Consider the following 288,358-nt stretch of genomic DNA (forward strand, 5'->3'; position numbering starts at 1 on the left):
ACTCCAGCCAAAAACCTCTCTTAATCATGAGCATATTTCTCTTGAAATTACTCATGGCAATAACAGTTCTAATACATGGCTTCACATCTAACCTGTAGCTATATTACATTAAAGATCACATTAAGGAGGAAACGATCAGCAGGCTAACTCAACCATGGTCACAATAGCAGCTTTCTCAAGGCTGGAATTGACATTGAAATCCATTTTTTATCTTTACTAATTCATTGGAGGACTAACAGTGAAACAAATGCCATCCCCAGCGCTGGCACAGCACGCAGCATTTAGTGCCTTTTAAGAAAGTAAAAAGAAATAAGAATGTATGGCTCACCAGCGGACAGCACAGTAAACATGCTTTATCATTTCCAAGAAGAATGCCATATTGCATGCATGCTTGCTGTTTATTCAGTTTGTGGGTTTGGTTTCAATAGTACCAGTTGTTAAGACAAATGAAGCAATATAAGAAGAATTTTATCAGGTCTTAGTAATTCTTTATTGTGTGGTTGCACTTGACACTAAAATTAGTGAAACAAAGGGCCAACTTGATAAATCATTGAAAGCAAATTATCTGTGGCTCTCCAAGGCTTCCTGCAAGAAACGACAAAAGGCAGCTCATGCATTTTACAGTGCTGTTTCTCAACCATCAGCAAGCAGGTTGCTGGTGACTGACCTTTCAAAGCCTTTCTAATATATTTTGCCATGCCAAACTGGAGCATAATTTTTCTGATTTAGGCTTGTGGCTGCATGCTAGACATCTGTTACACGGTATGTCTGACCAAATTCATTAAACTTATGGGTTTTGGTAGAGAAGGCTGATTTTAAAATCTACTGATAAAGGAGACAAACTAAATTTTTCAATTTAATGCAGAGCTTGACTTGAATAATGTCCAGCTTTCTGCTCATCAAATATTTAATTAGATTGCCATGATGGTCATAGAAAGTATTCTTGGCAGTCAAATGCTCACTGAAACAAATACAGTAGTGAAATGTAAATCCTATAGAGGATTTTATGTGCAATCATGGGAACTTTAGAATTCATCTGGAAAACCGCCCAGCTATTTAATTTAATTTTAAATTCCTATGAATTAATAGTTCTAGTGATCTGGAGATTTATTTTTTAACACTATTGGAATCTACATACTTGTGTAGATATGCAACTGTATACCCAATAGTTACACTTCCAAAGAACATAGGCTGAACTCATAAGCTTTTAAGCAGCTTGCAAACAATATAGAGAACATCTTGAAGTCCATCTGACTTCCTGCTTCAACCAATCTGCTTTCAATATACAAGGGATGCTGAACTCTTCATGCATTTCTATTCCTCCTTAGAGTCAGGGGTAAAGAAAAATTAAAACATAAACTGCTGCTTTGTCTAGCCCAAAATAAAAAGTGACGGAGCCATGTCACTTTCAGCAAGGTCTGACAGATGAGAGCTTTTTGTCTGCAGGAAAGGGACTGATTGTCCCCCCCCTTCCCATTTACCTTTCTCACTTTCACCTTTCCAGTAGCTACAGGCTGACAAAACAGTCAAATGAAATAAAAGTCTGCTTGTGGCAGCTTCAGGAGGACCTAAGATACAAATGACAAAATAAAAATCTATGTAGAGTCAGAATCCATGTAAGAAGTAGTGATGCAGATAGCTACAAACTTCTCAAAACTGGGAATGGACTTGGAGCAGCAGAGCTCTTCCATTGATTCCTAAATAAAACTTCTCAAACAGCAACTTTCCCTGAGCTGTCAGGAGGAATGAAGTAACTTTCTTTCTATAGTGTGTTTTAACTCAGGTTGTCTTTCAGAGATTTCTTTCTACAGACATAAACCACCTTTTTAAACTATGGTTGAGTACTCATTAAGGTCAAGAGAGACAACATAGCATAATCTATATCTTAATAATATAATGAAAAATTAAAACCATGCTTTACATCCTATGGTTGGCCTGAAATGAGTACTCAAGTGGAGGAGCTTTTTCAGCTATGGCAGTGCACCTAACACCTCGTAGGCTAAAGGTTAGGACAAGGGCAATGGGTAGTACAGTGCTTCTGCTGATGCCTCAGATGATGTTTGCAAGACATTTTTCCCAAATGTACTGGCAAAATGTATCTGTATGGGTCCAGCAAACCCTGTTCCAGACCTTGACCTCTCTCTCCTTTCCACCATATCCAGAGGCTGCATGTTTGTGCATACAATCAGTACACAGAATCCCTCCAAACTTAAATCTGCACCTACTCTTCAGCCCTGTCACCTCTTCAGAATGAAAGCCCAGTCTTAAGTGTTTAATTATTTTGTGACTCATTGATAGCAGCATGGCTCCTTTGGTATAGAGATTATTTCAATGGACTGATTTAGATTTGTGCCTAGCTTAAAGAGAGTAAGAAAATTAAGTTTTTGTTTATCTACTACCTTTCACAAAGGAGTAAGAAGAAAAGGGATCTGGTGCAATGCAAGTAGTTACACTCAAGTTAAGTTCTGCATGATACTACATAGGAGTGCTGAAAGCACCCAAATACACTCCCATCAAACTATGTGTATGATGATGTTTCTCAGAAAAATCTTGATGATAGAAGTGCCTACAGTAGATTGGAGGAAGAAGGTTAATTTTATCAAGATCACTTTGATATCCTTATGCCTTAGAAATGACAAACCTGAACTACTAAGATTTTATCCGTGGCTAAACATGTGAAAATATTTGTTAAAAATAAAATCTAAGAGTGACTCCTATGAAAGTTGAATCATTTTGTCATGTCCATTGTATTTTGTGGTCTGGGAAACCTTGGATCTGTCACCTCAAGAGTAAAATCCTGGCCCCACATCTTTTATCCCTCTTGGCTATCTGCAGCAAGGAGCTTACTAGCAAGTATAAGGCTCTCACTCCTAGCTCTGCAGCCTCATGAGGTATGAGCTTAAACCATGATCACAAGCATAGAGCAGAATATTGCTTGTCCTGGGCCTCTCGCCAGTGACATTTGGGAGTACGGCTGGGAGTGCCACATTTCAGGGGGAAGAAGTAAGCATTTTTTGACTGACTAGCTGAAAAAATGAGACTAAAGATGCTAAGGGGGTTGGAATACGATGGAAGTTTGTGTGGATTAATAGACAGAGGGGCAAAGGTATATAGGAAAGGAAATACATCACACTGATACCACCTCCGTGTGTTGTTTTATTATTTATGTATATATGAAATTTTAACCTCTCTTTCTGGAGAGAAATGGTTGCATTTCTGCATTGCAAACACAACCAATGGAAAACATTCAGCAGCTGGCAAAGTAATGAGCTTACACTATAGATTTTTCAAACTGCCCAGTGATTCATGAAATGCTTTTAGAAACTGGAAGTATGCATTGAGGATTGGTCAAAAAAAAGGTAGAAACACTATTATAGATCAGTCAGTACTGTCTCTCCTTTGTGAAAGCAGGCTGCCTTTGAACTTCGGATGGAAGCAGTGATAGATGCATAAAAAAAAATGAAATATTGCATGGAAATAGATGTGCAAATGAAAACAGAAAGGGGAAAATAGTAAGATAAGATCTGCTGAATCTGCTGGTTTTTTTCTTTTCCATTTCTTAGGTTTGTTGCCAATCTAAGAAGCATAAATAAGGGTATTGGATATTTCAGAAACAATCAGTCTAGCTCAACTAAATGGACACATCTGCTTTAAGGCCACGTGTGAAACACTATGCTTCATTCTAATCGGCTGAAGGTTGCTTAGGTTTGTTTGTTTGTTTTGGGTTTGTTTCTTTTCGGGGGATGGGGGGGGAAGTTAAACAAGGCACATCCTGGCATATACAGCTTACTGAAAATTTCACGTCTAGAGTCAAATCTTTGAAGTTTAAGAAATTAGCACAGGAGGGCACAGACAGAAGGTACCCAGTACCACTTGGGTAGTCCACAGGCATGACCACAAACTGTTCTTCATGGCCTTTTGTTCTACTGTCCCCTGCCAAAACAGAAGGAACATATACATAATCTCTATCAACATAACAGATTTAAAGCAGCTGAGGACACAATTAGGATAATTCAGTAAGAGATTGCATATGTTTAAATATTCCTTTGCTCTAAGATAAGAAATCTTAACAGGATTCTGAATGGCTCAGCTTTCAGTGTACATATGGCTGTTCCTTTGAAGACAAAAGCTACACTAACTGGAAGACAAAGTGTTAAGTTAAATGGAATAGAATTTATAAACTTAAAAAAAAAAACAAACAAATATAAGACATGAAGCATTAGAGCAAAAGAGGAAGCAAAGAAGGATAAGTGCTCATTATGGATTGGTTTGCAGTTTTTAATGTATTATTAGAGAGTCGATAGAAAACTCACCTGCTATTACTAACACAAACATAAACATCACTCATGATGACAGGCTGAACAACAGCTATGACAACAAGGGGATCCATTACCATCAAATTGCAAAGGCATAGTCACAGAATCAAGAAGTCCTACAGTGTCCAAACTATATATATCTTATTTTGGTAACAGGTACTGTTCTTATCTATGGGTTTATAGAAACCATCTTTGCTATTCACATAGTATATCACTATATAAGCATATATGCAAATTCAGAGCAATAAATCAGTTAAAGTACAGCGTGACAATAGCTGCCAATGTCACACATCATAGCTCAGCAACTTCAGGCTGTCCTGTGTGCTTCTGACTTACAGAGTGGAGGTTTGTGGCATTTCCTCCATTTACCCAGCATACTCCAGATGCAGTTGAATGAAAGGTTGGGGATTTGATGTTACTGCTGAGAGATCCTGAGTGCTTTCATTTCCCAGGGAATTTGACAGGAATTGAAGGAGGGTCTCTGCATTCAAAGGAGCTGCCTATTAAAGACAGATTTGGTTCTAGCCCTTTGCAGATTCAGTTGAGAAAAAATTTCTACTGGGAGATGTCAGATATTATGGAGCCAGGGTGTAGCAATTCTAAAGACACGGAGATAGTGACCACATCTACATAGCTTGCTTTGTTAATTGCAACTGAACATGCAATCTGGGACTACAAGAGAGTACAGAATAGATCTAATATAATTTCCCGTGTCCAAATCTGGTACTGCAAGCCACTCCAGCCAGCTCTTCCAGCGAGGATGAATAAGTGTTGTAGAAACCATTCTGAAACAGTGGGAGAGTTTCTTCATTGCAATAGATACCTGACTGAATGCTTCAAACCAGCTGCTGAAACAGATGGATGGTCTTCCTTTGCAATGCACTGTGTACTTGTTTAAACATTTCTGCCATATTATTGGCATTCGTCACTCTCAAACAAATACAGGAAACAAGGCTTCTCTGTTTCATACAGGAGAGATATCTAGAATGTCTAATGGCATTCTCAAATCATGGATTAGAGCAAATCCATGGCTACATACACTCATTTTTCTTTCTTACACTTCAGGGCAGAGGACCAAGTTCAGCTCAGCTGCAGAGCTGGATTCAACATTTCCTGCACCAGCTGTACCCTCCTTTCTTTGAACTGCTATTAATACTTGTTATTACATTCCCCAGCCTTTGTCACCACCACCTGCCTTATGCATTCAAGTGGCAGAACTTTTAAAAAAAGATCCTGTGCTTGTCCCAATTACAGTAAATATTTCATTCACAGTGAAGATTGTAAATCTATTCTCTCTCCTAAACTACAGTGTCACGAACATACTGACTCTAGTTTTGCTGCAGTACTTTTATTACCTTCTGATAATTACCTTGGTGGGAAATGCATTTGATTTTTTTTTTCTGAATTTCTCCACAGACCAAAATGTTCCAATCAAACACCCATATTTATCCGATTGCTTTATTTTTCCTTTTGGTTCATAGTTTGTTTCTGCTTAGAAGGGATTATTCTGATGCCTTCTTTCTCTATAGTAGTTTTTGTTTTTATGGTAAATATCTAATTTTATTTGTTATGCAAAGCCCTTGAATTCTTTAAGGTTTTTTCAATTCTTCTGAGATGTGAAGCTGAGCTCTGCAGGGCACGTGCTCTTTCTGTTCTGAGTTCAAATAAATGAGGCCTCAGGCCATTTACAGTTTAGACCATAAATTCAGATGTCAAAGGAACAGGTGGTAACGTGACACAAGCTGTTTTTGCTCATTGTATCAGTTTCCTCTGCTTAGTGTCCTACTGCTTCATCTCTGTCACAATTCCAAGTCACTCTCCAACAATGGTTGCTCCATTTTGGCGGGTTCACTTTCTGTCTGTTGATAAATGAGAGCTTCTCTGCTTCTAAGCAATATCAGTCTGGAAAATGTGGAGCTTGGAATCTGAAAGCGTGTCTATACTGGCACATTAACTCAGGCACAGAACCACATCACTGTGACTAAATCCTTCTGGGATAAAGCTGGCTCATATTGCCCAGCTTGGAGCCTGTAAAGAGGAGCTCAGGTCCATCTGCACATCAGCTCTGACTCACCAGCAGGCTGCTAGGTTGAAGCACCATGGCTTGTTGTTCAATAACTTGCAAATAATAAAGAAAAACAACATCTTACCAGAGAAGTGAAAACAATGGGCATGATGCATTGGTGTAAAATAATATAACAGCTGCTCAGTGTTTGCTCAGTCACAAGTTTTTGAGGTATTATTTGTATATAATTCAATATCCTGCTGGTGAGCAAGTGTGAACGGTGTTGGACTTTCATCTCGTATAGAAATTATCTGCTGGTCTTGTTTGTGTAGAAGGCAATGTCATTTTAATAAAAAAACCACTTTTTTACTTACCTTTTTATAAAAGTACTTACTTTTAATAAAAAAAAAAAATACTACTATGACAATTTCTTTAAGAGTCTAAAAAATTTTACCCTGTTATTCATCTTAATCCATTGTCTGCATACTACCAAGTCCTCATGAAATCCATGTGGCTACATCCATATTTACAGAAGCCAGTTTTGTAGTGAATGTAAGGAATAGTGCTCGCTCAAATCCAACTATCACCTTATAGCTGTGAATATTTAGTACCTCGGGTATTGAAGCCCACAAAGCCTTAAATTTGGTATTGAATATTAGAAGCCCTTTTTTTAAATTTGAAACTTCCTGACTTCTCAAAACCAAGAGTTTGTTCTCAGCATCACTTGAAGATTATTTTTGATAAATAGCACCATCTCCCATCTCCATTTACAAAGCTTCAAATAAAATCAGGTGGAAAGTGACCTCATACAAACACTGGCTCAGAAAGTTGCTTGACTCTCTAGTTCTGCACATTTCAAGCTACCATAAGTTATGAAAGTTTCTTCCAAATTACCACCAGCAGTTATCAAAAGACACCTTGGAGTTTAATGAGTCATTAGAAAAAAAAAAGTGTTTTCTTCACTCCTCCCCCTAGGCAAAGAGGGATTATGCATTGGCTCATTTCAAGAGAAACTGGACCAGCCTCTATTAGCATATGTGGTAGACAAAGGGCACAAATCTAGTTTTCATTTTCCTCTTGTCAGCTTCTGCAGGAGCTTTGCTCAGCCCTTTTTGCTTTTCATCACCTTTCCAGCCAGCAAGGCACAAAGACCTACAAGAAACTATAGAGAGCTGAACCATGAGCCCAGCAATCCCTCTACTCTCATATTTAGCTACCATGACCTGCATGCCTCTTCCTCTTTTCCTCTTCCTCTCCCTTTCTCTTTTTATTTATTTATTTATTTATTTATTTATTTTATTCTTTTTAATTAATTCCTTGTCCAATCATTGAGCAGCTGGACTGGGTCCTCCCTGGCCAATCTTTCCTAGCACCTATTGCACCATGCTGCACTTAGACCATGCAGAGCTCCATGATGGAACTGGCTAATGATGGACCTGCCTGGCAAAGTTGCTTTTCACCAGGGCACTGGGTGGTTGGGTGGTTGCTGGCACAGCTACTTATCTGTAGCTATGTTATTACAGCATGACTTTTTGATTAATTAGAAACTCAGCACTGTAAGTTTTAGTTTCACAGTCTGGATATTATTAACTAAAATGCAGAAGAAAAACTCTCCTGTTCATAGCTTTAGACATTTGAAGGTGAGGGAGGAAGGGGGAATGGTTAGAGCAGGACAGAAAAAGTGCATACAGCAAATATGGATACAGTAGAGGGTTGGCAACTGCTTCAAGGGGTATGTCAGGGATAAAAAAGGTCTTAGACATCATCACAGGTAGTCAAGAAGTTAAAAGTGATATTAAGAGAAGTATAAACTCTGATCTTCACAGTTCACTCACACAAACGGGGAAGAAAGCTTGGAGCCTTAAGGCGGCCCTGGGCTGCTGATATTTCAAGCCAACTAATTAGGATTTAGCAAAGGAATGAGCAGATGACACACAGAGAAGGTCTGATATGCAATGACTGCTCTCTGACCATACCAAATATAAGGAAAATACAATTTCTAAATCTTAAAAAAGTGATGGTGTAAGGGAAAACGTTATCTCTGCCTCTCCCTGATTGAAGCTTAAGAGCTATGAAGATGGAGACTATGTATTAAAATCTGAGTGATCAAAGTATATTCCTAAGCCCAAAATTCAGTATTTCTGTATAACAACATTACTGCTCAACATGCTGCCCTGTCTTGAAAATCTAGCTCTAGATCTAAGCTGGATCTTTGTCTTATCTTTCATCTCACACAGAGCTACTTTGTATATACATAGGCTGACCTTTCACTTTTCCAATCTATTGCTATTTAATTGTTCCTATACTTTGCAATCATTAGATAAGGTCAGTCTTCACATTTCAAAATGGGTACGTAATTTTTTTTTTTAATGCACACTGATGTTGGTCAGTTTTGTGTCTTTGCAACATGAGATTATGCAAACCTGTGCTGACCAGAAGACACTTTGCAAACTGCAGGGTGCTGATTGTGGCAACATTGAAACAGGCTGCAACATATAGCAATATGGGTTACATAGATCCATTTTATTCCTAAATGCAGGTATTAACAAATTGGCAAAGTTATTGGCCAATTGACTCAAAGTATAAGCATTAAAATAATTCATCCTGAACAATGCATAGTTTTATTTTATGTTTACTACAGTAGGCTCACCTGCACAAATTTGCTGTGCTTATTTAATATCCCCTTTAGGATGAAAAATGATGCCAGTCCTGTGGTAATAGCATCTTTTGACGCTGAGAAAGCATTTCACACTATTGAATGGCAGTAGTTTCTCTTTACTATGATGGAAATTTTAAAATTTGCTGCAAATATATTGCACCAGTTACACTGTTCTGCACAAGGATGCATACTAATGTCACAATACTATCTCAATTTTGACTTTCGAGGGAGTCTAGTCAAGGGTGCCCACTTCCAGTGCTATTTTTGCTAATGAAAGCAAACTAATCTATAAAAGAGTAGGAAGTCTGGGTGGAGACTCTAAAATAGAATGCATTAGAGCTGATAGCTTTTATTTGCAGAACTGCCCTTAAAATAGTGCTCCATTTATTAATAACCCTTTGGAGACTCTCAAACAGATTCTACAGGGAGCTACAGTTCCTAAATAATTTCCCAGGTATGCACTGGATTCAGATTCAGCCAAAATTTTGCAGGTGAAGTGATGATAGCTATGGAACTGCTGCAATTCCCTCACTACTTATTAAAATGAAAACTCACAATGCTGAGGACCTTCACAGTAGCGTGCATGGGATACAGCAGGGCTTCAAATATAAAAGTACTTTAATCCAGTCTTGAAGTGTCACATGATTTAATGAAGGAAAAATTCTTCAGAAGCATTATGGACTGGTTTCCCATGCTCTGATCATAGAGAAGTGTCTCCCCCTCTTGCAGTAAACTATACCACTATGAAGAAAAAGGGAAGATCCTTAAGAATTATCAAAAGGCTATACAATTTCTTTATTACTTTTCCTCAGTGTCTTGAAAGAGTCAAATAGAAGTATGCCAGCAGTACTGCAATGAATAAGCCTTTGTCTCCACAAACAGAAAGCAAGCACCCTCAGTCAAACCAGGCATCATTCGAGCAACTGTGGTACAATTTCTTCCTTCACATTTTAGCTTCCTGCTTCCTCCACATTAAATTTCAGAACGTTCTTCTATGATATTTTAGACTTGTACTGCTTGCTTGCATTATGTTCCCATTAATAATGCTGAGAGAACATATTCTTCCCCACTGTTTCTCTCCAGTACATATCAACACTTACTGAGTCCTTCCCATCCCTGGTTTCTGTTACGGATCTCTCATGCATCAGATGAGCTTGAAGATTCTTGCAGGTAGGTGTTGGCAAAGACCCTTCCACTTCCAGATCACTTAAGCTGTAACCTGTAACCTCCACATAAGGCTCAATGCTACAGATATGGAAAGCTAGAATTAGTCCCTATGGCAACAGAGTAATAAGCATAGTACAGGTGAAATGTTGAGAGGCACCTGAGGAAACTAACTAAACAGCTGGTTCCAGTTAGTCACAGGCTTCTGCAATTAAATGTATCAGATCTTCAGTACCACTCTGGAAAAGCCCACAGATAACACTGCATAGCCAAGGAAATAAACTTCTTGGGTAGAAGGTGATCCTTATGGTAGGACATAACAAAACCAGAGAAGGTGAATGGACATTTAGTTGGACCTGAAATCAGCAATCATTCTAACTGCAATGAGGTCTTGGCAACCCTTGCCTTTCAGTAACTTGGTAAACTGAGGTATCCACAGAGGGAAAACAACTCTAAAATCCTTAAATAATAACTTTCCATGCTCACACTGTAAGGAATGTTGTAACTGAAGGAACTTTTTGAAAATTCTTTACCCTTATTCTCCCCTTAAGTTACTTGTATTTATGGACTTGTAACTGGTTTAAATCTATGGTGATACATGTCAATTCAAACATTTAGGAATAAATGTTTGAAAACTATTTCATTAAGTGCTTAGAAGTTAAAGTCAAAATCAGTAAATAAAGTTTACCAAAGGTAAACTGAAAGGCAAAATGAACTCACTCTGATGAGTTAATGTAATTCCCTTATGGAATGCTAGTTTCCCTACTATAATTAATTTTAAACACTAAACCAGTGTGTCTATTTTTGATAATTATAAAAACGCATTCATCCATGTCCTTACAAATTATTAATATTTATCATACAGAATATCCTGTAGACAGTAAGAATCAAGGGAGACAGAGTTTTCAGCAAATTCTTACACCGCTATAAAAAACCAATAATGGAGTTTGAAAAACCTGTGAGTCCAAACCAAGAAGATCTATAGGGCTAAATTGTCAGGCTTCCTTCCTAGCACGTACTTCACAAGTCATTCAGGCAAAACTTGCACTGAACCACAAAAATCAAAGATTTTAGGACACCAAGTGCGTGATACTGCCAAGTACTCTCCATGCTGATGTAACTCATGTTCCATTCCTGGGAGACAAGAGAATCAAGGCATGAAGCCATAATGATGATATAAAAGTATATAAGAAAGTCCCTTGAGTTCTTTTCTGTTTCAGGGATAACTTCATTGATAAGGAAACTTCATCATGACACTTCTGAGTTACTTCTCTGACATTTCAGAAATACTGATTATCAGTAGTTCTGCTCACAGATGTTTTTAATCTTCTCAGCATATCAAGACCTAAAGCTGCACACTTGTAGGAACTCAAATTCATCATCAGTAGCAATAAGAAGCTTCCCTTAAGTCAGCAGAAGTCAATGGGATTTTTGCTTGCATAGCAGCTGCTGGATCAGATTCATGCTATGTAGTTGTGTGTTGGCTTATATAGGGTATCAAAACCACGAAAAGCAGAAACTGGAACCAAATATGAGGTATAGAATTTTTCAGTTTCAAAAACTTAAGTTCCATCTAAATTTCTTTTCCATTAAAAAAACAACCCCCATATACCTCATCAATTTCTGAAATGAAATTTGATGAGAGTGTGCTTCCCTTCAAAAAATACCCAGATCCCAAGGCAGGACACACAGCAACTTCATAGAATAGCTGATTCTAACATACACACTGGTGTGTGTGTGTGTGTGTGTAGGTATATATGTAAGTATACCCATTAACACTTCCTTTGTTGGTAGGTTAGCTCTTAAAGTTTAAATAATTTGTTTGAGTGAAGAAGCAGTAACATCCACAGTAGCAGCAAGAATTACAATTATCAATAAAACCCATTGTCCCCTTACATAATTATAGGCAAAGATTAGTTTATCTATGGACAAGAAGTGTCATCTCCACAGAGTCACCAGATTGTCACAGTTGGAAAAGATCTCCAAGATCACTGTGTCATACTATCAACATCCCTACCCCCAGTAGAATAAATAAAATATATATATCTACATCCATATGTCTGCATGTCCAGAATTGCCTCACCTACATGCTTTTTGAATACCTCCAGGGACAGTGACTCCACCACCTCCCAGGGCAGCCTGTACCAGTGCCTGGCTATCTCTCAGTAAATAGATTTCAAGCATTGGATTGGGCTGCCCACTGAAGCAGTGGATTCTCCGTCCCTGGAGATATTTAAAAAGAGACTGGATGTGGCACTCAGTGCCATGGTCTAGCAACCGCAACGGTGGTTCAAGGGCTGGACTCGATGATCTCTGAGGTCCCTTCCAACCCAGCCAATTCTATGATTCTATGAAAGAAATTCTTCCTCACATCTAGTCTAAACATCCCCTGGTATAACCTCAGGATGTTTTCTCTATTCCTATAATTATTTACTTGATAGAAGAGGCCAGCATCCACCTCCCTAGAAACTCCTTTTGGGCAGTTGTAGAGAGCAGTAAGGTCTCCTCTCAAACTCCTCCAAGCTAAACATTCCCAATTCCCTCAGCCTCTTCTCATTAGACTTATGCTCCAGACCCATCACAAGATTGATTTCCCTTCTCTGAACTCTCCCCAACATCTTTTTTATAGTGAGGGGCCCAGAACTAAAGACAGCACTTGAGGTGCAGCCCCACCAGTACCAAGTGCAGGGGGACAAGCATTTCCCTATTGTGTGGCCACAATATTTGTGATACAACACACAGTGCTGTCTGCTACCTTGGTCATTTGAATACAAGTCTGGCTAATATGCAGTGGGTGTGCTCCAGGTCCTTTTCTGCCTGGCAGCTTTCCAGCCACTCCACCCAAAGCCTGTAAAGTGGCATGGGACTGTCGTGATCAAAGTGAAGGACCTAGGAAAAGGACCTGAGACCTAACACTAAAGCTGACCCTAAAAGTAACCCTAATCACAACCCTAAACCTTAACCTTAACCGTAACCTTAAGGCAAACCTAACACTAACCATAAATCTAACCCTAACCAAAACCTAACACTAACCTAACCAAAACCCTGAAACCTAACGCTTACCCTAACCCCAGACCTAATGAACCTAACCTTAAACCTAAATCCTAAAGACTGACCTTATCACTAACACTAGCCCCAAACCCTAATTCTAATGGGCCTAACCCTAACTATAACCCTAAGCAGGACATAGATTAGGAATCGGCCCCTGAACGCTGATGGGGAACATCAGGAAATCTTTGCAACCTTTTTGTGTCCAGCTCCTGTAACAGAATGAAGGGGCTGGTTTTTCAGAAGGTACCCTGAGTTTTTCGTTTTTCATTGTGCTGAATCAGAGCAGCTCAGCTCTGTTTGTGATGAGGACTGTGAAAACACAAAGGAACAGATGAGACAGAGCTAGATAAGGGAAGACAGAAGTGTATTCCTTGTTCTATCTCTACACAATAGCTAAAGGAGGCAGGAGTCACAGCAATGTCAGTACAGGCATATGTGTGTAACTTCCTGCACAGAGTGATGATGCAGCAACCTGTGCTCCTACAATGCAAATTAATTTACTGCTGTTTCATGTACCAGTGTAAAGACTTAAACCAGCAACTTAGCTAACATAATGAATACACCTATAGGCTGGGAAAAGAAACTGATAGGTTTAGACTAATCCAAAAGTACCAGAGATATGCAGGACAACCGTCGTGGTGTAAGACAAATGGAACAGGCAATGATGTTTTAAGGATGAATAGCTATTGCCTCTGAAAGTGAAGAGTCTTAACTGGTCTGTGCTCTCTTGCTTTGATGTGACATTTCCAATTTTGATCACCTAGCTGACCACCAAGAGAGGAGTGAAAAGAGTGTATGATTGTAGGTTGCTATTTTTAATGTCAGCATTCTTCATTATTGAATCTTCTGTTTATGCCGCTGATGTGTAATGTTGTGAAGCAGATGAGCTTGTAAAGTATGAATGGTATTCTATAACCTTTGCTGTACTTTCAATTACCTTACAGTAACTTAGAATTCAGAAACGCTGCTCTGAGCAAAATCAAAATACAATAAGATAAACTTCATTAGGAACTGAAGCAGTAGGGCTGTTGATGAAGGGGGATAAAATGGTCTAATTAATAGTTATTGCATCAAACGAAACAGCAGTTACAATAATGACGCTGAGGATATTGATGGCATTGAGGATGGAATTTAGTTCAGAATGGAAATGAGCAAAGTATTCCTCTTCAACTGAGTATTGCTGTAGGCAGTGGAAGGCCTCAGAGCTACTTTGTGTTTTTTTGTTCTTTTGTTTTATTTGATAGTGCAGCTCCAAGTGATTAATACCAATGTGTGCACAAGAGAAAGCACACTCACTTCACTGGAGCCCCATGGCTGACATTTTGACCACACTGAAGAATAAGCATTTTTTTTTTTAATTCCTGCTGTTTGGTTTTTCAGTGACAGCTACATGCAGGTGGATAGTTATCTAAGGGGGCCTCCCAACTTCTTTGTAATTTTTATAAAACCTTTCTCTCTCTTCTTTGGTTTGTGAAAGCTGTTGGCAGCAGGGAATACCAACTACTGCATCCTGAGATAAGGTTCCATTCTCATCAGTATTTTGTTTCTGTTCAGACTCCCGTTGATACTCTTTTTTTGTTTCACTTTACTGATGTACCTGTTTGGCTTGTTTTATTGCTCAGAAATAAACACATCACAATGTCTTCCAGTTACCAAGCTGATTTATATGGGCGGTTGAGGACTTCATCAAACATCAAGGTCAGTAAAGCTCCTACCCTCTCTGATATTAATGCCCACTGTTTCACAAACACAGTTTACTAATATGAAATGGCAAATCCCAGAACTGGAACAAAAATCACTGAACCGGACCCAGAGCTAACAAAGGAATGCAGAGCTTGAAATATACCTCAGGAATTCATCACAATAACTGATGCCCATAACAGTAGCACATTGATTTTAAATGGGTCATGCTATACAACTGATCTCAAGAGAGTCCTGTGATTAAAAGAAAAGTCAGAGTTACCTAGACTGGATACATTTTTTCCCAGTACCATTGAATCTGATGGCAAAATTAGACCCGAACTCAGCATAAAGAGGGATTTATTTCCTTGCCTCTATCCAGACTTCACTCACCTGCCATGTAAACTTCAAGGTTACAAGTGCAATTCCAGGTGAGACAGAAGTGCAACCAACCATCCTAGGAGTAAACAACTCTTAAATACCTAGATGGACAAAAGCTTTCCACAGAAAGAGTGTCCCAGTCCTTCAGATAAGCTGTACAAACCATCTATAGCAGCTGTTTAGCTATACACCTGCAGATTCTGCTAGTTAAAGACTTGTGGTGAAAATTTGGTGTAACAGTTCTGAACTTCCTGCTTTAGAAGAACCTGTTAAGAAAATGGTATCCATTCTCAATACCTTCCTGACTTGAGGAATGGCCACTTGTGACAGAGGCCAGCCTTTGGCTGTGTACCTTACTTTCTGTCTCCATCATCAGCAGTAAAATCCTGGGTCAATTGGTGCTGAAACTTCTCCAAGCAAATCTTATCTGTGGCCTCTGGAGCAGACTTACTACTTGGTTTCTTTCCCTGTTAATTTACTTTCCCTGAGGATAAGAATTCAAAGGAGCAACTAATGCTTTGTAACCTCTTCATCGGTCCATCTTAATGCCTGTTCATCCATTTACAAAGGGAAACTCTGCCTCTGCAGCAGGAAGAATGTAAATACAGTTAGCAGAGACCTATACACATTCCTGGACTCTACCATTAATTTGTGTGTTTAGTATTGAGTGCAGCTGTAGCTTTCAGTCACTGAAGTTATGGATTTGTACAGTACCTTAAACAAGTTATACAACTAGTTTTTGATGCTGCACTTCATAAAAACTCCACAATCTTTTAGTCCAGAGTTGCTGGTAGCACAGATAAGTGCCCCATTCCACCAGGTACCTGACACAGAGCCTGAGAACTCATTTTTCCAGGCCCGTCCTCTGCTGTTCCCTGGTTTTGTCCTGAAAATTATTTCATGCATTTCCAAAGTATGTCCAGCCCTTGACATAGGTCAAAGGAAGATATGATTGCTCCTGAGAATGTAACACAGCAGTGGAAACAGAGCTGATGAAAAATTTCATTTCCAAATTGACATGATTTCCATGGAAGTCTTGGTTTATAACCAAGCCATAAAATACCAAGTACAGGAGAACCTCTAACCCAACTTCTCTGCAAATGTCAATCCACATAAGGTCAACTCCAGAGCAGCTACCAAAGTTAACATTAGAGAGGATTCAGCTCTTTGCTTTCCCTTGAAAAGAGAGGGCTTGTTTTTCATCAGGATTTCTGTAAGCTCCTTGTTTCACTATATAGTCTTACAGTCATGTGTTTTAGCATGGCCATTTGTTCATGATTTGAATTAGGAGGTGGCTGGCACGTGTTCAATCTGGATTCCCCCAATTCTCCAAAGAAAAAAGTTATCAGCTTTGTTGTCCCACAAAATTTATATGATTACAGGTTGAATCAGGCCTCGATTCAGGGAATTTTACTGTCTCTGATCAATGACTAATGAATAGGGCTAATATTGTTCAGGTAATATGGGCACAATATGTCTGTATGATATGGGAACAGCATTCAAACAAGCAGTCCCAAAAATAGTTATCTAGGAAATATAATTTAATAAGGAAAAACCAAACTAATACACAAGGGATTTCTGTTCAGTTCTTCAGCTCAACCAAACATTTAGTATCTGAGTGGGCACAAATCATCTTACCTGCCCTATATAAATGGGAATGACATTTTACTTTACAGAATAATAATACCTTTTACTAGCTAAGTCAAAGTTTATGAAAGCCAAAGAAGTATTTTATAGATCATTTTACACCTTTAAAGATCTATGTTCTCCCTCAAGACCTGCATAGAAGAGGTGCTGATATTTGGGCTCCTGCTCTGACATGTTAGGAGTGAAGTAACCTTAAATTTCTCCAAAGCTTCCTCTCATGTGGCACTCAGCAGAAGGGAAATATTCTTGCCTTTTTAACAGAAATATTCATTACACTATTTTTAAAATTGTTTGTTAAATAGCTTATCCTAACCCCTCATTTCAAGTTTATATCTGATCTCATTTATCAACACTTCATAGTATTTTATACAATATTTGCTTCCTGTTATTTTCTTGAGCATACATCAAATGTACCCAAGGCAATTTCGCTGTACACACTCTTGTTTCTCTGTTTTTTTCTTTTCTTTAAATTATAGAACATTTGTTTGGAGAGTAAGCTTTATGGATGGATTGCTGTATTCAACAATATTTTCTCCCTCTCTTCTGCATCCATGTGCAGGGTGGCCATTCTGTCTGGCCAAATAAGCACAGCAAAGCCAAGGCTGCCAAGTATTTTGTGTTTCATTTGGTATTGCCAGAGTAACTGGAGTGGCAGGCAGTATGTATGTTATCCACATATTAGAAGCATCCTTCAGGATCAAAAACTGGCCAGTAGAAAGCAAGAATGAGTAAGAATGCACAAGTTAGCTCAAAATCAAATGCTTTCTAAAATTGCATCAGCTTGAATAAGAAATGGCAGCTCTGGGCATCACACACCTTTTTATTTACTGTCAAACATAAATGCCCAGGAATGTATAGTACGTAATTAACAAGTGGAATGACCAGAGTTGCCAAGAAATTTGTGCACCTTGCCAAACACATGCCAGTCAGGGTAAGCAATACAGACACTGACCCTGGCCTTAGCACTCCTGAGGAGTAAATCTTTGCTGTGCCAATAGACGGTAAAGCACAGCTGGCTTTTGGTTTACCAGCATAGGGTTAGGAATGGCAATATCTCAATCCTTAAAAAGGTGGCTCACTCTCCTTTTTATTTCTCTGTTCTTCTCCAACGTTCCCTCTGGTTTTAGAAAAATAATTTCATGTTCTCCTCTCTGTCAAGCCAGTAGTGTGCTCCTCTGTTACCAGTCATGAGCGATACTCTGTGCAATGGAGTGCACAATCTGTTTTAATGAGCTTTGGCAGAACATCAGATTAATTTCCCCTCCCCCTGTCTAATTACAGTGTGCCATTTGTGTCATTCTGGTTCAAGATCTATCAGCAGATCCATTAGAAACACCTATTTCTAGGGATTTATAAATAAGCAATAATAATGAGGTTAAAAATTACTGAAGAATGACATGCAGCTGCAGGTATTTTTGGATCTTTTTTACACTATCTACCCAGTTGGTCTGAGATGTTTCTGAGGTCTTACAGCCCTGTATAGAGAGCAGACTTCCCTGCAATTGACATATGCTGTAAATTAATTAGTTTTGTTTTGACACACTTGAAAGTGTTTCACAAACCCTTATAAAACAATTCAGTGACAAAACAATTTGTAAAGTTTCATCCATGGTTCAAAGCCCTCATCTGACAAGGAAAAATCTGGATATTTTAGTTTCTGTAATTTAGCAGACATGTTTGTATCTGAAGGATAGCTGATATGCTTAGAGTCAAGCCTGATGGAAGTCTTCAGCAAACTTACATCTTCAGGCTAAAGCTACTTTTGGCCCTTCAACAGCTTTTGAAAATTACATTTAGTTTTACTCCTTTCCTGGTATTTGTTTTCCCAAGACTCAGATCCTGGCAGAAAGATAAAGGATTTATATAAGAGTTTTGCACAGGGACCAGCCAGGGACGTAAATTGCTATGGTGCGGTGTGTGCTATTCTGATGACTGAGGCCAGTATTTTGCAACCTTTGCCCAATTTTTCTTAACAAAACAGGAATTTAGCGAGAATAAAATCTGCGTATGAACTGATCAACAAGGTGCTCAAGTTGCTTTTAAATTTTCTTGTTTTATGGATTGAACTACATACATACTACAAAGATGCATGTATGCATAACAAACTTGCTGGTTTGATTTTCTAAGGTATCAGTCAATCTCTAGTGACTGCAGGCTGTAATCCAGGACAAAGTCAAAACATATCCTTCCTGCCTATAGAGATGGGTTCTAAAGGTTTTTAGGGTGATAAAGCCATCCATTTACTCACTAATCAGATCTTACGCTATTTACTGTCTGCTTAGTAGGATTGATTTAGGGTCTACTCAAGAAATTCAGAAAATAAAGGTATATATCTTCACAGCTGTTACTGCTTTAATACAGGAATGACTCCTCTACTTTGTTCATTCCTGGAGTGCAACACATGTTGAACTTTTCTATAAATCACAGGCCAGACTGAAGTCTGGAGCTCTCATCACGCCCTAGGAAGGAAATGCATCTGTGAAGTATGATATCCAGTCTGGCTCCTTTGAAGCCAGTCACTGGATGACCTACAGAGTTTTTGAGCTGTAAATCTGGAAAGAATGGGTCAAAGATAGCTGTGACAATGGACAGAACACTGTATCTCCATACTCAGCTTCTTCATCCAATGTCATGATCCAGCTAAATGTAAGTTCATGTTTTCACCAACAATATTTTTCTGCCTGGGATCTCCTTCCTGTGGGCTGAGCAACATCAAGGTTGAGAATACAAAAATACCCCCACAGCTAAAACAAATGGCCAAAACAGAGACCTATACTAGGAGCAGACACCTAAGACTTGGGGAGTAGTAAAGCAGGAACGGGAAAAGGGGAAGTCCTTAAACCCAAATGTACTGAATTTCCTGTGAGTGTACTGAAACAATCCACATGTTCTGTGAGCATCTGAAAGAGTTAATGAAAAGTGTCTCTGTTTTCCTCTACCCTTCCAATGCATACTTCAAAGAGATCTCTGGACAGCTCTCCATGTCACTGTGCATGAAATAATTTTCCTTTAAAAATGAGAGGAAGCCAGGGGTTCTAAATTTAGCCTTAGATGATTCTTGATTTATATTATAATAATAATTAATTTTCATCTGTAAGCGCCTGATATTTCAGTCATACATATGACTGAACACATAAACCAGGTAAGAACTAGTGAAGATTTACAGTTCTCACTACTCGTTCATGTCTGGCTTGACTTCATGGCCTGAGTGTCAACACAATGAAACAAAAAATAAATAAGATAGTTCATTTAAAGATACCTGTTATTTCATTCCTGTTATACCAAGAGTACAAAGACAGTAGTTTCTCTTCTTTCCACACATAGAATTATCAATCCAGCAAAGCTGATGATCTAAAGAAAGAAGGACTTCATAGTTATCTTATTTCTCAAGAGCTAGTTTACAAGTGGATGATGTGGTATTACAGTCTCTATTTCCCTTACCAAACTCACATGAATCTTCCCATCAGGCAGCACACAGGCAGTATCTGTCCTGACTGTCACTATTTCTTTAAGGCTCTTCATACTTTTCCTTTTGTATCCCTGTTTAAATTTCTACAGCTTAATAACTTCCATAAATCAAAAAGTTCATGGGGCATTTTCAAGACTGACAAGTTCAAAATGTGGCTACTGTCCTAAAAGTGAAGGCTGTAACAGCTATAAAATCCCAATTTCCAGAAGTATTCTGTGTTGCTTGCAGACTGGTATAATCGTAAATACAAATTTTGTAAGGAGTGTGCAAAAAGCTCTATTATGAAATTATTATAAATTAGAAGTAGAGGAGCTCCATTTACCTGCATCCATACCTGATGACATATCCATATCTTACTGTTTCAGGTTTCTTCCTGCCTGTCTTTTCATGGATCCCTAAAGCAAGTGAATTCTTTTATTCTCTAAACTACTCGGTCATAACCTTCTTTATCTATAGTACCAACAAATTCCAGGTTTTCCTAGCTGGGACTGCTATGTCATGTTTTCTACAGAACTGGTTGCCATTGTTTCATTAAAGGGGCTGGAGGTGCTAAAAAGGTGATATTTCAAAACAGTTGAGGAGAACATTCAGAATCTGCTGTTTTCTCAACTTTGATTTTTCAGTTTTATTACGATTATCAGTTGAAACCACCTGCTGCTTCATGTGGGGACAGAAGTAGAAACCACAGTGGCCACATCCAATTAAAAACATTTGTTATATTTTAAAGCTATTTAATCTAACTCAATTCCATTTTCAGGTATTTCATCTCTCAATAGTACCATAAGAGGTAATGGATACATCTTTACTTTGTGACTGTCAATTAGAATTGCTATAGACCTGAGATTAGCTACAAACCTTGGTGACTTCAAACATGACATTTACCTGGCATTCAGTTTTTCTATTTAGAAAGGAATAACAGTGGCTTCATGAGAATAGTGTGTGGATAAACAAATGTAGTGGCTGTGAGACACTCACTCTGTTGAGAGGTGACCATGGAAGAATTAGGGTAAAATAACCCAGTGAGGGTTACCCTAACAACACACATAGATATCTCAAGTTGGCCAAACACTTCTGGATGACTAGTGCAAATAAATGATCAACCTTGGTTCTCCACTTGATGCTCTGATTTCTTTTCATTTGAAGAACAGTGTGAAAAACACAAAGAGGGCTTCACAGTTTGATGGTTCAGTAGTTGGCTGTGGATTATTTCTTCATATGTTTCAATTGTAATCCTATTAGCCATGTAAAAAAAATAGTGATAGATAAAATGAGGTGCTGTGTGTTTTTGGAATATTCCTCTCCTATCCTTCTCTTTATACAGCTCATATTTTCTATGTCTTGGCTATAGCACTTGAATATACATATATAACGCTTTAAAGAGCCTGCATATAGCTCCTTTGTATTGGCAAGATGGAAAAAGAATTAAAAACTGTTCTCATGGAGTTTAACTCTGAACATTAAAATCACACAAAAGATAATTTAATGAGTCTGAAAAATAAAGATTCCAGACAAAGAATGTTCATCATGGATATAACATTCTTTACTAAAATTTTTCATACTCAATTGATTTTAAATAATAGGGATGCTCCCTGGTAGTGCCCATTAGTCCTTTGGTGCATGATAAAAAACGGATTCATAGACTGGTAGATATTTGAAGTTCAGGGATGCTTTCTGACACAAAATTGCAAGAAGCCCTCAAACTCCTGAAAGACATTGGAATACAATACAATCCTGCTGATAAAGGAAAATACCAAACCGCCAGTATAGCTGCTTCCCAAATGTCTACTCGAAGAACAGACAGCAGCAGGAATGCTCTGGAAAAGGAGAGAATTATATGAAAATGAGCAGAGCTGGGCAAAGATAACAGCAACCTAATGACATTTGTGGTAATTTTAGTAAAAGAAGAAACAGTGAAGAAATTAATATTTGAAGACATCAAAAAGAAAAAATACACTAAAGAGAAATTAGACCAGGTAGTAAATGATCAGGAGGATTACCTTGGTAATGATTCAAAAGCTGACTGAGATGACTTTGCTGTGGGTTTGTTATGTGTTTGGGTTGGGATTTTTTTGTTTTCTTTGTTTTTAATTTGATTGGTGAAAAAGAGAAATAAGAAAAGGTGTGTCCAGGTATGGACAACTAAGTGGCAAACAACGAAAACTATTGCCACTGTATGGCTGGATCCAGAGCCCAAAACTTCTGCCAGTCTTCCCTGGGGCAAAGTCACCTTAAGTCAGGCATGGTTTCCCCAGATCTTTACCTTCACTTCAGGAAAGTTTGCTGAACCCAGAACATATCAGTGGATTGTTGTTATCAGTACAATTTGAATTCCTTGTATTTCTACAACAAACTACACTAACATTTGCAAGAGGAGTCCTGAGCCTTGCTGGGACATAAACTTTCAGAAACAGCCTGCTCCCAACATTTTGTTCTATGAATCAAAAGGTTTTCCTAACATCAGAACAACACTATGCATTTCAAACAGACATTTTTTTTTCTAACTAGGCAGGAAAATAAAATCCATATCACTGTCTTTACAACATTTCTCACAAGTGATTATTACATTCAGCAGCCTTCTTTGGCAATAATTTCTATCAAACTTTTATTTCTGCATCTTGTATTGTTTTTGCTGACATTCTCTCACCTTTCTTGGCATTGTCAACATGTTTAAGTGTGAGGTTGCAAGTGGAATACAGTGGTCCTGGAGGGCCCCAGCAGTTCTAAAAATCATGACCTAATTAGATCACACTCCTGTTCCACACTTGAGAATGGCACTGGTTTTTTTCATCCAGCATTACATTTGTGCAGTGACTCCTATTCAGTTTATGGTCAGATAATTATCTTCAGTCATTTTGCTAGCTGATGACTTCAGAGTATGGTGGTGTTTCCATCTGGAAATCTGTCAGTATTGGATGTCACCTTACTCATTCAGAATGTTTTTGTAGTTTATCATCATCATTTTCAGTTCTAATCTTCCTCTTTCAGACCCTCCCAGCCCTTTGATCTCTACTATTTTTTTCCACTCTATGTTTAACAATCTCAATCAAAAGAGAAAGACTTATACAACTGGACATAGGACAGATCTTGTAGGATTTCACTTGCTATGTCTTCAGAGATTGATGTACCAACAGAATGCAAAACAACTCCCACAAAAACTTATTAGAAATATATTGAACTTAGCTTGGATATGATCACTGTCTTAGAAAGAGGATGAAAGCATAGACTGCTATGAACTGGAGGCCGGCATGTTTTATCTACAATTGTGACAATGTAAGGGAATTAGAAAATAAATGTTTCATATATTTCATACATCAGCATATCATTTCATAATAAATCTGATACTTCTATATTCTAGTCAAAGACAGATGAATCGTACAAAAAACCCTATTAAAAGTTAGAAATAGGAGTAAAAATAATAAGAATAAATTCTTCCTCCAAAAATCAAAGTTATGTTTTGTTATACTTCTGCAATTCTATAGAAAGACCATACTGGAAAGTCCAATGGGACAGGCAAGCATGGCAAATAAAAGCCAAAGTGAGGGACTGAGCCAGAACAACAACTATCTGGGCTGTAGAAATATTGTATCACAGCCCAAGGATGTGATCATCTTTCTCCTTGCAGCTTTGGTGAGACTGCATTTAGAACTCTGTGCATGGCACTCTAATTCTGGAAAGCTGTCAGTGAACTAAAAATAATTCAGAAAAAAAAACCTTGAGAGATTATGTGTAGATTAGAGAGGATGCTTTGGAAGGAGGATTAAAACAAGTAAATTAAGATTTGCTAAGGAATGACTAAGGGAATATTATAACATCTGCAGATATTTGACAAGTAAAAAGGAAATTTTTCTGAGTTATACAATGGATCATAACAATGAATTACAATGTTAAAGCAAAGAAGCAAAAGTAAGCAGAACACTAGAAAAAAACTTCCTAACTTCAAGGTATGTGTCTACTGAGAATTAACAAAACCCCCTTTGTGAGCAGTAGCAGAACTTGCCTGAAAAACTCCATGAAAGCCAGGAAATTGGTGTCATCTTAATCAACTTTTTGACCATATAACAGGGTGATATCTAACTTTCATCTAACTTTCTGTCTCACTTAATCTATCAGAAACTAGACTCTGGATTTGATTTGGAGTAGAGTTTGAAAATTAGGATCTCTTAGGAAACTTTTCCAGAAGGTAGCCAAAGATGACCAGGTCAGGCAAAAATTAAAGAAGTATCTCAGACTTAATGAATAATCATTGCTTGCTACTGCTAAAGGACAAATGGAATGTTTTGTTCTGTTCTTGTCTGAACAGCTGACCAGCAAGGTGAGGAAATTAATAAAGGAAAAAATAGATGTCCAAGTCACATGGCTGACAAAATCTGATAGATTCAGTTAGAGGAGTAGGAACAACAGAAAGAACAGAGCCCTTCTCTCAGGTGACTCCCACAGCTGAATTCATAGTAATGATCCTGCTCCTTAGACTTCTGCGAATGTCTCTGAACTCCATCCTCTAGGAGATTTCCTATCTTCAAAATACCTTATTTATCTGAATCTACCATTCATACTGTTAACAAGCATCCTGTCCCAGTGGAATGGAAACTTGCTGGAGTTTCTACATACAGCACTATGCATTTAGCTTAGCTTCCACTCCTTTGAGGCAAAAGCTGCAAATGGTTCTTTCACTGGAAGAAAACCAAGTTCATGTTCTTACCAGGTGAGCTCACCTACTTCAACTTGAAATAAAGAACATCTACCAAATGACTGAAAAATTGAATTTTAAATATATGCATTATACCCCTTCCTTCCTCCACAAGTGATCCTGCCTTGTAAATGATTTGGAGGTCAACTGGTGCATGCCATGTATTTACATTCCATTATGTCTTTAATTACTTCACCCTAAGAATGTCAGGTGTTTTATAAACAAATAAGGGGACAAGGCCTAAGGACCTGACAATCTAAAAAGGTTACAAGTTTAAAGCGATCCCTAGCAAAGGTGTCTGAGGTGCTAAGTAGAGACTGGGCACAGCTGACACAACAGAACAGACCCCAGTTTCTGTCACAGTGATTTGCAGCAGAATGGACTCAAAATGAGCGTGTGAATATTTGGTAACACTGTCATTTCAGTCTGGGTAACAGGGTGCATTCCATTGGACCACTCTCACTGAGATGAAAAGATTTGCAAGTATTTCCTGACTCAGGATTCAGTCTTTTGTAAAATAAGCAATGAGTTAAGTATGAAAGAAATCAGTTCCAGTGAATACTGTATGTTGTTTCAAAAATAGAGATTGAATTTATTTTTAAAACTTGAATCAGACTACGCAAATATATTTTTAAGTGCTTTGCTGAAGTGCAGTCCACATATATTCATTAATTTTAGAAAACCTTCCTGTGATTTTTTTTAAAATAACCAGCTTCAATCTTAATTCTATAGAAGCTCACACAACTGACTGGTGAACATCTTCCTGAAAAACCTATACATAGAAAAAGATCAGATATATGTCTCTTTCTGGACTTCAACCACTGTTGATAGAGAAGACAAAAGACAGCTAAAGAGTGGAAAATGTGTGTTTTGGCAGACAGATCTGCATTACCTTATATGTTATTAATAATATTCATATGTGCTCTGGAATAGTCAACACAATGCATCCAGGAAAATTTAAAAGGCATAACTTATCAGTCTTTTAATCTGTTTAAGAGATCTCATAGAGCTATACTAAACTGGCAATGTCAAAATCCAGAGACTGCTACCCATCTCTGATGAGGTTATCAAAATCAGATGAAAAAAAGCTGTGCTAAAATTGTTAGGCAGGAAGCCTGGGCAGGTTTTCTGCCATACTTGCAGATGAAACAAAAGCTTTAGCTTGTAGGGGACAATTGAATATTCCCATTTCTTATGCCAGCAACAGCTTTCCTTGTAGAGCAGTGTCTCTTGCTTCCAGCCAACTGCAGTGCTTCCTACCTAAAATCTGACAAAATGGACTGAGTTCCAAGTTAGCTAATTGGAATCTCAGAAGTGTGGATGTGACTCCTGCTGCTTAAAGCTATGACAGTTCATCTGTTCTCAATGGCAAATTAAATAGAAAGCACAGACTGTTCTTTTGTCATCCATTGCTGTATGGTCACAAGGGCTCACTGTCACAATTACCAATATACTCAAACCAGAAGTATTGTGAAAGCAGTTTCTGTGCATTCTTGAAAAATATGAGTTGTTTCAAAGAAGTCTCTCACACATAAAGATAAAAGAGTATGCTAAAACAGATTCTATAATAGTGTTCTTGTAGACTAAAAAGAAGATAAAATTTAATTTCGTTTTGGACAGTTTAGTATTTGGGATTGTCAGAGTACACTCTAATTTCAATTTTTTTTGATTCTTAAAGTGAATACCTTTCTGCAAAAGTTTAAGTTGTAAAACATGGAGGAGTCACACATAATTACTCTATTAATTTAATACTATTTAATACTATGTTTACTCCTAAAAGATGGGATAATTGTTTTCAATAACTGATGTTTACATTTATTTTAGCCTAGGTCAAATGTTTGCTCCCTTAACTGCTTTCAGATGGGCACATATAATGGTAAATTAGCAGTCAGCACACTCATCTGGATTATGTCCATTTACATGACAAGAAATCTTCATTAACATTTGGGAAAAGAATATTCACAGTCTTTACAGCCTAACAAACACTGAAAAAACACTCCAGTAACCTTGGTTCCATTCTCTCTTCAATTAAGCAGTGTAAGCAAGGCCTCTGAATTAAGGGCTCCGTTTGAATGTCTGCAGTTTATTTGGTTATGCGAGACTTAGAGCAAGAAGATTTAGAAAACAGCTGTAAGACTCCTACAGACAAGATCTGGACTTCAGATAGTCTGACCAGTAATCAACTAATGATATAAGACCATGAGTATGGATGTTTTCAGGATCAGCATCTTTCTACTGGTTAACACAACTGAAGTCAAGGGAGTTGAAGCAACCAAAGTGCAAATGTGAACTGCTACTTTTTTTCTTGTAGCTTAAATGGGTTTATTTAATAAATCTTAGTTGCCAGGCTGCTAAATTCAGAAAAAAATCTCTGACCTTTTTTTAAATGTGAGTTTAAAAACCATTGTAAGTGTTCTACAAATTGGTTCTAGCAGACTTCCCAAAATTTTAGAAGAAAAGATGGGATAAACATGGCAAGAGATTATACTGTCTATTCAAACTGAGCTCCCAGTCAAGGACCTTGCAAATCTTTTCCATAAATACATTTTTATCCAATGCTGTTGCAAATCATTGCTGATTGTATAAACAATTCCAGTAGCCACTTACATTTGTGAGTTCTTTTTCATGTGACTCATCAGTATCAATGTATCTCAAAAATGAAACAGGATAAAGGAAGACTGAGTTGATTTGTAAGTCATAAGTCAGTCAGAAATAACTTTTAAAAAACAGATTTTAGAAGAGTAGAATTTTTTAGTCTCAAAACAAAAACTCTTACCCTCATTCTAAAAAGCATAATTAAAATTTTAAAAATTGATATTTTTAAAGGAGTATCTTGGCAAGCAGTGACTGAATAAAATAACTGTATTTTACTAAGTCTTCACTATATCATGGCAGTAATTTCTACTATATTTTCAGCCATCTCTGACCACAGGACTAGTCAAAACTGAACTAATTTGACAAGAAGAGTACAACAGCATTTCATCCATTTTCTCTGAGCAGGCTTGCAGTAGGCTGAGCTGCTATTGTGTGTGAGTGTGACTTAATGCATGGTAAGGGAGATCTTTTTATCATATCTTCTGACTCTTCTTGAGCATCCAGGTGAAACTAAGACTAAAGATTCAATTCACTTCTAGAAGTCCAGCTTCCTTCAGAGACTCTCAAGAAGCCAAACCAATGGTGACAATACGGCCAGGGGAGGCAAAGCACTATTATCTAGGGCTGCTTGTGAGCGTGGTTGTGCCAGGTGCTTGAGAAGCATTTTGAAAGTGAGATGGCAAAGCTGCTGAGGATTATCTTAACCCTTGTGCATCGAATTAATTGATTAATAATTGTGAAAGGCACTCATGTTTGCAGAAGGCTCAGTCCTATATGTACATATGTGTGTGTATGTATGTTGAGATTCATTCCAGAGATCACAGGAACGTAAACCACAAGTTTATCTTGAATTGTCTGCTCACCTATAACATATGTATGAAGCGGGAAGAGCCCTTCTTGCTCCTAGGGCTGATCCTGAGGCCTCGGGGCTTAGCCCATTCCTGGACGATGTCCTAGGGCTGTTCCTGGGGCTCCGGGATCTACCCCTTCTTGCCTGCTCCTGGGGCTCCTTGAGCTGTGGACTTCTCCATCTTCGCTGAAGAGTGAGAGCTCTCTCCGTGGGTGTCAGCTGCTCTCTTATTGGCCCCCTGCTCCTGCACATGCTCAGGAGTGAGGCCAGACACAGGTGAACCCACACCCACTCATCAATAACTCAGGGCACCTGGTCCTGTCTCACTACATATGTACACATTTACATCTGCAATGCCAGGGTCTAAAATAAACGTATCTGAAAGTATTGGGTCTCATTCTAATTTGCACTAAGGTACCTATGTGCATTTGACAATGGGATGGGGCTGTAAAGGCAGGGGGGGGGGAGGGTGTGTAAATCTCAGCTAAGCAGATCTTTTTTAAGACTCCTTTTCATTATTCACAAGTGTCCAAGACTTCATGTAAATTAGAAACAGGACCCCCAGAAACACAGGTCAGCACATATTCAGATAACTAAAAACCATGGTTTCAACAGATGCCAACAACCTATATGGAGATAAATTCATAATGTAATTAAAACAGTTCAGAAATTTAGAAAGTCACATACTGTATTTGCAGGTTGATTAGATAGTTGTGGGCTTTTCTTATAGGAAACCTTATTCATATTTTTCTGAAGAAGTGCCTACATAAGTCTCTTTTTTTCTTGAAAATAACAGAAGAGTAGGGCCATTTATTAACTGGAACTTGACAGAATGTACCTGAGGTCTTACTTATAATTCAATTACCTTCTGTGGAACTACAGACATGAGCAAGTGGCTTATGTCTTTCAAACTTTGTACAACGATCCTGTGTCTGTTTTCCTCCTTCGGTATTGTCAAATTTGTCCCAGTGTAACCACATGTAAGTACTGGGCTGCATAAGTATAAATGGAAGGCTGATGCTCCTTCACATACAGGTTTACACAGTCAAATAATCTTTCCTAACTTATAAAAATTCAAGAAAGAATTACCCCTGGGATTATATTTTCATTACATTAAACATCTTATGGAAAAAGAAACAAATCCATTTTAAGAAGAAAGTAAGGATATGTACACTCAGTTAAATGCCACCATAGTGATGTGACAAGATAATGGTGAAAGCAGTATCTCTATTTGAAGACTGGAAGTGATTTCTTGCTATTATTTTGCTATTTATTCTCCAGAATTAGGATCAGAAAATTTGCAATTTTTTCTTTTATAGTGTTCTAGAGAATATTAGACAAATGTGTCTCCTGCAATACAGATACACACAATATACAGGACTTACATTTTGCTTTTTTCAATTTAACTAATACTATCACAGAAACTTCATAGCCGTGGATGAAAAAATCCCATCTCAATGACTTTACAGAATGTCAAGAACTGTTAGGTTGATATAACAGTTTTTTAGCTGCTTGCTTTTATTCTCCTGTGTATAACTCTCACCACCCTTATTTCCCTTCATTTGATCATAATGCTAGTAATAAAACTTTACTTCACCTTAATAAAATGGAGTCAAAGCACCTCATTTCATATATTTCTATTTTATTTTAAATAGACACTGATTACTGAACTGAAAACATACCATCCTATACTGTTATACCTTTTTACCTGATTTTTCACTTACATCCATTGTTGACTGTGATGAAATTATACTACCAAAACAATGATCCCAGCCTTGAGAAGATGTCTCTCTGCTAGGTCAAGCAATTTACCATGATGAAAATTGCAATAAGAAAGTAAGTGCATTCACTGAACAACCAAGAACACTGGCCTTTCTTCTTCATGCTTCATGATAACAGACTGGCCTTGCCAACTTCCATCACAAAAACATTTTCATCTGTAGAAGATTTTATAATTCCTGTTTTGAGTGATTGCTTCTAGAAGACACACAGCAATAAATATGAACTTTATTTTATTTAGTGACCAGTGCCTCTGAAAGATTGCAAGCCAACTAGAGCAGCAGGTTATTGAATACATAAAACTGCTATTAAAGAACATCAGAGCTGTGTCATAAACTGTCTAAAATATTATTATTTCAAGCTCAATCTGGTATGCTGGTGAACTGTTGGGAAAAAAGGATAGAATAGCAGGACTGAAAGCACAAACAGAGCCAGAAAAAGTCATTGTAAATGATTTTGGGATGACTTTGTGGTGACTTCAACACAAATAAGAGCAGATCCACTGTAGTCCAAATCCCCATTCAGGACTCAAACCCAAGAGACAGCATTCTTGTTCTCACCTTAGAGAGCCCTTTGCTTCACATTTCGCTTGTAACTGATCCTACTCTTTCAGTGAAACTCGACATTTGCACTGTACACTCAAGCCATAAACAACAGGAACTTTAAAACTTATGTGAAAAAATTACACAAAAGCCTTTCCATACTTTTCAGACTATGCTACAAACCAATCTCCCAGCCTCATAAGCCTTTCTACAACTTCTTATAGGTGTTAGGAAAAGTCTAAAGAACATGGGCAGATTCATGGTCTGCACACCAAGCCAGGACAACTTTCAGGGTGTGCAGCCTCTCGATAGTACTGGGGAGTTAAGCCTACATATGACTCTGTTGAGAGTTTAAAGAAACTAACTAGGTAATTCCACACAGGACTGGGAAAGGGCTATCCCCCTTTTTTTGAGCTCTCATAGCCATTACCGGATGGATAACATGGGAAGTTTGCTATTCTTGAAAAACAGCAACAAGAGTTAAACTTTTGACAGCTAGGCAGTTTTCTAGGCTTTTGAAAGAAGCCTCAAATTTTGATCTTTTAAGTAGAGTCAGATATGGCTCCACTCAGCTTTCTTGATAAGGAATGATATTTTCAACTTTTTTGTTTCTTCTGGTTTGCTCCAGCTTTTGATTTAAGTTCCATTCCTGGAAACTTGTGAGGATGTCTGATGTTGAGAAATAGCAAAAGAAAAGGTAATATTCAGAGGCTGGGTTTTCCAGAATGGATTACATTTGTAGAACATTCAGATATATCTCAGGTGACTGCAGTTAATATTCTACAGTTAATGAACACGTTAATAAAAGCCTTTTGTACCAAGTTACTTACTCCAGTTTATGTAACCTTATGCTCACAGGGAGAAAAAATGTCTCCTTTTCCATAGCTAGCTTGGGTCATTAGTATAACTTAAAACAATCTCATTGGCTTTATTTACTACCTTCATCTACCTCTGGAGTTCAAGCAGCATGAAGGCATTTCACTTGGAGTTCCCAGATACACCCTGATGAAGTAGAATCACAGAATTACAGAATCATCCGGGTTGGAAGGGACCTCTGAGATCATCAAGTCCAACCCTTAATACACTGCCACTGTGGTTACCAGACCATGGCACTGAGTGCCACATCAGTCTCTTTTTAAAAACATCCAGGGACAGAGAATCCACCATCTCCCTGGGCAGCCTATTCCAGTGCCTGATCAATCTCTGTAAAGAATTGTTTCCTAATACCTAAGCTAAACCTCTCCTGACAGTAGTAGTACTAAGTAGCTACTATTTCTAGAAACCCCTCTAGACAGCCAGAATACATAGCTGAACTCCTTGTCCACTGGACTTGGCAATGACCCTCCAGGTGTATTTGTCAATTAATCAGCCATTTCCAGAAATTTCCACTGGAAAACGTTCACTCACCCAGTTCACAGAAAATTTACACAGTAAATATTTTGTATGACACTTCATAAACCATTGCCTCTTTAATTTAACAGCATAATGAGTGTTCAGGTTTGTGCTCAAAAAATAGCACTTTGTTCTCTCACCGCAGGCTGGGATAAAGCAGAATGGACTAATCCATGGGTCTTCGATTACCATGGTGCTTTTTCAGCCTATCTTGCTTAGTAGGCTTGGCTGGTCCTGCAGCTAAAATAAATCCTACTCTGCCATCTCTGTTTTCTTGCCTTTCCCTTGCCTGAATCTTCCATTTAGATGAGTCTCCAGATCAGTTATTTATCCAAATTTTCTGTTTGACAAATTTGTGGCACTCCAAACTCAAAATGCTTCCTCGCAATCTATCTATAACAGCTTTGTCAGCTATCTCATTCCAACATCTTTATACCTTAATAGTTTTCTAATTAAGAATTAACTAAAATCAGATACCTGTGTTAAGGGAAAACTATTCTAGAACCTATTTTAGCAATTTGTTTTATTCATTTATATTGCCAAATAAAATATAGCAATTTCATAACTTCATGGTATCTCTGAAAATGCAATTCTCCAACCAGATATGAGTTTCTCAGTTAGTGTTCATGGGCACTGTCATGAACACTGAAAGATCATTGAAAGAATAAAACTACTGAAGAGGCGATTTCTGCACAGTAGTGCAGCTGGAGCTATGAGGGTTTGTAGGTATAAGAGAGAAGATGATGTAACTACTCTAATGAAAAATGCAGATGGTAATTATGTAAAGTCTGTGTGAAATACAAACTGTCTTTGTTAACTAAGTTGTATGGCTTGCACAATTACTTATGCTTAATATGGGAATTGCACATCTGGTTGAAATATCTGAATTTCATGACCTGGTAATCTGCTGACTCTAAAACTCCAGTTTGGCTTAGTTTGTGAATAAAGAATATGTTTATTTTTTCTTCCATCCAGTGCCCAAAAGAACTGTAAATAGAGTGAAATTAATTAAATAAATATTTTCTGATACCTATTTGCTTATGTCAACACTAATCAAGCTGTAATATTATTTTTCTTCCAGTCTACTAGATGGTAGATTTTTTTTCTCTCTGCTTTGGTATCTCCTTGGCCTTTGCAATACAGGCATTTGGAAAGTGAAGCCTATTCTGTAGTTGTAAAACTGACATTTAGAGTAGAAATTTGATACATCTACTTTGTGCAAAAAAGAACTCCCCTAGTAGAGAACAGAACATCTGAAAGGCATCTTCAACATCTTGGCATATCTGGCATAACTGTAATCTGGTGCCAGACGCTGAAAGAATTAATTACCCAGTACCTCAGTACTGAAAACATGATTATAACAAGCAGATAAATGTCATGTACACAGACATGATGTGGTAACAACTCTCCACTTTGATAATGATGTAGATTTGAACTGCAATCTAGAGGCAGTGACAGAAAGAAAGAATTTTCTTTGCTTTTCTTTGTGGTAAATCTACCTCCATACATTAAAAAAAACCAAGTGAATTGTTATGGGAGTTTTTTGTGACCTCTTTTCCTAATACTTCTGTTTTCAGTATATGTTCTACAATGTCAGAAGGAATGTGGATGAGGAAAATATTTCTCTTTAAAAGTAGTTCAATAAAAATCCCTATTTTCAGTAAATCAAATATCTTCACCACTATACCATATTATTTTTCTTACAACATATTACATAGAAGTTATGAAATGCTGCATGCACTGATATGAAAAGCTGCAATTTTAGGTTAATAATTGGAAAAAATCATAGCTCGATGATAGTTTAAGAATGAAAATACGGTATGTAAAAAAAACCTTATGTGATATACATTTCAGATGCAGTCTTAATCAACCCCCTATGGGTGAGTGTGAAACTGAAGTAATAAAAATGAGATACTGCCTATGAGAATTTTAATGTGACATGAAGTTGTATCCTAAAAAGAGACTGGATAACCTCACAAATACAGGTACTGGGCATGGAGTATCAGCTTTCCCAGGACACAGTTTGGGGCTGACAATTCTTGGTACCAGCAATAGCAATTTCCAGAACACCTCCCCCATGCTTGTCAGCAACATCGACTCATACAAGTGCAGGTCCAGTTTTCTCAAAACTGCTTTTCACTGTCATTATAAAAAGACTAATGGAAACCAGATTGCACACACAAACTATATATATATAATCAGTGTCTTATGAAAGAAGGAGAATTACTAACGATTATAGATGGAGTGATAGTTGTAAGAGCTTTTGCTCCTTTTCAATAAAGCTTACACATCAAGTCCAAATGTAACATTTAAAATCAAGAAATCCCTCTCACACAAATAAGAAGTAAATCCTAGCTTACTTATTAAATTACCTAGAAGAGTTAAGTAATCAAGCAAGGGGCATGAAATAGATAATTTTATTAGCACAGCTGTTGCTAAAACTAGGAGCTAGGCTTCCTTTACAACAAAGCCCAACAAATTTAACATGACAAAAGATAAATCAGTGCTCTCAAAAAGCTATTAAACTATAAGTGTTAATTTCCCTTAGTTAAATCTTTGCTCCATCACCTTGTTATATATGAATCATTTCATAAAAGTGAGAAAATGGTGCTTTAGAAATATTAAAGTCACAGCTTTATGTCTTCCTGAATAGGTCAGGTTCTTAAACTTTCAGTAAAGGGTACCGAAATTCAGCTATCTTTGAAAAAAGCTAAAAAAAGATGACACACATAGGACAGTGGAGAGAATCTGTTAAAAATCAGGAATACAGACATATCTCAAATAGATCTCATCGACTTTTAGAAACACTTTGAACAAAACAGCTGTAGCCACTGGGGTGCTGTAATGACATACCCCATTATAAAATGTAACACTAAGTAAATGTAGGAGTGGAAATTTAACAATTGGACGTTTAATGGCTGCAATTATGGCAAAAGAATAATGAACCTATTAGACAGAAGAACTGGCAATTACTCTAAGGCTTATTGCAATACATCTGTGAAAAAGTAATACAGAAGCATGCTTAGAAATGCTTATTAAAGGGGAATAATGCATTCTGTTTACCTTGACAGAAGCAATTTTTCTTCTGAAATGAAATGGAGCTTTTTGGCTACCAGACATGGGAGCTCAGATGTGATGGATCTCACTATTTAAATCTAATGTATTTTCAAATATGCTTTTCTAGGTGTAAATGATATCTACACAAAGCCTATAATGGATAGATTTATCAGGCAACAAACAGACGAGGAAGATGTTTAAGAACACATATAAATGAAAAATTAATAGCATGCAAAAATTTAAGCTACTGTCTAAACAGTCAAAGTAGCTACTTTTCATGAATGAGAATGTTAAATGATAGCTGTCTTATGTCAAGACAGATTAGGTGCTGCAGATCCAGGCAGCTTACAAAATTCCCACACTGGATTTTAGATATAATTTATTTGGCTTGCTTAATTTTCAGCTGTACACATCCAAGTGAGGGTATAAGTGAATGGAAGGAAGTGTGGTACAGATGAAGCAAGGAAGATTGCAAAGAAAAAAAGCTTAATTTGTCTTTTATGGAAGTGTAATATTTGTTTAAAATGGTACATAATTGTAAAAATTGGTTTACTTTAGGTAGCCAGATAGGAAGTCCATAAAAATACTAATAAATTATACAGGTTGTGTTGCTTGTCCACATAATTAGCAATCTGACAGAAAATGAGAAGATAGTCATGTCAGCCTTGCCCAGGTCAATGGTTTAACTGGTGACTGTACATAAAGGATTGTGGCAAATCAAACATTTCCCACCAAGTCATGGCAGAGTTCCTGAACATCTCAATCCCAACTAATAAACAAGCTGTGTTCATCAGCGTTCTACTTCATTCAGTGGTTCATAAGGGATCTATTAAATATTCTTCAGCTCTCAGCCCCTGAAAGAACTTAAAACTTACATACAGATCTAAGTTTGGATGAGAGTGAGTGCAACTAAAGAAAGGGCCTCAAGGCCCATGACTTATCATTTGGTGCAGACAGTTAGAAATAAATGAAATTACTTAAAAGACAGTGAAAATGCAATCAACTAATTGAAAAACAGAGTGTTAGAAGACACAAAACATAGTGCCTTATGAATGGCTTCATAAGGCCAGGAACCAAAGTAATCAAGAAGTTATGCACTACCAAAATTCTCATCAAGGAGTTTTCCATAAGCTTGCTTCCATCGCAGGGATGAATTATTTAAAAAAATAGGTTTACTCTTGGCTCAGACAGCATGACTTGCAATTTGTGTGTATTTGGTTCAGGTTCTGGGACTGGCTTTGGCTGCTTTATGCATCTGTGTCTGCTCAAAGCAGCTGGAAAATTGCTATAAGGGGCCATAAAATGTTCCAGTTTGCTCTAAATTATTCAACAGGTCATAAAAGCCCAAGGCCAGTACGTGAACACAGGTATGGAAAAGTGGCTTTGAGATATGTCTATCAGTTTCCTGGCATGGGAATTAATTTTAAGAATGAAAAGGGTGATGTTGAAATTTGACCTACTGACTTAAAAAGGTTTCTGGTTAAGAGCAACATGAAATGAAATAATGCATCAAATATCCACCTTGCACTGTTGTCCTTTTTTGTAATCCTTTTTTTGTTAAATATACTTTGGTTGCTCTAAGGAACTAACTCATTAGTATACATATTTCCTGAAAATAAGTGTACAGTTCACTGTGAGAGCAGGAGGTCTATCAGTCTAGAAAAAACAGGCTTTTGAAGCTTAGGATTGGGGACAATATATGCTATGGAGAAGCATATTACAGAGGTAGAAGCAGAGAAGATCACTGAGTTCTGAGGCAAGAATAACTTTGTATTACTTGTCCAGAGTCAGAACATTACTTCTGAAGTGCAGGCTATTTATTTAGTCTTAAAATTTATAAATATATATACATTACAGATTAGTTGTGGGTTATGCAGTGTGAAAATACAGTGTAATAATTCCCCCGAAAAAGATACTCTTTTTACTTTGAAGTATACCCTGAAGTTAGTGACACTCCATCATTCCTTAAGCATGCCTGCCAGAGAAAATGTCATGATACTATAAATGATGTCTCTTTTCCCACATACATTTCCTCCTTGTTTCCATCATCTTTGCCCAAGACATTGTGTAGAGGTTTTAGACCACACTTAAACTAGCAGTGTATTGCATCAGCATGCAAATTATACTTAACATCCCTGTGCAAGGGGCTGTTTAACCAGTGTCTACACAATTAGATTCCTCTTCAGTCTGCAAAGAACCAGTGGTGTCTCTGGCTGGAAATGTAGTATTTTCACACATTCAACCCATATATGACTAGAGAATGGAGCTTCAAAGACATGACCTGTTTAATTAGTGTTGATGCATGCATCAAAAGCTAGTTAGAAAAGTGAAATCCGAGGAGGTGAGTATGAAGGAGAATGGAAAAAAAATGCCATGCAAAACTGCCATTAAAGCAGCATGTTATCCTCAGTTGTCATCTGCTGAGAATATATTTGTCCATCAAGTAATAAATAAACATATCCTCAGGTTCTCTGCTTTGAAATGATGCTACAGAAAAGCACACTGCAACTATAAGAAAGCTTAGGCTATCATTCGATTTATGGCAAATAGGTGGTATTAGTTAACTATCTCTGGAAGGAATGATTCATTGCAGGAGGAGGAGCAGTATTTCAAAGACCTCCCTTTAAACTTCTCAGCTGAAACATATTACACAAAACTAGAGAAGAATAATGGCTGTCTTTGAAGAAGCTTGAACATGCAGTGCCATCTTTTAAATACTTTAATTGCTGCTATTCAACATTTGTATGAGTAAGACAGTCTGTTTATATCAAAGTTCTTTTTCTTGTTAACTTCCTTGTTCCCCAGAAATTGTGGGTTTTGTGTTTGTGGTTTTCCTCTACAAGCTGCACTGATTAATCTGGATGCTGCTCCATTCTCCAGTGAGAGTACTCCTGCTCTTCTAATGTCTGAAAGTTCTTACAATATGTGTGATTTTTGCAGCATGGTTATCTTTCAAATATTTCAGAAAATCATTATTAAAAAAATATAGCTACTATGCAGAAGGATAAAGCCAGATTGGTTAATTTTTAATCTTCTTGAATGAGGTAGTGTAATTAATTTATTGAATTCTAAAAATTACCATTCAGATAGCCAATACATCAGTGACAGATACTTGGGATAATGATTATCCAATGAGATTTACTTTTTTGCATGTGTATGTCTATATGTTTTGGTTTTGTTTTGATTGATTGGTGGGGTTTTCGTTTGTTTGTTTGTTTTATTTTGTTTCATTCTCATGCTACATCCGACCTTTTTTAATGAGCTGTGTGTTGTCCTGGTTCATTTAGCTCTTTCTGCTTCAAATATGGTTTTACTATGTCTTACACTGTCTACAAGAATCTGCTTTCTACAGTAACTTTTTAAATTAAATATGTTAACAGAATTTGAGCTCTTTGCTCAAAGCTCTTTGCTACCCAAAGTTTTGCCCTGTTTTTCCCAGAGTTTTCTCTCAAAGAAAAATGCTCCTTTCACGCAAAAAAAATTGCTGTGCTGGGGAATGTCAGCTCTGTGCAGTGAGTGGCAATACAAGGCTGCTAGCAGCACGATATAGAAATAATAGCTTGGATCTAGAAGCAGAATAGTGTTGATCAAGTTGCCCTGTGACCAAGCCAAGAATCCCTTCTATGATACTGCTGGATGAGTTATTTTGGATCCACTCTGCACTGTGTACACCTATGTAGGTGTTTCTAAGTTGTAACACAGAAACTCTACAAGTTAAGATTCATCTGTCAACATGGCTAAAAATGCATCCTAAAATGTGCAGATGAAGAGCACAGTGCATAGAAAAGAAATGCTGTAAATGGGCTAAGTGGAATATCCATGGCATTCTTGACATTTACTCAGTAAGATGAGGGGGGAAATGACCTCACTGCTCTGACTGTGTGACAGACACTCAAGTCTGGTGCATAAGAAATTAAACATTCCCTGACACCAGACGACAGCATCAAATTCCTGACTGGGATAATTTATAAACCTCCAAATTTTGACTGCTTGGGGGAAATAAATATGAATAATTAGCTCACATATTTTTAATGATTGTTTGGATTTTGCAGATGGTAAAAGGTAACTCTTTTTGCACTGTTATGTTTCCTGAAAGTGAAACTAGAATATATTACTTATAAGACAAGGACATAACTTGCTTAGCTTTTGGAAATCTATGCTTTAGAAATGGACTGACATTTTTGCAGCACTAGGATGTTTAGAAGAAAAAAGTTTGAGTAAACTCAAATTTCATGAGAATTCTTGATCTCCCATTTGCATTCATGAGTCATGTAATTGTCAGTGAGTGATGAAATAGGGAAGCAGGTGGTGATGGCTGCACATTGGGTTATGAGTGGAGTGTTCTGAGGCAGGATGTGTTTCAGTCTCTAAAAGAGCTACTGGGAAATGTGGCAGACTGAGTTCTTAGGTTACTGGACTAACAGAATAGATCTGAAAATGCAGTTTAACAGGCCAGGAAGATAAATGTTCTAGCTATGTTAGAAACTCTGTTATAAGAAAAGAAAGATTATTTCTCAGATGACAGATGTGAAAATATTGCAGGCTTAAAAAATAAAAAGCACTCCATGGGCTCCTATTATAACTAGCTCATCCAAAGATAAAAGAATAAGGAAGATCAGAGAGAAACATTTGCACTGATGAAAAAAAGTCAGACCCTTTTTATTCTACCCAACCGCCTCATTAAAAAACCACAAACCACCTTGTTATAAAATTGAGATCCATTGTCTGTGTTCTTCCACTCTTGCACAGGCTGTCATATTGCATGACATTTGCATATTCCCAATGAATTTATATTGCTTGCAGATCCTTCTGAGCAGCAGTTTACTAGAAAAAGTAATGTGCTAAATATCCAGTGATACAGCACTTTGGACTAGAGGAAAGAGAAATAGGTATATGTCCTTACAATCTATAGTTTTGGAAACTGCTAGACTACATAAATATGTTGGACTTCTAGAATGTTTTGAACCACTAGATTCTATATGCTGCTGAAAGAACAAAAACAGCTGAGACCAATGGGGTGGAAGTTCAGCTCAAGATTGGTTTAGAAATTAAAAGCAGCATGATAACTGGACACCAGTGATACACAAATGATATAGTTGTAAATCCTGGGAAAGCACTGCACAGTACTGACAGGGTAAAATTCTCCACCTGTCATAAACTAAGTAATCCTGTAGGCTTGTTGACAGCCACACCATGTGTCAGATTATAGCAGTCAGAATTAATTCCTGGGTCACTAATTCAGACTAATGAAACTTAGTAGAAGCACTGCTAACTGCAAAAACATTTGAAAATACTCTGACACCAAGATCAGCATTTCTGACTTGTCCATTTTGAAAGATGATAGCTCTGTACTGAAAGCTGAAGGCAAATGTTTTGTCATTGGCTTGTTGCATTACAAGCTCCATTTAGGACTAAACCATCCATACTGTGCCAGCAGATAGAAACCATGTAAACCACTACAGCTTGAGAGTCATTGTGGGATCTCAACTGTATATGTCTCTTCCTGACTGAAATACAGTGTCTTAAGAAGTAAAGCCTTTGAATGGACCCTGGAAAGAAACCTGCATGGGAAAGAAGTGAAATTATTCAGTGATTTGCTCTGAAAGCTGCAGGTTTGTTTACCTGAACACTTAGCTTGGGGAGCTATCTGAAAAGTGAAAGCCACATTATTGCAAGCAATAAGCAGAACTGGATGGAAGAAGAAAAGAAAGGAGATATCTCTTTGGACAAGTGTGCTAAGCAGAATGAGAATCAAAGGTGAAGTTAGATTGTTCAAGAGAACTTCCTTGTTTTCAGATTTTTCAGTGACCTGAGCTTTTTGAGAGAAAATGCCCCTGGATTAATAAATGTTTTACCAAGCATGTTTTTATCATTAATGCTTCAGCACCAACCATGAATATATTGAAGACACCAGGTTTTCTGGTTTTGTCATGTGTTCCAGCACGTTAGCATATCAGTGCAAAGTAAATAAATTAAGTCCTGTAATTTGCTTTTTATGTTCTTATGTTTGTTAATGAACGGGTTAACAAAGCCTATTCATACCCAACAAACAGCCTAAAAAATTCTAGCATTTGTGAAATGTCAAGTGACTTTGTGTTCTCACAGAACCCAGAGTGTATTTCTAGACACTAATTCCTCCAGGTCTGGAAAATTAGTAGGATCACAACAGTAGCAGGCTCTCAACAAACAGACAGAAAACTCACAGTCCTGTGGTGGTTATAAATCTTCAGTACTATCCATGCCAACCTAAGGAGTGCTCTCCTGCCACCCATACATTCAAAGAAATATAAGCCTGACCTACAAAATAATCTTGATGGAATGAGAATTCATACAAAACACCAAATTACTGACCATCAGTGTTCTGTCATCTACTCTGACCCTTTATTTCTGATTTCCTCATGGATAGACTTCTGTGACCAACATGCATAAGTCAAAACTATTGTAACCATTTCTGCAGGAGTAGCAGCACTTGCTAAATCAAACATTACTTGAGACCAGGTGGTTGTAAAATTGCATACAGGTCTGTAGTTTTCTGCTCTTCACTGCTACTTAGATATAGTTCTCTTTAGCTAAATTAATTCCTTAATGACAATCAATTATGATACTTTCTATTACATTTTGCAGATTTCCAGTTTTGTGCCACTGAGGTGTAAGCTTCCTGACCCTCAGTAGATTAAGCTAAGGTACTGCCACATTAATGTAATCAGATGATTATTGCACTTCCCACCATCTATGATTTACTTTTATAGCAATTGGTGCAGAGAAGACATCAACTTTTAGTTGTGTTGTCCGCTATAAAAGCAATCTCCTTGCTATGTAGTTTTTAGTTCCTTATTGTAGTCCAGTCACATGTTCAATAAAAAAAACCTGGTAGCTATGAGAAAAATTAATTTGTTGAATACAAGAGGAAAGTCAGTTTTTATGGAAAATGTAAATTTGACCTATTAGGAAGAGGTGATATATTTTATTATACAAGCAAGGACAATAGGGACAAAGAGAGCAGCTTTGCGTGCACAAGGCCTTCTTCAGTTGAGGTTTTTGTTTTGGTTTGGTTTGGTTTTTCTTGCTCAACAATTTTAACAGCTATTGTAATTAATATATGACTCTTTCCTGGAACCCTGGCCTTATCTGTATTCTTAGGCCATCATAGCAACATTTTTTTTTTGCTATACCTATATACAAAAGTTTCAGTATGTTGTAGTGATTATGCACCTTTAAACCATAAACGGTGCCTTCATGGAGACATTCATGTGTAACACTGAAACTGCATCACAAATGTTTGATACAGTAAATTAAAAAGGAATTAGTTTTAAAATGTAATGATTAGAAGAATTGAAATTTTCATGTTTTTTTCAAAATATGCATGAGGTCATGTAGGAAAGGAAATCCTAAATAGGGGTCATTGCTTGTCAGCAGCTTCCTCAGTGCTGCAGTAGAATAAAGTGTGAGCTCCAAGAGTTTTTGGGCATCTAGCCTTGATTTGAAGGCATGTGCTCCCTCCAGTAATGGAGGTGACAGAGCAACACAAACAGGAAATGCATAATAAATCTCAATACTTTGTAAAACTCATAAGCTTATCTTACAAGCTGGTTACATGATATATCCTCTTTGAAAATGTTTTAGATAAACTTGTGCCAGTTACAGTCCATCACTTTTATGAAATGATATTTAATGAATGCAGCAGACTCCCATAGCACAGGAATAACTACAGAATCATGAATAATGAACATAATGAAATATACCTCCAAGCACACAACAAACCACTGACTGCATCATCAGATAAAAAAAAAGAGGGTGACTCAAAGTTTACAAATAACATTCTGTAAACAAATTTGAATATAAAAGGCACACAGAGTTTGTTATTCTCTAAATTTGTGTAAAGGATTTTTAATCTCTGAAATGACAATCTATTCAAAGTACAAAGGCAAACATGTGAAGATGCCAGTTTGATTTACCAGAAGTACTAGAAAATAGGGCAGCATACAGCTGAGCCTGAATTCTACCAAAAGTTATCCTCAAGTGAGGTGTCACCAGGGAGGAAAATGCTTGTGCCTCCATTTCATAGGGATATTGAGGAACAACTGTGCACTTATCACTAATCACTACCATTGCCACTGTACTCCAGAAAAATGTATTTACAGAGGTTTATTGCTTCCTTTATTGTACTGTCCCCAAATATATGATACACTTGGATAAAAAATGGCCCTCACTTCTCCCCAAGCAAAAATAAAGATCCACAAAAAAATCCCCAAATCACTTGCCTCTCCATTCAGACAACAGTTTGAAAATAAAAATAAGTGGATTTTCCCCTGTTTTCCAGTGTATTACATGCCATATTCAGGCCAGTATCATATACTGGAAGATGAGATAGCTGATAGAGTGATCACCTGACAGAGCTGGCTGAAAGGCAGCTCCAAAGCTTGCTCCCCAGCTCAGCTTCTCCCCCCTGTAGCTGTGTTCAATTTGAGCCTAAGATAGGGAGGGTCTGAGACTGAACCTGCCTGTGTTAAGCCCTCTTGGCAAAATTAAGATTTCTGTCATCCTAACTGCATTAAGTATCCCTCTGCCCGCATGTCTCCTCATTAAAGGGCAAAGTGGTCACAGCAAGGGAGAGAGAGAAACAAACATCTCAAATGGGATGAGGGCTTTCAAAATACTTTAGAGATATGGGAGAGGCAGTTTGCTGTTGCAGTGGGTGCTAATAACTAATACTGGGTCAGAGTAACCCTTAAGCTTCACTCTGAAAGTTAGGTCTATAACTTCACTTCAGTGTCTATGTAAATAATCACCAGGGTAGGACAGGTAAGGAATTTGTCTTGCCCATCTTCTGAGCTAAACTAAGCTGTGATTTAGTGGGATTCTGGGACAGGGAAGTTCCTCCCTGCCACATTATTGTACCAGAAATAGCAATTTTTGTTACATAAAAAATGGAAGACAAAAAGAGTTAAGACCTATCCTAAAAATGCGAAATTTAAGTGCTCTGCTATTCTGAAAGATAATCAGTAAAAATTTGGCAAAAGCAGAAGCAGCATAGGTATGGTCCTTTGTCTGTCATGAAGTTGAGACATCCAGAACCCAGCGTAGTTACATCTCAGTTAATGAGTCTCTTGAGTCCAGCAATGCATGTATGCTCCTCAGTGGCAAGGCACATACCCTGGGTAGCATGGCATTACCTCCACTACAGACAGAAATGTTTTCAGTTGCTCATAAACACAGTAAGGGAAAAGAAAACTACTTTCTTTACTTGGAAGCTACTGTCTTCTATGCACAAGAAGTATCAGGGAGAATGTATGAACTTCTGAATGACCCCAAGATAGACTGAAAAAAATTGGCAGAGAAGTTAAAGGAATATAAAGAGGAAAGTTGGAGGCAAAGTACTAATAAAATGAGTGATGCAGATGTTAATTTGAATACAGAAATGTTGTTTACATTTTTAGGGTGAATAAGATGTATTTTAAGAGATCTCAGCATTAATCAGAAGCTTATTCATGCAAAGCAGGGCTATGCATGGGGCCTACTATCAGTAACTCTGCTTTTCACTGGCTTTTTTTTAACGCTTCAGGAAGCCAATTAAAAAAACACATTATAAGCAATCTGGTTATGTCATTGCATTTCCTGGATGGTAAATCTGCAAAATGATGCTTGGACCTTGTATAATTGGGCCCACAGATATCTCCCAGAGGAATTAAAATGTACATAGAAAAGATACATGGGTTTTTGTTTGGGTTCATTTGGAATGAAAAGGCACAGCCCTACTGCAAAGCATATTTGTGAATATGGGGAAAAAAAATAAATGTTGTTGTTGCCATCTGGCTCTTTCAAAATGATCCCTACAGAGATCTGTCTCTGTCTATTTGTACCAAATTCATTGTCATCATATCTGACCGCCCTGTGAGATGACTCTCTGGACAAGAAGCATATAGGATGATACTCTAAAAATTATGGAGATGATGATAGCAAGCTCAATAAATGGAGTACATCATTCACACCAGATGAGAATCTGCCCTTTGTCATGAATTGCCTGTTCTTAAAAGATCTGAGAAATGCATTGACCAAGGTTGTTCTTAGTGTGCTTATCCTGCCTCAGAGGCCGAGGATAAGGTAAAACAGCTTTTTGCTTTCCTCTCACAGTGGGGATTTCTATGCATGTACAAACACAGTTTCATTCACCCTGGTGTTCATGTACTCTCTCTAAGTGTATTCACACACAAACATATAGTATGTTAGAAAAGATTAAATATCCCCCTGAGATATTTTCCATAAGAAGAAGGCTAAGAGGAGCTCAGAGGGGCACTGAAGAGAGAACAATTAAAGATATATATTAAATACAACTATTAAAATGGCTACCAATGAAGGCAGGTAGGCAGTGTTTGCTATTTCATATCTACTGCTCAGGGATACAAGGAGAATATTGTGCTGCTCTGTGTGCTCTCCCTTTAATATCTTTTGCCTGTGTATCTCCAGCTGCCCTTCCTCTTTATACACTTACCTCCTCTTTTTTAATGTGATAAAGCTCCTAGCAGGTCCTAGTGAGGTTCATTTTCTGATTAAAAGCATTGTGGGCATGCACACAAGGGACAGGGACAGCACCGTGTGATTTAGGCATCCATTCACATTCAAATGTTAATTATTCACAGTAAAAAAATCCATGAAGAAGCCACAGGAAAATGTGTTAATAATATATTAATAACAGAAGTACCACCAAAAGACACCTGATATGCAGGGGGGAGCTGTTTCAACAACTGAAAGAGGTCACATTCAGCCATCAGTTCTTCCTTTCCCAATTTCATAACCCATCCACATGATAAAACTGTTCAAAATATTTGACCAGCCCAGGGAAAAAACCCGCATTAACTCCACTGAGTTTCTTGGTACAAGAATGCTGTAAACATTATTCTCACCCACCCCTTCCTGGGCTCCACCTCACAGCAAATGGCCTGATCCTGATACATTACTTGGTATAGAAATGTACAAAATTTAAATCAAAAGCAGTCCTAAGATTCTTTTCCTAGTGGCAAATCCACTCAACCATGTAAGTAGGAGGCATTCCTAACTTATCCACCACAGTTTTCACCCTAACCACAGCATCCAATTTGACAAAAAAACTAACATCATTCAGGGGCTGTGAAATACAGTAACAGTGACACCTGATAGAGGTGAATACCAGGTTAATGTTAAAACCTTCACAGAACCTACTTCTGGAAAGGCTGTGAAATGGAAATATTTATCTGAGGCTAAATACAGACTACACAGCATGTCTCTAGTATAATAATTTTTCTTCAGCATTTTGCTATGAATAACTCCTCTAGAGAAGCCTAATAGCCGATTCTTTCTCTGACTTTCAGCCACCTCTAAGAGCGCCTTCTACTTTCCACTCTTTAGAGACCACTTTTATATTTTTGTTCTAACCACATCCAGCTCCTTTGCTAGAGGTTGACTTTTTTTTTGCATTTTTTCTTTGAGAAAAAGATAATTTTTCCAACTACAGCCTTTTGTTCCTTTTGCTTCAAGTCATACAACTATCATTCTGCATTCAGCTCCCTCTAAAAAACCTTTCTATTCTACATAATTACTCATAGATCAAAATAGTATAGAATGCCTCTCCTACTGTAGTCTTTTAGAGTGTTTTTGATAACTATGTAATGAGAAAAGGCTTTGCACTATACTTCGTCTGTGTCCTAGTTGGATATTGTATTTAGATCTTGACATAACAAGAACTTGAAATTAATTTTCATGAATATTTTTTGTAAAAAGAGGACACATTTGAAATGATAATATAATATTCTATTAAGGTGCAATCAACCAGCTTGCAGACAGCAAAACAGAGGCTCAGGAAGAAATTACCTGAGATCCCTGTAGGACTAAACATTCAGGGCCAGATCCTCTGGCTGCTGATCTACTCCCACACATAATCTGGCTTGTTGTCTGCAGTGCTATTGCACCAAATACTTTTTTTTTTTTTTTTTTTTTTTTTAACAGGTTTGCCTTTGTATGATTCAAAGACTTTTTTTTTAAATATTCAAGCAACTTCTCCTTGTTTAAAAATATTCTGTATTTAAAATATCTAAAATGAAACCCACTAACTCTGCATCAGCCTCTTGGCTTGGCAATTTTTGATTTAGTCTCCATGTGCAAACTCAAAGATTTTCAATACTGATTTCCTTTCTGATGCATCTCCCACAGATGCATAATATTCCCTGGAAAGTCTTCCAGAGATGAATGTGCTGATATTTCACTGAGTAGGGGTAAAATACTATGTTATGTAATATCAAATTTTAGTCTCATATGAGAGATTTTCATCTGGTGATATAACAGCACCCAAAATGTAATATTCCAACTTTTATACTCAAGAGTCAAGTATTTAGCTGCCAAGTAAATGCTCTGTCAGCTGGACCCCTAGGGAACTTCAGTAGTATGTAGAGCTCATCAGCAGACAATTTTTAGAATTTTTTTCAGGGAATTTTTTGAGAAGTATCTTAAGCGAGACTCTGCCTGTGCAATAGTAGCAGCCCAAAAGTGCTTGCCCAGACAGTACATGCATCCCACATGCCCTAGATAAAACATCATCACAGGTTTATTTTCCAAGGTTCTGCAGTAATGAATATGAATGGCAGGCAAACCTTAGAAATTAATAAGATCCTTTCATGCATGTGTCTGCAGGGAGTCTTCATTATTTTTACAGCTGAACCTCTAAAGAGATGGCTAGATATTTTGCATGGCACTCCTTCTGGCCCTTTACTTTTTCAGGTTCTTATTAGCATCCACACTGAGATATTACTCACGTAGTAAGAGTTTATGACAGCACAAGTGCTTGTAGGAGAAGATTCCACTTCAGTAGAACATATTTTCTGGCATCATGTATTCTTCATTAACTTTTAAACATTTTACTAATTAGATTTCACTTAGTGAAATGTACACTAAGTAGGATGGCTTTTATTCTGGCTTCTACTCAGTGCAAAATTATGGGATTCTGGGCAGCAAATGTTAATTGAATATACAGCAGTAGCTGTGTTCCACTGCTGCCCTTCTCTTCCTGCTGCCCTTTTCAAGACTGAAGGCTGCCATTATTATTTCATTCCTTTGACCTCTTATAAGGGCAGCAGAAAAAGGTCAGGCTGCTCTTTTCTTCCCTCCAGATCAGCCAGCAGTCCAGACCTCTCCAAATCTCTTCTCATAATTTTCTATTACACAAGCTCTCTCTGCACACCTTATTTCTATTCTTACCTCTGATTTATTGTTCTAGCACTCATACATCAAAAATTAGGCATCTCCAACTCTCCAGGCACCTAGATAACCTCTTATAAAACAAATGACTAACATTTGCCATATAATCAGATAGGAGCAGCAAAGACACCTAAAATCAAAATCCTCTTGCTCCTTACTCTCAGCCCATCTCTCTCTATGACCAAAAGGGAAACACACAATCTGCCTCACAACTGGACCTGAAAGTTAATACAGATGTCCATAGGAATGGCGAGTTTAACCCCAATATCTAAACAACCATTAATCCCAGTCTAAACACAGTGTATGTGATCACAAAGTCTGGCTCTGCCTATAACTTTGGATTTTACTGGGTAAGTTAAAACTCATTTCAGGGGAAACCAGGTCTTCAATACAAGCATGAGTTTGAGTAAGCTTCACAGCCAGCTAATAGGAGAAATCTCTTAGTAGCGCTTTGAATGAACAAAAGGCAGGAGCTGTTTAGGTTGTTTCTCTGTTTCAGTTTGCTCAGAAGCTGGGAGGAAGCAGCAGAGAGGTGAGAGCACATTTTAACTGGACCTGAAGTCTGCTCATAACTGTAAACCAGACAAAGTATTTTTTCTTTTGACCACCAGACAGAGCAGAGGTTGGCAGAGAATATGGGAAGGAGCTCTGAACCCACCTAAGCTTCAGAAGTTGCTGTGGCAGAAAGTGCCTGTGTGGACACAAGAAAGGGATCAGTGTACTATGGAAAAAAAAGACACAGAGATATCACAGACTGTGAGGATTTTTAAGGTACATGGGAAAACCTGGAGACAGATCAATGGAGAAATGCAGACCATCAAGGACAAATCCATTGGTAACCAGACTTCATTACTCCCAGAATTAGTAATAGAGCTGTGACTTATGTTCTTCACCCACATTATTTGGCTTTCTAGATCAAAGTCAACAGCTTCAAATGCCTCTGGAAGACAATGGCATGACTGGCATTATGAGGTAACAAGAAACTCGAGCTTTTATTGATATCAGTGAAATAAGATCAATAAATGCAGTCACATAACCTTCAAAAACTCAGCCAAGTCTAATTATTTCATTATGAATTACTGTATCAGCACTTGCTCTTTTCAGGTGTCAACATTTTTTAGGTTGAGATAATATACAGAATTTAATTGTAAAATTTTTACTGTGTTATCTTTCCAAATAGCCTGACCATGCATTTGTGCTGTTCCCTGGAAGCATAAGGCTTACAGAGGACCCTTGCACAGACTTAATAACGGAATGTATAAAACTGTCTATAGAAATCTCTGCATATGGAGTCAGGCTGTTTCTGGACATCACTGGCAACGTCCTTATTAATTCAAACATTTCCTTATTAAAAGATTTTTAGTACTCTCATTAACATTTATAACATGAGAGTAATATCTTGTTAAGAGGAAATACAATAGCGGAAGGAAGAATGCTCCAGAGAGGAAGATTTTCATGAAGGTTAAAAATCTTTGGCACAAGACACAAATGAGAGTGGTTTCTGTGTCTCATAAAAGTTACCTTATTTTGTTCACAGAAGAAACACGTCTGACTCTGACTTTTATTAAATAGTGTCCTCAGGCTTGATTCCTATAGCAAACAAGTTGGACCTTAACTATTCCTTTTATATTACAAGCTATGAATATACTGATTTTGTAGACCTTAGATACGGGTACCACTGCTTTGGAAAATCCAAAGCAAACATATTGTATGGATTTCTAACATATCTGAATACAATTCACAAACTCATTCAAGAGAATTGGAGAAGTTAAGGAAAAGTTAAAGGCTGCTTACTTGTCCATCTCCCAGTTTACATGCATTTTCAGGCTAAATATTTTTGAGGTATTACACAAGGAAATTTGGATCACCACAATAAGAAGACAAGCTTAATCTATCTTGTAAAATCTTTTTGTTTCTGGAAGTTTTAAATAATTAATAGGAAAAAATATATATATTCAGCAATTCACACTAGGGCCTGATGTGTCCATGGTAGTGCCTGTTGTGCCCATACTGATAATGCTGTTAGGAACCATGACTTGAGGCACACTCAAAGGTGTGGCAGGGGAGGAATTAAATTGCTTCTTCCATGTCTTCATAGCTATATAACTTCTATCTAGTTACTATGTAAAGTGATCAGAGAAAGAGAGAGCTTAAATACTTGGTAACTTGCCACACTGGGACCTTCAACTCTTTGTAATACATTATTTTAAGTCACTTGGTGCTGTTAATATTTACATTTTTGTTTTGTGATGCATAGAATCAGTCACCATATTCACAAGTTCAAGTTTCCCAGTGGGAAAAGTTGTGAAGCTAGGATATCTTTTGCATTTGTGTTTCATCAAAATGAAGGCAAGCAACATGTATTTTCATCAACAAGTACATTAGGAGATATACTAAGGGCCCCATACTGCGAGTTTCAGAAATTTTAGGGATTACTGATAGAATGGTTAAGGTCAGTTTGCTAAGGCCAGATCTATTCTGTGCTCCAGACAGAAAACTGTTTTGAGGGAAAAAACAGGAAGGCTATAAAGTCCCAGAACAAAAGAGCAATATGTCAAAATTTTACTCAAAAAAATTAATTTCCTTGGTTTACACATTATCAACATTATCAACCGTTTTTGTGACCAAAACAGGAATAAAAACCTGTAATCACTGCTAAAAACCTTTCTTCCCTAACAGCACTAAAAGAACTTTTTCACAGTCAGGAGGAGCAGGCAGTTTTGCCATTGTACTTTGCAGCATCTGCATATCCAAGGGCATCAGACACACAAAATGGCTGCACACCTCCTGTGGGAAACAACAAATCTTGGTGCCTGCACACACCTTCTTTTGCCCCTTAAAAATCTTCCATTCTACATGAAGTAAAAAGGAAACAGTGTGAGGAAATCCACATAGATTTGACCTATGCATCCCACAAGGAGCTTAGATTCTTTAGATGTATTGAAACCAGAAATACATTAAGTCACTGAGGGACTGACACATAACCCTTTATATGGAGATGTATAGTAATGTAACATTACAGAGGTCCAGACAGTTTGGAAATGTGAGTGTAAATCATAGATGCAGTCAAAAGAGTATTTAAGATTTCAAGCTTTTCAAAATTTAAGGGATAAGAATACCAAAACAATCCCAGCTTTTTCTGGTACATCCACCTCTATTAATATTTTGTGGGAATATTCCCACAGGATGAGGAGGATGTCAAAGTTAGGTCAGCTTTACTTATGCATTGTTGCCCAGAGCAGAAGGTTATCAATGGAGTTTTCACATTTCTAATCTTTGCTTTGCTTAACATCAAAGGTATTTCAGGAGACTCCTCTATCTCTTGAAAATCAAGACCTTACTCTGGGCACCCAACAGACGGTGCAAAGCCTGATTTTGGCCTGAAGATTTTTCCCCTTCCCAGACAAGATATATGTAGCCAAATTTGACAATAACTTTCATGCAATTCTTTTTTATTTGAAATGTGCTCAGAAAACAGTCCATTAAAATGGAAGGAAAGGTCAAGTCTCCATTTGAGTAATTACATTGGTTTTGAGAGTGATCAGAGAGAACTATGGCAACATATTGTGGATTAGTATCTGCCACCATATGGCACTTCAGAATGACAAATAGAAACAATGCATATTCTTTGTTAGAGAAACAAACTGTAAGCATTTAAAAACTTGTTTTATAAAATCAAGATTTGGTATTAAATAAAGGAAACCTGTGAGATATTTTATTGTGTGCATTGTTGTTCAGGTACAGAAGTATTCAACACCATCAAGTCCTGGAAAATTTTTTTTTTTAATTCTGATTTTGTTAGCCTTTTTCATTTGTACTAGGTAAAAAAATCTGTGAAATATCTCTACCCCTAAGGAAACATTTGAGTTCCTTAAATACGAGCTTAAAAGACAAAGTAAAGACAACTGAGTACAAAGGTTGAGTACTTAGTCCTATGAAAATTAACAGAAAAAAGAAAACCTCTAGAAATTTAAAGGGGAAGGAGTTTTAATATTGGTACTGCTGATGGAAAAAAAAGGCCAAATTATTCCTCCTCTCCACTGCTTCCCCTTTCTGAAAAGTCATAAGAGGGGCTTATATATGTACAAAAAGAAAAAGATTTGGTTTAGCTCTTTCTCACTTTCGAACTGCCAAAACTTACACAGATCAGTTCTGAGGCTTTCTGCAAGATGAACTGCATTTTTTTTCTTTTCAAAAAGCATTCTCATATGTACCAGATCATTAGGAAAAATCACAGCTTGTGAAATATGACATCTCCAAGAGCTCAGAGTGCTATGCAATGGTGGGCCCTAGGAGGCCTGGAACACTCTCCTGCTGCTGGGAGATGTTGAATAGAGAGGAGCGAGATCAGTGCTTTGGTACCTGAGTTTGAAGAACGAGTTTTCCAAGGCTACCATGTCCCCATCACACCTCTCCAGTTCTGCCTGGGCCAAGAAAGCTCTTCCAGGGCAAGAGGGCAGCCCTTTGCCTACAGCCATTCCCCATGGAGCTCTGAGATGGAACTGTCTGGCCAGAACTCTCCAGAGCAAGCTCTGCTGTCCCCTGGGCTGTAAACAGACCCATAGCAGGTCCTGGGCACCACCTGGCCCACATTGGCTGCCAGAGCTGGGTCAGAGCTGCCACTGCCCTCAACCATCACAGCCTGCATCTTGTCTGCCCTCTGCTGATGGACCCATCAACCCTTCAGAACCACTTCCTTAAGTGAGAGGCTGGTGATGAACCAGAAGTGGCTTTCTTGGATAGTGACACTCCCCGAGTGACCACCCGCCTCTCTGTCAGGCAGGGAATGTCCCACTCCACAGCCAGCTGGACAGACCAAAGGCAGGGCCAAGGCAGCTGCCTCACACTTCGTTCCTTTGGAGGGAATTTACTTCCCTGCTCTGAGCTTCACCTCTCAGACTAGAATGAAGTGACTGAGACGGAGAAAAACTTCCCCCCCCAGAAAACAAACAGAGCTGTTTTGATCAAAAACCTGCACAAACAATCACATGGAAATCAGGCACTCTCTCCTATGCTATCATTCCAATTACATTCTCTTAATCTACAAAATTGAAAGGTAATGAGCAGCATTTCCTTAAACCATATTAAATAATACTGTCAAAATGCAAATTTATTCATTAAGTATAAATGAGTGTGTTAAATATTCATGAATTGTTGCTTGCAGTATATAATTAATCCCATGGTCTGTGTGTCCAAAAGCATTTAGGAGATAAAGAGTGGAGGAAATGCTGCTGTATCATGGTAACACTTAAAGCATGTTTTTAAAAGCAAAGGTCGCCAGCCCTTTGGACCCAAAATTATTACCAGTGCTTTTCATTCATCATTGTGACTCTTCAGCATATACACATGCTTTCATGGCTCAAGGTTTGCATCCTCAGACCTTGCTGTCTAATAATCTATTCAAAGAAAGAAATACTTGAGAACAGAAGGTGCTATTACATTATCCCATTCACTATCAATGCACTCAAATTGATACAGTACTCCCCACATTTTAAAATGCAAAAGGATTTCAAAGCTGCCCTTGAAAAAATTATATAGTTTGATTTGTTGTCCCTCCTTTTTTTCTGAAAAAAAGTGCATTCTGGCACTTACTTGAGCTGCCACTAAGGCTGGTTACCATTTAAAGTATCATGAAAGACACAACAAAGACTTCAACACCAGAAAAAGAATCACCAATCTTTTTCTGTACTTTATAGCCTTCTACAGATATAAAACACAAACCCCAAGCCCCGTATTAAGCAAAGTGCTTCCATCAATGCCAATGAAAAGTATGGAACAAAAAGTGCTGGAATGTTATGCTTACATGTCCTTAGCTTAAATACTCTTTTCTTAAAATCCTGCTGCTTCCTTTTATGTAGCTGAAACCTCTTTCAGCAACACTTTGTCAGTATACTTCATACTTTTTTTGAGAAGAATCTTTGAGGTATTGATGAAAATTACTGATTATTTTTCAAGATATCGTGAAAAAATAGCAAAAAATAAAATCATTATAGTGTTCATAGTAATGCACTCCACAATCACTTGATTATCACAATTTGTTTATTGTAAACAGCTTTCAACTTCTCATGCAAGTATAAACTCTGCAGTCTCCCCTTCCTTTGACACCACTTTCAGAAAAACAAGACATGGCAACAACTTGATCTATGATGTTTTTGTGTATGGGATTTTTGCCATTCCATTTTGTGTGTGTGTGTATGTGAATTAATCAGCATGATACCAAAACTGCTTCACAACCCCAAGTAACATAACCTGTTGTTCACAGCACAGCCCATAGAAACTGGGTATTTAAGAAGAACTGTGGTGCTGTGCTCTGTCAGGGTTTTTTTAGTTTTGGTTTTTGTTTTGTTTGTTTGTTTTTTTTTACATAGGACAAAGAAGCAAGTAGACTGTTTGCCAGGGGACATCACCACACATCAAGTGTCTTTCATCAATCAAGTCACTAAGATGAAGCAATGCAACATGTAGTGCATCAGAAAAATGAAAAGAATGTATATTCCAAAGTGCTGACAAAAAAAAAAAAAAAAAGGAAATGTGAGACCAAATGGATTTGATTAGCCTTATTTAAGGGCCTAAGCAGTAGCTCTCGAACTATAGGCACTCTAAGGATAGTTTGAAGGCAAAGCTGGTCACAGAAAGTAGGATAATGTTTCATCTATTAAACAGCTAAGTCATCAGACCCTGTGGCCACACAGCTGCAAGCCAAACACCATTGACACTCAGCTTACAAGACTTTTGTGTCAAGTGCTTCTGTTGCAATTAAAAAGCTGTCCAAGCCTACCCAGATGTGTTGTAACCAATATCTTATCTACTGTGCCAAAATGAGGATGGACCTCCCCTTGTCAAAAACAATTTATTTAGATAGCTCTACTCTGGAAAGAAGAGTTAACCAGAATTTCTCTGGGAGAATGTTTTGCTTTTTTCAAGTGAAGAATGCTAGTTGGTTGCCATTTAAATCTCCCATAGGAAGATGCAATTTTTGATCAGTGTTCTGACAAAACAAGCCAGTTCTTAACATCTCACTTTTTTGACAGTTCCTCTGCTCACTCTAAATACTGTGTCTCAGAACCTACACTCTGTGGTTTCCACCTTCTACTGATCTGGGGGAGAGATGGGAGCTGCTGGCCTGGGGACTCAGCTGCCTGTGGAGCTCTCGTTTCTCTGTGCAACAATAAAAAAAAGGGCCCAAGCAGATGTTAGAATAGCCCACATTTGAAAACAGATGGCTTTCCCCCATCTACCACTCACCCCCGCCCAAATTCCAGAATCCTTTAGAGACAGAAGTGTTTTTCAAAAAGGGACAGTTAAATATGTAGCCAAATCTGAGGGAAAGCCTGGAGATACAAAACGGACTGGAAAGACTGTTTTGCAAATGAAAAGTAGGTAACAGTGCAGTGTTTCTGCACAGCCTGAGCTAAAGGTATGTCTTTAAGACTGGATTGACATCCAGTTTATGATATTACCCTTAGCTGGCAAATAAAGGAAGGCAGGAAAAAAGAGGATTCTGAACATAGAGCATCCATCATTTGGTGCAGGTGAAAGGATGACACAGTTTGGGTGGTCTCCTATTCAGCAGAAAGGCAAACAGTCTGCTAGGGAAGAGGCTAAAAATGAGTGCCAAAAGGGGAAATGGTGAAAAAACCCAAATCCAACCAACCAACCAACCAACCAAAAAAAAACCAACGCCAAAATTAACTTTATTCAGCAATAAATCAGTGTAGCAAAGCCAAAGTTAATAGAAGATGTAAAAGTAGTAGATTTTCTATAAAGCAATACTAAAGAGTCTGGGTAGAAAAAGGAAAGGAACGGATTTACCTATTTATAAATTCAGGTTAGCTGGTATTACTGACAGTAGACAGAAAGAACTGCATAATTGTAACATTAAAATTAATGGTTATAACCTATTTGGAAAGATCAAGTAGAGAGCAGGGAGAGTGGAACTTTATGGTAAAAAAAGACATAGTTTGATCTTAAATGCAATAGATCAATACTGTAACATAAAACATAGATGGGATAGTAGCTGCTGTCTGCAAATCACCAAATCACAGTAGAGAGAAGGGTGACTGGATGCCTTTTTACCTTCTGCAATGTGTAGGAGCAAAAAAAGCTGCATTATCTTTTGAGATTTCAGTCTGCCTGACATATGCTTAAAGTTTCATGATGCTTGTGCTAAAACCTCTGCAGAATATTTGAACATGATATATCAACATTTCTTAAACCAAACAGGGAAACTTTCCAAAAGTGAGATTTTTATGTGAGATCGCATCTTACAAAAAATGAAACAAGAGCCAAGGACTTGGTAAGAGAACAAAATATTAGCAGTTACCATGATAGCTTGAATGCTTTTTTTATGGGCATGTGAATGGACATGTGAATAAAGCCCAAACAGTAATACAGTGCAGTCTTTCTACCAAGCTGAAAATTATGGTAGAGGAGAATCAGCTAGAAGAGAGAATGGATCAAAAGTTGGAAAGTACACATATTTTATTTAATAGTGCCAAAATTAGAAAAGAAAGCTGTATAAGCTTAAAAAATACCTAGCACAAAGGGTTAATGAAAGCTGCTACAAGAAAATTGAGAACACAGAATATAGAGTAGGAGTGAGGAATTGCATATATTATTCATCCCATAAAGGTAGCTAAGCTATAAAGGAGAAATTTAGGGACAGAGAATTAAGGATAATATTTTAAAAATATACTAGGAATCTTGACAGTGACAAACCTGACAGTTCTTTATCTGATTGAAATTGAAGATTTCTTAAGAGTAATGAAGACAAGAAAGAACTGTTCAATAACTATTTGAGTTCACTATTTAAGGAAAAGACAGGCAGGTGGTGATGCTCCATGAGGACAATGAATGGCCAGGTAAAAAAAAAACAAAACAACAAAACAACAAAGAAAAAAACTGTATGGAAGCTACTGAAGAAATATTTGCATTAGAAACTTCAAGTAGCTTTTATCCAAGGGCTGTTAAAGACCTGACATGGGAATCTCTATTGTTATTACTGCTTTTTGCTAAGTGTTGGAACAATTGGGAAAGTTCCAGAAAGCTGGAAGGAAACTTACGTTGTGTTAATATTTAAGAAGGATAAACTTAATGACCTAGATAATTACAGTCCTGTCATTCTGAAATTGATCTGGAGCAAAGTAATGAAATGGCTGACAGGGGACTCAATTATTAACTAATTAAAGAGGAGAAATATGGTGAGCGCCAATCTAAGTGCAATATGGAAAATAGACACTGTCAAACCCATTTGCTGGTTTTTTTTTCCAGTTGTGACTGCAACCAAAAGACAACACAGTTGAAATACTTTGATTCTATATGACATTTGATGTGGTATTCATGACATTTGAGTTAAGAAATCATGATAATACTAAATTGATAGGTCATACATTAAATGAATTGAAAATGTGTTAACTGACATTTCAAAATGTGAATTTAAATAGGGAATGATCACAGAATAGGTATTCTGCTGGAATAGATTCCTGGCCATACTCTAGTTAATATTTTTATCAACAGCTTGGAAGAAACTCCAAAGGTTTGCAGAAGGCTCATTCATTAAGGGACAAGCTGGCAATAAAAAGAAAAGATCACTGAAGCTAGTTGACAAGGATTACTGGGTGATCTGGTGCAAACTAATAAAAAAAGATCCAAACGTAAAACCACAAGAACAATTGAAATTGTCCAGCGAGACAATTCCATAATTGAACCCAGTATCTGGTTCTATGACAAATAATCAAATTAATCCACATTCATATCCCATGCCACTACTATTAATTATGAATTTACTTTAAGAGTATTATACAGTCCCAAATGTCCTGCATGGAAGAAGGATGAAATGTATGAAATTAATCCAGATTACATCTCGATTTCAATTCAGATTCACAGTTCATGCTGTAGGGGTTCTGAAAGGAACATTATGGTATATTTATAATATGTCTGAAAAACCCTCACAAATTCTAACAAGCCCTTTGGCAGCATATCAGATTTGAAGGACCCTCCAAGTTGAGTATGTGATTGCCATTTCTTTCCTTTATTTAATTTTAGCCTTACCACAGAAATTCTCTTTTTCATTCCTCTCATTGTGCTGGCTGACAAAATAACTCTATTTGTGAAGGAAACAAATTTTTGTGCCATGAGTACCTGAGAACCATAATCTGCTCCCAGATTAGTTGGTAACTATTGCTGCATTGTATGTGCCAGTGCTGACAAACAAACCTGGAATCTCCAGTCCTTTCCCCAACTCAATAAGTCTGTATGTGTTTAATTCAGTACAAGGAGACAAAATGAAACTTACACACTGAACCCTGTTGCTTTTTAATATTTTTCTTAGCTGAGAAATAAAACAGAAAACTTAGAGGCTAGTTAGAGGCTAGATGAGTTCTAGATCCTTTCCTGTCTTGGCACCAGGGGTCCATTGCATGATGGAAGAGAAGCTCTATGGCCCTCCTTGTATTCTTGCCAACACTATAGCTGCAAGCAGAGGTTTGTACCTTTTAATGAGCTGGGATCTCTCTCACAGCTCCCTCAGTCTTGCACAGCTCTCTCAAGAATGGGCTGAGAGTCTACTCTGGAGGATTTCAATGACTTTGGGAGGGAGTGCTTTGCTGTGAGGCAGTGCTTGAAGGATGCACCCTTTATGGATAGGATCTATTCTGTGTGCATGGATGCAAGTGACATGTTTTGATGCAGAGAAATAAAGATGAGTGTAGGCTTTGTAGCTGAGGTTACCCAAAATTACTGGGTATGTTTTGGACAGATGCCTTTAAAGTACTTTAAAGTCAATTAATAATTTTAGCATGTTTGTGTGCAGTAGATTATAATACTTTCCAGGAGAGACTTTTGTTTCTTTGAGTTGATTGAACTGTTAATTATCATTGTAATGGTATACAGATAAACACGGATAAAAGTGCTTAGCAAAAAATAAAATATAAATTATGTCAGACAATTAGAAAACTGTATACATTTATTAATATTTTAAAATAACCCAGGCACAATTTTGCAAGTACATAGAAGTACATTCTCCAAATAGGAGCAAAAACTACGTAGCATATAGCAAGAAAACACATGCCAAAACATCAAAAATAAGTATAAATAGTATGTAAGTTTTCTAAGTCTATAGTGATATCTCCTATGAATACACTTGTCTGCATTTCAAAAAGGTAACCGAATACATGTAATAAATAGTGTAACATGAAATTTCTAAATAAGTTTATGTTAGTGTCATATAGTAGCAACTAAGAACAGAAAAATGCTCATACACTGTGTATACATGCACATCTGCACACATATACAGATACAACTGGAAGGCCACAAGAACAAATATACCCCGGGGAAATGAGGAAGGGCATTTTTATGTGTGATGCAATATTTAAAACAATGCATGCATTAGCAAGCATCCAGAACATTTATGATAAAATCACATCCACAAGTGAAATTGCAGTTAACTTATTAACAAACTGAGCACTTTCCATGCTTCACCCACATTCCTGACCTATGGAGCACATTTAGATCCTACTCTTAGGAAGTCAGAAGCCCTGGGTTCCCATGATCTGACAGGACAAATCAGATCTTAGATTTGAAAGAAAAATCTCCATACTAAGCTTATGGGGAGTAAGAAACCCACAATAAAGGGCTTTGAGTCCGTCAAAAGATGGGCTAATAGGTTCACTTTCCAGTGGGGTAGCCCAGTATAGTGGCCTCACTTAAAAAAGCTTTAATTTGCATGATGGATTATTCCTGAGGATGTGAACTAGATTCCTTTTGGACAAAACTAGAAGATGTGCTCCAATCACTAGGGCATTCAGTCCATGGCACCAGAGCAGAGACAGTGCATGGTATGGGGACAAGGATCTGAGCACATTCAGTTTCAGGCTACAGATCTGACCCAGCTGAGCTAATTCCTTGCTAGTGTAGACATAGGCTTTGGAAGTACACCAATAAATATGAATCAACAAATACTATAACCTCGATTTACCATGTAGGATCTTACTCTTAGTTGTTCTTACTTGCAACTATCTGGAAAAAAACACAAAAACCTGACCCTATAAACACTCTTTGTGATTGCAGAAGTGTGTGAATGTTTCTATGTATGAGGAGGTGAATAGATGAACCACAAGCCACAAGATCAGTGAGCACACAATTTTTTTCTCGCATTCCTCCTCAGAAGTACTATTTTCAGGAGCAGCGATATGAAAAAAAACCAGGCATCTCAGCCAACCATCAGCATGTATAATTCCCATTAGAAAGATACTCCCATAAATGTCAAAAGTTTGTGAATTGCTGCCCTGCCAACATCTTGTTGATATCTGTGTCAATAAAGTCATTCCTGATGTTACACTCAGAGATTTCCTTACAACAGAACACAGATTGTGACTGTGAGCACCAGTCAGTTCACAATTTCTTTTGTTTAACTATTTCTATTATTCTGGTGAAAAATGTCAGATTTGTATTGGTTTCAAGAATTTGTTTGCTGTCAGCTGCAAATGGCTCTTACAGAGCTCCAGCAAAGTGCTCTGGGCAACATATGATATGAGAGAAAGAAAAAGCACTACTTCTGCTGCTTAAACTAAGTTTATGCACAACCTACATTATTTATTATAGTGCAAGAATAAAATGTGTAACATGCTATCATGCATAATACATGGTAAGAACATGCATTAGTTCAACTTGTCTGTATCTTTATGGACTGTAAATCAGAATGCTGACAGCTGCATATCTTGAGGAAAGAGCAGCAAACAAGGCAGAAAAAGAAGTGGAATCAGCTGTTTAAGACACCCATAAAATGGTTACTCTTAACAACAACAAACCCCAGTGATAACTTTCCCATCACACTGAAAGAAGCTGAGTTCAGCACCTGAGGTGAGGCTGTGCCTCAAGCAGGATCATGTTGCTGACCAAGGGAGTGTCCCTGCTCTGACACCATCACTCTGCAGCCCCAAGTTAACATCAGCCCTTCCCTGGCCTCACAGAAAGGGAAGACAGGGCAGACCTCTGATGGGGGTTGAAAGGGCCCGAAGGTGAGGCTGGGTGGGGAGCCTGTAGAAGCGGGGGGAGCAGGCCCAGGGGTGCCATGCAGATTACTGGGGCTTCCACTAAAGCTCTGTCTTTCAGACAGGGGGAGACCCTCTTTCCATCAGTCCCTTTCTGGAGCATTTGCCTAGGACATTCTTATCCAGAACAGGCGCACTAGACTTCTGTAGATTATGTAAAACAAGGTTTACAGAAAGCTTGCTTTTCTCTGTGTCACCACAGCAATAGCCAGAAAAATATATATGAATCTGGTAGTGGGCTGTTTACCATATCATTCCTCACATTAATTCAACATTGCATCCTCCCAGGAGCCAAGGAACAGAATGAGACACATCTGCTGAAAGTGAAAGATATTCTCCTCAAAAGGACTGTGCCTATTCAGGAAAATCAGACCTTATTAAAGAAATACATGACTGCTGTACTCAGTACCTCACAATGCCCACACACAGCAACCGTGTGATCCTTTGGCACTAACACAGCTTTACCCTCGTGGGTACTCTAAGGTTCATGCTAAATAAATCCCAGACTTAAGCTTGAGTACAACTAAAGACACATACTATTTCTGAGATGCATGCAGAAAAAAAAGTCAGCAAAATGCTTCAGATTTTCTAGTTTGTAAGGGCAGCATCCAGTTATAAATAACAAGTAATTATTTAATTCTTACTTACCTGGATACATCTTCTAGTTGAGCACTGGTATTCTGCTGCCAGCAATCTTTGTGTGGGATCCTAATTTTGTCCAGTCCCTGAGCAGGTGAATCAAGACCATCTGCATCAGCCCTCCAAGTGTTGTCCAGGCTCCTCTTTATTACCATTACAATGCATTACATGCACATGGTACTCCTCAGACAAAACACTGCTTACCTTAGTACCCAGGAGTGCATAGATTTTACTGGAATGGGTGCTGTATTCATGAATGTGCCGAATTTACATTAGTTTTGAACTGAGTCCTCAGAGGTTCCTATATCAGAGTCTTCAGATAATTTGCATCAGGCTGACTTCTTCATCCCTAGTGCTGTTTATGTAGAAATCTTTCAAAACACAGAATTTGCCTCTACTTCCTGTAAAGGGCAAGTTCTCCCATTGGTGCCAATTCCTACTGGAGGGAGTAGGGCAATAGTTCCACACAGGAACTAAAGGCATTGAAAGAAACAGAATACTTTGGAAAAGTATTTCCAGAAGAGACCAATGGGTACTCGTCTCCTAAAACACTTTAGGGGCATTTTTTAGAAGTCAGAACACCATCTGCTTCTAAGTAGAATTCTTCCTCAGCCCTTCCCATTTACTGATGTAACTAATAGAAGCAGTCTGCAGATGGAGTCTCCCAGCCCAGATGGAAAGGGAATTTGGCTGGAAACATAGACTACTTTTTCTTTCTGTGATAAGGCCTTGGTGGAAGCAGAGGGATGCTATCTGGACATCTAATGGGCACAAAGAGATTGGAATCATGTCTGCGGCCGTGTCTGGAAATGCTAAACTGACTTTCTAATGTTTTTGAGTTAATTACCTGTGAATTAGTAATTAGGCAGTTAAAGAGGTTGTTTGTTTTTTTTTTCCTAGGAAAAATTTTGCTTCTATTTTTTCCTTATAGAAAATTCCTTCAGAAATTAAAGCAACATAAAAGTGTATTAAAATTTAAATGCTCATTAAAGCCAAGGCTACAGCAAGCCCAACAATAAAAAGTTTTCTTTTTTTTTTTTCTTCAAAAAGTGTATTTTAGAAAACTCAGTTATAGAAGAAAGCATTTGGTGACTACTTAGTTGACTGATGGCAAAAAATGCCAAATTATTTGTGAGTATTCCTCTATTACCAGCAGAGTGAAGAACTATTTTTAAAGCCCCAGGTAAACTCCCTGCTTGTTTTATACTCGAGCGGTTGATTAAAATAGGGTTGCTTGAATGAATAAGCAATTAGGATCTGATTACATTCAGGTAAACTTTAGTAGGCTTTATTTTAAAGAATTAATAAATGATTCTCAGCTGTCTTAATTGCTTTTAAAAGATGAATCATCAAGATCTCTTACTACCCAGCTAAGTACTAACAGTCTTTCTTCAGTACCATAGTTCTGATTTTTAACAGATTTTGATGAAATAATTTATTTGTGGAATCATCTTTAACACAGCGGCCACAGTTCCTTCCTCATATAATAAAAGTCATTCAAATATGTGTTTAGTTTATGCTAGAGACAGGCTCTTTTAAACAAGGGAACTGATGTTCATTTGCTCGAGTGTGAATGAAGCCTCCTGCAATGTTTCTAAAAGTGTCTCTGCTCTTACTTCAAATTCAAGCAGAGAGCAACACTTTTACTTTGCTCTTTGACAACTGCAGTGTAATGATGTTCTCAATTTTGTTGTACATTTGGCTGTTCTAAGGGATGTATTTTTCTTAGCTGGCCTTTGCATGAGATAGTTTCACACAGCATACAAGAACTCAACAAAACCACTCGAATATGAAACATGTATTTTACAACAGATTCATGGAAATTCGGCAAGTCCTTATTATCCTAAAAACTTTCTCGTCCTAAAAAAACTGCCTTGCTTGTGAACACAACTCAGACAATATCCTTATTCTGTGCTCATTAGGAAGGAAGACTATGCTTTGGGAGGGCAGTGCTCATGTAAGTCTGCCCAGCCTAACTGCACTTCCATGTTCAGCACATAGCACTTGGCTATTGACTCAAAGACCTTCTAAATATAGGTTCAATTTCACTGAAATTATTCATTTCAGGGGCTCTTTCCACAAGGGAGATACAGGTTTTCTCAGGCTGTCCTATGCAATATGTGTGGAACATTCTTCCTAGTTGTGTGTGTCCTGCATTCTTCAAATCCTGCATTAAATATTTTTTATCAGCTTTCCACCTATCCAACCATCCATCTGGGCTGAAAAGATACATATGAATATGGTGAGAAATTGAGCTCACCATCTTTTGCTACTACAACTCTTCATCCATCCATGACCCTTCCCCCTTGCTTTCATCTCATGATACATTAGCCTACAATTTTAAGCTCCAGGGACAAGAAGCAGCCACTTAATTTTTTTTTAATATATTATAGCATTGTATGAAGCCTTTAGGCACTTTGGGCACATCTTTTGTAAGTCATTATCCAAAAATATTGCAAATGAAAATACCCATCTCAAGAGCAGACAAGGAAGTCAGTCAAGACAGGAAAATATTATTGTTTTCCTTCTCCAGACAGGAAGGTGAGACATCAAGTCATGCAAGAAGTCTGGGACAGAGCCTCTATTTGAATATAGGTGTTTATCCAGGATCATCCCAGCCTTTGCCTGACAACCATCCTGAACACCTGCAGCACTGAAGTAAGCAGTGAAAGCTGAGCTATATTAAAAATAAAATCAGAAATCTGCATTAGCAGTACAAAATAAAAGAGGCACGAGAGATGTTACTCTGGCATATCTACCAACAGGAACAAGAAACCAATGATCAGGAGGAGGAACTCTGGTGAAGAGGTTTCCTCCCCATCATGAGTTGCAGCTGCTGCTGAGAGAAAATATATGTAATGAACATATAAAATACAGATTTATATATACAAATATACAACAGGAAAGAGTCAGTATACATGTAAAAATAGTTGTTTACTTTCCCCTTCTCATGATTTACAAAAGCATACAAAGTTTCTTGTTGGTTAATGTTTAAGTAGTGTGAGTAAACCCTATGTGTCACGTTCCACACATAATTCTTTCAAGTGTTCACAGTATTGGCTGTTACAGTGTTGAAAATGACATTCCAGATGTTAAAATATTCAGAGGACACATTTTAAACTTAAAGCATTAATTTAAATACACTTTAAATAAAACTCACGTGTGTAGCTGAACTGTGGTCATATCACAAGCGAGTCTGCTCCAGTCAAAAACTTTCCATGAGAGTAAGCTTGGAAATACATATTTCAACTAGAGATGAGTATATTTTAAGATTCTTGAACTGCCTTTGATGTGCAGATAATACTGCAAGATGGTGAGTTTTTTCAACTCCATCTGAAGCGATGCAAGCTGAGAGAACTCAGTGTTACAAATTATCCTCAATAGAAAAGCAGATGCCCAGAATTACTCGCCATCAGATCCAGACACACCATCACTTTCTTTAAATACCAAACATACAAGAAAAAATGACAGGTACCAATTTTTTTTGTATTAAGAATAAATGTTCTGTAGCATTCTTAATCAGTAATGTGCTTTATGGACTTAAATTAATCCTCACTATTTTCTTGTGAGACAGAGAGATACTATGTTTATAAAGATGGAGAAGCTGGAATTTTAAAATAAACTGTGATGGCTGCATGGGAAATACTGTCAAAATACTGGTATTTGCATGTTTGAGCAACTCAAAGGTGCAACTAGAGTAAATGGAGATGTCTATGAGAAAACTTTACACTACTCAGCTTGGGTACTACAGCAGGTTTGGTGCCATAGCCAAAGGTTTATCATAGGCGGCAAAACAGTCTTTGCTTAGTGCCGTGCTGCTGGAGCTAAACTGTGGGATAACAGCCTCAAAAAGTGCAAAACACATCATCTGGGATGGTGCAGCCTGACCAGGGTGGAAAAAAGCTGCATTTCAGAAGTCATGGATTAATCAGGAACCTCGAGTAAATATTATCTTCTCATATGAGAGTTACATGCAGTTCAAGAACCATGTCTAGCTCATCTGTAATTTTACCATATATGCAAGCACTCACATTTATCACTGTATTCAAGTCTTTTTAAAAATTTACTCGCTCACGGATCTTGGAGGTCTGTATATTTCCTTATATTTCTTTTGTGGAAATTTTCTGCTAATACCACAAAAGGAACTAGAGCTGCAGTACTGCAAATGAACTAAAAATATTAACTTTAATTAGCCCAGGTTATGGACAAGTTTTAAAGGTCCACCATGTTCTCTGTGTGCACCTGTATATACAGGAAATATCAATGCTTTTAAACTGCTACTGCCTTGAAGTAAAATCCAGTTAAAATATAAAGTGCATTGTGTGGAGTATACCCCTAAGAAATAACAAGTCATGTGTCTGACTTCCAGAGACTGATTAATTTTGCTTAACAGCTGAACCATCACCCTCTTTGTCTTCTGGTTTTTAGTTTAGTGTTACCTAGGCTGAGAAAGGCCAGCCAGATGTAAGCAAAATTATTGTAAACTGAGACACATTTGTAATATGCTGTTAAGGGAGAGCTTAGAAAACCAGTATCAAGACACTGTCCAGTTGGGGTGTGTAAATATTATTGTGTGCTTCTTGGCCCATTTAGCAAATACTTTCTTTTCCGTTATAAACCTGTGGCCTCCATATGGAGCATTTTCATGGAGAAAGTATTCCTCACACTCATCTCTTCCTGGCTCGTAATAGTGGTAGGGAACTTTATGAAAGCCTTCTGACCTAGGGAAAAAAATATACACTTAAATATTATTTCCAAGAAAAAACATTAATATATACTGCACCTGAATTCCCTGAAATCTTTCACATGTGTCAGCACCTGAGCTCTGCTAGGTTGTATAAGGGTTTTCATAACAACACGATTTGTGAATTTTCCTAAAGAAAATGAAGCTATGTGTCTCCAAATACACTGATCTTATGAGCCAGTAAGAAGCTGGGGGGCTGGTTCTTAGGTATACTGCATGTTTTATTTAACCTGGGAGAACCCAGTCTATATAACTACATACCTAAGCAAAGTCTTCTCATTGGACAGTCACAGCTCTTGAAGCTGGTTCTTGAATAAGGCAGAATAAAGCACTTAAAAAATAATAGACATCGTAAGTGGATAATGCAGGCAGAACTGCAGCTTTAAGGAAGCCCATCTTGCTCTGCTGCCAACAGACTGAAGTGTTATCACACTGTTAACTGGTTTTACATCAGGGCTATGCAATACCAGCTCGGCTGAACTCTGTAAGGACTTTAGTCCCATCACCCCTCATCTCAGGGCATCTACTTTGTTTCTATAAACAAAGAACAACATATGTTCGTTCCATCTGGATGATTCACTCAGTCAGTGAGATCTTCAAGTTTCAAAAAGTCAGTCTCTCATGTTAAGGTGACTCAATATATTTAGGAGACTTTTAAGGTCTGCCAGGAATCCGTCCTACAACGTAGTAACACAGATTGTGAGGGGAGGATCTGCAAAAAGAATTTACTCTAGGAGCTGAGGACCCACTGTTCTGGTTCCATGCAGGACTTGAACCTGCCTAGGTAAAGAAGAGTAGATTTGTGCTAGCATCAGACATTGTTTATGATATTTCCTGCTGTTCTGAATGAGGAATAGTTTGTATTTTGCTACTGTGTACTGTAGATTAAAACATTTAACTTGGAGTTTTTGAAATTGTATTTAGAGTTCTACTTCTGACAATAAGATTACTTCTTGTCACTGTAAGGCCACCAACAGTAGTTGGATTTTTTGTCAGTTTACTGTGATAAAGCTCGCAGGACTTGTTTTATTATCTAATTAGAAACCCCCTACTATTCAAAACAAGCCATATATAACCTAGAAAGTTAAAGCAGGTTGCTCAGTAGTGGTTCTACCCTAGGCTAATCAGTTTCTTTCACTTCCAGATGTATTTGGCATTCAGAAAACTATTACGCTGGTATTTCCACTAGATTTGTTTTAGCCGTAGAAGTAAATATGTTTTGTCAGAAGCGTGTGAACAGAATTAGGTTTCAGCTCATTCAGAAACTGCAAATGATCTTTGATTAAAAATAGTTCCCTATGACATCTGATGTTAGAGTTTGTAAATGTTTTTAGTTTATCAAAAGCAAATGCCATATCAGGATTAAATATGCTGACAGTAGTGTCACATCAATGCAAAACACAGGGAAATGACTGCCTGATCCCTTTTTTCGATTTATGATATTAAAATCAATTGTGAAATTTTGACAAGACATCAGAATTTTAGATGCATGAAAATAATTTTCTGTGATCTTACTTGCAGTAGGTGTCATTTATCATCCCATAGACGTGAATTCCATAGCAGGCATCCATAGCCAAAATTAAGGTAAACCAACCCGTACTGAGATATGAACCTGACTGCACTCTGTAAAAATACAACACACAGAGAACAAATGGCAATGAGAAATTATCAACACTTTATCAAAGAAGTATAATCTATTACCTGGGACAAATGGTATTAAACAACTTGACATTCTGCCAAAACCATACAATTATTTTGAATTATTTATAGACAGTCTCATTCTCGACAGCTTGGGGCCTCAAGCTACTGTCCACAGAAAAACCACCATGTAAAATATCTGAAGTCAAACAATGCATCTCCTGTAAGACAGAAAAAAAATTATTTTTACATTCCAAAGATAAAAACTAGTAGACTGTGTAAAATGAGATCAAGTTCACCAAAAAGCAACTATTGTTGTGTGTGTGTGAGTTTGTACCATCCTCTTCCACAAGCAAAATCTTAATCTTCAGTGGATTACCCTCATCTTGAAAATTCACACTGGAATCAAACATCTAAGGACATTTTGGTAGAAAACCATCTACTATAAGGCTTTGAAAAACAAAATCCTGTGCATATGTTATTACATAATTTCATGTTATCATTCTTTAGTATAACACAGCAGAGAGAAAAGCACAAGAGGACAGTGCTCAGATTGACAGCCTTTCCTCAATAACTGGTTGCTTCAAATCAGCCCAAAAGTATTACCTGCATGACTGAGAACAAATGTGGTGTAAGGATTTGGCTCACACATTGGTTATGTGAGCAAACAAATGCAGTGTTAATTGCAGACCAAATCCTGCTCACTCTACTCACACACGTGTTACCAATGGGGATCTGGAAGTCAACAGAGATACCCATGTAGCCTGGGCAAGCAAGACTTACTGCTTTAAAACAACATGAGTAATAATAACATGCTTTGTTCTAACTGCTTACAAACTGCTTAAACTCTAGCTTTGTGCATGAAAATAATGAAAATTATTACCTCAAAATTGTAAATAACTAGTCCAATCTCCAATCTCCAAAGCAAAGTACCACAAAAGAAATAAAACCATCTTAACAGAGCCTCAACTTGGGCTCAATTTGACACAGTTGGGTGCAAGTGAGAGGAAGGGCTCTATGCCACACCTTTTAGCTCTTGGCTTTGTGTACAGCAGGGAGCAGTCTGTTCTGCATCATAAGCCAAAGTAGCCTAAGGTTTGCACACCATTAAGTTTTGCTGCAGAAGAACTCCCAAGTAGGACTTGTGCAAATCAGTCAACCACACCAACAAAATACTCTGAAAATATTTTCATCCTGGGGTAGGAACAAAGCCTTCATGTGAGGGGATTAAAAAAACCCAAACCAAAACAACCAACAAAAACAACAACAACAACCCAACAAAACACCCCAAGACAAAAAACAAACAAAAAACAACAAAAAAACCCCCACAAACAAACCAAAAAGAAAACCACACACCAAAACGAAAATACAAAATAAATAAAAAAACCAAACACCACCACCACAACAAGGAAACATACAGCAACTTAACCAGCCTTTAAAACAAATAAAATTAAACTCTTCAGCAAGACAGAAGAACAAACAAAGTTTTTCTTCCTGTCTCAGAGCAAGAACAAACTACAGTGTCCAACCTCCTGGACTGGCAGTCAGTGGCTTTTGGAATAGATGCTGTGTATAATTCCTTGCTCTTTATTGTTGAAGTTTGACTAAATACTGATTAAGAGGATAGGTAAAAAATAGCTATACAATCTTTATAGTGATATTTACTTGACATGTACAGGACAGAGATTAAAATTCCTTCTGTGATCAATACATTTTCTTATGAATAACAGGGAAGTGCCAAGAGCTTTACACTCCTAAAGAAACTCCAATACAATCCATCCAATTTAAACTTTTTTTTTTTTTTTTTTTTTTTTTAAATGAAAACAAATGACTTTAACTCCCAGAGGATTTTATTGTACTGAAGAACACTCAAAGTAGTATGGGGTGCATCTTCTCCTTGTCCATGTCTATCCTTCGTGGGTTACCTGGTGTGAACTTCTATTCCTAGCTTGCCTGAAATGTCATTTCCCTTAGGGAAACCCCTAAGTATCTGTTTAGCTGCTTTTGTAAAGGACCATTCTGGAAACAATAAATAAGGGGTTAACTTAGCCCTGAAGAATGAGAATTGAGAACACAAGGCAGAGTGTCAAATACCTGTACTTCATTAGGTGGACACCAACTGTAATTGTGCTTCACTTGACACCTTTATAGCCACAAAATTGTCTCTCTTTATCTGTCCCATGAGAGTTTTTATTTCTTCAAACAGAATGTTGTGCTACTGTGTAGAAAAGAGAATTCCCCATCCCACCAATGTTATTACACAGTAACATTGTACCATGATAAAAAGCTTCATTGCTTTCTGCTCCTGCACCAGAATAACACAAGCCTTGAGCTTTTAAAGGCATTTAGAATCATAGTAACAATGTATAAAACCAAACAGAAGATCAGGACTCTTCTGATAATGCAGGTTTATTGGAGAATTCTATATTGACAGTAGCATCTGAAATTCGCTATACTCTGGAGAATAAAGGAACTTAAAAAAAGAATTAATCAATATTTCATGTCTTGTTTTAACATCATTGAGCCTTAGTCCTCTCATCCATATACTACACTAGCAGGATAAATAAAAACAGCAGAGTGGGTACCCATATACCTTCCCTGGAAGATGAAGTACATGACAGAATACAGATTATACACTTTAAAACAAAGCACTTACATTCCTCCCATTTTTTCCTCTGAAGCTACACAGGGATACAAGGGAATATGCTTAAGCAGTGGGGATTCTGGGTGATTTGGTAATACATTAGAATTCAATTTGATACTGTAAAAATTCTTTCAACATTCTAATGAAAGCAATATTAGAAATGCAAAAACAATTTTAGCTGTCCCTAAAAGGTCATAAATCTCTGAATACCTTTAAAATACCATTCCATAAAACTAGTGCAAAGCAATGTCTCAGCCCTTGCTATTTTGCTAATACTGTGCACTCAATTTCTTTCTCAACAGGGGAGTTTTACATGGTTTTTTGGCCAGGGATTTTTGAGACTCATTAGAAAGAGAACTTCTTATTACTGTAATTGCATTCAAATTGTAGCATAAGGCTATGTTACTGCAGAAATCTGAAGGAGGACATTAATCCCAAAATAGGGAAAACAGGAGTTTGCAAAACATCATCTACAGAACTACTATAGGTAAATCTGTAGCAATGTCTGTGTGTGCAGCAAATAAAAAATTGTTCCCTATGGCTCTCATTGACTTTTTCTTACACTCTAAAACTAATGGGACACCAGATCTAGGCAAGAAAAAAAAAAAAAACCCCGAAAAAACAACAACAAAAAAAACATTTGAAAAAAAGATGGTTTTGGTTTTGAGACATGACTTACAGATGGACAAAGCAATGCTCAGAAAATGTTACTTTTCCTGTTTCTCTTGAAAGTGAAGGTATATTTTGCATACTTTCTGTATTATTACAATTCTATATGAAATGTTAGTTATTGGCTTGTAACTTATTCTGCTAAATAAACATACTAGAAATCTATATAGCCATATGCTTCACATTAAACACATGAAAAGACCAACAGAATCAACTTAACTAAGATGCTTGAAACAAAGTATATGTTTGCCTATCTTGCCCACAATGAATATGTAAGTGCTTAAAATGCCATTATTTCATCTCAGAATATAAAACTAACCCCTAAGATTAATAGTTATTTGTGAGATCCAACTCTTGAAACATAGAATTTGCATTCTTAGTAATGCTTTCCATAAACTCCATAAAAAGAACTAACTGCAGTTGTTAGGAGAGTTGACTTTCGTATTTTAAATGGACACGGTAAGAACATGTTTAGGATTGCTATAATTGTAATATGGGACACATAAATCTTGAGTTAAAATTACAAATAAAAGCAGCTAGACAGGGTTCTTTAGCCTTATATTTCCAATATTCTACAAAAACAATAAGCAATGGCTGTAAAGAAGATGGAATACAGAGTGCTCCATAAAATGTTACCCACTAAAATTCATAGCCTTTGACAACTGTAACTATGCTTTGATGGAGGCCAAATTAAGGAAAAGCTTGTTCTTTCTCACATCAGGAAAAAATGGAGGAACATCCAATATTTTCTTCATGATCAAGGGCAAGTTCAAATCAGGTAGAATTTTCATTGTCACTTGAGTTCTGATTTTACCATAAAATTCCAGGCAGTTCTTTTCTTCTTCAGTTGTTCTAGGAATTTTTATGTGCACAATCAATTCCAGCTCTGTGGTTCAATGGACTGTTATTTCCAGTGGGGACGTCGGTGGTAAAAAAGTCAAAATGAAAAAAAAATAAATAAGGCAGAGGTTGTCTGTAGACAAGCAATTTCATGTCAATATGATTGCAGAAAAGAATTTTGAAGCATATTTATTTTTTTTTTTCAACTAGAGAAATCAGAGACCACAGAAGGTCAACTAAGAGTGTTAATTAAGATGAAAAATGAAGAAATTTAGGACTTCAAGAAGCTATTAAGTAACAGAGAGCTTGCCAAGAGCATTAATAGGCACTATTCCATTTTTTGTTTCATTTCAAAACATTGTAGTGAAATAAAATTCAACAATGACAGATTAAAATGACAAGATTCTCCAGGCCAATTAATTGACAGAAAAAAATTATCATCTCATAAAGGTCATTTATAGACTCTAATCCCCAGATGACCCTGCTGCCAAACTCCTGAATCATCAGCAGCTTTATTTGCAGCAGCTTGTCAGGCCCCTTGATTAATAAATAAGTATAAATAAGGGTATTTGTCTGAACAAACCAGAAGACCTGTAATGTGCAGAGATGAGGCTTCATAATGGGGGATGTCCTTCTAGCATGCTAAAATATTTGTAAAATTATACAAAACAAATAGAAACATTTTCCAGAACTTTGTCTGGCTTAGTTGAGGTTGTGCTTAGGTAGAAGTGTCTCTGGTACCTATTTGTATCCACAGTGTAACAAGGTACCTTTCATTTTCTGGGAGGGGGCCAGTATATTCTAGTTTTGCCTGGCTCTCTGTCACTTGTCCTTTGTCAACCTTTTTGTCTGACCCTCAGGAATGAAGGTGGAAGTTACATGCCCCCTCTGCACTAACTTTTTAAAGACAACCAACCAGCTCTTGTCCTCCTTCGAGTTTCTGCAGGGTTTTTTGTTTGTTTCGTTTTTTCTTTGATTTATTTTTTTTTATTGATGAAGAATGGTATCTCTCCTTACAACAAAAAATATGGAATATTTATCTCCCAGTACAAACTGATGATCCATTAATCCTATACTAACAGAATTAATACTTTGAGGAGCAGATCTGCCAGAAAAATGTTTTCTTGAGATGATAAAAAGAAGTACATTTGCTACAGGAGAGGGATAAGACTCTAAAGGTTGAAGAGTATTAGCACAAGCCTAGATTTAATTCTGCTTTCTGTATGGCTTGGTGCTTTGCTGCTAATAATTTCATTATATACTTTCTGCAGAAAGTGTAGCACAAGAAAAACAATGAAGACACAAGCACGGAGAATTGATTTAACCTGATAAAATGGTTGCTATTTCTGCATTATAAAGATACCTGTTAGGCAGTAGTGTATCATAGTTATTCATTCTTTTGTACAATTATGTGTGCACGTGTGCTTGCTTTGCATTCCATAATGATGCAGGACACCCAATAAACACCCATGCCCCTCCAGCAGTGAGCAGACCGTCTCACACATTCAAAAGCCCACATGGTGCTTCAGGTCATTCTGAGAAGTGAAACATTTATATTTGGGCAGATGTTTTATTATCCATCATGTATGCTTTCATGCAAAGCTTAAACAAGTGGAATGCATCATGAACAACACAGACCACATTCTAGATTCAGACAGTGGTTGCACCCAACAAGATGTACCTGGGAATGTAATGATGGACTCCTGCAGCCTGGGAATTCTGCAAATGAATGAGTGGCATCTCCAAAAATATAGGTTTTCTATCTACGTTAATACTGCATCCATGGAACACAGAGGACAAGAGTCCAATTCAGTTGAATTTGCTACAAACAACAGTAAAGGCTACTCCTAGATTACCAACTAACCCATGAGAATCTCTACTCATAATCTGATTTAGAAAGAGATGTAATAAATAATAAATCCTATGTTGTAATGGCCTTGAAAAAAAAGACAGAAAGGACAGTTCTGAATGAACACAAAAGGGCAGAGAGAAATTATGTCTTTCTATTAAATTGCATCTAGTGAAAAATACAACAAAACATAATTTGACTTTCTGTTTTTAATTTTTGGCAAGACAGGAGAAAACCAATATTAGAAATAAGGAAGAATCTGTTACTGTAATTACTGAAATCCATGCCAAATCTGTTTGGGCATGGCAGTTAATCCAATTTTCGTGTTTTCTACATGTTCTTTAATTTTTTTTCCTCTCTTTCTCTGCTCTATTCAATACGTACATGGACACCTGAAACAAAGGGAGGGGGGAGAGCAGAAATAGCAGCTTAAAATAATTGACCTCTCCTACCCAGGTTTCTGTAATTTCCTCATTTCTGATTCCTTGACCAGAATTGGATGCATCTAAATTCATATGTGAACTCGGGCAACAAGAGAGGGAAGTTATTTCATCCAGACAGAGATGGCTTCCTCAGACTACTGTACTGCTGAGCTCGGAGAAGAAACAGAGAATTCCCCTTTGTCAAGAGTAATCACAAAGCTCCAGCTTACTTCAATGCACATAGAAAAGAAAGTCGACTAGAAACTTATAGTTCTAAACCCTGCATTCCAGCATGAATAAATATAAAACATATTTATAAAACTTTGAGGTGATTCTCATCCAACAAAACTTGTGCTAATCAACCTAATTGAATGGTATCTCCTGTAGTGAAGAAAACGTGTTAGGGTTAGAGTAACAGTTTACAGAACAGTAAATCCCAATTCCAATTTTCTTTTCTTCCCCACTCCCTTCTGCAATCCTTCTGTTTCCAGAAATACATATTACCTTGATTTCTTTTGAATGAAGAATTCTATATTTCCTTCTTGAGTACAAACTGTGGTCTGAGGTACAGCCTCGGTCATTGCATATGCTCAAGATATAAGTAAAGGATGGCTTTTGTAAGTGCTCTGCTTGCAGTTGCCACCTGAGATCTGAAGTCAAGCAGCTTAAGCATGATTGGATTTCACTGATGAGCAAATTATTGTTTAAATCAGAAGAGGATCCACAGAAGTGTGGACCATTGCAACCATGCTATTATGTTTGCAATGAAGGGAAACCAAATTCACATAAACAAATTTGAGGGATAGGCTCTTGGCATCTCTACATAGCTATTTTTCTCTTTAAAAATCACCTAAATAAAATGCACTCCATTCCTTAGCAGAACTGAACTTATCAGGAAATGCAACTCTTCTGGTCTCTGCCAACACAGCATTTGCTCCACAGTACAATCACTCTTGCAGTGGTTGAAGCAAAGAGGAGGTGATGCCAAATCTGCTTTCCCTGAGTGGTATTCAAGTCTGAGATAGATCTGGCACCATGGGACAATCCAATCTCATGTTTTTCCACTTTCCTTTGGTCTATGCTAGGTCATAGGTTTTCTTCAGTGGTCAAAGACTTCTGATGGCTGTGGCAAAGGGAGTAACAGCTGAAACCTTGACACAGATTTCACAGCTGGTGCCATGGGCCTCTGCAGGATAGTTTTATGTGCTCTGCTCTTCACCAGTAACCGCATCCAGTCTGCTAAGTGCTGGTGCATTTTCTCACAGCATGAAGGGGAGTAGAGAAGCATGAAGGGGAGTAGAGAAGGATTTAGATTTTCATCTTTTGTAATCAAAACCAAATAAAAACTCAAAGGAGTGCCAACTAGAAGAAGAAAAGACAACAGTAACTTTTTCTGCATCTACATGTAAATCAATACTTACTGTCTTGGGTCTGCTCATTTTACTCCAGGGAGGATGTAAACTAAACAGAGCTGCAGTTAATCCAGGATTCCCAAAGAGAATTAATTAAGCAGGCTTTCCTACCCTTTTCCTTTGGTATTAAAGGGCACTTACTACTCCTGGCTGCATATTTTAGTGAAATCTATTGTAGGTGAACACAGAAGAAATTCCTATATTAGCTTTTACCTTTTCAAGACAAGATACAGTCAGAATGTATCTGACTGAAGAAGGAACTTCATCCAACTTGTCGGAAAGCAGCTTAAAATTTTTCATAAAAACATTTTCTGTTAGGGATTTTTATATGTTTAAAGCAAGAAATATGAGACAGCTTTCCAAACATGCACATTTTATGTCTGGGATGTAAGAAGAGGCTTTTATAAGGGTATTTGGGTTTGCTGCTATTGTGAAAATGAAAGAATCGCTGGAATGAGTCTGAACCCTAACTGCTCATTCAAGAGAAGGGGAAAACTGGACCAAATACTCAGCTGATATAAAACCACACTGGTGTACAGCAGCTGAAATCTTTTCAAATTTTCTGCAATCTTAGTTTAATCACTACCTCTCTGATGTTAACACAGAAGGGAAGTCAGTTGCATTTTTCTCCCTACATTTCACATGTATCTGAGAATTCTACTTTTCACCAGGATAGATGCTCATCCAAAAAAAGCCCATGGATTACTACCAGCAATATTAATGAGAAGTTTCATTTCTGAAATATGAATATTCACTGAGAACAGAGAGCTCAAACCCCACAGATAATGCCTTTATTGGTGCATATCCCTCTATCAACAACTTGTCTCTCCCCAGCTGTGGTATTGAGAAGAGTGCTTCCAGTTACTTAAAAAGTCATTCCTAATTTTGGGGTATAATTACCAATTATTTATATTTCAGTTGCACTATGAATCTTCACTGTGCAAGGCACTAAACACCCACATGTGACAGTCCTTGACCCAGAGAGTTTAACTGTCAAATAAGGAAGAGAAACAGATTCTTCAGAGAATGTACAGATCCTTATGCCTCATTCTCACAGGGAAATCATGCATATTGAGATTTCCTTCCCTACATTTAAGTCATGTATATAAGTAGCAATTTAACATCCATGCAAAAGTCTCTCCTCCAGATATAGCAGATAAAATGGAATTAAAAAAATGCAAGACCTCCTAGTACTGTTCCATAGAAACTTTCTAAAATACTGCAGTATGTGATAAAGGCACATTCTCTGAAATTGAATCCTGATCCACAGTGCTCTTCTCTACACTATTTGCACAGACCAAAAGTTCATTTTTCAATGTTTTTATCAAAAATGAAATCTTAAATCCAGACAAATTATTCTGATGTGGAAAAAATGAGGTAAAAATAGAACTTGTGTGGGTCTGAATTTTAATTCGAATGCAGGAGGCCATAATATAACCCATCAGTCAAGCTTTGAAGATGAACTGCTAATTAACACAGATGTTGCCTTCCCTTTTACTACTGTGACTTTCTCCAGATGAACTTTTCTTTAGAGCAAAAAAGGAACAAAGTGTTTCTCTTTCCTTTTCGTTTTTTGATATAAAACTTACTGACACACTCACACATATGCAGGTATCATATTACAGCTCAATATCAATATTAGTGTCTTGATTAATCTGTATATTCCATCCAAATTTCTCTAGTTTTTCACTTTTTTCTTGATTGACTCCCCTCTGTCCAGCTATTTAGAAATAAGTAAATAATCCTGGCCTCTGAGTATTGAAACTTCCCCCACTTTCTCCACTGCTCTGCCTACATGGTATCTGGATTTCTCATGAGCAGCTCTTACTGATGTACATTATGAACAGTAGAAGTTGAGTTCTAATTAAAGTCCCACTTGAAATATAGGGTCCCAAATCCCCAGGACATGCAAGATTAGTTTTAGTTTTTCCCCTTCTGTTAACCAAGAGCCACTGTATTTATGCAGCAGGGGCTTCTGAAAGCCAGATGCTTGCAGCCACTGACACGAATATTTCCACTGAAGGCAGCACCTTGATTACAGACAGACACATTTGGCAGAATCATGAATGGTGTGATTTTTCTCTCAGATGGAGCCTTTAGGAAAAAGCATGATACAACAAACAGTTCAGAAAAGGAAAAGACTGCCACAGAGAAGCTCAAAGGGACAGGAACTATGAATCAGAGTAGATTCTCTCCTAGCCCACTGCACAGTTCCTTCAACACTGGACAATTTCAGAATATTTTCTTCACATATGCATTGAATAGACTGCAGGAGGGTAATTGTCCAAATGGAAGCTGAAAGAAAAATCTCCACACTTATTAGAATGGTAGTGAAATGCTCTGGAAGAGCATTTTTATGGCTTCCCTGCTAACAAATGAAGTAGCAAATTATTTAATTTTCTCAGCCTTTCACAATCCAGCTTTTTGAGAATAATAAACTCAGGAATTATTGGACTAATCTAGCCAGCTCACTGTTAGTGTAAGCTAATGCTCACTTATCTTCAGTTAGCTTCAGCAATTTGATATTTCCAGTGAACCAAAGTTACTAAAACACATTAATGAAGGAGGACTGTGGTCCTTAGTTTTATAAAAAATGCTCTGAATTCTCCTTCACATTTTTACATTGCTCTTAGTGACATCATCTTTTCAGTAATTCCCAGTATCAGGTAGTTAAGTCTTGGTTACTCTTCTGAAGGCCACACACCTAACAGAGGAAGTTGTTGCTGCTCCCTAGGCATTGCCATTGCCATTAACCAATTCCTTACCTGTAAGATTTGCGTAAAAACATTTAAAATAAGCTAATTCATGACAATCAGAAGCTACAACCCATTTGTTACAGGATACAAGACTACATTGTTTCTGGCACTAAATTCTAAAATTTAAAACTGCCAAAAATTTGGTTTTTTAGTTACATTGCGGAGATCCTCAGGTAACTGTAGTAGTTATATTGCTGGAAGGAATACTGGATTAAAAATTAAGAATTCAATTACACACAATACCAGAGATAGCGTCACAATTACCTTTACAAAACATCATTCTTAATGAGCCTTTTTTTCTTTGCCTCTTCATGCTATTTGCCTGATAAGCCCTTGCCAACAAAGACATTATACTAATTACAATTAGTTATACAAAGTGTGGGACAACCAAAATGATTTATTGATTTTTCCACACAAAATAAATCCTATTTGAATTCCATGTATACAGTAAGAAAAATAAAGCAAAAGGCCCAGATGGTGTGTTTACTCCACATATGTATGAACGTGAATATACTTATAGACACACTCAATCCATTTCAAACTTCAATCTCACAGTAGCTGTTTGGAAAAATCTGTGCAGAGTAGGTTTTGTGCAATTAAATCCCTTTTCCTATGAGCAGAGACATTTAAGAACTGAACTGCTGGGGATTCAAAAAGCTTAGAACCAAGAGGATCTTCTAACAATAGTTTAAAAAAAAAGGGTTCGGGCTAAAAAATAAAAGCATGCACATTTGTCATGCAATATTAACGTGGTACTGACATTGTTTGCATCTGATATAATTTATTATCTACATGGAAACTGAAGAGCTGAAAGAATATGAAGCTGTATTAAATAACTTTCTGTGTCAAATATCGATCTATGGTAACTTCCACTTCATTTTCAGGTATGGAAATGGTGAAGCAATCTTTGCTTTAGTTGTTTAACAGCTCAGCATTTCTGTAAGACCCTTTGTTGTCCATCCTGCAACATCATGAATGCTCCTCAAATCATACCAAGAAGTTGCTTATCCTGTGAATATCCCTAGCTTTCAAAAGTATTTCCATGAAGGATATGTGTGGACAGACAGTCTGGCCAGAATAGAGCACTTGATCACAGGGACCCTCTGCACAAGTCTGTATCTTAGATTCCTTTGAAGTTCCTAAAAAACACCTAGACTTCATGAAAAATTAATAGTTGATTCAGTTTGATGTTCACCTTGCCCCATCTCCAGTGCTCCAACTCACTCAGGCACTTAGATATAAACCTTCTGTACTACAGACAATTAATATCCCAGATAAATAGGGACCAGACAGACTCAGAAACCAGAGGGTTTACTCCTTGATCTCTAAAGGGCCTTTTACCACTACACTACCCATTTTGTCCTCAGTCTTGACCAGAGAAGGCATGGCATTTAGGTAAAATACATTTCCTCTCTTTTTTTTGGGTCTGCAAGTCAGCATTATCTGATTAGGTCTACTTCCTACTGCTTGTTCAGTCTCGCTTATCACACAGACTGGAAAATATTTCCAATAACAAGCCACCAGAAATCTGCCTTCATATCTGGTGTCAGGCTACATATAATAGAAATCATTTCATTTTAGTTTTAAAGTATTGCTTCATTCAACAAGCTGACTGCTGGCTGACACACAATCTAACCTAAAGGCTATGGATCAGCAGGTAAATGCAGAAATTCTATTAGTTTTCAGACCTAAGGTTTATGCCTTTCATTTCAAATGAAATCAAAGTCCTACACATGGACAGGTAAAGCATGGAGTAAAGATCCTTTCTTAAAGCCATCCATTACTTATTATGTGAGTGTGAGGAAGAAAGCAGTTTCTGCAAGTTTCTGCATCTTGCAGATACTGAATTTCTTGTGCTCAATGACTCTGGCAGGGATTGTAAATAGTAGACATAAAAGAGATTCATTCTGAGGAAAAATTAAAACCATGACAAACATTATACCAGGCAATGTGAAATACTGCAAAGGTACAAAGACTGGCATATTCAGATATGCTTGGCATTACGAAAACCTCTCCAAGCTTGCACAAATTGGACTTCCTTACCTAAATCTGAATTTAAAAGTCATAGCCAAACTTGTCTAGGTTTTAGAGATTTTGAAAATGAGCATCTTCATTTCACACTGGAAGGAATGGTGCATAAATGTATATTATAAGTATCCAGAATGTTTATGAAATTATTTTTTTCCAAACTGAAAGAAAACATCAACAGAGAGCTTTCACTCCTTTGTTCCTTCTATAAGAGTATATACTTTTGATATGTAATCAGATTTCCTACTCAGCTTAATATATAAACACAAGAGATAATGAAAGATTGACACTTCATTTTACCATTTACTTTAAAGAGATACATTCACTGGAAGTTCTAAGAGCAAAGGAATCAGCAATTTGACACAGTATACAGAGTGAATGCCCAAATTAATAGCAGTGTGTGTAATTCACTTCTGGTGTGGTCAGGCAGAACTTCACTGAAGTCACTGGAACAACCTCTACCAGAGTTAAATTTCTCTGAGACTGGCATATTGTCAGGTATATAGCCAGAAATACCTTTGGGAGGTGAAGCCCCCTAATATGGGGCCTACCCTAAACTGTGGGAAGAACATATCTATTTTCTGCCTTTTAGTTATTGTGCCTAATAACAATTACAATCACCCTAACAGTGTTTTCTTGCTGCCTGTCTCATTCCATGCATTCAGTTATGGAAATTGCTCCATGGCTTTGTTATGTATTCAGGGAAAGGTACAGAAGAAAAGCATGACTTTCTTTGAAAAATTAAGTGCAATATTAGTCTTTCAACAGTAAAGAAGCTGCACAGCTTGTTGGGCTTCACCTTTCTCATTATACAAGATTACTCATGTATTTATTTTGTATGCTGTGTTTATTTGTATTTGGCAACAGGTCTGATGGCCTCTTGTTTTATTTTGCCCTGATGATATATGCTATGAAGCTATTGCTATCCAGTCTTCATGTATGCATTTCCCATACTTTTTGCCCAAGGGAAGAGAACTGTAGCTGTTACAAAGAACTGAGAAGAAACAGACATTTGCACAGTGTGAGAATTCACTCCATGTATTCAGTAGGATCAAGAAATGTTTCCTCCACTGGCTTAGAGAAAAAGCAAGCTCAAGATGCAATTCCAGGTCCAGCTCTCAATTAAGTCCAATAAGCCAACTAAATCACAGGTTACAAAGAAATAAAAATAGCCATGTTCATTCTGTTTTATATAACAGAAGATCATAATAGAAATGCTGGTTTTTCTTGCCCTTCTTGTAGGGCAGCACTTCTCCTGATTCTAGATAAGAATTTTTGAAAAGGAAAGGCTGTACTTGACTGTAAAGTGTTGAAAGTCTTGACCATGCCCACCAGCCAAAGGGTGACATAAATGGTGCTTGAAAATTAACATGCTGTTGGCTTATACTAGAACCAGAGCTGCAGAAAGCTAATTTAAAATATAACATCTGAGCTGGCACTAATGCTTATGTTGTACTTTTCATCCCAATAGGTTGTTGGTACACTGCATATGCACCTAAAAATGCAGCTGCTTCTGGGGGAAGTGTTTAACAGCACAAGAGTGGTAAAGGGCAGTTTAGGATGAGGAGGAAGAACTATGGTTAGGTAAATTCCCAACAGCTTACTCAGTGTTGACAAGACAGGAATACTGGTATAGAGCAGTTTCCTAATGCATTCTTGGATTACCTTGGAAATTTCTCATCTAAGTGTTGACTAGATCTAACTACAATTATTTGTTTCATCTGGTGAGATCAGGTTGTGTGACTGCAAGTCTGTGATAAGAAGCCAGTGGTACAGGGAAACTGCAGATCTCAGAAAAGAAAATCAAGAAAACTCACAAACCTAAACTATTCACATGGAAATTATTCAACATAAACAGGTAATTCCTTCTTGAACTGCTCATATAACAGTCTATATACATCTATCATCATGAAAGCTACATGGGTACACACATTATTACCATGTGAAGCAATGCAGAAATCTGATGTGTCCTCATAGCTTTAGTATGGGGTGCTAATTTTTGAGTATTGTAATTATCCTTTATCTTTACTCTGTGCAGTATTGTCCTCCATTGTGAAGTACTCATTATTACACACTTAGTCATGCAATGCCTCTGCTGGTGTATATAATATGCACAGATTAAGCAAACTGATTTACTGATATCATAGACATGCATTGCACTTATATCTATCACAGGTGTTTCTTCTGCTTACAAGACAAAGCAAATGAGCTATTTTTTTTATATACTAGAGGATCACTAAATATTGAATTTTTTTAGTGGTGACATTATGACTATTTTATTTCAATTTATTCATAAGGGGTTATACAAAACAAAAATTTAGTGTCAGGAGGAAGAAATAGAAATTAAATTATTTTATGAAGACGATTCCTTAAAAAGACTCAGACAATAAGTTTCAGCAATTATTCAATAGCAAAAGCTTCTGTAAGTACCTGAGAACAATAACATAGGTGGAGGAAGAATAGTGAACATTTTCAGCTGAGATCTTCTGAGTTTGCCATTTACTTGTACAAGCAAAACCAGAGAGCTGCTCTTCAACTAGAGAATTTTCTAGTCCTCTGGACCTTGAGTGCTTTGTGTTTGTTTGCCTTTGTATTTTTATTTGATTTCTATAAGGGCATGCAAAGGGTTACTTTCAATAATGCTTGTTTTCACACACTGTGGAATGAATTGCCCATTTCTAACTTGCAAAATCCATTGTAGACTCGTCAGCCTATATGGCATTAAACAGAGTTTATAGAGGCTGAGTACAGAACAATGGTTGAAAACATGCTAGATATTGTCTCCCTCAGTCCTCAAAATACCACAGTAAATGAACACATAAGACAAACTTAATTTCTCCCAGAAAGTAGTTAACTTAATTTCCTGAAATTTTCTGGAGTTTCCCTTTAACAAGAGTGGCTGACATGAAGGCATAAGAAATACAAAACTATGTCCTCTTGATAAATTATTTGATTAGTGCACAAAATTGCATGAAATGCATTTCTGTAATGCATTAATGCATGGAAATTTACCATGGGAAAAATGCATTTTACACTGCAATCCAGACCTGAAATATACATTGCCAACATGCTCCTTCCTATGCAGTTTAATATTGCATGCAAATGAGACCTCACAGGGTTATGCAACATATGCAAGGAAAAATACTATCAACAAGCAGAAAAGCTAAGACTCAGGTGGACAAAGCTGGGTCTATATAGCTCAGTTGCATCTATAGTGAGCATCCATCCCATGCTCTGTCCTGCTCAGCAGCCTGTCAGACACTGCCTGACTCTAGCTGTGTGGTAGATGGTGTTGCAACCTGTCAGACACTGCCTGAACTGAGCTCTGTGGTAGATGATGATATTTTTCCAATTGTTTATCACCAACAAAAAAACCAGCCTAGACCAACTCACATCCTTTGGAAGCACAGCATCAGATGGCTGACTTTGCACTGGGAAGCCAGGAAATGGCTGTGTCTTAAAGCAATCCAGCCAGGAATATATATCTTGACCCTCTAGGAAAGTGTATTCATGAGCCTGGATAGAGCAGTTTTCTAGAATTTTCTGTTGATAGAAAATAGAGCAAATAAATGCAGTTGAGGAAAGAAAGAGTATCTGATATTTTTATTAGACAAGTTAACAGCTTCAAAAAGATTTTATGCCTATAAAGAACTTTACTGGCTCTACATCTTTTGCAAGCCTGGATTGAATCATGCCTTGTATTCACATAGAAAGATCATTGTTGCAGTGGTAATATCTTTGCCCCTTCAGCTGTCCACTCCAGGAGCCTGAGGAGCAGGCATAGCTATGATTAAATATCATTCAATTCACCTCTTTTACCTGCCACCATATTGTTATTTACCTGAGCAGTATTTATAAAACTCCACAATTCAGTTTGGTTATAAACTTCCACAATTATACAACACAACAGAATATGGGGCAAAATACCTGGTAAAGGACCCCTCCCCAAGCAAATAACGCTGAAAGCTTTTCAGTACTTTGTCTTCGGTGCTTACCTTGGTTAAAAAATCATGAGGAGATGCATAAAAGATTTTGACAGAGTGGAAAGGTGAAATCTTACATTGCTGTGTATTTTCATTAGGTAGCAGCAGGTAGAAGATGAGTTGAATGCACCTCCTAGAAAGTTATCTACATTTTCTCTCTTCATGTTTATTTAAAAAAGGTTTCAATGAAATTTTTTTTCAAAACAACATTATAATGAAGGTGTAAAATTATTTATGTTCTTTGTGATTTCATTTGGCCCTTGGTCTGACACTACACTGTACTGTGCTGATATCCAAATAACTTTGTGGATAGTGGGTGTCTGCTGCTGAAGTGCTAAAATTAGCATTTGCACAAAGTTCTACTGAATTATTACATTGTTCTCTCACTTTGAAATGTTCTAAGATAAATAGCAGTCTTTCTGTTTCTGTTCTGAGTACTTATTGAAAACAAAACTATTAGCACACCTGTAAATTAAGTAGCCATTCTGACTTACTAACTGAAGATGACACAGAAGCTATGTGAGACATCCAGCTTGCTCTTGGTCCCTTGCTCTTGATCCCACCAACAGTATTCTCATTGTCTTCAGGATGATGGGATCAAGCAGCAAATCGACAACAGATAAATCTAATTCTCAGTCAATTGCATTAACAATGCATAGTAGACTATAGGACAACAGGAAGAGAGAGTTTTTAGCAAACACAAGTTGCACAAAGCACCACCAAATACAGCATGGCCCATAAGGGGGATGCAGACGTTTGCAACATGACCACCTGAATACAATTTGTCCCAGCAGTTCCTGAATGTTTCCCTTACAAGTGGGCAATGTGCCAGTAATCTTTCAATTGTAATGGAAAAGCAATTGAAGTCCCATTTAAAAACAGAAATCCCTGTCTGCTTCTGCCCCTGAATCTCAAGCAGACCTGATAAGCCTGATGAGACCCTACTAGGAAAACCATATTCCACAAATTATCATAAATAACTAACTGGGATGTATGCTTATTTTTGACATGCAAATTAAAATCTTCACCTGGCTTAAATGAATGGCAAACTTTTCAAAGTATAGACTTTCCAACAAGATTCAATTCCAGTAAAAGCTGTCTCATTGTGCCTCCCTGTGCAGACTTTCCTTTCACTGAAGACAGTTTGAAATATGGGGGTGCTGATTTCATGGAGTGCCATCCTTCACTGGCTCAAATTCTCACAGTAGTTTGTCTTCTCAGCAAACCCTGCACATTCCTCCTACTAACAAGTGTAACCGTACTACAAAACAGACATCAAAATGAATGCCATACCACAGAACCCAGGCTTCTCAAACAAGAAATAGAAAAGAGCCTGTTATTATTCAACGCCAGCTCCCCAGATGATGCAGAATTCCCATCAGTAAATCGACCTGATATCCTAGGTGGTTTTGTATTTCTTGTTCTTCATCTTTTAAAAAATGTCCTTTTCAATAAATTTTGAATGGATTTTCAAAAATTTAAATGAGATGCTCTGGAAATGGCAAGCAATCAGCTTTGAAGTCAAGAGAAAATAGCCATTTGTTATTAAAGAATTTATATAGAATTCAGAAAGAGTATCTTAATTTTAACCTACATGGTGTCCAAAAATGAGCTTAAGCTTCACCCAAACTAAACAAAATTTTCCTGAAAGAAAAAATGTAGCAGTAGCCTTTTTCCAAGTTCTTACAAGAGACAGGAATTATTCAAAAGAAAAACACTGAAAGTACTGTAAATATTGGAAATATTTCTCTGCTTTGCATCAGAAATTATTGCACAGCTTTCCTGTGAGGAACTGTGAAACCCATTTTCTTTTTCCTGCAAAGAGAAGTAAAAATCTTCTGAAAGCCTGCAAATATTACACTCTAGAATATGTATTAGGCATAGAGATAAACTCTCCTAAGAAAACAGTGAGGACAAATCTAGTCAAAACTTTCTGATAACGAAACAACCCCATTACCCTTCTGGTTTCTTCGGTGATGAAAATGAGTATAGTGTCACAATGAAAGATGAAACCCAGCAGTTACTTATTTGTAAGGACAGAGACATAATAAAATCCTTAAAATCCCATATGTATTTCTGTGGATATTGCTGAGCCATTTTACACCGTCTGAGGCATGTGCCAAGAAAAGGTCTGTTGAACAAATCCGTGCTTACACCTTGGCATCTCCATTGAAAGATGTCATCCCTCCACTGGAGAGTTATTACTTGCTGCCTAAGTCTCAGAAATAGCCAGACTTGATCTTGAATGGAGATGTGACCAATGGGTCTTTGATAAGCCAAAGATATCTATACACTGAGTGTCTCAGGAGACTCAGGTCCAACATCCTTTGTAGTATTTTCCTTTTCTGCCTGGCTTTCAGAGCACTCCTTTTCCTAATACAGTAACCAGAGAGTGGAAAAGGAACCATCAATAAAAATTCAATATCAAGCAATTAACTTTGTGAGACAGAACTCAAAAGTAAGTCAGATTTATTTGCTTATGTTCATTTACCTGAAGAACAGGGCTTAAACATTCACTACTAGTTGTGAATTCATCTTCCCTAACTGTGATATCACAGATTCCCCAGTTGGTCTCACAGGCACTTCCCACACAAAGACATCTCTTCATAAAATGGAAATCCTAAATTCTCACAATGAATGCCTGGCAGCAAACAAACAAATGAAAACAACACATCACAGAATAAAAGCAGCCATAAAAAAACCTCCTCATGTATAAAAATTTGTTGTCAGATAGCTGACAATTCCATTCTGTCTTCCTGTAACTTGTAGTACCCAGGAAACAACCCCTTCACATTTATCACGATTTACCAATATCACTCTCTCAGGTCTCAGAGCTTGGACTAGCTACAATTGCCACCCACTCCATATTCATGGAATCCATCTCCTTCTCATGCCATCTGTTCTTTGTCCTGGACTAATCATGATATATAGGGCCACATGATTGCTACCTGCTCAGAGCACTGCTCCAAGGATCTTACCGTGGGATTCAGCAAACTGTGAGGCTGTGTGTGCTGTCTCTAAACCCCTACTGTAAAACCATTGGCGCAGAGGCAAGTTTTAGGACTAGTACTACTTCTTAGGCTGTTATCGCTGGTGGAAGAGAGATTCTCTCTGATTTCTTACCACTGCTATCCTTCAAAGCTGCATTGGGCACAAACAAATCCAGCTGATAATGATCTCTGCCAGATAACGCAGGATCATGCTTTGAAATTGGACTTTGAAAGGACTCTAAGATTTACCTCTCAAAATTAGGCTTTGATTGGCCTGTTTGGGAGTAAGGCTGGTTATCAGTGATAACACGTGCATTTAGACTCTTAAAGAAATCTGACAGGTGCCACACATAAGAAATGATCATTTTCCTCTGTAAGTCTGGCTCCATTACACATGTGTTGAGATCTCATTTTTGCTAGCCAAAGATCTGTTTAAAAAATAATTTTACAGGTTTTAGGAAGCCTGTAGTAATTTATTCAGAATTTTTCCTTTTTATTTCTATCAGATATTAATAGAACAGCAAAGAAAAATGTTCCCATGGTTTAAATAACACATTTTTCTCTATATCTGACTGCTTACATGTGAGGGGGAAATGGTTCTGATAATCCAAAGTACAAGCAGGAAAGGTGACATGGGAAAACTTATCTTTTAAAATGCTTTCCTGTTTTACTTCAGGTGAAACAGGCAGTTAATGTGCTAGAGGCTGTTTTCTGTGTAGCCTAAAACACTACAGACAAGCAGCATACTAAATATTGTATATAGACCCTTGCATCGCAGTACAACAGCTTAGTTACTATAGAAAAAATTGTGACAACTGGAGACACAGTTGGAGGAATAAAAGTTTAACCACTCTGGAATTAAAAAGTTAAATACCAGAAAGAATGTTTCTTACCTTATGCCCGGTATTAAGAACCCTGAATAATTTAAAAAACTTGAGGGTAATACATGCAGGAAACCACACAAGACTTTACCCTGGCAAGAAAATTCGGGAGTATTTTTGCTCACAAGAGAAGCATCTTAGTTTGAATTTGTATGATAAGTAAATATTCCCACTTCTCTGCTGGTTTGGAAGAGAGGTTAATAGAGGTGACACATTCAACTAACATCTCTACACATATATATTTTTCCAAGTATGAAATTGTTATTATTCCTGCTTCATGATTTTATCAGCCTAGATGCAAGATCTGCAAAATCGAGAAAGGTTTGAAAAAATTAAAAATTACTTTTAAAGCAAAATAGAATTTTATGTTTATATTTCTGGTCAAGGTCAGGATTTGCTGAGACTTGCATCTTCAGACCTATCCAGGATGGTAAGATTCAATCCAAGCACTAGTAAAATTTTTATGTGAATTCTCTCCCTTTTCTACTTCAATTAACTGTCTGAAAGATTCATTGCTTACATAGTTCAAGGCTCTGACAAATCTGAATTAACTTCATAGTTCATTTTCATAAGACAGAGTTAGTTTGTACACAGATGTGAACTGTACCAGTTGTTTTGATGTACCTTGAGAATGTTAGAACCTGATTTCCAACACCCACATTAAAATCAAAGGTATAGAGTATTGTAGTTTAAAAAACTTTGATGTTAATAATGTAAGCAATAAAATATGGGTCTAATCAAAATGACTCAGTATTGCACAGGAAACCCTGCAGTACCCAATTACTCATTGATGTTTCTGGTGAAAAATGTGATATACAAGCGTATAACCTAACCTGCAGCCATAAATAATATGTATGTTGAAAAGAGCATGTTGATGGCAGGGCTACTAAATGCTGTTCATTTTCTGCATGATCTTAGCTCTGAAAACATCAGTGGTAATAATGGTTTGGTAGTTACATGGTACAGTTTTATTTAAATACAATCAGGACTGCAGACTGAAAACAATCATAAAGGGGTTGCATTTGTCAGAAAGCAACTTTAATAAGTGTGGGCCTGGTGTGGGGCTGATCTTCCTTTCAAAAAAGGACTCATGCTTTGTTTTGAACCTGCCATTTTGATTTGTCTGGGAGTCTCTTCTTGATTTGTCTTGAAAAACGTTATGGGGGACAAAGAGAGACCTTTTTCCTGTCACATGAAAAGGCTTTATCTTACTGTCCACCTGTTTGCTATATAAGCAACTTGTCATGCTTGTATTAATTTACTCAGGCCAAAGCTGAAATTAATTCTTAAGCTTGTGCTTCATCATTTTTCTTATTGAATCTACCAAGCTTTTTATATAGGAACACAAAGTTGTAAGAAAGAGGAAAAAAACCCAAGGAACCATAAATAATAATAAAAAAAACAAGTAGAAAAGAAAAAAAACAAACTCTGTCGTATGCTTTGGGTTTGTTTTTTTTCTCCTTTTCAGTTCAAACAAGTATCTGTTCTGTGCTGCAGAGATTGGTACAGCACCTCATCCATTTCAGAAGAGAGACCGCTTTATGAACTCATTCAATGCTGTTATTTTACACAGCAACTTGCAGATATGATCTTTTGACAAGCAGCACTCATTAAAAGAGCATCAGCTGGCTTAAGCAGCAGTCTTGGTTGTTATTGAAGTCAGACCCTTGGGGATTTTAGCACCATTTGTTCAACAAACAGTCTCATTCTGTCCAGCTGTAAAAAAAAATTCCAATTTTGAAATAAATCTTTTGTAATGGGCTCAAGGAAATGTATGGTATGGGCGGATTGAGAAGTTATCTATTATACATGCATTCTGTTCACATCCAGGATGATTCTGCCTTGATAAACGAACAGTGACACTATTGGCAAACCTGGGACTTGAAGAAATGGCTCATTAATGTAACTGCACACTAAGTAATGTACTTGAGTGTCAGTGTTCTGCTGGGTTTTCTTCCTCATTGTAATGATCTGTTTCCTCCTGGAAATGCTTAAAAAATACCCTGGTACTTCTGTCAATACATGAGTTTGAAAAATGTCACCACGGGCCTGGAAGTGTTTTGTGGATATATAACTGTGCATTGACATATGCATTGGCTTGATGCATTCTGGTGATGTGAGTTCAGTCTCCTGCAGAGATCCAAATTATGATACGATTGCACTGAGCTTACAGACTTTTCTCATGCTGAGATGGAGATGGTGTGAGGAACCAGATTCACAAAACAGAGCAACGTGCTCATACTGCATGGTTTGAATGGCTGCACACATAGCACATCTTGCTTTTCCTTAGAGGAGTGTGGAGATTAGATATGGCTGAGCTGGGGATGCAAGATATTCAGTTCCTCCCCTTCACTAACATGATCTTCCCTCTGATCTGATCCACAATTCAAAAGTTTGGGCTTTTTAGAATCATATTCAGCATTTCCCACATCTACCTGTCAGGGACCAAATGTCTAATAGAGTGATTTGTGTAACTCATGGCACTGTTCTAACAGGGTGAGTGCTAAAAGGCCCTGGCAAGAATATTTTATTGTGTCATTTAGGATCTATTTGCAAAAGACAGTTGGAATCAGTACTGTTGGTAAGGCAAGGTTTTAAAACACTTGTAGTGTAGGGGATGATTCAGTATCAAGGGGAATAACATTCAAAAGGGACGAGACTTTGTAATTCCTTCCATCTGTCACCTATAGATGACAGAAAGTTGCAATCTAGGTGCAATCAGAGGGGAAAACACATTTTTAGCACACAGCAAAAACTGTTAGTCTTTGGATGGCTTACATAAATGTATTTTGTGAAGAACTCAGAAAAAGGTGTGTGCAATTGTTTCAAATATATTTCATTATGTTTTAATTTGTAGACTGATGTGACTGGTGCAGAATAAAGTGACCTCATGTTTCTTGCCCCAGGAAATTCTTGGAATTAGATATTTCAACTCAGTGGGATTCACATTGCAATGCATTTTAAATTACAAGAATGGAGTCTTTTCCTTGCTGCTGTCCATCTGTGTTATATTCTTTGATTTACTCCTATGAACAGAATGTATAGATTGCTTCTTATCTACATAGCTTAGTGTGCCATACACAGAAAAATCAGAAAGGAAATCTCAAAGGCAATTATGTTGGAATTAAACAGCTGCAAGGAATTGCCAAATGCATTCCTGCAAGATCCAGCAGGAGTCTTTAAAATAGCTTGAGTTCATGTGAAAACTCACCTCATATGGACTTTTTGAAGGAAGATACGAGTCTTTGGTCAGGGCTTTTGAAATTGCACAGAATTGCTCAGTTTTTCCTAGCCCTATGAAGACATTACCAACAGTCAGCAGAGCTCACCTTTGCTAGCAGCTACTGATTGTAATCCCTTTCCCCCCAGCCTCACAGGTAGGGAATGCAAACAAATATCCACCGCAGTTAATGGGATCATCTTAAATCCTTTAGAGGCAACTACCCTACTCCATTTACCCACCAGGTACTGGCTGTCAGGGGAGCCAGCATGTGGTTCAATTCCTAACCTATCTCAATTCCCACAATATTTTTAAAGCATCATTTACAAATGCATCTTTGCACTCCAACGAGGCTGAAGGCACTGAATCAATGAAGAATGTGCACTGCTCCAACAGTGAAGCACGCCAAGGATCATGCCTAATTCCACCACCTGGCTAAGAACATGCTGTAGATTTGACAGTAAGCACAGTCTTTTCAGCTTGCTCAAGGGAGGGTCCACTCTTATCACTTTGGCTTGTGATGTGCAGGACTTATGGAACAAAAATACCTAGCAAGTTGCAAGCATTAAGGGTGCACTTGAAAACTTCTTGTTCCAAGCCCAGCTACCTGATATTGAACGTGCCTGTTAGCACATTCTAAGCAAGAGCAATTTTAAAAACCAAATCCAACATACTGCTATTGATCTGGTTTGTCTCCTGTGCCAGGTGCTGCCTTACCCCCTGAGGTACCAATGCAGTTCATACGGTTGAAGGCCACTGAAGTAGAGAACAAGCTGATTGATTTCCTATTTGTGTCCAACAGCACTTAAGTGGCATTAAATATTATTTAATGGCACTGATTACATTTTAATGGAATTACTAAAAAAAAAATCAACCAAAAATAATAACAACCACCTCTCCCCTCAGGGGTAACATTGCTCTATCTCTGAAGCAACCACACTGTCTGGCTGTACTGGAGGGTCACATCTTGATTAAGCAGAGAGTCAAGAGTATTGATAGCATCTTTTCAGTATTCTGGGGAGCAGCCATCAATAAAACCCTAACAGAGTACAAAGACTTCTACTCTCTTTTTATTAATCATGAAAATATATTTCCAGTTGGAGCAGACAAGCATTGTGCAGAAGCATCAGTCCTTTCTGCTCACATCCACATTGCAATTCCCTTTCATTTTATAGGAATTGAAGTCTAAAATGGAAGTCAGTTCACATGAATCTTCCTGTTGCAAACAATTATTGTTACTAGAAATCTTCAAGGAAAATCAAAACAAAGCTCAGAGGCAAATCAAAATGACAAGTTCAAAACAAAAGCACATTAAAGCCTAAAGAAAAAAAGTAGATCTATTTCCTTTACCAACTGCAACTTAATAAAGATTCTGACAAGCACAGTCCTGTTATATATACAGCTGCCTGAATCCACAGTCATGATAGTTTTGTATGAAATTATGTCAAGAAACAACCCTTTCAATAGTACTAAATGGGCAACATCTCAAGTGTATGTACTTTAAAAATCAAATGCAGGTGAGAAAGATACTGATTTTTTCTTAAGGTGAAATTCCTCTTATTTCTGGGCTGTAGTTGCTTGCTTGTTTGCAGACTGTTTGACTTGTTCAGAGGATGCAGAATGTGGACAGAACCTCAGATTTCTAGGAGAGGGCAGAGGGGAGAAGTTTACCTTTTGCAGACCAGCAGTATGTGGTGTGTGTGAGACAGGCAAGTTTGTTTGCTCCCATAAACCATGCAAACAAAGATCTTTCCCCTCACTATAAAGGGATAATCTTCCTGAAAAGAATTCCCTACAACCATTCACTAACCTGATCTCTGAGTTACTCATATTACCAATCCCAAGAGGTGCAAATCACCTCCCGGGGTAGGTCAAACTGCTCACATCCAGCTGGGGTATGCAGCTCCTTGCAGGAGAGATTCAACACCTTATGATTTGGCCCTTAACACAGAAAGGCAAAAAGAAGAATAAAACTAAAATAAAATACCTGTATGGTTCATGTGCTTAGAGCAAGGAATCCTCCCAAACAAATACTGCAGAGGGTGAGCAGCTAGTGAAGTGGAGCTCCTACCTAGAAAGGGAAAAAAACCTATTTCCTATGTCAATCCCATGGCAAATATTTGCAAGGACTAAGCAAGCATACTTAATTGGCTACTCTTTTTGTAAGCAGAAACCACAGAAGATGTTTATCTTCAAATCTGATTTCATACCTTAGTTGTCACTGAGGAAATTAAATATTCAGCAAGTCTCTCTCTCTGCCAAATATGGAGACAGTTGGCAAATGTAAGCCATAGAGGTAGAGATTAATTACTGGCTCTATGAATTATTGCTGTTTTCCTCTGTCAGTTACGTCATGGTTAATCATGGAGTGAACTCCTGAGAGCTTTGTATCATTCCTGCCTGCAATTTTCACAAATAAAAAGTAAACAAAGATAACCAGAGGTCATCCTAAGCTTTTTTTAGTTACTAGAAGGAAGAAGTTCTGGGAGTTGCAGCATATTTCTCTGAGAAAATATGATTTTAAACATTTAAGTTTCACAAGATCATTTAAAACAAACAGAACAAGTTGTGCAATAATTTATTTTATGATTTTGGATAATATTTATGCACAGATTTACTTCTGGTAAGAGACTTTCTGGTTACTACTCATAGGTATTTCTTACTCGTTTAGTCTCAGAATCATTCATATTGGGCTACCTAAGACTTGTCATAAATGGGCTGGATCAAATTGGAAAATAAAGGAGAAGAATGACAGGAATGTACATATTGTAGATCAGTCATCTTAGTCATGATTATTGAGCTAAGCATTTCTCCCCATGAGGCCACTCAGGCCTGGCTTTCCATCTGAAGAATAATGTATGTCAGATAAAAGCTAAATTTCATAAAAAGGTAAAAATATGATTTACTATTAAAAAGGCAATATATGTTGGGAAGCCAGCAGCATAACAGTATTCCTTTAGCACTCTAGAAAAGACAAATATTCCATTTTGGTCCACATTTTCTTTTAGAAAATTTATTATTACAGTTGAATTAATTAAATAAACATAGATATCAACATTAGCCAATATCTACACAGAATTTCCCACAGGACACTAGATGAAAAGAATATTGTAAAATGTCATTAAGGAATGTGGATAGATGAGGGAATGAAATCTTCACAAATACTAATGTAGGACACTTAGATTCACAGCTGAGGTAAGTTTGCCTTGGATCCTGATGACAGTCTAATCCAATTCCCACATGAGTCTCCTTCCATCAGCTTTGACACAGAGAACTAAATCCACTGTGAGCAGACAGAGAAGAAAACTATTCACACCTTTTTTTGTTACCTATCATTTCTTTCCTCCTTAGAGATATGGTCACACTCTAATTAGCACAATGTCTATCAATACTCCTGAAAGGATTCTGCAAGAACAAGGATTATTGTCACATCTACCTTTCAGATCCGTAAATACCTTTACAGAAGTATTTTCTTCCTGTCATCTGACACTAAGGAATTTTTAGTTAAAAAATCTTCACTGGATCAAATAATAACCCTTACTGAAATAACTGAAGCAGAACCTCAATATTTTTATTTCAAATACAGGAAGGCCCTGTGGACCACTCCTCAGTTCAGAAATTGTTAAGACTAAGCATAAGAAAAAAGCATGTGGACAATGCATCTAATTACATGACCAGAATTATCTTTAAATGGGATAGTGGGTTATGGTTTGCACTTTGCACTGTTTGCAACAGTCTTGACATGATTCTATGTCAGAATAAACCATGTCTATAATTTGAATCATTTGAATTGACTAAGATAACAGCATCTGATTCTCATGCTGAAAAGATGGGCAATGAGTGAGATAAACAAGATTTGCTGCCTAGATAAAGAATAAAACCTGGCAATTGTTACGGGAAGTTTACCAGACAGAATTGATTAAGAACATCACCATCTTTCTTTTCTGCATCATAGAAGACGACTGGTGCAAGATCTGTTCTTTCTTGCCTACTGATCCAGGGATATGGTATTTCCAAGCAGTTGTGGGAATACAGGCCAGCAAATACATTCTTCTGGAAGGTGAAAACACTGGAATATGTTGAACATGTAAGGCTGGTACAGAGGTTATGTCAATTCTGTGGGGGGGGAATAAAGGATTATAGGAAAGAGGGGACTTCCTTTGTGTAAACATGGAATAAAAAGTAAAAAATAAAATATTGGCTAAATTTAGATGCAGCTTTACTGCAGTACACAAAAAATGTGTTTTGCTACCTAGGTTTCTGTTGAGCCTCTTATCATCTAGCTAGCAAGTCCCCACTGTCCTGTGTGGGATTCAGTAAGATTATGGTTCTGGCACTTGTTTTCACTGAAGGCAATCATGATCTGCCATGAACCTCCTTTTGATACCTGCTTTCTTCATGTGATTATAATTATAATTAGACCTAAACCTCCCTGCAGCTCTTTTAGAAATTCAAACCTCAGCACAGATGTTCAAAACCTTTTTTTGCTAAAGACAGTAATTCTTCCCACATACAAATTGATAACCTCAGTTTATAGATAAATACATCTTAGAGAACAAAACTAATGTAATTCTTCACCTAGAGTTACTGATAACTAAACAAATAATGGGTAACAGTGAATTTGGAGGGAAAAGGCTGTATTCTGGGCTGTGAGGAATATAGTGAGATCCATCCAGTCCTGTGAACTGTTATCTCCAATTTATCACAGCAAGAACGGTGTGTCTTTCATGCTACAATCAAATGAAGATGGGAATATTCCTGCACATGCTGTTATGACTGTAAAAATAATTAATTGCTTATTAACCTACAAAGGATTATCTTGAACCACTAAGATTCTGTTAGTTGGATTTGAGCCACTTGATTACTTCTGTTTATAGGGAATTGGGGACTACTGCTACTCACCCTATCAGTCATTATGAGAAAATTACTTTTTTCAATCAAGCTTTTATGGTTATATGGTTTTGCCTTGTCTATTTCCTGATAGTAAGAATTTCTAGGGTATTGTCATAAATGGAATATATATATATATATATAGTAAAAAATTCGGCAGCTTTCGAGTTTGGCTAAAGGGCTGGTAAAATTAACAGCAATATGACAACAGATGTCATGGAATGACATGAGAAGACAAAAAGCAAAACACAGTAATATCAGGTAGTAAGTCTGGTAAGTTGTTATTAATTATTAAATAATTAATAATTACTGTAGTGGTAAATTTGTACCATCTATAATCTAGAAGTGATATCTGCCTGGTTACATTCCTAACAGGCTTATGGATAACAAGTCTTCAGTCCATCATGCAGAGAGGTACACTGGTAACTTCTAATTAATTTGTAATTCTGAACTAGATCCATAAAATTACTTGAAAACTGTCCCTGCAATAAGTTGATTGTTTCAGCACTTCTGAACTTCTTATACAGCAAAAGAAGGAGTGAGGAAAAAGAAAAAGGAAAAAAGAAAAAGGAAAAAAGAGACATCACAGAAGTGACAATTTAATGGGATTGCAAGCTTACTCAGCTATCACTGGATGCCTGAAAGGCCAAGCACTTCACTTTCCTTGGTACAGATTAATTAGCCAGCTCTGACTCCTAGATCTCTATTTTTAAATGACTTGCATAAATCTCTGAAGACAAGATTTAACCAATGCTACATTACATATAACCATGGCTGCAAGATATTATTACCAGTGGAAATTCAAGTTTGTAGGGAACTGATGTAAGGCTTTTCCTTGAAGAGTAAGAAAATTAACTCTGACACCTATATAATTCCACTTGGCCTCACCTCCATTTCTGATATAACACTACAGTAAATTGCATCCTCATACCTCTTATACAACCACAGAATTGGTAATATTAAAAAATATAACCAGTTGTCTGTGTTTGAGCTAGAATTGATACTTGTGGAAAGGGAAAAAGCTTGGGAAACGTTGCAGTAAGCAATGACAGGTGAATTTGTCCCAAGGCTCATGAAAACTACATTACACACATTCATACATGGATACTTATACCTTCAAGGAAGGTAAGCTGAACTATTGTGCCATTTTTCAGATTGTTTTTGTATACTTGTGCTTATTACCGTTGTGCTCACAATTCTCTCATTCTGAGCAGATGCACTGAAGTAGGTTTAACTACCTGCAGCTTTCAGATAAGAGTTGTTCTTTTTTCCAACTCAGGCTTGAATTCCCTCAATTCATTTAAAAATTTCTGTCTGCAGTCATGGTAAAGACAAAGTGCAGGATGAAAGGAATAGCTGCCTGCAGAGTGATCCTTGATAACTGCATACCACAGGATATTCTTACCAGCTGGAATAGCATTCAGGAATCAGATGTCATTCATAAACATGATTTTTAACAAAACTATAGTCAATAAAATGGTCATAATATCACAATGGGGAGAGGGAGAAGATACAAAACAATCCAGAGCTGATCTATGCTGCAATATTAAGTGATTTACCACCACTTTGCAGTAGGTTTGTTTCAAGTAACACAAAAATAACTCAGCTTTGAAACACCTCAGTAGTTATTTAATAGGTGCAAAAGATCAACAGATAATTACAGTGTATTTTGATAATTACAGTGGATATGATTTGTCATGTATTTTAATTACCAGAGCCTAGCATGAAGGATGAACTTTTACAAGTCAAGATAAATATATTAATACTTCACCTATAAAAATAAGTCCATTTATATGTATTTCACTGATATTTGCAAAAAAATGCAAAGCTCCATATGAATAGCCCATTTCCATTTGTTATGTAAATCTCTCATGACCATTTTTCCAGATTCAATATGACAAGTAATGTCCCTGATCATGAGCATGTATCTTTAAGAAGTCCAAAGGAAATAGAACACCTAATGCTTCAGTTTAAAGAGGTGACATCAAATGCTATTTTCTTAGTATTATTTCAGCCTTATGCTAATGAATTCCAACACTGTTGTAGGTGAGTTTCTCCTCAATTATGCAAACTTTGGTCTTTAGTAGAGAGGTCATTATGTGACACACAAAACTTGTATAGTAATGAGGTTATTCGCATTCTGTTACAATGCATTAGAATTGAAAACCAAAAGTGAAATTAACTTTCTTCCTGGTCTTTTTTGTCTTCACAGATTTAAGCTAATAATAGGTGGTATGGTATGACTGGGATACAAATATTTTAGAACACAGCATCATACCAGTATCACAAAGCAAACATCATAGTGGGGAGTATTGCATTAACACCCTGCTTCTGAGCTCTAGGAAATTAATTTCATATATAATACAGTGTGATGTTTACCAATTCATTACAATGACCTGGGGTGCTACTTTCTCAGAAAACTGCAGAAACAAGAATGTTGCAGGTATTTGCATTCAGGAGGTTACTGTGTGTCACTGCACTTTCAGGCTGTCTAAACAAAAGTCTCTTTTCTGCTGTGAGTCTAATGGCTCAGCTGCTAAACCAGTCTGAACTGCCTTGGGAGGCATCAAGGGACTCTAAATACTGGTAGCTTCAGGCATGAAGGGGATGTGGCACTTTGTTCCCTAAAGGAAGAGAAAAAGCTACTGTCAGGACAGCCTGTATCCCATGGGATCTTCTTCTGGAAGTTATTGGAACAGGCTGGAAGTGTGACCACATGCAAGGAGGTTGCAGAGGTGTGGGAAGCTGAACCTGGCTTGTGCATAGGAAAGAGAACAGCAGTCAGATTAGGAAGCTTCTTTAGCTCAAGCTGATACAAAATACATCTTCAAGGACAAAAGGCTGTATTTGGTAATGCACAGGTAAGGGCATGTTGGTATCTCAACTTAAATTGTCTCTGTTTCAACTCACTATTTTGTTAGATCTTTTTTATACCTGAAAGAATAACTTCATAAAACACTTGTATGACATGGGGTCCTTGTGTGTTGAAAACACCTCTTTCTCTTTAGTTATCAGAGTAGGTGGATTAAGACAAAAATAGATTTTGGTTTTTTTCTCCCTAATTATACATCTAAAATCTGCTAAAATCTACAAAGCCAAGCAAAGATTGTAACTCTGATTCAGAGTGTCAGTCCATTCTTGTCAAGACAAACTGCCTGGCACCCTAATTGTGTGATACAGAACACTTAGTTCCCAGAAGAGAAGAGCTATGGTCAGGTCAGCTCACATCCCACAAGGTGTCTTTCTGGGAGTGGTATGGACACGCCGGAACAAAAAGACAGAACAGACCTCGACATCTGTTTTATGGGAATTTTTGATGATCCAAAATTCAATTTCACTGTAAACTAATAGAGATAATTTCCAAAGCAGAACTCTACAAGCTGTGCCATCAGCCATTTTTTATTCTTAAGTTCTTAAATGTAATTTTAATTTACCCTTTTTCCAGTAAAACAGCAGTAATCTGCTGTGCACTGTTTTGACTGTACTGCAAATATGACCTGTAAGAGTCATGCTATATTCAGAAAATGGATATGGCTGATTATTACTCAGTGTTCCTCTGCTTTTCTGAAGGATGGATACTGCAGCACAAGGCAGTGCGATGCAAAATACAGATATTCAACTTTAGCTAAAGGAGTGAAGTGCAAACAAGTTCCATGTCTCCTCTTTGCATAGTGATGAAACAGTGCAAGAAATGTCTATCCAAATGGCCTGACCTTCTAAAGTAATGAATGCTCATCAGATACCAGTGAAGTTGCTGTACCTCAGAATCCATTTAAATTAAAGCTATTTATTAAAGGGAATATTTTCACATGGAAAAAATGCAGTTATGGGAACAGAGATGTCAGGTGTACTTTGGGAAATCTTATCATTGTCAAACTCGAGAGTGAACATCTAATTTTTGTTGCCTAGGTGCACAAATCTTAGTTATATTTTCACTTTTTTAGACACAGTGGCCGAAAAATAGAAAGTACTTAATATTTTGTGGTGACACTTAGTACCTCTTCATGCTGAAGTCCAAACTATTCCAGCACTGATGCTCTCCCCAGTTTTCTCTCTTTTCCTCTTCCAGGAGATCTGTGGCCCTGACAGCATGTGCAGAAAACATGGTGACATAATTCTCTTACATAAAGTGCTCTTTAAAAATTAGTTCCTCCAAAACAATCTCTTTTGTGACTTTCCATGGAGTCACAAGGGGAAAAATCTCATCATCTCTTAGTACACATTCCAGAATTTCTCAGCTTTTAGGAGACAATAAGTGTTTCTGAATTGTTTGTGTGAAACACCAACATATTTATGTTTAGATCTAGGCTTGAAGCTTGAAGCATTATTTAAAAAGTAGCATAGTACTGACAAGTTCTAAATGCAATTTTCTGTGAGATACAAGTACATTCCATTCCACTTTTACATTCAATAATCTTCACATGATGAATGCAATACCATTATCACATCTATTTGAATTCTTTTACTGCTACAGCACAAAAGAAATAATTCTTAATCACACAGCCAATTTAGACTTGCAAGTCATTAGGAGACCAAAGTTTCCTTCCATGCTGAAAGGGCTGCATCATGAGAGGCACAGAGGTGAAGGAGAGCTATTGTTTAGCTGCAGGACAAATCCTGTATGCTACACACTGCAGGCTGGCAGAGTGCCCAGCACTGGGCTGCTCTGCTCACTTGATGAGTTCAATATAGCTGCAGCCTGAAAGAATTACTCTAGATCCAAAAAAGAAACTTCTTGTTAAGACTGTGCCACTTGTTTAGCATCTTGCCAATGGTGCTGAATGTGCCACTAGAGAGCACTTGAGGTGTGGAGCAACAGTGTGTGAATAAGAATACAAAATTAATTGTCTCACTTGACTTTATTCTTTGCCTTTCCTTGGCCCAGGCAGGTCAGAGGAGAAGTCTACCTGTTGTATTTGCAACTGATCCAAGAAAGGATCCATTTCCATTAAGAAATAATGCCTGAGACTGACAAGCCTATTTACTCAAGTGCAAGAGCAGCTGAATTTTGGAATTGAGAGAACGTGTTGTAATTGCATGCAACAACTCCCCCTGAGGGAGGGTCTTTCAGGGAAACCTCTGCTTGTGTTCCTCCTCCCAGGGTGGGAAGCAGCAAGATTACAGCCAGTGATTCTCACTGCTGTCATCCCTAAAAATTTTTGTGCAGGAGTCAGAGAAAGGATGGTGTCTCATTTCTGTAGAGAGAAGCAAACATAGTTTCACTAGGACAAAATCCTGGTATAAACGTGTTCTGCTGCAAAAAGGAACTTTCATCAGTATAGCTTTCTGTCAAAACCAGCCCTACTGCATTGCACCATTCTCTCTGAGTGATCCAGCATGGGCCAGATGCTATCTGAGTACTAGTAGAGGATGACCTAAAGCTAATGGGTCACACTGGTATTGTGGAGACAGATGAGACAATAGGGACATGGGGTCACATAATGAGTGGTCTCAGAGCTTCTGGACCTAAATGATCCTTTCCATGAATCCACGGGACTGGGAGGTGCAAAACTCATATATTCAGAAAATTTCCTCACCACGAAACTGATTTTTATATTATCTGTTCAGTGACTGCTTGGATGATTTCCATCAAAGACACTTCCCGTTCCCTCTCTGTACCTACTGTTAAAGCTTCAGCCTTATATCTTCCTTAGTATCTTTCATTACAGTTTTTGGGTGAATAGGCCTAGTAGCTTCTGAGGCTGAACAATTCATAATTGCAACTATGTCCCAAACCTTCTTAATAATTAATTTTGTCGTTCAAATACATATAAACATGTAAGTCTATGCAATCTGAAAGCATATACATATATGTAATCTAAACATTTATTCTGCAAATGACTATGATGACAATTTCAGTATCTCCATTAGACTTAAAGAAGCTTTAATTTATTCTATCACACAAGAAGGGAAAGACTCTTCACTCCAACATACACACTTTTTCAAGATGCTTTGGGGCAGTTTTTTCATGGGAAGAAGAGTGCAACCTCCAAACCTCTGAGATTATCTTTTTCCCATCAATTCTGAATTCTGTCTCACTAGTGGCATTAACATGCAAAAAATCTGCTGGAACATGCAATTTTTATCACAACTATTAATGAAATGCAACATCATAAACAATAAACTTTAATTAGTAACTAAAGTGTCTATGGCAATTAAACAAGAAGGAAGTGTTCTGGAACACAGCAGGATGGATTATACTTGGAGTCATTTACATTGCAAATGGATTTTAAAGATGTTATTGATGGAAGTCTGGAGGAAATTAAGATTTTTTGAAAATAAGACATTGACTCTATGACACTTAAATGCGTAACTTGGCTTAACAAGAACTTGGTAACTGGAACTGCAAGTTGAATTAATGGGAGCAGCTAATAACATGAAGTGCACTGCAGAAACATTTAAAAAAAAAGCTTGAGAAAATTTAATGCAATGACATGATTCATTAGTGTAAGGCCAAAATAGCACTTAAAACTAAAGAATACATATTCAGTTGTAGGGTAAGGAAAAAATGTTACTGTATTTCATGTCTGAGTATTTGAAACTGAACACAGATGCTTATGAGGTAGTCATAACTTTACCTGAAACACTGTAATAATGTAAGATGCAGAACAAAGGTCCTGTTTCAAGACAATTTGTGAATAACTTAAGTGGACAAGTGGTGGAACACTGTCTACTTGTTTCATCTCAGTTCATTCCACCTCAATTATTCTACCACAACAGCAAAGCTGGATAATCAGGACAAGGCTGAGTAAGAACAAAAATAAAGAGAAAAGAAACCAGGTGGCTGTGACTTGAGGCCAAGATTTCTCCTCTGTGGCAAGAAGGTAAAGAAAGCATTAGTCTTTGCTCTTTTGCTGAAAACATCAGTGAAAGCTAGGTGGGGAGAAAATTATCACCAGCTGCTTCAGTAGGAAAGTGAGGTTTGTACAGGCTGCCCTGAAAGCAAGTGAATCCTCCTGGGTTTGCAAGGGAACAGGTCACCTCCAAACCAAGCTTTTCCTCTTGCACCTTGCTACCCAGTGTGCATCAAGACTCACAAACTCTGTGATCCCCCTGGGAATGGGCACTCAAGGAGGATGAAAATTTGATGGTTTTAATACAGTAACTGGGACCATGCAAACTCTACCTGTGAGCCTCACAGAGGCTGTCAAGCTTTTGAGCTATTCATGAGGCTATATTTAGGAAGACACAATTTTAGGGTCTTCATCTGCCATTTGCAAGGATTTGAATTGTTCCCACTGATAGTACCTATAATATAGGTGATTGAAGATTCATTTTTATGATAGACAGAATGGAAAAAATATTGGCTTTTGATTCTTTCATTTCACAGGTTTCCATGAACTTGAATTGTTTTACCTTTCAGACCAATCTAATCTTTAAAATACTGTCTGCCATCTCTAATTGCCCTTGTGTTCAGGTTTTTATTCTGTCATTTTCTTATGTCTCCTCCATTATCTTGCGATCAGCATATCAATCTTAGTGAAATTTAAAAGACAAAATTCTGTACTTTGATGCTTTATTAGAATTTCACTTGGTTTCATAAAGATCCTTGGCTTTATCTACTTTCTCCTTAGGAAAAGAGGTGAGTAAACACAACAAAAGGTATTCGTCAATAGCTTCATAAATAAAATCTCTTTATACTTCTGCTCTGACTCTCATCCCTCTTTGTTTGCATATTTACAAACATTCTAGCATCAAAAGATTGGCTATTCAAAAGCACAGAGGTAATTGTTTACTTCGCTCCTCGTGTCCCTTACCTAATGGGAGCCATAACAAGCCTTTGCTCATAGCAAGTCCCATCTCCAAGATTTTTCTTGCCAAGAATGTCTGCAGAATAAGCAAGGCTGTATCTTGCATCAGGAGCTCATATCTTAGCCACAGTGATGCCTGCTCTACAGGACATATTCTCCCTGGAATATCTGATGCTCTCCAGTGAAGCACAGAGGGGGTCATTTCTACTATACAGCCTTGACAGGTGACAAACTTCTTTCTCTCCTGCTCCTCAGTATTACAAGAAGACACTGCAGTGGCTTTCTTCTGCTCTGAGGTATAGAGTCCAAAGTAAGTAGCCGTGTATACTATTGCTTTGCACTCTAATACACAAATCTGTGCAATGTGAAAACAATGCCAAGGCATAAAACCAGTGAAAGTAAAAAAAACCAGATGTGTTATTCAAAGGCTTAAAGCTTTTGCTTTGTGATCATCCGATAGCTCTGAAATGAAATTACACTGGATCTTTCTAACTGTGAAAATCTGACCTTGCAAGTTCTGGATGCTCCCCTCCTGGTGCTGAGCACTTCTATTGCTTTAGAATTCTGTATTTGCTTCAGACCTGGGGGACCAATCTCATCATATATATTTTTACTATTGCAAAGTGAAAAAAAATGGAGTTCTCAGAGTTTGTATTGTTAATGTATAGAATGGATTTTTGGAGAAAATCTTAGTAACTGGAGAGTACATGCAAATGTCTGCATACTAAGTGGCTGAGATCTTGTTTTCCCTTGAACTCAAACTTCAGTCAAATGACATGACATATGGAAATGCTCCTTCAGGATTGGCTCATTAGTGTTCTTAAGACCTCAGATTCACCCATCATTTTAAATGAAAAAACTTCCACAAGTTTTGTAAATATTAAACAGAATAAGGGTGTGCATACAAATGTATGGGTAGCTTTTCAGGCAGCTTGGGAAAAAAGCAGTCTGTATTTGTTGCCACAAAAAAGCACCTCCTCTCTGATTGTCATCTTGTTATGGGTGATGGTGAATTCTGACAGCCAGAGACCAGCATATGCATATTGAGCTCTGTGTGGATGAAAAACCAGCAACATACAAGATCTAAGCCAGGAAATGTTCATATTTGGAAGGGGTCTTGGATCTTTAAAATTAGTCAAATCCTAATCCTGACTCTGAAAAAACAATTGCCTTTGAGATATTTGTTAACAGGTAGGTTCAGGTCAGAGATCTAGAATGAGAAGGGGTTTTTTTGTTCCCTGTTTTTTCCCGAAGCATAACAATGAAATGAATAGGGAAGAAGGGCTGCCTTATAATTAGCACACAAGGCACAGCATGGGGAGAGAGGATATTCACACAGCTTAATTGAGACTGTTTTCCCCAGGCTTTCTACAGCCATTGAAGAGAGAGAACTTCACAAGGCAACTCAGAGCCCCTAAGTAGGCCTCAATTTTTAATCACCCATCTCTCTGATGACTCTGGAAAGGACTCCAATAGCTGTGAAAAGGGAGTTTCCAATGAAGACAGAAGGAACAAGAAAGCCAGCCTCCTCACGTATGTTCCTAAGCAGGAGTTTAAATGTCTTCAGTTCCTTTTTTGCTTATTCCACAATATTCTGTGCCTGACAAAAAGCAGGTGCCTGAGTTTTCTCATCTGCAAAGTGGGAGAGCAGGTACTCCTTCCATTCACTGGCTCCAGGCCTGGAGGATAATGTCAAAGTCTGTAAAGCACTGCAGCTCTGCAATGGGAGTACAAGATGCAGAACAGACAAGATGTGATGCTTCATGTCACTGCACACAAATCTCTCTGTAGCAGCTCATCTCCACAGATAGCCTGGCTAGAAAGAAGGCAGCAACACCAGTCCTTAACTGATACTTAGAGAAACTGGATTATGAAGAGAGATGCTGATATAAATACTGCACAGTGTATTGAGAGGTAGTTTTCCTTACAGACGTGATATCCCAGATATGCCATTTTTAAACATTTTCTGATTTTAAAGCATCATAAAGGTCAAAGTTTAATAACTGAGGTGTAAAATTCTCTCTAGCTTTATCTCTATCTTTAGTGTTATTAACTTATCCACAGTCTAGACATAAAATGCAGTGCAGTAGTTCAAGCAACACTCTACCAACCTGACAGGATCAGCTTCTCGAGGGATATAAGGGATATAAGGGTAATTCACCCTCCAACTTCACTGAATCCTCTTTGGACCAAAACCTGATGGCTGGACAACAAAATTTGCCACAATGTGTCATATACTACAGCATATAAGAGATGTGAGATGAGGTGAATATTTGTAATTGAAAACACACAGTTGAATGCTTGAGGAAACTAGCTTTAGTTCAGAAAATGAATGCCATTGTTCCACATGTATATATAGCAGTTTTCATGACAATTATCCACCTCTTAAGAATAAAAGGCTTTTGCTTCCACTGGGAAGGGATCCAAAGTCTAAATTGTTTAGAGTGGACACTTTTTTTTATTACTGGAAGAGCAAAACGTGGCCCAGGTCAACATGTCACTGTGGAGGAATCCACATGCTCACAGCATCAACAACACTGGTCCCCCAAATCCAATAAAAATAACAATTAACTTGGTCTTTTTTCCTATCTCTAGACTTTCTCAGCTGCAGCCACGAGGACACTGCTCTAAAACAGACCCAAGTGAACAAATAACCACCACTAAATTCAACAGTTTTAGAGCAACACCTGTTTAAATGAACTTCAACAGCCTTTTGCTCTAAGAATTGATCATGAATGTTTAGTAATAAAAACTCCAGCATTTTTAAGTCATTATACATGATTTTTCACATAGGTCAGGGAAACTTGTCTGGCCCACAACTAGGTGAGAATTAACACCAATTTTTTGTTCATTCAGAATGAAAACTGCTCCTGCACAATCTCATACATGAAGTATAAAAATTTACTTTCTGCAGACATTTAAACCAGATGTGACTGTTTGCAGAGTTAATGTGAGAGTGTGAAGTAAATTAATTTTAAAATTAAAATGAATATTCATATAAATTTTTAGTTCACATTATTCATGTTTAACACAGAAGCCAAGGAACAACTGTGCATGCAGGCAAGAATAGAACACCCATCTCCTTTCTTTTGCCTGTCTTTTACACTTTTTGGGTATATCCTGCTATTTTCCAATTCTGGCAGTCAGAAAACCTTAATTAGTAATAACACTTATACTAAAAGAAAAATAAGAAAAAAAATCATTTTACTCACCCAAAGACACAAATTTAAAAAAAAAAATGTGGCATTTCTTAGCTGTAGAAACGTTGTACTGGGGATAACCTCCCTTCCTGTGCTTGAATCTGACTTCAGAATTAGCATTAATGCCATGACACCGTGCAATAGACATATGGAAGTGTTATTTGTTTCTCATTTACCAAACAGATAAGAATATGGAAATAGTTTCAGTCCATTTGTTTGATGAGCTTCCTAAGCCAGTAATAAACAAATCAATACAATTAGTTTTGGCTCATCATCATTACAAACCTTCACTACTGGGATACAATTTAATTATACCTCTTCTTCCACAGCAAAAGAAAGCCTTTGAAAATGGACTACTTTGCCAGCTATTGAACCAGGAGGGAGGAGCGAGAGGATACATCAGTGATGGAGGAGTTATTATCTAAGCAGGGTGTACAACACATAAAGCATATTGTGCAATACAATTTTCCTGATTGTAAGACTAAAATATTCTCACCATTAAGTGTTTACAAGCAACTCAGTGTGAAATCCAGCTGTAAAATGACTACGTATATGACAGCTTCATGTGAATGCTGCAGTTAATACGACATGCATCAATCACTCTCGGACTTGATTACAAACTGGACTAATCTTAATTGATTAATTAAGCTGCAAAGTTATATACAGTAATGTATGTTAAAAAATCCTTGCCATATGTGTGCTAATGTTCCCAAATACATTTTCATTGTAGAGATTAATGCTGTTACTTTGCTCTTGGCTTTGAGTCTAGAGTCTAACAGGAAGGGCTCTACTAAACATGGATATCCCTGAAACCAGAAATTCTTTGTAATAGGAATGCAGCTAGCTGGAACAGAGGCAAGGGAAATAAGCATCCGTGTTCAAACTCTCAGGAATACTCAGATGGAAAGGATGAAATGGCTGGAATCTAAATCTCACTTCCCTGAAGAACTCCTTAACTGCTGTGGCAATGCCTCCCTCACAATGGGGAGGGTAGCAGAAAATCTTGAGTTTTTAGTATACTTGAGTTTTAGGCACCACCAATTTGTGCCACAGAGGAGTGACTTTAAAAAAGTCATTCTTCTCTAAGCCACATTTGACAGGCTTGAAAGCAAAGGTTCCTCCAGGGAGAGGGCAGCTGGGGTAGAATGGTGCCAACTTGTGTAGGGCAAGGAGCCCAGGTAACCCACAGCTAGACATGAAAGAGCTACACAGGAAAGAAATCTGTAGCAATCTCCCTGTTGTGCCACCTTATCAAAGGTCAGGTTTGCCAGGCTTTTATTTGTCATGGCATCAGTCCTCCAGGGAAAATATCTTTGTGAAATCTAAGGTGACTTGATAAATAAATAATTCATCTGGGATCACTCCAGAAACATTACATTCACAGCACATCCTGTGCAAAGCTCAGTATTGTATTTATAAAAATACCTCTTTGGATGACACATTTTAGATTGACTTGTAGGAAATTTTTACACAATCAATAAACGTTATCTCCAAATTAACTCCTTGGAGATCTGTATTTCTGTGTATTTCTGCTCAGTTCCCAGCACCAGGCACTGGTAATCAATGCATTTTATTGAATAATTATAATCCTAATTTTCACTTTGTTTTTGAATGACACTGAAAGAAACAAAACAACAAAAGCTGTTTTTAAAATACAGGAAACGCTGCATGTGTTGTTTGAAAAACTGCAGTTAACTTTAGGGTTCTATATGGAGACTTAAGATGCTAACTTCAGACAGCCTTTTTTTAGGTATCTTGCCGTAAACAGGCACAAAACAGTACACTGTCTTTACTGAAATTCAGCTGAGGGTCTCAGTGACAATATGAGCACTGTAAGCCCCTGAGATGTAGTCCAGCTAAGGCTCTGCTTTCAAAGTATGTGAGGCTGGTCTTCAGTTTCAGCTGTCTCCAGTGTCTTCAGAAAGGACCAATTCATCTTGGAAGTTAGGTTTCAAACAACAGATAAACAAAGCTTCTCTAATAATGCCAAAGTGACACTGCCAATTCAGAATCTCATCAGTACAGCCCTTGAGTGAGCACCTGAAGATTTCCAGAAATAATAGGATTTTGTAAAAGCCTCTTACACAGGCCTCTACATTTTACTTGGCACAATGTGTGAAAAATAATGCGGTCTGTTTTATGTTTGTTTATGTTTTATGTAATGGTTGTCATTAGGATGTGATGCAGTAATGTAGTTTTGGCTGCATACATGTATGTACTTGCCCTTCTTAGGCTTTAACACTTTAGCTTCTCTTTCACCAGGCCCCTGGATTATAATCCAAAAGTAATGGTCTAGTATCACCTAAACTGTCATCTGAGTACAAAACTACTAAACACAGCTGACAAAAGGAAAGAAGCTACTACTGGTGAAATGTATGGATGCCTAAGCTCTGCAACAAATTCACCAGTCTCTTCTGTATTGTATTATCCCCAGTAACTGGTGTAACAGAGTGGAGAGGGCACGGCATTGTTGGAGCTATTAAAAGCTCCTTTTTTTTCTGAAGAAGTTTGCACTGTTTGGATTGAAGTGTTCTGCCTCGCTGTACTGTCTTTATAACACCTTCCTCAGCCTCACAGGACACGACATTGGCTGCAAGCCAATACAGCAAATCTTACAAGAGGCTACAGTTAAGATGAAAGGAATGTGAGCCTGGGGGAGGAAATGCAAATTTATTAGCATAGTCATGCCTGAAGAGCATGGGGAGTTGAACCTTTGGCACAGTTCAAGGACCTCTCAAAAGGCCTCTCTCATTGCCTCTGCTGGGAGTCCAGGGGAAAAGCCAGCAGTAACCTTAACTCAACTCTACAGAAAAAAACCAACAAAAAACAAACCTCAAATATGGGGTCTTATATTAAAAACATAGAAAGGCCATTTTTCAGGATGCCTTATTCTTCACAGTGCATTAAACCATAAATATAAATGAAGGAATGCTTGATCCAAATATCTTGTGCTTCAATATTAAGGCTGTGAGATTTCACGATTTTGTTGTAAGCTTTAAAATATCTACCATCTTTTGACCCCCGCTTTCTGGAATCAATTGACAACATGTGAAGTCCCAGTTCTGCTAAAACAGGAGAAATTTTCTAACGACTGTGATTTCAGAGAACTGGAAAATATGAGCTCTGTAAGACCAAGCACAAGAACACAAATAATAGGTTTATCCTGCTGAAATGTTGGGAGGTTCAGTTCCAGCCTTGAATATCTGGGACTGATGGCCTTGAGACTTTGCTGACATCTCAGACAAGCTCCTGTTCTTGGCTCAGAATACACATGACTCAGAGAAGCTCCACAGATAGTGGCAATGCAGAGGTGCTGATGAGCACAAGTGTCATTTCCAAAGAGACTTCCGTGCAGCATCTGCTGCTTTCCCCAACCACACTGCTTCACTGCACCCAGGAGCCAAAGTTCAAAAAGCAAGAAAACCAAATCTGGGACCTGAAGGTAAGACAGCTGACTGAAGCTATGACCTTGAAAGCCAGTGAAAAAGTGTAAGCCTTGTTACTACATGTCTAGAAACCCTTTCTGAAAGGAAAATACGAGTGCATTTATTTCAGTGGGCATTCATTCAAAAAATGCACGTGTTTTGTGCTTTTATCTCAACATTTGATTATATACATACAAAACAACATTTGATTCTGTCATCAAGTGGGTAATTTTGTCGTTTTATTGTTTCTTTTAAAACAGATGATTGCTGCAGAGAGTGCACAATCAAGCTAAAAGCTTCAAATGCACAAAAGCTTACCTAGGCATTTCCTGTGGTGTATCACTGACAGCTCTTCACCGATCGGGTCTTTCAGATCCACAGCTACATTGTCCATTAGGATCTTGCAGGGAATTCTACTGGCTGATTGTTCTAAGAGAATAAAACAGTACGGCCAGATTCTCTGTTTCTAGAGTGCAGTTATAATAATAGGCCAGTAACTCCTACAGCAACCACTTAGCAATATTCAAATGCTGTAAAATCCCATAGCTGTGAAATCTAACAGTCGTAACTTTGAGAATCTTCAAAATTGCTCTACTGTCCAAGGTTTAGTTAAGTTTACCTAGGAAATTTATGCCAATGGGAATCACACATGTTCATCTGCAGATGTTAGTTCAAAGGACAAGTCTCATGATTTCATAATACATTCTTCTGTTTTAAGAGATCTTAGTATGTTGAAAACTTGCCATAAAAATCAGTTCCTCTCCAGTGTCATTATTTTCTCCGGGACTGAGTGGTTTAAGTGGTTGATTGTTATGGAAATGAGTGAAAAATGTCAAGAGATTCTGCATTTTGAGTGTTCTGCTCCTGATATCAGATCAGACTGTACTGTAATTTGTAATTAATAGTGTATCTGCCTACTGTACTCAATTACATAGCTTCTATAAACTGAAATAAATATTTATTGTATGCATACACCCAGACGGTTGATTTACATTAGCTATATGACCTGTAACTTTAAATATCTTTATACATAGTTGAAATCTCAAGCATAATGTTCCATCACCATAGTTTCTTGAATTTAACAAGATATTAATTCAGCAATCCACTTAAAAACTGCTTGAGATAAAACAAACAGTAAGAATTTCACCTAATCTAAAGATCCAGTAACAAGGAAAAGCTCTGGATTTATAATCTTGCTTCAGAAAGAAGTCTCTCACATAATCACTCAAAATTTTAATTTCTCTACACAGAATGAAATTCCAAATGTTATTTGACAGTTGTAATTCTTATACAAACCTATTTCATTTTAGTAACTGGACATCAAATCACCATAATGAATGGCAAATCATCAAAGGAGTCTCTGTCTCTCTTTCCTAGCATTTAATACAAATCAGTGACACAATGTGACCACTATCACATCTCTCCTTGCAGATTATTTTCTTAGTTAGGTTCACACATTTAATCAACAATGCTAAGATACTAAAATCACTCTGCTTCCTTTTCCAATTTATCAAGACACAGTCTCCCTCTGACTTTCAGTCAGCATGTAAGCTAAATAATACCAGTTGAATGTGGATTGATTTGTGGGTAATAGTTATATATGAAATAGCAATACTGTATTTAAATGTAGTGATCTAATTTAAGCAGAGGAATTTTTGAGTACGTGTATCACAGGTGGTGCGATAGTTTACCTTCAATCAGTCTCCTGTTACAAACTGTAAATTTCACTCAACAACTTCAATAAAACTTTTTCTATAGATAAACTGAGTCGTAATTGTGTGCTGACATTTTTAACAGTGTAACAATCTCACAGATCTTTCTACTTCATTTGGTAAAGTGCTCTTTACAATACCTTTAGCTCTCTTTCTCTCTTGAGATACATAAAGGTTTTACTGGAGCTCCAGGATACACTGCACATGGTCAGAGAATTCATCAACAGCCAGCCAACACCTTTATTACTCCTTCATTCCCTGGCTTTATGAAAAGGGCTGTTAATTCAGTAGGCAGCACTCTTACCTCTCTCTCTGTGATGCTGGTGTGATGGCCCTGATTCCTCCTGCACTTGCACTGTTCTAAGTCTGCAATGACTCCGGTGAAATAATGAGTAAAACTAATATTTTTGAGAGGAAAATGAAGCCCTTTATCTCTCAGAGAGTAAGTGTCCTTTCTTATTCTAAAGTAAGTGCTTTTTCTGTATTGAAGTTATTGTACTGAAGCTATTAAAAATGTCAGAGTACATCTTGCAAGGCCAGAGACATTACTTTTGTGACTGAATTCCAGTTTGAATAATAACAAGAGCCAGTTAAAAATACGTTTTCAGCAAAAAGGGGCAACATTTTCATGAAATGTTTTCCTTTCATGCTGCATTTTTCCCACTGTGTCAAATGCACATTTGTTCTTTTATTTAATTTTACAATGTCTATGTGCTGTTTAGCAGCCATTGCATTTCATAACAGAGGTGACTGCATTTCACACTGGATAAAAGAGACCCTTTTATAAATAGTAAAGTTAATTATTTCATCTTATTTCTTCATTTCCACCAAGATTAGCTGTTATAAATAAATACATTTACAGTCATCAAATACTAGTGCCTAATTTCCCATTAGATTCATTCTCTACACTTCTTTTCCATAAAATCAGACAGCTTTTTTATACAAAGAGGGCACAATGATTTTTAATTCCACTAGGATTATGTCTTTGGGTCAAAGCATAATTGCCTACAATAAATAGAAGCATAAAAGAGACTTGGAAATGGAGAGACAGTATGTCGGACCCGTTTAAAAGACATCTGGTGCCCCAGTTGACTGATAGCAATGCTGAAGGGCATTTGTTTTCCCCTGCTATGTGAAAATTCAATTTCCTTTGAACTAGAGGGAAATCATATTTTTATCGATTAAAAGGAATGAAAAAAGCAGGCAGATACCAAATTTTGTGGGTATCACACAGAGCATCTCTGGTCTTGCATATGGTGTGCTACTGCTTTAAATAAAATACTGTTCATCTTAATTTCTTTAGACAGCAGCCAGATCCAGGGAGCCAAGTGCACGTGCATCTGTGAGAAGACCAATGGAGAAAGAATTCTGAATCTTTAAATTTAGAGTTAGCCTTAGGGTCTAACTATTAATCAGTAGAGCAGCTTGGCAGGGAAGGGACATAATGTTTTGTAAGGTAAGAGAGGGTCTCCAGTCCCCACCCTGGCACCAGATGGAACTCATAAACTACAGTTAAAGTAACATTTCCTCCATTCACAGATGAACTGGTGAGGCATAAAACTACAGGTGATGTATGCTATTATTGCTCTGGAAAAGGGGTGCAAACAGAGCTTTTAAAGTCCTAATAGTGGTGTGCTAGGTAATCTCTGCACCCCTCTTAACAGCTCTAAATTCTCCTGAGTTGTTGCAGCTACTTTACCATCCCCAAAACACCAAGAAGCTCTTCTCAGTGTCAGCATCCTCGCAGGGACTCCTGGACACACATCTCATACTGCTTTGCACAATTGACTTTCTGGTGCCTCAAGGTTATTTACATGATGGGAGTAAATGCCTTTTACATCAGCTGTAGAGCAGCTGTGAACAGCTGGAACAATGGCAGACAGCCTTCTAGAACTGAATACCCTCCTACCTAACTATCCTACCACCGTGGCAACACCTGAAGCTCCCAAAAGCATGAGAAAGGGACGAAGATTGAAGTCCCCTAGCTAGCAATGGCTCCACACCAGGAAGGGGTGGGTGTGTGTGGGGGTCCTGAGCCCATGTGCAGAGAAAGCAGTAGCCACCAGGATTTACTACAAATTCTTCCCAGCCTGGCCAGAGGGCCCACTCTTGTTAACAGCTTTACTGTCAGTGAGAAGCAGGAAACATTTGGAATAATAACATTCAGGGCTGAAATCTGCTCACAATAGATAGGAAAGTTAATTGACTCTTGGACTGCAGATATCACAGAGGCATGGGTCTGAACAGGCACAGTAAATACAGCTGAGCAACAGCTTAAGGTATTTCACCCCTTTGCAGAAAGAACATCTTTTTTACCATCCCCTTCAGTGGGTTCAGTGCTCTGCCCTTGGTTCCATGTCCCACTGGGGAACAAGAAGCAGGGAGCTCTGTTAGGCTGAGCCACACAACAGTCTACAGACAAGTCTGACCCAGCTACAGCCCTATAGGTCCCACAGGGTGAGATTAATAGGTCAGGAGAGAACATGTTACACAGAAAGCAAGCTCTGTCCACATTTGTATTGCCAAATTATCAACCTACTGATACTGGAAGCTTACAATACGAGTACTGAAACAAACACACAGTTTTCTCACAGCTTTCAATCTACTTGCTACAAAGGAAAAGCATTGCCCCCAAACAAACACAACCAGCTTCTCTCCTTCCCTTAATAAAAAAAATGCAAATTTAGTGAAAAGCAGTCCATGTCCAACCAGCGCTGTAGAAACTAAATGTTATTGTGCCAACAGGAGGAAAGAATTTCATGAGAAAAGGCAGTCAGCTAAAACTGCCAACAACACTCATATACTAAAGCCCACAGTACTGTTGGCTTCAATGTTTCATCGGAGTTTGGTCCCTTCAGAAGTAGATCAAAGCAATTACAGCCATTTCTAAACTCAATTTTTACAATGGAAAGATTCCAGATAACTTTGGAGAGTAATATCACTGTAGTGAGATCTGCCAAGACTTTTCTATATCTAAGTGAACTCTAATACATCTAGAATGTTTGTAGGATATCTGCATAACAATTAAGAGCTTCCCCATATTGTTCACTACAATCACTTCCATTGAAAAACATTTATGATTTATTATTATTACACTTGGAAAATACACTCCAGCTACCTGGCCAAACTTAGGGTTTTTTAGTACCTATCACAATCATTTTTCTATGTAATTTTCTTCCTTTGTCCCAGAGTAGAGTTAATTTTCAGACTGAGTTTTCCATTTCCAGAAATTAGTAGTTCTTAAAAATCAGAATGGCAACAAGACTGAAGAGAGTATGGTACAGCTGACAAACTTTCTGCTATACAATGGAACATGAAAGATAGCACCTCTGTCATGCCTTTACCAAAATCATGAACAACAGCATGCTAAACAACTGCCCAGACCTGTTAGAAGAACCAGAAGACACTTAACCACTATCTACCTAACCTTCCTTTGTTAATGAAAAATGTGTCTCCATCAGGCATCTAGACTCTGATTAATCAACAGAGAAGGGCCAGAAAATGTTCTCCTTTTATCTTTAGACATCTCTTTAAGAAAAATACCTCCTGGAGATGCTTACTGAAACCTGCCAGAAGGGAGGTGAGAGAATTGCCTAAAACTGATTCCTATCCCCACAGTGCCAAAGCAAGCCACTGAAATTCTACCTTCATTAGGGATTTTACATCTCAACCTTATGTAATTTCAATGAAGTTCTTTATAATTTGTATTTAATATGTTAGGAATACAAATTCAGTAAGTTAACTATGTTTAATGAAGGTCTTTGGTTTTCACTGGGTTATGAGCTGTTGCTTGAGGTAGCAATCTCCTTTAAGATTGGCATTCTGTGTCAAGAAGTTGCACCCCATGACATTACGGATCTAAAAGTTTTATGCCTATATTCTTTAGCAGCAAAATCAAAGAATCCAAATCAATGCTACGGATCACAGAATGCATCACTGGGGGTTTCTCACCATTAAAAAAACATGTCTCATGGTATATGTTGTTAATGTCTACTCAATCAACTTTTTAAACATAGATTGCTCTGAGTGTCTAGTGATGGGAGTGGGAATGGCAACGATGTCACTGAGATATTCCTACCCAAATGTCTCCCCTGAGTGAAAGATGCTTTATTGAACTGATATGTGAAACTATCAAGACAGTAATTACACAGATATACAGAGTTTGTCAGTAACAGCCAGGATCTTTTGTAGAACTGACAATTAGTGGTTACAGCCACTAATTATGCTAAAACCTGATTCTGTGAGGCCACTTCTTCCATAATATCTAACATGTGGATCAGATGAGGAGACACAACTTCTCTTCATATCTCTTCCACACAGAGGCTTATACATAAGTTTTCCTCTGACAGACAAGGTAACAGTCCAGCAGAATTGTAACAGTTTCCCCAAAACTTATTGAAACAACTATGAAAATCATGCTATTGTACTCACCTTGGTATTACATGCATGATTACAGGTGATTTTTTAGGAATTAGACAAGAAAATGTAAAAGAAAAACAAGCCCATGAGGCAGTCTAAATGAAGGTGAAGGATATAGTGTTGAATTCTCCTGTTCTGCTGCCATGCACAGGAACACAAGAAATGAAAGCTTCTATTAAGTACAAGGTGAGAAAGGTTGCTGACTGGACAACTTAGTATCTAAAGGGCACCAAACAAAGTGAAAAGTGTTTAATTTTTCTGCATGCATCTGCAGGCCACTTGGTACTGTTCAGTGCTCGGCTGAAATGTCCTGTCAAACTGTATCAGAAGGTAATTTGGGGTTCAGTTGTACTTTAAATACAGATTGCTCCTCTAGGAATTAGAAGAATCAATTGCTGCATATTAGACACAGCAGATATAACATGTGAACCATTAATTTGAAACCAATAGATTCTGGTCCTCTTTAGAAAAGTAAGTACGCTGTAGCTCTGCCCTTAAAGTGTATTTTCTCAGAGGTTTTTCATCTGAGATGCCCAGGTGGCCAAGAAGGCCAATGGCATCCTGGCCTGGATCAGGAACAGCGTCACCAGCAGGTCCAGGGAGGTGATTCTTCCCCTGTACTCAGCGCTGGTTAGGCCACACCTCGAGTACTGTGTCCAGTTCTGGGCCCCTCAGTTTAAGAAGGATGTAGAGGTCCTGGAACAGGTCCAGAGGAGGGCAACCAGGCTGGTGAAGGGACTCGAGCACAGGCCCTATGAGGAGAGGCTGAGAGAGCTGGGGCTGTTCAGCCTGAAGAAGAGGAGGCTCAGGGGAGACCTCATTGCTGTCTACAACTACCTGAAAGGAGGCTGTAGCGAGGTGGGAACTGGACTCTTTTCACAGACGACCTTCAACAAGACAAGAGGACACAGTCTCAAGTTGTGCCAGGGGAGGTTTAGGTTAGATATTAGAAAGAATTTCTTCACGGAGAGGGTGATTAGGCTATGGAATGGACTGCCCGGTGAGGTGGTAGATTCTCCGTCCCTGGAGACATTTAAAAAAAGACTGGATGTGGCACTCAGTGCCATGGTCTAGCAACTGCTCCGGTGGGTCAAGGGTTGGACTAGATGATCTCTGAGGTCCCTTCCAACCCGGCTAATTCTATGATTCTATGATTCTATGATTCCTACCTGTTCCTTTCGGCTCTTTGCTCTTGCATGGCAGAGACTGAGCTCTACAGAAAGAGTTTTTCACTTTTAATGCAATGCAACTGTGGATCTCCTCAAAATGTTTTAAAATGACACAAAACAATAAACCTTTACAGTGGTTTATTCTCCTAGTCTTATGTCTACTAGAGTCATAAAGTCAAGTCTAAATTAGACAAGCTGGTGTAACCTGATAGTTTCTTCAGTCTGTAGCAGTGCTTCATGTACACAGTAAAAAACCAGTTCACCTAATTAGTTGCATCAGCAATCTTTGCTCAAGAGAGAAGCCAAAGCCTGGGACAGAGGTGTTACAGTGAGCTGGGTCTGACTCAGAGAACTGGGAGAGTTTTATCAGCTTCTGATGTATGACATAAGACAAATACTTTTATAAGCATTCAAATTATTCAAGCTATTTATGTATAAAATTAACATGTCTGGGGGGTAAGAAGGCTACAACTTGTCAAAGTGGATCAGGAACCTGACACCAGTTTACAGGGACAGGCAGTGTTGTTACTGATGGCCAATTGCATACAAGATGAGTTGGTGTCTGTAGCTGCAGAAGGCAGGCAATATTCATGGTACAAAATTATCAAGTCTTTCAAAGGACACTTTGTGGTAGCCTGAATGAATGAGCAGAAAGACCAAGACATTGAAACAATGTTTTCTGCTTAACATACAGTATCTATGTATTTAAATGCATTATTCTGATGTGATATTGAAGCACCATACTTTCAGATGTAGACAGGATATAATGCAAAACATCAGTCTTCAGCATGCTCCCAGCATATACCTTTTTTATTTACTATTACTAGCATTTTATAATATTAGATACTTGCAACACTGGCAATCATGCAGAACTTCACAGTCATGTTTAGGAAAAGCAACACAAGAAATTTAGACAAAAGGTACCAGAAAATCTTTCCTTCTTCAAATTACAAAAACATCCTAAAATAGTGTTCCCAGTTCTGCTTTCTAGGTATTTTATTGGAGCTCCAGAAAATTGAGGAAAAAAAATAATTGATAAATTACTCAGGAAATTGTTTCCTTTTCATATCTAATACAGGCTATTCAGCCAAAAAAGTGCTTTCAAAAATGTTCTTCCCTATATTTGTACAATCTCCACTCATTATAAGCACGTTACTAATGATCAAGAATAGTAAACAGGAATCAATCACTGGCTAAACATAACTGCTAGCTGTAAAATTTCCTAAAACTAGTTGAAACATCTTCCTCACTTTGAAGAGAGAAATCAATTCCAGATGCAGCAATCCCATGTAGCAATCCCGTCTGTGAGCAAAAGAGCAAAATGTGTTGCCTTATGCCTTTGGTGGGGGATATGCCTGTTGAAAACCAGATTAAAGATCTCCTGGGGCAGACCAGGCTTGGATTTGCAGGGATTTGGTGACAGTGAGAAGAGGCAAAGAACATGAAAAATGGTTCGCTGAGAAAGTTTCAACACTGTTCAATTCACATGCATGTGAAGAGAAACCTGAAGCACACAGTAATCACAGGTTTTCCACCTTTTCTGAAATGAAAGCTTCCATCAGGTTCTATTAATGCTGCCCCGATGCCCCTGCAAAAGCACCTGAGCTCACAGTTTACTAGGCTGAGTAAGAAGAGCAGAAGCTTATTGTGGGCTGTTTTAATCAGGTTTTTGTCAAGTAATTTCATTCCTCTTATGCTATAAGATCACTCACAGCAGCTCAGAAATGCCTAATGAAAAGAGAAAAAGTGTATCTGATTCCAGTCATGCTGTTCTAAGTGAATTAATCGGAATCATCATTACCTTAAACATTTCCATTCAGAGTGGGTTTTATGATGAGCTCAAGAAAAGCAAATGCTGTTTCAAATAGGTACCTTTACATATTAAATCAAATAAATGAATGATAAAGTGCTGGCACTTTTTGGCTATAATCTTGTTATTGCTTAGAGCCATTTCTAATGCAAATGAAGAATGATGTAGCAGAACTATTTAGCAATTTTCTTTGATGGGCAGTGCTGACTGCTGCAAAGGCAGGAATGCAACTATGCAAGTGTTCAGATGTGCAGTGCTCCAACATATTTTCTAAGACTTTCTCCAAAATCTATCACCCTCGCTACTCCCTCCTGCAGAGTGTGATCTTTAAACAAGGCTCAGCTGAGCAATACAAACCTATCTGCACAGAGGCCCAGACACAAGAGCTGGGTCTAATCATAGAGAATTTTAGGAAAAAAGCGATTTCTAGTGACTTCACCTAGGAAGGTCCATTTCTGCCTGGTTATAATAATTCTCTTGATATGTATTTGCATCATTTGGTCACTCAGGACTCCCTCCCAGGTAAATGCAAATTGGCACAGGATGGAATTCACTCTTGTGCTTACTGAACATCAGGGAGTGTGTGGGGTCATTTGGGTACCCTGACTGAAGGATATCTTCATAGCTCTGCTGCAGACTTACAGGATGATAACTACGCATAACCTGACAAATGACTCCCTGTATGAGTTTAACAGTCAGAAAAATGGGGAAATAAAAGCTGATTTAATGTCCTGCAGTGCTTTAAGGTCTGTGGATAATATGCATTATGAAATGTTAAATATTATTAATAAAATCTAACTGGAAGAACACTGGCTTCAGTCTTGGGAAGGAAAATGGGCTTGGGAACTGTCCCTCTATTTAATAAAATATGGCATAGGCCCAGTAGGAGGTTGTGATCAAATAAGAACATACATATAAACATTGTAGATTAAATGTCTACTTTAAATTCAAATAAACACTGAAAAATTCTTCAGAGATGGCAAACTATCTGGACACTGTGAAATGGTGCATAAGCATCAGCTTTACAATGGAACAGCATGGGCTCTCTTCAGGATATACATGGGAAAAGAATAAGCCACAGCTAACCTCAATTTCTTGGGCTACTTTGATGTATGTGTCTTGTGAACGTGGGATGTGGCACTGACTGGAAACCCCAAGCTATCAAGATGAAACACTGCTGGCTGCAGCCCAGGTCCCAGACCTTCAGGCCCAATAACACAACATCTGAAGAGGCAAAGTGTTACAAACTGACTAGGTTTGAAGGATGCTAACCACTATTTTTTCAACAATATTTCACTACATTTTTGCTCAGACTTTTCCACCTGAGGAATGACTTTGAAAATGGAGAAGCAGGGCTTGCTGAGATCCATATGTTGTGGTGAGAAGAGATGTAATTCTGAACTTTTTCCACAAGACTGGGCAGGGCAATCTGTCCTCAAAGGGCATATTTACAGTAAATCATCAAAGATAAATTTGTGGTTTCCATTTTCCTGATTGGGGCGGATGGTACTGTGTGATTGCTGTTCCAGGTCCTCAGGTTTCCTGCTGTTTCCAATACTTTGCACTTAAAGCTGTCTTACAACTGACTTTGGTCTTTATTTATTTATTATGTAAAAACACTTCCATTCATTTAACTAGTTAATGCTTTCACAGCCCTTTGAAGTTGTAAACCACTGCAAATTTAGAAGCGGTTCTTAATAATCATTTGGACAAATGGATCCAGAAAATTGCATATTGATGGAAGGAGTTTATGTTCTTTGCAGTCAAATATTTCCTCACTTGTTTCATGCAAAATTGCTTGGCCAAACAGATTTTCCCAAGGCTCTCTCAATAATGAATGTAACTTCCTTTTGTTTCTGTCTCTCCTCTGAACCCATCAGGAAAGAGTAAAGCATAATGCATAGGTCTGTTGTCTCCTATAACCCTGTGGGACTGTTTTCTCTAATGTGATTGTTTGAAAATAAGCAGCTTTCTGCCAGGAAATAAAACAAGCCATTTTCCTTCCAAGTAACACTGAAAAAATCTGAATGCCACAGAGCTTGCTCACTCATGCAACATTAATTTTTAAAAGAATCAATTTTGTAATCATTCAATTATGGTTTATTGTAATGATAATAATCACAGAGAAATCAGGTTTTTTTTCCACTGGAGGTGCTGGTGGCTGTCACCAAAGCATTTTCAGAAATGCTGAAAACACCTGGACTAATAAACCAGACATTATTTATTTATACTTTGCTATTACTTATTTAGAAACATATTAAGCATCCATTCCCTTAGCAGCCAGTGATGTTACAAACACTAAAAGCAAATAAATTATATCTGTAGCACATAAAGACCTGAAAGTCACTGCCACTCTGGTTATTTGTACTGTCATAACTGTACAAATAACTGAAAAGTACTTACAAAAAGCAAAAACAAACCACCTGGACCTGGCTAGTAGTGCCATCAACAATGGAACATATGAAGTGAGTCTTGGTGTGAACACCTCTTCTGCTGGAAACCCACAGAAAGGCTCCAGTCTGGGCAGCTGCATACCTGATCCCTTTGCTTTTCACTCTGAAATACTTGTGTTGGTGACTGCTACACCTGAACATGGACATGAAGCCTTTGTGATGGCTCATACATATATATATATTTATATATCTATATATATATATGTATCAAATGCAGTAAACCAGCTCCAAGCTTGCATATCCAGAGCTACATACTCATGGCACATGAACACACCTTGTTCATACAGCAGATCATGCCAGAACACAGCATTTAACAGCATGAGCACAATGAGTTTATATAATGTTCACATTTTATAATAACAAGTATACAGGAAAATCCCTTTGCCTCTGATCAAAATCTGAGCTCCCTGCTGTTTTAATTCCTGTAACCAACAATCATCAATAAATAATCATGCACAGTTTCTACATCCCACTGTGATATTTTGGTTTTGTTTTAAGTATTGGATGTACTGAGTTTGGGTCTGCAGTTCCAGGTCAGATTTTCAGACATTCTGCTCAAGAGCAAGGACAAGGAGAAGGGCAAGGGCACAGAGAGGAGAGCTGCTCTTCATCAGCTACATGCAGGTTTGTGAGCTGTTTTAAAAGACTGTGCCGAAAACAAGAGGAGTGTTTGAGGCAATGTGTTTCACAGTAAAAGGACTGAAAAAAGGCTGAAAAAAGAAAAAAGGCTGAAAGAAGAAAGCTATATAGATGACATAGTTACAAACAATGAGGCAAGCAGGAAATCAAAGAGGAAAAATGTAGAAATTACTGGAAAAGTCATGACAGAGAAGGAAAAAAATATTTGAGGGAAAGCAAGAAACATATCAACTGGAAACAAGCATCCCATTAAAGAGAAACATGAACAAGGAAGAGTTTGTGGCCAAAGTACTGTGACAACACCTCAGCCTGGGATTTCATTTAGCTAATCTAAATGGAAAACTTTGAGATGGGTGTAGGGAGAAGGCACAAAAGTTGAAATGTTTCAGGAACTGCCAAAGCTCTCCTGGCATCCAAGACAGTAACCATCCAACTAAGACAGTAACAAGGCTCCGAACACTCCCATACAATCATGTCCACTGAGGCTCATATATTCAACCCTCCATTCAGCTCACTGGAACAGAAAATTAAACTCTACCTTTGAAAAGACACAAGAACTTCCCCTTCACGGAAACAATCCTGTAAATGGGTCCACAAAGGAACCCAGCTGGCCAACTCTCTCACTCCTGCAGAATTCCCACACCAGCAGCCTGGAGATGCCTCAGCCTTCCCACCAGCTATGTGCAAAAGCAGCAGCGAATGTGGAAGAAAGAAGTTTTGAAAGTCCAAAATCCCCTCCCCTCAATGGGAAAAAGGCTTCTCTGCTCTCTTAGCAGAGAGCCCAGTCTGCCATGAACTTTTGGCAGTGGGGTGGCTGCCAGCTCTAGCTGTGGCTCTTCTCATTCCCTTTTATCGCCATCTTTACCTCCCAGAAACATGTAGAGCACTCCTGGGGTATATGGGGGATAGGACACTGGGCAGCAGAGGAATGGCAGAAGACCAAGTCAGTCATTCATTAACTGAAAAAAGAAATGAAGCCACTTGTTTCTGAAATATAGGCAATTAACATGAACTAATTAAATAATCACAGTGTTAGACCAAAGGCATTTTATATTGATGTTATTTGGTATAATACCTAGAAAAATCAATGCAATTATATTTTTAATGTCTAGTTCATACTGCTGAATTTTTATCTCTTAATTCTGTTTTGGATTGAAATGGATTAGATGATATAATTCCACTTCTATGAGTGGCATTTAAAGGTAACATTCAGCCATGCCATTATTTTTAGAAAAGAAGCCAAGTATTGAAAACTGAAGGACAATCTTACTGCATCTTTAAACATCAGAGTATTCTGAATTGGTTGTACAAATATCAAATTGTCTCAATTCTAATTAGTGTTCTTGCCCTTGAGATAATTTGGGAACCCTACCTATGCATTCCTGAACTAAGCACTTGTAACTTTGAGCTCCGTATCCCAATATATAAAATGAGAGGCTTCCCTATCCATGTTAAAGCACTGTTTTTCTATTTGCTCTTGCATTTTCCACCTCTGGATACAATAGGAAATAAATTTGCGCACATGGCTGACAATACTGCTCAATAGCAGACAATACTAAAACAAAATTGCCACAGATGATATTGTACACATTTAACATTTTTCATTCACCTGAAGAGCTGGTATTCTACTGACTGACTCAGTGTCAAGCTACTTTCATTTTTCTAGCACATCAAACCTGAAGGACTTAAAATTATTTTTAAATTTTTGTTCAATGCAGTCCTGTTGCAAGATTTTACTACCTCTGATAGCTTAATTTCAAGAATGTTCTTTGTGAAGACTATATGTACTGTATGATAAAAAAGAATTTGTAACCACTGATTTGGAAAAAAAAATATTTTGAAGTGCATACAGAGTGGACAAAAACTTTACTGAAGCATGCAAATCTACACTTCTGTGCAAAATGTTCCCTTTATAGGAAGTGCATGCAACAGTGTTGTAAAATTAGACATAATCTTCCCTGTTTTCATTAGCTATTAACTTTATGTAAAGATAAACTAAAGCATAATGAGTCTTTTCATTATCACATAATTGTTATTTTAATGGTTACATTACAAGTAATATAATACTATACATACTTCCACCTCTCATATTAGTGGGCAATTATTTTGAGACTTTCTATTATAATCTACCTACAGAGACCAATGCATTAATGTCACCATTTTAGTCTAATGATGACCATGGTTTTGAAATAAATATGATAGCCTCAGGGAAGAATGTAAAGTAAAAACAAAATAAATCTAAATATTATGCCAGTCTCAGTCCTGATATGCAGCCTGGAACTGCTCTTGTTACTGCCATTCTGAAACTGGTCAAACAGATATGAAACCAGTGGTTATTATTTCAAAAACAGACAAAAATTCTTAAGTGATGCAGAATTAAAAGCTTGCAAGTGAAAATAAAATAAGCCTGCCCTGAATATCTCATTCCTGAGTACTATCCTAGGGCACATTCAGAAATGTGGTCAGCAGACGAAGGGAGGTGATTTTCCCCATGTATTCCACTCTCACAAGACTCCATCTGGAGTGCTGTGTCCAATTCTGGAGCTCCCAGACATGGGACATGGTGCTGTTGGAGTGAGTCTGGAAGAAGGCTATGAAGATGTTCAGGGAGCTAGAGCACCTCTCCTATGAAGATAACCTGAGAGAGTTGTGGTTGTTTAGTCTGGCTCCAGGGAGATCTTATATCAGCCTTCCAGTGCCTGAGGGAGTCTACAGAAAAGATGAGAAAGAATTTTTTACATGGGCATGTAGAGGGGATGGATTCAAACTGGAAGAGGTTAGACTTAGATTAGACATTAGGAAGAAATTCTTTAGTGTGAGGGTCGTGAGACACTGGCACAGGTTATCCAGGGAAGATGTGGATGTCCTATCCCTGGCAGTGTTCAAGGCCAGGTTTGATGGGTCCTTAAGCAACCTTATCTAGTAGGAGGTGTCTCTGCCCATGCAAGGGGGGTTGGAACTAGATGCTCTTCAAGTTTTCTTACAACTGGAACTATTCAATGATTCTGTTATTCTACAAAATACTCTGTTTTGCAATAATATAGAGTGAACTGGTCTTAGCTACTCATCAATTCAGTGCCTTTCTACTAATCAAGGAGAGCAGTGTAGCTTGGAAGCCACTGTTTTTAGACATATCTTAGCAGTATAGAAAGCTTGGAGGATATCTCCTGAGGATATTCTATACAAAGCTAAATGAAGTTGCATACCCACAAAACACTCCATGAGTGAGACACAAAATACCTGTAGGGGTGAGAAGGTTCCAGGATGCCACTGCAGCTGAGAGTTCCTAGCAGGATCTGCACAGTGGAGCTGAAATCCAAATATGTTGAAATTTCTTGGAAAATGAGGTAAAGGTAATTTAAGACCATGAAAAAAGCCTGGAGGGGTTAAGGACCACTGCTTTCTTCTGCTCCAAATACAAACCTTATGTCAACAATGTCATCAGCAATATAAAATCAGAGCAACAGAGAGAGAGAGGGTAAAAGAAAAATCAACCCTCTAAGCTCCATCAAAGGCATAATTTTCTCTTCATAAAAGAAAAGCTACACATGACAAATGCTAATCACCTTTCTTAATGGACTGGAGGAAAGTTTGGAGACACCCCTACAATGGATGGACACAGAGTAGGGAAATATAACACTGGAACAAATTGAAACCAAAATTCTTCTTTTAGAGGAATACTTCTTTGCGAATACTTATCAGATTATTTTCTTAGCTTAATATTTTGATTGATTGTAAAATGTCAAGACACCACTGTTAATTTCACACGGAAGGAAGTGCTGGAACATTGAAGCACGTGATTGGGAAAAGCCAGAAAAGATTCACCAAGAGCAAATTGTGCTTTACAAACCTGATCACCTTCTATGACAAAATAACCTGTTTGATTGATGTGGGGTGAGCAGTTGACATTGTCTACCTGGATCTCTCCAGGGCTTTTGATAAAGTTCTCCAAAGCCTTCTCCTTGATAAACTGATGTGGTATGGTTTAGACAAGTTGTCTGTGTGGCAGGGGAGGCGGTGAACAGGTCAAACCCAGAGACTGATATCGAACCCAGCATTGTTTAACATCTTTATAAGTGATCTGGATGATGGGATCAAGGATGCCTTGATGAAGTTTGCTGATGATACTAAACTGAGTGGGGAAGAGTACACTTTGGAAGGGAAAACCACTCTCAATGAAGACCTGGATAAGCTGGAAGAGAGGGCTAACAAGAACCATATGAAGTTCAGAAAAGAAAAATATAAGGCATTGCACCTGGAAAAACAGAAACCAGGAGTGCAGCACAGTCTGGGATCTACTCAGATGGAGAGCAGGTCTGTGGAAAGGGAAAACAGTGGGTAGCAAGCTCAGTATGACTGTGGTGTGTTGATATGGCAAAGAAAGCCAACAGTGTGCTGGGTTGCATTAACAAGGACATGACCAGCAGAGATAAAGATGTCATTATCCCATTCTACTCAGCACTTGCCAGGCCTTACCTGGAATACTGTGTTGAGTTTTGGTCCCACTATATAAAAAAAGACAAGGACAGACTGGAGAGGGTCCAGAAATGATCAAAGGACTGGGAAGCCTGCCCTACCAGGAAAGGCTGAGAGTATTGGGTTTACTCAGCTTTAAGAAAAGGCAGGTTAGGGGAGACCTTATCACCATGTTCCAGTATTCAAAAGGTGGTTAAAAAGAAAATGGGAGACTCCCTTTCTACATGGAGTCACATGGAAAAGATGGGCTACAAGTTTCTGCTGAGGAGATTCTGATTGGATAAGAGGAAAATTTTTCACAATGAGAACAACAGCCATTGGAATAATGTCCCCAGGGAAATCTAAGATTCAGCTGGCCAAGGTGCTGGGCAATCTTGTCTAGACAGTGCTTTTATCATGAAAGTTTGGACCAGGTGATCCTTGAAGTTCCTTTCAACCTGGTATTCTGTGGTTCTGTGTTTGGCTGAAAACAGGTTATAGAGCAGCAGAAATTTGTTTCATGTTGGAATTCCAAACCATTCCAAACCAATATTAGCACTTCAGAGACCAAAATGCTTTTTTGGGAGAGAGGAACACTAGCATCTCTAATGAATGCACTTCAAGGAAAACTCTGAAGCAACATATGGAGAGCAAACTGAACACAGAGCAGATATTTCTGAAATGTATCTTTTTTTATGGTTATGATAAAAGCATGCTGTTTGTTTCTTAGCATTTCATCAGCTATCACTTCCTTCCTTTTCTCCATGTCTTATCCTACACTTGTGTCATCATCTGCAGCAGTTTTAAAAGTTTTACAGCAAATCCTGTGCTTTGCAAGTTATAATGAGTCATGCAGAGAATGGTATTAGACAGAGAGTTCATCTTTCCTTTTTGTTACCAGTATGACTAGAGCAGAAACTAAATGCTTGCTGGGATGAATGGCTTAAAAACAAAGAAGTAAAATTCTCCAAAGAGTAATGAACTTGCAAAGAAAAATATAGGCATTTAGAAACCCTTTCTTCCATTGCAGTTGCATGTTTACTGAATACTAATGTAACTGATAAGGTTGGTCATGGTCTCTGGTATGCTGTTCCAACTGTACAGAATACTACTACAAAAAAAGAATTTTTTATAAAATCTTGAAAATGGAATGGTTGCATCTCTGAACATCTGTGTGGAAAACTATTCCCTTTCACATCCCAACTAAACTACAGGCTGATCAAGATCCAAGGTGTGAGATGAACTATTTTAGTAGTAAATCTCCATGGTTTTAGCTATGTTTTGCCTGTTATAGCTTCCAAAGTCTGCTGAAGATGCAAATGCCTGACAATGCAGACGCTCTTGAACAAGTGTGTGTGTTACTCTCTAAAATGCAAAGCTACCTCACTTCTAAAAGGTCAGAGAATTTGAGTAGCACAGGAACTATGTAGGATGTAGACAGCAATTGTTTCCTAAATGAAGGTTGTATTGTATCCAAATAGCACATTAAGTTTTCCAAGAACTATTGCTGTGAATTCTGAGATACCTTCAAAAATATGCTATAAATCCATATAGCACATATTTGTGCAGTTTCTCTGTTCTGAAATAGCAGCCCGAATTCTTTAAATGGCATACATGATAATGGACATAAAACAGTGCAGAAGATCTGTCTCAGTTTTATATGGGTAAAAATCGAAGTTGAAGAGTGCATAAACAAGTGACCAGTTAACACTAAATTCTAAATCCATTTATTGAGACAAAATTTCACCATTTCCCTCCAGTTTTACTCCCATCTATGCGTATGAAATCTCACACAGGCTTGATTCCTTATCAATTAAGTTGTAATTACAGTATTTATTTATCTGTACATTTTAAGGTAAAACTCCAGTTTAGACTGAACTATTTCTACTTTTTTTAAAGAGTTTTTGTTTTGCTGCACTGTCTTCTCTATCTGAAGCAACAAATCAATGTATCAGTGTTTTATTCCTTACATCCTAAAGTGGCTATCCTCACTTCAGCAGCAAGTCTATAACACAGTATCTCACGCAGTTTTATTGCAGTATGTTGTCTTTTGCTAAAAATTGTAAATACAGTTCAGTGCACTTTAGGGAACTTCTATTAGGAAAACCACAGTCACCAGTAATCACCAGGTATCATACTAGAGCAATAGCAACATTGCATTTGTCTGCTGATCTATTTACTATATCTTAGAAAAGTGTTGCTGTGTGGAAATTGGAAATAAGTATAGATGTCTTTGGTAATTCCTCTATTTTTTAAAGACAACTATCTCAGCTGCCAGCAAGGCTGATTTAAAAAAAATAGAATGATTTCTTAATTAAAAAAAAAAAAAAAAAGAGTTCCTTTAAAATTTTAATAGCATTTAGGAAAATCAAGGTCTACCTTAAACACCGTGATCTGAAGAAACAAAAACCTCGCACTGTGGAATATGATCCAGTGAAGCTTCTATGGCCATCAAAGGGTCATTCAAAATCTATGCTTCTGCTAATTTTTCCTCCAAGTCGTCTGCCTTTGCAACCATAAAAAACCTTCACCACCACCAGAAGAACTGAAACCACTGTGATCCACAGTGCTACAAGGATTGCTAGCATATGAATCACTGCCTTGCCTAATCCTTTCAAAAGCTGTATGTTCACGGGGTGTGAGAAAAGTCAAGACAGGACTTCATCTGCAAGTGCAACTCCAGTGTTGATTATGAGAGATATAAACAATACTCTCTTGACCATAAAAAAGCACTGATTTTTTAAAGGACAGCATAGAAAAATTGTGCATGCAATCAGGACAATACCAAACACTGTATAAAGATTTAGCATCAGGCTTGTCACAAGGAGAAAACAAATTCAGTGGCACTTAAAGAAGATGTGGTAAATTAAAAGCAATTGATGCTGGATTAATTCAAATAGCACCTCAAAATTCACAATGTAGATCCTGATTATGCATTTCTTGTCCTAAGTCATTAGGTCAATGGAAATAACTCCATGCCTACAGACAGCAGCAACCACAGAATTAATAGGCCTCTGAGCCCACACCAATCTATATGCAACCACAATTTTATCACAAAACTGTAGCTAATATCGATATTTTTTTAATAAAGTTTCACTTTACTATGTAATTAGCATAATGCAGTAGGAGCTGTGTTTCTTAACAGAAGTGCTGGTGTTTTGTTCAGCATTTACCAGCATGTTAATAAAAAACAGACTTCTCTATTGGGTTCCATCTACCTAATAGAGAAAAATGTTCATCTTAATTAGGAAAATCTTCATGAAGAAACATAAATGCAGTTACTAATGGGCAGCAGGGAATAAATCTAGGACACTCAGGAACAACTGGTGTTTTACCAGGAAATGGAAGAGTGAATATAAACCCCAAAACAGTTGTTAGCAGGCTGGTGATTGACCGCAAACAGCAATAGATGTTGAGGTTTTAAGTGTTTTATAATGAAAAATCTATTTATTTCATTAAGGTTTCATGCTTTAGACTCTTGTTTTTTCAGGTAATAAAGCAGTCTTAGCTGACAATGAGACTATTTAAACCCTCTATGAATTAAGATGGACGAATCAATTAGAGTTTTTTTAAGGAATTGTTTTACAAAACATAAGAATCCAATTGCCAAACAACAATTCAAGCAAGTTTCACTGTCAAGCACTTGAAAATGGTCACTATATCAAGCACATATTTTGGGGTTTGCTGTTATGTTCAGAAGCAGTTAAGAAATTTTTGCTGACTTTATTTGTACAGCAGCAGACACTACATCACCATGATAAAGGCTATATCAAAGTGTAAACTATAATTAATTTTTGTCCTTAAAAATGTTTCAACAGGCATTATGTATTTCGTCTGTCAGTCTGAATCAGCTTTTCTGTCATTTTATTCAGTGTCAGAGTGTGCACAGCTTTCCAATTAAAAATTGCTTTCTGCAAATATTACCTGACAATACCTAAGATTTTATGTTGTCTCCGAATTGCCTTGCTAGGGAAGCTAATACATATAAGTAATTAAGTATAAATAGCATTACTATACTATTTCATTCAAACCCACAAAGAGAAATACAGCATAAAATTCTGATGTTTTGGCCATTGACAGGTTCACTACCTCATCTCACAGAGAACATCAGCAAATAACAGAAGTTGAAGTTACTTCAGCCTCAGAGAATGTTATTTCTTTTATTCATAACAATGACATTTTTGGTAGACTACAGTTTCACTTGGATGAAGCGGACACATCAAAAACTGCACATTAGCTGAGGTGAAGCTGTAATGCCTGCAGTTGTCTATGAGTGCCAATTCAAACTTCAGATGAATATAATTTTTTAGCTCTAAACGGCAGATATAATATAGATCTTGTATATTATCAAAGTAATAAATAATTAGTGAGCAGAACTGAGTAAAATAGCAGGTTGAGCACACCCCCAGATTTTGAATCAGGATGCAAAAGTCAGTGATCAGAAGAATCATCTATCTTTCTGCCTTGAATGATAAAACTGCTTTCTCCCTAACACATAGCACCATCTGGCACTAACGTAAGACACTAAGAACTTCCAGAAGAGAAGCACAAAAGTAATTTGATTTCTTTGGAGTTGCCCAAGATATTGACAAAAATTCTTCAGAAACATTCAGTTGACTGCAAATGTGGCTCAGTACATCTGCCTCCATGCCAAGTAGACATGCTTGTATAGCTAATAATCTCAATAAAATGTTGTTGAATTGAAGTAGTCTGGGTACAGGATGGGAGCTGAGAGAGTTAAAATGAAGTGTGTGGGAAGTCAATTGTCTACCAAAGTGTCTGGGTTTCACAACACGATCTCATGCCTCTTAATGGGAATTTTAGGAGCTCAGAATACAACTCCTCAGCAAAGCTCAGCAACCTCTTTTTGGTAGGTATTTGTAAGAAGGGTGACTAAAGCCCCCAGGTTAAGCTGTGCTTTGAGCATTATCAGCACACCCATTACTGGCTGTCTGCTGGGGCCCCATGTCCTCCATGTGCCACGGGACAGGAGAGGTCTGACCACCCGCTCAGCATCAGGAGGGGATGTGGAGCTGAGGCACTGCTCAGACAGACTCTGCTGTGGGGTTAGACTCAGATGTTTGAAGTATAAACGCAAATGGAGTCTACAGTCTGGATGACATTACACTGTTTCACTGGTATTAGCACATATTTATTGTAGCTTTGCTTTTTGAAAGTGACTTTTAAGGCAGACTGTTTTCTAAATGATCCTTAAAAAACACTCTTTTCTTCCTCATCACCTTCACCTAAGGCAATAGCATCCGGTAGCATTGATCTATTTGCTGCTACTTTTCATTAATTTTACCCTCCCTAAGGGTGGTGCAGCTTTGGTGCCAGCTAATTAAAACCTATTTAGGGCTGTTCGGTGCACTTTATCAGACCGGAATTAGCTCTGCTGCTTTAATGAACACTACAGTTTTCTCTGCTATTACCAATTAAATGTTATATCATGTTGCATTATATTTCTAATGCATGACAAAGATACAGATAGCTTTAGAACTACTTACTTGGATTGAGGTGCATAAAAACACTCCACATTTAGTTATAACCTAAGCTTCTTTAAATCCTTTCACTTGACAAAATACATATAGAATATGAAAACATCAGTGAAGCACTAGAAGAAGCTGCCAGCTTTATGCTCCCTCTAGGAAAGTACTGAGCAAATTGCATAAATGAATAATTGTGAATGGTAATGAATATTATTTATGTACAACAATTATTAAAAGTGGATGAACAATCACCACCTTGAACTCAAATGCTTTGCTCTCAGAAAGAACATATTTTGCCCAGATCCATAGCATTGCATGCAAGGTTACCTCTCCAATGTGGGTAGCCCATATCAGAGGGTATTTTGTACTGTTAAAGAATTTGAAATGCTTCATTGTGAAATAAACAAACTTGTTTGTTGCATGTTATTTAGAGGCAATTCTTGTTTCTCCCATGAACACATAATAATACATTTCTCAATACCAATGCTCTGAATTTTGAACCTGCACACAGTGAAGTCAGGGATGAGGCTCTCACATCAGAGGGCTGGAGCTTTTCTGCAGTAGAGACATGACTGCAGCACCTACCTGCTAGCTCCTTCTCATAACATGCTTTAAAACTTGGGCACCACCAGGATGAAACTACTAAGAAGTCCCACTAATTACCCAAAAACATGGTACATCAAAGAGTAGCAATGGAAAGCTGATGAAAGGCTTGACAGACTAGAAATCTGTTGCAATCTTACTATGCATTAGTAGAATACACTGTACATAAGGACAGTATTTTAGTATAAAACTAAAATAGATGTGGTTACAATCCACTCAGTACATTGTAGATATGAGATGAACTTGGTTTTCTTCCAGAATTTTTGCTGGGAACACATTGAAATAGACCTCTGTTCAATCTAATATTGCAAGCAAGAGTTGATGTTTCTCTGAGGAACGGGAGGAATATTTAGCTGAGCAACCTGAGTCTGTCTCAGCATCATAGGAGTCTGGCACAATGCACAAAACTATTTTCATCACCCACAAATCTCTCTTGCTCTCTCTTTGCTGCTTCCACAAATGCCACAAACCTCTTAGAGTCTCATGACTCTCCCTGTCATTGCTGTGAATTGAAGATGTTACAGAAAATGAAACAGTTTCCAAACTGATGTCCTTTGTTTTAGTAGGGAACTGCAGGATGTTTTCTTGTGATGAATAAGGTGTGGGTTGGTGATATGCTGATTTTTTTCCCTTGTTTTAGGCTGACAAGTGCACTAAATGATGTTAAAACTGCCACTTAGTATTGATGTGAAAAAGTAGGACTAAAAATGAAACTTGCAGTAGATAAAAGGATATTACCTGACTGCCAGTGTGAGAAGCCATGTGTTTTTTTCCACGGTGTCAAAGGGAGGCATGTGCAAATGCAATGGGATGTGGGTCATGAGGCAAATTCTTTACAATCTGCCCCTGTTGGAAATATGAAACTTGGGATTGTAATGGATTAAGGAGAAGGAAATTGGGCTGCTTAGACATTAGACTGCTTAAGAACTTAGTTCATAAGAACTGGGAGAACAAAAGTTCAATCTGCCTTTGACATGGAAAGAGGATTTGTATAGTGTTAATTGCATAATAATTAGACCTTGTAACATGTTAATTTGTTGTAACTGGAGATGAGGATACTTAGACATTGGATTATGATATTTTTTGATAGGATATACTAAGGTCTGGCCTCACAATAAATGTTTTGATAAAGTATTGTAAAGTCACTGTGACCTGACTGTTAGTATGGAAGTCACAAATACAAACAAATTTATGTTTAGCAATACAATAGAGCACTCAAGATACTTAATTAATACATAAACCAGATGAGTTGGATTGTAAAGGAGTAATTTCTGAGGAATGGATCTTGTGTATTTTCTCAACTAGCCTCTCTTCATCAGCTTGTTCAGTTAAAGAAGCTATGATAACCTTGAAACCCTTATTACATTTAGGAGTTTCCTCTGACTCCCAGATCGCAGTAGCAATATGTACAGATTTTTTTCACAGATGGTGAAAAAGTTGAGGAATAAATTCTTCTCTATGTTTCAGAAATTTAAAAAAAAAATTAAGTCAACTTCAACCAAGTTTTGACAGTTTAATAACAAAGCCAGTTAAAGAACTTTGATACAAGTTCTTCTACTTCAAAAGCCAAGTCAAAAGTCAGGACTCAGTTAAACATTTGGGAATATCAGTATTTGTAATGTGGTCAGAATTGCTATAGTCCTGCACAGCTCCAGATTCATGATGTGCAAATTCAAAAATTAATACTAATGCACAGCAGTGATCTGGAAACTCCTTCCTAGTTAGCTCCAGTGAGTACATGTGACAGGTGCTCTTCCATGCCAAAGCACAGAATTTTTGCAGCTCTGTTACAAAATCGTGCAATTTGTGGTCTTGATTCAACAAATCCAATTTCTGCTCTGTACATGCTAGCCAAAACACTCCTTCATCTCCTTACAGCCCCCACTTAGCAGCATAAGCACACTTTCTTGGGCAAGGAAAACAGAATTTCAGCATACTTCTGGTAAAAACCTTAATCTATTATGGCATCACTGACAATCCATTTTCACCAAAAAATAGAAATAATGTGTAGCCCTTTTTTGTGTTTGATGAAAAGCTACAGTGAATCTCAACAGAGAAGAAAATACAACATTCAGAATTATCCTGAGGTTGTGCATTTGGAAATGTTGTTTGTGTGGGATTATCCTCTTCAAATAAAATGTCAATTTAATCAATAGTAAATTGAGCTGAAAACAACGCACAGCTTTGAAAACATTTCAGGAATTCATCCAATATTTTTGGGATTCAAGCCAGAAGAAAAGGAAAGAACAGAAGGTAGTGTAGGTGGGGTAAATGGGGCCTAACTGTTGCCTCATCAAGTGCTTATAACAGTCAAAACCCGATTAAAATCCATTAAAAACATATCGGGGGGGCTCATTTAGTGCCTGGCATCCGGCATGGACTTTTCTCGTATATTTTATTTCAAAGACTGTAACTGTTCTTCACATTTAGGACTTACCTGTCTTTTCCTGTCTCCCTCTTAAATACGGCGTCACAGTAACTCATGCGCTTTTCTGTTGTCACATAGATTTTGGCTGTTGGGTAGCTGTCAACAGTTTTCTTCAGCATGTTGTACACAATGCCATTCCCATCCTTCCTCATGTTTCGAAAAGGTCCCCAGATCACGTAAACAGTGTTGTTGGTTTCTTTGAAGAAGTACTCAGGGTTCTTGAGTAGGAGAGGCACACTTGTGTGAGAGACCACCCTGATGGTTGTCCTCTTCCCAACATCCTCCTCAAAGCCCTTTGTGGGAGCATTGTTCATCCTCCAGATGCAGGAGGATTTGTCTATCTCAGCTCCCACTTTCTGGCCAGCCATCTGTCCTGAGTTTGAAACAATGGCACAGAGGTCGCAGTCAAGTTGTAGAGGCTGGAAGAAAAAAAACCAAAAACATATAGCAAATCTTTACCTGTAAATGAAGACTGAAAGCTCAGTTGAAATAAAGATATGCACAGTCCAACAAATTCATAGTAATGCTTTGGTCTTTTTTTTTAAAAAAACAAACAAACAACATCCCTACTTGGTAGAGCTAGTAGAAACCCTACCACAACAAAGCTCTGAATTAAATTCTTTTTAGTGAAAATAGGTGGCAGTTCCTATCTTCTCCTTTGATCTCCACCTTGCAGAGTCAACTAGAAAAATTATAATTCCTTTATTTCCTCTACATGCTGCTCTTTCTACCAGAAAACAATGGAAGAAAGAAGCAGTAGAAACCAGGTTTTGGATCAATGCCTTTTTCTCTTTTAACAAGGTGTTGTCAGAAATAGGAAAAAGTAGAGAAAAAAGTAATGCTGGAAATTTAACTATATACTGCGTTTATGTGTTTGAATGAATAGTTCCCAAATTTGAGATAGAAATCAAAGACGAGATGCAACCAAAAAGTAATCTAGTAGCATGAAAATCCTGCACTTGGAAAGGAGATGTAGGTAGAGGAATACATTGTTCTCTCCAGAGAACATTTATGACCCATGAAAAATACAAGGCAGATGGAGTGGGGACATGTGAACTACGGACTTAATCCTGGCCAAACTGAAGTCAAAGACAATATTTACTGAGTACATTCTAGGGTACTATTTCTGCATTAGGAACAGTTACCAGTCTAACAGAGATATAGGGACCTATCTGGTGTTTCGTTTTTCAGAGTAAAAATAGTAAATGTCTTTTTTGTTATTTTTGTACCAACAGACTAAAAGGAAATGCTCTGTATTTAAATTGGGTTGTATGAAGAGTTTGGTTAGAAATCTAAATCAAATGACAACTGAATCCACTTAAGGAACAAACACACAAACAAGCAAACAAATAAACAAACAAACCAAACAAACCTACAGAAGATGGTCCAAGTCAAAGATTATCTACAATTTTATGTATGGTTACAGACTTGATCTTCTGTCATGCTCCCAACTGGGAGCCTATTACTTCAGTTTAATGTTTGTTAGGAATTATTCCCTTCATGTTCTTCGGACATTCAGCCTTACAAAATGCTAGCTGCTTTTCTCATTAAACTTGTGATTATTGACCTTCAAAATCACATCTTGTTTAGCTGACACATATGAATAACCTGGCTACATTTGACCATTATAACCTTAGGACATGGTGGCTAAAAACACATCAGATTTCTTTGATAACGGTGCATAATATAAAAACAAGAGATAAACATCTGAAGAAAGCCAAACTGTAACAGTTAAAATATCTCATCTTTGGGGTGAACAAATATTGCACTGAACTAAGGTTCATCCTGCCAGACTTCTGCAATAAATCTCACACTTGCAAAGGTCTAATTTCCCTAATGTGATTGGTTTGGTTTCTCCATGTGAGTGCTTCCTCAGGCATTAAAGATCCCTGACCCCATGCAAAACATCAGCAATGTTTCCTCTACAGAACACCATCCATTTTTTTATAGCTGTTGTAGTTTTAGAGAGCTGTCCTGCTCAGCTCTCTGACAGCAGGGATGAAATCCCAGGAGATGCAGCTGAACACAACAGTCTTTCTGTTTGCCGCTTAGTTACAGAAATCCTCTCTGAGATACATTATGAGGACATGGCTGGGTGACCTAAACAAATCCATAAGCATAACTCACATCTTAACATGAAGTGAACTGTTAAAATCCCAGTAGATTAATTTATAGTTTTCAGGGTGAACTTTCAAACTGACAAATGTTGAATATGAAACTACTAGATGGGAAAAGCCGGGTTGGTCAAGGATCTATTCCCCATTTAAATTTGTCTCAACCTCAGTGTTGTAGGGTGCGTTTTTTTGTCATTTTTTTTCTTTGTTGTTGGTTTGGTTTATTTTGTTTGTTTGGGGTTTTTTACAATATTCTTCCTTCTCCATTAAAATGGAGCCCCTCTTGTAAATCTGAAATTGTTTGATATTCTGACCTTAGTTAGAAATGCACTGCACATTTTCTACTCACTGGATGTAACTGTTATGCTTGAATAAGCTGAGTACACTCACTCCTGCAATTGCATCCCCCAGTTTTCTAGCTCTCTCTTTTTTTTTCTTTTGGTTTTTTTGGCTTTTTTTTTGTTTTGTTTTGTTTTGTAATTCATTTATCATGTTCCAATTTATAAAGAGCTTTCATAATATTAAATGGCTGCCCCAGGTCAGCATATAATCTGCTCTTCTTCAACAGAGGCACAGGCTTAAATCCTTCCAACCCCATTTCAAAATAAATATTTTTTATAATGTTGAGAAATTTTACAAGTCCTAATATGCATATTTCCCACCAGAGATCCTAGGGAGAGTTAGGATACTGACTGACACCCATGATAGACATCACACTGACTCCAGAACCATCCACCCACTTCAGTACCTTTTTGCTTTGTATCTTCCTCAGCATATGACAGACACCCATAATTCATCCATTGAGCCCCCATATGGGGACAGACCGTCAGCTTGCACTGTTGGTTCATAAGTATCACAGACAAAAGGGGCAGTTCCAGTAGTCCACACATCAGCTCTCTTATTTTCCCCATTTACCATGACATTCCAGTTTTCTACTTCAGACTAGCTCAGGTGTGGCTGTCCCACCATTTTAAGGCTGCTTAAATTTAGCTCTTCTGCCATGTGGATTACACAGAATCTCTTCAGACACAGGGATCTGGGTGCCTAAGTGTCAGAATGGGGAAGAACCTGGTAGCTGTGGCTACTACTTCTGTTACTGAATTAGGACACAACCGAAAGTTTCCTATGACCCTTAAGGAGCTGGAGTGATTTGCTGCTGTTCCCCTCATCCCATATCCTGGAGTCATATATCCCTCAGACCCTTTTCCCATATGCAGATTTTTGGCTGTAAGGCTGCCCATGACAGCCATAACCTGTGTGAGAAATGTGTCCGTATTGCTTTTCCATTTAACTTGCTATATTTTCTGCAGTAAAAGGGAATAGAAGTAGAGACACAATTCTTACATGCAGAATTAGAGAATTAAAAAAAAATAAGGTTCTTTGGTGATCTGGTTTGCAATTACAGTAACTTTTTACAGGTATCTACATCACAGATGCCAGGAGAGCAGATAAACACCAGATTGTCAGCAGCAGCCTTATCAGAGAAACCAAAAATGGGTCTGGGAAGTCCAGGATACCCTCTCATCTGCAGAGATGTTCCATCAGCAATGGGATAAAAAATGGCAAGAACATACTGAGATCTGTGTGGTTACTGTTTATGCTATGGACCAAGAACATCAATTATGGGTGTAATTTTACCTTTCACGAGATCTTAATCCATTTGCATTGTAGATATATGTATCTTTTCATGTAGTTAGACACATACGTCACCTCTACACACCATGGAGGACTGAGCTATTATTGCTTCTAGAAAATTACTCATTTTGTTGCTGAGAGAAGGACACAGAAGTTCTCTGCAGAGCAGCTGGGCTTGATTCTGACAAATTGTCTCATCTTTTCCCTGAATGATACATTGTAACTGTTGAGGAGCACTTATATATTTTAATCAGTAAAGAAAATGAAATGTCTGACCTTTCCATTTCCTGTGCAAGCTTACAGACAATAAAAGAGATAATTAAAACTGTGAATTAGAACTTGCAAAACAGTGCCATTTCTCTAGCAAAGAGAAATAGCTGTGTAATAAAGGTCACTTATCAACCAGTCCTAGTTATTAAATCTCTGAATTTAGCACTGAAGTAACTTCACAGAATCAAAGGTCAAATCATTAAATAACAAAAACAGACAGAATTAGAAAAGGTCACAAGCAAATCTAATAAAAGTAGGTCACAAAACATGATTCTGTTCCACAGAGGATTTTGGTACTTGGAAAATTTGTTTCTTTCCAATTTGAAACAACTCCCCCATAGTTTTAAATGTTTCTACAGAGACTGAAATTCCAGCTACAGAACCATTTGTACAGGGGGGGTTTCCAATGGCACAGATCCTGGATCACCAACTACCTAAACAGACCCATAGGCCTGCACAAGTCCCAGTCTGGAACCTCAAACTCATGGCAAAAACTTCAGCACATCACCAGAGACCAACAAAAAATCTTGACAGACCAGTCACGTGCCAAGCTCCCACTTAAGCAAAGCCTCCCAGATCCACTCTTTCCTTGGACTAACTCAATCTCCAGACCTACACAGATGTAATTTACACTAATGAAAAGCTGAATTTCTCTTGTGACTTCTTAGCTCTATAGCTTGGTGGTGCACTGGAGATCTCACTCCAACCAGCAACTCTGCTTCACTCTGTGAATCCCACAACTAATCATAAAGATAGTTAGGAAATTCAGATTAAACTTTCCCAATTGTTACTTTAACAATATGATTGTAATTTTGTAAATTAGACACAATGCCCATTCACTACATAATGAGGCAATTATTAGCAGCTCGCCACATAATAATTTGCTCCTTTAATGTTGAAACAAATGAGATCTTTTCTTATAATCATCCTATTTGAGTGAATTCTAACAAAGCCGATTGAACAAAGCTCCAGAGACACTTTCTTTATTTTAGTGCCATTTATTCTTCTATCCTTCTTGGATGTCTTTAGAGTTTTAGAGGATACAACATTTATAATGATGCCAATAGGGAATAGGTTTTGCCTTTATTCTTCTTGATGTTCATTTGAGGTCTTTGAAAAGAAAGGTTCAAGAGAGGCATTAACCGTCTGGCACTGTTTTTATTGCTTTTCTCTACTTTACAAGCAAAAAAAAAAAAAAAGTATTTTAATTTTTCCTGTGTTTCAGTGATGATTACCCAAACCAGTTTTATCTACATTTACTCACTTTCTTCAGACCTCTGACTGGAAGGAAGAACTTTCTAGACTTCTCCAAGACAAAATTTACCACATTTGAGGAAAGATAATGTTTGTTTGTTCACCCACCAAGAGCTATAGATTTAATACAGCAGTATTAAGCACTGTATGTAAATCACATTATGTAACTAACATCAAGCAATAAAAATAAAAATGATGGAAACACAGGTCTGATTAAACTGAGTCTGTCATTCTATCCCCTTCCTTCCTGTGCCAATGTCATGTTTTTTTTTAATTTTAGCAGCTGATTTTGGTCCTAGCTCCTGGCATCATATCCCAGCAAGCATCTCTGTCTTCATAAAATTTAATGTTAAGATTTCATAAAGTTTTTAACATTTTGGAGTTATTTTGAAATAAGTCTTATGTCAACATGAATCCCATTTCCAAATAAACAGCATATGACCTGTCTCTTTATAAGGCTGTTCCTGAGACTGAAGAGCCTGAGATATTTAATTTAGGTGACTGTCACTGATCTGTATGTGCTAGCAGGAACTTCTTATTTAAACTGAATGAACTGGAAGGGGAGCCACATAATGGTGCTAATCTTGCAGTGAGAGACTAAATAAATAACCATCACTGAAATTATTTCTGTATACACTGACCCAGTTGTTACAGAACTGCTATTCTTTGATTTTTCAGCTCATGTTAAAAGGGCTTCTCAAAAGGGCAGTGTCAGCCCTTTGCTTGAACAGGTATTATGGGGATTTCTTTGTCAGTGTTACAGAGACAGAACAGGGACAGAACAGGTTGGACTTTGGGCAGAGGTTGAAACTTCCATGCCAGAATTTCTGGCACCATCCAAACTTTCAATTGGAAAGTGTAATTTTGTAACATTTTAGCTTTATTTCTCATGGAAAGAAAAAAACCCACCAAAAACCAACACACAAAAAAAACCAACCAACAAAGAAAAAAAAATAACAACACATATCCAAATCTCTTTCAAGATAAAAAAGAGCAAATGCTCACCAGAATGTTCTTGGTTTTGCTGCTACTGTTGGGAACAACATAGGCAGATTTGAGACAAGGCAAAAATCAAGTGCATCTCATACTGAGAGCTGAAAAATAAATACCTCAAGTACATGTGAGAAAACTCTGGGCAGCAACAGAGACAAGTATTTAACACATAAAGAAGAAAACAGGTCTTCTTATGTATTTTCCTGTGATCTAATATAAAGCAGAACCAGAGAATTCATAGATAATACCCCTTTTGTTAATTCCATAAAATAAAATTGGAGTAGAAATAGGACCAGCTTGATCAAAATATTTTAACTTTCTATTTTTAAAAAGATATATAAATAGTTTTCTAAACTAGAGTTTAAATGCTCCTCTTATTGAAAATTCTTCTGTGTTATGAATAGCTTATAGAATAGTAGTTCACATTAACAGAACAGTCCTCATTTTTTCTTTTCTTCCTGATTTCCAGCTGAAACTTCATTGAAACTGACACTTTTTAAATAAGCATACACTGGTATTTTCTTCTGAACTAATAAACTATTGAAAGATTCCTGCTAGCTTGACTAAAAAAAAAAAAAAAAAGACTCAAAAAATAGAAAGGTGGCAAAGAGTAAATAAGGAACAGGAGAAATTACTGTGTTCACATGGAGGGGTAATGAGGGAAGGAAGTTGCCAGATTCTGAGTTGCAGGTACAGCAGAAAGACCCAGCAGGGGCAGAGCACTGGAGGGAGGGGATGCTCAGCAGCCCTGTGAGACTCTGAGCACTGGGAAAGTGGCAGGTGAAGAAAGTTTTGCCCAAAGGAATCGCCTGATAGATATGTGAGGACCCACCCTGCTTTTGCATCTCGGGTGGTTGGTAAATTGTCCTCTCCCAAAGTTTGAGTGCAGAAGGGATGTGCTCTTAATAATTTGAATGAATATGTGACAAAAAGAGAAGGAAACAAATAGAATCAGGAAACAAATGGAACAAGGGAACAAATGCCAAAAGAGAAGGGAGTATAAAAAATATTTCAGAGAAAATCTGAAACAGGCTAGAAAAAGGAGGAATATATATTTCTGTTTAAAAGATGGACGTGAGATTTAAGGAAAAGTAAAATACTAATAAATATCCATTATAAGATAAACCATGATGTTTGGGAATGAAAACTAGCAAAAGAGAAGAAACAAAACACAGGAAGATGTTTCTTAAGGTATAAACTAACTGATGTGAAGAAAGCTCTATAAGATATGTCAATCAAACAACTCAGTATTAGGCATAGAGAATAGGTTTTTCCTTTGAACTGTGACTCCCCAAGCAGAAAACAGATGGAAACAGACACATTCACTTCAACACAGAGTACTACAGCTTGTAGGTAACTCAAAACTGACATCTGGAGATATACAGATGTCTACAATTCTAGATCCACATAATTAACACCTCTGAATTGGGGGAGAAGAGTAGAATTGGGGGAGAAAAGTAGAATCTTCTTTGCCATATAAAATATCAGGATAAAAATATGCCCAAGAACATACTTGGAAATCTTCATAGCAAACACAGTTGAGGACTGAATATCTAATTATTGTGGGAGGGAGGCAAACTCCATCAGGCACACCTTGTACAGCAAGTTCACAGGGAGGCACTAAAATAACATTCACTCTGAAAAGCAGCCTATGAAAAAAAAAATCCCAGTTGCTCAAAAAGGAAAACCAAACAAAATACATTAGTTCTAGAGTACCTCTAACTTCATCCCAGTGGTTTAGCTGATAGTGATAAATAAGTAGAATATTTGTGACACTCCATCTATCACTCATCTCCAGGTACAGAGCCTTTGAAATATCCTGGCCTTGTAACTGTTCATAAGCCAGGAATTCTTACAGCCAAATGATGTTTGCTGAATGCTGAATCCAATAAATGATTTATCTTAACATGTGCCACATTGGTCAAGTCCTCATTAGTCCATCATGACTTGAATTTTGTGCACAAAAGTTGCTGGAGAAACACAATTTAAACCAGATATTGTCCATCAAGCTTCATAAACAATTCCAAAAACAACTCAAGCAGCTGATATTAACTGTGGCATCCCTTTTGTTGCTCTACTGGAAAACTGTATTTGCAGCAGTATATTTGCTACCAGCAGAAAACATTGTCACTTGATCCAGCAAGTTATTGGTATAATAATATTTAGGTTTACTTTATCTTCCACAATTCTCTGTTTATATTGCATTTTCTTTCTGGTTTTTTTGTATGCAGCAATAAGGAAGATAAAATTTATTCCTTCTCTATACAGGTATATTTGCTTGGCAAACAAGACAAGTCACAAGGAGGTAAAATGTCACAACTCAAGAAGACATAAGAGCAGGAACACACTCTTAGCACATGGACTGATTAGTGATTGAATCACAGTACAAGTGGACTACAACAGTTTCTCACATCCAGTACCACATCTGGCAGTAGAGAACAGGTATCATATAATACAGAATCGTTCTTTACAGTGTGGATTTTTACAATGACAGCCTACAAGGCCAAAAGGTCTCTCCAAAAAAGCTGTTTATATTTTGCACATAACACTAAGTATCTATGCAAAAAGATTAATGAGAATTCCTCACGGTGAAGTTGCCATCTAGAAGACTATGTCTAAGGAATTCTTTGTCAAATATGTGAAGTATTGGCTCCTTTGTAACCACTGGCTTTAATTTGTATTTATCATAAATACCCACAGATGGCGGTAAAGTATATAATGTATACAGCAGATTTGTTCCAAGTTTGCTTTCTCTAATAACCTCCTATTATTAGCAGTCATCATTAATCACGGGCCATTATCAAGGAACTTATTTGGCTGAAACACAGATGCAGGAATGCCTGTTAGGCCTCTAATCTAAATATATCTGAGAAAATTACACTCCCAAATAAACTATGGTAGTTCTCCTATGATGTTCACATCTTATTTCAGGTCAATATATTTGGGATATGAGGAAAGAATATTGAGGTAAGCAGGCAAAATTGCCAGAGAAAATACCTTATGTTCTCCCTTCTTTTTCCCATTAAAATCCACCTAACTGGCTGGAAATTTAACTTCTAATTGATTTCAGTTCCATGCTGTCTAGACCTATTACTTAATTTTGTCTCTCTTGGTGGTCTATCTATCAAATTATTTGTATACATGGCAGGAAGGTGATAAGCTAAAATGCTAATTATCTGGTTTTCTGAAAAAAAAACAACCAACCAACCAAACAAAAAAACCCACAACAACAAAACAAAACAAAACAAAAAACCCATGCCAGGAATAACAATAAGGCTCATTACAATAGCATTAAAACCAGTAATACTCTTCATTTGACAGAATAATCCTGAAAAGCTTTCTGAGGCCAGTGTTTTTAATTGCAGGACGCCTTATCTAAAAGAGAAGACACACTTGCTTCTGGCCACATTAATTTCTTTTCCCTGCATTGGTATACTGGGAATATTTGCTGTACCACTTTTTGAGTGTCAGCTTCACAAATGACTAAAATCTCCTATAAAAATGTTATTTTAGGTTAAAAGTTCACTTACAAGGCCCTACTCCAAAAATTAAATTGTTCTAAATATCTTTTCTTTTAGAATATTTAAATCACCTCAGTTACAGAAAGATACAAAATTATATCCCCATTTTTCATATGTCTAAACTTTCAAACACTATTGCACGGGGCATTACAACAGAAATTTAAACTGCATTGGATAGTTCTGCTTAAATAATTAGGAAGATTTATTTTAAGGTGGTTTAAGTCATTAGTGCAAGCTGTTGAAGCATAGCTGCATATTTAAAAACTCTGAAGGTAAAGGTCTGTTTCAGGTGAAAAAAATCATGGTATATATACTCTCCACTGGTTGCTTTTACATCACTGCCTCAGTGCAAATGTCCACTAACCAAATTTTAATCAGTGCAGATTTGATTGCAGGCACTAGTTTGTATCATGGACTAACATTACCTGCAATAAATTTTTAAGTGTTCTCAAGTGGAAACTACTGGGTTAAATGATTTGTAAATAATTCAAAGATCATTCCAGATTGGTTCTCCTTCCTCATGGAGCTTGATGATGTATCTTCTGCTACTATCACATCCTGCAGCAGCCCAATATCCCCCTTACTTAAAAGCCTTTGCTGAAGAAAAGCTCCTGAGCATAGTGGCTTCTGCGAAATCTTAGAGAAGTCAACAGGGCCTTGTGCAGGCAACTGCATAATTGCAATGGAGCTCAGAACAAGACCAAGGCCTGAGGAGGTTCTGAATAACACACAAGCACAAATGAGGTGGAAAGCTACTAGGTGAAGCATGCCAGAAGCAATTGCAAACCAAAATCTTATTAAAAATTGAAAATAATAAACCCTATCAATCTTTTCTCCACTCTATAGTCTAGCCTGACAATGATATAGTTGCAAGATATAAACACTACCTCCAAAATGGGTAGTTGTAATCATATAGCCTTTCTACCTATAATTTAAATTTTTAAGAGATAAAGTAAGTTTTATTCCTTCACACATCTTAAGGAGGAGAATACCACTGAAATGCACCTATATGCTGGCTTTACAGGAAAATCTATGGTGCGTTCATAGTCCCCATTACAGTCAAAAGCAAAACTGCCACTGACATCACTGGAGCCATGACTTTCTCTCTTCACTGATGGAAAAGGTTTCATCTGTAAACAAACCCTGCTCAGTGGCAAGGGATACAGCCCTCATCCATCTTGGGATGAAAATCTGTGCAGGGCTGGGCTCAACAGGACATACTCTGCTCTGCAGAATAAATTTAGACATGGAACAATAAATTAAATAGCTTGTAAAAAAATGTTCTGTGTAATTACAAAGATGATGGTGCTGTTCCTTTGCCTGGGTAGCAGCAGAGGCCTCCGAGCTACAGTTCTGCTTCCACCTATGGAAAAGCTGCATGGTCTTTTCTTGATGGCAGTTATCCACTCACAAAGCTAGATAACTATCTTCCTTCTTTATATCTTCATGTGCATACAGATGTTTTGTGCAATCTGGACACACCTGGTGACTAATGAAACTATTCCCCTGAGCACCCAAGTATATTCCTGGGATGGATACCTAGGAGGCCATGTTAGCTTCTGCTCTTTCCAGTATCAAATACATTAAGCCAGTTCCTAAATTTTGTATTCCAACCCTGCTTGTAAGTGCACAGGGTTTGTATAGGTTTATGGCTTTTTTTCTTTAAAAAAACCAAAACACAACATTAGCTGTAATGAAACTAGTGATTTCTTATGTTTCCAATGACTGTAATGACAGCAGGTTCTTTACTGTTTGAAAACTTGAAAAACAATCTTAAAAGTCAACACCAAAGCTCATCAGCTGCTACAGCAATAACTCCAACTGATGCAGCAATGACTGCCATGGTTATGACAAAATAAGTTCTGGCTCTTATGAATAGAGTGAATTACATGTCAACTGATGGCCTAGGAAGTGGAAGGTAATGGAAAACTGACAACTGCCTTCTATACCAAGCAGGTTGTGTTCCTCCTTATATCCTCCTTCCCAAATAATGCTGCTGCCTTCTACAGACTCTGTTTCATCCTCTAGCTACCAGCATCTCACAGCCATACATTGGGAACTGAAGAGGCTAAGTTCAACCTCACCACCACACAAAAAAAAGTCTGAGTGATTAGAGTATGCAGCTAAGGAAAAAATCAAAAACAAAACCTCCACTTAAGTCATCAAATGATTATGCTATAATAATACAAAAGAAATGCCATCAGGTTACAGCTGATGTTGAGGAAAAAGCCCAGAGGGCAGCAATGAACCTTGGCTTGCATGGAAACAGACTGCATTTCTTCATTTCCATTAGGAGTATCTACAGGAAAAATTTTATAAAGCCATGTTAGCTTTATGTTCTTTTGTCTGCTTAGTGTCTTTAAAAAAAACATATATAAATGTGTGTATATATATATATATCTGTATTACCAAACCAAAAGGAGCAAGAGAGGTATATATGGAGAGTTTAGATGATATATTAGTTTCATTATAAGAAAATATTTACAAAGTAAATGTGGGAGCTTTGGCATCTCCTCCTCTCTGACTCATACTACTGCAGAGTTATAGATGCAGTGTGAAGAAAAATGTGTGTGGGTGCATGTTCAGCCATCCTATCATACATGGTCACAGACATACACAGTGTTTATTATAGTTAAAAAGGACCGTGGGGGGTGACCTGAGGAAGGAATACTGGAGGGCTACACATGTCTCATTAAAAAAAAATAAAAATAGTCCTTTTTATAGCAATTTCACTTGCATAACAGAGGGTACTTAGGTTTGGAAGAGGTACCCAGAAGATTCTGGATTCTACATCCCTGGAGATTTCCAAAGCTTGACAGGGCACAGACCTGACCTAACCTTGCTGTTGGTCTCATTTTTAGAAGTTGTCAGATGAGGTGACCTCCAGAGGTTTTCACATTTTTAAATAACTCACAAAAAATGTTAAAAAACCTCACATTTTTAATAGTAAGGACAATTCATCAGTAGGAAAAAAATTAAAAAGTAAAAAATACTGAAGTTTAATAATTCTTTTTACTTTCCATTCTTGGTTCTTTTTGCTGCCCATCACACACAAAATCATATAAAAAATGCAACAGGAGAGAGAAAAAAAATCCTAAAATGAAAGTCATAGAATCATAGAATTTTCAGTGTTTGAAGGGACCTTTAAGATCATCTAGTTCAAACCCCTCTGCCATGGGCAGGGACACCTCCCACTAGATCAGGTTGCTCAGAGCCCTGAGCCTTAAAAACTTCCAGGGATGGGGCTTCCAACATCTCTGTGGGCAACTTGTTCCAGTGTCTCACCACCCCAATGGGTGATAGTAAGTTTGATGTGCATGTCATATCACATCACAGTCCTGCACAGAATCTACACCTTATGAATCTTATTCCCAAGGAAAACATCATTAGGCATAGTTACAAACTGGAATCCAGGCCGACCTAAGATCAAAGTGTGCTCCAGCCAGTGTGACACAGAGCATGGGCAGGCAACACACTGTAATTTCTTTTCTGGCACTTATGAACTACCTCTAGGGCTGCTAAAATGGCTTTTTCAAATATTTCAGGTTCATTACTTCATAGTGTATTTGTAGAGGATAAACTTTAATGGAGCCTTCTTCATAAGCCTTCTTTCTAAGGCCTATTACCAACTAATTCCAGGTGGTACAAGCAATTCATACACCTCATGCCTGTCGACTGATACTGTGAGTTCTTTGTTACTACTTACAGTTCTACTAACAGTGGCGCATTCACAAGTGCTAGGACACATTTGAGATGCAGAAGTGACAGCTCTAAGGGACTCTAATGGATTAGAAGAGGGGTAAAAAGAAAGAAAAAAATAACCCACTAATCAAGAGTGAATCAATCTTTTCCGAAACCCAAGCCAGGACTGCTGTCACATAGTGACCACTGAGAAGTAAGCTGCAGTTTCACAGGCTGGGACAGAGAGGAGCAGAGGTATGTTGCAATCAAATAGACATTCTAAAAAACTGGGGAATACTTCCATACAATCAGCTCCAACTACACTACAGCAGAATTATAGTGGCCATGAAATGTAGGATGATGAAAATTCTGAGAAAGAGTATCACAAGTGAATACTGCACTTATCCCCTCCCCCTGGAATAACCCCACTGTAGCAGCAAAAACATTGCTGGCTTCCTCACAAGATCCTTGCAAAAATCCTGCAGACCCTGTTTTTCAAAAAAGCAATAATGAAAAAATAAAGTCCTGTGGTGCTTTTCCTCTATCAGCCCTGTTTATGAATTCATAGCACAGCATGAAGGTTATTAAAATCCCATATGTGAGAACCACACACGGCACAAGGAGATATGAATTGGTATTCCACAGAGATAATGCTATCTAATGGGCAAAACAAGTAGCATGGTTTCGTTCTTGTTCAAAGTACATTTGGAAAGGGCAAAGCATCTGGCTGTGTATGTATACCTGACCAGACACAAACCATTTCTTCCTCTTACATGTTGATTAATAAGTTAAATGAAAAGAGCATGGTTATTATCTTGCTGGGCCTTGATATTCCCAGGACATCATTTTACCCACAAACCATTTGGCATGGGTTGGGTTACATGCTATTTGGGTAACCAAGATATACTAACTATTAGACACATTTCTGTTTACGTCCACACACAAGCATTTCAAATAAAAATAATAACCAGGGAGATAACCAACCCACCTCACAAATTAATTCCAGTGTCCTGTTTATGCAATAATTTATTTTCCAAAATTATTAATATATTCCCCATTCTACTGTTGAAACAAAACAGTTAATGCTGTGCTTTATTTTGCTGCCAAAAGTGTTCAGATCCCACAGAGCTATTTTGAACACTATCAGCAGCTGTAAAACCTTCAAGAGAAAAAAAAAAACAAACCTGCTTTGAAGAAAAGGTTTATGAAAAAACACCAAACTAACAGGGCACAGAGATGAATAAAAAGTTTCCGCAGTTTTCAAATACTCTACAACTTTTGTTAAAGAGAAATCCAGTCCCAGTGCAGGATTATAAAAACCTTTGCAAGTAACCTCGAATTTAGTGCCTCATGCTCTACTTAAGGGCAATGATTAAAGATTTGCAGGGCTGTTTCCCTATCTTGCATGGATGATCAATCAGAATTCACAGTGTGACCACAGCTGTCTCATAGCAGTCATCATTATTGACAAGGATGGAAAGCACTCCAAAATAGGAAAGGTAGGTTCTGCTGTGAAGCAACATGAGACAAAGCCTTCATCTTCTGGCAAGATGAAAATCCATGTGCTTGCTTGATACTCTGCTACATTTCTGAGGAAAGGTTTCCTTCTCACCCCTATCTCTATGATCAAACACTTGCTCAGTCTCCCCAAAATGAACAATCACTGCTGAAATTCAGAACTGGCATGATGCTGAGGAGTTTGTGTTCAGATCTGAACTTTCTAATTTCAAGAGTGTTCAGACTCAAGAATCTCATTTATACCACATTATACATTCTTTCAGCTGTACCTTCCAACCTTGTCACTATGTGATAGGCTCCATCACAATACGACACCATCTGTTTCAACTGTTGGATACTACTTACAAGCTACAATCAACATCACTGTCAGAAATTATAATCTACATCAATATTTTATAGAGGCAAAGGAGGGAAGGCAGTGAAAAGAAATTAAGTTCCATAACTGAAATGAAGAATCCTTTTCCTCTAATGACTCCAGCCTTCTAAACTGTCTCTCTTTATAACTGAGACAATTTGATTTGGGATTCCCTAATTTACTAGAATTAGCTATATACTTTGGAACAGGAACCCCACAATGACAAATACATAAAACATAACAATAATTTTCTCTAGCATGCCATTCCAAATGAGACAGTTATCCTTCCTATCACCCTCACAACTAAAGCTAGTCAGGTATTTAATACTGTTCCACAAACAAGAGCTCTTTGGCTTGTATTCATCATGCAAATGTGAGACTACTGGTTAAAAATTTCAGGGTCTTTGTTAGCAGCCACTTTCTCCTGGTGTTGGGATAGGGGCTTCAGGTTTTTTTGTAGGGAATAAGGGATCTCAGGTGAGAGCTGAATAGCATTTTGGTTTGCACTTGAGTGCCAAGATGAGCTTTGCAGATGACCTCCATGATCTCATGAACATTACCTTTGCATCCTACAAATGTTGATGTATCTGTGACCAAATCTGAAAAGAAATTTAGGTGAACTTTAGGTGATAAATCAAAAATCTAAAACCTTTAAAATCCCCAGTCCTTAGCATCCTTTCATCCCTAGACTTTCAGGGTGTCTTTCTTTTTTAGATTGATTTTTGATTTTAGATTTTTAGATTCTTTGGTAGTTGAAGGTCCAGATGATGCCCAGTTGAAGACCTTCCTGTGGTATCGGTGCAAAATCAGCATCCAGAAAGAAGAGTAAAAAAATTGAATCCAGCAGACGAGACCAGAGAAGGGCTCTCAAAGTTCCTTTTGGATCTTGTTTCTGTCTTCCTTCCACCAACTAAAAACTAATAATTTGTTCTACCTTTTCATTTTCTCTCACGTTACCAGCTAACTTGCAGGATTAACTTCCCTGTGATGCCAAGACATTCAGAATTCTCAAATGAAAAGTCTTTTTGTTGGGGTCAATAGTTACTTTTAATACATCACTTTGAGATGCCTTCTGTTATTACTTGATTTGAAAGTCTGGATCTGGGTGTTTTGGTTTTGGTTTTTTTTTTTGTTTTGTTTTGTTTGGTTTGGTTTTTTTGTTTGTTTTTGATAGAGCAGATTATGAATGTTCTGAGCCTCTGATGTCATTATGGATTCATATTTGGAGCATTATCCAAAGAGCATCAGCTGACATGTGAACACAAAAGACCTGCTGTTATGGGAGCTCAGGAACGCAGGTCCACAGACATTTCCAAGTCCTACAAAAGCAGTCAAGGTGCAAAGTGGATTGCTTGCTACATCACTTGATGTATGAGACATCTAGTTCGATCTTGGTGTCCAAGGAAAACATGTTTATCTCTGTAAATATGTCAACCTGAATTTCACTCTTGCTGCATTTTTTACATGAACACCAGAATTTGACTGCTCAACAAAGACACTTGTATATGTTTGCACCTTTAGGACACTCTTCTTTATTTCATTACTTTTATTATTCCTATCTTATAGTATAGCAGAGCAGTCAGGAAAACAGAGCTGAATTTTCAACTGTGATGTAGGGAGAAACCCAGAGCAGAGAGCAACTGCTCCTAATCTTGACTGCAGTGAAAGAATGGCCTGGCATCACCTGGAAAGCAACTCAACAGAAGTTTAATTTCTGAAGATTTCTGGCAGGCAAAATATTTAGTGAGGGCTGTCTGGAGTGATTGCCCTAGGAATATAAAAGGCAATGCATCTATTGCACAGAGGTACCAAAATTTTATTGCCTGAACATGAAATGAAAAGGCTGGTAATAGTAAGTAATTTTTTTTCCTGATTCAAGAAGGAATGATTTGTGGTTTTGAAAAGGCAGAGCTACAGTGTAATTGCATTGTACAATGACAGCCCCTGCATTTTGGAGGAGTTGGAAGGTTAGGTCACCTTCTAGAACACAGCAAACAACCCTTTTAAAAGAAGTGAATGAAGAAAAATATTCTTCAGGATTGGGGATATTTCTAATATGCAGTTACCTTCAGGTTTGAGTTCAACTCTAAGGGTACTCTGTCTCTGCAAAATGCTTTTGGCTTGTCCCACAGCAAGTTTAAGGTTCTAATGCTGCAAAATACTTTAGAGCAGTTGTTCTTTTTATTACACCATTGCATTATTTTTATTTCAATTATAAGCTCACAGAGTTTTGTTCTATGCTGAATGAGACCTCATCCTTGTATTTTTTCCACTGCCACTTCTATTTCGCAGCAAGGGGAAAATAAGTCTCTTTTACCTTAGCTCCTCATAAAAAACATATTGCATCTCTATCAGAAAAGAAAAAAATGAAAGGAAAAAAAAAAAAAAGAAAGACAACCTAACCCAAAACACAAAAACAACATAAAAGCAAACTGGAAAATAGAAGAAAAACTGAGTTTTGTTCTCCTGACCTTGGGAAATAAAAATTCACTAGAGCTTCCCTTCATCTTCCTACTTCATTTCTGCCAAGTCACAGAACAAAATAAATATCCAATGAAAGAAATCTTCTATCAGTCTTTTGTATACTTGTGGGATAGAAATCACTTAGAAGCGATGTGTCAGGGCACCTTTTCTGTTTCTTCCTCTCCCTTTCACAGTCTCAGGATGGTGCTGAAAAAGCAAAAGCACTTGTAAGTGCTGGTTGGGGCATAAAATCCCCTGCCATTCGTCTCTCACTAGGACAAATTTTGAAAAGAAAAGCACTCAGAAGTCTCTTTTTGTCTCCATCTACATTATTCCTCTTCTCAGATGTGTTTTGAAATAAAAATAGAAATGAAATGCTATTTTCACTGTTTTGATGTTCAAATCAGGCACGTCTCCTCTGATTTCTTCCTTTTGCATTTGCTCTGTGAGAAATATCAGTTTTAGTGTATACTTCACTCTGTTTCTCTCTTTTTAGTCCTAATGCCTCCCCCTTCCAATTCAAATAATGAGATTATGATGCTATAATCTTATTCTGAGCATGACCTTTGATTTCTACAGATTTCTATTCCAGGGAAGTTACATCCATTCTGCTGGCCAGATGACAGCAATATAAACATTTAGCTAATTTAATTGATGCATTAACTTTCTAAAGCAAAGGAACCATCACTGATAATGACAGTCATCTCCTGAGCTACAAGTCACAAATGTCTGCTCAGAGGTAGGAGAATCATCAAGACAGTTTTTAGTATGTAAAAAAGCAAACATAATCCTGAGACATACATAAAGGGTTTTGAAATTATCTTTTCACTCTATTCAGAAGCAATGATAGTTACTTCAGTTTGGGCATTTCACTTCAGCCCAGATTTGGATCAGCTGCTGAAAGGCCAGAAAAAGCAATAAAGAATAATCCATGCCCCAGAAAACTTAACCAGCAATGGAAGAACTGGGTTAGAGCAGGAAAGAGAAAATGGAGGAGGTACGGTAAATGTATCAATATGTAATACGTGCTGCAAAGGATTCTCCACATCTGTTCTACATAAGCAGGGTGGCAGCAAAAGAGATTTTTGTTAGACTTTAAGCAGCTTTCTAACAAGTGCTGCACTAAAACACAGCTATAAACAATGTCACCAGGGGCACAATTACAAAGTAGGTAACTCCTGAGGTCCTTTCTTGCACTATTTGCTGTGATTAAGTGAGTTTCAGTAGGCTTATATACATACAAAACTTCACAATTTAGCCCTCTTGAATGATGCTAAAGAAAGGGTGGAACTCTGTGCTGCACTGTAAGAGTCTGCAGCTCAGCCCTGTGCTCTGCACTACATGGAAAAACAGCTATGCAGGGAACCTTTACCAAAAAGGCAGCTGGGTGGATGTGTGTGCATGTACATGTATTGGTGTAACCCGTGGACAGTAAAGCAACTTGCAGTTTGTCAAATCCTAATCCCCAGATGGAAAAATGAGTAAAAGTTAAACAAAATTGGGTCTCCATAACATAGCAGCAGCCATAGCAACAACTTCCTACTTTTAAGAAGGTCAAGAATATTTTGGTAAATATTAATGGTTGTTTTAGAACACTTTCATGAGCTATTGACTTTCAAATTCAATCTATAGTAAAAAGAAACTGAAATGGAAGTATTCACTAGCACATCACCTTTTAAGATTTCTGCTGAAATCCTGCTCAAATGCAACAGAAGTGTTTCTGTCAACCTTTTTTCCCTCAAAATCTATTCAAGCATTACTGAAGTAGTTCTAGCAAACCTCTGCATCCTGACAACTGTAGATATAAAGCTGTCTTTGAGGAAAAGCTGTAGTTCTTCTTAGTTTATGATAGCTCTACACTTGCTATTTTTTTTTTCAGCAGAAAGAATGGGAGTAATTGTGGAATAAAGTGCCCCTCATAATGAGTAAAGATGTCAAATTTTGTTCTAGTATAAGCTCAGCCAAATGATAAGCAATTAGACTTTGATTTCAAGGTTGTTTAAATTATATTTTGTATGAGTTACTTTTCAAAAACTGCCTGTGTACATTATATATGGAAAATTATATATATCTACACTGACTATGGTGTTAAATGCATATTTGAAGTCTAAGAATTTCTATCTGAAAAAAAAAATTGTTTTAAAGTCAGTGTGAGGGTATGCATTTTCAGATATTTCTGATCAGAGCTTCATCACTGCTGCTTTTCCAAAATCTTTGCCATATTGTCAGCATCATCCTCACATATAGCTGCAAGAGGAAAATGAATCAGATGCTACAAATTGCTCAAGGACACTGAAGCCTTGAAGGAACCTTCTGCAGAAAGTCTCTGAAAACAGAACCTAAGCCTGCTGTACTCTAAATTCCCTTGGTGGAATTCTTCCATGAGGGCAGCCGTACATTTTTTACTTCAGAGCAAGCATATGTGATCTACAGTAAAAAACTGCTAGCTTGTGGCTACTGGATTTGAGTAATTTATTCAAGAAAAATATAGTTAAGAATGCTTTAAAAGCACTAGTAAGTGACTGCACATACTGAGTGATAAAACATTTATTACAGCTGCATTTCATGTGTTGCTTGGTTTCAAGCTCTTCCAAACTCACATGCTAACCAGGAGACAGCTTCATTTGAAAAAAACAGATAAGGGGGTGCCAATGGCAGTAACACTTGACAAAACGTAAGTCTAGTGTGTGTAATCTCTGATGCCCCTGCATCAGAGACGCATTTTGAATAAGTGACATTTCACTTACTGCCAAAAAACCCCATCACTTGAGGAAACACACGTAGATATTCTACTGCAAGAGATGCTCAAATCTATGACTACAGCTGAACTTGTCCAGTTAACTGCAGACTGGCCTCAACACATGTAAATCAGTTGAAGTACTGAGCAGCTCTTTGGCAGAGATCAGTCTGTCTGCTCCATTTGCTGTACAGGAGGCAGGTACTGCTGTCACACTGAGCTCACAGGGAACAGAACTACTTACACACGGCCATTCAGCAGAGGGGCTCTTCCTCAATAGGAAGAAAAGGTGATAAGGCAAAACAGAGTTGGGAAAGACAGATTGTGCCTTAATTATTGGCACTGGGATGTGAGAGCCAGATTCCTAAGATTTTTTTGTGCTGTCTCTAACTTCACACTTGTAAATATAAATGTAATAGCACAACAAGGTCACTCTGCTCAACACTGAGATTTTCTCTAAAATGTAGCCTTTGGACTACTATTCTACTTATTTACTTATTGTTTCAGAAGGATTACTCACATGGCCAGAAAGAGCTAAATTTATACTAGTGGCAATTAAAATAAATTAAAAATCCCAACATTGTACAAGTCACTAATTCACCCAATTTCATTTCAGGGAAAAGGAACAGAGGACCTAATTCTCTTTTAATGCTGGCATAAACTTGAGTAAACCATTTACCCCAGTGGTGGAAATAAGAAACCTGCCCTGTGATCTATAAGCACTCTCAGAGCTGAACAAAGGTAGAGCCAGCACAAGTTTTTGCTGAAAAACTGCTGTGCTAGGATATTGCTTCTGGTTTATAATTTTACTCTTTACTTTTGGCTGTGTTGCTAAGCACAAAAAATACCAGTTCTGTTCCACAAAAGCAAGATATGGGAGAAATAATACTGAAAACAGATACCCTTTAAACCAAGATCAAATTGTTTAAAAGGCCTTTGTTACAAAGAGGTAGTATTGCTAAATGGGTGTGTAAGAGGACAGATGAAGGGTAAGTAGGAGGGTAATGAAACAAGCCCTGAGAAGAGGCAATAAACAGCACAGAGAGGAAAAGTCTGAGTTTGTCTGTGGGTGAATTTAAAAATTTAGGATTCTGAACTCTGCCAACTATATCCATTTCTTCAATTTTAAATAGCTGGTGTGGCCATCAGAGCTACTTCCAATAGATACCAAGCTATTTCTCAAAGAAACAGAAAGTTTTCTAGTCTTGGGGCAAACACACAAGAAATGGCATATAACTTGTACTCCCTAAGCCTGATAATGTCACCCTAAGTAGCACTTTCTTCTGAATGGGGCCTGTTCTAAAAAATAGCACTGTTCCTGGAGTGGGCTGCTGTTCAGACCCCAGAACACTGCCCTTTGAACAACATTCACTTTTATATAGCTTTGTTTGTGCTGTGTAAACACTTGCTCTCTTCTTTGGGGAGACTCCACAGACAGATGAGAGAAGGAAGAAAGGGGAACAGAATCATAACAAGACAAAAGGTAAACAGGAATAGCTAAGTCCATATGGAGCCAAAGTCTAAAAGCCAGCTAACAATATATACCTTGGGGATCCTGGACCACAGCAGCAAATCTGAATTGACAACTTTTAATGGTAAGACCAAGACTTCAGCCTGTTTGAGTACCTGGCAAAAATACCTGACTTGGGTGGGTGGGAGCTGAAAAGGTGGAATCAGACTCTTCTCAGTGGTACACAGAGACAAGATACAGTGGGAATGGACAGAAATGAAGGGAATTTTGTTCAAACATATAAAAACTTTTATATTGTGAGGGTGATAGAGCACTGGAACAGTTTTTCCAGAAAGGCTGTGGAGTCTCCAACCATGGACACACCAAAGCCTTGAACCTGTTCTAGCTGCCTCTGCTTTGAGGAGAGAGATTGGACCAGATATTTCTAGAGTTTTCAAAACCAAAGGCAAATAGCTTGATGAACACCAACTAAGCTATATTTACAGGAAAGATCAGTCACAAGAACTCTTTTTTTTTCCTAAAAAGGAAGGCTGAGTGTTAAAAAAAACCTGCCAGAAATCCTCTGACTGTCCAGCAAAGAAAGAGGTGTAAGGGTGGTTGTATTTTTGGGGATCTCAAAAAAATTACTTGGTATTGCTTCATCCAACAGATTGATTTCTAAAGTGGGAAAGAATGGCACTGAGAAAGACAGAACACAGAGCAGGTTATAAATCTTCCCATAGAGAAGAAAACAGGAATGTCTATAAAAGGAACATTTCAAGGTTTAGTGTAGAGAATGTGTCATGCCATATGGGTGCCACTAGAACCACTTAAGCTTTTTTTATAACATTTGTTGCAATTATAAAGAAAATCAGGGAAACTAACAGAAGTCAAACATAAAACCAGAAAAGGATAGTACAAATTTTCTGCTAAGGAGAAACAAATAAACTGCAACATGCTATACCAGCCAGTGGGCCTTTCTGACAACATAGTAGGGTAATTTTCAGTCCTATATGTAGCTCCTATGAATGATCACCAATACATATCCATAGATATGCAAATAGCACGTAGATTTTTAAAAGTCTGTGTAAAGTATTACAGATTTTGCTAAATGTATCTTATTGCCTGTTTTGTGCAAACAATAGAAAGCAGTAAGCTGTGATTGTACAGAAAGCCAGAGAGGAAGATTCAGGTCAAATGGAGCTGATCTGAGTTGGATGATCACAGGTTTAGGACAAAATATCAGTAAGCTCTATACAATCACTGAAAAACACTTGTAAAGTATTATATTGCCAAACGCTCAAATGTACGATCTTTGTACCACAGTATAGATAATTACATCATAACAATGAAGAATGAGGAGAAAGAGTTTATACAGATTAATTCCTTTTTTTGTTTGCTTGTTTTTATTTGGTTTCTTTGGGGTTTTTTTATCTTTCAATTTATCTAGGGATCAGTTCATGTTCTGGGGAATTAACTCAGGTATCAAAATAAGTGAAGGCCAGGCATAGCCAGGTTCATTTTGATAGACTAAACCACTGGTTAACAGAGGGGTTCAGAAAGAATGGTATGGAGAAGTGTGAGCTCTCAAGATGGAATGGTAGTAAAAATCATATAAATTTAATCATAAAAGGAAGGAATTAACAGTATAAAAGTCAGAGCTAGGAAAGGATATGGAGGTGATGATGTTGTACACTAAGCTACCTGTTCAGTATATTTTCAGTTGATTCCACTTTCAGTTTCAGATTCAGTTGATTTCATTTTTTGGAATTGTCAGAGAGTAGGGTTACATTGGAAATACTTTAGTAAAGAGCCTGAACACTACTGTTTCCAAGAAGGAAGTTTATTGAAGAAGAAAAATATAGGAGAAAAGAAATTAAATCATAGGGGTTTTTTTGTGGTAGAATAATTTTTTAAAAACAAACAAACTAAACAAACAACCAAAAACCAGAAAAAAGATAGAAATGAAAGAAAGAGAATTGAGGTAATATGTTCATGTAATATAAATGTTGTTCAGCTTCAGTGCACAATCATTGACTATTTCCCTTTAAAATTGTATCTATTACAAACTGGAGGTAATTCAGCCAATACAGAATTTAGAATGTGCTTCCATGCTTTGGGACCCACTCCAAAACACATAAAAAATCAATGTCTTTATCTGGTTTTGGATGGGGCTCTTGTTAAATATCTCTGGTGCTAACCATGAGCTGAAGTGTTTTGCTAAACAAGTATCAGAGGGAAAGAAAGATCTCACAGGGATCATTTCTGACTGTAAACAAGAACTTAAATGCTACTTGTCTACCTGAGATACCAAGTTTTAAACAATGTAAGGTAAAAGTATTTGGACACTGCAAGAATAACTTATTGAAGAAGCCTAAATGTAGCAGAAATCAATTTTGTGAGTTCTGGATAAGTACTGAGCTTTGCACATCCTTTGTCTCCACATGTCATCCCTACAAATTTTCATCTGCTTATCTGTGTTCTCCATGTTTCTGATTTTAAATTCATGTGAGCAGGAGATGTTACATGAAAATGTGACTCCACAAATCCTTAACTATAAAACTGAAAAATCGGTCACAAAATTCAGATATGGAGATCAAAATGCCGAAGGATTGAAAAGCTTCTATAATTTACATGGATTCCAAGACTGTCAGAGCCTGTACTAACCCAGGTCTTAAAAATATATTTCAATATGAGATAAAACAATAATTTTAGGCTATGCTATAGCATAATTCATTGTCAAATGATTTCCATACAGTTTCTAAAAGAGAGAGCTTTATAAGAACATAAAACTTTGTAAAAGTGGTTAAGTTAATACAAAAACTGCAATAAAAAAGTAAATACAGTTTCAGAGCTAGCCATCTATTTTCACTGTTACTTGTGAAAGCCTTTCACTCCCTTAGAGATTTTTTTTAATGCAATACTCCTGAATGCTACACAATAAAAGGAAAAAGAGGCAACTAAAGACATTTTCAGTGGAAAATTAAAATACTTATTAAGTACTAAGTGCAAATAAACGGTCACTTGCAGCTTATTTTCTGCCTTAGAAACATTCTACTATGCTTCTTTTGTTCCATTACTCTCCTAAAATTAATTTCCTTCAAGGAGAAAAAGAAGTCCCTGTGCATCAAGAACTACTGGTTCTGGAAAAATGTATAAATGGTCCTTGAAAGATGATGTCTCAATGGTTTGATTCATAATGTAGGCGCCTCCATTCATATCTTGTCACCATGATAACAGTTTTTTATTTCAGGTTAAATCTTAGAAAAGGGAAGAAAAACAATTGAGTTTGTGGAGAGAGCAAAATGAAAATAGACAGAGTTTTTCAGGCTTTCTAATCCTGAACCTGTCACCTGGATTTCTTTTTTGATACTATTGCTAATGGTGAAGCACAAGCTGTCCCTTTAGTATGAAGACTAACTTCATAGACTAGTTTGGGTTGGAAAGGACCTTAAAGAACCATCTAGTTACAACCCTCAACTTAGCACAGAACATTGTTTTGCAAGGAAACAAGACTGTTTTAACTCTGTAACATCTTAGGGACAGACTATGAAGGTAGAGAAGTAGTGGAGCAAAGGAGGTGCCTTTAGGAACCCATGTTGGCAAAATTGGCTCTAGTTCAGGCTATTGGCATCCTGATTTAAGTAGACCACTTATAGTGTAGTTGTAGAGGCACAGCTCAGGAAAGCAGCATCAATGAAGCACTGATATAACTTGTTTGCATGCTTAATATAAAATGTCTTCTGTATACAGTCTTCTATATTTTCTTCTCCTTCGCCCTCCTGCCCCAGACTCCATTTTTCCAATTTTATGTTTATTGTTATTCACTGACACCCTGAAAAGTTCCAAATCACACAAGCAGTTCATGTCAGCTAGAAAGCTGCACTTTAGAACCAAAATATCCAGCCAGATAAATTTTTTTCCAAAAGCAGAAATGGAGGAAATAAAATTTTCTTCTAAAATGAGTTCTATGTCTAAAGACTGCTCACATTCAAGGGACAAGAGTCTTAGGAATACCATCCTCATTAAAAGATGTTTCATACACATCATCATCAATAAGCCATCAAAAGTAAATGTAGAAGCAAAACTAGAAATAATGAAACATAATGTGTAAGAAAAGATACTGCACTGAAAACATAACTAACTTCTTAAAGATAATTAAGCAAAGTTCATTATCATGGACGTAAACTCCTCAAAGCTCTGACAGCCTGAAGTTTTCTGTTCTGCAGCATGATATCCAAGGTTCATTGCAAACCCCTGTTTATCCAACTAACTGCATTTCTCAGTAGTTCTACCTAATTAACAGTTTGGCAATGAAGGAGGCAATGGGGAGCATATATATGTAAATACACCAAAAATATGCTAGGGAAGATTAAATGTTCAAAATCAAGCATTCAAAATTTAGGAAAGTGTCAGAATTGAGGTTTCTGTGCAGCCCTAATTGGGCAACCTTGTGTGCACACATTATGATCCTATCTTTAATTACCCAGCCACCTACTATTTTTCCACTGGACCCCTGCCTGCACTGACTGACATAATGAGCAGCTACTGAATGCATTTGTTTTCCTGTCATTAGTCAATGTGTCCTCACGCCTCATTTATTGAGCACTATTTACACACTGCTCTGAGACTTATTAATTTCTGCTGGGGCTGTCATACAGCACTTGCATTCTAGTAGCTCCTCTCTTCTCAAACACAGTTCTGAAGAGAGACAAGTTTGTATTAGCCCTCTTTAGCAGGAGAGGTCTGAGAAACTAAGGTGGAAGTTATAAATTAAATTAAGACCTACACACTCACTGGCACACAGAACCTGGAGCAATTAGAATTCTTTGGTAATTTGCATATTCAAATAATTTTCATTGACTGGAGCTATCTCTGTGAAAGATCAGTGTTTCATAAATCAGACCCAAGGGTCTCAAACTAAGCTTTCAGAAAGTAAGCAATACACAATTAGTAACAACATGGCTTGATTAGATTGGAATCACAGAAATTCTGTAACAGAGGCAAGAAGAGCATCTAGCAGCTAAAGTTAATGCAGTGACAGCCTTGTATTCCATTCTTATGTCCTGACTCCTTCACATTTTACCATTTCCTCAGCAAAGGAGGCAGCAGCCCTAGCAACCTTCTGTATACATTTCCAGCTCCCACCAGAAATGGTAGAATCTGGATAATGAACAAGGCTGAAGTTGTCCCACTATGCACAGCTGTGAATACATCGAAGAAGTCTGAATCAAGAGCAAACAACTGATTTCAATTATGGGATTTTCCAGTTCCTGAACCTTGACTTTGCAGCCGTGCTCGTATTATGTCAGTTTCAAAGGTACACAAGCAAAAAAACCTCAAGAGATCTGACCACAGCACAAGAGTGACCCTTGTATTGTCCATGGCAGGGACAGAATCTTCCCATCCACCACATACATTTCAGTCATCTGAACTAACATATTAACAGTGGAAGTACCAGGATACCACCCTCTCCTTCAGTAGCCACATTATTTTTATTTTTAATTATAATGTCATGAATGTTTGGGGGAAAATATTTTTCCAATTAGCTCTAGAGAAAATAGTATATTTTTCTCTGACAAGCAAGTATGTCATTAAGAAATAAAGTATTAATATTAAAGAAACATTTGAAATCTTGAGTCTAACTGGCATTCATATTACAAGATTCATTAGGTAAACTAATGAAGAGGTATTTAAAGAGTCTATGTTCTAAGTAGCTTTTTGTATCTTTCACCTGGTAGTTCTCATTTCTGGAATAGAAGTTATTCACTAGACATACAAGCCAGGTCATAAATTAAAGTCTAGAGGTCAGAACAGGGGCCTCTGACACAGGAAGCCTGAGCTGTGATCTGGCCTGCTGCTGACCTGCTTTGTGGTCAGAGGAAAATGACAACATCAAGGTCTCTTCCAGTCTGCAAAATGGGAAGGCTACTTGATCTCAAAGAAAACTTCTTTGACTTTGTTGTATTACTGCTACTGAAAATGTCCTTGCTATCTCAAACCTTTCCACATGTGTGTAAAGGTGACGTATTTAGCATGGTCCATTTACCTAGGGAATTATCATATATCCTGTAAAAGCCCCATTTGCTCCCTTCACATGGAGATCAGTGGAGTTACTCCATCCAGGAGTTACCCTGCAGGGACTGGAGAACAGACAGGCAGGGACACACAGCAGGGGAAAAAAGAGACACTGGCATGTGCTCCATCACTTAAATTTAAAATGAACTGAAAATTCTTTTAGCAAAGTCCTTCGAACTTGAAGATTTAACTACCAGTCAGCTCTAGATATGATGCAAGCAAATGCAAGGATCCTACAATGCAATGTTGGATGAAGCCTTTCTGAGATGCTTGCTTCCTGTGCAAAGCATAGATATTAGAACTGAAAATATAAACTAGTAAAATTTAAATATCCATGTAAATATATGTGGAGTTACTTCTACTGAGTACTCAAAAGTATAAAGAGGTCATTCCACTGTTAGTGAAATATAATTAGCAAAGTAACAAAGCTTTTACTTATTCATTATATTTTCTTTGTACTAACACTACAAAAAAAATTACTATCAGCAAAAATCTTTTCTGATGACAGTTTTTTTCTCTTATTAGTTCTGCAAAATGTATTAATCCTGAATGATATTTCCTTTCAGTTTTGCACAGCAGTGTGTATAAATAAATATCTTAACTGCCAGGACATAATTTTCAGTATGCTTGTCCTACTTTGGGTGCATGTTTTCTGTATGGAGCAGAGCTGTTCAAAGTTCCCACCATGGGCTTCAGTGCTGTAAATATCTTCCCTACTGAGGGCCACATTCCCAAAGTACAGCACAGAGGCCACATGCACAAATTGTGTTTATGCTAATGCAAGCTGTGTGCATGCAAACCCATGCAAAGCACTTAGAAAATGCAGACCACAGACTCTGACCCCACCACTTTGCCATTGAACTGGAATTGCTCTATTTAATGCTGTGCCTGTGACATAAAATCATGTTCTTCAAAAAGCTTTCATTTAGCTAAAAGAACTCATTCTGGGAAAAAATTTAAATAGATCATGATACAGAACTGCATTAATGAAGTAAATTACTCCCAACAACCTTGAAAACAAAGCAGCTTGGCAACAGAAAATAAGATTGTCTGGGGTTTATTGCCAGGGTTTTTTTGTTTTGGTTTGGTTTGGTTTTGTTTGTTTTGGGGTTTTTCTTCTTTTTTTTTTTCCTCATTATAGAAGTCTGTTTTGTGTTTATCTCAATTTTTTTACTTCTGGATTTTAAAAACAAATCCTTTGCTTGACAGCATAGCAGAGCTGGCATCACCAGTGCCTCTGTGCTAGAAGGTCAGAGATGCACATCTCTGACTGAGCCATGGGCTTGTATCCAATGCTGATGCTGCAGAAGAGTGTTTGGGGGATGTCATTGCACAGTTAGAGCTGCCTGCCTTCAGATGAGACATTAAATCAAGGTCATTTCTGCCCATCAGTGAGGACCACCTAGGTGAAAGGTAACAATCCCACAGCAATTTTTACAACAGCAGGACATAAGCACAATGGTCTTAATAATTTACTCCGAAGGAATAGTTTCTGAGATTCTTTGGAAGCAACTGTTAAGCAAAATTATAGAAATCCACAGGATCACCCAAGCCATGTCAATGATATTGCCCTCCTTACTTTGGAAAGCTTTCTCTGCTTAGGAGGAAGGGTGGCCTCTTTCCAAGCAAAATGAGAGCAAGGGGTCCAAGTACACATTAACACATTTTGTATAGATATAGCAAACACTTGTAAGTTTTTAGAAACACGGATTCATAGATTTCTGGTTTTCCAAAGGCAAATTTGCTACAATAGTTATCAAATTAAGTTATTATCATTCAGTCAGTCTGCTGCTTTAGGGAGAAGGAAAAAAAAAAAACAAAAAAACCAAGACACCTAGGAATATGGGAAATAAAAGCTATTTCTGCACTATTTTCCTCTGAGCCCAGCAGTCAAGCTTATTCTATGGCTGGTGACAAAAGTGATGGTTAGTGGCCACCTACCCTCTCTCTGCTCCAGCGTTGTGACCACAGAGAGAGATTCTGATGAACAGATAATGGACTTTTTTTAGCTTTTGTAAGATCAATCTATACTATAAGATCAAGAGCAGAAAGAAAGGATCATACAACTAAAAATGAATGTCAGGCTTTCACTCTGAAAGTGGTGAAATATATCACATCTTTTAATTAGAACAAAATAGAGCAATACAGAGACAACCTAACAGGATACATAGGGTATCAAGAAGTTCAACTGTTCTTAACCAAGCAAAATTTCCTTTCAGGTTTTTTTATGGGTTTTTTGGTTTTTTGTTTTGTTTTGTTTTTTTGCTTTATTTTAATCAGAAACTATATGGGAAGTGGCATACAGGACACCTTAACTGATTTGCAGGCAAGAAAATACATGTTTCATAATTTCCTCTCAAAAGGAAATCGAGCATTTCAGGCATTGATAAAAGTAGGGATCTCCATTGTGTTAATTTGGGTAATTTTAGGCTGGTCCTAAGTAAGGAAATACATTGCTTTTTTCATTTATGTGGCAGGGGAAATAAGAATGGAAGAATATCAGATAAAAGGCAAATTGGACTAAAGCTATTTTTGACTACAACTGAAAGTGAGGAGCAAAACCTAATATATGGATAATAGACAGTGAAATAAAAATAAGCATACAGATAAAAGCACCGCTTCTACAAAAAAAGAAAAAAAAAAGTAGCACACATATCCTTAACATTCATAACTGGAAAAACTCCATTGAAGTTAAAATTAGATTTTGAGAGTAATTTCAGTAGCTACTTGTTTCATTTCTGTAAAACTGTAATGATTTCATCACTAACAAATTCTCTAGGAATAACACACTGGAAGGCTAAGGGATGGCACCATTAAATGGCACCCATAATTGTTACAATCAACTGCATATTACAATAAAGGGTGCATTTTTGGATTGCTGTTAAATGTACCAATTCACCAGATTAGCATTTTGCTGAAAGCAACATTCTGAGCCTTCAAGAACCTATTACCTATGGACTAAAGCTCACGTCAGGGCCATTTTCTGCTGCAAAATGAAACTGGGCATCCTTTCACAGTAGAATGTATATGGTAGCCACAAATACAACTGATTACCAGAAATAGTTTAGCTACAATGAGGCCAAACACAGAATTTTAAAATGCCAGTGCGCACAGGGCTGTGTTTAGCAGCTGTGGATATGGGGATGTTTCAGTCTCCTTCACACTTAAACTTTTGCAGGACACTGTGACCAGTGGTTTTCAAAGAGCGACAGAATTTGGATATGAACCTGACAACAACATCAAATCCATTGAACAGGAAGAGTGTCTTGTAGGCACACACAAAGATTCTATAAAGAGCAAGAACCAGAGATTTTATTTACAGAGATGATGGGAGCAAACCTGAACAAGCAATCTAGAAACACATTTGCCTTCCAAAGTCCTCTAGATCATTGAAAAATATTTACTACCTCTGTGTAGAACACTTTTTAAAGATTATCTTTCCTCAAATAGAAGAAAATCATAGAAACCTAGAATATCCTTAGTTAGACAAATACTTCATTGCATCTAAAAATAACTAATGGCTATGCAGAGAAATTCTTGGAAAGAAACAAAAAATGCCACTTTCTATCTATCGATCCTCTAATGGATCCTCTAGCAATTTAAAAATTCAAACAGATCTAAACATGTATTATGTGATGATATCTGCTCACTCACATCTAATGTAGAAATGTCTGTTACTGATAAAGTAGTTACTAAAACTATATTTATGTTTGTACCAACCTTGCAAAGCAAACAAGATTTTTCAAAGAAAAATTACCTGCTTCGTGAATGAAGGGAAATTACTAAACATCCTTTTGTGTTTAATTAAAAAAATTATAAAAAGACTGATTTTCAGGAGTTGAGAATACAACTTCCTTGATAATTGGGACAATTATGCTGAAAATACAAGATCTATAAATGTATATACAGGTATTTTGAATGTACACTGCACTTATAACTTCCTAACTGATCTGGCACATTCCGTTCCTCTAATGAACAAACACATTTAAAATGCAGGAACACTACTGCAGAATGAATGGAAACATGATAGCCAAAAATCCTGTTCCCAAGAATAATTCAAACCACTGAAGGATTTCTCACATGAACTAAAACAAAACAACCAAACCAAAGAGAGCCAAAAAACCCCAACAAGCACCAAAGTAAACAACCCAAAACCAAAGAAAGCAAATCAGTTCGCCTCTTAGCTCTAAACCTTTTAATTGGCCTTACACAACACACATCCTTGTGAGCTTTTCTTTGTTAAATCTATTTTATCTTTATAAACAATCTTTAGGAGAAAATAATTGATATTTGCAGAAAGAGCAGGAAAGCATGAGGAAAGGAACAAGCTGGGCACCATCTTGGAAAACAATTAAATTATTAATCTCATGAAAAAACAACCGAAAAATCTTAAGAAAAATAAATCTCAGGTAAATTGATATCTAGAAGCAGAGGTAATATTTCTATATCACCTTCTGCCTCCCATTACATCTGGATTCCATGTTAAGTGATCAGGCATTGGAATGGGCTGCCCAGGGAAGTAGTGGATTCTCCATCCCTGGAGATATTTAAAAAGAGACTGGATGTGGCACTCAGTGCCATGGTCTAGCAACCGCAACGGTGGTAAAAGGGTTGGACTCGATGATCTATGAGGTCCCTTCCAACCCAGCCAATTCTATGATTCTATGATTCTAAGTTCTGGGAAAGTGAGACAGTGAGAAGGGGATAGGCATTTGCTACAATTTAGGAAAAAAGGAAGAGTTTTGCTTGATAACATAGTGATGAAGGTGGAACTGCAATTTCTGTATATACTGGAAGACAAGAATGAGAAGTGGAAATATTTGAGATCTTTAAAGAAGGAAGAATAGAGAGGTATAAACATTTTCAATATTTTTCATATCTCAGTCTGAGGAAAAAATGAAATGTTGAATGATTAGTCCACTGCATGATCTTACACTGTAAATATAAAACCAGACAGGCTAAAATCTGAGTTAACGTGGGGTATGGGCAATCATATACTATCAGGGAGATAAGCAGCCAATTGTTTTTTGTCCAGCTCTACATTTTACTTTTTGCATATGCAACCATGCAGCACTCCCAGAAACTAGCAGAAAAATATATGCATTATTCATACTATTCAAGGTGGGCAAGCACTGTAGCTTTACTGTGTAGGACTGGAAGTAATACCAGAGGAAATGGAGGCCTTAAAGGAAGCCACCAATCTCAGAAACCTCAGTGTCACTATGATTTATTTTTTTTAAGGATTCTGTTATGATAATAGTTGGGTTTGCAGAAAATTATTCCTGTGCTATTCAGATAACAACCTCACAGAAGGCCATTTCTTCCCCAGGAAATGAAGAGTGGATAACACCCACTAGAACAGGAACAAGCCATTTAAGAGCAAGTGGAAAGAGCTCCACATTGCTTGCTCCTATGTGATTATCAGCAGCCTGAACATAACAAATGCTTTAGATTTCATGGCAGTTTACCTTGTGTTCTTGTCAGCAGAGGTGGCAACTCATTTTAAACAAAAAACAGCATCACCTACATCCATTGCTTGAAAATTACTTCTCATCCACAATTATCTGACAGTTTTGCTTTCTCATTTTCAGCTATCACCAGCCTGCATGCCGACAAAAGACCATTTCTCCTTGATTCTTGTGCTCAGCTCCAAAATAATTTATTAGGAGTTACACATGCTTATCACAGACAGACAGAATTCATGCAAAAATTAATGGCATCCAATGGAAGCTGCTATATATCATTATATAATATGTGCCAACACTGCTGTCACAGTAGCTGGATTGCCTCATCCTTTGTCAGTCAGAATAAAGCACTAGAGTAATAGAAAGATTACTTTTGTTGCTGTTCTCACAATAAAGTTGTGACTGTAATACAATGGTAATAAGTGATAATAGGTTTAGGCTAGTAGGTCCCCAATAATTTTTTCAAGAGTCAGTCTGACTGGCCTCAATTTACTTTTTGAACTTCACCAGAAATGACTTGATCTAGAAATGTTAATTTCTTTTTATAAGCATGAATCCTTTTGGAACATGACAAAAGTGAAGCACTGAACAGTACTTTGGCACACACCAGCAGCAGGACAGAAACTGAAGATAGTTTGTAAGAGTTCTGACCTATTCCTCTGCCTGTTCTCTGAGTGAGAGATAAACACTAATCATCTTTATTTTCCTTAGAGTAATGTTATCAGCTCCATCAATTGTCAGTGATACTGGGAATGACAAGGTGCATCCAACACCAAGGACCAACTGGAGCAGAAATGAGTGGACTCACCTTAATAGGGGATCCCACAGGGTGGTTCCTCTGTCTCCCAGGTACACTCCTGGGGATTCCCTGAAGTTCTGCCATTGAGAGGAGAAACGAAGAAACACCATCTACTACGTGTTTGAGAAAATTGAATTCCTCTGGCTTTTAACTAGAGAGCCTGTCCAGCCTTAAAAACACTGAAAAGTGCCTGAACTCAGCCTTCAGGAGACCCTGGCATGTCTGCAAATAAACTTTTTAGGGACTCACTCCATTTGAGAAAGAAGTTATTCTTATAATGTACATAAATTTAAAAATATATATGAACTCAGCTGAGGCACAATTCTGCCATAAGTTCTACTGGTTCTTCCAGTTGCTTTTCCACGCCTGTCACTTGAGGATAAATAAATAAAATGCATTCATTTTGGGGGTACATCTTACATCTATTCAAGAGCCAAACCTTGTGCAGAATGTATCAGTAGCTGGCTTGTTAAGAACAGCCTCCCATCTCCTAAATCTCCAATCTGTTGCTTAGAAGCTGTTCTGAATGGCAGTGTACTTTTGGAAAAGAGGTAATCCAGTGTTCTAGTGAAAGAAATTTGGGTAAGCGAAGGACAAGAGAAACTGAAGAGGACAGAGGATGAAGAAACACATCAGCCATTTAGGACAACATGGATCTAAAATAGAAAAGCTAACAGGAATTGGTCCAGGCATTACAAATCTTTTACATGCTAGAGATACAAGCATGAGACATTGCATAAGTTCAAAAATGTTATTAAATCAATAAAATTAATTACACAAAAAATACCTGAGAACAAAATGGTCATTCATTGATCAGTTCCATAAAATACTGTATGTTGTCAAATACAGGGTTATTGTTTTTACCAAAAGGCCAAACTTTGTCCTTCACCTTGGTGTTTAATTTCTATTGTAGTATATTCACCAGTGCTGATCTAAGATTTCAGTGGACTGCCGTGGAACTACTTTGGGGTGACTCCTGTGTACTCAGGCACTTCAAAGGAATCTGAAGACATCTAATGAAAAGCTTACAAAAATAGTGTTTCAACTTATGCACTCCACAAATTATGTTTTCTCTTTACAAGCATGAATCCCAGGCATCAGTTCTGGAAAAGGCAGAAGGGAGGGTGATAACATCACTGAATGAGAACCAGGGAACTCAACCCAAACCAACTTGCACTTTGGCTGCTGTAATGTTAATACAAAGCCTCTGAACTCTCCTGGCAGCTTCTAACTGGAGCAAGAAGCTTCTGCCCCATGGAGAAATATTGATCCAAGACCTGTGGTGTTTCCATCAGTTTCAAATCCAAAACTCTGGATGCTATCTAAAATAGATTCTTAAAGCTAAATTGAAGAAGGCATACTTGGAAAAAAAAAAGATATTTCTCGTGGAAAAGACAACTTGAGTGGTACGAACAAGGTAAAGGCAGTAACATGCACCCCTGGGTTAGGGGATGGTAATGGAGGATGAATTGCTGGTATTAAGCAGACAATCCCAAAATCACTCTAGTAATTTCCTTGCACTCATTTTTGGAATTTCATTTAATGCTGGATTTCTCTAATGGGCATGCCAACTTCTTTGCTGGATGACAGAAAACAACAGATTACTGTACTCTGACTAGCTGAATATGAAAAATGTATTAAATGGGGAAAAAGAAGACAATGGATGAAAGAAATACTGAGAGTAACTGAGAACTTCATTTCCTCTCCTGTCCTCCACAGACTGAATTGGTTTTCATTTTAGGGTGCAGCCCCATGGACACAATTTACCATGACCTTTTCAACATTGGTGGTAATATTACTTATTGGTTTACAGGTAGTTGAAAAGTAGACAAAATTTACAGATACACGCACTGAAAATGTAGATCTTAATTTCAGATACTGTAGGTCTATCAAGTAGAGCTTTAAAATACACACACTGCCAGTACAGTAATGTCATTAAGGGCATGAGGTCTTTGACATGACAGTCATATAGCCCTCTTACAGACCAAATAATACATGTTTGATAGTATGGAAAGTGGATTCAGTCAGACGAGAGAAACTATCCCAAGAAAAGCAATTATTGCTGGTGCAATCTGCATCTCCTCTAAGAGTCTCTGAACTCATTTCTCTCTGTGCAGCAGTTACATGAGTCCACCTGTTCCATCCCTGTCTGAGGGCAAACAGAACAGATTAACAGCTCAAAAATGCATTTAAGGTTCACACTTTAATCTAACAAAAAGCCTAAGAGAAAAGACCTGTGTGGTAGAAACTTTGCACCAACTCAAAGAATGATAAAAAAGACAAAACTATGTATCCAATCTGCAGAGCCTTGCAGCAGAACCTGAAGCTGCCAAACACAGGCTATGACAGATGGCCATGGGAACAAGCTTGGAAAGCAAAGGCTTTCAAGGAAGATGGCTGTGGATTTGAAACTAGCCAGTAATTGTCAGGATTGTCTGTGTCAGGAGTCTGTCTCTTGGGCAAGTTCTAGCTGCTGTGTTTACATGCACACCTGCACATGTTTGTGCAACTGTGTGGGGAAGTGGTAACAGCCTCAGGTCAGCTCAGTGCTGCTCATCTCTGCCAGAATAGCTGTGCTGGGCAAGAGCACAGAGAGCCAAAATCACTGATTGCCATAGCCAGCAGAAACCCCTGGTGTAGAAACAATTATATGAGCAAAATTCCATTTTCAAAGGTTCTTTTTACTCTATGATGTATGTTTTATACACCAACACAAAGTGTTCCTTAGCAGTAATCACTGCATCCAAAACAAAAACACTTTGCTGCAAAGGATACCTTCAGTCTCTGCAAGAAACAGACTCCAGGTAGAAACTTGGAAAGATGACACAGAACTTATGCTGGAGGCATCTTAATTTTAAAGCAGCAGTAGTAGAAGAATATTTATTGGGTAAATGGAATGAAATGAAACACCAAGAGGACACTTGGCTTGCTAGTAGTGCAAATCTGCTCATCCTTCATTTAGCAAGTATTAGTCACAAAAGTTGAAATCTCATCACCGTGCCAGAATTCAGTTCTCATCCAGACAAAAAGCATATTCATGTTACAGCAAGGTCCTCCTTCCTTCCCTTGACCACTAGCTTTATCTGCTCATTACACCAGCCAGCCTTCCTTCCCTGTCCTCCCCAGTGGTTTAGACTCATTCAAGCAGCTGTTAAACCAAACCAAACCAAACCAAACCAAACCAAACCAAACCAAACCAAACCAAACCAAACCAAACCAAACCTCTTTGCTCTTTTCTGTAGCAGTCCAAGGAAGGCTTCATGCAGTTTGTCTGGTCCACCTGCCTTTTCACTGAAACAGAACTTCATTCACTGGAGTTTTTTATCATACTGGCTAACTACAAAACTTAGGTTTGTCTCTTTTTTTCAAATGGTCTCAAGTCAATTTTCACAAAGCTGTGTATCTCATTTGGAGAGGCACTGTTCACACTTCTCACACGGAAAACAACTGGCAACTTCTCAGAGGGACTCTAGCACTGTCTAATGTAAACTAGCATTTAAAAATATCTCAGGAAATTACATATAACCAATGTGGATGGCAAATCTATGACACCAGCACCTTTTCTGGTATAGCCTGTAAGCTCCATTCCATCAATCCAGCCCATGGCTGCTCATTGTAGACATTTATTTCTACCAGCTCAGATTCTTTAGGGACTGACTTCTGATGGCACAGCTCACTGTCTGATCATAATCTCTTCTCAGGTCCCTTAGTATTTTTTTTTAAAGCAGAGCTGCCACAAAGGCAGCACAGCTTGACTCATCACATTCAGGCTCTGTGTGGAGCAGATTTAATTCCTTCATATAGAATACTTGATATATTTATCCTGGCACTTGACTTTTTCCTCATGAGACACCATCAGAGTTGTGGCAGCTTTAAAAACCTAAGTTAATTCCATATATACAGAAGGGAAATGGCTGAGCTGGCAGGATTGACTCTACTGAGGACACACATCAACTGTGTTCCCTTCACTCCCGAAGGTTTATAAAAGCCTGAGTAGTTTCAAGTGGACCTTGCAGTTTATTCTGATGGTTTTCTCTTCTCTCAGGCAAAAAGGGAGTTGGAAAGAGGAAGAGGGCAGTGGGAACTCTGGTAATAATTTCTAGTTAGGACTGTTTCTTTAATACAAGATATACTCTTGGAGATGTTCATTCACTCTTGTCTTCAGCAGGAATTTTATTTTCAAGTGTGTGTCAAAGCCTCCTACAGCCAGGAATGGGAGCTGTGGGATAGTTAGCAAACAGTCTAGCTTTACTTCCATTATTACTACTATTGTTATTATTATTACATGATTATAAGGCCAAAATCATATAACCAAAAAATTGTTATAAAATTGTCTTTGAAGGCATATAAATGATAAATGACTATGAAAAAGATGACCTTTTCCTAACAAAATATCCTATGAATTCTTATGCTGCAGCAATGAATAAGATCCCAAAGGAAAAGATAGAAAGGAAGTCATGAACATGTCAGAAATTAAATACTAAGCAACTTTCTGTCACAGTGAGTTCAGTTGGTGTAGGTTATTGGTCTAACACCCCGTTCTTCCAAGCAAGAGCATGAAATGAACACCCCTGAAGTCAGCAGTCTGGTACCTTCTGTTTTGACATGAAGCCCAGAGCTATTCTCCAAGTTACTCTTCACATTAAGTATAATTCTGCATCCATCACTAAGCGGCAAAACTTAAACCTTCCAGTGTTCATCAGTGGCTTTACTTATTTTTACTATTTCATATAGAAGTTTCAATTTTTTTTTTCTTTCTCCCATATCTGGAAAGAAACTACTATTAAAAGATACATCACATTCATGGCTTTTTTGTGAACTTTTAAACTCAGTTACCCAAGATTTATAAGAACCTGGTCTCCCATGGTTAGCACAGATCCTTCCTGTAACTGCTCTCTAATGTGTTTGACAACTATGCTGTTGCTAGTGTTGAAATGGTATTTACCTTGAATTGAGTTCTTCCATACAACTTCTGGTAAAAAAGAAAAAAATTAAGAAACTAGAGTTAGGCTATATATTCACACATCCATGTGGCTGCATGTGCCAAAACTGGCAAGCAATTAAGGCTTGTATAAAATTTTGTTCAGATTACGGGACAAAATGATATATGAGAATATGATTCAAATTTATTTCTTCAATATCAACACTATTTTGCCTCTTTCTTCAGTTACAACAGGATTTTTCAAAAAATCTTACCTGCTTCAATACGTCTTCCTTTTATTTAGTGCTCACCACTATACAATGAGATTCTTCAGTGTTCATGACATAAAGGCTCTTCTCTCCCTCAGAATTCATTTTAGATTAAGCCATTAGCTCTCACAGATGCAGTTTAATGTGGGGATTTTAGGTCATCTCAGAAGTTACCCTTTTCCAGGAACAGTGTAAATCTTTGTATAGTACTTGAAGATACTTCTTATAATTATGTTTCAAGTGATATTGCAGCTGTATTTCAGATTTTACGTATGTAGGAAACTGCTATATTATTTTAATACTGATGGTAGAGTAAAAATCTATTCAATATTCACCTTTCAAGAAGCACAATCAAATATCTAAGAACACTATTAGGCTTGCCTAGCATAAAGTTTCAAACTGCTAATGGGTTTTAAATTGATGTCATAATGCTGCAATTTAAATACATGATGTTCATTAATTTTGCTAGAACTCTTTGCAGAATAGAAGTGGTAGAAAAGAAGGAGGAAGATTATATTTTTCTATACCTGCTATTTTGTAGCTGCTAGCTCACTTTTAATACACAAGAAGAATCATTACATCAGCTTGGGGCAGGAGGGGTTGAAGTTTACTCAAATTACAATAGGTTTCAATTAGGTAACCACTGTGTTTTATCAAAGTAATATTTTCTATGAAAAATAACAGGAATAAGATAAAGTAACTAGCACATGATAGGCATGATATTTCTTAAAGATGGATTTCATGGGACCTATCACTAAACACCTATAGGTACAACAAAGAAGGACTGAATAAGGGACAGAAAGGTCACCTTGCTCATAGACCTCATTGAAAGGGCAGAAAACATGTAACTTGCTCAAGAGAGCAATATGGTAAAACTATCATCCATGGTCTCACAAATATCAGGACCCCCCTCTGCTGTGGACACAGAAGAGGGAAAAGAGATCACATCATGGACAACTACTAGGAGGACTACCTTCTTCTCTGGAGGGGAGGGAGGACAGGTACTGAAGGCATATTTTGTAGGTGGAGAATCATCTATTTCAAAAATATCTCAAAAGTCAACTAAAATGTGTCTATACATAATGGGCCAGTACTTCACATCTATTTCTATTTCAAATATTGTATATTTACTGTACTTACAGTAAATTTTTCCAAAGATGTTGCTATAGCTACAAATCAAGGAAACTGTAGCAACAAACCTGTATTATTAGAGATTAAGTTATGTCTCTCTTCACATTTTATATTAAATACTTGCATACAATCTAGATATAGTTTTTAATGAGAGATAATACAGATGTTCATATCATGGGATTGCCTGATCATCTTTAATATAAATCACTGATCACTTCGGCCTTAAACAAGTGACTAATTTTCCATCATCTCATGTTTTCAAGTGTCATCCCACACAACCTTACCCCAAAAGAAGTCACTTCCTCCTACTTCAACATTTTTCCTATGGATTAAAATCTTGTGGGCTTTTTTAATTTTTCCTCAGAAAAGTGAATATGCAAGGAGGGAACAGGAAAGGTAGTATTTCACCTGTTTTTTCTAGCCCTTCTGTCTCATCAGATGACTGAGTAAGTGGTAAATCAGTCTGCTGTTTTGTTGACTGCATATTTACTATTTAAGTACACCAAAAAGTTGGGATCAGAGAGCCCTGGCATGTTACATGTAGCCAGGCCTCAGAGTGGAGCCTGAGAGCAACGGGTAAGGAGAACAGAGGTGAAGAAAAGAAGGAGGACATTGGAAACCGCTGAGGAAGAGGAAGGAATGTTATGGGACAGCAGGAGACATGTAGGCACGGTGGGGCAACAGGCTCCAAAGCAAACCCTGGAGGCCCATGAACACATTCAACTGGTCTATATAGATTCTCTCAATAAAACAGAAAAGAGAAAGCCAAAATCTATGTCTTAAAAAGCCTTCTCTTCCATCTTCCATGACATGGCATAATTTTCTCATAATTCATTATGGTATGGTTTCCTCATCTTCTGGACATTGCCCACTGATGAGAAGGACTATGCCCCATTTTGCAGAAACCTTGGCTGTGTTTGTTTAGGACATTAGCTGCACTCACAGACTGGATATTCTGCCTATCTTACATACCACAGCAGCAATAAAACTAGAAAAGAATGTCTTAATTCTATCACATTAGCAGAAATTCAATGTATTTGAATTTGATCTTGAGGATCTTTAAAGTCCCTTCCAACCCTAACCATTCTCTGCATTTGGCACTTAAAGAAATAAGAGATCTGTGGGTTTAATATCTATGAACAATTAAGAATTTATGGCCATTTCAGTGCAAATAGTACTTAAATGTATATTGTATGAAGCAGTCTGTGTTATAAAAATTGTAGTCTGAGAAAGCTTTGAGTGTGAGTTGGGAACATGAGCCCTGTAAAAGCTTTTCACAGTGGCAGCACAACACTTCCCTCATACAGGGAATAATTAAGTCAGAAGACAGTGCATTCACAATTAGCAAAGCATGTTCATTATAATTTTAATTAGCAAAAATTAATGTAATCTGCAAATACAAGAGGAGAAACAAAATTACTGAGTTTAAGTAGTCCTTCATGACCTAAACTAAATGGAGACAAATGTCTTGCTAATCAATACTGGTCACCAACTTTTAGGACATTAATTTCTGCTTACTGTAGAACTTCCAAGCATCTTATCAAATTTAAGAATGAATTAAGGCTCTCACAAGATACATCTAACCTCTGATGAAGTCAATGGTGAATAAAAATGGATTAGTATGCTCATCTCTTCTCCAGTTATCAGTTCAGACTGATAGTGATCAAGTGACTGTGGCAGCTCTGCCTCATTCACATTCCATGCCTGATGCTGTGGCAACAGCCCAGGGACACGAAGAACACACTGCCCTCTCATTTTAGTGGGTTCCTGGTCCTATCTTATTTTAAATATGCTGAATGAAGCCCTGGCCCTTTTGAACAAAACAGCAGCTCCCATTCATTTCACTGGAACTAGGATTCAGATCCTGATTGCATTTTGGGTGCTTCTCCTTTTTCTGCCTCCCCAGAACTATAGACTTCTCCCACTATAATTTTCATGTTTAGCACTCTAAAGGTAAAATAATCACTAACTTGTCCAATACACTTAGAGGACTAAATATCATGACTTGTGAAAGTATTTTCATTCTCTAAAAAAGATGTTATGTGAAATATTTTCATTCATTAATATAATAAATGCAATTTTATAAAGAAAAATAAGTGGCAGTAAGAGGAAGTCTGATAGCATTTCTCATAATAATGCTATAACTGATCAGGAACAACTTCTTGAAAGAATGAATTTTTTAATGCTAACTTATTTTGCAAGTTTACATCTGTTGCAAGTAGTACAGAGAGAGACAGGGAGAGTCTGGGGAAAAAGCACCAAAACCAACCAACATCATTGTCATCTAAGACAGTTCAAATCAGGAGTCTCTAAAATATAATTTTTATCACACAAGTATTTTTATCACTCAGTAAGTGTTTTGCAAAGCAGACACAAGCCAAAGGATTCTAAAGTATAGACTGGAACTACATGCTTGACTTTTGAATAGCTACCAAGTGTTAATGTAATAGTTTGAGAAAAATTCAATAAACTTCTATCTCTATAACTTTTCTACAATCATATTCATGTTCATTTTACAAATCATTTCCTGTTCTTTTCCCATGTATATACAAACTCATATAACCTACTTCCTCTTTGGATATCCCAAGCAAAATTAAACATTTTTAGGACTTGATTACAAACACACAAGAAAATTTATTTTTGAGTTAAAGGGACTGAAGACTTGAAATTACGCTAAAAAATTCCTCACACAGAAATTTAAAAATTTGATTGGCCTTTAAATGGTAGCACACTTTTAAAACACACTGCTCAGAAACATTGGTTTACTTTTTGCAGTGGGCAGGTTGTTAGAAAAGCAGTTATGTGGGATCAGAAAAAGAGAAATCTACTGGTCCCTTTTGCTGTGCTTTTGATACTAGGTCTTACCTCTTGTGTTTTCACATTTATATATCCATAATGAGTTCTCAGAGGCTGCCTTTGGCCATTAGAAAATGGTATCCATTTGACACTGGTTTGTCCAAAGCAGTTTAGGATCAAAGGGAAAGTGACTTCATTTGTGAAACGAACAATGATCAGACAGAGGAATGCTGCAATTAAACTCACTGCGACAGCAGACTTTCTCTGTAAAGAGAATAAGAAAGAAAATAAATTATCAAAATTGAGAATTCATTTAATAGAAAATATATATATTCTAGTGTAGAGTGGAGGAAGAACACTTCAGAAGGCTTTATGTGAAATTATTTTTATGTTAGTCACCTTGCTGCATAAGGGGACAGGTGAATGGGTCATTTTGTTTTGATAAACTTGCATTTCAGAGGTTTTGGAAGTTTCTTGTAGAATTGATTGGAAATTAATCCATTTTGCTCAAAAATAGGAGAGTTTCTTTGTTTTTCAAAAAGTATTTATCAGTTTTTAATTTTACAAGTATTTCAAATGTAGATTTTTATTTAAACACTCACACCAAAGTCTCCAGTCCAAATCATCAGTGCTCTAGACACATGACAGGTGCACAAACTAAAAATGCCATCTGCAGCCACACCATAGAAAGTTTATTGCAAAGATGATCTCTACAAATTCTATTTATTGTGTATTAATTTTTAATCATTCCCATGCAAAAGAACTTGTACTCTAAACTCAAATGTTTTAGAATAAATGGTCAGTGAAGTCAGGACAAGTCTTGAATGCCCAGGAGCAGACTGTCCCTGTGTGCCGAAAAGCAAGCAGGAAAGGAAGAGGACCGGTCTGTCTGAAAAGGGAGATACTGAAAAAAATTCAGGTTAAAAACAGAACTTACAGTCTATGGAAAAAAGGGCTGACTACTCAGGAAGAGTTTAGGAATATAGTTAGGTCAGGTAGAAAGAAAATTAGAGAGACAAAAGAATGATTTGAACTCAATCTTGCCACTTCAGTTAAGGATAAAAAAAAGTCTTTCTACAGATACATCAAGGGCAAGAGGAGGGGCTGGGAAAACTTCCATTCTTTGTTGGACATGGGGGGAAATATAGTTAAAGATGAGGAAAAGGATGAGGTATTTAACACTTCCTTTACCTTAGTTTCCAACAGTAAGACAGGTTGTCCTGAGGACAGCTGCTTCGGGGGCTTGTGGAGAGAAATAGGAAGCTGAGCAGCTTCCCTGAAATCCTGGAGGGAACAGGCTGTGACCTGCTGAGCCACTTGGATCCTCACAAGTCTATGGGACCAGACGGGATCCACCCCAGGGTGATGAGGGAGCTGGCAGAAGAGCTCACCATCATTTACCTACAGTCCTGGCTCACTGGGGAGGTCTCAGACAATTGGAAGTTGGCGAATGTAACAGCAATCCACAAAATGGGATGAAAGGAGGACCCAGGAAACTCCAGGCCTGTCAGCCTGACCTCAGTGCCTGGCAGGGTTATGGAGCCTGGGGGCAATCACACAGCATCTACAGGATGGACAGGGGATCAGACCCAGCCAGCACGAGGTTAGGAAGGGCAGGTCCTGTCTGACCAACCTGAACTCCTTTATGATCAGGGGACCCACCTGGTGTATGAGGGGGAGGTTGTGGATGGAATCTACCTAGAGCTCAGCAAAGCCTTTGACACCATCTCCCATAGCATTCTCCTGGAAAAGCTGTCAGCCCAGGGCTCAGACAGGAGCACTCTGTGCTGGGCTAGGAACTGCTGGAGGCCCCCAGAGAGTGGTGCTGAACGGTGCTGATCCAATTGGTGGCCGCTCACCAGTGGTGTCCCCCAGGGATCGGTGCTGGGCCTGGTTCTGTTTAATATCTTCCTTGATGGTTTAGATGAGGGGATTAAGTCTGCAATTAGCAAATTCACAGACAACACTAAGTTGCGGGGAGTGTGGATCAGCTGGAAGGCAGGAGGGCTCTGCAGAGGGACCTGAACAGACTGGAGAGCTGGGCTGATTCCAACGGGATGAGGTTCAACACGGCCAAGTGCCGGGTCCTGCACTTTGGCCACAACAACCCCATGGGGAGCTCCAGGCTGGGCACAGAGTGGCTGAGAGCAGCCAGGCAGAAAGGGACCTGGGAGTCTGGATTGACAGGAAGCTGAACATGAGCCAGCAGTATGCCCAGGTGGCCAAGAAGGCCAATGGCATCCTGGCCTTTATCAGGAACAGTGTGGCCATCAGGTCCAGGGAAGGGATTCTGCCCCTGTACTCAGCCCTGGTGAGGCCAAATCTTGAGTCCTGTGTCCAGTTCTGGGCCCCTCAGTTCAGGAAGGAGATTGAGGTGCTGGAGCAGGTCCAGAGAAGAGCAAGGAGGCTGTGAAGGGATTGGAGCACAAGTCCTGTGAGGAAGGGCTGAGGGAGCTGGGGCTGCTCAGCCTGGAGAAGAGGAGGCTCAGAGGAGACCTCATCACTCTTTACATCTCCCTGAAAGGAGGTTGGAGCCGGGGGGAGGGGAGGGGTCGGTCTCTTCTCCCAAGTAGCTACCAGTAAGTTAGACAAGAGGGCATGGACTTAAGCTCTGCCAGGGGAGGTTTAGGTTAGATATTAGGAAAAAATTCTTTACAGAGAGGGTGATCAGGCATTGGAATGGGCTGCCCAGGGAGATGGTGGATTCTCCGTCCCTGGATGCTTTCGAGAAGAGACTGATGTGGCACACAGTGCCATGGTCTGGTATGTAGATAGTGGCTGTAGACTAAGGGTTGGACTTGATGATCTCAGAGGTCCTTTCCAACCCAGATGATTCTATGATTCCAACATTGTCTCATTCCAGGTTCACAAATTCATGAAGTGAGGCATTATTATTTCAGAAAAGATGATCTCATTTTTTATAATGTAACAGATCTGAATCCTATAGCAATTAACCTTTGCTTTCCACTTCTAACCTATCCTGTTGGTTGGACTGGTGAATGTAACCAAAGAAGATACTAACTTTTTCTCTGGGTAACTTCCTTGTCTGCACAAGAAAACTTGTAAGAAATAAGATTTTTCTCTCAGTTTTAGCTATTTTTAAAATGCAATCACTTTTAAACAAATTACTTAAGTACAAAAAATGTTAGTTGGCATATATATAAGAATCACCCTACTGAATGTGATTCTATCCCTCTAACCAGTAATATAGACAGAAAACAGAGAAAGAAAAAAAAATTTTTGCCTAAGGTTCTGAATAAGCATATAGTTACGCTTCATGCTGGATGGCAGAAGCTGATGACCCCAATTCCTGTCTACAAATACCATCACCTGACAGAAACCAGAAGAATGCACATTTAAGACTGCTTTTGTACATGATGGCAATAAGATTGCAGGTGCTAAAAGGGCAATGGAAGAGTGAAAGACACACTCTTCTTGTGTGCTTCTTACAGGGAGCTGCTCTAAAAAGCCTCTGCCCCAAAAAGAATTCAGACTGAGTAGCTAGATTTCTTAGTCTTCATTAGGATGCCATACATCCGTATTCCTTATCTTCAAATACACTGTGCTAGAGGAGGGAATGTGCAATGAGAGAAAGGAATATTCAAAACAGAAAGGAATAAAGGCATCTGTTATAAATGTTTTGGGGAAAAAATATAGCCATATGCAAATGCAATGCCTACTTATCAATTCATACAAAGGAAGGTTGTGTTAAGGATTAAGTACCCCAGGAATTTTTGCTGAAGGCATGAGACTCCACAACACTCATTCTCTGAGGTAAAGACTATTGCAAATTGGAATTTCAGTGGCTTTATAAATTTCACTGTAATAATATATTTTAAAAAACAAAGCAGCTACTTATCATAATTTTAGCCTTCTTAAGAATGAAGTAAGGTAGACTGCTCAGTGGCCAGGAACCACCTAAAGTATTCTAAAAATAATATGTTTCCCCTTCAGTTTGTCTCTCATCTGTCTGCTCAAAGCACAAAACACACAGATGTTACTTGTCAGTAAACACATCTTGTAAAATCTCTCTTTTTGCAGATAAATGAGATTTTTTTACCTCTCCTCTGATAAAACTTAAAATTTAGCATTAGAGCTCCAAGAATTCTCCATGACACCAGGATATGACAGAGAAATATGAAGCTATATACAGGGAAGAATACCAGACTACAATTTGTCCCAAAATTTGCCTGCATCAGTATTTTAAATACTTACATATCCTACCATTTGAGAGACCTAAAAAAAAAAACCCACTAAATGAGCAAGTCTGCCCAGAAGCAAACCTTATTTCTTCTTCATTCTCAGTTTTCATGAATGAAAATAGTTTCTTAGAAAGAAAATGAAATATGTTTTTTACTTGGAAACAGCCCCCTGTATAAATCTGCATTATATTTTTCTAACTAACTTAATGTAGATGTAGCTAACATTTAACTAAAGCTGTATCACAGATTGGTGAGGGTTGGTGGAAGGAACCCCTAGAGACCACCTGGTCCCACCCCCATGCTGGAGCAGGATCCCCCAGAGCAGGTTACACAGGAACACAACCAGGCTGGTTTTGAACGTCTCCAGGGATGGAGAATCCACAACCTTCCTGAGCAGTTCCAGTGCTCTATTAACTTCAGAGTAAAAAAGTATTATCTTGTATCCAGGTCAAATCTCCTGTATGCCAGCTTGTGACCACTGCCCTTTGTTCTGTCACTAAACATCACAGAGAAGTCTGACCTCACAGTCCTGACACCCACTCTTTAGATGCTGATAAACATTAATGTTTACAAATCTATCAGTGGGATCTCTCCTCAGTCTCCTTTTTTCTAAGCTAAAAATCTCATGCTCTCTTATCCTTTCCTCATAGTTCAGATGCTTCGGTTACTTAATCATCTCAGTGGCCCAGTACTGGACCCTCTCTAATAGTTCCTCATCCTTCTTGAACTGGGGAGCCCAGAACTGCACACAGTACTCCAGGTACTTGCCAGGACAGAGTAAAGGGGGAGGAGAACCTCCCTTTCCCTGCTGGTCTCATTCTTCTTAATGCACCCCAGGATGGCATTGGCCCTCTTGGCTGCAAGGACACATTGTTGGCTCATGGTGAGCCTGTTGGTCACAATGACTCCCAGGTCTTTTTCCCCAGATGGAGTACTCTATACACTTGCTCTTACTGAACTTCCTAAGGTTTCTCCCTGTCCAGCTCTCCAGCCAGTCTGAGTCCTGCTGGATGGCAGCACAGCCTTCTGGCACATCAACCACTCCTCCCAGTTTTCTATCATCAACAAACTTGCTAATGACACTCTGTTACTTCCTCCAGGTATATTTCGTTATAAACATTTTTATAAATATTCAAAGAGGACTAAACAATCAGGCATAGTTTAAGCAGTTTCTTAGCTGGATGATTTGCACAGTATATTAGGTTTTGTAACATTTTATTTTCTAGATGATAGTTGCAAGAAGAGAATTACCATACTTATGAATATAGGATCCTACAGCAGAAGAGTGATCATGTTTACTGATTGTTAATGATGCTTTGCTTAAGCAAATGCTCATTCAAGGTTAAAAAAAGAAATAAAAAAATAAAAAAGACAAAAAAATAAAAGTGGACACACTGCAGATCAGAGTACCTGTAATGAAATACCTGGGCCCTGCCTGGGCAGAAACCAGAACAGTTTCTTCTCAGCTCTTTTTACTCAATCCCTAATATAATACAATCCCGGTTTTGGTTTCAGCTGTTTCTCAGACATGAAGCTCATTCTGTCTAGTTCGTATATCAAAATCAATAAACAGTAAGCATAATTCACACTTCCAAGGCTTAAATGTGTATTTACATCATTAAAATAAGAAAAAGCTGCATAGTACTACACTGGTGGGATTTCACTAAAACTTCATGGGAATAAAACAGTAAATCAGCACTTTCTGTGAGTGTCTCTATGTGCATATTTGGCAACATAGTCCCTTACACTATTTTAAATGTTCATGTGATTTGAGTTGGGTGGTTTAACAGTGCTAAGCTGATTCGTTAACTTCAGTTTGGTAAGAACTTCACAGACTGAAAAAGTTTGGGTCTGTGAGAAGCTGTGAGAAATTTTCCCATTGTCTGACAGAGCCAACACCAGCCAGCTCCAAGAGAGACCCACTGCTGGCCAAGGCTGAGTCCTTCAGTGATTGTGGCACCACCTAAAAAAAGCTGCTGCACAACAGCTGGAGGGAGGAGTGAGAATATGAGAGAGACAACCACGGACACTACAGTCAGTGCCAAAGTCAGTGAAGAAGAAGGGGCAGGAGGTGCTCCAGGTGCCAAAGCTGAGACTCCCTTGAAGACCATGGTGAAGGCCATGGCAAGGCAGGTTGTGACCCTGCAGTTCATGGAGATCAACAATGGAGCAGATATTCACTCACATTACATGGAGGACCCCACACCAGGGCAGATGGATGCCTGCAACCCCATTGGAAGCCCATGCTGGAGAAGGCTCCTTGTAGGACCTGTATAGAGAGAGGAGCCTAAATGAAGCAGGTTGGCTGGTAGGACTTGTGACCCTGTGGGGAACCCTCACTGGAACAGTCTGATTCTGAAGGACTGCACCCCAGGGAATGATCCACATTGAAGAACTTAGCGTAGGACTGACTCCTGTGAGAGTGACCCCACACTGGAGCACTGAAAGAGCATGAGGAATCCTCCTCCTGAGCAGGGAGTGACAGAAACAATGTATGATGAACTGATCACAGTGTCCATTCAGAGTTCCCCTGTGCCACTGCAGGGGAGGACATAGAGAAATCAGGAGTAATTTGGACATAGGAAGAAGGGAGGGGATGGGAGAAGGCATTTTAAGGTCTGGGTTTATTTCTCATTAGCCTCCTCTTTTGCCCATGATGGAAATTGCTCAGGGACCTTTCCCTATCCTTATGCCCACCCATGAACCCTTCATTATATTTTCACTTCCCCGTCCAGCTGTGAGGGAAGCAACAAAGTGGCTTTGGTGAGCATGTGGCATTCAGCCAGGGTCAACCCACAACAGCCATTTTTCTTTTCAAAATCTCTTAAGAAGTGATGACAAGACCATTTTCATAGGTCAACAATGCCTGACAGAATAATAAGACATAAACATTTTTGTGATGTATATAGTTTTGTAGCAGGAAGAATGGAAATATTTTCAGCATAAGAAGATAACTTCATAACTTGTAAATTTTACTGAGGTATGTAGTATCTTTATTCTACATTCTAGCCCAACAGCAACACCCTGCCACTTAGAATGTATTATATGGCAGAGACTATCAAACGACTTTACAAGCAGTAATAAATCCCCATCCTAGTGAGATTAACAGTAAAAACCCATTTCACAGATGCATAAACTGAGACTGAAAGCAACTTCCCTAAGATCACAAAGAAATCAACAGAAGCTACTCCTAAACTTTTATTCTAGAACTATGCTGTTTCTCAGGTTTATTGTTTCTATTATAACTGTCTGCCTGAACTTGGTAAGTGCCACCATTGAATATATTATGGAATACTCTAGTAAAGAGCTCTTGGAGCTAGTAAAGTTCCATGTCTCAAACAATAATTGAAATTCAACCCTTCCCCAGAAATTGATTTTTTACAGTATTCATTTTTTTGTGTTATTTTCATGGATACATGATAACACTGTGCTTGGAAGGACAAATCAAAGGTAAAGACTTACATGAGGGCTTTGAGTCTCTTAGATTTCATAATATGCAGTAATATTGTATTAGTTTCACAATACCTACCTTTATGAGAATACTGAATAACTCAATCACTCTTTTAATACCTCTGCACATTATACTATTTTTATTATAGGACTCATGCAGGGTGTCAGGGTATTTTTCTCAAGTATAAATCGTTGAAAACAATAATGACTACACTTACTGAATTTGTTTCATTCAGTAGACCACTATATATAAAAACTAGTTTTACTTAATTTTATCTTTTATAGTATTGAGAATCCTCTTTAAATGCTGCTTTCTGTTGCAACAGAGCATAAACTGGAATTCTCCCAGTACTCAAGTTCAGCACACCTTCCTGAATTCACTTCTACTGGAAATAAATATTGCTTCCAGCTATTTCTTTTGTCCTGAGCCTCCATTTAATAGGGCTGCTGAAGGGATACTCAGGCAGGGGTTCTAGAAGTTTCCAAACTTTATAGCAAATATCCTTTTAGAAATAAGAATGTGTCTAACAATATTTGCATAAAATCAGTAGCTCAAGATTTACTTTCTTCTCCTCTAGAAGTCAAAGTTAACCTGGATATGTTCAAAGGTTCCACAGGAGATGGCTATCAGTTTCTCTCTCAGAAGAGAAGAAAGCAGGTAAGGGCTTATACCAAAAGTAAGATTTAGTTTGGGTTTGAAATCAGTGAAGTTACAAATAAAGAAAAAATATTACTTTTTTTTTTTTTTTTCTGGATAAGGGCATTTTTATTAAACTGAAATGTAAGCACTCAGGAAGCTGAGGAGTAAGAGCAAATATAGAGTTCAGTGATGAAGAAGCAAGGCAGGAAATGTAGCATACATAAAAGCAGATGGAAGTGATACAATGAAAGAAACATGAGTGTTAGCTTCTGTATGGCCTGGACAGTATTTCTTCTGGAGACATACCCTGAATCAGGGTTGTGTTCATAGCTTGTGATATTTGAGAAGGCATGAATAGAAGATACATTATTTCTTACATGCATCCTCTATAGGTGCTCTGGCCTTTTTTATAGCTAAGGCATCTGAAGGGCTCTCAAAAAAACAGATCACTGAACCTCTGTTACTGTAGTCATTTACTAAAAACTTGAAACATAATTCAGTTTTCACCATAATTCACAATGCAGACCCACACGAATAGGGGTCTATCTAGGTTTGTAACAGCTCAACAGCAAAATAAACATATTCAAACATTGCTGTCATTAAACCCAAAACTCTGCAGTGCTTAGGGTCACTGGGGTCAGAACTGAAAAATGAATGAAAACAGGAATCAGTACAGCATTATCCAAACAACTGATACCACAGCAGCAGCCTATATGAAAAGCCTTCATAGCTTACATATAGAAGGATTACTGCTATTGACATTTAGTCTCAGGTAATTGCATAACATTATTACATACAGTATTCCCATCAGAAATAGCACATGTAATTGGGTAAAATATGAAATTATGTAAGGTGAAGAAGTTCAAAGCTTCAATGAGTAACTGTTGAAGAATTTTCAAGGTCTCTCATACATATCATGCATAAAAAGTTACTAAGTTTGAAAAGTCCCAGTGATTCTGAGCCATTCGAATTGCAAAGCATTGCCATATTCCAAGAATTAATCTGAGTCACTAGTACCTCTTGCCCTAAACCCAAATCCTAATAATAACAGGCTTTTTTTTTTTTTTTTTTTTTTTTAAATGAAGATATTCTTATCCTTAAAGTAGTTTCAGGCTTTCCATCACTCTGAGTTCTCCATGTCCTATAGCTATTGTTATCTCACTATTATCTCTAATATCTCACTAATATAACTATTGTTATAGTTATTGTATCTCACTTCCTTCTCCTTACCTGAAGCTGAATTTTTATTTCTTTCTCAGTCTGTTCCTGGCTTAGTGTTTCCTATGCAAACATCATCTACTTCCAACAAGGCATAAACACATCACTAGCACAGCCTCAATTTTCACAAACCATAAAGTCACAGGACTACAAAGACAAGTTAAATTTCTGAGCAAGGCTTGCCTTCTGCTAGTCTGCTACTTCATTTTATCCTTTAGCTGAAACCTGTCCAGTAGCTTAAAAGAGCGATCCCATTAAAATGCCCATGGCAGAGAAGCACACTTAAAATCAGGTTGTTGATTTTTCATTCTGTAAGATCTGTTAAGAACATTTAATCTAAAACTGCTGTTACTGATTCATCGATGTCCTTCCCAACTTGGGTGAAGTCTGCAGTACAAAGGCTAACTCCCACATGATGCCTTTTGTCTTTTTTTTTTTAACTCTGGATTATTGTCCATCTCTTCTTATCAATAGCTTGGTAAGCTCTCAGTCACACACGCACAGGGTGACAGTCACATCCCCTGTAATAGAACTGCTCGTACAAGAATTTGTGATCTTTCCACTTGGCAGTTCGTTGTTACAACTTATTGAAGTACCACCTATTTTTTACCTGCTGAGAAAAAGTGCAAAGAAAAAATCTCCCATGTGTGAATAGTAACTCTTACACTGCCAGATATACTTCACATAGATGACCTCTCTCCTCTATAAAGATTCAAGATGAGAAACATCTTAAGAATGAATTCCTAATTGAACAGTTTTCACAAGCATCCTGCTTGTGAAGCAGAAGTCAACATTTTCATGAAAAATTCCTTTCAAAAAGTTGATTGTTTCAACCAGAAATAGACTCAAAAATACACAAACCAGAAGAAAAGCAAATACAAAAAGCCCCACAGATGCATCAAGAAAGATTCTTAGAAGACAGTAAAATACAAGACCAACTCTGGTCTGCAGATCTCTATATATGAAAAAGATGCAATTATTAAAAGCCTACAGCATTTCTTTTCTATTTCATATGAAATATCAGAAATACTCAACTTCTTGTTTCAAACTCACAAGAAAGGGAATGTGGTGGCTTCTAAAGCAAAAGTGAAGTAAATTTGGTTTCTGCTCCTAGCATTAAAATCTTCAGCACATTTCTTCAGCCTGCAGGAGCCCTTTTTTTCCTTAAGTTGTGTAGGGTTTTTTGGTGGGTTTTTTGTTTTGCATTTGACTGAAAGACTCTCCAGCACAGCTGTAGCCATGATGCCTTGGGTTGGCAGGAGGAAAAAGCAGCCTCCATGGATGGCTGTTTACATATACCAAGTAAACCCGTGCTCTAAATCTTTTTGGCAAGGCCTTTTCCCTTTATCAGGCACAGAAATCTCTCCAATCTCTTTGGACAAACCTGGTTCAGCCTACCTCATCCATACGTAGTTGTCACATATGTCATCAGAAAAATGAAGTCTAAATGCCTCCAAGCATTGCCTGCTTCTGGCATGTAGAGTAACATTTCAATAGACATAATACTTTTACTTATAGCCAGCAAAAAGCAAGACCTAATTACAAAGGAGTCTAGGATGAGACCAGATATTTTGTAATGAGAATTTAAATTTTCTCCAATATAGCTGGGAATATACTACTTTTAGTGAGGAAAACACACTTTCCCTTTAATTCTTGGTTTTTTTCATTATGGTGTTTTCTCTACTGGAAGCTTGGGGAAGAGGGGTTTGGGCAAACAAAAACTTAATAGAATTAAAGAGGACTGATAAACAAGCAAGACACCAGCAAGGTGGTGTCACATCTGAAGAGCCAAGATATAGATGTAGATGTTAAACGATTTCTGTGACATACAACCCTTCAGGGAAGGAAACTTTTGAGCAAATGGAGACATGTGAAGAATGTGGTATTTGCTGGGTTCAATCTATCCATTTTCTAGTGCAAGGGCAACATGCTATCTGTCAGATATACACTGAATTAATTTCTAGAGTGGTCTTTTTAAGGGGGTTCGTTTTGGATGAAATTATGCAGAACTCAGCTAGACATTTCTTTTGTCATACACCAACAATCATATTATTATTGCAGCACCACAGAACAGAGCTCTCCATCTAGGATGCACATCAGCTGTGTCAAACACTGTATGCTCACAGTAGCAAACATCAAACAATTTTATTGTCCAAATGAAAAATAGAAGGCAGGCCAACATTTTGAATCTCATTTGTTGGAGGGACTGCAATGAGAAATGCAGCATCTGTACTGACACACAGGAGCATACAACCTGGACATTTTTGGCAGACACTTTCAAGTACTGGCATGATCTGATCCTGTTTTACTCACTACTGCTGATACAACCACAGGGAAACATTGCAAATCAGCAGGAAATTAAACAAAATTTCTTGCCTGTTCATATCACTGCATTCCTTCTACATGTAGGATTCTGCTCATTATTCATCCTTGGACAACATGAGCAAGAGGTTATCAGAAGATGCCACAAGGGACATTCTCCAGATAGCGAAGAATATGCAGCATTATAGTTACAAAACATGACTGCTCACATACTGCTCAAGATGTTGACAGCTCCTTCAGTTGACTGAGAAGGTCCTTAGATCAGGGTACTTAGATAAAAGCACTGACCAAGGCAGTGGTCTCAATTTAATGATGAGCTTTATTGATCATAACCTCTCCTTATAAAAATAAATAAATAAGCAAATGAATAAATAAATATATATATAAAAATATTAAGAAAGTTGTCTAAAAAGCACTAAACATTTGGCAAAGTCTACTGGGACACTGCTAAGTCCTTGGATCCTCTGACAAATCCACAGTGGACAATCTATGACTTTGGTGTTGACCTCTCACTTCTTGAAAAGAAGAAAATAATTTCCATCAGAAGGAAGCAAAATCTAATTTCCCATTTACAATAAAATCCATGATCTGAGACCTATTTTGCAAAAATACACAGTTGAATGGTATACCTGCAGTGGAATAGCACCCAAAAGCCACAATCAGAAGCCAATCTCCATTGTGCTAAGAGCTATAAATTCTTTGGATTCATTATTTTTGCATAGCATCTCAATAGGAGCCAGAGGAAATCATAAAAATTGATAGTTTTCCAAAAGAAATTCTTCCAAGCACTAAAGTTTAATCTTTCACTGATCTGTTATCCTGATAGAACAGTAAAGGAACAGTAACATATATATCCTACCCAAACACACATTCTATCATCATATCACACTCCCTCTCATGCTGGGTGAGCTAACTGAATTGAACTTGACCTTCAAAGCCCTTGGAATGCAACAAAATATCTCTGTTTTCTGACATTTATGGGTGGCTTTTCTGCATGGTTGGTTTTATTGCCTAGAAACTAATGGTGAAAGCTGTGTATACAAACCTACTATAAACACTGACAAATCACATGAAAGGAAGACAGATTTATTCAGCGTAGATTACTCCAAAGCTAATCTAATCAAATCCAAGATTTACATTTTTAAAGCAGATAAAAAATTCATAGAGGTAGCATTTGTATACAATAGATATGTATTACAGTTTTGGTTTTATCTGCAAGTGTAATTGAAGTGATTTGGATTTTCTGTGTTTTTATTTTTGCTTAAAAAGGCTTTATGAGTTTCATATGGAAATGCATTATTGAACCACATATGCACACGGAAAACCCTATGGAAATTTCATACAGAAAATTATTAATCTCTGTCTGATAAAGCTTAGATAAAATTATATTTGGACAATAACATACACTAAAAACTGAAAGGCTGGGTGTGAAAAGGCAAGTACATCCTAATTGTGTTTTTCTTAAACTTAAAAGCAACCACTCCTAGCTGCTCTACAAGAGCTGATCCAGAACATCTTGATGGGAGAATTGTGATACAAATATGCACCCAACAGTTTCCCACCCTTTAATCCATGAAATACATAGGGTCACAATACAAAGGATTCACCTGTACTCCTGGAGAGACACAGATGCATCTTGCTCTGCCTTTTTTTGTTTTTGTTCTTTTGTTGTTTGCTCTGCTATTTTGTTCCTCATTTTCATTGTCTGCAGAAGTCCCCTAATAGTCAGCAGGGCATTTTTGTTTTCAAACAGCAAATCTTGACTCAGTTAGAAACAAGCATTTTCACCAAGCTTTTTAGTCAAAGACATAATCTGCTTTCTGGGTACTTGGTTCTGTGCCAGCACAACTACAGCTACTTGTGCTGAAGAAAAACTGCTGAATTTTGTTCCTCCTTCATTTAAAGATATCTCTAATTAATCTAAATGAGAGCAAGAGAAAGCCAGAAACACAATGAAATTTGAAATGGAACAGTAAAAACAATAGCATTAAAAATTTTTATTTTTACTCCTTCACAGTGCCTTTGCATCTCAGTTACTCAATTTCCAGAACCTACACCTTCCACTTGGGTCACATATGGCATCACCTAACACAGCTCCTGAGAACTCTTGTTGAGGTCTGCAGGATCAAATACTGCATCTCTGTAGATTACAGCCACAAGGAAACTTCCTTAATTGTCAACTCTGCAAGCCTTAGCCTGGATATGAAAACAAGTTCTCATGTTCAGTTTGCTGGCAATACAGCAAGCAGGTTCTGCCCACAAGCTTTCTGTAGAATATAAATATCTCCCACACACTAATTGCCCAGAGGCCATTTTATTTTCAATTCTCTTTAACACCACTCTGGTCTAAATCAGTACAATAAGGCCACTTAAACCCTAACGAACTCACTGCAGTGCCCTAGAGGTTACAAAAGAGTGTTTTCTTTTCCCCCAGGGAAATGCCAGAGTTTAATTAAAAAATGTGTCCCAAGACCCTCTGGAAATATTAAGCAAAGCTGAATTTTTCTAATGTCCATTTAGAAACAAAATCATAATCATTTCTAAAAAAGAAACATTATTTTAATGTTGGAGTGTCCAGGATCTATGATATTCAAAAAGCAGGTATAATGAATGCTCTAATGGTACTCTGACATTTACTGTTTCGTCTTGTTTTCAATATTTTCCATTATTTTTCTCAAAGACCTTCATTTTAAAGTACAGTTATCAGTTTTTATCTCTGGCTTTAACCCAGCACTGCTTAAACAGCAATTACCAACAAAGAATTAATCTGAGCAGGACAGAGAATCCCACTGCATTTTGGTGGGATCTTTCACGGTGCCTAATTTCTCTATCAGAATCTATCAGGGGTTTTTAGTAGTTTGCACAGTTCTCTCGTTCATGATCTGTTCCGGTCACTACAAGTCATCAAAACTATCCAAGTGCGCTGAAAAATGCAGCACAAGATTTTCTCAGTGAACCTCTAAGTCTTTGAGCCATGAATTTCAATAAAAAATGCTGTTTGTTTAATTTAATGCTGCTATAGAGATTAATGAGATAAGTTGTCCACTAGTCAGGGGAGGAACACAAAGATCCATCCTAACTTATTTCATTTCCAGGTTAATTAATTTTAAGTGTTATGTAGTGTGACATTCACACATTACTGAATAAGTAAAAAGAAGAAAATGCACATCACTAATCATCTGATCATTTTTTATTTCATTTTAGATTCCAGAATTAATGATACCCTTCATTTTTCATTATAACTTTTTTTTTTTTTTTTTTTTTACTTTGTTTCATTAGACCAGAAACACAACATGTGAGGAATCAGAATATTTCTCTCTTTTTTCCTTGCTTCTATACATGTAACTAATCCCACAGTGCTGGAAAAAAGATTTTTTCTGTTTAAACCCTATCTCTGTTGGGATTCCAACAACTTTTATGGCTAGAAGATCCAACTTCAGATATTAATGTTTCAAGACATTAAATTCTGATATTTTGAATATCTTCTTCTTAGTTATTTCAGCATCCACCACAAATATTGCCTGTTAAGTCTCAGCTGTTCTTACTCCATTTTCTACTGCCTGAAGGCTTATTACCTTATTGACTGCCAGAACATCTAATTTTATACACTTTTACCATTCTTAGGCACTCTAATCCACCAAAAATTCATGCAGTACTCCGCATTTTGCTGTGCTGGATAGTGCCCCTAATTCAGCAACTTGTTTCTATCCAGAAATAATATTTTCAAATTCTCTTCTGTTATTGACCTTAATAAACATCCATCTTTAATTCTTTAAACCCATAGGCTTTTTGCAGATAACCCCCATCTTCCCATTTAAGTCTTAAACCTTCCTCCTAATTTCTCCTTTCATAATTGCCTTTAAGAATCTTTAACTATTCTTCATTTATATATATACTCCTCTGTCTAGATGAATAATCTATCCTGAATCCCCTCTCAGAACATCATCTTCCACTTCATATTAATTCTTCTTTTTATCATATTAAAAGTCACTCTCCTTCTATAGACCAGTACATATGCCCCTTTTTCCTGTGGTTGGCTGGTTTTTGTTTCTCCAACATGATACCACTCCTGTGGTTGCTGTAATGGTCATGGGGCTGCTGTATCTCAGCCCTGTTAATATTCTTAAAGCTTTTGTTACTGAGATCCAGATGCTTTGATTCTTGCTCCATTAAGAAAAAGACAGTGCTGCTTCACTTAGGTCCTGCCAAGAGCCCTTTAGGGATTTCAGTAGTGTGCATCTATCAGCCATAACATTTCCCTGAACTAAGGTATTTCACAATCCAGTTTTATTTAGATTCCTGATCATCTCGTGAGTGATCAGCAAACCCCTTATGAGTCCTGGTCCTCTCTCATTTGTTTCTACCTGATGAGTTGCCAATATATCAAGCACAATGACTACTTGTTTATTTTTCTAGAGCCTGTGTAATGGATAATTTGGTCTTCATTGTCTTCCTTTATTTGCTGTTGATTTTTGGTGGGCTTTTTGTTTCGTTGGTTGGTTGGTTGGCTAGGTTTTTACATTACAAAGACTGGGGTCTTCTATGACTAGAGCTTTGGTATTAATTGCAGGAGCCAGACAATTTCCAGAAAGCTTTTACAAAAAGACTTTCAGAAAATCTCAGGTCTCAGTAATGCCAGGCAGCAAAGAAGAGGCTGCAGCTACATTAGGAGCTTTTGGATTTAGGGTCAGATTTTTGAAAAGTCCTCTCCCCTTTCTGATGGACAAGTTACAGAAGTAGGTCTTGAATGCAGCATCTCTATTTTTAAGTATTTATACACTACTTCAAAAAGAGTTTGCAAAGGCCAGCCTTAACTCAACTTATTTAGGAAGTATCTCAAGGAAACAAATTGTGCACAGGCTGTTCCATGACAGAAAACCTACCACAGTCATGTCACTTTATATAAGAATAGTCACTATGCTTTTAAACAGCATTTAGAGGAATTTTCACACTAAATGATTTAGCCTCTCAAATTTTGACGAAGATTGCACCATGGAATGCCGTATGTTGTCCACTGAAGGGTGAAAAGTGTATGAAGCACTATTAGAGAATGAAGTGAACTACTAGGCTTTCACATATTTTATTTCAACCTTCTGTCTTTTTCTTTTTTATTTAGCACCAGAGCTGTCATGTCTTAAAAGCCTCATACTGTCACCTCAAAGAAACAGCAGCTGACACATTACTTTAAAGTCAAAAGAAAAAGAGATTTTGTGACATCATCAAATTTGGGATGATAAAATCAGTTTAAATAACAGTAAGTTCAAAAACACATTTGCTTTTCACCTTTCACTTTTGTCCCTCTCCTTTGTTATTGAACACTCACAGAAATAGACAAGTAATGCAGCTTCTTCCTCTTTTACACCCACAGTATTTCCCCTCTGGTGATCTGAAGACTACTGAAGTCTATAGGAAAGCTCTTTATTGGTTAAGAATCTCAGAGTTTTCCATCTTTTCTGACCTCTGGATATCCAATCATGGATAAATTACTGGACTATTTTACTGCACAGAGACCCAGGAAAAAGGAGAATCAGAGAGATTTTGGTGAATCACCCATGCAGCAAAAATAACCATAGAGCAATTAAACAACCAGTCCTGGTACACAAGCTTGGTTAGAGAATCTCCTCTGCATCACAAAAGAACTAAAGACCTGAAAAGACCTTTTGCCACCTGCAGCAGGACCATGCTGCAGTAGCTATGTTGCTGACTAGGGTGAAATGTTTTATTCTATTATAAAGGGGTAAAAGATTTGCTCTTGTTTTAACTACATTGTAAACCCCAATTCAAGAGCAAAGAATGTTGCTCTAACAAAGTCAATAATTTGGACTAAAAGCCCAGTAAAACTTGGATCAGAGGGAAACAGATGATAAAATAATAGTTCACTAAGGCACAAATTCAAAACCCATCTGATCCAAAAGCAGAGCAGTTGAAAATCCATCAGTTACTCACCCTATTGAAGATTAAAACCAGGTAAGGTAATCACATTACTAAGAAAGCAAAATTTGACTTTTTAAATTATACTATTGTCTAGTAATGAATAAATTAAGTTTGATTAATTTTATTCTCTCCTCCTATGCAGCACAACTACAACAGTACTCGAATGAGATTGGAAAAAAAATATAATTTCATCACAGGTTTTTAATACCCATCTATGATTTAATTTGATCGCTAAATTTGATCTATAATGATATTAATTGATAAAAACATCCATAGTAGAGTACATTATCATTGAACTTTATCATCTTTTTAGAAAGTACAATAGTAAAATTATCTATTAATTACATTAATTTCAAGGAAGTGTAAATCATCCTGACCTATGATACTTGCTTGCGAAGCTATTGTGAGAGAATAATTAGCAGGCAATAGTCCAGGAATATTATTCTGAGCAGATGTGAGCCTTGAACTTCCAGTCACCAGACTTAAATTCTTAGAATACATCCTGGAGCACTTCAATAGGGAGGAAAAACCTACCAGATGCTGTTATATGTAGTCCACATCATTGCTTAACATGGCCATGAATTAAAAGGCAATATAAGTAAAAACCTCTGAATATTAAAACTAATCGGTGAGAAAGTGGGTGCCAGTCAAATAATAGAGGCTCATATAAAGAACACATCTTACAAGTTATTTCATTTGTAACCTATTCTGCTGGCAAACTGTAGGGCCTTGGGCAAGTATTTAAACCTAAGCAGTAGCTGGCAGTAAATACATAGAGCAAGGAAGAAAAATAAAACACTTAACCATAGATTTGCAATTTTTCCTCACCTTTCTGTCATGTGAAATCAGTTTCTACAGATTCTGGATTAGATCTGTCCCAAACGTATATATCTGATTCCTAGATCATAGGTTTAAAAATTTAATTTTAAGGTCTTTCTGACAGCAATGGCACCCATTAAACAATGAATGTCAAGATTAGAATCTTCTAATGTGTAAACTTTCAACGGAAATTAGTTGCTGTGTTTTCTGATGGGCTGTATGTCACATTGCACTGGCTGCTAATAAATTGGAAGATGTTTTCAGTTGTGATGGATGGGGCTCTGTAAAACCTCTTTATAATATACTGAGATGGGCCAAAATGTTCTGTTTCAAGAGCTGGAGAGAGGACAAAATTTTTTTTTACTCCCACAGTCTCCCAGGAACACCCTGGGAAACACAGAGGGATGGGAAACACTGTTCTGCTCTCCAACCGCATTCCCCCATGTGCTAATTCCTGTTACTGCTTTATTACACCTAGGCTTTTAACACAGGCATTGAGTGGAACAAAAACAGATCACTCAACCAAAAAACCTAGAATCATGAACCCCAAAACTTCAGTAAAGATCAAACTGGAGGGATATGCATCTATAATGGTGTTACTAAACACAGAAAGGGTGGACAGAAGACAAAGAACCCTCTTCCTATCCCTTGAAACCCTGGGTAGCTTCAGCTCCTATATAGCGTGATGTGTTGTGTAACAGAACATGAGAAACACCATTGCTTTAGCTGTAATTTCATGACAGATTATAGCACCAAGCAAGAACATTTTTGAGGTGAGGAAATGCAGCATGTTTCTGACAGACAATTTAGCAGATGCTAAATATGCTGAATTGAAATGCAATGTGGGCACCAGAGGGTCAGAGGAAAAAGGGTCTTGCAGTATGGCCCTTGATCCTGTATTTGGTGTGGCATTCAATAAGGTCTTAGATGCTTTTATAACAAAAATTGAAGAATAAACTCCACCAAATCCACCACATGTACTTCTGCTATCTCTCTGACAAATCTAGTGAAGTGAAATTGATTTTCTTTTTTTTATTGGTGAGACTATTAAGCATGAGGCACCAGGAGATGAATGGAGAGCAAGCTACATAAGGACAGAGAAGAATCTGAAAGAGCCTTTTTAGTTGTTGCACAGTTGTTTTTTGAAAAGAAATACCTGCAAGGGTGGAAGATCAGTCTCTGTCCAGACACCAATGGCAACACACAGAGAGACTCTAGGGGACTGCCACATTGAGAAATGCCACTACTACTACTACTACTACTATTACCACTACTAGTATTACTAGTAGTGATCTTAAATTTGTCAAAAGAACAGACAGACATTCTAGCTCAAGAGAGACTGCTCTGGTAAAAGCCACATATTTCTGACAGCCCACATTGACTGTTCAGTATGAAGAAATTAAAAAATGGGGCTTGCAGATAAGGTTAAGAAACACCTTATCCACATCTCCTCTTTTCCATCCTTTTCTTTAAAACTCATGTCCTCATTTTTTTTATTTTGATTTCCCCTGCTTTGATCACCCAGATCTGACCATATGGATTTGTTCCCTTCTTCATCTTTCAAAAGAAGCAGAAGTGGTAGGAGAGCTGGAAACCAGCTAAAAGATGTTGGATAGCAGTACACTGCTGCTGTAAAACAACAGGTACTTATTCTGATCTTCTTTCTTCCTGATGCACAGGTTTCCTGGCTGGCCTTTTAGACAGTGTGATAAAAATATTGTAGGCATAACGTTCCATTTTCTGATAGTAGAATACTTTGGCAAACAATGACAAAGAGAACAAAGGAGGATACCTCCCCAATACACAGACAGTTTAAGATGCACTTAAGGTCCTATGAGAGAAGAATTAATTCATATTAGCAGAATTAATAAGATGCCATATTCTTTAATGTCTGAAGGAGGCAGGGGAAAAAAAGAAACTTAAAGTGTTTTATTTTAAAAAAAAAAGGAGGTTATTTAAACAGGAGAATCTAATGTGAAAGATTTCATAACATTACAAACAGTGCACTTGTTCAGAATATAACAGCAGTGATAACATTCCTAATGGAAGTAAGACATCCTCTCAATTTTCATGTGGATTGTAAATTAGAGAACCAAGTGCCAGAGCTAAGCTACCCACGTATGCGTGTGCACACACATTCACTGCTCACCCTTTGCCATTGCTTAATTGTAATGTCAGATCAAAGACAGAGTACAGACAGGGGATTTCTCATCTGCATTTAGCTGTGGACTTTCTGTTTGTCACAGGGCCTAGGTGACAGCATGAAGCAATATCATACTCATTAGTCCCTGGAGGTTTCTGCAGTTTATGATCAAACAGGGACGAGTTTTCCATCTTCCCACTGCTTGTGTATCATTTAGCATTAGAAGATGTTCCATGAATAATGGAAATAATGGAATTACGTCCTCTAAGACACTCTCCCCAGGCCAGAGGCAGCATACATGCTGGTTATTAACAAATTATATATGTGCTGATTAGCTGGTAGCTGCCACCAAGTGGAGTGTGCATTACAGCTCAGCTCTGCCAGCCTTTCCTTCACCTGGGGCCTTACTTTGGATCCTCCTCAGTTAAATAGTTACTCATTTAACAGTCACAAAACTTTTAGGAATGTGAGAAGCTCTGAAACAATAAGAAAATGCAGAAGTTTTTTGAGAAAAGGACTGTACAAACAAATAACGAGCAGATAAGCACTGCTGCTGTATAAGCATTATTTACAATAGTGTCGATAGTGACTGCTGCTCTAGTCATTTCCTTGCTGGTTCTTGCATATCACACTTTTAAAATAAAAAGATAGACTGAATATCTTTTAAAGTATGGATTTTTTTCTTTTATCTAAAAACCGGAGAACAAGAAGAACATCAATACTCTACCTGTTCTTCACAAACATTTATAAGCATCTCTAGGCAGTCTTTATTTCTTCAGAACAGTAAGAATCCAACTTAGTGAGCATTGAATAACTTTTTTGTAGTACTTCAGTATATAACCAAGGCCCTTAGAGACTTATTTAGTAAAGTAGGTTGGAATACTCTAATTCTGGATCCATGCTGGCTTTAGTAAATTCTATAACAAATCCAGGGCCATGCAGGAATTCACGGTTGTAACTATATTGAGCAGCATAGCCAGAAAAACACTTTCAAGCAACTAAAATGGAATTTAATCCTTCTGAGCCAAAAAGGATTTTTCTTGAATTGTTGCCAAAAAAAGAGTGCATGTTACAAAATTTTAATTCCATTTGTTGAAAGCATATAAGCATTAACTTGTTCACTGCTACATGAAAGTTAGGATCTACAGGAAGTAAACTTCTTTAATATAAGAATTCACCACTGAAACCATAGACACAATAGTGTTTTTGGGTTGTTGGATGTTTTTTGTAGGTTTGGGGTTGGTTTTTTTGTTAATAAATTGAATGTGACTGTTGAATTGAATCTGTCTGCATACCTCCTTCCTGTCCCTAGTAACTCAAACATGCATTTGCAAATTTTGACAAAAACTGAAAAAGTGCTAGGCTGGTGTGTTATCTCAGGGGCAACTGAATTCCCAAGAAGAAAACAGCATCTGATCAGATCATCACCAACATTTGAGGTCAGATAGGCACATCTCAGCCATTCAACATTTTACCTGACATTTCACTGACTGACTAGCATATGCACATAGCTCCAGACTTGACAGATCATTTGCCATCTGGCATGCCAAGAGCACAGCAAGAGAGAGCAGGTGAGCAAGAGGGCTCAAGAAGGTTAAAGGGCACATAAGATCACAACCCATGGAAAAAAACCTTCAAGTATCACCAATCTTTTAAAAAAAAATGTAAAACAGTATCTCTCATACCTCAAATGTAGTTCAGAAGCTTTAATGCAACAGAGTTGGAAAATGCAAATATTTGTTAAATCATGTCATAGTTCCACAATAAACTGCACTGATAGAGCTTGATTTTCTCTTCATACACACCAGCTAATGTTATGTATTACAATTCATGTCAATTGAACTATTCCTGATTTTCATCAGTGTGAAAAGAACTGAGTTCAAGATTAAGGAATGATTAAGTTATTCAAATCCCATTAACTAAATGAGAATCTGAGAGATGCATATACTAGAGCTTTAGTTAGTCACTGATCTTTACTGGATGGTGTTACCTTTTATATCAGTGGTAAAAGTTACTAAGTGATAAACAGACAAAAATACATTGTTAGACAATCGTGTTACTCGGGCTTCTCATTAGAGATGAAGGACAGAATACACTGCATGAGGTCTGCATGCATGAGAGGCTTATACAAAAAGCCAGGGATGGGGTAGGGGAGAACAAAAGAAGGGGAAAAAAAAAAATCCTGAAATTTGGGGATATACAATGCATGTGGATGGAACTACACAGCTTCTATTCCCAGGGATGCACCTAAATACATCCTCAAAGTAGCAATGTGATTACAGTGATTTGGTGCATTGAAATGTTCTGAAAACAGAAGCTGATCCAGTTCAAACAAGTGAGAAATGAGGATGTTACAATGCTGAATATTTAATTAACTAAAGAAGAACAGACAACATTCACTAGAGACAACTCTGCTGCATTCCCAGGCTTTGACTAGCTGGCTTGAGAAACATTTCCATTGTTAAATTCCATTTCAATAAGTGAGATAGAGGCATGCAGGAGTCTGATATTGTTCAATTAACAATTTGGTTTAAGATTTTAACAAAAGCATCTTGAAAAAGCACATTTCATGTGCAGGAAAATGTCTTCAGATTATTGGTTTGGCATGTTCTGGATATGCTGTCTGATTATACCTCAGCCACAAAGATCAAGAAAGCTGTTTTGAAGGGTTTCCTTTAAGATTACCTCCAGACTTACCTATCTGATTTCTGCAACTGCTGGCAGGCCTATGTGAGTGAAAGTATTTTGTGAGGGTATTGTACAAAATGTGCACCTCAAATGTTTTACACACAGGAATTCAGCAAACCTGCCTTCCTGGAAAGCAGTAAATCAAGGACCCAAACACCTTAGGAAACAAAAGGTGAGAGCAATACATAACATAATCCTTCTCTATTTCGTCCTCTGAGCACACTCTTCTGACAGCGTAGAGGTTTGTTTGATAAAACAATTTGATTGATAACAACTGTGCCATTTCTCTGAAAAGTCTACATGTATCACAGATGGTGAGATAGCTTGCTGTAATTTTCTCACCAAAGAACACTGAATCAGGCGTTCAGCCTAGATAGCAGTCAGTAATTTCCAATAAATTCTCTTAAGGAGATTTTTTTTTTCTTTAGAGAAAGAATTTTGTACTAGCGCTTCTCAGACTTCAATTATCCCAGCATTCATGTATCTCCTGCAATGCTGGAATGTGTTCCATGTTCAGCATGTTGAGTATTTCTGCCCTGGTGGTTCTGAATGCCCATGTAGGCTAATGTCACATTTTGACACTGATAAAGAAGTGAAAATATGGGCAAGTAAAAGGGGGAAAAAAACAGGCATAAATAATACCAAACCAAAAGAGTCTTAACTGTGATGCCAGGAAGATCATAAAACCAGGGGTCTAGTGTAGTAATCACTTTGTAATACCTGTACATTATACTGTACTAGTTGGGTAATGCAGTGTCATTGAGTCCTGCTACTTGAAGCATGACTAGAATATTCAGACTCAGAATGGATTTAGGGGGTGAGATACCTAAATGTACAAATAGGCCAACCATATTTCACTGTACCAAAGGATACAATGAAAACTGAAATCTAATACAGAATTTCTATGATCCAAGCTACTAAACTGCAGCTATTCCTGAATGTTTTAAAGAGTTTTTACTTAATACGCTGGCCACAGAACAGACCAGCACAGGAAAGATTGTCAATTTGCAGGTGCACTGTGGACTGTAAGGATGTATAGGAATACTCTGTGACCTCTAACTTGAAACACTGACAGTTAAGGGCCTTCAAAATATGTTCCACTCTGGACCTCAGACAGCCTTCTGCAAACTGAAAAAATAAGCCTTTTGCTTTAAGATTTTATTCCTTATTCTCTACTAAACAACCCTTTCTGTCTCACCAATAATATCCAACATAAGGCAAGGTTACTTCAAGCCAAAATTCTATTTCTAGTGACTCTTCACATTTGCTAAAGTGTCAGCTGGCAAAATCACTGTCTCACCTCTGACTGAAGAAACAGCACACCCGTATTCTAACATTTCACTGTACTCAGCTGGTGAGGGAACACTAAACCAACACACATAGCTATCTGGCTTTGTTACTTGGGATTTAAGTAAGAAATAACTCCAGTCCTTACTACTCAAATGGTCCAGTAACCTTGCCCCATGAATCTTCATTTCCTTGGGTAGCACAAAACTTGGGAGAGCTGCCAGTGTTTGTTTTGCAGGTGTTAACCTCCGCTGCCTCTTCAAGTTTCCTACATTCCCTCTTCACACACAGCCCTGAGAACATTTCCACTTGCAGCATTCTTGGAATACACACAAAACTGACTGCTTGTCTGCAAGCCTCCTTCCTCTGCCATTGCATCAGCAATCTGCTTGAAGATCCCACTTTATTTCCAGTTCTCACACCTTTCATTTACTGGCATTTAGTTCTGTTCTCAATGGCTTGCTCCTGGAGAGTTCTTTCCCTTGGGAAGAAATGCTGCAGCTCCATTGATCGTCCCCTGCCCTGTATATAGCAATTTCACCAGGGCAGACTGTATTGTTTGAACTCTGTGGCACAATCTCCATTGTTTTGCAATAGCTTTAAGGCTCTCAAAATGGTCTCATCAGCAACACAATTATCTGTTTAAAAGGATGCACTGTGCTTCGAATGCTGTCCTTCAGTCAGCCCACCTGCACTGAATGGAATAGCATCCTTGGTGTAAGACTAGATCATATTTTGACTCTTGAAAAACAAATAATGTTTCAGCCCAAATATAGAGTTCCAACCAAACCACCTTTTTAGCTCTTGCTGATTTGGATTGTAGCTGATAAAATGGAAGTTATATACTTATCCAGTAATACAGCTTGGGAATTTGCTTCTACTTTGACAAGTTCAACGTAGTTGCCACTAAAACTAATGCCTGCAAGGAATCTTATTCCAGCAAAGATGACTATTTCCTATGCATATCTGTTTTTCAGTTTTATGAAACAAATTTAAAGATGTGTTCTTTGGATAAGGAATTGACAATTTTGAATTTTAAAATCCTAAACCATCCTATTCCTAGGAGTCCGAATATCCAATCTTTCAAAAACCTGGCTTTTAATTTCTGGCTTCTCACTCCCTGCAGTGGTATTTCAGCCATCTATTTCATAACACTGTTTCTGAATTGTCTCGTTTTTATTTGTGTGAAGTGAATCTACTTTTGTTATTTTAGGACTCTAGTGCAAAATACACATTTTTAAACAGTATGCAGTCTCCTGAGCTTCTACCACTGAAAAATGATACTCCATTTTCTTACTTTCTTTTTACAGTCAAATAGTGTTTTGCTATGAAGTGCCTAAAATTGTGCCTCAGATTTCTGCCATTACCACTCTTCAGATAGAAATCCTTCTCTCACCAAATGAAAACCATTAGCCCTTTCCTAGCCAAGGCACTTGCAAAACTGAATCTTCCACAGCACTTGCCATCAGCTATAGTCTAAAAGGTCTTACCTTCTACCTGTATTTTTTGCAATGGAATGCACAGAGGTAAATGATTTTGTATTTCTACAGAAATTAAACTTATCCAGTTGACATTATCTAAATGATCAATAGGCAGCAGATCACTTCCAACATTTCTGTTGTTTCAGTTACAGCAAATTTCAATGACAGAAAAAAAAAATTAACATTGGTAGAAAATTAACCAGCTGTGTTTTGAATCCTTTCGGTAAAAGGTAAGTTGAAAGTATTTTTAGAAAGTCATGAAAAAAGAGTTAAACTTCTACTTTAAACTTTCTACCTCCTGACATCAAGAGGTATGGAGAAAAACATTCAAGCAAGTAACATCAACTACTGGATGAGAAGCAGCATCTACCCACTGATTAGATATAGCAAATGTATAGCCTGGCTGGAGAAGCAACACAAAAGATCTGTGGCCTTGTCTTTCTGCCCAGCCATTTGTGTTTTACAAACTAGAGAAACACACACTCCTGAAGGATCGGAAAGATCAGTCTGCCTCAGGTCCCTGGCATGGCAGAATGGTCTCCTTTCTATGGAAGGTGGATTAAAAGTGGACTGAAAGAACAGACTGATAGCAATGTATACATGAAAAGAGTGAACTGCTGATTTTAGCAAGCACTTTGTCAATTCTAAGCAGGCAGAACCTTGCTCAACACTGTGCAAGTACAGCCCAGAAGAACAGGGCTTTCCCAGATTGTCTTCATGATGGAAGAAAAAAGATGTTCTACCCCCTGACTCTCACACCAGAGAAGCAATGTCTGTTGTCTGCACTCCTGTCAGTGTCAGTCTCCTGATGCTGCCTCTGCAATGGTCTGGTCTGTTGAAAGTGTTTTCTAAATCCTAGCCAACAGTTATAGCTCCACAGATATAAAGGGGCTCTTAAGGAATGTACTTTCTAAAAAGTCAGAAACTCTGCTACCAAATGCTGTGTGTGTACATTGGGACACATCACCCACCATGCAAGCTCAAGTTTTTCCCAGGTTACTCATTAGGAGCACAAAATAATTCTATTTCATATTTCTACATACATACAAAGCTCCAGACTTTGAGCCCAGTTTTTATTGACAATAATAATAGGTGATAGCTGGATGGAGTTTACATTATACATGTAGGTGGCTATATTATAAAGGAAACCCAAAAGGATGCAGAGTTAAAGGTTTCACAGCTCACCAATTCTGTCACTGCTCTGTGTTTCAGCTCTTGAATGGTTGCCTTTGCATCTTCCTTTTAATATTTTATAAGATTTTCTAACTGGATTGCTTATCAAAACAGCTGTGTAATTTGCTGGATAAAAATCTAATAGAAGAGCTCCCTCTTTAAAACAAATAAAAATAAATGCAACAAATGTGTAGGTCTACTCTTGCCCTACTAATTTCAAATCCCACAAGAATTTCACCATTGTATTAGCATTTACATGCCAACTCAGGGTATTCATTTCAGGTACTCAATTGTTCAGTGAAATGCACTGAGGTTCACCTTGGGACCTGATCCTGGCAAGGTTCCATCTTCCTGCATTTTCATTTTGCCTTCGAGTCAAGTATTCATTTTTTAACTGCACCAGAGTGTACATATGGCTCACAATAAAATTCTCAAGAGGAGGTCCACTAGTTTTAGGAACAGCAGTGGAAAAAGCACGAACATAGAAGTGTGAAAAGAAATCTCAGCAAGGTTCTGCCTGCTTTAAGTCACTCTGCATTCAACATTTGAATTGTCTACATTATTTATTGCCACCATCAAAAGTTTAATGCTTAAGGCATCATTCTGCATGCAGTTGCTTTATAAGCACATGAAACCCTAGGTAGCTTAATTCCAATACAGTTATATAAATTATTAAACTCATCTTCAAAGATGACGTGGTTTCATGTGAGATCTATAACTTCAGTGTGGAGACCAAATTTCTTATATTCAAGCTCATTTTCAAGAGCTCTCTTAAATGACCTTTCACTTGAAGACTATATCGTAGACAAGCGCCATGTTGTAAACCACAAGACTAAGAAAAAAAAAAATCTCCAAAAGCAAGTATCTACCTACGGAAATAATATTTTCAATGTACATTTCTAAATTTTTCTCTCTATTTGACCAGACAAACATTCTGAACACCTCCTCTGCTACCTCACTACAAACTCCAGGCAAATTAGCCAATAATTGTGGCTAATCATAAGGTATCTTGAGGTAACTTACTACTCTGAGTGCATTAAACACGATAACTTAGGATGTGACAAATACCACAAGAGAAAACTCTCTGTAAGCACCAGGTCTATTATTCATTCCCTTCTGTCACCCTGAGTGTTCTCAGAAGAGTTCTTCAAATGTCACCTTCCCACTAGCTTTCACATAGCTACATACATGTGGTTAGAAATACTGTTTCAAGTACATCCCAGTGCAAATGTTCAGTTCCACATACACAGAAAATGCATTAGTTTCTTCTAAAGAGAAGGAAAATAGGGAAAAGAAGGAGGGAAAACGTCACATTGTTTCCACAGAGCCAGTAGATTCCCCCCTGTTATCCTCAAAACTAAAACTGAAAGCAGACACAATGAACAGTTATTTTTAACATCACTAGAACTCTTGCTCCAAGGGTCACTGAAGTACAGAGGCAGGCATGGGTTCGTTTATTTCTGCAGCAGTCCTGACCTTGCATTCAGCTCACAAATGCCTGTTCAGTTTGTCTGTATTGGTGAGTCAGCTGTTATTTCCCATATTTTCCTGCAATATTCCTATCTGAGAAACAACAACACTGTGTGCAAATATCTGTTTTCTTCTGTGTGAGGAAATATGTTAATATTGTTAATATTAGGTTTTATTTTTACTTCAGAAGTTTTAGCAACCTAGATAAGAAAAAGAAACAAAATAAGAGTTTTCAAGTGGAAAGCTATACATCAAGTGTGGCACTCTTGGGCTACACTACACGTTAGTATCACTGATGAATCAACACAGATCAGAATTCACCATGTGCCAAAAATAGGAAGAAAAAACTTTGCAGGTCAATCAATTCTGGGTGGAAGGGGATCTGCTTGAGGGTAGAGAGGCTCTGCAAAGGGATCTAGAAAAGCTTGATCGATGGGCCAAGGCCGATAGTATGAGTACCAACAAGGCCAAGTGCTGGGTCCTGCACTTTGGCCACAACAACCCCCAAGAGCAGTGCTACAGGCTTGGGGAGGAGTTGTTGAAACATCACACAGCAGAGAGGGACCTCGGGGTGTTGATTGACAGCTGGCTGAACATGTGTACCCAGGTGGACAAGAAGGCAAATGGCATCCTGGCCTGTACCAGAACCAGTGTGACCAGCAGGATGAGGGAGGTGATCTTACTCATTTACTCAGCCTTGGTGAGGCTGCACCTTGAGTACTGTGAGCAGTTTTGGGGACCACAGTATAGGAAGGACACTGAGGTGCTGGAGAGGGTGCAGAGAAGGGCAACTGATCAGGCATCTGGAAAATAGGTCTTATGAGAAGAGGCTGAGGAAGCTGGGGCTGTTCAGCCTTGAGAAGAGGAGGCTGAGGGGAGACCAAATCACCCTTTACAGCTACCTGAAAGGAGGTTGTAGTGAGGCAGGTGTTGGCCTCTGCTCCCTATTGACTAGCAATAGCATGAGAGGAAATGGGTTCAAGTTGCACCAGGGGAGGTTTAGATTGGATATTAGGAAAGATTACTTCACTGAAAGAGTGGTGAAGCATTGGAACACATTACTCAGCAAGGTGGTGAAGTCACTGTCCCCGGAGATGTTAAAAAAATGGGTAGATATGGCACTTTGGGAGACAATTTAGTGGTTATAGTGGTGGTTCCACTTGAAGATCTTGAAGGTCCTTTCTAACCTTGATGATTCTATGATTATAATTTGTTCTGAGTAAAATGGTCCACCTCCTCCACTGCTTTCTTTTCAACTTTGTGTTCAGAGAAAATCTCAAATTCTCTCAGTAGCTTCCACTCTTAAGTTGTTTACTACATTTTAAAGTATTTATAATGTCTGGTGAGATAAAAATGCTTTCCACAATCAAAGCCTTTATGAATCTTTTTAATTCTATTCCATTCCAGCTCTAGTGAGAAAGATATATATAATTAAAAACTGAATTTTGAAATGAGGGAAACTACTGCAGATAAGTAACCAAGATATAGGTGGACATCTGAGTCCACTGAGCACTGAGCACAAAACCCACAAGATAAATTATAGTTTATATGTTTAACTGCTTTCAGCAGGGCCCTAGCTACAAAACTGTCTTGTAAAAGTAATGCAAACACTACTGATTTCTCTTGCATAGTTTCTTATTTAAAAAAAAATTTTAAAAGACTTTCTGCCTTACAGCATAAAAGGAATGTGCTTCCTGGAGATTGCTTTTCATTAGAAATCAGGAGTGGTATCAACTTTTCTTCAAATTACCTTTGGAGGCCACATCTGGTTAGTTTAATTCTTCAAAGATTTCCTTGCTCTGTCTCCTTGGCTCTTTTTTCTCTGTCATGCATTGGCTTGCTTTATGTCTGACAGTTCTTTTATTACCAGATTTCATTTTGAATCCGATTTCCCCCCTGTCTCATTACTTCTGTCTTGCTCTCTCTGTGTTCTCTTTTTCTTTTTCTGTCTGACAATTCTCTTATTAGTGGATTTGGTTTTGCTTGTGTTTCATGCTCTCTGGTTTTATTCTCTTGTGCCTTATTTTTGCTTTTTTTCTTATTTTTCTCCTGTCAAGGCCTGTTCTCTCAAAAGGTATATATTTAGCTTTTCTTTAAGGGTACCAGATTTCAGCATGTTGTGGAACGCATTTAATGTTAGATATTGCCATGCAGAAGAAACCAAGTTTAAATCTTAGTTCCTGCAGCTGTTTGGTCTAAGAGCACAATCAGTAATCTAAGTATCAACCTCTTTATATAGCTATTAGCTCTGCTTCTCAGCTAGTACAATATGCCCTAGATCTAAACTCACTGAGTTGAGAAGAAGGACACAGCTTTTAAATTCATTACATTATCTCAGCATTCTCCAGAAGCCTCTAGGTTCCCTTCATTTAGTACAGAGAAAAAGTGACACAAAAGTCATGCCTTGACTTTGCTCCTTGCAGGTTCTCCTAAAATGGTTGCTTCAGTAAGTGAATACTCTTGTGAAACACATTAGCAGACACAACCACTGTTGCTTGCAGTTCCTGTGACTCAGCTCCTCCCCAGCTGTTGGTGAGCTTCAACCAGCTGGTCTCCTAACCCTTAAAAAAATCAGTGTAGCACAAGGATGTGCTCCAAGGGCTAGCAAGGACCTGCTGGAGCAAAGTGAACATTTCCAAGCAGCGGGGGCCCTGAGTGGAAGCCACTTATTTGCTACCTTCATCACTAATTTCCTTCAGGTGCCTGAACAGATCTGAAAGGAGACACTTGGTCTAAACTGGTACTTGGTGATCCACTTATCAAGGAAATATTTTTTATGAAAGCAGAAAACACAGTTGGGTGAACTGCCTGCCATTGACTGCAGGGAGGTGCAGAACATTGTTTCACTACCTGTTCCTATTGCTGTCTGGGTGCTTTTCAAACTAAAAGGGTAGTATTGCAGTCATAATTTTTTCCCCTCCGTACTTATGGATGGAGAATTTCTCCTTCCAAAGGCACCAAGGAAAGAAGTTTTACTAGATTTCTGTGTGAGAACTCTAACTGATTTATTTTTTGTCAAGAGACACGTTAAATAAACTTGGCCTTTTTTGCTGTCATTACCTGTCTGAAGGACAAGCTACAAGGGTCAGAATTTCTTTTAATGCCACAGCACTTACATTACAGAAAGCACAGCTGAAGGATCTTATATTCAGAAGGAAGGTGTGATGTGTGATGTCAGGGATGAGTGTTACTTGGTAGGACTATTTGTTCCTCAGTGGGGTCTGTTTCTTGTGCAATATGTCCTGATACATTTACACTGAGGGTGAATAAGGTAGCAAATGTAAATTAAGATTTGTTGTATCAAGAGGAGGATGAAGTGCTAAGTCATTTCCATAGCCTATAAAGAAGATGTTTATGAAGCAACTCAGCATTCCTTTAAAGGTCATTGCTGCCCAAGTGCAAGGACCACACTTCCAATTCAGCAGTTTTCAGAACAAAGCCTCACTATTGCCAATGATATTTTCATTCTTCTTTTTTTTTTTTTTTTTTTGACAAGTCATATAACTTTCCCATAGTTTCTAGTTCTGTGGAATTACAAATCAAAAGCAGTACTCCATACAAACAGCAGTATAAACTATGAAGACAGTTCCCACTTAAGCTTATGAAAGCTAAACAAAGCCAAGTCGCGTGTCATGCACTATGGGCTACCCCTACTAGCATTCTATTCCATTTGCTAATGAAAGCTAAGAAGTGAAAAGGATATAATGTTTACAAAGATATGGGGCCATGAAACATAAAATGTAAAGGTATGCAGCCATGTAGCATTATCTGCTCTATTTACATTCTGCAGACTTACTAAAAACTGCAGCTGTGTGAACCAGGTATCAATTCTTCCTTGCTACGCACAAAATCTGTGTTCTTGGATGAATATCAGATTCATCACACTGAGCCCACGATGAAAAAAAGAAAGAAAACAAAAAAAATACTCAGAAACTTACTAAAATGCTCAGAAACCAAGTGGTGGAGCAGGGGGGTTGTTCTTTCTTTTTTTTTCTTTAAACAGACACAACTGCATTACCATAGGAAGGCCCACAGCAAAGTTGATTCATCTGATCTGCTAAGGAAGGCCACCTCCATTCCTGTTAACCCTACTCTTCCCTACATCACTTAGTTTCCTTCTTGTTACTTAAATAGAACTGAGAGTAGATTGCACACCCTTGATACAGAATTTGTACTAACATTTCAAAAACTGTTCACCACTGTGCATAAAAGCTCCTAGTAGTGGTCTTGGAGCACTAGTGAACCTGAAACAGCACAAACCTGAAGCAAGCAGACTGGGATTAGAAATTTCAAAGCCATTTAGATGCCCTAAAGATGCACAGTTGTAATCTGCCTTTGGGAGTGATCTGCTCTCATAGCAAAAGCCAGCATGCTAGCAATGTACTCTGATTCCCACAGGCTATCCTGCAGCCTAGTTATAGCTGCCATAAGCCCTGTTTCAGCAATCTCCACCATCTATGCTGGATTTAATCACAATAAGCACTCCATGCACCCTTCACAGTACAGCCAGAATCAGGTATTTGTAGACATGCTGGTTTTAAATTAAAACTATATGGCAAAGCTTCCCTTTTTTCCAGCATCTCAAGAAATGGAGCAGTCAAAAGACAAATAATAAATTCCCTAGATTCAAACCTGCACCTCATAGAAATTAGAGACTGATCATCATTCAAATGCAAGACAAATTCTGCAGGCTAGGACATAACACTGCTGTACCTGTTAGTCTCTTATTCCAAACTGAGATTGTCAAGAAACAACAAATTTGTTCTCTGCACTGCAAATATTAGCAGATTCAAAAAAACTCCAAATGAAAGATGCATAAGGGATCCTGGCTCCTCAGTTCCTTAACATTTTTTGCTTTAATTCAGGCCAAAGCAGTGACTGCTTTGGATATGAATGCTGATCTATGGTCACAAACTGCTTTTAAGTTTTCATCATGGACCCTGCACACTTCTGCCAAAACTCAGTCTACTTCACTGGAACTTAATTTGGCCCAGACATTGAAAGTACTTAATAGGAACAACATCTTGGTATAAATTCAGTAGGAACTACCTTCTGGTTGTTTATCCACAGAAAGACAAACATAAAATACAGCTTATATTTTCCAAGACCAAGAACTGCTGGCTTCATAGTAAACCTACTGACTTGTAAATATACAGTAAAGAGGAGGGTAAAAATCTATCACACAGTATAATATCCTTCTCAGAAATACTGAAATTATATCTACCTTGCAAATAGAGAGCAAGCAAGGCTTCTGAACCACCTAACACTTCAACTATCCATAGGAAGCCTTGGATATTGTTAGAAAACAAAAGACACCAAGTTGGGAAATGAATAGTCTGTCATTTCCCTTTCATTTACTCCACATTACTTGACATAAAAGTAAATTACGTAAATGCACCCCTTCTGGAAAAAAACAAGGGCATGTTTCCATACTCTTAAAATATTTATATTTTCAGTTCACATTTCTTCCCTTCATCTTTTGTCAAAGATGCACATAATGCCAGTATTTTCCTCTTGTATCCTGTCCTCAGGAAAAGTCTATGGCATACAGAAAACAAGGAAAAGGTTTGAGCCAAATCATATCTTGATTTTTCACCATCCACTTGATCATAGTCCCTCCAGAGTTCAGACATACTCAGACACAAGTGTCACTCAACATGAATGAACAGAATACTTCAAGAAAAAAGTGAAGCAACCTATGGGCACAGCACAGTATTAAAATGTCTACATATTTCAGACCATACTTCAGGAAAGCTAATAAAGGCTTGAGTTTGCCACTAGAAAAAGCATCCAGCAAGTAAGCAAACTCAACTATTTCAACAGGCAAAACCCCCTTGCTGCCATTTTTATAGCCTTGTAACAGCCAAGCAGGAATTCTAATGACTGAAATACTTTGTTTATTGGTGCTGAGTATTTTTCTCCTATGAGGCACTTCCTGTACACAAACATGAAAACAAGCACAGGAGGCTGTCTCTGAGGATGTCACCCTTAAGTTAATTGACTCAGGTATGTGTATCTTTCAACTTCACAACACTGCTTTTCATCACTATTGTTTTAAAAGGTGTTCCAAAACTTTACTGGTTTGATATTACATACTAAATGACAGAAATTGCAAAGGGAATGAGAAAGACTATACTAAGCCTATAAGGCAAGAAAAACTGAAGAAAAAACCCTATCTTCCAGCAGTTTTCAAACAAAAACCCTCCGTCTTTTGTGGACAGTATTTGGAATCAATTGGTTTTAATCAATTATTTCAAAACCAATGATTGAATTCTGTACAAACCATGGGAAGATTGGCAGTGAAGTCTGCATCTCACCCCTAGTAAGGCTGTTTTATAAACTGTCATATTCTGCAAATCTCACCTAAAACCCAGCTCTGCCTCTGAACTGTTTAACAATTAGATTAAATGTTTTGCTACAGTTTCATGGTGATTCAATTGTGATGAGAGTGTAAGTGAAACAAAATTTCAGAATGCCTCTCTATGTATACCCATCCTCCTATAACTTAAAACAAGACCACTTCTGGCAAAAAATTTCAAGTGCTGCAAAAACTTAATGGGCCTTAACAATTCATATACCACAGAGCCAAACATGAACAGGCAAAGTACAGGTTGATGTTATTTAGAGTACTGTAGGACACCAGAAGAGCACTCCAGGGTACACAGCTCCCTGCCACTAATGGTCTGTGTTTGAGCTGACAGCAGTGACATCCATAAACAGGGTGAGATTTCCTGGGGGCAAAGACATGATACAAACAAAACACTGTCTTCAGAAAGGGGAGGCACAGATTCACTGGTAATGGCTGTTGTGAATTTGCACACTTACATGCAAATGTAAAAAGGTTAGAAAGAAAACTAGGCTGAGAGTAAGCTTAAGGAATGAAGAAGCTTAAGTATGACTTTAGGATACCATCAGAAAACAGAAAAGAAAATACATGCAGAGGGGAGATGGAAGAGATGCCCAGGGAGAAGGACAACCATTTCTTGGCCAATTAGTGTATATGTCACAACAGTCACACTTGACCTGGTTGCCTAAATGTAAAGAAATACCTATTAGTCCTACGTAGCCCTGCTATTCCTATGAAACCATCGGTTACAGAAACAGGTCTGTCACTACCACCTTGACTAGCACAGAAGGCACTCCATACTTGAATGAAACAAATAGGAACTGGCTGACTCTGCATTAACACGAGATTCAGCTGATGTGCTGCTAGAAGTGCTGAGCACATCCCATTATTTGGCTAGCATCTTCCCTCTGGTTTCCCATCTCTATCTTGCTGTTCTAAGAAAAGAAGTCACAGACTTCCATATCCTGCCTGTTCATTCACAACATTCAACCATCATATTTTCTTAGAAGTTTTGTGAAACTCTACTTCACAGGATATACCCAAAACTACCCATACTCACTGCACTCCTGGTCCACACCAACATACACACAGACTAGCAAGCTAACCAGGGTTCCTATAGCTCCGTATATATCAGAGCACTGATTCCAGAGAGCTCTGCTACTAAGGAAAAGAGCTCAATACACAGAGGGGGTAAAAATCAGATATACTAAAAGATGATGCTATTCAGAACAGCTGAGGGTAAGGAGCCAGAAAAGCAAGACATATGGTGAGGTCAAAGGAGGGAGGGAAGCATAGGATGACAAACTTCCTATCCCAAGGCACCTAGGTGGGCTATGAATTGCACTGCTGATGAAATGACTCCTTACTCATTAAGAAGCTCACTTTAGATAGTCTGTTGGTGTCTGTTCTGATTCTTTCCAGAACAGAGAGATTCATTAAGAGGGTTAGATAACAATTTGTCCACAAGACAAATGAGTCAATGTAAAGGAGTTTCAGTGTCACAAATAAAGCTCAGATGCCCAGAAGTAGTGCAATTGGTGTTATACATTGGCAACAAAAAATCAAGTTCCAGAGGTACCATGTGCATATGGCAGCCAAGCTCAGGGCTCATCATAGCCCAGCAGAAGTCAGAAAGAACTACTAGGGCTTTTACATAAATGCATTACCTATAATCAGGAAATAAAATGTTTTCATGGAGAAAGTTAAGATTTCTGTTTACATCAACACTAAGACATGACAGCAAATTCACAGAACTCATATTTCTGATAATTCTTTTTGGCAGAACTCCTGATCCAACTCATGAGACCTGCAGTTTATTTTTATTAGGATGAGAAATTTATGATACAACCAAGTATCTCATGCAAATCTACCTGCTGACAGAAAAAAATGAAAAATAAAAAATACACACTTTCCTTGAATGCAACAGAAATTAAGGTTAAAAAAAAAAAACAACCAGAAAATAAATTAAAAAAAAAAAAAAGTATTTTCTTTACTCACAGAAGTGCCAAACTTCTTTCTAACTGAAATTCAATCCAGGATTTTTTTGGCTTTTCCACAGGACCAGACTGCCAAGGATTTTGTGACTCTATCTGACGATTTAAATACAGCCCTCTCACTGCTCTAGTACTCTACCTTCTCTTTCCCATATATCCAAACCTTCATAAAAATCATATGCAATGAAACCTTCTTCCCACATGCCCCCTGTGCTTGCTCATGTTTGAAGTGGAAGCTGCTATCATTCTGCCATCTGTTCTGTAAAAGAGCATCTCTGTTTCATAGGGTTTTCCCAGATGAAGGCAACTATTGTTTCCCTGTTGGCACCAGTAGTTTTAATCCAATTCAGAACAATCCAATATCTAGTAGCAAAAATACTGGGGGAAAAAAAAAAAAAAAAAAAAAAAAAAAGCTTTAATTCCTGGAGAGCAACAGAGCAACCCAAAAGACTCTGAAGCTAAGGAAAAATATTACACTTGAATGTGTGAGTCTGTCGTGTTTCATACCCTTTAAATGGAACCTTTCTGATGCTAAAGAAAAGAGATGGCATGGAAGTGTTCATGATAAAAGGCCAACTTAAAATGTCCTTGGCTCAAGGAGCATCCACGACCACCTGTCTTTGCCTTCTTTAAATACAAATCTCCACGCTTTGTTCACTTCTTTTTAAAACATAACTGGAAGAGCAACCCGTTGCAATAATCTGGGAATAAATCTAATTTTAAGAAAGTGTTTCAATATTGATTGTCTGATCCTACAACTTTAGTTCTACATCAAACAATCAATTAAGAAGGCCTCTATTCTGTTTTTTTCTGGAAAACAGCTGCTTTTTAGTGCAGTGTTGCAGTGTTTCACACCCACATGACCATTTTTCTTTCTTGTTCAGGCCAATATCTCTGCTTAGCCTCAGTGGCTTTTCTCTCTGATCCAGGAGCAGATATTATGGATTCCTTGCACTGTACGTCTGTGTTTTTTGGTCCCTAGCATCAGACATTGAATTTTTTCCTTTTAAAATTTTCTTTGAAAAATTCTGATTTGGTGTTCATTTTTAAGGTCAGGCTGACAAAACATGCACACCCTACCTGTGCTTGATGTAGCACGTTAAATATTTTATTTTATTTGTGATTTTATTAGCTGGATACAGCCCTCAGGGGCGCTTTTATGAAGAATGCTTTTGAAATGTAAATGTGATTGATTTGATATTACAGCTTATATTATTCAACTTGCACAGTGCCTTTGGGAACACGTTCCTCTTTTACTCATAGAAAGGTAGGTATTTTCCTCTCTCCTACACACAAAAAATCTACTAATTAAAAAAAGAAAAAAATTATCATATGAACACTGGTTCATATGCTCACTCCAACCACCTTCCTGTGCTTCTTCCATTTTCTGAACTGATTTGGAGAATAAAAACAGTAAACTTGATACTACCATTTAAGAGGAAATTCAAAATTCACACGCGATGCAGACACAGCTCCACATTTAAGTGACTGGACAGTATAAAATCATACCAGTTGTATCACAGTTACTAAAGGGAAGTGTACAAAATAGTCCTGCTAAATATGCTGCTGTGTTTGCCATTGCAAGAGAAAAGGTATAGAAGAAAAAGAAAAGTTTGCAAACCCCTATGATTACTTACTCATCTTGTTAGAATGATTTGTATACTCTTAAAAAGTAGTTAAATAAATGGCCAATTCCTTTACATAACGACAAGTCCATATTCCAGGAGAATATTCAAACATCTGGAAGTGATGGGCTTAGCACACTCCATTTGAAACACTGTGTTCCACTTCCCCTTGCCCGCAAGGGGGTAGGAGGAAGAGAGCAAATATATTGTACTGTGGTTCTGCAATGAAACTTTCCTCCAGTTTTAAAGGAATTTTTTGTGTGATTTCTACAGCCTATCAAAAGCCAACAATTTAACATAAATACTTTTAACTCTAATAAACAAGGAAACCCTTTCAGAAGAGTGATATATTGTCTGGGGAGACATTAAAAGCAAAACAAGTAACTAAGAAGCTATCTGCGTTTCACATGCACAGTATTAAAATACACCCACAAGAACAAAAGGCATTTGTGTAAAATTTAAGCAATATTAAGCGTGAAGTTTTTCCAGTGAATTGGAAAAGCTCAGAAGATGCAACTAATTAGAACAGAAGGCTGCAACAGTTAGACTATTTCAGGAAGAACAGTTAAGGTACGTTGCCATATGGTTCTGAAAACTCATTTAATGCAATCCAAATAGAAGAACATGTGCATATACCCCTGTGAGTTGCCCAAGCGTTAATATCGCCTTTTAACTCAGCCATTTAGTACAGGCACAACTGTTACTGAGCTGTATGACTTTAGACAGTGTAGGTAAAATTAAAGTGGGAACATATTATAAAACCTGTGAAAACAGCATAAATCAAAATAAGAATTCACCTATGTGTTATATGATATATGATTTTCCATTCTACTGAAATAGATAGCAATGTATAGAAATAAACTTTATAACTTTGCAGGAACAACTGTATCTTGGCATAGTCTCACACAGTGGTTAGGACAGTTTGGTCATGCAGCAGATTCGAAGGTAACAGACAATCTATATAATAGCTAAACTGCAAAGCTACATGCTCAAAATACAGAAAAAGTAACAGCTAAAAATCACTTATAGAAAAGGCCCTCATTTGGAAGTATCATGTACCATCTGTTCCTATTCAAGTGTGCTCCTTGAAAAAAATCAAGAACATTTTTGAGTTAAAGAAAGAAACTGACATGACATTTATGAATCTAAGAAAGAAGTAGAGTTAGAAGTTAAGAAAGTAACATTTAAGAACTTGACCAACAAAATTACACTGTCATGCACTTCTGTGAAAATGCAAGCCCTTTTTTAGTAATGAGGCAGCAGCACTGTTGAAAGTTAGTCTTGACTTTAACTAGGATGTTGCAGTACTGATACTGATCCAGAAATAGTATCAAACCTGGAACTCTCTCTTTTCTTCTATCAAACTTTGAGAAACTCTGGACCTCATTCAAATGTCAAGGCTTTGATCACTGCCTACTGCCTAATAGATAAAATGTTCATCCTACTATCCTGAAAAAAAAGAAAAAAGAAAGAAAGAAAAAAAATAAACAACCAAACAAGAATAAGTAGTCTGTAAATCTTATTCTCTCTTCTTCCTGTTAGAGCTATTCTTAAAACCACCTTAGCACGATCTATCATCATATAAACTCTTTGATTACTACTTATTCTTACCAATGCACTTAGCATGTTTTGGGCATCAAATAATACACAAAATAAGCCCTTTACTAATTCAAAAGGATAATGGAATAGTATTTTTTCTATTGTTTAATGAATAAAACTGTCTCATCTTTATGAAGCCTAGCTCACCTCTTAAGAGGCAAAATATAATCCCCTGGGAGGTTTCAGTAAAAACAGAATTGTGCTCCAGTTGTGTAACTGGTAATTGCCTTCCAGGAGCTCTGTGCTGACACAAGGACACCACACACAGGAATAGATCTGTGTTCTGCTCACACCATCAGTGACAGGACCTGTTCCAGTTCCTGAATCTTAACCACCTGGAGGCCAGAGACACTCCCTTAATTTACATCCAATGTAAAATTCATTAATAACTTCATTATTAACTTTACCAGTGATCCAAAAGACATTTTAAAAGATTTCTAAACCTATGCATTTTAAAAAACATCCTCCATTTGTCTATGTGTCTGTCATAGATCTGTGTGCTGCTGTTTCCTTCAATATGAGTCTTGAAAATAAGGTACCCTTTCTGAATCTCAGTGCTTATGTATTCATTGACATTTAGTAATACATTTTACTACTCTGGCCTTTGAGTATGTGATATTGCAACTGCCTGGTCATCCCATAGTTTCCTCACAGGTCAATGACACTTCAAAGGAGGGAATAAGCAAAATGCCATTTGAGCTGATGGTATCACTTCCTTATTGTGATGCCTCTAAATTAAAGGTTGTGAGTAACAGTAACACAAGACAGCTCATTGCTTTTGGTGTCAAGACCCTTCAGAAGCTACCTTATTGCTACCAATAAGGTATCCACCCTCACAACAATGGGCTACAGAAGAAAGCTGCATTGCCATCGCTTTTAAGGACACAATAGGTTTTGCAGAAAGTTAATTCTGAAAATAATGTGGTTGTAAACAACCTTTTCTGAAAGCTGCAGCACTTATTTTGGAGAAATCTATGTGAGACACAATAAACAAGGAAACTGCAAAAAGCATTAACTTGGCAATCAGTCTTTTATGTCAATTCCCTGATTGGTAACATTTAGCTAGTGTGAAAAACCAATACTTACATATGTTAAGACAGGTATTTAGGTATTTTCATAATCCTCAACACTGAAGATTCTCACTAGCAGAACTCTGCATCACTGAGTAGTCTTCCAAGAGAATGTAAAGACTATATATGAATTCATGATTTATCTTCACCCTAACTGCTTTGTAGACTATATTCTTGTAGCAAATAGAAATCCAGCCATCTCTGTAATGGAAAAACTATGCATCCAGCACCCAAAACTAGCTCATTTTTGGAGAAAGTAGATAGAAAAAAATGAAGGAACAAATATTTTCTGGGGAAAAAAAATCAAACAAAAAACAAAGTGTCATGAGGATTTCAGTATTATAAAGAGAAAAATACAGGGGTCTCATCTAAAAGCCCCCAAATTTATGGGAATAGATGCAACAAAAATACACCATGAGGGAACACGTTAGAGCAAGGGACAGATGTCTTTAGTTCTAGGTAGGTCATTAATATATATATAAAATATATATATAAAGAGAGAGAGTGACCAAAGCTTTCTTCCTTGAAATCAGCAGAACTCCATTAATTTCCATTGAGACTGCACTTTCCTTCCCATAACTACGTTTTAATAGACAAGACCTTAAGGAAGGATAAACAAAACACTGCTTCTAAGAGAAAAATGTCTCTTTTGAAAATAATTATTAAAGCCCCTTCCTTATCCTTATATCTTGTTTTCCTCCCTCCAAAGAAGAAATAAGAATCTATTTTTCACCTTCTCAGCTCAGCATTGCCTGTTGTTACAACTGTACCAAAGCTGAATGATTAGCTTCAAATTTCAACTATTTTGCATTAAGAGTCTATGGTCTCTGTTCTGACAAATACTCTAGACAAATTAGCTGGACATTACCTAAAACATACAAGTCTACTGCCATTTTACAAGCTTTAGTCTCCAGCTGAGTTTCCAGGAAGGCTGTATCATACCTACCAGTTGAGTGTGGATGCTTTTGTTGTTCCAGAATATGTGAAATGGCATTAGACACCTATGCTGAAGCAACAGAATCCTATTGTTCAGTACAGACCTTCCTAAAGAAGGAAAGGTTATATCAATCTCATAAGACCTATTCCAAATTCAGCACCTGTGTCAGGACAGTTGAAGAGGAACCTCAGAGCTTTAGGTACTTTTGGGTGCAGCTTAATTCCAGTATTGTCTTAAAGGACAGGTTCCCCAAAGACCATATCAAGCGTATAGATTTAAGAGTGGTGGGCCCTATAAATTCACTGTATACGTGTGTTTACATATTAGTCACTGCTATTTTGTTAACATAGATGGTTATAATAATAATAGTATTTCATGTTGATTCACAGTTAGGGAAGATAGAGTAATCATTTGGTAATCCACAGGGGGCCAGTGAAACCAAGTAAATGTTTTGTTATTCAAATTGCAGTGTGAAAGAAAAATTTTTCATCAAAAAATACTGGTATAGATTTTTCAAAATCTCTTTAAATACCTTTCCTACAAACTGTCATAATACATAACAATGTTTTCTTCTGACTCTTAATCAGGAAATATATCACTGAATTACTTCATTATTTCATGCAATCATAGGGTGGTTTGAGTTGGAAGAGACCTAGTTCCAACTCCCTGCATGGGCACAGACCAAAATAGGACCAGATTTCTCAGAAATCTTTGTGATGCTTAGCACATTCATTCCATACCTGATTTGCCTTTGTGTTTTATAAGTAAATGATTGCAAAGATATATTTAAAAATATGCATTACTTAAGAAAACTCTAATGAAAAATAACAAATTATCACTTGCTGCTGGCAGAAAAACACTGCAACAAGTTTTAACTGGAAGTTGAAGTGAAATGTGGATGACAGTATTCAGGAAGAAGAAAGCTGTGTGAATTAGAAAAGACATGAACACAAAATGTTTGGGAAGAAGTCTTAATCTCCTGTTCAGAAGTAAACTCTCCATCTACTTAAAATCTGAATTTATGTTTACACTAAGCACCAACTTTCAATTTATTGAGTTTTAGGACCAAAAAACTCCAGCAAATTCTTCTAGGAGAGAATGTGTTAAATCATATTTCATAATATTTCAAAACCTCTGTTCTCTTAGACTAGGGAGACCCTGGTGGCTTTGTGCAACTAGTTTTGGTGCAATTGATTTACTTCCACAGAAATCATTCATCTATCAGCATGGAAAACATAAATGTCAAGGCAGCTATAATGTATGTGCACCAATAAAGCCATCTGTTATGCTTTTCTTTTACGTTTTTTTTTTTTTTTTTTTAAATCCAGCAAATAGAAAAAGGCTTTATTAACCTTCACTAGAATTAAACATGGATTTTTAAAACAAAAGATCACTGGGTGACTTGTACCCAGGAGTCCTTCAGAGGGAACAATGAGCCTAAGCCACATACCAGTAACCAGAAACTGGTTAGGAAAGGCAGAAACTGCCTTTTCTGTCCATCACAGTACCATAGAAACTTTCTTGCATCAGTTTCTTAATGTGGGATCATAACACTGTCATAATGCTGATGATCTACAAGGTCAACTCATTCTCAAGGCTAATAATACCAGTGAAATTAGCTATAAAATAGTTAAAAGAAATTGTGTGAAGAAACACATATACAAACACATATCCTGGGGGAACAGGCAGTCCACAAAGAAGCACAAGTCCTCCATGTTTTCTAGCTGCTCCCATATTACTTTATTTAATTTGTTCAACCATCTTGAATTAATTTTTCCTTTTAGCTAGTTCCAGTTAGACAACTTTATATTTTTGGTCCAAAGGGTTTTCTATTAAACAATGTGGTAACCACAATTCAATCTCTTCCAGGATCAGTGATGCCTGTAAATTACTTAATTGATGGGAATCTCAAATTTAGTAGTACATATGCATGCATATCTAATATAGCAGATGTGAAAGAGAACAAATCCATACACAACAGGTATAGCACAGGCCAGAATACTTATATGCTGCAATATAAACAAACTTTTAAAAAAAACCCAAATCTGTTATTTTGCAGATGATGTTGCAACTTTCCCCTACACTTCCTCCCTTGGTGCTAAGACCAAGAGGCTTCATGTCCAGCCCTGAGAGCATCAGGACAGAAAATTCTGTCAGCTAGGGAGAAGGAGCACGAGGGCATCAGAGATCTGTAGTATGAACATTAAGTATCACATGTGACTACTTGACATTTATTAAGTGCTCTGATACTGCTCTCTTTAATTTTCACTCCATTATGCCACAATGACACCTTATTGTTGATGCAGAATGCCCAGGAAGTATTTTCACCACATTTGTAAAGTTTTAATGGAGATGAGACTCCACAAACTCAAAGGCAAAAGCTACACCCTCCCTGGGACACTTGGTATAAAAAAAAGGAAAGCTTCAATACATTTTCTACAAGTTTTAAACAGTTTTACCAAATATGTAAAAATTGACTTAGGATAACTTAGTGTTCAAAATGCATTTTAGCAGTTTAAAAACTTGTGTCTTTTTTCAGTGTTACCAATTCTTTCTTGTATGCAGCTTTGGGAAAGCTCTATTGTGTCGCACAAGATGATACCACAAAGATGACTTAATAGGTATTTACAGCCACGTATACATGAAACAAAAAGCATGACTGCTGGGTTAGTGCAGTGGTGTTTTGGAAGCTGTGGGGGGCACAGTGGTGGCTCCTATGAGGAGTTGCTGAAAGCCCCCCTGGTTCCAATACTGACCCTGTCTCTGCCCAAGGCTCAGCGGATGTCGGAAGCTGGGTGAGCTTCTGTGAGTGACATATTTAAGGAAAGGAAAACAAGACTGAAAATATAAATAAAAAACCAACCAAACAAACAAAAAAAAAGTGCAGAGTATAGGATTAAGCCAGAGAGCAATGCCAGAGAAAAGACACCAAGGTCAGTGAATAAGGAGGGGGAAAGGTGTCTGAGCAGAGTTTTTGCCCATGGTGACATGGCAGCCGTACTCCTGCAGCCTATGGTTCCACTGCACAGTGGAGCAGTCTGTGAAGGACCATGGTGGGGTAAACATGGATTTGTAGTGGCAGAAACACCGTGTGGGGAACTGACCCAAACCCCTCTGCCTGTGCCCTGAGGGGGAGGCAGCAGTGAAGCGACCAGGGCCTGGGGAGAAGAGAGGGGTGGGGAGAATGTATTGAGATCTGGACAATCTCTTTCTCCTTGTAGATTAAACTAGGTTTTTTCTTCCCAAATTGAAGCTGTCCATTTTTGCCTGTTACTGCAACTGGGGAGTGCAAACCTCCCTGTCTTTGTCTCAATTAAGGAGCTTTGGGTGGATTTTCTTCTCCCTGCTCCACAGTGGGGTTGGGAGGTGAACGAGCAGAGGCCCGGTTGGTACCAGCTGGGCCTAAACTGTGACATGAAACATACCGAAGTACTTTTAAAATCTTTTTTTTTTCTTCAAAGATCTAGTCAAAATATAGTTTCTAATTTGGAATATCATGCATCCAGTACAACACATAATGGATGTTTGAGATTCATTGTGATAAAGAAAACAGGTCCAAGACACTGTAGGGTTAAGTCTTCAAAGCTACATCCCTACAAAGGCTGCAATTAAACACCTCTTAAGTGATAAAACAAAGAGGTAAAAAAAAAAAAAAAAGACCAACATGAAAATATGGATTTGTCCTTTAAAACATCAAGAACATAAGTCTGAATTCTTTATCTAATGCCTACACATTGTGGCTTACAGAAACATTAAAAATTTAGAAACAATTTGAAATAGCTTGAAGAAACACAGAACACCACATCTGTTAAACAAATGGAAAGTATCTAAAAAATTTAAGAGGTTGTGGAAATTATTTGTTTTATTCTTTTACATTGCACACAATTATTATGCGTTCTTTTCTAATCGAGTCCTCTAAGCTTTAAGAATTTAAATAAACATGTGTCCAGCCATTAGGTCTGTTTATATCAGTCTTTGATCAAGCCTAATTGCAACAAATTAGGAAGAGTCTTTAAGTAGTAATTAGCACCATTATTACAAAGGAGCAACAAAATACTTGCATAACATATTTCTCTCAGACTAAAGTTACCAGCAGTAGTACCAGAAGATAGTCTTAAATGGCTTTTGAAGAACTCACATCATATAAGAGAATGAATTGATATATGCAAGTGCCAGGATAAGAGAGGATACAATGTGCCGAGACTCCCACTGTATTAACACATATTTTTTTTTTTAGATTAGGGTGTTCACGTAATATTTTCCAGTGTATTGTGAAAAAGAGAGAAGGACAGGAATAGATCAGCAGGAAAAGGAGAATGACTAAGTGTAACCACAACAGGAATAAAGGAGGAGTGGAATGTCTTCAGCATAACTGGACTTGCCTTTAATTTGCACTGATGATGTGTACAACACTGCTCTCCTGTGACGCCCCCAGTTGCCACTGCCACCAAAAAAAAAAAAAAAAAGCAAAAAAAAACCCACCCCAAACTAACAACACAATCAACATACATTGCAAACAATACTTTACTGCTTGCAGAGGCTTCCTTTTAATGTTGTCAATACACTGAAAGAATCCACAAGAAAATTAATTTGATACAGCAAACCAATGAGAAAGGTGTATTTTATTTCTGTGGCTTGTTCTGCTTCATTAGCCACCAGGAATAAAGTCCCAGCAAAGCAACTGAGCAATTTTTTGTCTCAGGAACATACCAAACATATTTGATATGCTGGAGGAAATAAAAAATAAATTTTAAAAAAACCTCTCTCCTGGACTTTATTATTAATCCACATCTCAGAAGTCATGCAGTTTTCATGCATCTGCACCCCAACAGCAAATAGAAGTGAGAAAACTATTTTATTAAAACAAAAACAAACCCAGTAATTCTAAATTCAGGGCCATGGATCAAGGAAAAGATAACCAGTCTTTTCTACAGCACATTACCATTTCACAACTAAGCCTAAGCAAGACACTGACGCTTCATAAAAGAGCAAATAATTAATTTTACTATCACCAGAAATGCTCTTTCTAGAAAGAGGTTTATTTTTACTTCTTCAGTACCATTAAAATATGTCTACAGCCAATCCTTATTCAGAGCTAAGGGCAGTTTTAAATTACCAGTTATGATGTTAATGCTAACAAGATTTATGATTTCTATGGCAAGCACGGCTTAATGTAACTATAATTTGCCTTGCTGCTGCTAACTGATGACAAAGCACTACATAATTTTTAAAAAACTTTAAAGAAAAATTAAGCATAATTTTTCAGTGCATTATTGACATTATTGGACACAAATTGCTTGAAATATTGTTATGATTATCTACAATCCAGTTCTAGATTACCTTTTAATTCTCATACCCTACATACCTCTGTTACATACCATCAGCTAATTAGTACAATATCTTGCTTTGCACTGTGAATATCAGTGAAGGAAAATGGAAGGGTAATAAAATGTACGCAATGAACACATTTCCAAAGTACCTTCTCATGTTTTGTGCACATCAGTATGAACTACTTTGAGTCCCTATTATTTCAATTTTGATAATTTCTGCTTCACACAGCTGTTAAAAATTACTTTCAAATGCCCCCCAAAAAACTGTGGCTAAATTTATCTTCTAGTTTCCCAGAAGTTTTTATTGTTTTAATAATTTCCATTGGATCCTCTTACAGCCAAATCAAGAAGCAGCTATTATTACACTTGACAGAACCTGAATTTGTCCACTCCTTGCAAGGTTCACCCCAGTTTTTCTTTCAGAAACCCCGCTGGCAGCTACTTCTGTCTGTTACCATGCTCAGTTTGTCTGACCATAGCTTCATTCTTCTCCGGACCCCATGCAGCTCTGAGGCCTAGAAAGCCTTATCTGAGAGAAATGAAGTGAAACATCTTCCTGCTCTTTCCAATACTCCCAATCTGCCACTCCTTGCTCTGCCTTTGCACAGAGGTCAAATACTGAAAAAAAGGAAAAAAAAAAACCCCTCTAACCTCCAACACACACCACCAACGTAATTAAGTTGGACTAGATCTTTGCAATTTTTCATTTTAATAAGGACATTTCAGCCACATTTGGCCTCTTTCAGATCTTCTGCTTTCTGTCATAATTTCAGAGATTATCTTTATTCACATTTTAATGAAAAACAAACAAAACTGCCATTTTCAAGTTTGCATACAACAGCATTTGTACAAATCAAATCTGTCTTTGAATGCATGGCCTGGAATGCTCAAATTGTCATAGTGACAGAGAATATCGTATGCAAGCTATAGATGAAAACTGTAAATAGGCCCCAATATCAATTGTTTGCACAGAACTAAGTGATCCACTCCAGAGATGCAGAGAATATTATTTAGTAATCATGAACTGATTTTTTACTTCTATCAAGCAAAAAAAAAAAAAACCAAAACCAAAACAAAACAAAAAAAAAACCAAGGAAGAAACAGAGTAAAGATATTATGGAGTTCCTCCTCTATACATTTGTATAACTGTGGAGAGAGAACTTTGCTAAGAAATTAATATAGTGACTCCTCAGTTTACATGAATTTTTAAATGGACATATATGTACAAAGCTTAATGTTAATCTGCCTTGAAGAAGCACTGCACTCCTTGCTCTTCATTTGGAGACCAACTTGAACAAGAAATTCTGTCCTTAATTATGCTTCTTTAGGCTCTAAAGTAAAGCATGTTTTTTACCACCACCTCAGTTTAGACGGATAAAGTCCTCACACAATGAAATTAGTAAAGGACCTCACCCTGCAATCCAGAATATAAAGATAATATCTTCAAAGCATAATGCGTCACGTACTACATGTAGTGGGAAAAATCCAGAAAATTATATGCCATTTACATGCTTGCAACTATGTGCAGGTTTTCAGCCACAATCAGTCTCTTTAACAAACACGTTTTTAGAAAGCACAGGCAGTTAACAAGGTGAGCCCAAAGGAAACGTCTTTAGTGAGACACTCCCGGTTTATTTCTAACATACTACTGAAGATATTATTTAAATTTAGGGGCATATCTTTAGGGAAAGGCATTAAGTCATAATAACCAGATCACTCATATAATTCATTTTATAAGTGGGCTTAGTCCAAGGAGGAGTCCTAGAGTTAGTGACAAGTGTAATGCTATCATACAAGCTTATGCATATGCCCTAGGGAGTCACAGAGTTTAGACAAATTTGAATTAAGGGAAAGTGCTCTCTTAAGATCAAAAAGAGGAACAATGAAATTGAATTTTCTTGATCAAAACAAATTTGATGCATTTCCACAATGAAAAAAAAAAAAGAACAAAAACAGAACTTGTCATTGATCAGCTGAGATTCTCTTGAGGATGCAGTCAAGAGGAAAAGGAAACACATCGCTGAGTTCATTTACAAGGACAGGTATTTATCTTTAGGAATAGCTAAATTTTAAATTTGAAAAATGGCCAAAGGTTACAAAGTAAGTAAACTTTTAGTCAAAACAGTATCTCTGCCTTTCCCATTCCTGCACATGACCACAAGTGGAAGGGGACTTATACAGACTCAGCCCTGCTCAGAGGGGTGAGGCAGCCAAATAAGGTTTAATATGGAAGATAGAGATACAGTGTCCTCTCCCAACCTGCAGCACTATGATCAGGGCCTCTGCACATGGAACACACACTTTGAACCATATCACCCAGCAAAAGCTGTCTGTCTTCCATTATATGTTACAATTCTTTACAGAGAATTGTAAAATCTCTGTAAAATTCTTTACAGAGAGGGTGATCAGGCATTGGAATGGGCTGCCCAGGGAGGTGGTGGATTCTCTGTCCCTGGAGATTTTTAAAAAGAGACTGGATGTGGCACTCAGTGCCATGGTCTGGTAACCACAGTGGCAGTGGATTAAGGGTTGGGCTTGATGATCTCAGAGGTCCTTTCCAACCCAGATGATTCTGTGATTGGTATGGAAGATGTCTTGCCCTCATTCAGCTGGGCACAAGGAACCTTGGAGAACAGCTTCTATAGCCCACAGAGTCACCTCTAGCTTCAATCCAAAGAAGAGCTGAAGCTGAAATCGGTGAGAGCTCTGGGTGGAACACAGAGAAGACCATGCTTGGGAACTACTGCCAAGCAGGGGAGAGGGCAGGGGACAACCTAGAGGCAGGGCCCTTCCAGGGATCCTGAAGGCCAGCCAAGAGAAGTGGACACAGACACTGAACAGGCTCCAAATTTATCCTCAAGTGAATCACTAAGGAAATAATTTGGATCTTTCTGGAGATTGACCTACACACAACTAGACCCAGAGGTGCTGTGGAGTTAGGATCAATAATGTCAAGTGTGATACCAGTGTCAGATAACATGTAGAAGTGGAAAAAGATTTGAATTTTGAAATACTCAGTGATCATAAATAAGTGAGCACTGCAAATTATATCAAATGCAAAAGAAAGTAGATCATTGTAGAGCAGGTGCACAGACTAGCAGATAATAAAGCAATTCAATACTGATGGGCTCCAGTCAACATATCTTGCATCAAAAGGAGAAGAAATTCTTGCAAAAATTTGTCCATAAATAGGTGATAAAGAAAAGAAGCACGGATGTACCTTTAACATTCCTAAAGCAGTCATGATGGATGCTGGGGATTAGAAGGGAGTGCTGCTGCTATTGGAACAGAGCGATGGGCTGCATGGACCATTGGTCTAGCCAAGCAACATGTTTATGTTCTTTTAAAAAATGCAAGCTCTTGGGCCTGTTACGTGCAGACAATTGCTGAAGCACAGGCAAGGAAGGGAAATAGCTCAGTGTGCAGCTGTAATAATAAAGCTGAGTGTGAACAGAGAGCCATCACTACCACCAATTTTGCAGTTCAATCAAGTTTTTCATTCATAAGTCTCCAAGGATTACACAAATGTTCATTAATGAGGTAACCAATCTCTTTCCAACTCATTTTCAGATGAGTTAAATAAAATAGATAAATGAGTTAAATAAAATAGAAAAAGATAATAAAAGCTACTTTCCCAAGCTTGCTGTTTTACAATTATACTGCTATCCAATACAAGATTTTATGGCATATTTGCAGATCACGGAACATCTAGAGATTTGTGCATTTAAAATGTATTTGATGAGACGGGATAATTGACAAACAGAAAAGAAAAATGCTCAAGTGATAGACCCCTTTGTTCCAGCTCCTTTTGTTCTCCTGCAGTGAACTTGGTGACAGAAACTTAGCTCCTTCAGATACCTCATATCAGAAGCTAAGAATACTGAATATCCCTCTTGCACACACACATAAAGCAAACAATGATCATGGCAGTGTACCACAGTCCTTTTCCCATAAGCAGACAGAGATGAAAAGTGTTCAGTTAGAAACTGGAAATCCCTCTGATCCCAATGAAAAATTGCAGTGAAGCCAGACACAGAAAACTAGAATAAGAGCAGCCACATTATCATCTATAATGGGCAACAGTTGCCACAGGCTATAGACAGCATTTTGATTTTTCAGCAGAAACTGGGAGGATCTATATAAAATTTTAGAAGCCTTTTCAATTCATAATGTCCCTCATATTCCAACAAAGTGTAATTATGAATTTGGAGGAAAAGCAGATTGGTAAGTTAGCAGTCTGCATGAAATGGCCAAGTCATGTTATTTTGGAATCTTAAAAAGATGAGCTGAAGTGCAATAGATTAATAGCAGGAATATAAAAAGAGTATAAAGGGAAATAAAAATATAGGAAATAAATTAGAATACTGAAGAATTTTATTAAGACCTACAGATACATGCAAAACCAGTCAGTAAGGCCACATCCAAAAAGAGATAAAGTGTAGGTATAGGCTTGGAGTCTCAGTACCTCAGAAAGTAAGAAAGAAAACAAAAACTAATGCACAAGTACAAAACACAGATGAGTTTAATACCAAGACATGAGGGAACTGGGAAGAAAAATAACCAAGATAGCAAAGCAATGTTTTGTCTAATAAGTCATGTGCACTAACTGTTGTAAAAGGAGTAATTATGTCACAACTTCTAGACAAGAAAATAGTGCATCATATTGAAAGAGGGAGCAGCAGGGACTGGTGACTTGGAAGATCATATTTTGTATGTATATCATTAATGCAGCATGCTTTTTGCCAAGCAAAGACATCACTAAGTATAGAGAAAATATACACATACACCAAGTCCAGACAATTAAATGCACTATGAACACTGGTTCAAGCAAATTTCCTCAGAATTACTCAAGAAAATAAGACAAAGCTACTGTCAGACAAACCAAATTAAATAATCATGAAACCAAAGGAAGTACACAAGTTATATATAAAACCACCAAAGAATAAATATAGACACTGAAGTTACACAGAGCACATGATCACTGCCTTCAGTTAAAACAAGTGAATGGGTGCTTCTAGCAATGCTATATCAAGCACAATATTCCCATGAGAGATGCAGCAGATGCAAAATAAAGATGCAGCCTGAACATGTCTCTTTCAACCTGATACAGCCATCAGAGATAGCATGAAGCTTAATACCAATCATTCCACCTTGAAGCACTGTGTGAATGAAAAGGCTATCACACAACATGATGTCAGGCAGATCGGGCTTGAAGGATCAATCCTATAAAAGGACAGTCAGTACCTTGTGTGGGAAGGTCACTATCACCAGAGGAAAAATATATACGTGATTGAAAAGAAATGTCTTGCAGTAGTGTTTGCATGTGAAAAGTCTGATTCAAGGACAGGAAACCAGTCTAATGGAAAGAGATCATAAATCACCAGAGAACTGTTGTGGGGATTTTTTTAATTTTGGGAAAAAAAAAATAATGACAAGAAGAAAAGACAGATATACATAACACACTTCCCATCCAGTACACATCTGAGACTGCTTTATGTGCTTTATGCCCATATGAAGGGAGATGCTAGAAAGAATCAAAGAAATGATGAAGAACAAGTTTACTCAGTCTCATATCCAGCATTTTTTCAGGATGAAAATAATACAGATTCCAAAGCAGAAAGACTTTCTTTCCCTGCATATCAGCACTAGGAGGTGATGGTACAAAGCACATTTAGATGTGGTGGTAGCTGAATCTCAGTGAGAAATTAATTCTGTAAAATACCAATGGATAAAACAATGGATGCTACACAGATTTCAGGCAAGGCAAAAGAATCCTGAGCCCTGTGAACAGCAATAAGTCATATAATGGTATCTAGTCTGAAATAAAAGGAAAGACGTTAGCACAAGAAGAGCTCTTCAGATTGCTGGTTAAATGGTCAGACATTGTAAAACTACTGCATTCTGGGCAAGCAGCAAAACCAGAAGTCGAAAATCAGAACAAAAATACTTTTTTTTTTGCATTCCTATGTTTAAAGGCATTATGTGGGATGTCAGCCCTTAAAGGAGAAGGCCCAACTTCAAATACCTAAAAGGGGGCAATTTTATTTGTGACAAACCAAGTCATAACTGGAAATGTTGAAGAGAACAAAATATGCTCTTGAGACTTGATCAGCAGACCACAGAAGAAAATGGTGAAGTTTTCTAAAATCCTATTCTATCAAGAATTTTCTTTTGTCTTAAAGGGTAGATTCAGACTTGCTAAAAAAATTAAAATAAAATAATCTTTTTTTAAATGAGGTCACTCACAGTTTCCAACACAATTTAAACCATGAAGTATCAACACATTTAAAATCAGATAGGCTTCCAGGCATTAAAGCCCCAATTTTTATTTTGACTTTCATATATTACATAAATATATGTAATAATTTTTAAAAGTGTAATTAAGACAAAATGAATGATGAAACAGAAGGGTTGGACAAGTTCCCAAGAGAGCTTAGATAGTAGGATAATGTGGTTTCACTCATGGTAGGGGACAGAGATCTACCTCCAGGCTGGGCTCAGTGATGGGAAAGCATAAAATCTGAGCAGTATATGGTCTTACCAATCAGTGTATCACCTCTGTAGGCTGTAGATCTCAGGTGCCACCCAACATCTTTTTGTGGCAGGGATCTCAAGTGCAGTTCCATCTTCTGCCCTTGGCAGGAGTTAGTGACAACAGTTCACTACTGCTAGAGGAACTCCCCTTCTGCCTCAAGTCCATAGATCATGCTTTGGGTGCCAGAGGTCTCACTTGAGTCCCTGCTGGCTCACATCTGTGTTTTCTTCAAGCAGCTGTGGTTCATTTCTCATCAGTCTGCCCAGTTCTTCTGTTCTCATCTCTGACTAGCTGTTAAAGCACACTAATACGGAAGATTTACAAGACAATGGACTTCACTGTCTTGGATAAAAAGGGCATTAATCATCCAAAGATCTGCTCTGTGCATTCGTAAATCTTGTGGAAAGCAAGAAGTTTGGCTGTGTCCCAGGAAAGTGCTTATAGCACAAGAGTTACCTACTTTAAAATCTCATTTTCTAAGTACTAAAATAAATACTGCAGCCCACAAGTGGAGAAATTTTAGGTCTTTTCCAAAGCTCTTTTATAACATTAAAATGTCATTTGTTATGCAAGAAACCTTGATTCTGTGGAATCACAGAACCATTCTGATGGGAAAAAACCTCTAGAACATCGAATCCTACTATTAACATAACTCTGCCAAATCCAGAGTTTGAAATATGTCCCTAAGTACCACATCTACATGTCCTAAACACCTCCAGGGATAGCGACTCAACCACCTCCATGGGCAGCCGTTCCCACTGTTTGATTACCCTTTCAGTGAAGAAGTTTCTTCTAAACCTTCCCTGATGCAACTTGACTCCGTTTCCTGAAGTAAAGAAGAAAAATTACCTTGCCACATTTCTCAAATGCACCCAAAAAAAAAAAAAAAAAATAGTTTAGGCAGTAGAATGAGCTGAAGCAGAAATAGCTTCCAATAAGTCCTCCAGCTTCTGCATGCAGTGAAACTGCAAGAGGGGATTAGGTCTGAGAGTTTTAACATAGCAAAAGCTGCAAACCATCATATTTTCTATCCCTTTAATATTATTACAGCATTAGAGGAGTTTCAAGTAATTTGGTTCTCATTCAAAATGGTTTCTGCAGTGCTGGAAAGTAAAGAAAAGCCCAAATTAAAAAAGTAATATGAATATTTGCATATGAGTAAGACATGGTTTTCTATTTGAAAAAGTTAAAAAGCTTTCTCAGCCTCTTTGGTTGCTAATTTAATCCCTCTATTGGCAGATATTTTTGGTTAAGTTGCTGGAAGAGTTCTTTTGCTTTTATAGTTAGGTGGAAAACAATAATTCATTGTAGACATCTCAGTATGGAGAAAATGCAGGCAAAATATTTAGTCCTTGGAATCATGATAAGGATTGAACATAGGGTGTTATTTGAGAGAGACCAGTTCTGATTTCAGCTACCAGAACACTATGCATCAGACTTGTAAAACATTAAATTAATTTTGCATAGCAAGGCACATTGTAGTTGGCAAAACAAATCAGATCCTTTCTGACCTTTGATCCAGTCTGACCTCTATGTCAGACACAAATATGTTTAACCCAAGTAACCTACATCAAGCTCAAAGACCCAAGTTATGCATTTTATTATATTCTAAGAGTGAAATATGTAACACACTGTAACTACAGAAAAGAAAAAGCCATTGCACTGATGTTACACAGAACCTTTACAGTGGCCAGGAACTAATGAGCAGGAGGAAGTCCAGATATTCCCAGAAGTCAAACCACACCTCTGCAGCACAGAGATGAAGCACTCTGAGAGATCCTGACAGGGTATGCCAGAGGAAAACCTGAACGATCACAGGCTTGCAAGCAAATCACTGCCCAGACATGCAAGGGAATTCTCTGCATCAGCTTCCTGGAGATTATGCTGACCTGACCTACTTATTATCCAGATGCCAGCTACAACCTGGGTTTGCTGCTTGCAAGGAACCATGCTTTCACCCAAGTCTAAATAGGTAAGGGGAATGGGCAGAGTGCAGAAAGAAATTTATCCCAGGCAGGCAATTAGCAGAAACCCTTCTGAAATATGTGAAATATAATGTAATCATTGTATTAATACAGAGTTCTATGTAATACAAACTACTCCTAATTTCCTTCAGAGTACACTGAAGGAAAGAAACACACCAAGGAATCTTTCATTCCACACCTCCAGTATATACAGATTAAAGAGCCTCTCCCAAAACTGGAGCAAAACAGATATTTCAAGAAAAGTGGCTGATTTCTCCTTAAATACTCATAGTTATGCAAGTCCAATGTCTCCCTGGGGCTCTGTTCCAACACTCCATCCCCTGAGTGCAGTGAAAACTAGGAAAAGTCACTAATGGCACGTTTGCTAGGAAGGGTAGGTCTGCTCTTGATAATATTACGAGACTTATTAGCAGCATTTGTTACTGTTCAGTAGACCTTGCTGCATTGCTGACTAGCAGTCATCAGTTACATATGGATAGCTTTTTGTTCAGAGTTGGCTGCAGTCTTGCTTTTAGCTGGTGAAAGTGAATTCATTCTTCTCATTCATTTTGCTGGGTTTATACACAGAGCTCACTTCTCCCCACATTGATTTTAAGGCCTCAAGGCAGGACATATTTCTTTTATTACTTTTACTTCTTTGGCATGAATTTGTATCCATACGTGTAAAGTGCATCTGAGATGAATATATAAACATATTATCTAGTAAACTATGTGAGTGCTGTCAAACTCTGAGCAACCCAACTGGGAGATGGCAGCTCTGACAAGTGTCAGATACACATCACACAACTTTCCCAAAGTCGTGCCTCATTTAGTTTTCCATCTCTGCTTTCCTACATCTATTCTTCCACTAAATCATCTCACTTCAACTCCCACTCTCAAATCCTCTAGCTCTTTCTCCTCCTCTCTCAGGCTCAACCAAAAGGGCACCTACCTAACTCATGTAGTGGGTGCACAACCTTATATTGCCTTTCACATTTCTGCTGCATCAGTTATGGTATGATCTCCACAGGGATGAACAGTGCCAAGAGCACCAGAGTGAAGCAACTAAAATGAGAACATGAGGAAAAAAAAAAAAGAAAAAAATAAAATGGCCAGAAAAAGAGGCCAAAAAAAGGATGATATAACAGCCCCTGGGCTTATGTGAAACATAAGGCAGCTAAACTCAGCATTGTGACATAAAATAGGATTGACATCTGTACTTTCAGAACATGGGGTCTAATCTCCCTTGGAATCCCTAGCAATTAATCTGTCAGTTGCCACACACAGATTTAATATTTACTGCCAGGTATTAATTCTCAACTGTTTCAAGCAGAAAAATCATCAGGATTGGACAATAAAGTTAGGAAAACATTTTTTTCATCACTTCTTTTCACAGAGATTTCCCACCTTTATTTAGTTAATAAAATGCAACCCTATAAACTAAAAAATTTATCTCACCCTAAGTATTTTGCCAGAGCAACTACAGAAGTATTTCTGAACCAGACTCAAACGTGAAGCTAAATGCTCATTAAAAACAAACCCAAAATTAACCTCACACAGTGGCAGATTAGAACGAAATCTCCTTTATTATAAGTGGCAGAAGACTCTGGCAGGGAAAATTCTGGGAAGGTTTTTCCCTCTGGACCCTGCCATCTTCTCTAATTCAGAACAGCCTTGAACTTTTACCCCCAGATTCTTTTCATTACTCTGGAAGCGGATCATGAGATGTAGCTTCTTAGCTAAGCCAAATGTCCAACCCATGCATCTGCAGAGCAGTTTGCTTCACTTTCCTCCCTACTGCTCTTTTCCTTTTATAAAGTGGAAGAGTAAGTAAAATACAGGGCTGTACAAAGGAAGAAGTGGGGAAAGCTTATTCCCTTTAGAAATGACAAGAAACAGTTCATCTGAAACAATTGTAAATAATTACCACCAGTCCCCAGTTCCTATAAGATCTGAATTGCATACAGTTCAAAGAGTTTCTTTGTTTTCTGTTACCAGTGTCATACAAATATTGGGCCAGACGTACCACTCCTCCACCACACTAATGAAGGAGGCATCAACTATATTGAGAACGCGATATTCTGAGTACAGCTCACTGGAGCCCACTTGCAAGAATCCAAGATGAAGAGAGTAGTACTTTGGCAAACACACTGGCAGCCCATGATCACATGATTGATAGCAAGAGAAATAAAATTCCAGGTCTGACACTATATTCACCATTTTCTAACTTCCAGGATAGCTTTCCTTAGTATTGTTCAGAACATCTTTTGAATACACTATATGGCATACACTATGCAGGCATTTCTGGACAAGAGATTTGAAACTTCCAGAAAATAACTCATAACACTAACTTTATTTTATGTCTTCATACCTCATTTGACAACTTAGCACTGATTGCCACTGGTCATCAAATATCTTCCCCCTTCATTTTCATTTTCAAGACAGAGGCTGTGAGGAATTACATTCCAGAATATGTCTGCTCCTTCATTGACTAAGGCAGTGTTCTATATTTTATTCTGTTAAAGTAAAATTTCTTTTCTACCTTCTCATTTCAAAAGGTGCAAACAGACAACAAGCATTTTCCAGCCAATTATTGGCAGAGCTCCATCAAATACTACAAAGTCATTTTGCTTGCCAACTCATCTACCAAATTCTTTCTTTTTAACTGGGATGATCCTCACTGCAGTAAAATTTTAAATATAAACGTAATCAACAGATTGTGTGTATTTGCCAAACTAAGAGCTATATATTTATGAATAGTTCTGTTCAAATAAGCAGAGAGTGCGATACTGGGTGTTTATTTTTATTGACAGTAATGTTTGTGTCTGATGGAAGGCTAAAACCTTAAATAAAAAACCTCCTTGAAGTGAAGGTCAGCACAATCAGATACTTCGGACTCAAGGTTTAATGCATCACATGCAGGTTAGTAAAGGAAACCAGAGACCACTTTGAACAGTGTTACTAATGCAGAAAAGCTTGCATACCAGTTGCAGGAACAGATTTTTGTACAGTGTTGCTGAAACATTTAGAATGTCAGCACATGATCAATTTAACTGTCCAGTGTCCAAGCAATTACAAAGAGCAACCCTGTGCCAGCCTGCTTGCTAATTGTGAGCTAACTCAAAACCTCAGCAATGGATCCAGGCAAACAGACCTCTATCACTAGAGAAACAAAAGTGGGTGTTGTAACCTTGGCGCCTGCTGAGGAATATTTTCCTAATGCTAGCCTGGTAATTTTTTTAGGGTTTGGTTTTTTTGTTTCTTTTGTTGTTTTGTTTTGGTTTTTAAAGCATTTTTAAAAAATTATAAAATACAAAAGTAATGACTATAACAAAAGCAACCATGGCCTCAGTATTGAAAGGTTTTCTTCAAACATCCTGCACTCGCAATTCAAATTAAAAGTTATGTGTTTAATTCTGCTCTGAAAATATTCCAAAATCATTATCAAATGTAATACAAGCCAGATTTTCACAAGCTTGTGTTACTGTCCAGAACTGGTGGGCTTTTGCCTGGAATAGCAAAGATAAATAAAAACGCTGTGCTTCAAGATGTCCCAGGACTTGGTTACAAATTAAATAATACATCACCTTCCTCAAGGAGAAATCACATAGCTAGAACTCCATGAAATTTTTGATCTAGCTACAGTCTAAGTGCAGACAGACATCTCTACAGTGTTATTATTATTGACAAAACTTCCACAACAGGGACAACCTAATAAACCAGAAGGATCAATTATTTCTGCACTGCATTCTTTACCATCCCAGTTCTTGCAAGTCCTTTCAGTAATTTCCCTAGGAGTAATTCAAAGCAATAGCAAAGAGTCCTTGGAAAAGTGTTTTTAATTTTATTAGTCTTCTGGAGACTTCTGTGATCTGGTATTTGTCAGCATAGTCTGTATAGCACATATTTACATTAATACCAGCTTCTTTTCTCAGAACTTCTACAAAAACACTTCTTTTGATGACATCTCCTTCTGCCACACATCCTGCTTCTCTGGCTCCAGCAGAAGCAGTGATGCCCATGCAGCAAGTAATAGGAACAACTGGTCCCAGGTTCAACTGCTTCAGACAGTTTCTGAGCCTGCATCTGTACTTGGATTCATTACTTTGTTGAGAGCTTCAAAAGCTCCTTCAAAAGTAAAGCACTGATAACATGCCAGCAGTATGGTATTAAACACATCTTCACAAATTTATCTGATCCTACATATATAAAATGCTGAAATATTGCCCCAAGATGTACTGCTTACTTCAAGCATTTCATTAGAAAAAGAGATATTTGAAAAGATTTCATTTATAAATTGTCTTGCACAGCGACCAATACAAATCACAGCTCTCTTATCATCTTTTATCAGTGCACTCTGTCTTCTTTGAACCAACAACATAACGAGATCCTCTAGACTTTGTGTCTTCACAAAGACAGTATAGGAGCCAAAATTTTCTGATTTATTGGCAGTTTATCTGAAATAAGTGTGGATTTCATCAACATACAATGAAAGTAGAGCTGACTGGAGTGGACCACCTCCCACATTTCACATCTGATCAGTGGCACATCCACCCAGCACATGCAGCAAAATAGTGTAGTTGGAAAGTCTGGAACCTGACTGGAAGCTGAACCCCACATGTGCAATGGATTCTTACAGAGACCCTTCAGGATGCTGTGAAACTGCAGCAATGCCACTTCTGATCTTTATAAACCCCAGAGGAGGAAATTCTGTACCAGCGTGTGTTAATTAAAACAATAGTTGGCCCTTTCTTTAATAGAAGCATAAAATTTGCATTTCTTTAGCCCAGAAGACAAAGTGAGTATCCAGTGATGAAAGTGTTCACTATTTCATACTCCTCAGAATTACAAGCTTCCATGCTATCAGCAACTAGTATATATGCTCAACAGCTTGAAACTTACTACAAGAAATCTTTAAATAGAATAATAATAAAAAAATTTTAAAAAGGAGGTGCTACCAAGAATGTAGCAAAGTATGTTAGCCAAACTTTACGCAGTTTAAACCACTATTCTACTTACTTGACATATAAATGAATTAAATAATTTATCTTCTTAACAATGCCAAAGAATTGTATTGATTGTGCCACTTAAAGAGGGGGAAAAAAAAAAGTCATCGTAATTCTTACAGTAAACATAAAGAACGAATAATTACAGAACTACTGGATGGAAAACAATCACAGTATTTTAGTTAAAGAAGCTGAGACTAAGTACTTTAATGTACTCATCTGTTGTCTGTCATAATGAAGGCAGTAATTTGTTCCAATACCATTAAAGTATCTTAAATCATTTGGAACGCACAGTAAACTTCACAACTGCATTGCAAACATTTAAAACTCTATAATTTTGCCAGGAATCTCAGTTCAGGATTAGGGTGACAACAACAGAGTGTGATTAAAGTGAGATACTTCACTTTCAAAATTTCAAGGAGGGGTTCAGGGGCAGGGGAGGGGATGCTGTTTCCTTGGAAACTGGTCTACATGTACAGTTGCAATGTTTAATATGGATCAGATGACATAGTTACTATGAAGCAAATATAATTATTCTTCTTTAAACCGAACAAATCCAGAATACAAAAACTTTCCAATCTGTAAGAAACATAAAAGAATGCTCAACAGGAAAGATCAAACAGCAAGACTGCACAACCAAAGCAGAAAAGAAATCACCAGTGTCCAGGGTGCAGAAGTAATAATGAGAATAAATTTCATGTGTGTTGTCCTTTGTGATGAATGACTGCCATAAACACCGTTCCACCTTTTATTTGTTTGTTCTCCCTTCCCTCGTTATTGGCAGGATATGTTTTGCTTGCCATAGGTCTTGGAAACAAGCTGCTTTTCAGGTGAGCAAACTCATTAAAAGGCATTTTTGTTAACAAATACAGCATTTCTAAGGGCCACGCAGAAGATATTTACCAGCAAGAGAACATAAGGGCATTTTTAAGGGCATAAAAAAGTATTTATACACTCATCTTTTGTTTTAGGCTACCTAATGTTTAACCTGTATTCTGGAAGCCCAAAGCCCTCAGCACTTGAGGGATCAGCTAGGCAGGACTACTCATTCTGTAACTTTCAATGGTTTTTATACAGAATGTTCCAACTGAGTGGCCATTAGATCCATTAGATCTTCCCTAAGACAGAGCTACATAAAGTGTGTGTTTTAACTAGATACATTTTAGCCCCCAGAAACATCTGCTCCTCACCTGGAACACACTTTCCAATGCCCTTAATTCTATGCTTACTTGTGGTCCCCAATGTCAGCAGTAGCACTAGAACAGCCACCTGCACCACAGAAATTCACACACGTAGTTAAATCTTTGAATATGCACTCAAATACAATCTCCACAAAGAACACCAGTCTGAAACTAAAGACTATAGCTAAAGGCAAAAGAATGCCACACAGTTTGTTCCATTACACTAAGTCAATTTAAAAAATTATTTTAAAAAATTTAAAAAATCGTTAAAAAAAATTTTTTTTGCAGAGTTTTCATCATTTTACCTGTACTCTTAAATTACAGGAATCAACAAAAATATTAGAAGAAAATGAGACTGTGGGTTTTTAAAGCACTTGAAACTATTACATATTGGGGGGGGGGGGGAGGGGTGTGAAACTATAGAAGGATAAAGCTGTTTAGATTTTAAGTCGGAGAAAAATCAAAGTTGGCCCTGGATTGAAAGTCTATTTAAATCAGTTGTTGATACAATAAATTAAATTTCCAGATACAGAAAGCAAAAATCCAACAGAAAAAACTTACCTACCAATCTAATTGTTACATGAAACATTCCCTGATTCTTAGGCACCCAAAAAACTGCCAACTCTCCTAACAACTTCATGTTAAAAGACATACACTCAGAACAGAACAAAATCACCATCAAATTATATCCAAGTTAGACTCTGTGAAATTAGTGGCTCACCATTCCAATTCCTTTTTTGAGACACAGAGTTATTTCGTAGAAGGTGTTTGATATGGAAATATGTATAAGTACACACACAAATTGTTGGTGAGAGCTTCCTCTCTGGGCATAGGGGAATATCAGTTTTAAAACTCTATTTTAAGCAATTTGTGTAGGGCATTGAGTAAAGAGCTCTAAATCAACAGAACACCCCTCTTAAATATCTATCATTTAAAGAACAACTCACAAAGAGGAAGAAAAACACAAGACTGATCAAGTGATAGGATTCAGATATCTTCAATGCTCCTTGTGCTAGAAAGACATCAACAAACTGGAGATATCATATATAAAAACAGTAATTATTTAAAGTTACTCCTTCTCTAAAATTAATGCTCAGCCTTCCAATGCAGAGTTGACATTTTTCCTCTTGTATGGAGATCTAAAATGTTAAAAAATGAACCTGCACTAAACATGTGCCTTAACAATTCTGTTCCTTTGACATGCCTATGCACACTGGTTACAGCTTCTAATACCAAAACAACAGCTGACACTTCCACTGCTGGAAAAACAACTGCACTTAAACAACTTATTTATTCCATGTATAGATCATCTAATTATTCTTCAAGGATAATTAGCAAAATTCAAGAGGCATTTTTAAAAATAAAGCCACAAAGACAATAAATGTGAACAAGCTATAACTTGCTCACAGTGATAAAATAAGTAGAGAAAATAAGTAGAAAATACAATATTTCAGGCAATAAATGGCAAAGCTTTTCAAAGGACCAAATAAACTAAACTAAACTTCCTCCACATTCTAAGAATATTTCTCTTCTGGAAACAAAGTGGAGAAGGTAGAACAGAATTTATTAGGAAGGTGTAAAATCCATTGCAAATATATTTTTCAGCCACATTTAAGCTTTTATCATTTACATTTATTTAGATATAAAAATCAAGTTTATGAAATTGCTGTCTCAGGCTTTAAAACTTCCTGGAGTGTATTTCCTACTAGTTTGGTTTAGTATCTTATCGTGCCTCGTTGTGTATCAGTCTGTAATAAAGTCACTCTGCTGATTCAAATCAAGTAGAAGTAAAATTATAAAATAATTCTACTAAATTAAAGCAATTATTAGAAATAAAGGTAACTAAATCACCATAAATTATAGGGATACACCCAATACAGAATAACTTACTACCCACAAAAAAAAACCCCAAACAAACCAACTAATCTGTCAGTGAATAGTAATCCATCAGGTTTGCTCTCTAGGGTTTTAGGTACTGTCAAAAGCATTTAGGAATAAATCCTGTGATGAAACCCGAGGAAACTCTTCCAACTTGTCTGTCTAGTAGCAACAACCCAAAACTCACAGTCTATTTTGATTTCAAAAAGCACATGAAGTAATAGTCAGGCCACTGAAAAGAGAAGGACAAGCAATTTATATTTGCAATTAGAAAGAAATTCCTTACTTTCATGGTAGTGAGAGAGGGGAACAGGTTGCCCAGGGAAGCTGTGGATGCCCCATCCCTGGAAGTGTTCAAAGCCAGGTTAGATGGGGCTTTGGGCAACCTGCAGTAGTGGAATGTGTCCCTGTCCATTCAGGGGGTTGAAACTAGATAACCTTTTTAAGGTCCCTTCCAGCCCAAACCTGTGATGTTCCTTATGCCTGATGGATGATGAACATTTTCCAGCAGCTGTGAACAGAACATGGAGAACCAGAAGGTCTCTATATAAAGCATAATAGAGATGGAAATCACTTTTTCTTGTTGTTTGCAACTTCATGTTTTCTGTTGATACCTTGCCTCCATTTCAAATATTTATAGGCTTTCACTCTAGAAAATTGGAAGAAAATTTCCAAAAGAGGACATTTCCAAAATAAAAAGATTCTATTAAAATTTGACTTTTTGTGAATACTTATAGTGCCATCTTCTATCCCTTATTTCACCAGCCCACAGCCATTTGGGAAAACACATGCAAGCTCACGAGTTATTTCACTGTCATTTAATCTGTAGTTTTCAATGAAAAGCCAGCTTTTGGCAAAAACATTCCCTGCAGGGAGTTCTGGATATGCAGAGAAATCCCTGCTCTTCCAGTCTTTGTAAGCAATGCAGGTTTCTCACTGGTGCAAGGGAATACAAAATGCTTCCCCTTATGATGCCTGGAGTAATATTTGAGGTCATGCCTCTGCTTATGCCTCTTCCTCTCTTCACTGTTCTTACTTCAGCACACCTCCCACTGGAGTCAATTAGAATTTTGCTTGAGTTAGCCCTGCAGGGTATGGTCTGCTGGCATTAAATAAGTCATCATCTTTAATTGGCATTTTAAACTACATCAAACTACAGACTATACCTCACACTGCCTTAGTAAATGTTTGCACATGGTAACAGTTTGGATCATGTTAATATTCACAAGTGATCCAAATATACACTGTACAAATACTTGGGTTAGGTGAGCTATTTCAGGACAAAAGATATCTAGAACTATTCTCCTTAAATTAGTATGTATTTTGAAAGTATTTTGAAAGAAGAGAGCCCAAAGTTATTTATTTTATGGCATGCACATATTTCTTTTAGATCATATGGTCCAGTGCCAAGTCCTGCATACACCAAAGCTTGTTTTATCAGTAAACTCATCCTAAGGTTCTCTTTAAGTGTATTATTCATCTTGAAAAGGCTGTAACAGCATGCTCACCACTTTTCATTATTGCACTAGCTGCTATCAAAACACCCCAAAATCTTTCATTACTGGGATTTCTTGTTGGAACTTTCTCCCCAGTTTCACTCCTCCTCCTGCTTCAAAAGAGGCATTAAAGCAAACTTGTTGTTTGTTGTGCTAGGTGCATTGTACTCTTCTTTGAAGCACTTTGGTATAGGACTTCATATGAACCTCAATAGATGTTCTAGAACATAATATCAGATACTTTTCATTTTTATTTTAGGATCCTAAACCACTTGATTTCTTTCTGGATACATGAAGTACAAACTTCACACTGGTGAACTTCCTCTTATTCACACACATGCTACTGTTAGCTGCTGGGGAAATACACACAGGACCTCTAGTTAGTCTAATATTCAAACTTACTTTTCCCCCTAGTTTCTCAAAGAAACACAGAGACTTTACTGAGTCTTACAACATATATTTCAACCCAGAAGGTGTTTTGCTGTTTTTTTTTCCTCCCTGTTAACCTTTTCATGAGCCTGAATCACAGTTGTTTGTTTGTTTTCCCCAAAGGAAGTCACCATGTCCTGAAGCACTGATCTATTTCAAACATCCCCACGCTCAATTCCTGCCTCAGCTTCAGAATTAATGACAGCTAAAAGACAGAAAATATTGAGCTTGTCTAAGATTAAGCCATGCTTACAGAGAATGGGTAGCTAGAAACTCAAAGGAACACATGATCTTATGCACACTATGTTTATGTTCAGGCAGAACAAAAAGCGAAGGAAAACGCTTTAAGAGGTAAATCAAGTGGATTGTTTCTGTAGCATCCTGAGTTAAAAGGCAAATTATAATCAGTCCTTCAGTAAAATTGAATTTGACACCTCTTTTCTATTGAGATTAGGAATTATCATCTTGCAAACCTGCACTTTGGAGCATCAGTGTCAACCTGTCTGGAATGTAATTTAGATTTTTCAGTAACATAAAATGCCTACTCCTCTGTAGTCATCAGTGGCTGGCATAAACATTCTGACAGTATTATAAATGAAGGCTTCGACAGTTTGCAACACTAATCCAGTGTTTTGCCAGTAGCTCAAGAGCTCTCAGGGGAAGAACACACCTCTCGAATCAGAATTCCTTTTTTTCATCCCCTTACTGATATTTTGCAAGTCTGTGTGGGACCAACTTGATTTCTGTTGAAGAGTTAGAATACACACAAAGAAGTTAAGAATTGTGAACATTTATGCATGTGCGTAATGTTCTTATCATAAAAAAGATAAGCTAATAAAGATGAGCGGTAATTTCTTAGACATGAATCTAAAACTAATGAGGAAAAAAAATGTTTCTTTTAAAAGGGAAACAGGCTGGGATCTCTCGTTCCCTCTAGTGGCCACTGAAACTTAGACACAAGATTACTGAAGTATGTGAATTGCATCCTTTCATTTGATATATGTAACTAGACTGAGCTCTGCCGTGATGTCGCATTTTAAGTGGAACTCCCTGAAGAAATCAATGGCAAATTCTGTTTAAAAAACGGTGGCATACTATTGCCTATAGTTTCCTAAGGAAGATTTCTTCCCAGCAGGGACAAAAATGAAGGTCATTTTCTAGGAAGAGAGAGCACCAGGGCTGGACTTCAAGTAATTTAAAATTACATTACCATTTTGATTGTTTCTCATGTGCTGTGCTTTCCTAAGTCTTGGATCAGCAAATATAAAATAAAGAATTAGGAAATGTGAAACAAGAGAGAACTGGGGCAATTAATGGTGAAAAGCTGGTAATGTAAAACAAATTGGGAAAGGCAAGCTGCTTTTTAACAAGATCCACTTCGATCTCACAGATCAAGAAGTTGAAAAGCCTTCTGTCTCCTCCTCCGTAAGGAAAAATAAAAATCTGTTTTGTGCTTATTGCTATGTTCAAACTCCACTGAAAAGGGAAAAACAGTAGCCTAAAGTGTAGAGCAGCATCATATATAACCTGGCTATTTAGATTAAGTAAAGAAGATGGATAGGCACTACAGAAATTTCAGTCCCAAAATAAATAATCCCCATCAACATGAAGGGAAATTATGAGGAGTGTAATATTTGCAGAAAGCATGATTCAAAGTATTGTTGCTAGCTTCCAGGTTAACTACAAACATTGAAGGCAAAGGAAACCCAAACCAAATCAAAACCTAAATGAAAGAAAATTATGGATTTTAGAGTTCCTGCTCATGATGGATTAATGATTAAAGTTAAATAAAGTGATTGGTTTACATTGTGAAAGGAGTAGCAACTATCAAAAGTATTGAAATCTATTGAACTGACAGCAAATGGTACAAAGTTCTGATATCCTAACTTTAGAACAAACAGAAGAACTGGACTTCTGTTATTGGAGCACATATAACGAATTGAGAAGTATGGGATTAGATGGTTGATAAAGGAAATGCAAGACTAGGCTCGTAAGACTGGCAGTTTAATTAAGAACATGGAAATAGTAAAACTGATATACACTTCTCTTAAAGATCCAAAGACAATTTTGGAATTTAAAAAGTCTGTGCTAGGAAAGACTGGGGTAAATACTTATTAATTCCAAGGAGAGATGAGAAGGTGATACAATTCAAATACGTGAAAGGCTTCTGTTCTTCGTGCCTGTTGGATGGTACAAGCAGTAACAGGATTAAGTTTCAGCAGGACTGATAAAGACAACATTTTCAAACAGTAATGAAATGCAATAGGTTAGCCTGCAGAAGTCTCCCTTATTGAAGGTATTTAGAAATAGTTGTACAATCATCCATGCAAGAGGACCACTACAGCTGATCCTGCCTGAGGGCAAGATCACAGACATGATCATAGAGGTCCTTTCCAGACTGTAGTCTATGAACAGGGAAAGAACAAGAGCATTCATTGAATCTGAAAGACAGATAAGAAGCACAACAAGTCACTTAACAGCAAACCCACTAACATTAGCTTACTAGGCCACAGAACTCATTACCAGGCAAAAGTAGAGGTTGAATGTTAAATTCGTTACTAAAGCAATCATTCATTTTTATAGACACTGAAAAATATCCTCAAACTTACAAGGACTCTGCAGCTTTAGCACCAGTAATGTGATTATTTATGGCTGTTTACATGGTAATTGTGCGATACAGAGAGGGTAATTGAGGATGAGACTGATTTCCTCCACAATTTCCTGTACTAATCCACAGGACACCAATTGCATGCCCAGACATAAGGAAAAAAATATTGCCTGTCTTAATACTCACAAGAGGCCTAGAATAATACTGCATTCCAAAACTAATTCTTTAGCATCTATTTTACCCAAGTGTGTCCCCCCATTTAGGGAGATGGTTTAGCACTGGATTTGGTAAAGGTAGGTTAATGGTTAACTAGATGGTCATAAATGTCTTTTCCAACAGAACAATTCTGTGATTCTACTTAACCAAGTGTTCTCCCTTTAGAAGCACTGTAGGCAGGAGATGAGAAACTTCTGAAAAAGCGTTGATTTTCTGGAGAAGTGGAAGAACCTGCTTCCATAAGGTCCAAAATGCCAGACTCAGATGTAACGCATCCAGGCTGGCATTCTCTAACCAACATCCAACAAATATTTCTTTCCATGGAAAACGGGTATCAGAGGGTGATACTAATGACATAATTTCAGCTTCCCGTCATCCAGTTCGAATCGTAACCAGACTAGTGAGCATCCAAAAATCAACATACACAAACAACAAGAAATGAAATTAATTTTGTAGGAAATGGAATTTCCACCTTTCACAAATGTACCATCATATTTTATTAGTGCATTGCAAGTTCTTCAATGACAGGCCAGATGTCCTACCATGTTTTGACTATACCCACAACAGTTTTCTTGGCTGAACACACTTCTTTAGTGTGAAAAAAAATCCCTTACACAACAATCCTCCTCCTGTGATTTTCTGTGAAGATTCTGGTTTTTCATTGATTTTTTTTTTCCCCTACACTAGCCTGAAAGCAGATGCTTTTCTCCAGAAACTAGAAATTTAATAATACTTTCCCAATACCAGGATTTGCTTTGTCAGTAAACTAAAACTAGGTCATATTTCTGACTGACACTATTCAAAGATTACATCTTACACAAGAGCGACCACCCACTATTTACATTGCTATTATGAATATTTGCATGGTTATGCTGTTCAACCCAATCTTACTGAGTAGATTTAGGGGTTAAAAGGAGTAAGATGAACAGCTATTTGTATTAGTCATTGTAAAGGTAAATATAGGAGGGAGACAACACCTTCAAAGGTTTTGAGACAGAACCTTAGTAAATCATGTTATCTTTGAAAACGGCATACTAAAATAGACACGCCTGTTAAAAAGGCTTTAATAGACCCTAATATTTCTTTTAAAATTCCAAGAGCGCCCTCTTGTGTGAAAACTGGCAGCTAAAATGTGGTATGGAATGGTGAAGCACAGAAGTCCACAACAGTATGACACTTCTCTTTTCACCTCATAACTTCGCCTATTTCTGACATATTTTTTTTCTTCCAACCTGTTTCATTGGATTTTTATCCTTATGGAAACATGAGGAAAGTCAAAGGCAAATAAGTGCAAAATAATTAATTCTGTATCTTGTCTCCTAACTACAGTTCCCTCCAGGGTTTCCCTACTCAGCTCTGCAGGAGTCACACTTCCTTTAGGCTGCAACACTGATAGGCACCAGACCCTAATAAAAATAACAAGAAAATGTCAGCCAGCACTTCCCAGCTGATAGGAGAAAACTGAGGAAACAGAACCAGAACTACAAGAGGTGAGTGAGCAGGGGACCCATCTTACATTTCATTGTCCATCTTCAAATCACACAGTTTGCAATGGGAAATAATGGCCTGTTCAGACTGGAATGTGAGCAGGAAACCATCGTTTGGCACAAAAGAGGATGAAAACTGAAAGGCATTAGACACTTCCCCAGAGGTAACATATTGACTAATGCCACGGATCTCAAACTGACAGGTGCTCATTAGAAGCCACAAATACAAGCAGCCAGAGCAAAGCCAGATTTACTGGAGAAAATGCACACGTTGCTTGTTAAAGCTGCCATAATTACCAAAAGCAGAGCATATTCAGAGATACTGAGGAAGTGTAGGCTAAAGCATATGGTGACAGAGGTAGATAGAAAAACCCAAAGCAAAGGTAGAAAGATGAAAGAAGAAAAGGAGAAGAAAGGGGTTTACAAGTTGAAACCACATAGAACATGAAACCTCATCACTTGCATTACTTGTTCTTTTAATTTTGTGCTTGCCTTTCCCTAGCAATTAAACTGAATATCCTTGACAGTCTGCCTTCTGTAGAAGCACAGAACTCAAACTAGACACCAGCTTCAGACCTTTATGGTCCCCCTCGTATTTTAATTTTCTAAATTGGAGATTTATGGAAATTCTGACATTCATCTCTGATAAAATGCTTGCATGTTGCTTACAAACAGACTTTTTCTCCTTTTAGCTAGAAGGTCGACAAGAAAGGCTTAGCTGCTTTCTAATCATTATCCTGCACATGATGGGCTCTGAATTTTATGAGCTTTATCATCTTACTGCTTACATCTCTAAAAGAGTCTTGCCACAGACCTGCTTTCACTCTCTGTATTCTTTAAACAACAGTGGTAATAATTAGCAACTGAGAGCAGTCTGATTATCATATGAATGGAGAAACAATTGGAAATGAAACAGAATTAAGACCCAGCAGACATCCCAGTCTTCAAGATTACAGAATATTTTGCAACAGATATCATTCAAAAGTTTACCTGCCACCACACCATTAAATTATATCTCATTAAAGTTCTACATTGAACCATAGCATCCATGAACTCTGTTCCCATGTGGACACATAATAAGGAGACCTGAAGTCAGGTTAGTATGTTTCTAGCAGATTATTTATTATTTACAAAATATATGCTTTTTGTCTCTTAACTCATTTTCTTTTTTGCCTCCTCTTTGCTGATACCAGAAAGTAAATTTTTGTGTGATTGGTTCTGCATATATTTAGACAAAAAAACTAAAAAACTCCTCATGTGACTGAGAATCTACTGTTATTAGAAATATCACCATTCTTTAAAAGTAAAAAAAGGAGTGACAAAAAAATCATTGCTTGTAACTTAAATGACATTCTTAAATCACATGAACTAGAATGCTAAACAGTCCCACTGAATGGCAGTTTCTGCCTTGTGCTTCAAGGAGCTTCTGCAGGAGAAAGTTTTTTAAAAAGCAAAACTGTACATAAAGCCAAATATGAAACATCAGTAGTCTTCTTTAATTATCCTCTGTGAAGTTAAATGGGATGTCATTCTGCAGTATCTTAGTAAAAGAAGTTCTGTGGTTGTCAACATTCACCTTTATGAAAAGGCAATGAAACCAGACCCAGACATCCTTTCATGCAAGAGGCCAACCACAAAAATTAGATGGAAGACAACTACAACTCAGTGTGAGCTCTGAGTGTGGGCTCTTCTACATCAGAATGAATATTCAGAATAATGACCAGCTACAGCCAGTAGTATACACAAACTAGATCTACTGAAAAATAAAGCACAACCTCCCCAGAATACATCTGGATATGGTCATGTCTGCCAGGAATGGGGTTCTCAGAGACAAAATACTACATGAGAACAACAAAGGTGTGTGAAGAGCTATTTATATCAAAAGGTGTTATCTATTTCACTTGTGCCTCCATATGCCAGACCCACACAGAGCCTTTCTACAGTCCTACTTTAATAACACAACACTGCATTAAATCTTCCAAAAACTGCTGGCCATAAGCCAAGACACTAACACATTCCTCTAATCCTGCAAGGGAACAAATCCTGATGAAGCATGTGTGCATTTTTTAACCCATCAATAGTCTTTTCTCTGTGCCCACATCCTCAGCATTGTAAGTCAGTCAGAAGTGGGCTGGTATCAGTCAAAATATTTACCTTTCTCTCACACAGATTTCCCTTTCCTCCTTTGCTACATGCTTCTCTTCCAGTCTATGGTAATATTTACATTAAGTGTTCCCTATGTGTAAACTGAGAGGCAGATAACAGCATATGTAAATTATTTCTGGCAGAAACAGAGAAACTTCATTTTTTATTAGTGAATTTATCATCTTGCTTTTTTCCCATAAACCAGAAATTCAATCCATTTACCAAACTATAGATCATGTCCTCAGAACCAGCAAAATTTATTTGCAGGGGTATTCAGTCAACTGAAAGCCATAGAAATATTTTAATATAATGCTGAAAATGGCTTCCTGCTTTTACTTACAGCTCGAGACAAAGGACAAAAACTAGCAAACAGAAGAAAACCAGGAAAAAAAGGGAATAAAAAATGCAATGGCTTCCCACATGGGGTAGTTTGTGACTGTTCGTTTCAGCTGCTGAGTGTTCCCATTCCACTCACAGCTTAAGCAGAAGAAAAAGGAGAGAGAGGGGAAAAAGAAGAAAAGAAGAAAAAAAACCCTCTTCATCACATAGCATGTCTGGAATGACTCCAAATCCACAATAACATTCCTCCAGGACTTTGGGGATTGACAGACAGCACACTGCAAGCAGCATCCACTGCCTTTTCCCCAAACATTTTAAAGCCCAGCAGCGACACTGTCACCCGTTAACATCCCAATTGCCTGAAGAACAATCTCCTTGGCCTCCAGCCTCCTGCAGCACAAGGCACAGAGCTGTCACATCTCTTGAAGGTTTGCTGCCTCAACAAATTCAATTTACACTTTTATTTGTTTATTTTCTAAGTGAACTTCAAGCTGGATCACTTCCCCAGGAAGAAAAACTGATGTTAAAAACCTCTTGCATTTCTCTCTCCTGACAATACTCTAAACAAGGAGTTAAGAAATAATTTTCCCTTTATAAAAAGAAGGGAATTTAAGGCTTTAGCAGACAGCAGCTTAGATCATCCCAGCAATCAATTCCAACCAGCAAAATCTAGGTCAGTGAAACTGAATGGAAGTCAGAAGGCCTCAAAGAATGAAACATGCAATTGTCAGGAATTATGGAAAAAGCTTAAGATCTGGTTAGTATAAAGGTCATATTAAAGCTGCCAAGTGGAAACACAAAAGTTATGTGGAAAATAACCTCCTGCCACACCCTACACACAACAAACTTCATAGAGGGGTTGTCTTGAAACAACAAAAATGAGACTTTGCAGGAAAAAAATAAATGAATGCAGCCATCTTGAAGCTGTAAGCAAATATTTGTTGCAGTGATCACCAGCTTCATCAGTAGCTTCTCTGGCCTCATCTCAAGATTAATAGAATTAGGGCCAGTATGTTACAGAGTTACAAAATTTCTACTAGGACAGAAAATACCTGCTGCTGCAGACAGGTCTGCTTTGTCCTTACAAATGACTACAAGCAATGCAAGACTTACAAGTTAAGACCTATTACAATACATTAAAGTAAAATGCACAAAACCTCCTGATTCTGTCCTAAGCAGACCACCCTGTGGAACCCATCCAGCAGTCTCTGCTCAGCTTCTCTGAACAAAAAGCTACAGCTGACCTGCAAATCGCTACGGAGACAGCATGTCTCACAGGGATCTCAACCTCAGAAACCAGAGATGCTAAAAGGACTACAGACAGAACATCTGCTACTGGAATTTTGTTAGTGCTCTGAGTACCTTCAAGGATTCCCTGTCCTGAAAGGTGAACTGAGGTAACTGAAAATCCCAATTATTTAGTAATTTCCTAACTGGTCCCCACAGCCTTTTAACAATTCTTAAGCACAGTATAGAAACAATAAAACCTCTACGCTCGACTTCCGGAGGGCAGATTTTGGCCTTTTCAGAAGACTGATTCAGAGTGTACCCTGGGAAACAGCCCTTGAAAACAAAGAGGTCCAGGAGGGATGGGTGCACTTCAAGAAGCAAGTCCTGAATGCCCCAGAAGCAGACTGTCCCTGTGTGCCAAAAAGCAGCCACAGGGGAAGATGACCGGTCTGTCTGAAAAGGGAGATATTGAAAAAAATTCAGGTTAAAAACAGAGCTTACAGTCTATGGAAAAAAGGGCTGGCTACTCAGGAAGAGTTTAGGAATATAGTTAGGTCAGGTAGAAAGAAAATTAGACAGACAAAGGAATGATTTGAACTCAATCTTACCACCTCCATTAAGGATAACAAAAAGTCTTTCTACGGATACATCAAGGGCAAGAGGAGGGGCTGGGAAAACCTCCATTCTTTGTTGGACATGGGGGGAAACAGTTACCAAAAATGAGGAAAAGGCTTGGGTATTTAACACTTTCTTTACCTCAGTTTCCAACAGTAAGGTTGTCCTGAGGACAGCTGCTTCTGGGGCTTGTGGAGAGAAATAGGAAGCTGAGCAGCTTCCCTGAAATCCTGGAGGGAACAGGCTGTGACCTGCTGAGCCACTTGGATCCTCACAAGTCTATGGGACCAGACGGGATCCACCCCAGGGTGATGAGGGAGCTGGCAGAAGAGCTCTATGCTGGGTTAGGAACTGCTGGAGGCCCCCAAGAGAGTGGTGCTGAACGGTGCCGATCCAATTGGCAGCTGCTCACCAGCAGTGTCCTCAGGGATCGGTGCTGGGCCCAGTTTTGTTTAGTATCTTCCTTGATGGTTTAGATGAGGGGATTGAGTCCACAATTAGCAAATTTGCAGATGACACCAAATTGGGGGGAGTGTGGATCAGCTGGAAGGCAGGAGGACTCTGCAGAGGGACCTGGACAGACTGGAGAGTTGGGATGATTCCAGCGGGATGAGGTTCAACACAGCCAAGTGCTGGGTCCTGCACTTTGGCCACAACAACCCCATGGGGAGCTCCAGGCTGGGCACAGAGTGGATGAAATGTGTCCAGGAAATGTGAAGTCACTTGACCAAATCCATGCCTCCTCCAGGTCTAAAGCTGTATTTGAATAAATAAACTTGCCATGGCATTAAAATAAATGCACATCTGTATAGCATTATCAAACTGAAGTGGAGAATATTTGTTGTGGACAAGGGACCTTCAAAAAGTATATAGACCCTCTGCATTATTTCAGACACTTGTATCATCCTTGCTTCTGGGCTGTAATTCTCATCAGAAAATATCTTCTGCCAGGGACATGGTCCAATACTAATGGGTATAGTACTAAAGATTGATTTCACAGCGGGAAAGTTTAATTTTGCTTTTATGCCCAATAATGTTTCTGTGCTGTCTGGAAAACAAGGTTTTGGGATGCTTAGATCAGAAAGTGAGACTTTAAGGGATGAAAAAATATAAATCTATTTTTTAGGTAACAGAAGGCTATGAACCACTGCTCACAAACAACAGATATTGATGTTTTTCTCTTTATTATTCTGCCCAGCACTGAAACATCTACACCACAACATGCCACAATTTCATCTTTCCAAGCAAAATGAGACTTGAAGAGATAGCTTGAAGGTTGCAAACACTACTTGCAAAAGTGCTTAAAAGAGCAGTAACTTTTAATGTATTCATTAATATTTAAATGTAATATATTGCCTTTCCAATGCTCTACTATGTAATGTAAGGTCTTCTTAATGCAGGCATGTATGCAAAGAGTTTAACATCAGCTTTATAAAAATACTAACATTTTAAAATTAAATAAATAATAATAGCAAAATTACTTTAGTAATTTGTAAGTAATTTGTTCAAGTAAACACAGGACTAGAACTTTTTTCAACATTAAAAAAAATCAATACCTTGCTGGTAGCCCTAAAGCATCTGTGTAGAAGTGGGAATGGGAGGGCTCAGATCTCACTACTTAGAGCACCTCTCACAGCAGCTGTAAAAATGCTTCATCATATCTGCAAGTACCTGTTTAAACTATCTCCTTCAAAACAAACACCACTTTAAGTGAGATACTTGAAAAGCAACTCAGAAGCCTTGGAACCTGCAAAAAGTAACACACAAGACTCCTATGACCTAAGTTCCCACTGATATCAAAGAAAGAGAAATCAGGCACCAAGTGTACTTCTTGTGTGCCCAAATGCATAAACGACTTTTCAAAAATGAGACTGAGTCCCAGCAATCTTGCAAGGATTTTTTAAACCCCAGAACATAATAAGCTTTTGAAATTTTACCATTTGGGGCAACATGATGCCATCTCCAATATTTTATGTTTAGCCTTATCAGCCCTGGCAGGGACCTGGCTTCACAGCTTGGAAATCAGTACAGAGACAAACATCTGGCAGCAATGTGGATGTGGCTTCTCTTCAGCTGCCTGATTGACAGCACACACTGGGTTTGGATAGCCAGTATCTCAGACACCTCCTTATGCCTCCCTGGGGCAGGACGGTAGCAAACCACAGAAGACATATCCATAGAGGAGTCTCTGGAACTGGTTAGTTTTTTGGGTCAATATTCTTCATTTGTGAGAATCAGGGCCTGGATTCTAATCCTTCCAACAGCAACAGGTGCCTGAGTGGCAGAAGCAGGTTCAAAAAGAAGGAAAAAACCTAAATCTGTTCCCCCTGTTCTACCCACAGCTTCTTCCATTTATTAGCTGTTAGACTGGCAAAAGGGACTGACAGATGATGGGATAAAAAAAACCAACCAACCAACCAACCAAAAAAAAAAAACCACACCCAAACAGAGAATGTAGTTGCAATGAGATGTGTCCTACAGAACCCAAAAAGACTGACACCACTGCAGCCATCTTCTGGGCCATTCAGAAGGGAAGCCATTGTGATCCAGATACAGATCTACTATAAACTAGAGAGATGTGAATAATGGTGATTTTACCATTCTGCTGTCTGGAATGGAACCCAAGAACATTCATGTGGTGGATGTCACCATACTCACCATGCTCCTATGTGATCTCTGCCATCAGAAATCAAAGGGCATTTTCTTCAACTCATCACCAACCTAATTAATTCCCAGTAAAGCAGTAGACACAGGGAGAGGAATAGGAGGGGTTAAGCTAGCGTGTGGGGTTTTTTGCTTGGTTGCCTAGTTTTGAAACATGATCAATAGAAAAACCAGATCCAGGGAAAAGACCATGGTGGCTGAAAAATCAAATTGAAAGTGAGAACAGCTCTAAGAGAGAGAGGTCTGCAGCAAAAAGAAATCTTACTGTAACATCTGCTAATACAATAAAAAAATACAAAAAAAACCCCGAAACAAAACAAACAAAAAAAAAAAAAACAAAAAAACAAAAACAAAAAACAAAAGAGAGAGAAAGCAAGGCAAAGGTATAAAACAAGAATCAGAGGCTTCTGAGATGGATACAAAGAAATTAACCTAGCACACAAGGTTAAAACTAACCCAAAGCATCCCAAATAATGTTAATGCATTGAGAAGAATGGTGCAGAGTAGTATTGACACTGCTGATAACACAAGCTGACAAATCTCCTAATATCTTATGCATAAATATATTTTGTGCTATATCAGGCATGCATGGCTTCTTATCCTATTGATTTGATTTCCTTTCTTGCTAGCAAAGGGATCGAGTTAAGATCCAGTCCAGTCAATGAGCTTCTTTCTATTGACATTTGTGAATTCTGGCTCAAGATCATACTTGTCATGGCTAATGCACAGTTTACACTATTTGTCTTGTCACTGTCCAAAGAGAATATTTCAGTGTTTTGCATACCCATTTGCTGAATCAGAGAGAAAGCAGATTTTGCTAACAGCAGTGGAAAAAAGCTGGGAGGAGGAAAGAGAGAATTAATTTTGAAGCTTAACGAGCCAAATTGCTGAGCTCTTCAGTCAGTAATTGACATGTTGGAATGCAGTAAGGGGTCCTAATGATTCTGAATGCACCCAAGTCACCTACACAGCCTTTATGCTTCAGCATGAGGTACAAGGGAGTCAAGGACAGAACAAGCCAAACTTCCATATGCATGACCAGACCTGTATCAGGTGTGTATTATGTATGTCTGTAAATATGGATGTTTTGTTTTAATGGATCAGAAGTGGAAGAGGAGATCATGAATTAATCCAAATTAGGAATAATATAGACAGCAACAGCTCTAACAATTTCCCATGTTCTTACAGAGCCACTAAGAGAGTTGACATGAAAGTGCAGCTAAACAGGCATTCAGAGGTCTGCACAAGGGAAAAGACTTCTCCTCCAGTCTTGAGGAGCTAACTCATTAATTTAGGAGTCCAGTCTTGTGCAATGCTACTGTACTTTAAAGAGCTTTTCTGTATGTAGATCTCGGGACATGACAGTCCAGAGTCTTTGGTTTAAAAGGAGTGCAGAAAATTTGTACTAGCAACATTGTACAGCAGCTGCTTACTTTTGAAAAATACAAAAACAAGAGAAAATTAAAAGAGCAATTGCTACTGAAGATACACAGTATCCTACACAGCTCCTACAGATACTAGTTGATACAATTTGTTTGGTTTCAGAGCTTTTTACAAAACCACAGAATAGAGGAAAAAAAAAATACCTAATACATCATTATTCAGCTCAAAGTTATGGATTGTAAACCCTGTTTTGAGTACAAAGTGGTGTTCAGAAGTGGATCTCTCTTGCCCACTTGTGCTTTATATTCTAATATAACCTGCTAAAACAAGCATCTTAACTTTTATGAGGCTGACAGCGAAGGAATGAGGAATCTCCTGCTCTTCCACACTCTTTCTCAGCAATGATAATGATGCTTTCAGCACTACCACTGCCTGCTGCCTCTCTCTTCTTCCAAGGCACAGTTGAAGAGAAAATGTTTTTCATTTTCCTCTTATTTCTTCTATCATGCACACTGTACACCTTACACTTCCCATCTTTTATGATACCGTCCTCAAGAAGATATTCTGACAGCTGTTTATGTTTCCATTGACAACCCTGAATGAACTTCAATAATTTTTTGGTTGGAATTTTTTAAATAAAACAAACAAAAATACAACTAACCAAGCAAACAAGAAAACTAGGGAGACAAGCCACAGGCAGCTGTACATAATGAAGGAACTTTCAGTTTTCCAATTATATTAATCATTTATGTGTGTGATGTGCCACTATTTTGCAGAATAATCATCACAATGGAAGTGTGATTTTAATTTTTTTCCTAATTTATTGGCTGCTTAAAAATACCCATACTCGGCTCTGTAGCCCCTTATGCCTGCCCCAGTCAAAGCTTTTCAGTGCATTTTATTATACCCATAAAAGTGCTTTTTTCATCCACAGTATTCCTAAAAGCTTTATTTCAGATACCAGTCTCACATAGAAGGTCCCATTCAAAGGAGCTTTAATCACACACAGTTAGCCTCCAACACAAGGGCCCACAGGCATGGGGACGAGACCAACTGGCTGAGAACAAAAAGAATTGGAGGGTCAGGCAAGGGAAGTAAAAATTGAGCATGTGCTAGAAAAGATAAACAAAAAAAACCTGAATGCTAGACAGGAATAAGGACCTTGGCCCAAAGTTGTCACCACGCAGCTGAGTCCCATTTTCTCTTACTGAAATTTGCTCCAGTCACTGAAGCAGAAAACTGTTTTCTTTGCTGACAGTCATACTATACAAAAAACATGCTACACAAAAAGAAAATAAATAAATAAATAAAAAAAAATCCTCAGAGAAAGGTAACAACCCACCTCCAAATCAGTCTTAACAATATACTGAACAGCCATCCTAGGCTGGAATTTAAGGCAGGGTAAGTTTCACAATGTCACAGTGCCACATGCATTGTTTCTCTAGATGGATGGTTCCTATGCAGTAGGTTTTACGGTAGTTTTTTGCACGTGCAATGTTGAATTCATTGTTGCTGCCTAAGAAAAAATTACTAAAGTATATGGGGCAAATCCCCACAAACTGCCTTTACCAGTAAGTGTGGACTAAAGAAAGCACCATACACTATGGACTGAATACAATATTTTAGAAGAAACCTACAAGGACTTGTAATTACCTATATAAAAATTTTTTTCTGATAATTTTTCAGTAACTTAAAAACACTGCTCAAAGAATTTACAAAGTGTTAGCAGTACCATACCATACTAGTAATGCACTCATTTAAGGAGATAGAACATAGCTTACTAAACTAGTTTACACATGTTTAATAAATCATTTATAATGAACTGGGAAGCCCTTGGAAAAATAAATACAATAAATTAAGTTTATTTGGTAAATGCAGCTATTGACTTGGTATTTAATCAAGCACTTGTAACAGACCATGTGAAGCATCTGTCTATAGCACTGCATGCTTCCTAAACTATTCACCGCTGCAATAAGCACCCTTTAATAAAAAAGCCACTAAATTTAATTCTAAAGATTATTGATGTGCTCTAGTTGTTAAATACATCATTCATAACACATTTAATGAAACATTTATTCCAAGTTATGCAGCCCTCAAAACAAACACATTTTCACAGCTGTTGAAATACAGCCAGTCTTCTATGCAGTAACTACTCCATAGATGATGAATATATTAACAATTTATAGGCTACCCTGAGTTAAGGCAGAAAGCATTAGAGAGGACATGCATTTGGATATCTAGCAGAACTGAACAGCAGGGGCAGAGAAACACCAAGTAAGCACCATGCCCTTGGGGACTTCCAGAATAAAATCCATGCTTTCTTCCATCCTAGAAGGATCATCTAGAGCATGACATTGGCTATTACATCTTTGAAATTTTGCAAGTACCTAAAGTCTTTCTACTTCTACTGGCAGATTTTCAAAGCTTACCTTCTGTTCTCCAAATATTTATATCTCAGAAGTAAGCAGTGATTTAGACTCAGTGTGAAAAAGGGATTTGGTGCAGCACCTTTAATTAAGACACATTAGAGTTTAAAGGTCAAGATCCCAGCACTTTGAAGCAGCTTACAAAGTTAAACACGAAAATCACTTTTCTCCATCAAGAAAGGCAGAATTAAACATCTTTTTCTTGTTTTGTAAAGTTATGATTTGTAGGTTAATTACCTAATTCTTCAAATGTCATTCATGTGCCAAAATAGAAGATGCAGGTGCAACCACTGCTACATTTTCTACTATTGACCTTGACCCAACTTGGCCTTGGGTCACAGCTTTCTCACTACATCCAATATCACTTTCTTCTTAGCTATGCTGTACAGAGCATTAGCTTGTTACTTTGCAGCTTCAGTAACAACAGAAGCTCTGTGGAATTCCATCCTGTTCTTTCCTACTCCAGGGAATCCGAGCTGATGTTGATGAAATTGTACCACTTTACCCAGAAATCTGTATATGAGTAACAGATAAAAAATGTAAAGAAAGGAATTTTATCTTCTATGTTTTTAAGGAAGTCTGTGCTGCATCATTTGTCTCCTGAAAATGTGTTCTGGCTCACAGAAGCACCCAAGCCTGTCTGCAACACCTCTGTGGGGTGACTCATAATACCTGTTACATTTATTTCTCTATTCCCCCACCATTCTCTCCCTATTTCAGATTTTTTTTTTCACTATGTTTCCTGGAGAACACAAAAACCAGTTTTGTTACTTCAAAAGCAACACAACAACATAAAACAGCCTCAGACTCCTGTATGGGTACTAAAAGGGTCATGGCCAACCCTACACCAGGACCACCAGGAGTGTCATTCCTGAATATGAAGAATCCTTCCTATGCCTGTCCTGAAAAGTCATTGCTTACTGTAGATAAGACAATCCTGATGATTCAACAGTTTTGAATAAGAGTCACTAGAGCAGCAATTTCAGCAGTGCTTAAGAATTAAGATCTTTTCTTCTGGGCTGTATAGGTCAAGCCTCACAAAAAGCAGACTAATTAATTCCATTTGAGTGCAGCCAGAGCTGACCTTGCACACATTTCACAGAAATATGCAAAAGCCTAAACAAGAAAACTTTACATTAATAGAAGAGACAAAGTCTTTGAATTCTTGTGGCTGTTCAGAAATTTCTGTTGTTAAATCATTTGTAGTGGAAAAACACCTTGGTCTTTTTGGGGGAAAAAAAAACAAAGAAAGAAAGAAGTAAGTCTGCAGACTCCATTTTTCCTAGGTTCTAAATTTAACTAAATGGCTCAGAAAGAAGCAGATTATTCAAAAAGGCCCTTCTGAGATACTGTCCTTGACAGCCAAGTTAGACTTGCATTTAATATACAACCACTTGGCAAACTGCACCAAATTTGTTTTGCTTAGATAAAATACAGACAAGTAAAAATAAAAGGGATTTAAACCAGGACATTATTCTGGCTTGTGTCCAGTCTCCACTTACTATTTTGTCATGGTTTTTTTAAGTAATTATCCCTTAAAATACCAGAGGGTGCTTAAAGAGACAACAGTATTGTTCAGTCCCAGGTGTAAGTTAATAAAGGCAACAGAGCTGTTTCAGTTGTCCTTTAGTTTATATCCTTTACTATATAAAGGAGATATTAAAAGATCCTGGACATAAGAAAAACACAATCAAAATCTCTGGCTAAAGCTCCAGAGGAGAGAACCCAACAAGGACTTTTGCCTTAAGCCAGGCCAGAAAATATTTTTATCCACTAAACACATTAACAGTAATGAAACCAACAATCTGACAGAAAGAATTGCTTATTTACAGCTTCTGTAAGTTGGAACACAGAACCTTCAGTAGAAAAAGCTGGAATATTTTGTTGCTTTTGAATATGGAGGCCTGAACTGGTAAAAATGAAGCTTTATTCTAATCACGTGTAATAACCCCCTTATGGCCTCCTGTCTATCAAACTCCACAAATATTAAAAATATTGTGTCCATTTCAGACAATGCCTAGGAAAGAAAATTTAGGAACTGGGGAAAATATAAAGTGGTCAGAAACTACACCCAGGAAAGAAGGGAAAATGAGACACAAAGTTAATAGTTGAATTTGCCCTTACCTTCTACCCACCAGAACACACACATGGATGTGAACATGCATTCTATGCCAGCACTATTTAAAATTGTGCAAATTTGCACTGACAGTGGACCTGCAATCATATTTCCCACAATAAAATTGATTGTGCAGTTGTGGAATGGTTGCAATAAATCCTAAAACTTGTGGTTTTGTTTTCCATCTTTGTACCAAAACAATGGTATGTAAACCACTTCAGAAGCCAGAGGATACAAGGCATATGACATCTACCCTTTACACAAACATTCTCAAGTAACTTTACCTGTAAGTGATTTAGCAAACAGTTAATTTTAAGCTATGGTGAGCAACTGGCAAACAAACAAAAAAAACAACCCCCAAACAAACAAACAAAACCCAAACAAATAAATTAATTTGACAACACATTTGTATCAATCATCAAGAAAAATGTAAGAGGAGAACAAAGTAATGCATCTGTAACTCCTCTGCAACCTGTAAGACTGGTCTGGGCATATCTAGCAGACATTGTCCTAGAACTACAGAGTACATTCTGTCATTCCATTAAAATAATTGTTGTGAAATGTGAGTGGTACAGTCTTGCCACACAGAGTTCAGCTGAGAAGAGCTCAATGTTTACTGGGCCTGCACTACAAACCTTAAGAAACATGGAATAGATATGGATTTCAGCAGGAATAAGTCACTTCTGTCCATCATGCTTAGCTCTATTAAAGGCATACGCATCAAACATTCCCCCAGTTATCCTTAATGCTGAAAAAAAAAAACCCACAACAACAAAACCCATGGAATTTTCACACAAGTAGTAAGCTATAAAACTCATTCCAGATAGTCTCTCTTGTATAATTACATAAATTTTAGTTTCTTGGTGAAAAACTTAACCCAGAACACAGATTTTAAATAGGGCCTTTGGGAAAAGCACTGCAAGATGAGTCTGTGAACTGCAGAAAGTAGAGCTGCAAAGAGATGGACCAGGTTTGCACTCACACTCTCCCAGACCATCAGATTACTGGAGGTTTATTGGTTTAGCTAGAGTTTCCTGAATAGTTGACATAGGCAGAAAAAGAAGAGTTACATCACTCCACCACTTCTGAAAATTCTCAACAGAGTTCTTTATGCATGAACAAATTAAACTTAGGCTCTGGGAAAGGAAAAAAAAAAAAAAAAAAAGGAGGCTGCCAGTTTGCTGCTGAATACAATCCTTCAGGCTTTCTTCAGAGTATTGCAAACTGTAATTCCTTTCAAGAGAAGCCTGCACTTAATTGCAGAGACCTTAACAAAGGATCAAGAAGGCTGCTTGCAGGATATCAGTCAGTAATTTATTCATGCTCTAAGCCAATTTGTAAAGGGTTCCTTTACTTCACGACTGAAGGGCCACAATTTCCAGCTCTTCGATCTACCACTCCACATGTTAAATAATTAAACTTCTGAAGTTTCTGCTTTCTGAAGGTAACACTATGCCACCTCAGCAAGATTAAAGAGAGAACTAAAAATGCTTGACCTGCCCATAGGTGAGGATGATTCTATTAACACAGCCATTAGACACGTTTCAATAAATCTGCTACATATGGTGCACTACAATTAACATTATGAATAGCAGCAGCAGCATTGTAGAAATTAAAAAATTACAGAATAATTAAGACTGGGAGACCTCTAGAGATCACCTAGTCAGACCTCCGGCCTAAAGCAGGCCTAATTTCAATATCACATCAGGTTGCTCAGGCATTGTCTTGTTGAGTTTTGAACATTTCCAAAGCTGCATATGCCATGCTGCTGTGACAGTGTTATTCCAGTTGTAGTGTTAAGTTTTTCTTCATGTATCTAGTTTGAATTTCTCAAGTTATATCTTGTGGCTGATAGCTCTTTTCACTGTGCTCCTCTGAGGAAAGTTCTAGGGTAGGATGACAGGGGACAAACTTGCCTAGCAGTTGATGCAACAAATCCTGTCCATCCCCTGTGTCACAGCTGAGAATTAATCTTGGCCTGTGGCAGGAAGGGGAAAGCTCTGGTCTCCACTGGTTGCCTATATTTACCAGGAAAGAGATGTTTTTACGATACACACAGTGAGAACCTCTCTTTTGGAGAAAGACCCTAATTAGGCCAGATGACAAGCTGTCATTACAAGAAATGCCTTGAGGCACCTCACTTATTCAGCCAGCCCAGGTGCAATCCCTTGTTGGGTTTCAGAGAGGCAGCAACACCCCTCTGTGTCTCTCTACAACTACCTTCAAGGAGGTGGTAGTGAGACAGCCACTGGCCTCTTCTCTCTGGTGACCAGTGACAGGACAAGAAGAAATGGGGTAAAGCTCCACCAGGGTAGGCTCAGGTTAGATATTAGGAAAACTTCTTCACAGAAAGAGTGGTGATGCATTGGAACAGGCTGCCCGGGGATGTGGTGGGGCCACCATCCCTGGAGGAGTTCGAAAGAGAGGTAGATAAAGAGCTACAGTGGATGGTTTAGTGGTCAGGGGTTGTAGGGCAGACAGTTGGATTCGATGACCTTAGAGGTCTTTTCCAACGTTGATGATTCTGTGAGTCTTTGTCCTACTTCCCCATGGGAAAGGAGCACCACAGCACATCCCTCAGCACTTGGGAGGCAATCATTTGATGGGATTGCTTGGGAGGCAATCATTTGATGTCACATAACCAGCCCTCCCCCAGCTGGCTTTCTCAGAACAATGTTTCTCTCAGTGGCACAAGAAACAACAAAAAAATTTGCTTGGAACATTTTTGTTGTCAACCAACACACTTTGTTTTCAGAAAGTAAATAATCTTGTCTTATAAGATAGGAAGGAGAAGCCAACTCCTCCTTCCCCTCACAGGGAAAAGAGATCAAAAACACCAAGTGATGCAGCCTATTGCATTATGCATAGATTGCAATAAAATCCCCACCTGTGGCATGAATTACCAACAGTCTAAGATAAAAATTAACTCCTCAAAAATATTCAAAGTACATTCCCTCTCACAACTCTGGAGTAAGTCTTACTCTCCTTATTCACACTTCTTTAGTGCTTCAGTAGCAACAACAAAATTAAAACAGAAAAAAGCCCAGGCTGCCATTCTGTTCTCTCTTTCTAATGGTAGACACCTCCCAGTTGGTATAGAGCTAATCATATTTTACCCCTTCAGTGCTAGAGAAATCTGCCTGCCTCCCTCCCCATCCTTACACAGCCTGGAACAGCTCCTGCTTTCTTCTCAGTTCCTTCCACCACACTCAGCCCCATCAGCACTTGAGTTATCAGCCAGATTCAGTGAGGACCAGTTGACATTCACCTTAGCTCTTACTCCTACCTTTTTGCCTCCATTCTGGGTCATGGAAGGAAAGGATGTATTCTCAACTAGCTGCTGTGTAGCTTGGCAATGCAGTTAGTTGATGAGATACTTCATGTCTTTTTTATTTACAATCATTGTAATCGTGGAAAGATATTAACAATTCTGAGCACTAAAGAGTAAGAAAATAAAATTTCAGATTTATGTTTAAGGCTCTGCTGTTTGTATCAGTTCTGCAAAGAAATAAAGCAAAAACTAACTTTATCTGACCTGTTTTTTTAATGCAAACTTTATATTCAGTCCCCTACAAAACAGCAACCTGGTGGAAAATCAATTGGACCTTTTAAATCCATAAGAATATTACAGTACTAAGATCCAAGAAATCTTATACCTTCTCAAGTAACATATCTAAATACAACATAATTTAAGAATTATTAATGCAGCTTTTCCTACATTTTCCAGCTGTGGGCTTTACCACAGCTGATGATGAAGTTGCCATCATAGAATACCTTCAGGGATAGCCCTGGCTAACTCAGTTGTTTGATAAGATGTGGACAGCAGTTCTGGGATTTCATTTCTGACTGTCAGAGCATAATAAAGTAAGAACTAGAAGTGACATCCGTTATCAAACTTAACCCAAGTGTCTATTATTAGACGTAATCTCCAAAGTCATGTTTCAGAGGACAGTTCCATATAAATTTATTTAAACAATGGTAATACATATTGTGAGGTTAGCATTTCAAAGCATGTGTTGCCTAAATCTGCTTCAAATTATTCTTTTGCATCTGCTATTATACCTCAAAGCAATTACTTCAATTAAGTTTAATCATTTTCTTCCACAGCTTTGGATACAGCCCGTATTATATTGCATTACCTTTCCTCTCAGACTGAATGGCAAATGGATGACTAATAAAAGTAAAAAACCAAAGAAACTATTAAGCAAGTATATTACAAATACATAACAACTGTACATTACCACACTAATTAAGTTATTATCAGTCTGCAATCACACAAATGGAATATTAAGAGCGTACTTTTCCCCCCAAAAAAGAAAATAATACAAAAATAACCAGCAAAACCCGGCTCATTCTCTTTAGTTTTTAATGTCTTTCTTACTTAATTTATAGCCTTAAATTCCTGAAAGGAAACAAGCCTATTACAGCAGAAAAATAGTTTATGCTTTTTACTCAAGGGTATATTAAAGAACATTGTCTCAGCAGTGAGTCGGTTACCAGTTACATTGCCCTGTACTCTGCCTGTCAAGTAGTTACAGAAGCATGCAAAATAGCTCAATCCTTTCCAGCCGTCTGGAATACCATACTCATGACTCAATACAGATACTATAATCTCACTTTTTTTCCAACTACAAATGATAGGAAAGATGAGGTAAAGCAATGGTAGTGCTATGTAAGTAGAGCTTGCTTCTTCTTGTTTCATTTGGATGAAAAGGTAACAAGTATTGACTTGTAAAACAAAGCCTAGCTCATTTATAAATTAGTTTATTGCTACAAAATTGTAATGACTATTTTGAATCAAGGTTAAAACAATCCTGTGTCCAATAGAGAGAAAAAACAGGTCAATGTTATCATACTATTTTTTAAAATTTAAAATATATAAAATATAATATCATATAATATAAAAACTATACTATATTGTATATTATATATATATATTTATTAAAATATTTAAAATATTTAAAATATATTTAAAATATTAATATTTTCCAAGCAATGAAATAACATTTAAGGTTCCCTTCTAACACAAACCATTCTATGAAGCTATGAAAAGAGAATTTTTTTGTTGTTAATAATAAAACGTGGATAAGCAATGTACTAACAATTAATAAAGTGCACAGTGATTTGTAGACCCCTTTACAGAAAGAAAAAACATATGACTAGTCCTTACACATCTCAGGCTGCTAGAGCCATAGACACTGAAGGCTGAACAACTTCAAAACTCATTTTCATGTGGTACAAGAAAACAAATATGCTTCCTCCCAGTAATCATTTTTAAATCTGATATACAGGTTTCTATTACATTTTAGTTACACACACATATCCCAAATAGATTTCCCAGAGTTTTGTCTGAACTCCTAATGAGTTTTACATTTTCCTTCTTACAAGGATGTCTATTCCCATATTGATTACATTTTCCCATTCTCATGCAGTGCTTCTCAAGTCACTTTACATAAAAAACAACTGTGACTAAATGGTGCCATTGGCCACCCATGACAATCCAAGGTACCTTGCCATGAGGCCCAGAAGGAAACTCAGCTCTCTGGCCCTATTTCACAAGGGGCTGAGGACGCCCTTCTGAGACCAAGATATGGCAAACAGACAGAATGGCCAAAAAAAAAAAAAAAAAAAAAAAAAAAAAAAAAAAAAAGCAACTCTGCCAAATTCAATTATATTTTCCGTGTCACTGAAAATGTTTTTCTGCGGATTTTGAAGCTAAAATGTAGCTGTGGTCCATTCCTACATGTCTATGACCTGCATGATATCTGTCTTTTGGGGGAATCATCTTTTACTGTACAATTGTTCCTCACTGTAAGGGCCTCAGGCATCCTTTAAACTGATGATCAGAGGTAAAAGGTAAAGGGTAAAGTAGGTGTCTGTAGCTATAACAGGTCTTGCAGTTTGCATTCAGAAAAAGCACAGCACAGTCAGATTCTCCCACAGGAATCAATGACTAGTGAGTTAATAATAATGTAGTAAAGAGAAAAGCATAGTCAATTTTCTGGTGGATTCCTAAGTGTCATCAAGTGTAACATCAGTTTTAGCAAAAGCTGAAAGCTGAATTTTCAGAAACATTCTTTTCCCATCCCACCTGAAATACCAGACACACCAAGAGGCAAGGAAAGCACTAACAAAATCCCATCTAAGCTTCACCTCAGATACCTCAAAAGCACAAGCACTCCTGGGAGACAGAACATGAACTAACACTGCCTTCTACAGGCATCCTCAAAACTTGGAATACCAATGGCATTTAGTAAAACAGAAAAAAAAATAAAAAATGACAGCAAGGTGCAAGAACATGTTTGGTATTATTTTGTTATTTGACAGACAGGAAGTATCACACTCTCAGTAAAGGACAACCACAGAGCAGTTACTATTGTGGGACTCAACAAGTGAAAATTTTGTCTAGCCTTGTTTGGCCCCATAAATAGAGTGGACTTCAGATGGCTTCCTCAGGATCTCTTACTGATACAATTATGGGCTATTATTTTTTTATTAAAAGAAAAAAAAAACAGCTGAAGAAGAGTGATAGAAATAAAAACTATGAACTGTAGAAATAGGAAACAGAAAAGAACCAAAACCATCTAAGGGATATGGATAGATATACCGTCACAGCCTGAATAAGAGACCACATCTGGAGGAATAAATGGATGAAAAGATCTAAAGATCTATCTACCAGACTTGGTCAGTAACTCAAACAGCTGTTTGGGTACAATTACTATCTAAAACTATAGCATTAACGCTATTGGGATACAGTGCAGCTTGTTAAATATTTCAGACTTACCTACAGACAAATGCAAAAGTTAAGCAATGCAATTATTTTGTGGTACTTGGAGTCTGGTGGTGACATACAGAGACTGGGAGATGACCCGTGTGTATTCTTCAGATGTGGCAAAGCTGGATAGCACAGAGCCAGCTCAGCTGATCATAGCTGGAAAAGGTTATAGAGGTATCTATGAGTCCAGGACAAACAGTCTCCATCAGGACTGGATGAAGTAAGGAACAACTCCCTTTTTCCATTCTAGTAACACTGAAACCATATTCCAGTGCTCAGAAAGCACCAATTTTTCATGCTAGACAAGGGGACTTGCCACCTTCCTAACCCTGGGCAGTGGGGCATGTGTACACTAGAGCTGCATTTTTGCTACAGAACTTCCTATACAGCTGCTTTTCCCATTTAAACAAAGATTTCCTGACCCCTTGTAAACTGCTTATGCTTACACCATCTCCTCAGGTGGGCCCAATACAACCCCTGCAATGCTCCGGAAAGGAAGTCATCTTATAGACAGCCCTCTGGAATGCAAAGAGAGTTCTACTGCAGTTCTGTTTTCTGCTTATGTTACCACAGCCCCACATAGAACTGTGCTGGCACAACACAGGGAAAAGTGAGCAGCTCTAAGTGGCTTGCCAGAGATGCAGCCTCTGAAGCCAGAGTTCTGCTGAGTAAAGGGTGAGAGGCTCTGCTCCCTCAGGCAGTGACCACATGTTGACCCCTCTGGCTCCAGGATTGTGCATTTGGCTCTGGGATCCAGGTCTGTTCCTGTGGGTAAGGCACCAGTGACAGACAAGGAGACTGAGTCTGTCTCCTCTAGAGGAAGCGTGGTTGGATGGGGGAAGCTTCTGTGGCACTTCAAGGTCCTTGGTTCTTTGGTTTCATCTGACCTAACAAAACTACTTCTTGGTTTTGCTGGATATCTGAGCTGGTTTAATGAAATAGGAGTAGGCAAGGGGCAGCGAACGTGAGGGAAAACGTGGTTTGTGCATTTCATACTAAGAGCTGTGAAGTTCAGAGACAGACTGCCAGGTCTCCATAACAGGTAAAGAGCAGTGAGTGCTGGCTGAGGGACCATGCAGGCTAAAGTAAGGATAAAACCCAAGAAGAGTTCCTAAATATGCCGTTTCTTTCATCTTTTTTTGGAATGTTCAATCACCTTTCTCATTTCCCTACTCAAGAAAAACATTTAATAGTGTATAAAAATATTTTTATTTTAAAAATTCCTATGGCCTGTGGAAGGAAAAAGAAAAGAAAGGACAGAGAGACATGCAGAGATAGCTGTCTGAAATTCTCCCATTAGTCATATGGAAGTTACAAAAGTTTTTCTTTTGGCAAAACTTCCATATCCCAGTTATAAAAGTTGTATCCACAACCATTTTTTCCACATGTTACACATTCCACAGCTCTGAAGGTTCCCACAGGAGAATGAGTCAGTTGCACTATCTGTTTTAGGGTTTTTTTAATGCAAAAGTTCTTTTTTCATCTCCATGTAAGAAGCACTAATAACTGTTAACAGTTATCAACTAACTAGCTTGCCATGGATGAATGCAAACACAGAAATATTAGAATAGATCAGTTGGCATGCAGTAACTTGTAAATAACATTGATGTGTCTGAGAAGGCTAAGCTAGGAAATTTTAGTAAAGCTATAATTAATTGTAATAATTACATAAGACCCAACGTGGACACACAAACTGGAATTCAAATATTTATTCCCCTGCCAAATCAGAATGCAAAAAATTGTAGAGTAACTCGATTCAAACAAAATAAAGGGTTGTAAGACTTGCAAGAAAGGAGAAAAAAAGAAAAAAAAGAAGAACAAAAAAAGGCGTTTGATTTCTGGCTTTTCCTGTTTAGAATTAAAACATCAAACCTCATGGAATGGTATTGCATGTCATTACAGGTGGCAGAGGGTATTCCCTTTGCCAAGGACATGGCAAACTTTTCCTAGTAGTGAGATTATATATAAATTTTAAGGAAAAGAACTTCAGAAAGAGAAAGAAGATAACTAATCCTATATCAAACCTGTACAGAGTGCACCATTAGAAGAGACAGAATCTATAAATAATTCATTCTTCATTTCTTCTCTACAAATTGCCATTCCCATGAAATAAACATGTTTTTCTGATTACTTCCAACTGTTCTACACCTGCATCTCACCTGCCTAGGTTATCATTCCATTATCTATTGTTAATTAAAATTGCTGCAAAATCTACCTTTTGTAAGAATCTACAGCTTCATTTCATTATTAGCAAGTGTGGTGCTCCCACATCAGTTTTAAAATGTCACACATGCTATACCAAGCACAAGGTCCAGTACCTGTCTTCTGTAAAGTGCACAGATACTGCTGGAATGAAACATGACAAAGTAACTCAAAAAAAATGCTTCAAGCTTTGCTTTTCCAAATTAACTGAGCAGATGTTTTGACAATTCTGACTAAAACCTAAAAATAAATAAATAAAATTTTTAAAAAACAATATTTTAAAGCTTTAATTTAGGCTCCCTTAAGGTAATAATTTCTTTTGGCTACCATCTGCTGGAAATAAGAGCACAGTTTTCCTGTATATCAAACCATTTAGTATGTTACATAGAAGTATAAGAATTTGCTGCTTTCTATGGTGTTTTGTCATGCTAAGAGATGTAAAGCTACCTTGCATTCATGACATGTCAAGATGAAAATTTAAATAAAGAACAACACTTAAACCAGTGAAGCTCATGCTCATGTCAAAAAAGAGATTGAACTTTGAGAAGACTACTTTGCATTTAGTAAGCAATTCCATACCTCTTATAATGCACACAAAAATTGTGTAACCTGGGTGGGGGAGAAGCTTATAACATCTGGATGACATGTGCTTCATTCCTTTAAGATGATCTGCAGAACAAAAACCTTTCCCCCATCACTGCTTTATCTCATAACTCCTTAAAGATAAAACAAATTTGAATGGAGTAAAAAACTCCAAGTATGAAAATGCTCCTAATTTCATGCTGGCTTTGCAGTTTTATCTTTTACACCTCTGATGAATTCAGACAGGAAACTCAAGTGTTAAGCCAAATAAAGTATGCACACACTGGAGAATGTTTTGGTTTAGCTATATGGGCATCAAAATCAAATTCATTAACCAAAGCAAGTCCTCTTGTAGAATTAGACTGCCATCTCCTTCTGCTTGGAAAAGGGCAAATATATTATCTTTAAAGTGTAATTACCTTAAGATCATTGGAGGTGAGAAAGAAAAGTGGGTTTATACTCCTTAGAATTTAATATTCCTTAAATCTTCAGGATGCCAACACAATAAAAAATACATTACAAAATTCCATGAACTACACTCCATAAAATTTTACATGGTAATTAAGCACCACTGGACCATGATACAGCAAACCCTAGCCCTGCAGATTGCCAGATTCATTAATTCAGCTTCATTCACTCTGGAAAAAAATTACAGGCAAATAATGTAGAACAACAAAAAAAGACGTTTTCTAGTTAGAAATAGAATGATTTTTAAAACTATGTATATAGAATAGTGTCTCCCTATGTATAAAATATCCAGTGTAGAAGGATCATCAGAAAGACTTAACTGTGTAGTTTTACTGGTTTTGCTGTGATGGGGAGGAATTAGCCACAGCAAATAAGGATGGAGATTTCCAACAGAAAACCTGGCTACTGCCTCAGAAATCCTGATTTTTCTCTGTACCTCCCTGCTGCAGATGACTCTCTCTTCTTAACTCATGGACCTGAGGTGCAGAGCTCAAAAGGGATACTTGGTATATTTACACTTTCCATCCCTAAAGCTATAAGCACCTACTCCTAATAATGATTCCAGTTACAACAGAAATACCACAGGCCACAAAACTTGATCATCAGGTTAGGACAGAGCTCACATTACAGTGAACCTGCAACAAATTAAATGTTTCTGGGAAACAACCCAGCTGGGCATCCTCCCATGAGGAGATCTCCGAGGTCACCTTTGTTCCTTTCCCCAGGATCTCTCCATCCTGTCAAGTCAGAGGAAAGAGCCCAGCGTGAGAATCAAACAGCATCCAAGTACAATTCTCAGCATAGGAAAATGGATGGATGCCATACATAAACATCACTGCAGTCAATGTCAAGGGAGTATGTGAATTATCCTGGACCTGATTTAAGCAGATATCTCCATAGAAGGCCCTACATTCTGCAAATCCCTAGCAGTGAATGAGACAGAAAACCTACCCTGCAGAACAGAGCAAAGGCAAAAAAGGAATGTGCTTCTGATAATGTGGAAACTTGGGAGGAAATCTCTACAATCTTTAACATCTACGTAAGGGTTAAAAAAACAAAATTAATAACTAAATAGGAAAAATTACAAGGGGCCAAACACCAGGACCAAATCCTTTTAGACCTGCCTCTGCCCTCTGAACAGGTGCTTGCCAAGGTAGAAAACGTAGTAGAATGAGATCAGCTTTGCTATTTTAGTCTCTAAAGCACAGATGGAGCATATGCCTGCAGATAGTAATGTTATCCGTATTGCTCCAGTATCTGAAGACCCTAATCAGATGCAGGCTATTGAACACTCAGAGAAAATTCTCAAAGAAGATTCCTGCCAAAAACTGCTTACCATGTAAACTAAGGGGGAAATGAGAACCGTGGATTTAATTAAACCAGCTGAGATAACAACAGAGAAAAAACATGAAAAGCAATCAGAGGAACACACAGGTATGGTCAGCTTTGACAGTATCCTGCATAGAACTGTTCCAAGCCCATGCTTGTGTGAAGGGTTTTGTTTGGTTGAAACCTGTAAGTTGCATTTTGCAAAGCAGTTCCTTTGAGCTCTGAATTAGGTTTTCTTTAAAAATCAAATTACAGAAGTTATGGATTTTAGTTGTCCATGTACTTATTTTGAGAGAATTCACAACCAGCTGTGGTAACAAGAGCACTGTCTCACATTGTACAAACACTATTTAGACCACAGAATCTCAGTGAAAGTTTCAACTCACTTGTGGTCTCTGCTGGTAGAAGGTCACGTCCAGCCTATATGCACATAAAGCCTCTTTTGTTCATCGCTCAGTTAATACACACAGCACACAAAACCAAAGGAAACCTCTTTCTGGATTACACACTTAGTTCTCACCATATGGGTCCATCACACAAGGACACTTTTAAGAAAATCTACCACATTAGGTCTATACAGTTAAACCTGTACTATGATGGCAACCTCATCCACCTCTACCATCCTCTTTAAACTTCTGTTTAGAGAGAAGAGTTTACAAATAGGGGAATGCACAATCCCCTGCAAAGTGCAGCTTGTGTGAACCTGTTCTATTTACTTCAAAACATGATGGCTCAGTCCTCAGTGGGGAATATCAAAATTTTACGGAGCATCATTATTATTCATGTTATATTTATTGGAAGATGACAGGTGCACTGAAGTATCATTTTTCAATTATGCAAAAAGTAGCATTTCTTTCAAGTAATTTATTGAATAACATCTGTCATCCTTTTATAGGGTCAGTGGCTGGAAGCAGTGGAAGTTAGAGAGCTCAACATCTTTATGATAAAAATGGCTATATAAATAGTAATCACTCTGCTAATCTAGTAGTCAGCAAAGTGCAACATAGATGTAGCAATCAGCAAGGTGGCACACAGCTACCATAGTAACAAGCAGAGATCAACTGTTTCCTTCCAAGAAATGCCTACACACCACTGAGCTATTCTGCCATGATTTTTTATGATATTACAGAAAAAATAAAAACACATCCTGCATCCTAGAGTTCACCTCTTTCTCTGCATTTCCTCAACAGAAGAACGTTTCATTGTTTTTAACAAGAATATTCCACTACTGAGTAGGAGACAAAGTTTCTGTAGCCATGACCAGCGAGATCCTCAAGAAGCTTCCCTAGAGAGAGTGCACAACAAACCCCCCAGAGACAGCACCCACCTGAGGAAAAATCCCCTTCCCAAGCATTTCTACAAGGGCTACACTCAGAGAGTATTTCATTCAGCAGTCATAGTAAGAGGAGGTTCTGGTATCTAAAGGTTACAAACTTTTTCTAATATTCTTTTAATAATTGACTGGAGTTACCTCCAGTGATTAATACCCATCTCTGTCCTTTGCACTTTACAGATATCTCTGTCCAATCCTATTTACATTAAACTCTCACACATACAGAATTCCAACATTCAACAAGTCTCGATACCTTCATGAAAGAGGGGGAAATGAGTGAGAAGGGCAGTAGAAGAAGTTTAAATCTAGGAACAGAGGCAGGGCAAGCCACAAGTCAGTGCCACAGAGGCAAGAACACAAAGCCCTGCTGGCTCCCCATCCACTGTGCCACCACCTACTTAAAATCTATACCTATAGCACAGATGGTTTATGGATTGTTTTTTACTCTTGTGGTTTAAGGGAGCTGGGATAGTTTTTTTGTTTAGTTGGTTGAGGTGGGTTTTTTTGTTTTTTTAAATATTTTCACTCAGGCTACTGACTGAATAAAAGAAAGTTAGGACAAATGTGAGAGAAAGGAGGAGGGACAAGCTAACAGGTTTCTGTTTTCAGGAAGGAATTAGTGAAGTACCATATCAGAATATACATATTATCCTGAATTTCCTTGTTATGGTAAAAGTTGGTGGAGTAACTGTAAGTATACATTAAAAATTTATACACCAGTAAGTATCTTGATCTTGACATTTAAATTACTCCCATAGCATATCAGTCTGAGAAAGTCCAGTGTGCCTTATGGCAAAGCTAATCTTCACATATCTGTTTCACTTCTTATCCTTGCACCTTCCTGTACTAACAAGATTAAGAATTAAGCTGGCAGAGAGCTGTCAAGGAATACCAATTTATCTGTTGATTTAATCATCAGAAACACAACTAAATGGAGTTCCAGGCCGTGGCAGAGGGAAGGTGTTTGTTGTGCTATAGTTCAAATTCTAAAAGGAGACTATGCAGAAGTCATGCTTGTGGCAGACTGTGTCACCAGACTGTGCAGAGGAAATGATTGGCAAGAGGAAGGAGATGATAGAGTTCCCTTGTAAAAGGCTATTTTATTTAAGTGTTAGGGCCAGAGCAAAGATTTTGCATGTGATCTTTCCACAGAGTCAAAAAGAAAAGGTCTGATCACTTGCAGATCCAAGCTAATTTAGGGAGTATTTTAAAAAAGAGTACACATGCTTATCTTTGTGAAGCCAGGTTCTATTCATTGTTATCATCCCAAGTCACAATTTAACTGTAAATTGCATCTGAGCTGCCTGCTTAAAGAGGTTTTTTATCACCTAGTTCTAAGCAGAACCTGCTAGTTCAGGGAAATTTCTGCACCTGAGGCAGACTTTGCCATATTAATATTAATATAAGCTGCCACAACCTACATGCTAATGGAATAAAAAAATCAAAAAAATCTGTGCAACACAGACCCAGCAGTAGGGATGGAATGAGTGAATGAATGAATGAATGAATGAACTGGGGAAACAGTGCAGCAAAACAAAGTTGTTTGGAAAGTTGAACACCAAAAAAAAAAAAAAAGTTATAGAAATTGAATACAAGAAGACACAGGAGTGTTTGTTATTTGTGGGTTGTTTTGAAACTTTGTAATTTATCCATTTTGCCAATATGCTCAAGACAACTACTATGAGAGGCCATCCCAAAATCTGGGATAATGAACCCTTTGTTAGGACATCAGACTGAAAATAACAAAGTGTTCACAGATGAGTTTTATTTACTGAAAGTAACAGAGTGCAAATGATTTGAAAATATACACAGAAAGGAGGAAGGCAGGTAGCAAATGAACCTGAAATGAACCACTTTGCAGCCAAGCACAGGAGTGACTCCCTGCAAGTGACAACAGCGTGAGGAAAGAAACGTCGCTTGTTCCCAACTGACTGCACTTCCGCCTCCTCCCCTTTCATTCAATACTCGGTGCTAGTGATGCTCCCTCCATCTCCGTGACATGCTGCTTGCAAATACTTTTATCTCAGTGAGGGAAGCAGGCTGGAGAAAGCACACGATCATACGGTAAGTTTACACTGATATTTGCTGGCATGAAAGGGGAAAAAAAGATCCATGAAATAGGTAGTTTAATTACCAAATGTAGTTAAATATTAAATACATCTGTGTGGAGCATGTAGATCTCGGGTAAATTCAGCAGAGGAGTGTGTGCTTAAGGAGCAGCCGGGACAGCTGTGTGTATCTGCAACCTTTGTTTTAAAAGCAGTAAATGCTGCACGGCCAGAAAAAAAAAATAACTTCCCCTGTTTTGTCCTTTGTTCTGAAAGTCTGTTGCCCGAATGCTATTGCTCCTGAAAGAATTCAGCTCAAAGTCAGCTGAAACAAACCAGAGCCCCTCACCCCCCTCCTTTCATTCTGTACACAGTTCCCTTCCCGCTAGCCTACAGCTCGCAGTTCTGACAATGCAGGGAAAGAGGAAAAGGATGGCAGAGGGAAGCAGAGCACAGCTGTACATTGCAGAATCTCTCCATATTCATTTGCCAAACAAAGCCAGTATTCAAAAAGACAACTAAGATGCAACAGGACCATACCAAATCCATGCTTCTGAGCAGCGAGGGGCTCTCTAACAATGCATTCAAGCAACAGATAGAGATTTACCTTCAAAATGCAGGCCATGTTCTTTCTCTATCCTTCCTACCACAGAGCAGCAGGATTCTACTTTGTGAGCAGCAGTTTCAGTGTCAGGCAAAAGGCTGGTAGAGCTGCAGAACTGCTAGAGCCTACATTCCTGTAGATCCAAATAAGGGTACCACGCATCCAGGCTCCGTTAGTCATATTGGTCTTTTTATGCCCCGTTTGTTCCACCCATCAGCTCCTGCCACTGGCCCGGAGCCAGCCCGGGACCTCCCCTTCGTCACATGACCCGGTTTGATTCATGGCTCCCGCATGGATTTCTGTGAGCTCCGGGACGCTCTCCCGCAATATTCCACGTACAAATGGCAATCTCTGCCTCACAGATGTTTTGCAAAGGTTGGGAAAAAAAGCTGCGTGTTTATAATTAACCCTTGTGCAGCTCCCTAAATGCTCTCGGGAGGCATTTGCTGCTACTTGGTCAGGAAAGTTCGAACTGTTATTCAGGCTCTAAAAATCCTTAGGCTGCTCATTAGTGTGAAGTATGGGCTTATATGCAGCCCTTCGGACTGTACAGCAGGCTTCTCTTTGTCTAAAGGCTGCAAGTGCTTCCCTAAGAGAGCCAGTCACTACCAGCAGCCAACATAAATATCCCACCAGAGGTGCTCACCTTGTGCTGCACCTGCCTTCTTCTCTAACGGGCTGGGGTACATGACAGGGAATAGAAAGATTTGGTTTGGGTTTTCTTTTTTTTATTTGTGCAAGTCCAATAAAGGCTCTCTGAATTTTCTTTGGCCTTCCTCAAACCGCAGTGGGATTAACTGCAGATAAATACATTCAGCTGTTGAAGAAATTTTATATTTTCTCACTAAATTAAAATTCTTCTCTCACATATCATTCTCTATTTATTATAAAGGTTTCACTTCATATCTGTTGCTTCCCCTGTTGTCTTTTTCTCCCCTTTTACACTTGCTCAGTACTTGTCATTAGTACATCTTGAAACTGCATTTTCTGTACTTGGCATGTACCCTATATTCCTTTTTCCTGTATTCCTTGTGTGCTTCACTTCTCCCGTTTTAGTACACACAAAAGCTCTGCCTCTTCCTTAATAAATTACTTGTAGTGGATGTCTTCATTGTCTCTGCAAGGAGAGGACCTCTTTATACACAGCCAAAACACTCCTGTTAATGTTACAAAACTGGTGCCAGAGAGTTACTTAATACATGGAATCCAGAAGGGTTCAGTACTGCACTACATGTTTAATTACCAATATTTAATAGCCCATAAGTTCAACATGATGCTGGTGATGTGTGTTTGCAGCCCAGAAAGAGAGCCATATCCTGGGCCACATCAAAAGAAGTGTGACCAGCAGATTAAGGGAAGAATTTCCCACTCTCTACTCCACTCTTATGAGACCCCCACCTGGAATACTATGTCCAGTTCTGGATCCCCCAACTCAGGAAGGACACGGAGCTTTTGGAATGAGTGCAGACTGAGACATGAATATGATCAGAGGGCTGGAGCACCTCTCCTATGAGGACAGGCTGAGAAAGTTGGTGGTGTTGAGCCCAGAGAAGAGAAGGCTTCAGGATTTCCAGTACCAGAAAGGAGATCACAGGAAAGCTGGAGAAAGCATGTAGTGATAGGACAATATGGAATGGCTTCAAATTAAAAGAGGGAAAATTTAGATTAGACATGAGAAAGAAATTTTTTAGTGTGAGGGTGGAGAGACAATGGAACTGTTTGCCCAGAGAAGCCATGGATGCCCCTTGCCTGGAAGTGTTCCAGGCCAGGTTGGATGGGGCTTTGAGCAACCTGGTCTGGTGGAAGGTGTTCCTGCCCATGCAGGGTTGGAACTAGATGTTCTTTAAGGTCCCTTACAATTGAAACCATTCTATGATGATATGACTATTGTTCCTGCTTGGCAAGCCTCTCCTGCTCAGGTGCAATCCCTCAAGGCAGAAATGAGGTAGAAATTAAAGGAATTAACTATCCTCATTTTTATGCAGTGGCAAATCATCCCCCAAGAGCAGAACAAAGGGACTGGGGAGGCTTTCTCCAGCTCATGCTCCTTGGCTGTCTTCCTGTACACCAGAAGATGCCAGATTGTATTTGGCTTTTACACCACCGCTCCAGAGCACCATAGTTTTACATAGGATGTTGTAGGATGTTCAGAGTTATGACATGTGTCATCCCATGTAACTGTTATGCATGATGGATGTTTCTTCTGGAGTGGCTGAACACCTGCCTGCTGATGGGAAGGTAGTGAATTAATTCCTTGTTTTGCTTTGCTTATGTGCATGACTTTTGCTTTACTTATGAAACTGCTTTTCTGAATTAATGACCTTTCTTCCTTTTATTCCAGTTCTCTCCTCCATCCCACCAGGGAGAAGTGAGCAAGCAGTTCCACATTGATGGCTGGGGTTACAGCACAACAGCATGGGAAGAGTTTCCATCTTCAACAAAGGAAAAAATATTCCAAACCCTTCCCACCTCCACCTTACCAGCTCTGTAAAGAGCAAAAGGAATGAGAGTTGGTGATAAACTATCCTGAAAAGGTCAGCCATTTCAATATGTCCAAAGCAATAAGGGATTTCCAATGAATTATATTCCTTAAGGAAAGGCAGATATTTTGGTAGTTGTCTTGTTCTAAGCATCTCTCTGACCCACATGCTTTGATTCTAAACACCATACCAGACAAAATATGTGACCTTTAACTTTATGACCTTTTATAAACAGACATTTATCTCAAAGATACTTCATTATTACTTCACTTAAGCAACAGCCACCCTTCTCTTCCCCTCCGTGACTCACTAAAATCTAACCATACATTCACCTGCCTGCTGGGATGCTCTTATGACACTTTTTAAGTGCATAACAAAACTAATTTATTAGATTGTCCAACAAGCAGATACAGCCCCTCTAAATTTTCTTAGTTTAGTGAAATACAGTAGCACAGTCTTCCAGAACACTAGAAGTGCTTGAAGTGCCCATGAGTTGCTCACAGGGTGCAAAGGGCCCCACAGCCCCTGTTTGCATCTCCAGCCACCAGGGATTCCTGCAGCAGTCGCTGCTGTTGTTTCAGATAATGCTCTGCTGGTGCTTTGAAATGAGCCACGAGAAGCTCTGTGTTTGTTCTCCACAAAAACATGCAAAGCTTTGAGTTTTCACTTCTAGAACTTTTAATTAGAGAAAACCTAAACCTACGCCTTTCACACCAAATGCACACTTTTTTTTAAGGAAGTGTATGAGATTCCACTTCATTTGTTCCTGGGGTAAAGACCTGAAGGTTTGACTCTAGCTGAGATTCCCCGTAAGAGCAGCAAATAGCCCAGCCTTGGGCTGAGCTAATTTCACCTCAGAAACTATATGAAGAAATTCATTCACCAGATTATAAAAGCAAATGTTATAAAAGCACATCTTTTCCATGAGCCCCATCAAGTGTTTTACTTGAACTTAAACTGTTCTTGAAAGCAGCTTTAGGTCAAACATGGATCACTCAAATTTCAGTCATGCCTGCAACATTCCATCCAAAATGAACACATTTGTTGTTGCCTGGTAGGGATGTCAAAGGCAGTATGGAAACTGCCTTTCAAATCTGAATCATTGTGACAGGCCACACAAAGTCACTACTTCTAGTTCTGGGGAAAAAGACCTTGCATATTTGCCATCTAGTTCAAATCCTGCCAGTTCATTCTTATTGAGCTGCAACCTTGGGAAAAATATAGTTGGTGGGGCAGCAGCTCTTTTCAACTCAAGGTCTTAAAAACTGATTTTCATAATAAATCAATCCTTTGTGGAGAAGGCTGATTAAACCTTAATTTGCAAAGATTAATATAGCTACACAATACCAGCATTCAAGCAGGATTTTCTCTCTATTGCCAGTCTGTCTGGTTATGCTGGGCTAGGCTGTGCCATGAACATCTCTTGACTGGTTTGTTAGGTGTGTGGACATCATGTAGCTGACAAACCTGTATTTCTACTTATGGTAAGAACTTATAAGCCAAAACCCCACAAAGAGGTAACAGACCTAATGTTTAAGATGTTCGTTGCATATTTTGTATTTTATAAGTGCCTGCTTAAATAAAGTCTGAAAACTATCATCTTTTCACTAACAGCTGAAATCAGACAGTATCTCATCTAATGGAAATGTGCTGGAAATGTGCTGAAAAAGAAGAAACTATTTTTATACTTGCTGCCTCTACAAAGTTACATCAGACAAGATGGCATTTCTCACCCTCCTGATGCAACCTGAGCCAGGAGTGGAGTAACAGATCCGCTCTACTCTTATCCAGGCCACTCAGCTTTCCAACCTTTGCTATCAATTTTGCCCTACCTCATATAACTCACCATTAGAGGCAAGCAACATAAGCTATTTTCCAGCCCAGTGACATGACAGAGGTAGATGAGGTGATAGAAAGACAACAGACTATAATTTGAATAGGAAATCAGGTTATGCAAACTTTACATGTAGCTTTAAACTTTTTCATGAGCCAAACTTTTCAAGTAAGAAGTCAGGCTAAATTAAGCTAGAGTGCTTCATTTCAGAGGAAAATTCCTACCACACACTGTCTGAAGTCCAGAAACTGAGGAGGGCACACAGGTCTTGACACAGCCTGAATTCTACTTTTTCTTTTCAAAAAATCCCTGCAGCTTTAAGCAAACATGCCATAGATTTATAGTGAAAGAGCCCCATTGAAAGTATCCACTACTCAATACAGCTTCCTTCTCAGAACAATTCATCTACAACCACACTGCATTTAAAGGGGGGGAAAAAAAAAAAAAAAAAAAAAAAGTTTAGTTATGGAATATTTGTATATGTTTTACTGGCAGAAGACAAGACTTGCTTGGTACCATGAAAGTTATTAGAAATGCAGCTCATCACCTCACTATTATTCAGTGCCATGGTAACAATTCAGCATAGCCACACAGCACTTTCAGACTTTGCATCTTCTTCAGTTCCAGCCCTTCCTAACACACACACACACACACTCAAATCCATGCCTCCCAACTTTAATTCAACAACAAAAAAAATTTTTTTAATATAATGATTTTTTAAAAGATCAATTGTTGGCCAGACCTAAAAATTCTAGGAAAGAATTTTCCCTCTGTTTTCTAACACAAATCCTTAAATAAGGTGAAAAGTATGCTATTTTTTCCTATAGGATACAAAGGCTACAGACTATCCTATATCTGTGGTATATGGCTTCTATACAAATCACAAACGTTTCAATACAGATTTACAATTTAAAAGAAAACTTTAAAACCACAATATTTTGAAATGCATGGACATCCAGAGATTAAAATGAAAAACCTGTCGATGCTTCCAGAAGCAGAACAAAGCAAATCATAACAAATCAGTGATCTTGTCAGAACACTGACATTTTGTTTTCAACCCAGACTTGTCTGAGAGCTTCAGGTTTCTGTTTTCAAAGTTGCTTATTAAGCAGGAAACATTTTACACTGAACTACAGATTGTTGTATTGTATACTAGTGAAAAAGTATATGTTCTGTTATTTCTGAATTTGTTTTAACGTATCAAATGAAATGTAAAATGCAGAACAGAAAAACCCTGGCTCAGAGAAGAGCAGTGTCCATCTTCCCAGGCAGCTTCCCCGTAATTAAACCAGACAAAGCTACTCAGCAAAGTGCTGTGTCTGCTTTTGGCACCTACTATTTTTATAGAGACAAACTAGGAAGCAAAATAATTGTGTAACTTACTGCTGCCTCCAGGAGAAGAAAACCTACCAATAGTATTTTGAAGGACATTCAAAAGCTAAGTGATGTGTTTGAAAATGCACTGTCATTTAAAGTTAACTTTGCTGACAAGATATTTGGTTTGTCGACAGGCATTTCTTCAGCCAAGGACGTATTTATTAATTCCACTATTAACTTTTTATATTCTTTGCTCCTATTACCAATGCCCTCCAGATCCACTGTTTTTATAAGTCCAATATCACAAAAATATTTGCATTATTTTGCACTTAGATATATCCATGCCAATTTCCCCTCTAATGAGATTTTTATCTTGGAGAATACAGCTGTTCACATAAAAGGAGCTTAGGAAAAGGAATCAGTGATAACTTCAATCACAGCATTGAAGGCCCTAAATTGGAAAAGAAAATTCAAATCCAGTATTTGAGCTTAGGAGAATACCTTCTCCTGAACTGCAGAAACAGAGCCTGTTCCCTGCTGTGCTTCCTTCAAACATCCATCTGGTTTTATGGGCTAAGCTCTGTTATTATCCAAACTGCCCATCTTTTAACACAAAAACAACCACCACAAAACTGTCCTCCCTTCCTTAGGCTTTATCTAATGTTTCTTTGCACTTCAAAGGAAAACCTTAAAAGCACAGCAGTAAAGACAGATTTATTTCATGCAGGAAAGAATTAATTGCATTCTAAGAGGTATTTTTAAAAGTTTGGCTTTTTTGACCATCCTCATGTAACAAATCGAGGGACTTAGCCCCAGCATCATCAGATCTGAGCTACCTTCCTCAGCATCCTATTACATATCATAGCATTACAAAATGCCCTATTTTGGTACAAAAACCCAAAACAACCAACAATCCAAAACAAGAACAGTCAAAAATTTTTTCCTCATCTGAGTCTCAGATTTAGAGTATTTTGTAGTTACAGGCTTTCAACATTAAAATAGGAAAATATAGCCAGGAAGGGGTCCAATTCTGCAACAATTGCTGCCCTGCACGGCTCTACTGCAGCCATGGGATACAAACTGGCACCAAGTGGAACTTGAGGTCTTGTTTCATTGAGAAACTTTAATTACCAGTACTTTAGAATGTTTCAATGGATCTGTAACATGATGACTGTAATTTTAGTAACAAAAATGTGTTCCACAGGTGTTTTCTCTTTGATATATTTCATTCAGTTATGTCCTCAATGTTTAGACATGCAAAGAAAAAAGGATTATTTATATGCCAGAAAACTAAGCTATGAGTCTTTTGTTAAAAGGTGTCATACGGAGAGATCTGCAGACATGCTCACAAAGTCAATAGAACCTACATATTCCTGATTTTAAACTTCACTCTCTACTTTCTTCCTTAGTTATAAAAACACTCAAACTATCATACTGAAATCCCATTTTATTCCTGCCATGGAATACTCCCTGTAAAATTGACTTCTTGGTGTATTTGAAGTCTTACCTAGCGACAGCTTGAGAAACAGAAACAGCAAAAGCTGCCAACAGATCTCATGTGATGAGCTTTACTCTTCTGAATCCAAATAAACGGATATCCTACTCCTCTATTAAACCCACACTCTTCTTGCAGTCTTTAGAAACATTAGCCAGCCATCATGCTGGGTTCCAACATCAACAGACTTTGCTTCACTGGATCTAAACAGAAGAAAATATCTACCTTGCTATTAAAGCTACTTTCACCCATGAAAACAGACAGTAGCAAAACTTTTCTGTGCTTTAAAGAGTCTATGTCTCAAATTATAACCACATGTTCTCAGGAAAAAGGCCTTTATATCTTCTGAAGCATCTGATAGCTATCATATGGCACTTTTAACAAAAAATACCACATGCAATGTGATAATTAGCATCTGATCAGCAGAGACAATATTACAAATCTGTAATGATGACAAACTTGCCTCCTGCCACATATTCCTACACTGCTGTCTGATACTCAACTAGAGGATAAAAAGAGGCAGTTCTAAGAGGATTAATGGTTTTGAGAACTTTTGGATATTGCCTTTATTGGAATAATCAGCAACCATGACTTGAAAGTTTTAGTGTTCCAAACACAAAAGCTGAATTACACACAAATCATATTATTGGAAACATGCAATGCAGTTGTGGAATTAAACACACAAGTCAAGTAACACAGGAAACTCAGCCTGGGTATGAAGATCTCAGATTTTTTAAATTATCACACAATTCTTTGCCAAAAGGGACTTTTTTTTAAATAGGTTTGTTTTTCCTTCATTTTCAAGTTCAAAATATGTAGCTTAAGTGCAAATGATGAATCAGCATTACATCAATATGCTGTTTCCTATGGGATCAATGCTTCACTTACTGGAAAAAAAATTATATAGTGAATAAGAAATGGTTTTAAGAAAAAAATGCAGATTTCATTATTAAAATCATTGAAAAAAGCAGTGAGGAGGTGAATTCTGAACATGTCTCCATCAGAAATTTTCTGCAATTAGCAGCTAGGCACTGGTGCTATTTTCCCTCATTTTCTGGGCTCACAATTTGAAACCATATTGGTTTATTCACTGAGTACTTGCAAGTGCAATTTAAGGTAATAGGAATTAAATTTTGAGCACGCTAATTGATACATAATGCTAAGTACTCAAAAAAAAAAAAAAAAAAAAAAAGACATCTTAGACACCCTGCACTGGACAGCATTATAAATGGATTATGAATTTTGTGTGCGTGTGTGTGATTCTCTCTCTTTCCTATAAAGCAGTAATCACTTTTAATATGAATATGTCACATTGCAGGGAACAGCATAAGAGTGTCCATTAGAAAATTAGGCATCCTGTCTTCAGGAAATGTAATCACTGTCATGAAGTAACAGGTGACACAGGGCCACACTTGGGCAAGGAGGAGCAAACAGAATATTAAAGAGCTGCTCTCAGCCTGCATCTGGCCAACCTGTGCATGTAAACACAAGTCAGGAGCAATAGAACAAAAACAATGTTGTCACATCATTTAAAGCTATGCATGATGTTTAGGTGATAATTTTAACAAGTTAAACAGAGGTAATTACCCTACAGAGGTAATAAGCTTGGCATTTGAAAATCTGCATGCCTAGGTTTGTTATTTAGTGCTAATTTATTTCAGTATTCCAGAAATTATGAGGCACAGATTCATCTCCTGCTGTTAAAGTGGCACTCAGTGGGGTTGCCCGTAAATTTTTTTCAACTTTCAGGATCACTTGATACACCAGTCCTCAGAAACCAACTCACACAAAAGCAGTCACTTCCAGACCTGGAGTACAAGACAGAACTTTTTGTCATAGCAGCAAAGAAAGGCAAGATACTGTCCTGTGACAAACTCCAATCTGGGTAACATTGACTGCTGACTCTACCAAATCTTCCAGTTAACAGGCAGATTACAACTTAAGTCATCACTATCCATGTGTCCTTCTCAATTAGAAGCTACAGAAAAAACGTACGTCATTGTTATGCTAACTTTGAGAAGGAAAAAACAACAAAAACACAGCCAATCAAAAAACCCCACTCACCATATTTTAAGAGTAAAATAACTTAAGAAACAAGAAGTCTCAGAGTGAGACCATTTAATCGTTGAAATAATGTCGTTACAATGGTCCCTAAACAATTAGAAGTGCTGTGTTTTTGTTAATTTTGATAATTTATGACTTGTGGTGGTCCTGATGCTTTGTTAAGTCAGTTTTGAGTTTTCAAAAAGGCAGTAAGTCCTCTGTTAACAGCTTCCCCAGACTGAAAGTG

At 37.7% G+C, this 288,358-nt stretch overlaps 1 protein-coding gene across 1 annotated transcript; it reads right to left on the reverse strand.

The window, feature by feature from the left end:
* Positions 1 to 66,651: 66,651 nt before the first annotated feature.
* Positions 66,652 to 181,552, reverse strand: ST6GALNAC3 (ST6 N-acetylgalactosaminide alpha-2,6-sialyltransferase 3). The gene is made up of 5 exons (XM_030455370.1): positions 181,547 to 181,552; positions 180,225 to 180,419; positions 136,715 to 137,124; positions 68,446 to 68,553; positions 66,652 to 66,907 (listed from the first exon to the last, which is right to left on the reverse strand). Exons 1-5 carry the CDS (start codon positions 181,550 to 181,552, stop codon positions 66,721 to 66,723), a joined length of 906 nt encoding a protein of 301 aa, XP_030311230.1. The 3' UTR covers positions 66,652 to 66,720.
* Between the last annotated feature and the right edge of the window lie 106,806 nt (positions 181,553 to 288,358).

Source organism: Calypte anna, chromosome 8 (assembly GCF_003957555.1).
Source record: "Calypte anna isolate BGI_N300 chromosome 8, bCalAnn1_v1.p, whole genome shotgun sequence".
Taxonomy (NCBI): Eukaryota; Metazoa; Chordata; class Aves; order Apodiformes; family Trochilidae; genus Calypte; species Calypte anna.

Coding starts and splice junctions, on each gene's coding strand:
- ST6GALNAC3 (XM_030455370.1), bottom strand. Junction 137,125..180,224: donor TAAATGTGAAAACACAAGAG/GTAAGACCTAGT, acceptor TTTTTCTTCCAG/CCTCTACAACTTGACTGCGA. Junction 68,554..136,714: donor AGGGAGACAGGAAAAGACAG/GTAAGTCCTAAA, acceptor GTATTTTTACAG/AGTGCAGTCAGGTTCATATC.